Source organism: Drosophila hydei, unplaced genomic scaffold (assembly GCF_003285905.1).
Source record: "Drosophila hydei strain 15085-1641.00,03,60 unplaced genomic scaffold, DhydRS2 tig00008121-arrow-pilon, whole genome shotgun sequence".
Classification (NCBI taxonomy): domain Eukaryota; kingdom Metazoa; phylum Arthropoda; class Insecta; order Diptera; family Drosophilidae; genus Drosophila; species Drosophila hydei.
This window is the reverse complement of record NW_022045832.1, coordinates 1,265,662-1,542,865: the sequence shown is the minus strand read 5'-3', so window position 1 is coordinate 1,542,865 and position 277,204 is coordinate 1,265,662. Positions and strand designations below refer to the sequence as shown.

At 38.9% G+C, this 277,204-nt stretch overlaps 40 protein-coding genes and 1 long non-coding RNA gene across 62 annotated transcripts; 14 read left to right on the top strand and 27 right to left on the bottom strand.

Annotated features, from left to right (window-relative positions):
• Positions 1-37,413: 37,413 nt before the first annotated feature.
• LOC111604227 lies at positions 37,414-61,967 on the bottom strand. 4 transcript variants are annotated; one of them, XM_023322198.2, is made up of 8 exons: positions 61,781-61,967; positions 60,606-60,806; positions 55,420-56,272; positions 50,142-50,668; positions 45,852-46,074; positions 43,670-43,797; positions 42,390-42,558; positions 37,414-37,970 (listed from the first exon to the last, which is right to left on the bottom strand). In XM_023322198.2, exons 3-8 carry the CDS (start codon positions 55,712-55,714, stop codon positions 37,483-37,485), a joined length of 1,830 nt encoding a protein of 609 aa, XP_023177966.2. In that variant the 5' UTR covers positions 55,715-56,272; positions 60,606-60,806; positions 61,781-61,967; the 3' UTR covers positions 37,414-37,482. The 4 variants fall into 4 exon arrangements, with proteins under 4 accessions (XP_023177966.2, XP_023177972.2, XP_023177971.2 ...); XM_023322204.2 differs by lacking the exons at positions 60,606-60,806; positions 61,781-61,967 and adding an exon at positions 54,905-55,000 and having other exon boundaries at positions 55,420-55,470; XM_023322203.2 differs by lacking the exons at positions 55,420-56,272; positions 60,606-60,806; positions 61,781-61,967 and adding an exon at positions 54,905-55,310.
• Positions 61,968-63,806: 1,839 nt separating this feature from the next.
• LOC111604193 (zinc metalloproteinase nas-7) lies at positions 63,807-64,568 on the bottom strand. Its single transcript, XM_023322148.2, has one exon. It carries the CDS (start codon positions 64,566-64,568, stop codon positions 63,807-63,809), a length of 762 nt encoding a protein of 253 aa, XP_023177916.2.
• Positions 64,569-66,356: 1,788 nt separating this feature from the next.
• Positions 66,357-82,914, bottom strand: LOC111604239 (protein fem-1 homolog CG6966). Its single transcript, XM_023322222.2, has 5 exons — positions 82,187-82,914; positions 68,468-68,828; positions 67,794-68,394; positions 66,917-67,736; positions 66,357-66,849 (listed from the first exon to the last, which is right to left on the bottom strand). Exons 1-5 carry the CDS (start codon positions 82,244-82,246, stop codon positions 66,664-66,666), a joined length of 2,028 nt encoding a protein of 675 aa, XP_023177990.1. The 5' UTR covers positions 82,247-82,914; the 3' UTR covers positions 66,357-66,663.
• A 945-nt stretch (positions 82,915-83,859) lies between these two features.
• On the bottom strand, positions 83,860-84,688 carry LOC111604202 (40S ribosomal protein S27). The gene is made up of 3 exons (XM_023322159.1): positions 84,599-84,688; positions 84,028-84,247; positions 83,860-83,965 (listed from the first exon to the last, which is right to left on the bottom strand). The coding sequence occupies exons 1-3, from the start codon at positions 84,602-84,604 to the stop codon at positions 83,937-83,939; spliced, it is 255 nt and encodes an 84-aa protein (XP_023177927.1). The 5' UTR covers positions 84,605-84,688; the 3' UTR covers positions 83,860-83,936.
• Positions 84,689-84,757: 69 nt separating this feature from the next.
• Positions 84,758-85,905, top strand: LOC111604201 (J domain-containing protein CG6693). Its single transcript, XM_023322158.2, has one exon. The coding sequence runs from the start codon at positions 84,847-84,849 to the stop codon at positions 85,744-85,746; it is 900 nt and encodes a 299-aa protein (XP_023177926.2). The 5' UTR covers positions 84,758-84,846; the 3' UTR covers positions 85,747-85,905.
• A 297-nt stretch (positions 85,906-86,202) lies between these two features.
• Positions 86,203-87,978, top strand: LOC111604205 (zinc finger protein 420). The gene is made up of 4 exons (XM_023322162.2): positions 86,203-86,525; positions 86,586-87,361; positions 87,431-87,676; positions 87,736-87,978. Exons 1-4 carry the CDS (start codon positions 86,319-86,321, stop codon positions 87,866-87,868), a joined length of 1,362 nt encoding a protein of 453 aa, XP_023177930.1. The 5' UTR covers positions 86,203-86,318; the 3' UTR covers positions 87,869-87,978.
• Positions 87,979-88,011: 33 nt separating this feature from the next.
• Positions 88,012-89,891, bottom strand: LOC111604204 (zinc finger protein 41). The gene is made up of 4 exons (XM_023322161.2): positions 89,608-89,891; positions 88,643-89,544; positions 88,455-88,589; positions 88,012-88,388 (listed from the first exon to the last, which is right to left on the bottom strand). Exons 1-4 carry the CDS (start codon positions 89,728-89,730, stop codon positions 88,148-88,150), a joined length of 1,401 nt encoding a protein of 466 aa, XP_023177929.2. The 5' UTR covers positions 89,731-89,891; the 3' UTR covers positions 88,012-88,147.
• Positions 89,892-90,117: 226 nt separating this feature from the next.
• Positions 90,118-92,131, top strand: LOC111604230 (transcription factor Ouib). The gene is made up of 6 exons (XM_023322207.2): positions 90,118-90,402; positions 90,459-90,584; positions 90,655-91,163; positions 91,510-91,644; positions 91,700-91,810; positions 91,922-92,131. Exons 1-6 carry the CDS (start codon positions 90,271-90,273, stop codon positions 92,049-92,051), a joined length of 1,143 nt encoding a protein of 380 aa, XP_023177975.1. The 5' UTR covers positions 90,118-90,270; the 3' UTR covers positions 92,052-92,131.
• A 311-nt stretch (positions 92,132-92,442) lies between these two features.
• Positions 92,443-93,393, bottom strand: LOC111604226. Its single transcript, XR_002751735.1, has 3 exons — positions 93,212-93,393; positions 92,769-93,150; positions 92,443-92,706 (listed from the first exon to the last, which is right to left on the bottom strand). It is a non-coding gene; the product is annotated as an uncharacterized LOC111604226 (long non-coding RNA).
• A 94-nt stretch (positions 93,394-93,487) lies between these two features.
• LOC111604244 (transcription factor Ouib) lies at positions 93,488-95,044 on the top strand. Its single transcript, XM_023322229.2, has 4 exons — positions 93,488-93,664; positions 93,745-94,688; positions 94,759-94,869; positions 94,930-95,044. The coding sequence occupies exons 1-4, from the start codon at positions 93,548-93,550 to the stop codon at positions 95,042-95,044; spliced, it is 1,287 nt and encodes a 428-aa protein (XP_023177997.1). The 5' UTR covers positions 93,488-93,547.
• Positions 95,045-95,469: 425 nt separating this feature from the next.
• Positions 95,470-96,943, top strand: LOC111604248 (zinc finger protein 430). 3 transcript variants are annotated; one of them, XM_023322234.2, is made up of 5 exons: positions 95,470-95,669; positions 95,729-96,107; positions 96,165-96,537; positions 96,602-96,673; positions 96,735-96,943. In XM_023322234.2, exons 1-5 carry the CDS (start codon positions 95,553-95,555, stop codon positions 96,874-96,876), a joined length of 1,083 nt encoding a protein of 360 aa, XP_023178002.2. In that variant the 5' UTR covers positions 95,470-95,552; the 3' UTR covers positions 96,877-96,943. The 3 variants fall into 3 exon arrangements, with proteins under 3 accessions (XP_023178002.2, XP_023178003.2, XP_023178001.2); XM_023322235.2 differs by having other exon boundaries at positions 95,729-96,537; positions 96,602-96,657; positions 96,735-96,863; XM_023322233.2 differs by having other exon boundaries at positions 95,471-95,669; positions 95,729-96,537; positions 96,735-96,942.
• LOC111604247 (zinc finger protein 184) lies at positions 96,916-99,295 on the bottom strand. The gene is made up of 5 exons (XM_023322232.2): positions 98,994-99,295; positions 98,488-98,942; positions 97,643-98,424; positions 97,185-97,568; positions 96,916-97,125 (listed from the first exon to the last, which is right to left on the bottom strand). Exons 1-5 carry the CDS (start codon positions 99,217-99,219, stop codon positions 97,002-97,004), a joined length of 1,971 nt encoding a protein of 656 aa, XP_023178000.2. The 5' UTR covers positions 99,220-99,295; the 3' UTR covers positions 96,916-97,001.
• A 329-nt stretch (positions 99,296-99,624) lies between these two features.
• On the bottom strand, positions 99,625-101,047 carry LOC115482741 (zinc finger protein 562-like). Its single transcript, XM_023322173.2, has 4 exons — positions 100,907-101,047; positions 100,094-100,848; positions 99,924-100,037; positions 99,625-99,865 (listed from the first exon to the last, which is right to left on the bottom strand). Exons 1-4 carry the CDS (start codon positions 101,027-101,029, stop codon positions 99,691-99,693), a joined length of 1,167 nt encoding a protein of 388 aa, XP_023177941.2. The 5' UTR covers positions 101,030-101,047; the 3' UTR covers positions 99,625-99,690.
• Positions 101,048-101,174: 127 nt separating this feature from the next.
• LOC111604209 (transcription factor Ouib-like) lies at positions 101,175-102,835 on the bottom strand. The gene is made up of 4 exons (XM_030224929.1): positions 102,659-102,835; positions 101,617-102,566; positions 101,438-101,551; positions 101,175-101,379 (listed from the first exon to the last, which is right to left on the bottom strand). Exons 1-4 carry the CDS (start codon positions 102,773-102,775, stop codon positions 101,196-101,198), a joined length of 1,365 nt encoding a protein of 454 aa, XP_030080789.1. The 5' UTR covers positions 102,776-102,835; the 3' UTR covers positions 101,175-101,195.
• A 239-nt stretch (positions 102,836-103,074) lies between these two features.
• LOC111604211 (zinc finger protein 62 homolog) lies at positions 103,075-104,682 on the bottom strand. The gene is made up of 4 exons (XM_023322174.2): positions 104,479-104,682; positions 103,579-104,417; positions 103,403-103,519; positions 103,075-103,348 (listed from the first exon to the last, which is right to left on the bottom strand). The coding sequence occupies exons 1-4, from the start codon at positions 104,593-104,595 to the stop codon at positions 103,159-103,161; spliced, it is 1,263 nt and encodes a 420-aa protein (XP_023177942.2). The 5' UTR covers positions 104,596-104,682; the 3' UTR covers positions 103,075-103,158.
• A 280-nt stretch (positions 104,683-104,962) lies between these two features.
• LOC111604212 (transcription factor Ouib) lies at positions 104,963-106,251 on the top strand. Of its 2 annotated transcripts, XM_023322176.2 has the most exons (5): positions 104,963-105,038; positions 105,125-105,196; positions 105,260-105,840; positions 105,896-106,006; positions 106,060-106,251. In XM_023322176.2, the coding sequence occupies exons 1-5, from the start codon at positions 104,985-104,987 to the stop codon at positions 106,151-106,153; spliced, it is 912 nt and encodes a 303-aa protein (XP_023177944.1). In that variant the 5' UTR covers positions 104,963-104,984; the 3' UTR covers positions 106,154-106,251. The 2 variants fall into 2 exon arrangements, with proteins under 2 accessions (XP_023177944.1, XP_023177943.1); XM_023322175.2 differs by having other exon boundaries at positions 104,970-105,196; positions 106,060-106,250.
• A 256-nt stretch (positions 106,252-106,507) lies between these two features.
• On the top strand, positions 106,508-108,777 carry LOC111604208 (zinc finger protein 771). Of its 2 annotated transcripts, XM_023322169.2 has the most exons (8): positions 106,508-106,736; positions 106,797-106,986; positions 107,042-107,237; positions 107,301-107,441; positions 107,502-107,932; positions 107,992-108,396; positions 108,452-108,568; positions 108,636-108,777. In XM_023322169.2, exons 1-8 carry the CDS (start codon positions 106,553-106,555, stop codon positions 108,757-108,759), a joined length of 1,788 nt encoding a protein of 595 aa, XP_023177937.2. In that variant the 5' UTR covers positions 106,508-106,552; the 3' UTR covers positions 108,760-108,777. The 2 variants fall into 2 exon arrangements, with proteins under 2 accessions (XP_023177937.2, XP_023177938.2); XM_023322170.2 differs by lacking the exon at positions 106,508-106,736 and having other exon boundaries at positions 106,969-106,986; positions 107,046-107,237.
• Positions 108,778-109,052: 275 nt separating this feature from the next.
• Positions 109,053-111,955, bottom strand: LOC111604236 (cystathionine beta-synthase). The gene is made up of 4 exons (XM_023322213.2): positions 111,733-111,955; positions 110,864-111,089; positions 109,543-110,584; positions 109,053-109,483 (listed from the first exon to the last, which is right to left on the bottom strand). Exons 2-4 carry the CDS (start codon positions 111,084-111,086, stop codon positions 109,186-109,188), a joined length of 1,563 nt encoding a protein of 520 aa, XP_023177981.2. The 5' UTR covers positions 111,087-111,089; positions 111,733-111,955; the 3' UTR covers positions 109,053-109,185.
• An 812-nt stretch (positions 111,956-112,767) lies between these two features.
• LOC111604237 (lipase 3) lies at positions 112,768-114,244 on the bottom strand. Its single transcript, XM_023322215.2, has 3 exons — positions 114,074-114,244; positions 113,298-114,017; positions 112,768-113,245 (listed from the first exon to the last, which is right to left on the bottom strand). Exons 1-3 carry the CDS (start codon positions 114,233-114,235, stop codon positions 112,853-112,855), a joined length of 1,275 nt encoding a protein of 424 aa, XP_023177983.2. The 5' UTR covers positions 114,236-114,244; the 3' UTR covers positions 112,768-112,852.
• A 183-nt stretch (positions 114,245-114,427) lies between these two features.
• On the bottom strand, positions 114,428-116,473 carry LOC111604245 (laccase-4). The gene is made up of 2 exons (XM_023322230.2): positions 114,737-116,473; positions 114,428-114,670 (listed from the first exon to the last, which is right to left on the bottom strand). The coding sequence occupies exons 1-2, from the start codon at positions 116,471-116,473 to the stop codon at positions 114,428-114,430; spliced, it is 1,980 nt and encodes a 659-aa protein (XP_023177998.1).
• A 748-nt stretch (positions 116,474-117,221) lies between these two features.
• LOC111604246 (superoxide dismutase [Cu-Zn]) lies at positions 117,222-118,820 on the bottom strand. Its single transcript, XM_030224966.1, has 3 exons — positions 117,876-118,820; positions 117,588-117,806; positions 117,222-117,536 (listed from the first exon to the last, which is right to left on the bottom strand). The coding sequence occupies exons 1-3, from the start codon at positions 118,146-118,148 to the stop codon at positions 117,222-117,224; spliced, it is 807 nt and encodes a 268-aa protein (XP_030080826.1). The 5' UTR covers positions 118,149-118,820.
• On the bottom strand, positions 118,819-120,434 carry LOC111604203 (protein FAM98A). Its single transcript, XM_023322160.2, has one exon. The coding sequence runs from the start codon at positions 120,243-120,245 to the stop codon at positions 118,911-118,913; it is 1,335 nt and encodes a 444-aa protein (XP_023177928.2). The 5' UTR covers positions 120,246-120,434; the 3' UTR covers positions 118,819-118,910.
• A 499-nt stretch (positions 120,435-120,933) lies between these two features.
• On the bottom strand, positions 120,934-124,818 carry LOC111604242 (SH2B adapter protein 1). 3 transcript variants are annotated; one of them, XM_023322224.2, is made up of 4 exons: positions 124,639-124,818; positions 123,490-124,101; positions 122,110-123,441; positions 120,934-121,653 (listed from the first exon to the last, which is right to left on the bottom strand). In XM_023322224.2, the coding sequence occupies exons 2-4, from the start codon at positions 123,979-123,981 to the stop codon at positions 121,294-121,296; spliced, it is 2,184 nt and encodes a 727-aa protein (XP_023177992.2). In that variant the 5' UTR covers positions 123,982-124,101; positions 124,639-124,818; the 3' UTR covers positions 120,934-121,293. The 3 variants fall into 3 exon arrangements, with proteins under 3 accessions (XP_023177992.2, XP_023177993.2, XP_023177994.1); XM_023322225.2 differs by having other exon boundaries at positions 122,110-123,423; XM_023322226.2 differs by having other exon boundaries at positions 121,580-121,653; positions 122,077-123,441.
• Positions 124,819-125,588: 770 nt separating this feature from the next.
• Positions 125,589-130,624, bottom strand: LOC111604213 (signal peptide peptidase-like 3). Of its 2 annotated transcripts, none has more exons than XM_023322178.2 (7): positions 130,298-130,624; positions 127,522-128,037; positions 127,138-127,281; positions 126,886-127,077; positions 126,363-126,816; positions 126,177-126,297; positions 125,589-126,115 (listed from the first exon to the last, which is right to left on the bottom strand). In XM_023322178.2, exons 2-7 carry the CDS (start codon positions 127,814-127,816, stop codon positions 126,047-126,049), a joined length of 1,275 nt encoding a protein of 424 aa, XP_023177946.2. In that variant the 5' UTR covers positions 127,817-128,037; positions 130,298-130,624; the 3' UTR covers positions 125,589-126,046. The 2 variants fall into 2 exon arrangements, with proteins under 2 accessions (XP_023177946.2, XP_030080787.1); XM_030224927.1 differs by having other exon boundaries at positions 125,604-126,115; positions 127,138-127,263; positions 130,298-130,612.
• A 239-nt stretch (positions 130,625-130,863) lies between these two features.
• On the top strand, positions 130,864-137,987 carry LOC111604215 (CD81 antigen). Its single transcript, XM_023322182.2, has 5 exons — positions 130,864-131,262; positions 135,360-135,554; positions 135,730-135,909; positions 135,965-136,180; positions 136,604-137,987. The coding sequence occupies exons 1-5, from the start codon at positions 131,197-131,199 to the stop codon at positions 136,751-136,753; spliced, it is 807 nt and encodes a 268-aa protein (XP_023177950.1). The 5' UTR covers positions 130,864-131,196; the 3' UTR covers positions 136,754-137,987.
• Positions 137,988-143,713: 5,726 nt separating this feature from the next.
• Positions 143,714-162,836, bottom strand: LOC111604235 (Kv channel-interacting protein 1). The gene is made up of 7 exons (XM_023322212.2): positions 162,752-162,836; positions 161,940-162,283; positions 146,912-147,418; positions 145,570-145,639; positions 145,274-145,344; positions 145,007-145,201; positions 143,714-144,019 (listed from the first exon to the last, which is right to left on the bottom strand). Exons 3-7 carry the CDS (start codon positions 147,065-147,067, stop codon positions 143,891-143,893), a joined length of 621 nt encoding a protein of 206 aa, XP_023177980.1. The 5' UTR covers positions 147,068-147,418; positions 161,940-162,283; positions 162,752-162,836; the 3' UTR covers positions 143,714-143,890.
• A 2,464-nt stretch (positions 162,837-165,300) lies between these two features.
• Positions 165,301-168,017, bottom strand: LOC111604214 (alpha-taxilin). Of its 2 annotated transcripts, none has more exons than XM_023322179.2 (5): positions 167,623-168,017; positions 167,397-167,556; positions 166,935-167,335; positions 166,616-166,762; positions 165,301-166,544 (listed from the first exon to the last, which is right to left on the bottom strand). In XM_023322179.2, exons 2-5 carry the CDS (start codon positions 167,466-167,468, stop codon positions 165,566-165,568), a joined length of 1,599 nt encoding a protein of 532 aa, XP_023177947.2. In that variant the 5' UTR covers positions 167,469-167,556; positions 167,623-168,017; the 3' UTR covers positions 165,301-165,565. The 2 variants fall into 2 exon arrangements, with proteins under 2 accessions (XP_023177947.2, XP_023177948.2); XM_023322180.2 differs by having other exon boundaries at positions 167,659-168,017.
• A 245-nt stretch (positions 168,018-168,262) lies between these two features.
• On the top strand, positions 168,263-169,159 carry LOC111604218 (V-type proton ATPase subunit G). Its single transcript, XM_023322187.2, has 3 exons — positions 168,263-168,452; positions 168,614-168,714; positions 168,795-169,159. Exons 1-3 carry the CDS (start codon positions 168,371-168,373, stop codon positions 168,963-168,965), a joined length of 354 nt encoding a protein of 117 aa, XP_023177955.1. The 5' UTR covers positions 168,263-168,370; the 3' UTR covers positions 168,966-169,159.
• Positions 169,160-169,304: 145 nt separating this feature from the next.
• LOC111604216 (anoctamin-1) lies at positions 169,305-184,915 on the top strand. 4 transcript variants are annotated; one of them, XM_023322184.2, is made up of 15 exons: positions 169,305-170,243; positions 178,984-179,332; positions 179,397-179,465; positions 179,541-179,612; positions 180,035-180,195; positions 180,258-180,426; positions 180,487-180,607; positions 180,670-180,781; positions 180,843-181,401; positions 181,457-181,660; positions 181,717-182,178; positions 182,239-182,414; positions 182,476-182,581; positions 184,182-184,320; positions 184,383-184,915. In XM_023322184.2, exons 1-15 carry the CDS (start codon positions 169,855-169,857, stop codon positions 184,574-184,576), a joined length of 3,282 nt encoding a protein of 1,093 aa, XP_023177952.2. In that variant the 5' UTR covers positions 169,305-169,854; the 3' UTR covers positions 184,577-184,915. The 4 variants fall into 4 exon arrangements, with proteins under 4 accessions (XP_023177952.2, XP_023177953.2, XP_023177954.2 ...); XM_023322186.2 differs by lacking the exon at positions 169,305-170,243 and adding an exon at positions 176,657-176,881; XM_030224935.1 differs by lacking the exon at positions 169,305-170,243 and adding an exon at positions 178,863-178,880.
• Positions 182,588-183,510, bottom strand: LOC111604219. The gene is made up of 4 exons (XM_023322188.2): positions 183,321-183,510; positions 183,145-183,266; positions 182,935-183,091; positions 182,588-182,876 (listed from the first exon to the last, which is right to left on the bottom strand). The coding sequence occupies exons 1-4, from the start codon at positions 183,508-183,510 to the stop codon at positions 182,746-182,748; spliced, it is 600 nt and encodes a 199-aa protein (XP_023177956.1). The 3' UTR covers positions 182,588-182,745.
• A 2,397-nt stretch (positions 184,916-187,312) lies between the features above and the next one.
• LOC111604238 (organic cation transporter protein) lies at positions 187,313-213,820 on the top strand. Of its 5 annotated transcripts, none has more exons than XM_023322219.2 (7): positions 187,313-187,611; positions 210,834-211,168; positions 211,236-211,463; positions 211,875-212,133; positions 212,197-212,614; positions 212,670-213,176; positions 213,243-213,820. In XM_023322219.2, exons 2-7 carry the CDS (start codon positions 211,070-211,072, stop codon positions 213,481-213,483), a joined length of 1,752 nt encoding a protein of 583 aa, XP_023177987.1. In that variant the 5' UTR covers positions 187,313-187,611; positions 210,834-211,069; the 3' UTR covers positions 213,484-213,820. The 5 variants fall into 5 exon arrangements, with proteins under 5 accessions (XP_023177987.1, XP_023177984.1, XP_023177988.1 ...); XM_023322216.2 differs by lacking the exon at positions 187,313-187,611 and adding an exon at positions 192,235-192,524; XM_023322220.2 differs by lacking the exon at positions 187,313-187,611 and adding an exon at positions 203,913-204,006.
• A 517-nt stretch (positions 213,821-214,337) lies between these two features.
• On the bottom strand, positions 214,338-215,678 carry LOC111604233 (fibrinogen-like protein 1). Of its 2 annotated transcripts, none has more exons than XM_023322210.2 (2): positions 214,524-215,678; positions 214,338-214,463 (listed from the first exon to the last, which is right to left on the bottom strand). In XM_023322210.2, exons 1-2 carry the CDS (start codon positions 215,654-215,656, stop codon positions 214,355-214,357), a joined length of 1,242 nt encoding a protein of 413 aa, XP_023177978.2. In that variant the 5' UTR covers positions 215,657-215,678; the 3' UTR covers positions 214,338-214,354. The 2 variants fall into 2 exon arrangements, with proteins under 2 accessions (XP_023177978.2, XP_023177979.2); XM_023322211.2 differs by having other exon boundaries at positions 214,338-214,442.
• A 3,281-nt stretch (positions 215,679-218,959) lies between these two features.
• LOC111604222 (organic cation transporter-like protein) lies at positions 218,960-221,179 on the bottom strand. Its single transcript, XM_023322192.2, has 5 exons — positions 220,919-221,179; positions 220,404-220,849; positions 219,919-220,336; positions 219,354-219,860; positions 218,960-219,291 (listed from the first exon to the last, which is right to left on the bottom strand). The coding sequence occupies exons 1-5, from the start codon at positions 221,059-221,061 to the stop codon at positions 219,165-219,167; spliced, it is 1,641 nt and encodes a 546-aa protein (XP_023177960.1). The 5' UTR covers positions 221,062-221,179; the 3' UTR covers positions 218,960-219,164.
• A 924-nt stretch (positions 221,180-222,103) lies between these two features.
• LOC111604225 (organic cation transporter protein-like) lies at positions 222,104-224,128 on the bottom strand. The gene is made up of 6 exons (XM_023322196.2): positions 223,914-224,128; positions 223,679-223,844; positions 223,343-223,601; positions 222,866-223,277; positions 222,309-222,815; positions 222,104-222,257 (listed from the first exon to the last, which is right to left on the bottom strand). Exons 1-6 carry the CDS (start codon positions 224,054-224,056, stop codon positions 222,104-222,106), a joined length of 1,641 nt encoding a protein of 546 aa, XP_023177964.2. The 5' UTR covers positions 224,057-224,128.
• A 2,263-nt stretch (positions 224,129-226,391) lies between these two features.
• On the top strand, positions 226,392-228,689 carry LOC111604223 (N-sulphoglucosamine sulphohydrolase). Its single transcript, XM_023322193.2, has 2 exons — positions 226,392-226,590; positions 226,653-228,689. Exon 2 carries the CDS (start codon positions 226,871-226,873, stop codon positions 228,452-228,454), a length of 1,584 nt encoding a protein of 527 aa, XP_023177961.2. The 5' UTR covers positions 226,392-226,590; positions 226,653-226,870; the 3' UTR covers positions 228,455-228,689.
• A 2,846-nt stretch (positions 228,690-231,535) lies between these two features.
• LOC111604206 (endophilin-A) lies at positions 231,536-233,640 on the bottom strand. 3 transcript variants are annotated; one of them, XM_023322165.2, is made up of 3 exons: positions 233,626-233,640; positions 233,200-233,561; positions 231,536-233,048 (listed from the first exon to the last, which is right to left on the bottom strand). In XM_023322165.2, the coding sequence occupies exon 3, from the start codon at positions 232,986-232,988 to the stop codon at positions 231,885-231,887; it is 1,104 nt and encodes a 367-aa protein (XP_023177933.1). In that variant the 5' UTR covers positions 232,989-233,048; positions 233,200-233,561; positions 233,626-233,640; the 3' UTR covers positions 231,536-231,884. The 3 variants fall into 3 exon arrangements, with proteins under 3 accessions (XP_023177933.1, XP_023177935.1, XP_023177934.1); XM_023322167.2 differs by lacking the exon at positions 233,626-233,640 and having other exon boundaries at positions 233,200-233,294; positions 233,356-233,592; XM_023322166.2 differs by lacking the exon at positions 233,626-233,640 and having other exon boundaries at positions 233,200-233,294; positions 233,350-233,591.
• Positions 233,641-234,826: 1,186 nt separating this feature from the next.
• LOC111604232 lies at positions 234,827-235,560 on the top strand. Its single transcript, XM_023322209.2, has 2 exons — positions 234,827-234,941; positions 235,002-235,560. Exons 1-2 carry the CDS (start codon positions 234,888-234,890, stop codon positions 235,464-235,466), a joined length of 519 nt encoding a protein of 172 aa, XP_023177977.2. The 5' UTR covers positions 234,827-234,887; the 3' UTR covers positions 235,467-235,560.
• A 1,852-nt stretch (positions 235,561-237,412) lies between these two features.
• On the top strand, positions 237,413-237,995 carry LOC111604243. Its single transcript, XM_023322227.2, has 2 exons — positions 237,413-237,504; positions 237,566-237,995. The coding sequence occupies exons 1-2, from the start codon at positions 237,460-237,462 to the stop codon at positions 237,878-237,880; spliced, it is 360 nt and encodes a 119-aa protein (XP_023177995.2). The 5' UTR covers positions 237,413-237,459; the 3' UTR covers positions 237,881-237,995.
• Positions 237,996-238,823: 828 nt separating this feature from the next.
• Positions 238,824-240,518, bottom strand: LOC111604220 (opsin Rh2). The gene is made up of 6 exons (XM_023322189.2): positions 240,393-240,518; positions 239,529-240,167; positions 239,363-239,473; positions 239,142-239,308; positions 239,049-239,082; positions 238,824-238,985 (listed from the first exon to the last, which is right to left on the bottom strand). Exons 1-6 carry the CDS (start codon positions 240,498-240,500, stop codon positions 238,890-238,892), a joined length of 1,155 nt encoding a protein of 384 aa, XP_023177957.2. The 5' UTR covers positions 240,501-240,518; the 3' UTR covers positions 238,824-238,889.
• A 228-nt stretch (positions 240,519-240,746) lies between these two features.
• On the bottom strand, positions 240,747-241,827 carry LOC111604221 (low molecular weight phosphotyrosine protein phosphatase 1). The gene is made up of 4 exons (XM_023322191.2): positions 241,630-241,827; positions 241,368-241,549; positions 241,128-241,301; positions 240,747-241,070 (listed from the first exon to the last, which is right to left on the bottom strand). The coding sequence occupies exons 1-4, from the start codon at positions 241,661-241,663 to the stop codon at positions 240,750-240,752; spliced, it is 711 nt and encodes a 236-aa protein (XP_023177959.1). The 5' UTR covers positions 241,664-241,827; the 3' UTR covers positions 240,747-240,749.
• Positions 241,828-266,574: 24,747 nt separating this feature from the next.
• LOC111604240 (major allergen Ani s 1) lies at positions 266,575-267,913 on the bottom strand. Its single transcript, XM_023322223.2, has 2 exons — positions 267,565-267,913; positions 266,575-266,878 (listed from the first exon to the last, which is right to left on the bottom strand). Exons 1-2 carry the CDS (start codon positions 267,689-267,691, stop codon positions 266,691-266,693), a joined length of 315 nt encoding a protein of 104 aa, XP_023177991.1. The 5' UTR covers positions 267,692-267,913; the 3' UTR covers positions 266,575-266,690.
• Positions 267,914-277,204: the final 9,291 nt, after the last annotated feature.

Sequence of the window (277,204 nt, the reverse complement as noted above, 5' to 3'; positions counted from 1 at the left end):
TCGCATGTACTTCCTTTTTTTGGACACACATTATTGAATTAGACCTCATCTCAAAAAAAGAGGAAAACCAATGTAAATTGAGTGCAATGCAATTATTAGTTTCGTGTGAGAAGCCAACTGTACTGCAGATGAGTGAACTACAGCGCTCTATGCTGACTTCAAATGCAAATGTTACAACACTTTTTATACCTTAAACCCATTGAAAATGAATATTCAGTATAGAAACGTGTTTGGCTTCGCTTTTAAAACATATCTTGAATGCCGTAAATGTTGGAAACTTCAGACTTACGGTTTGGGCTCCTGTAATGAATACAGAGATTTAGTATATTTTGGATACCTCCTCTCCTTCCCCATCAAATTCATAAAAATTCTAGAGACTTGTGCTTTGTCAAATACATCATAATAGCATCTGGATTGCGTAATTATGACCTGCATTTCAGTAAAAAAGTTTATATAGAATACAAGTTATTCAACAATTGTATTGTACGATTTTTCTCAGAAAACTTTAAAATTAATTTTACAAATGCTCGTCGCGAAATAAATTTAATTAATTTTAAAAAATGTTGAATATAAAATGTCTGCCATAAGAGCATCAATATTCATATTTAAATGAATATTTGAAATTCATTAAAAGGCAAAAAAGTGTGCTTTGACACTAGAAGTTGTTTGCTATTGAAGCTGTTAGTTGACAAACTTGAAGCTTTGTCATTAATATTGAGGAGAGCGCTGTGAGCTATGAAAATATTGAACGCAATCATAAGTCAGGAAATAATAATAATTTTTAATACTGCGCCTGCTCTTGATAACCCAGGTGAAGTACATTCTGGCAGCAAATAAAAAATGAATTATTTACAGCGAGGCAACCGGAGCAGGCGAGCAACAGCCGCCACATGTGCCATGTTGCATGTGCGCAGATCGCAGGCGCCACCAGTCAAGTCAAGTCGTCCTTGGCCCAGAGAGCCAAACAGCCAATCCAACCAGCCAACCAGCCAACCAGTCAACCGACTGTCTAGTAGGAGCAATGAACACGAAGTTTCAGGACAAGTTTGGCCAGAGCCATATGGCCAACATTTGAATTTCGCTTAAAGCGCCTTTTGCCTTTGATTTATGGCAGTGCATAAAAGGGCAATAAGGAACCATTGTTTAAATTATAAAAACAACACTCAGGTTGTATAAAATATATATATGTATATTACATACAGTTGTAAGTTAATTGCTTTTCTTGCCTGCACTCGCCGAGGGCAATTAATTTTCGTTGCTTACGGTTTGTTTCATGATTTTGGTACGGCTTGTGGCCTTAAGACTTAAGTCGTTTTATGTGGTCAAAAAATTGTTTCATTTTGCTAGCTCCTATGGTCGGAATTGAAAAAGAATTTTTGCTTTGTTTGTGTTGATTTTCTCCATAGTTTTTCAAACATGAAAAGATTGATTGTACAACAAAATCACCGAAAGCTTCCTTTTGCTCACACTCTGATACAGGCTGAGCTGTGACATCGGATGGCAACTTTTTTTGATTTGCCTCTGCCTAGAGGCGTTTGAAGTCAAGCACATGACTCGTTGCCTTTTTACTGGGTCAATGTAATAATTTGCACAACAGCGGATAAACGATAACTACTCAAACGTGCCAACGTGCAACGTACAGCGTTCAACATTCAACGTTCAAGTGAAAGTGAAAAGAAGGCAACTCAAAGCAAGGCAGCACACAATGACCAACAGAGCAGAAGCAAAAACTCGCAACTGCCAATCGAGAGGCAACTTTTTTAGTGGTTCGCTTCTTGGCTAAACGGAAATCGATTCAAGTTGGCCAACAGGCAACTTGCACTTACCAAGATAATGTATATAGATATAAATATGCGTGTGGGTGTGTGTGTGTGTGTCAATGTATTCCAAGAATTGTGCTTTGTATATTTACTTATAAACTTTTATGCAAACAAACACAAAGATTTACTCTGATAGCAGTAAGTTGCATAATAGAAAACTTGACATGAGGCAGTCATGGAAAGTACAAAACCTGAACTTTGGTCAAACACTGGTTAACTTTTGCGAAGCAAAAACAAAAAACCAGCCAGTCTATAAAAGAGTTTATTTAGAATAACAAGCAAACAAACAAAAAACAAAACTTGACTCGACCAAAAATGCAATATTTATATAGAGAATATTCAAACTGCAAAAACATTGCTAACCGAAACTCATTGAATGTGCATAATTTTTAGCAAAAACATAGCTCAAAATATGTTTAAGTTATTTAATTACTGATTCAATTGCTCAACAAATAGTCAACAATATGGCGAATCTAAGTTGCTTCCGTTGGTCGGAACTTGATTATTCATTCAGCTGCTGCTGACTGCTTCACATTTACTCTGGCTACAAAGTGTTGTTGCTGCTGTCGTTGTTAATGGGTTGCCAGCAGTAAGTATAGCACGCATAATAACATGCCAAGCAACAGTTTTTAGACGCCATGCATTAAAAATTAACTGCAAACGCAGTAAAAACTCTGGCCAAAGCGCGCCCGCATATAAGAGCAACAGGCAAGCAACGTAAATGAAAACTAATTTCGAGTTTTTCAATCTGGGTTAAATGGGGTTTTTTACTGATGCTGCCGCTGCTGCTGTTGCTGCTGCTGTTGTGGCCTTTGGCAATTTTAATCAGGCAAACGCTTTGAGCCAGCAACCAAGGAGCAGTCAGTCAGTTAGTCATTCAGTTAGCGAGTGGCTTTGTCCTCTTTGTAATTGTAAACTTTTTACTGGCATCTTTACAAATCATTTGCAATTCATTTGCCAGGCACTTATGAAACGTTTAAATGCCAGAATTTAATTACGCCGCTGCCACCCTCTCAGCTCCACACGCCCGCCCATCCACATCGAGTTGGTTCACTCGCGCGCATATAAATTCGAACTCGCGCAGTCAATGGCCCCGCCTCTTTGGGTCTTTACAGGTAAGTCCTTGCGCAGAGCTCTGAGCTCTGTAACTGCCAGTAACTGTAGCAGTGCATGTGTATTTGTTTCCTATTAACTAAATAATCAACCGTATTCAAGCGCCTGTGCCCACTCCGTGAATGCCATGAAAGCGGCTTACTCTTCCAGCTTTTATTGCCGCATGCCGCATGCCTCTTGCTGCTTACGGCTTGCTACTTCAGACGCAGTCCCGGAGTGTTGACTGCTTGAGTGGATAGTGGGTGTAGCTGACACAGCCGCAGCGCCAGGTAGCTGCCTCCCAGTTGCATGCCAACGATAATCTTCTTGCGCTCCTTTTCCTATAGATACTCTAGTAATCAGCAATCGAGAGAGCAGCTGCCAACCAGGGTTGCAGCGGCACCCATTTCCCATTAGCTTATAGAGCATTTCAAGTTGCCAAAACATTAAGTTAACTCATATATTTATATTCATTTACTGCGTATTCTCTATCTCTCTCTCTCTCTCTTTCGATCTCTCTCTCTCTCTCTCTCTCTCTCTCTCTCTCTCTCTCTCTTTCGATCTCTGGTATAAAAGATATTTGTAGCACAGACAAGTTTAAGCTGCAGATTGAATTCATCTATAACCTGATCCAGATGCTGGCACGCGAGACAAGTGTGAGCTGCACACTTGGTTTATCTTTAAAGCGATCCATTTCCAGGCTATAAGGGATAGCATTTCACTTTGCAGCCCTGCGAGTCGGTTCACATTTGCTCGCAAATACTTTTGCAATCAGCGGCAATTGTAGCTGGCAGCAACAACAACGTCGTCAACAACAAGAGCAGTCAAAGCTACATAAAAAGGCTGATGCTGAGCCGCAGTAGCAGCGACTGCAAGTGCCACGTTGCAATGAAGCAGGCACAAATGCAGATGCAGCACAGCTCAACTCGATACCTCAACTTGACGGCAACTGCAACTGCAACTACGACTCCGACCGGCAACTGCCACTCAACGGCAACTGCTGGCTGCATACATGATGCATGTGCCCCAGCGACGACAGGCCTAGTTCCAGACTTGGGCATTTGTATGGACGTTTCGTTTCGTTTCGTTTGTTTGTTTGCCTTGCCTGGGCATGTGCCAGTGCCTGGGCCAGTGCTGCTGTGCCTCTGCCTCATTCTGGCAGACAGCTTGCAGTTTGCAGTTTGCCTGTTTGCTATTTGCCTTGTTGGTTCGTTCGCCCAGCTTGTGGGTGGCTGGCGTTTCCCTAGCTGCAGTTTTTGTTGTTTGTTTGCTTTTTAAAGTTGCAATCATTCTACACATTACACCATGGCAAACATGACCCATATTTTTGGAAGCCTTTCACTCCAGCTCCTTCCACTCTCCCTTCCACAAACATGCTCTGTCTCTGTCTTCGACCCTGCCTCTGCCGCTGATACGTGTTGGCAGCTGGTTGGCTTGAAAAAAAATCATTTTCCAAGTTGTTTTTTGTCATTAATTGTAAAACAGGCGCTGCCATAGCTAACTGAATGGCAGCGTCCATTCAATATTTGATGCATTGTTTTCCATGTCAGCAATTTGCTTTTCAATTTTCCCAACACCAGACGCTACACCAAAACAGCCTCGAATCGTGCCACAGTGCTATGGCAGGCCTTTTCATTGCCAAAAACACACACACACACAGATACACATACATATATATATATATATATATATATATTCTTATGCACATTTAATATTCTACAAGATTCCATCTGTGCCACTCTTGTCTGACATGTCTGCTAGCCGATGTTGACTTTCAGATACCCTGTAATCAAATAGCGTGAGCAGCAACTAGACTTACTGTTAAAGTCTTATTGTTCTTAGAGAATAGCTAATTCTATATGGTATATAGAAATTATATTCTGATCAATATATATAAATATTCCAAGCAGCTGCCTTTTAGCTTAAGTTTTACTTGATAGTTTCATAGTTAGTTTTAAATACCTTTTAAATATTGTTTTCTCAATGCATATACTCCGTTGCCATTCGTTTGCAGGACATTTATTTTCTGAGTACACACACACTCACTCTCACACATACACACACAAACAACACTCATATTTGAATGGTCGTTGTGCTGAGCTTGTCTGCAGTTTTTTCTCAGTTTTTCAGCTGGAATTTTTTTTTTTTGGCAAGCATTTCTCGTTTTCTCTTACTGCATTTCCTTTGCTGCAGTTGTTGCTGCTGCTGCTGTAGAATAAAATTTATGCATTTGGGATTCGCCAGACGCCGCCATCGTCCATCGGCGACCTCGTCATCGCCTTGCGTCAACACTGAATTTTATAGCTGGCCAGCCAGCTCAAAGTGCGTGTGTGTGAGAGTTTTGGGATCGCCTTACTGGCACTTTTATGTAGATTCAAGTTGGTGGCGAACACTTGAAATTGATTGGACAACTATTGGCTTAAAAAATTAGAGCAAAACGCATAAAACTCCGTCAAACGCTGCGTGCGGAAGCGCAGACATAAAAGTCAGGGCAGGAAATGCCAAATGGCAGCAGCTAACCGGATGTGTGTGTGTGTGCGTGTTAGCAAGTAAGTCAATTGTAAAGTAAGTGAGCGGTTACAATATAAACACTTTGTGGCCAGCTTGTTCAGCTTTGTTCTCTGCGGGATCTGCTTTGCTAGATATGTAGCAACAACTTCGCAACATGCCTGAGAGTGACAGAAACCCGGGAAATTCATCCAATTGCGTATCAAACTTCAAATGAAGGCAAACCGGAAAAGAACACAAAAGAGTTTTTATATTGCAAACATTCAGGCCATAAAGAGTGCAGCTTAACCAAGCAGCCGAAGAAGTTTTTATGGCATTTTAATTCACTATTTTTAACATAAATAATTCGTTTAATGCTTTTTTTCCAGGTCAACCTACTTTTTAGGTCAAGGCAATAATATATAATAAAAAAAATAAAGAGAAATTAAATGATTTTAATATGCAGCATATTATATTTATACTAAATTATTAAGCTATTTAAATTATTACATTTAAATTACGTACATTTTATACTTTTTTATATTCCGTTTTTTTATAATTATAGTTATTAGTTAATTGTTATTTAAAATACTTTTCTCGTAGAATAAATAACATATAACATATTGTGTCAATCATTTCATTCTTGAACTTAATTCCAATAAATTTATATTGAAGCACAAAATCTTTAAACTTGTATTTCCAAGTATTTGAGATCTTTAATAAAAAATAGTTTAAATAAAGTATATATCTATCTAAATTAATCATTTCCAATTTATTTCCTTGCTGGTTTTGAATTTCTTCCAGATTATACTGCCACCCAGTGTAAAATCCTATCATAATTCCTAGAAAGAACCCCTTTTTTTATAGCTATATTTTTTTCACAAATTAAATAAAGTGAAATTTTTAGTTTGAACTGCAATCGAGCAGAAAAGTCAATCTGTCCAATGCAATTGTGTGCGGCACAATTATTCCAGCTCTTCGAGCTGAGTTGAAATGAGCAACAAAATTCGAGCAGTCACTGCATTTGGCATAATTCTCGGACATTTAGCCACAGCAGCTGCATAAATTTTATTTCGATCATAAACTTTGGCACGGAGTTTCCTTGCCATTATCAGACTCAACTTTTGTGCCAATTCGTTGAACTTTTTGATGAAAATTCTTATGCTTTAACAGTGGCAACGGTTGACAATTTGATTTTTTTTTGCCAAAGACTTAATTACTTTGGTCAGACTTGCAGCTTAAAGGAAAAAGCACAACTGGGCTGAGTGGGAAAAAAACCAAAACTAAAACTGGGCTAATAAACTGTAAAATGCCATGAACTCGACGCAACAGCAGAGCATGAGAAATGCCTGAGAATTTTCCAGGAAAAATTTGCGAAATAAAAAGCCGCAGCTCGGCAATCATAAAATGCGATAATAGAAATTGAAATAATTTGCCCACTTTGGCGGCTAGCATAAGAAAATAAAAATAAATATAAATTCAGGCATGCCTCAAAGTATGCTATGCAAAAGAAGCTTGCCTTCCCTTACTGCGCCTCTCTCTCTCTCTCTCTCTTCCTCTACCTCGCTCGCTCTCACTCGCTTCGGCTGAGCAGTGCCGCCACATAAATCAGAAATGTACAGCAAAGTTGACAGCGTCGCTGCCTGGAAGTGGAAGTTCTATGCAGCCGAAAGGACTTGGCAACTCTTAACCTTAACACACAACAGCCACGCAACCTGAAAAGTATGCTACAGAGTTTGTAAATATACCAACGCACACACACACGTACACACGTACACACGCACACACTCACGCTCGCGTGGCAAGTCAGTATAATAATAGCGAGCAACAAAGAATGTTGCCTACTTGCAGGCGGCGCAGGCGGGCGCAAAGGAAAACTTTTTATACTGACCCCTTCGTCTGCAGCAACCCCAACCGCCCACAAGAAGGTGGAGGCTCCATGCTTTATGCCGGCGCGCAGTGAACCTTTCGCTGATTATTTTCACAAAGCAGCTAATGTTAAATTTACTGAAAACGTTTGTTTCAAGTGCTTTATTATTATTTTTTTTTTTGTGTTCTCTGTTGTTCTGCTGTTTCTCCTTCTGTGTATCCTCATTGTGGCGTCGCTTTTTATGGCAAAGTTTTTGAAGGCACAAAGGGCCAGCGCCAGACAGCAAATAAAAAGGAGCTTAAATAATGCGAGTGCCGAGCACAAGGTGCAGCAGTCCAATGCATGTTCAACTGCCGGCGCATGCTTTCAAAACAGACGATTATGCGACAAATGCAGAAGGCAAATGAGCAAGGGATGCGCTCGCCCCAGCACCAATACCAAGTGCCAGTAACCATGCCGGACAACCACGTTGCCCAAGCTGAAGCACAAAGCGCTGTAAATCATCTTGAATGGCAAGCGCAACTCGAGCAAAGAGCAAGGAGTGCAAGAGGACCAAAGTATGGACATAGCGCATACTGTTTATTTTTCATCTAGCGTTACCTCGGCAGGGAATTGGCTTGAGGCTGGGTAGGTGCTGTGCCATGCTGTTGCTGTTGGTTGTTGTGGCAGCAGTGGGTGGCGGGTGCAAGACTGCAATGTGCCAGCGCCAGGTTCACCTTTCAACCACAACGGACACTTGGGCTAACAAAAGGGAAAAAAGAACCAGGCAAGCCAGCAAGCAGTGATCCAGCCAACCAACCGACTCGAGTGCTAGTCGAACATTTACATGCATAGACATGCAAGCGCCAGCCTCCTGGGAGGGAGCTGCAACAAGCTCCTGCTGCAGCTTGTGCACGAACGTTGACTAAAGCGAGGGCCAGCAATCCAGGGAATGCCGGCGACACCCCCGTTACTCAGACCCAACTCAGCTGGGCAAATCAACGCAAGTCGCGCACAATTACAAACTGGAACAACTGCTCTGGGAATCACAAATGGCCGGGCAAACACACAAAACACATCAACTGCGACGCGACTCTCACCAAGTAGAAATAATACATCGACGAGGTAAGCTGCCTTCGCCTTTCATTTGTCCTGCTTCCTGCTGGCAAGGGATATTCTGATTATTGTCGAGTGATTCGTCATCATTTGATATCCGCGTCCAATCAGTGTTGACAATCTCATTGTTCCTTTAATTGGACCAGAATACTCTCATTACTACAGCAATACTGAGAGCAGTATTGCAATGTCTTTAATTAAAAAATCCTTCAAGCAAAACCAATTCTGAACTGATTTATGCTACATCAATTGAATCAACTCTTTTTTGACTTTAAAGAGTATATCAAGAGCAACCAGTCCTCGGCATTCGGGTCGTTTATTGGCTTCTTTGCCGAGCTGCAGTCTATAGCAGCTACTGTCGCCGTCGTGCCACAACAATATGAAAACTCCGTAACGACCTGATTTGTTACAGAAACCAATTAAGCTCTGGCAGCAATCAGTGCGACGTAATCAACAACTATGGATTAATAAGCAATGGCCAAAGGCATCAAAGCTTGTCCATATAATGATTAAATAACTGTAAACCAATCAACAATCCAGCTTATTGGAATTATTAGATTTTGCTTTGTTTCCGAGTAATTAAATTATGTGATTTACGATTATGTCATACCGACATTTGGAAAACTATAATACGAATCTTTTTTATTATAGAAAGAAATATAAATAGAAAAGAAATAAAAGCAGAAAATTTCATATTAATAGTATAAATTACGAAAATATTATTAATAGAACTAACCATCCAAGTGTTTCGGAGTTGCTGTAGTCCATTTGCACTGCGTTGAGCAGGTAATTATGCCTGTAATTCAGACGAGTGCAGCAGTTGCAATCCAATTCTAATCTTATGCAATTCTTAAGCTCGCTCACTCTGCACTGAGCAATTATCATTTTGGCCAACAATTTATCTCTTTCTCAAATGGAACGTGAAAAATCTACATTGCAAATTGGAGCGCAGGCGAACTCATCATTTTTCCAGCTTTCGAGTATTTCGAAAATACAAAGAACAAGTGCAAGCGGCGCGCCTGACGGCCAAGAAAATACCCTGAAAAGGTGCACTTAAATGTCTATAATCAAAATATATCATTAGTGTAGACATACATATAGCAGAGAGTGTAAATCCTAATAGAAAAACCAATCAATATTTGCCATCTAATCGAACAGCCCAACTAAAGCTTTATCACACGCATAAGTAATTAATATATTCAAATTAACACTAAATGCAAATTTTAAATGAAAAACCCAAAAAAAAAGAGCCAAACTGTAAATGAAATTATTCAATGCACTGCCGAAGGCCAATTGGCTGTGCAACTCTAAAGTAGATGAATTATTTATAATTGCAATAGCTCTCTGCACATATAGAAAAATTAATAAATATGTAAATTGTAAATGGCAAAGCCTAAGGCTTTAGCTCCACATTGCAGCTCACTCTTGAGAGAGGAAAAACAAACATAAATTATATTTATATAAAAATGTATATATATGAAATAATTTCATTTGAGTTGCGAGAAATGGGAAAACTATTGATGATTGTAAAATAAGTTTTGCATGCATCACAGAGAGGGAGACGTAGAAACCTGATCATCGTCAGCCCGTCACATACATATGCACAAGACCAACATACCGATTCTAGCCCACGTTCAATGATGTACATGAACTCTTTGCGCTGGCATAAAAGCCATTAAGAACACCAGTGGCAGCAGTCGCAGGCGCATAGAAAAGAGAAATTTTATAAACATTTTCAAGAGTGGACAGACTAAAGAATACCTTTTAGCAAAGCTAAGAAAATAGATTGAATCAATGATATATATACACATATATATAAGTAGTATAAGATAATATATCACATAGACTCAAGTAGCTTCCACAGAATGACTGGCAACAGTTCAGGCTCATGACTGACGCGAACATAATTTAAGATAACTGTGTCATAGAGCAAAATGAATTTAATTTTAAGTTTAAGTTTATAAGCTTAAAGATTTAGCTCTCTGTACATACTGATATGCTCTCGAACTTAGTTACAATTTGTACAGGGTAAAAATAAACAAAGTTCTTTAACATTATACTGAATGGCTGGCAATGCTACGGAAACATTTGTATTGAAGTTTCAAAAGAAACCGCGCAACAAGCAGCTTACAGCCAGCAGTAGAAGCAGCAACAGCAGCAGCGTATGGTGACGTACTCGCTTGCTTGGCATATTGATAAGCTGAAGTTTGGGGTCGAGCTTGAGGCAATTACCAAGCAATTGCTCTTGGGCAACTTTGAATGTGGCCGGTCAGGAATCGGATTTTGAACATTGCAACTTGTGGCATTAATTGGTGGTAGGTGGCAAAAAGCGATCAAGCACTCGCACTGAAGACACAGGCCTCTTAAATTTGTTTTGTTTAAGAAGGCAATTAAAAGGGCTGTGGGCGCATGATGCTACAACTTGACCCAAAAGCAATGTTTGTTAAATTGTTAGCAAATTGGATTCTGCTGGCAGCAGCACAGGTTGTGCCACTGCTGCTGATGCTGCTGTTGCTGCTGCCACCCCCGTAGATACTTTCCACCGGTCACTCTCGACGGCTCTAATAATGGGGCACTGGCTACAAAATAGGCGTAAAATGAAACTTTTAAGTACTTTATGGCCAGCACTATAAAACTGCCAAAACAGCTACCATGTGGCGGCATCAACTTTTTGCCCGCCAGCAACTAAAACACCAACACCAACACCAACAACAACATTGCGGATAGCAGCTGAAATGTTTGCCAGGGCAGGCAACGTGGCTGCAGAAAGTTTGCCAACACGCTATGAAACAACTTATGGTAACATTCTAAATATCACACCGGTTGTAAAATGATTATAAAATATAATGTAAGCAGACGCACTCGAGTCCCAACAATGAAGCCATTTGCAATGGATGACGGGCACAGCAGATGCCAAAGCCAGCACAGGATATAATTCCGTAATTATTTCTAAAAATAATAACATCTTAAGATAAGATTTAAAAGCACTTGAAATAGCTCTGTAGACTGTCTAAAAATATGTTTGCGGGATTTGTGATTTAGTAAGCTCACATATATACGATATAAGCTAATTACTTGCGTGCATACTTAAGCAAAAAAAACTCTTTGAAATAGCACATATAAAATTAATAAATAATGATTACGTGCTGAATACATGGATGACTAAGAAATGCCCTGCATTCGAATTTTGGATGGATATCTGATGACTTGTAATTTGATATTTTTAAGACTGTAGATCCAAATACTCAATTTGATATCAATCTTAATCGATTTCAATAAAAGTGATCGATTATTAAAAATCAAACTATACTAGCACTAAGACTCTTAGCTCTTATACGAATGGAAAAAATAGGCACAGATAACTTTGCTATTGATTCTTATAATTCATTCAACATTAAAATCAGTTTAGCTCTCCCAACGTTATATTAAATAACCCTATCAAGATTTGAATAATGAAACAATAATTATCATAACTATCACCCAAACAGACTGAGCAGGAAAGTGAAGCAAATATGTCAAAATTTCGTCAGCCTTTCACAGCTGTGGTGCTCACATGTGTGGAGGAATGTGTGTGTATGTGTGTGTGTAAAAGGGGAAAGAATGTGATGCCATTTCATGCACGTGCGTTTCGCTTATGTGCGCAATTTACACAGAAAACAATGCTGGGAGCCGTAAAATGCTTTGCATGCCTCTCGAAGCGGCTCAAGATCAAAGGCAGCCGCTGGCCTGTCTGACTGTCTGTCTGTCTGCCTGTCTGTTTGTTTGTCAGTGTCGACTAACAATAAAATGACAGAGCAATAACAGAAGAGCTGTGAAAAAAGTGAAGATTTTGCCTGACACTCGTGTTGCACGAGGAATATGCGTTATTTGAGAGAGACGACTGCGGACGACTGTTCGATAGCGGTCGACAGGCAGACTCATCAGGGCTGACAAACTGCAAAAGCAATAAAAATCGTGGAAGGACTTTTGCAACAACTTATGCCACAGTGCAAAAGTTACTTTGGCTGGAAAAAGGAAAAAAAAAAAACGAAAAATTTATTGAAATGTGTTTGAAAATGGCAATTTACGCACTGTTCGGGACAGGCCAAATATGCTCCGGGCAAAGCAGCCGCACGCCGTCCTTTTTTTGGCTTGGTAAATATTTGAGGTTGCTGCTGCTGCCTTTACCGAAAGTGCGCCACGCCCACTCGTGTGCTGGGGCAGCCCTTCGGGCACATTGATGCGCACACATATCTTTTACTGATTGTCGATTTGATTACGTCAGTGGTCAATGTCCCCTGGCAAGGAAGTTGAAATTCGCCTAACGTTTGTCGTCGGATCCCGTTCGTTACTCCTGCTGCTGCTGCTGTTGCTGTTGCTTCAAGCTGTGGATATGTTACGTCCTTACCCAAATTATGCCAACTATTTGCTTATTACTTTTCTTTTCTGTGGCTCTGCTTCCCCAAGCCTATAAATTGGCATGCGTTATTAGAAAAAGGTTTGCCAAATGCAGAAATGCCTGAAAATGGCCAGAGCATGATATGATATGAGCAACAGCACGAATTGGCATTTGCGCAAAACGAGCTGCTGATGTCACCCATTCAATATTGAAGCACTTGAAGGCGTAGCTCCAATATTGCAGCAGCACATTCAAATGCCAATCGAAAACATATCACAATCGAGTTGACAGCGCCCAGACAGAGCCATGAGAGCTTTGAATAGCTTATTAAGTACCATTAGCCCGATAGGCATTCAGAGATTGCAGCTCTGCAGCATTGTAAACCTTCTTTTGGTCAGAGATCTATAAGTGATTATTAAGAGAGGTGTCACTTGTAACTCGCCCATGAGCTAAGAGTGCTCACGTCCAATTTTCAAAAACAGCCCAAATAGTATGTTTAATAAATGAGAGAATACTCTTTGTGCTCATCGCACTGTCGTCGATATGAGCTACTCGTCGAGGACACTCAGTTCACAAACAAATTAAACAAGTAAGAAAGCTCTAAATATATATATTATATATAGGTATATAGACAAATATAGGTATAAATATTAATACATTTATTGGTTTACATTTTTAATATTTTTTCTGACACTTATTTTTGAGAGCTTTTTTCCCATTTTAAAAGAGAAAATTGTCATAAATATTAATTGTGTAATACATAAATAGATTATTTAGCAAACATTTGTCAATGCTATTGTTATTCTTATTTAATATAATAAATATATTTTTATATATTTTATTTTTAAATATTTATTATATATATTTAACATATACATTGAATATGTTATAAATAATTAAAATTAAGAGAACAGATTCCGTACCTATTGCAAACACTAAGCACAGTTTGAAAATCCTAATGCTCTTACTTATTTTATTAAATGTATAACAAGGCAGCATGGATATTTGAATCGTAACTTAATTATCATTATAAAAATGATCATTAAAAATAATATTAATGATCATTGCCGTTAATGATATCTACCAGCAATAATCATGAACATAAATGATTATTATTCTTAATGATCATTACGATTAACTTAATTATTATAATAACAATTAGTGTTTATTAATAATACCTAAAAGTTACTTAAATACTTAAAACTATACATGTTTAATATTTAAACAATTAAATCTTAAATATATGTTTTATTCAATATATTTTTTAAACAAAAACAATGTTTATTAAATAAGTACAATTATTTAAACTTAAAATAGTTAACAAAAAAAAACTTAAATTTATTCACCACTTTCACTGAACTGCACTGCGACTGACTTAGTCCACGTCATGAACTTGACTGATCGTCAACAGCCGCTGCGCGCCCTTTTATACCCAAAAGTCACTCAAAAGGCGACGCCAGCAGAGCTGCTGAGCACTTTCTGAGTGAGAATTTACACTCATTTAGAAGCAGAGGGAAAGGCCAACAGACGAAGCTAGTTATATGCACACAACTTGTCGTTCTGATCGGGAATAAATATATATGTGTATTAAATGTGCTCAATTCCGAATTACAGCAAATTATAACAGTCGATATAAGGGCAACTCTCGTGTAACGAAGAATAGCAATGAAAAATGTTAAGAATTTTATGGCTGATAAAGAAATGTTAGAGACATTTTCATATGCTCGAATACGGCTTATATGAATTGCTGTTTCATTTAACTCTATATGCAAGATAACAGAAGGCTAACAATTAGCTGGAAATAGTTTACATTTGATTCACAGTTAACAACTGTTGCTGATAGTAAAATGAATATTTCTATTGCGAAATACCCATCCATCTGTCAGTTCATACAAAATTATTTGTTCATATGTAAAATGCAATTACTCATGCTTATTTTTGTATATTTCGAAGCTCCCAGCTCTAAAGGTGGCCAAATATTAACTGCCTGAATAACGTTGATCTAGAACAAAATTTCAAAACATATGTTGCAGCTGCTGTAGTCAATTATAAACTGTTGGTCTTCTGTCAAACAAAATTAAATTATATAGAAGTCAATTCCAATTACCAATTATTAACCATACAAATTCCATTCACAAAAGTCAAAATGATTTTCAGTATTCATAATTAAAATTTGGGACTTTGCAATTCCAGTGTCCACTGCACATTGGTGCCACAATCAGTAAACACAAATATATTAATAATAAAATATATTAAACTAAGCTAAGCTAAGCTTGGCACCAAATATAATAAGCATTAATTGTCCTGCTTATGTGTAAGATTCTGTTTGAGTAAACCATGCATAAACTAGATTCAACGAAATCTTGAAATCTTAGTCGAAAGTCATGTTAACCCTTTTTGAGTTAATAACAATATTAATACTAAATAATAATAATAATCTAAGATCAAGCTTTAACTAATATAAGCAGCTTTGTACGCACTCTAAACAGTCCTGCTCTTAATATGTAAAGGTTTTGTGTAGAAAGCCCTAAATGTACGAGCTTTATTAAGGATTTTCCTAATATTTAGGGCATTTTCTTTAATGCTAGACGGCCAATCACATAATCATATAATATTTTTTCATTTAAATTCAACATAAAAGTTGACAATATTCACACAGTTTTCAATATGCAAGGCAATGTGCGACCGTTGGCAGGCTTACGCCTAGTGCATGTTTCAGCTGGCCCAAATTAGCCATGGGGCTGACAGCTAAAAATTACGAATTGCCAGGTGCCCCACGATGGGGTATGCACAGTCACAGAAACACACAGACACGGGTGCACACAGACGCACAACTACATTGAAATGGATGTTGCTGCCACTGTACTTTGAGCTAATTAGGTAAGTGTCGCCTGCAGGTGGGCACTTTTTGCTGGAATTACAGAAAATGCAGCGGCAGTGGCAGCTGCAGCTGCAGCTGCAGCTACAGCTACAACTTGAGTTTTGCCTTTGCTGTCAATGTAATTATAAACGAAATTATAAGCTGCGGCCGCTGACAAGAGGAGGCGTCGCAAACTGGCTTCTGTCTGGGCCACACTACGACGGAGATTAAAGTGGAAATTGCAATTTGCCATGAAATATATGAATACAGGTCGGCCAGCAACATGGCGAAGCTTGAAATTTGACAAGCGAAAACCACAAGCGACAGAGCGAGCGAACAAGTGTCAGCCAATGTCAAATGGAGCTCAGCCATGTTTCGGATAGAGGATGAGCATTTGGTTTGGGCATGTCAGGGCCAGTTGCATCAACTGCTAATTTACACATTTTGATTGTGGTTTTCGCTTTGCCAACTGCTAATGTACAGCCTTCCAATGCACAGCTAGCCAAAGACACAGGAAATCACCTTAGTCAGCCTCAGACTCAGCCACAATCTCCACTCCAGCCTTCAGACTTAGCAGCACTGCCAGGTCCTGTTTTACTGTATCTCCCTTCGCCTTGACTTGCCCGTCTGATAACATTATGCGGCATTTTTCTACAGCTTAATGCATAATTTGCGTCCTGGGAATAACGACAGCTCGGCAACAGCAGCAGCAGCAGTGGCAGCAGCAGCATCAGCAGCATCAAGATGGCAGCTCGCATTTCGCTCTCCCTCCTCTCCCCTCGCTCCTGATCCACAGTCTTCACTGTTTTCCCGCACTTAAGTGCTTGGGAGTACTTACCGACTGACTGCCATTAGATTACTTTATGTTGAGCCGCTTGGGCTGCTCAGCTTGCGTTTGGGCCCTCTTCAGCTAGCCGCATTCGCAGGCTCCTGACTGGCAATCAAGATGTTGGTGGCAATGCGTAGACAATGCCACTGACTTCAATTGAACACTCGCGGCAAGGAAACGCGAATGAATTAAAGAACGTGCTACAAGGAGAACAAAACGCGATTACAAAAAAATATATAATTTGTTCATTCCCCGGACACGACTACTTAATGTCCCAAGCTGCAATATGAATTCAATAAATGAAATAAAGCGAAGAGCTAAAAATATATTTTTAAAAGCAATTCAGCTAAAAATTAAATAAATTACTTTTCCTCATTTTATTTAAAATTTAAAAAACAGTAAATAATTTTTAAAAAAATTTTAAATAATAATTCAATTATTTAAATATTAAATATATATAATTAAATATATAAATATATATTAAATATAAATATTAAATATATATATTTAAATATATTGAGATTATATATATATTAAATATAAATATTAAATAAATATATTTAAACATATTGAGATTTGCTGAAATTTCAGTGAACTCTAAACTGAAATCATTATTTTGATAAATACTCGAAAATTTCTTATCAGAAGAAGTTTCATTTTCTTGTGGCTATTCATCGTAAATACTCGAATATAATCCCTCCGAGAGCATTGGCTGGAGTCACAGCCAATCTACGCCAAAACTTTGTGGCGTAGTCCTTATCAAAATACTCAGCAAAAGCAACGGCAACGACAACAACAATCGATACAACTGCAAAGCAGTGACATAATTTTTGTTCTTTTTTCTCTCCTTTCTTTTTTTGCCCCTTGGCTTAGATTGGCTTACAGTGCGTATGAGCAATCGCTTACGCACTAGAGTTAAGGCATATTATAAATTTGCTCTGTCTGTGCTGATAAGAAAAGTTGTTCGCGGGCGAACGTGTGTGGCTCAGCATTTGCTAATCAGCAAATTATTCCATGAGTATTGAGAGGGATTCAGCTAAGACCCCGCACAGAGCTGAGCTGGGGCAACAAATGTGCTGCGCATGGATTATTTTCAATAATTATGGCCTATTTTTCAAGCCAAATGTGATGAGAATGTTGAAATAATTACAGCACAATGGGCCATAAGTAAAGCCGGCTAACTCGCTGGCGCCATGTCTACGCTGACTGGAGATGATCTCTTGCCTACGATGTGCATATGAAATAATTGTTAACATGTACAGAGAGCTGCAAATATTCAATTGTAGTGAGAATTACAATGGCAGCAAGTGGAAAAAGCTGTATGTGTTGCCTTAAAATTAAATGGAGCTGAGATAAGACTGCAAAACTCAATTACGAATTCATTTCGGATGTCAACTTTTAGCATACAGAGACTAACAGAGCGGAGACTGGCGAGCGGATGGCAAGGAGATGCCACTGAGCCGGAGACTAATTTGAGCATGTAAACATATTTTAACAAAGTTGTCAACAACGTGTGACAAAAAGACGATGGCAGGGTCAAGACAGAGATATATGAGTATGCGCTCTTCATATATAGAAATGCCATAAACAATTTCATTTGGCATGCAAATTTATTTATGAAAATGACAAACGAAAAACAAAGCAAATGCCAAGCAGCCAAGCAGCAAGGGCAGACGAGCAGAAACCGGCAAAAGCCAGATAGATAGAAAAATCAGAGAGCCAACGCACATGCTCCATTGAAAATGAGCTGCTTAGCTCAGCATTGCTTCAGCAGAGGGCAAAAACCAAACCCCGTTTGAATAAGACAAAGAAATTCAAGCGTAAGGCAAAAGTAACTTAAGCAGCAATGGGCCAAATAAAGTTGGGTAGCGATAGGAATAGCAGCGGCGTGGGGACTCTGACAACAAAGCGAAAGTTACGGCATACACAGGCGGAAGAAGAAAAATACGAATACAAATACACACGCACACACACACGCACACTTGGTAAAAAACTCAAGAGTGTGCGGCCGCGTGCAAGACAAATTTCAGTTTCTCTTTAGCTTTGACTTTGTTTTGGGCGCAGACCTTGAATATCTTTATGCCTCATGATGGCAGCACAAAACAATATGTGTATCGTCAATATTTTGATAAGTGTAAGCAAAAATAAACAAGACGTGAAAACAAGAAGCAGACAGTTGCACAACCATCCGCACAGCCAACTAAAACTCAAGCCCCAAACGCTAGTGGAGAAGCAGGAGATAAGTGCTGGATGGAGTTACCCTCGTTATCTGTGTGCTCGGTTAGGAGGATGAGAGCCCGGGACTGGACCACTGAAACACTGTCCGTTCTGCTGCTCAGCTTTCGATTGTGCCTTTTTTTCTGCAAGAGGCAAGCGTCTATGTGTGAGTTTAAGGTGTATGGGCTTTTGAGTGGGCTACTTTGGTTTTATAACACGCTTGCAGGCACTAATGGGACAGAGGACAAATAGGGGGACACAGCAAGCAGACGAGCCATGGCAAAAAAATTCTGAAAACGAAAGTGGAAAAGTGAAACATAAAGCAAAGTCAAACAACAAATCAAAGTGTCAAGAGGAATGGCAGCTCCGAAGATAAGCAAAAACGGAAACTAAAACAAAGCACAAAAAAGAGAAAACAGACTTCCCGAGGAAAGTGAACGCAGAGAGCATAGATAGCAGATTCAATAATAATTACGACACAAAACAAACTCTGATAATTCGACACAGTAAAAACAATATCGAATCGTGCCTCGCTTAAAGGTAATCAACTAAAGTCCAAACCAGATCAAGCTAGCTCTTTTTGAGTCCTTTATTTTATTTTTAAATTATTCTAAAACATATCCAATTCTATTTACCTACAAGACGTTCTAAATTCTAAAATTGTTCTAAAATCTCATCCAAATAGCATCTGAGAGCTTTTTTCTTCAATCAATAAGCTTTGGTACTTTTCTGATAAGTTTTCATTTGAGAAAAATTAAAACGGCTTAAAGGATATCAAATTATATTGTCTATAAAAAAGCCTTAATTTATACTTTTTTCTTATATTACAGCTGCCTTTTATCAATCTAAAAATTTCGAGTAGCTTCTACTCTAAATTCATTGTTTGAAGGGTATCGGCTCCAGACAAGTTAATTAAAATATTACTCAGTATATTAACTATTTCAAGAATTTTTAATGTACTAAAAATTCAAAATTCTTGAAGTAGTTAATAAACTGAATAAGAATTAAGTCAAAGAATGAATAGACCAAATGCTTCTGCCCAAGCATTCCAAGCTGTAAGCTGAAGGTATTTCTGTACTGCTCTGCTCTCTATTTCTGCTCTGTAGATAATATCGAATATAATGTGAGAATCACAATAAATATATACGGCTGCCTCTATTTGAAATAGAATTTCTTCAAGCAATTTAATACAATTTTGCCTTTTTGCGCCTTAGCAATGAGTGCAGGGCATAAGCACAATTTATATGCGGCGCTGCTCGCTTTTTGCCTTTGTCCTTTGCGCCGTTGAGGGTCAACAATATAATTAAGCACTCGGTCTATGACAGTATTTCAATTTTCGGAACAAACTTGCTGCAGAGGAGAAGGTGCAGAGCCAGCCCAAAAGACAGCCGAATGGCCTTGACCATAATCAAAGCTAATTTATTTAAGTCGCCAACTACATGACACAATATTTGTTTAGGCACAAGCAGACGCAGAGACCAAATTATTGCCAGCTCAGCTATACTTCTTTTGGCCTGTGTGCTCGTGCATGGATGTATTCATTTGCCGAATGACTTAATGCAAAAGGCTGGGCAAGTTAAATTATAGCAGCGCAGACTGCAAGCAGGAGCAGAATCATGCAATCAAAAATACATTGCTTTCAAATTAGTCGAAGGAATTCAACCCTCCGCAGAACAAGCGCAAAACATTTACACATCATTAGATCTTCAGCTTACAGACGCATGTAAATTCCCTAGAAACGTGAGTACCAACACACATACCTCTCATATTCCATCTCAATTGGGGGACTGCAGTCAAACAAAAAAACAGCAACAACAACAACATAAGGGGGCGTGCTCATGTCAAGCACTTGCTGTGGGCGCTCATCTGGGCGGCGCTCAACAACAAAGTATTCAACCTGACATAGCGACTACCCTCACCTGGCGAGAGCACGAAAGCATCATTATTAAATTTCAAAATAAACGAATATTTTGTTAAATTATACACGAATGTGTATTATTTACATGCACAATATGGAAATGTTTATGTTTTTTCAATTTCACTTGAATGGTCTTGATTTCCTCTCAATAAATACTCAGATATTATGGGAATTATGCGAGTCAAGCAGTGAATGGTTAAATGAAATGAATATCTAAGAGTTTCTCAATATAAAATATATTTATTATTTTTATACATATTAAATTTATATATGTTGTTTAGTGATTTAGCCAATTCAATTTCAATTTTATTCAAATATATTTATTTCATTAATGAATTTTAGGGAATTGGCAGAAATATCTCATTTAAATTTCAATTTTCAATAATTATAATAGTTAATTTTCATAGGTAACTAAGTAATCTTAAAATTTTCACAGTCTATAGAAATAATTCTCAAATCTATCTATTTTACTATGCACATTGTTGTCCTCTTAAATTTGGCTAGGGCATTCAAGTTTCGGTTTGATTAAACTCATATTTGTCGTCTTCTTTTATTAGAAAAGAAATGCGAAAAATAAAGAAGAAAGAGAAACGAGAAACGAAACCGGCATGTGCGCAATATTTGCATAAAACGATGACGAAGGGGATGACAATGGCGATGGTGATGAGGATGACAACGTCTCGATGTCTCACTCGATTTCCAAGTGAATGCGCAACGAAGCCAGACCAAAGGATTTGTGGCTGAGGCGCTTAGCCAGAGGCGAGGGCAAACAAACGAGTGAAAATATTTGAAACTTGTTGATGGCGCTGACCAAAGCGGTCAGATTTGGCATTAGCTTCAGTCGCTGCTGCTGCTGCAGCTTTTGATACTTAAATCGATATCTATTTTAATGTTTTTTATTTTCATTGATAAGCTATGAGCATCTGGTTGCAGCGTGCTGCAACAAACAGCCGCCAGCTTGTTGAGTGGCCATGAAAACACACGCAAATACAACCGCACACACACACCCACACACACGCGTGTCACACCCACACATAAACACACAATGCACTTAAACATGACCGTCTCTATGCGGTTGTATCTGATGGATGTGACCCCAACGAAGCATACGCAAACAATTTCAATGCACTTCAATCGCCAATTGGCAATCGGACGATCGGGCAATCGCCCAAAATCGCATCAGCAAACGCGCCATAAAAATAGTTTGGCAAATCGAAAAACTTCATGCGTGTCCTGGTCATGCCACAAATTGTGTAGCATAAATTGCGGCGCAATTGGTTTGAATACCCCCACCCGGTCGCACTTAGGGTGAAATACAAAAACGATTGTCGTTGCAGTTGATTATTTCGATCTGAATTCATGAGCCGCAAATTGCGCTGTGCCACCAGTCACAATTCTTATGAATAATGTTAGTATTTCATTTTGAGAATTTCGTCAAAATGTGTCATAATAAACTCAGATAAATTTCGAGTAAATTGAAAACAAATGAGAGGGACAACCCCGAACAAACTTTAGAAAGCAGACAAAATTCATAATGACATCGAGGTTTGATGTAAGACACTTACAGCAGAATATGAATCCAGACTATAATTCTAAGCGGTATATAATAGTTGTATTTCGATCTGTGAACTACGTAAACAGTGATTCAGAAATTTTTAATATTAATAACAATATTTAGGGTCAGTTGATTAAACTAGATATTTTCATATAACTCGAGTATGCAATAGAAGCTCTTTTTCTTTCTTTCTCTCTCTTTCTAATCTGTCTCGATCCGTCTCTCTCTCTCATTCTCTCTCATTCTTGCACTTTCTCTCTCTCTCTCTCTCTCTGTCTTTCTCTGTCTCTCTCTTTCTCTAATTGGTTTTTTCTCGATCTGTATCTCTCTCTGTCTCTCCCTTTCACGCTTCCTCTCTTTACCCATTCTCTCTCTCTCTCCATTCTCTGTCTCTCTGCCTCTCGCTCCCTATTCTCTCTCTCTCTCTCTCTTTCCCTCACTCTCTATATTTTCGTCTCTCTTTATCTCACTTACCCTCTCACCATCTCTCTGTCTCTCTCCGTCTCTCTAACCCACTATCTACCCGATGCATTAGTCTGTATAGCATGCGTATCTTAATGCTAGAGAGTACACCCTCTTTCATAATCAAGTAGGGGCGAATGTCTTGTCATCATCGCCCGTGACAATGATTGAATGCCAGTTGCTGCCCGATTTTTTAGCTGATTTCTGATGAAGACATTTGCCACCACATATTATAAGGATGTCAGTCGGACAGCAGGGGTAAAAATCACATGAAATTGAAACTGTTGTCCATGAGCATGTGGGCATGAGTGTGTGCAAGTGAGGATAGAGACATGACAAACTTGAACAGGTCGGGAGCTAAATGGCTAGTTAATGAGGCGAACATATTTAAGCAGACCCACAATCAAGTTAGCCGAAATACTTGAGCTTCGATGATGCATACTTGAAATGCGTATGAGAGCTGCAAATATAAGAACAAATAATCAAATGAATGTGACTTGGTCAAACTTATCTTTAGTTAAATGCGTCTTATGACTCTATAAGGCCATATTCTCGTAAATACCATAATCTGCTTAGTGTTCGTCAATGTCGGTCCCCTAAACCAAACCTTTACCAAAACCCTTAATCATCTATATAATTATGACACACTTCTCCGCTTCTATTCATTCTAACGCTTTACGGCTTAGCATTTATAATGAATAGAATTTATGAACTGGCCAGTTAGCTAACTTTTCATCTGCGGCTCCTCCACCTCCTCGTCCACCTCCACCACCACCTCCAACAACAGCTCCTTCTACTCAGCTCAACAAAATATCTAGTTTTGGCCTCAACTATTTTACGCTACATACAAAGTTAAACCGAAATGCACATAAATCAAATGCAAAACTTTTGTTTTCAGTATGAAAATTTGAGTTTTTATCGCCAGCCAAGCAGACACTACACACATACACTGTCACATGCAAGCATAGATATTGTATTTATGTATGTATGCCTCTCGGTGTGTGTGTGTGTTGGTGTGCAAAACCGTTAGTTGATGTTGCTTTCTAAGCATTTTGGCAAGCAAACAAAACAAACGTAAATCAACAACAGCAGCACAGCCAGCAGCAGCAGCAGCAGTAGTGAACGTCGAGCCGCAGCAGCTCATCATAAAACTAATTTGGTTCAACACCCCGAGCCCCCAGCAAAAACCAAAAAAAAAAACAAAAAAAGTAACTCTACCCCAAGCCAGCCTGGGGGTGGGAGGACTCCGCACTTGACCGAGACGAAAAACAATGCCAAATGCGCATTTCGTTGCCCTTTTTCAACGAGCGCACAGAGACTCCGCCTCGCACCGACAAACCGAGGCAGAGCGAGACAGCAAAAGGAGGAGACGGAATGAGAGCGCTAGAGAGAAAACCCAAATTAAGTACAACAAATGAGTTTGTAGGCGGCTTTGGGGCGGCTGCGGGCAACGAGACGCCAGCAATACAAACAAAGCGGTAAAATAAATTTCTGTAATTGATGTGGCCAATTTGTCACTTGGCCATGGCCACGTCTCAGTCACTTTTACAGGTGGCCCTGTCCCCGTTGAGTGATATATCAGGGACAAGTCATCTATGCCTGCGCCTCCAAGCACAAGGCACAAATTTGTTATGCCCGTTGAAGTTTTGATTTAAAGCCGCAGCACGAGCGAGCAGCAGCAACCGAAATAAAATTCATCGCGTACGCCAAATTAAACATCTGGCAACAAAACGTATTTATATATATAAAAAAATGTGATATATATAAAAGTTAATAACTTGTAGCGCAACAAGTCGAAGGCGAAACACACTTACTAAACAAATTTGCATCTTATATTTGCGAGCATAGACCAAGTAGTGCGTATATGAATCTATATATAATATATAGATAGGTTTATCAATGCAGCCCACCAACCCATAAGGCATACACCTGACTGGCTTGTGAGGAGCTCATTGCTATATAGAGTTCTAGCGATTGCTATAGTCACATTATTAAGCGAGGCAGCTTCAAATACTCGATTAGATCTGAAAACTTAAATTGTAGCATAGCATAGAATAAGTCTAGATGTAAGAGAGCAGGCTTATAGAGCCACTCGGTAGTTAAGACTTAGGATCGAAGACAAAAAATCTATTTACAAATATTTCTTTTTATTAAATTCACCTTTATAAAATTTTTCCAAGAAAACATTACATGATATGAAAATCCTTTGTGAACAAGTCGAAGATATTTAATATATATATTTTATATATATAATATAATTTATATTTCTTTAATTCCCCTTTCTCTCTGTCTTTTTAAATTGTATATATTCAAGCATGAACATACAAATAGCTCTATATTAAGAAAGAAATGATCAGATGGATGGTCTACTGTTCAAGCATCACCATCTGGACGGTTCGATGACAGGAGACTCCCTCAGACACTCAGGAAACAGGTTTTTGACGTCCACCTCCTGACATCCTCAAGTGGACTGTGCCCATCGAACCACTGAGCAATAAGTAAGACCCAGGCGTGTAACGCCCCGCCAATTGGTATTAGATACGAATTTTAAATTAAAAGGCGTCGTTGTTTGACAAAGATAATGTAGCTCAACAGTAGCTAAAAGTAATTACAGCAACTAAATATTTAATCATGATGACAAGCTAAGATTCTTTCAAGTCTGTTGCCAGGTCAACGGCAAAGTGCCCATATGAAGAGTATGCAACATGGAATGAAAGTTAACAATGCTCAATATGAAAATGTCCCCAGTAAATATTCGTGAGAATTATTCAAGCAGACGTAAATGGACAAAGTGAAATGCAAGTCAATGCGATCAAAATGGCGAGAAAAGATAAGAAAGGAAAGGAAAGGATTCGGGTCCACACTTTGCCTTGCCGTTGACTGTAATTAATTCCTTTTTGGGTTTCGCAAACATTTTACGCACTGTTTGGTTGTCTTTTATGTTTGGCCGAAGCCACTTGCAGAGATCGCCGTTGACAACTTAAAGCCAAAGTCGCGGAAAGGCAACTCAATCAGCAGAAACTTGGTGAGCCGCCATGAGACAGCTAAGCTCTGCATGAACAGCAACGCCCAAAAACTTTACGCAAAGCTATCAGCCACGACAAATTATTAAAAGAAATTACCCCAAAAAAGTCGACGGCAAACAAAGCATAAATAAACTAATTTAAGTTTCGCCACGCTATAAACATTGCACTGCCAGCCTGTCGCTCTGAGCCACAACTAACTGGCCAAGACCGCCACGCAGCAGTCGTCTGGCATAACTTGGCAATGCAAAAGAAAAACAAATGATTCTATGGACACCCAAAAGCCAAGCCTATGCTTAGTAGACTTCTTGCAAAAACTTTGCAATACACTGTAATAAATCGGAGTTACTTAGAAATAGTTACGCTTCTATTTATTTTCATTATTTACTAATGAATAGTAAACGAAGTTTTATAAAACGAAACACATAATAATTATATAATGTAATAATATTTATAAAAATAATAATAATAATAATAGTAGTAATAATAGGAATAATAATTATAATAATAATAATAATAATAATAATAATAATAATAATAATAAAACTGTATAATATTAATTATTATAAATATATATATAAATAGTTTACAACATCAGCAGCAGTTGTGTTAAAGTTTTAATATTTAGTTAATTAATTTGTTAACTATTTTAAACTTGGCTTAAGATACAATAATTATAATTATATATATAATTATAATCATTTCTAAATTTAAAATAAAAGATATAAAAAAAAATGTATTTTAGTTAATGCTCAATTACATCTAAAAAAATTTGAAAACTGAAATAATTTATTTTGTTGTTTTAAATCATTTTAATTTTCAGCTTTAAGGCACAAGCCACTTGCCTTCCAAATAAAATGTATAAATTTATAAAGACTAAGACCAACAAATTCGAATACGACAGAATCATAATAGGCACCCGACCAATTCGCAGTTGCCAAGCTAATATTTGCACAAATGTTTCTAGGAACAGTTTAAAGAAGTGCCTCCTGCAGTTGTATCTGGCAGCAGTGCAACTTCATCATGTTCCAAGATAGTAATCAACAGCAACAGGCACAAAAAGTGTATTTAGAGAATATAAAACCATTTTTTCAACTGTCGCGTCTTGGGCATAACTTTTCAGAATAGACCCAGGCAGAGACGACAATAAAGAAATTGATAAATGTGTCTTGTTCTTCTCGCTTCTTGTAGCGAGCAAGCCAGGCTCCGGGTCAAAGTTCAACATTCCATCTCAGACAGGACTCTGGCACTCCGGCTGTTACCTTCCTGTCAGGAATTTGCATATTTGCGGTTTTGTTGCCGCTGCGTGACCATCGCATGTGGGAGCCCAAATACTTTTCTATGTTTTTCTCTGCGTTTTTGCTTTGTTATCTTGTTGCCTTTTCTCTTTCTGTTCTTTCATTTTTTAGTAGTGTGAAACTTAACGCCCGTTTTTTGTCGCATTTTTGCCTCGGCTTCATTTTGGGGCCGTAATAGACTCAGCATAGAAAATGAGACCAGTAATTTGATGGCACCGCATTGTAACCGAAAATAGCCAGCCTGTGGTCCAGGCGGTTGCTTTTCTAGCCAGCAAACATGGCACGAACGCACACACACTCACACGCACATACATAAATTGTCCTAGCCATGTGTGTGGGCTGTTGGGATTTTAGTAAAAATGTTGATATATTGCCAGCATTCGGCTGCGTGGCTCGGCTGTGAATAATTTAAGCAACAAAATAAATATACTCTTTTCGAGCTGAATGTTCAATTTATGAAATAAATATACACACCATTGGCTGGAGTGTTGTATTTGTGCACAAACTGTCCGCATGGAATTTATATTTGAATTTTTCAAGTAACATATTTTTATTTATTGAATTCGGACCAAACGTTATCGCTCTATCTGCGCTTAAAGGAATATAATGCTCCATCTGCTAGCCATCAATACTATTGTCTGTTCTATTTCAGTGCAGCATGTGCAGCTTTGTTCTTAGCTTGGCAACTTTACTCACCTTTATTTTCATTCATTTTCCGCTGTATTTACATTTCACGGCACTAAAATGCCCCAGAGGCATATGCCGAAAGCAAAGTTTTCAGCAAACTTAGCTAACCAACGCGCCACGCCCTTGCTCGTTCGCCTGCCTCTGCGCTGCAATCGTGGGCAAAGTTCGCGCCCAATCAACCTTGTCTTGAGCCCACTTAACACGCTCGCACTCGGACTTTAGCATCGCTTAGATTTATTTGACATACGACGCGACCGGCAGCCTTCCCCCCGCGATGCCAACGCTTTCAACAATTGGCTTTGCGGCTACTTTGGGCTGCCACGGACTCCGTGTAATATACGCCATGTACACATGTGTCAACAAGCTGCCCGCCTCTGTTTTCATTCTGCCTCTCTCTTCTCTCTCTCTCTTTCCACATGCCATTTGCCCATTTGAAATGTCCACCATGTCGTATGCGCAACGCAGCTTGAGCTCGTTTTGTATTTAAGCCTAAATTATTAACCGAATGGCAGCGGCAGAAGCACAAACATTATTGCTTTGCCATGAGCGCACACAGTGAGCACTTGAAACTAATACGTAGCCACACACACACACACACACACACACACACACACGCGCGCGCGCACGCTATACAAACAAATGGGTAGCAGCAGCAATTTCATGAGTCATTTAACCGAGTTCTGTGAGTAGCAGAAAAAAAAGAGATCGATGAATTTAGCTGGTGCGTGCATGTGTGTGTGTTTGTATGTGCGTGTGTGATTGTCGCACATAGCACATGATTATGTTTATGAAATTCCAACAGAATACACACTCACACTGTGTGTGTTTGTGTGTGTGGTATTGGACATGTTGTTGAAGTGCGCACAAAAACATAAACACAAAATCGAAAAAAGAAAATAAAAACTTGCAACGTCTGCTAAGTCGGTCAGCATTTGTGCGCCTTTCACATGATGAAAATGAGCCAAAATGTGTGTGTGGGACTGTGTGTGTGTGGGAGTGTGTGTGAGAGTGTGCCCAGTTGAATTCAAACAGCAGTTAAAAGAAGTCGAAGAGAAACGGAAACTTGCCAACATCACATCCGTTGTCCGCCTTTAATCTGGCCCCAGCCACCGCCGTCGCCCCCTATTTACGGGGGCGTTTGGGTCTGACCCAAAAGTGCGGAAATTAAAACATATGTATTTATAGCCAGCACATGCACAACGTGTTGTAACTAACTGCAGCAACGAACAACAAGCAGCAGCCACAGCCAAGCTGGCCCCAAGCTTACAACTGACCCCCATTTACCAAACAACCTCCATACAATAACAACAGATATGCATCTGTGTCGAGCATTTGCCACACACATGCATGCCACTCTCTCCCTCCCTCTATCTCTGTCTCTCTGCCTCTCAGTGTGCGTTGAAAATCTGTATTATAAGCATTTTTATGGTGCTTCTTCTGTTTGATTCGCTTTACGTTCAACTTTTATCTCTGCATTTAAAACTTTTGTGTGCCGAAAAAAGCTTGCACTTCGACCGGACTGCAGCCACACTGGCCGGCCGGCAGAAGCCCCAAGTGTTGGTCAAGTATCGTTCGTGTTCAAGTCTATGGTTAGCCGTTGGCCAGCGTAGCAGCTCTTGCACTTCTTGCCGTAATCCGCTTTGCCACGCCCAGCTCAGGTCAGCCCAGCCTAAGCCATGGCTGCACCCAGTAGCTGGAGACGGAGGCGCAGCTGGCCAACGGCTTGGCGGGCAGCAGCAGCTGCTACTACTATCCTGAGTTAAGTGCTTGTAAAATTACTGTTTGTGGATTTTCAAATGGAAATTAATTTGCACCAACAGATAGTCGGATAGACATACAACAACAACAGCAACAATAAAGACACAAAAACCCATTGGAGTATTGCGGTTACTGCGGCCAACCGGTCTGGGCGACTCTCTGAATGCCCTACATTGCAGCGTGCTTGATTGACATACTCAAGTTTCGATTTCATTGTAGACAGGAACACTTAAATTATTTATTATTAATTAAAGTTCTTTATAAAATCAAATTATAGAAATATTATTTAATTAGGTGATGTTTCTGCAGAAATCAAAATGTTGCCAATTGTTAACTGGACACCGGTGGAAAACAACATTAGAAAAAATAATAACACAATAATTGGAAATAAACAATGCAACTATTATTGATGTTCTGTTCAATTAAATTTAATAATCTTAATGAATAATCATTTGAAAAAATGAACTCTTACAAAATTAATATGCTTGGGACGTAAGCTAATTTTTTTTCATTTATTATTATAAAAAATATATATTTATTCAAAAACTAATTTATATTTATTAGTTATAATATATTTTTAGAAAAATTATTAATTTTTTTTCGTAATATTAGCTATCTAACTGACAGCAAGTCTCTGCTGCATATCTATATAAATACTTAGAAAATAGTATGTTGTGTATGAAATTTATAATATTTCTAATTATAGTTAAAAAGTAGCAATAAATAATAAAAAAAATATATATATACAAATTATTTACTTAATTTCTGAATATAAATATAGCTTATATAGTCATTCGTAGTACGCCTTGAGGTCTGTCAAAATACAAGCAAAGAAACACTCTTCACATAAATTACTTTAATGTATTTTCCTCTTTTAGAAATTAAAAGAAGTTTAGAAATGTATGAAAATTCGCAGCAGCAATCAGCAGCTTAGAAGACCAACGACTCACATGCTTAAGCAAGTCCGCCTTGAGACATTTCGTTGGCAGGGCTCACTTGTATGGCAGCGTATTAGTGCAAGTAGAGTGCTAGTCTTACCCACATACATGCTCCGCTGTTCTTACTAGCATTCGCATGCTTGGCCAGCCACTTAAGCCGTGCAGCGCTTAATCGCAAAGTGTTTATCGCATCGAGTATACGCCGTGTAGTGCAATTGTTATCTGTTGTCAGTTCTTAAGCGTTTCACTATCTTTCGGTCTTGAGCTTTCAGCAAACGCTTTTCGCTAGAATTTAATTTTTATTGTATTCACGGTGCTGAGCGCAAATGGAAAAAGTTTTAATTTAATTATAGCTCCATTTGTGGGCTAAGCATGGCATTATACACACATGTTTTGAGCTCAGCAGAAGCACAGAGAAACGCATAAGAACGAAGGATTATGGCCATAATAAATGTTTGCAGAAACGTAAGCAAGTGTGCAGCATGCCACTCTGTTTGTTTAACTCACCCACACACACCCATACAGATTCAGCTCTGCATTGCTAGCAACAGGATATAGTATATAATATTGCACTTCGTCTGCACGCCGATTATTCAAGTGGCGAGCCGGACAGCCTGCAAAGCTCAACTAACTTTTTAATACTGATTATCCGGATGGCCGGAACTCTCTGTCTGTCCCTCCGTTGGGCAATCTAATCACATATTTTGAATTAACTGTACAAATGAGTGGGACTGCAGTGTTTACAATTTCCTCTCAGTTTTCAATTCGAATCTGAGGCTGACGTCGTCTCTTTAAATCAATATCTTGATGCGTAATAAATGCTCCCATATTTATGGTAAATTTAATAAGCCAAACACATATGCACAGAGCTAAGCTGATGCTGACTTCTCTACTAGTGCCTGCCCGCTTCATTTGTCAACGTGTACTTTTGCCTCGTGGCTTGTCATTGATTTATCACAAGTGGCTGGCTATAACAATTCAATAACTTTTGCTGGAGAGCGTCAAGCTGCCAAAAAGCCGCAAACGACAACTGTCCAAGAGCGGGGCATTCGCAAAAATGTATTACAGTCATAAACTGCACCGCATACTCAGCCCAAGTGGACTAACAGCAACAACCCTACACAAGTGGGAGGGAGAGAGAGTAAGAGAGAAAAAGAAAGCGTCTGACTCACAGGTTAAATAACAGTCAGTTGTGTCAAGCATCGTTCAAACAATTCAACTGACTTGAACTATGTCCTGGCCAGGTGTCAGTTGTTGTAGGCTCTCGACTTAACATGTGATAAAAACAAATTGAAAACATGAGCTATGAGCACCTTTGTGGTTTAAATAAATTTGATAATTATGTTGGTAAAATGATTATGAAAAGATAAAGATAATTTGGTAAAGCACAATTTTTGGGCAGCAAAGTTTTCAAGCTGATGAAAGTTGGTACAAAAAAACAATAAGGTCATCATTTTGACAAATTTATATACTTATATACTTATATACTTATATACTCTTCTTCGTTTTCAGAAAGTCATTTTTTAATAATTGAAAGTCCACTGAAATTGGTAAAATGCTACCTCAGCCGTAAAACCTTCTCGACATCACTTTTCCATCATCTTGCCATCCTTATTTCTCGAAATCTTCCTTAACAGTCACACTTCAGCAAGCTTTGGAATAGAGCAGTCTGATTCTTGGTTACAAAATAATTTTTTGCTGTTTTATTTAATTAAAGCCGCGTTGGGTTCAGCTGCCTTGTTTACGCCTCAACAACAGCTTAAGTGATTTCAAAAACTCTGAAGACCAACTTTAAGCAAGGTCAAGCGTGGCCCAGTGAAACTGTGATGTATATATATATATATATATATATATATATATATATATATATATATATATATATATATATATATATATATATATATATATATATATATATATATATATATATATATATATATATATCTATCTATATATATATATATATATATATATATATATAACATAATTAGCCTGCAATTTAATTTTTGACTCATTATAAGTCAAGGACTGAGCATGTTAAAGACAAAAAAGCAATTCTGAATTCTATGTTCACATTATATATATACAAATTTCTTGAGCTATCATTGATGAAGCTCTCAGATATTCAGAATTTAGAATAGGTGCAGCAGCGCTAAGATGGAAACTTCTGGTGCAATGCCTCTGGCCTCCTCTTCATTAGGTTTCGAAATTATATTCAAGACTACATCTGCCATCTAATATATCTAATGTATTTCAGTAGGACAGCCACTGATTTCGAGAGAAATGTTCATTCAGTTTCTTTGACAACGAATATACTCTTTTTGCAACTTAAAAGCGTAAAAGTATAAGAAATGAATTCCAATTCCTTTTAAGCTCCTGTAGCGTAATTCGACGAATTGTTAAAATTTAATTTCAATTTGAGAGCTCAAATCGGATCACTGGCAATATGACTACAAACCTGATTATCAAACAAGTTGATTGAACGCCATTCGGAATAGCCAATAATTATTGATAGGCGCTGAGCTGTCGATGTGGGCAAATGGAGGGCGACAGCTTATAAACAACTGCAGGCCATGCAGCGCACAAGTCAATAGCAATTCGGACAGACAACAGCATAAGCAACACCATAAGCAGGCCATCATTTACACCTAGATTCCATTATTCAGTATTATGACAGCATTCGCAGTGCTGGCCCACATTGCTGTGGCAGAGCGATTGCACTTCGTGCAGTACTTGAGGACGGTAAATGACCAGAGCATGGCGAGATTGTGATCCCATGCATATAGGATGGCGCATTAAATGGCCTTTGGCCATAATATATATATGGCACATTATGCGACGATGCCCAGGATGTAGTTGCTGCGGCTGCTGCTGCTGCCGCTGCTGTTGCTGCTGTTGGGTAGCACTTGACACAAAACAATAACAAGAGCGAGCAACACACAGACATATAGAAAACTTTTCGACATAAAACAATAAAAGTTTCTCGCTTATTGCCCACTTGTCCTTGAGTGGTTTTGCATGAAGTCGCCAGGTCGCCCGCGTGGCTGTTAATGTTTATAGAGAGCTGCTGGTGGAAGGCCATGATGATTCTGAAATTGATGTTGATGTTCGTGGCGCACGGACGCGCCACATTTCGTCAATAAAAAATATATATTATAGCAGAGAATATATATATATATATATAGCATACTTTGCAGCGTCCATCAGACGACGCTCCACATCGCTTGGCACAATTATTGATTTTCCATCAGCGTGCGCTCAAGTGTTTAACTATGTGTTAATATTTATTAAATATATACATACATATATATACATATATATATACCACCGTAAAGACGCGTTACGTAACGCTCTTTAAATTATGAGCCTGCCAGTGCATAGAAACATGTTGTTAACAGTGTGTAACGTAAGCGATTGCCTTTGCCATGCATTCATTATGCTTCCACGGGGCGTATGATTAATCTCATTTCACGATTTTATCGTCAACGGCAGATCTATGGCTCGCCCACAGTCCGCAGCTGTGCGGCTTTTGTTCGGCTGTCCGGCTATGAAAAATGATTTGCTTTTGTTTTCTTAGCATTTACCTCCTCGAGCTGACAAACTCTTTCACACATACACACACACATACACATAATTTATGACCCATTTGTAGTTGCCCCATTGCCATTAAAACAAGTTAATTAACAGTTGACATAATATTCTTTAGTTAATGTTTTTCTTTCTTCTTTTCTTTTCTGTTATGTTGTATAGCTTTTTTATTTATCGCTTACTCCTCTGCACTTTTACATGTTTTTCTTTGCATTTTAAATTCTTACATTCGTAAAAGATTCAGTTTTCTGTTGCTTTGCTTTTATCTTATTTTTTTTTTGCTTTTTCTCCTTTTTTTCTGGGTTTTCTCGTATTTAATTGAAAGTTACTTTCAAATTCTGTTTAGCTTTAATAACGTCGTTAATTCAATTTTGTTTTCTGTTTTCTCTGAAATAAATAGACTTTACTGTATGTATACATATATATAGCTTCTGCCTTTTATGTAGTAATATTTATTATAGATACACATTTACATATACAATATTTACGTCAGTTGCCTCATGAATTAGCTTAGATCTTACGTACTTTAAGAATTTGTCACTGCGTGTAGCCGCACTTAAAGCTACGCCTAAGGTAAGTGGTGGAAATGTTAGTGAAAATGCTTTGGAATGGTTAAATGTCTCACAGTTTTTGGAAAATCAACTCTAGAGAAAAATGTAATTATTAATTACAAATGATATTCATTTTGCTTTGATGCAACAAAATTCATTTGTCAAAATATAAAAAACGCAAAAAACTTTTAATTTATATGCTTGTTATTGTTAAGCGAAAATAAATAAAAATACAAAATAGAAAAAGTAGGAAAAAAATGCTGAAACATTTTGTATGCAACGTAGATGTTGAATACATCAATAGCAGAGTTTATTTTGTATTTTGTTTTTTTTTTTATTTCTTTTTTATCTGTTGGCTTTGTTGTACTGGTTGTTATAGTTGTTGAAATGCTAATGAAAAAGTTGTTGTGAGCAGCTTTCGCAGTTGGGGTTCAATAGTTGTTGCCGTGAAGCATGCTTAATGAAACTTTTTTAGTTTTTTTTTTTTTTTAGTTTTTCCTTTTTCGTACATTTCTTGTATTTATTTCTATCGATAGCATTATAAACTTTTTCAATGCTTATTATTCTCTTTATTATTGTTTATTGCATATACCATTATATAAACACTGAATTAAATTGGGTTTTTCCACTTTTTCTGTGTGTGTTTTCTTCATTTTTTATTGCAAATATGTTGCAAACGTTTGCATGGTTATTTATCAATGTACTTACTATGTCAAAGGTGGCTTGTAAAAATAGTAGAGTATGTAATTAAACAGAGCTTTTAAAATAAAAAAAAATTGACTGAAAAACATAGATTAATATATTCAAGTATTTTTTGTGGGCAAAGCATATGGAAGCAAATGCATTAACAAGTTGTTTTTAAATATTTGCAAGTTTTTAAGCATTCGTGATAAAACATATACAAATACATAGTTTGAATTAAATATTCACAAATTGTAAGATTACTTTTAGCTCCAAATATAATTTAAATGTTAAATGAGCAAAAATTAAGTTCAATCGAAATTATATTTTAAATAATTCATGAATATATAATACAATAACAAATAAATAATAGCATCATTTACTTTCTAAGATCAATTTAATTTTTAAAAATTATATAACACATTATCAACTGCTGAAATGAAATTTATTTAACCAAGTCTTTTATAATAAAAATGATAAGACAATGAAGTCTTAACTCAAAAATTGTAAAACTATTAGAACACAAAATAATATATTTTATGAATAATTTTCAAAAAATAATTAAATATGAAAAAATTCTTTTTAAATAATAGAAACACTTCAGCTTCCATAAGAAGTAAGATATTCCGACAGCAGAATAGTTATCAGACATAATATATATATATATATATATATATAATATACAAAAAACTATAAAACAAGTTTTTATAGCTAAAATCTTAGAAAACTTAACTTACTGATCTTTGATCTCTTTCAGTGCAAGCCGAACTTAAGGCAAAAGAAAGCTGAGGTAAATAAAAATGCAAGCTTTTTTAAAGAAAATTAATATAAAATAAACAACAACAAATTAAAATTAAATCAGAGCTTAAATAAACTGAAAATGAAAATGAACTGTACCAAAATTATTATATGCTTTATATATACATATTAATGTTTTTAAATGAGGTTTAAAAGATTGTTGAAAGTTAGAATGGAAATTTTTGGGAATGTTTGTTCGGCAAACCACTTTTGTTTTAGTTTTCAAAACCTGAACTGAAACTGAAAGTTGCTTTTGCATACTTTTGCACAATTATTGAATAAGTTTTGAATTTTCTTGTTTCTTAATTTATGCATAATTTTTGCCATATTACGTTTAATATAGTTATATATTTGTTTTCTCATCAATTAACAACATATAAATTTTTTGCTATGTGCAACATGATTTCATTTAAATTGAATCTACCCTCAGTCCTCAGTCCAGCGCCGTCTCTCAAACCAATCATTCAAGCTTAAGTTTAATTCATTTCTCAAATTTGTACACATAAAATCAATTCAAGAAAAAAAACATGTATTTGAATATTTTATCTTTGCGACTTGATGTCTTTGCTTAAGTTTAACCTTTTACTTTTCCGCTTCTGCTAGAGAAAATGTTAGCTTAAATTTAACTTTTGCTGCATTCATAGTGAAGTCATTTTTACAGTGTTTTCTATTCTTCGTAATATTTTTGTTTATATTTATATATTTGTGTTTTTCTTGATGTATTTATAAGTTGATTTTTTTATGCTTTAGTCAGTACTTGAAAATTGCTGCGCAGTTGAAGTTTAACATTTAGAAGTTTTTTTTTTCTTTTTTTAAGTTTCTTTTTTTTTAACATTTAATTTTACGCCTATTCGAGCTGTTGCCTTGGGAATAGTCTCAGAGTATGGCATTGTGATAAGCGCTAAATACTTGTTTCAACATTTAGCTTGATTTTCATTGCTGTCGGAAATGTTTTGCAGTTTTGAGCAGTGAAAAAAGTCTCTACGGAAAGTTTTAGCAAATTGTATTTGTTTCGTTTATATCAAGAAAGTTTGAAGTCGGGCAATTCAAACTGAAGCCTGGCTCAGCTAGCGCTTTCGAGTCGAGTGAAACTCCTTGAAGGACAAATCAAAACGAAGCTTGGCTTAACAAGCGCTTTCGACTATGCGATGCTGCCTATTTACAAAATCGATTCGAACTAAAATCCAAACAACAGAACCGATTTAACATATTATACAAAGTTGTACTTGAAAAGGCGACAACTTGGCTCTGTTTTTCGTTTTATATTTCTGATTTCTTTCTCTTCCTTTACTTTCATTGGGTGTGTGCTAATTATTACGTATACGTCACGGATTCATAGAAAACAGAATAGCCAATAGATTTTACACATTAGTTACTATCATATAGTTACAGCTTATGTACTTAGTCGTGTTTGTGTGTGTGTATTTTAGATAGTTAAGCTAAGATGTTATCAGATAAGTGTATGTATATGTATGTGTGTGTTTATTTTATATTAGTCTAGAGTCTAGAAGTGTTTTTCTGTTTTCATTTATATATTTATTTTCATTTGCATTTTCGTTTTCATTTTCAGGTGTTGCTCACCTTATGTCCGCCTCATATACTTGCCTAAACGTTGCTGTTTCAGCTGTTGTTGCTGTTGCAGTTGCAGTTGCTGATTGTTGCTGTTGCTGTTGCTGTTGCTTTTCTTGTTGCTGTTGGTGGTGATGGTGTGGGCCATGCCCCCGCCAGTGCCATCGCCATGTGATGCTCAGCAGCGAGGTTAGGAGGCTTAAAAGACATTCGAGTATGTTTCCCATTCCACATACCGACAAAGTCGCTTTGAGTGCGGCATTCCAAATTCCTTGCCCTCTGTCTGTGCTTCTGGTGGGACATCGTCGCTGGAACGTTCTCGCCGCTGCCGCTGCTGCACCACTGAGGGCCGCATAGAGCGTCTGGCAAATGCCAAACTGCAGCAGCACACAAACAGGTACACTAAGAGATAGCGACTTGGAGACATGGGAGGATGTGCTGGTGCCGCGTGCTGCATTGCTGCTGGGAACTCCCCTGGAAACGGAATGAGAAACACCTGTTTAATTTACATCTTTATTGCTGCTCTTATACTCAGTGATTGGATGAAACAGAAAATAGTTAAATAATGTATATATATATATATATATATATATATATATATATATATATATATATATATATATATATATATATATATATATATGAAACAATTGAGCAACTATTTGTTTTTATGTATCTATCTATTTTTTATATATAAACAGAATATTATGGAGATATAATGTCCCATATTCTCGGTGGATTGACATTGAATGTATTAGTCAGCAACTATTTCCATGAGTTGAAAGTTTTGTGACAGCTTCAATTCCAACTCTCCAAGTACAGAGGTTTCAAATGCAAGCTGGTAACAAAATAAATGTAGCCAAAACAAAAACCCGCCTTAGTTCTGTGCCAAATGCAACTTAACTGGAAACTCGAAACGATATTAGACACTCAAAACTCAAAGCCTATAACAGTTGGCAAAGCTTACAACTGTGCAACAGCAGCAACTGCATCGACGTGAGAAAGGACTTGTGATATATATATCTCACGTTATATATGCAAAGATATTACTGAACTGAAGCAAAAAGAGATCTAATTTTTTAGTCTGAAAGATTTTTGAAAATATTTTAAACAAATAAAAATCAGTATTAAAGTTATCTTCTTACAACTTAATGATCATTCCATCTTTAAGTTAACTGAAACTTTTGATATGAATCAGAGAGAAAAAAGAGATAATTTTACACATTTCGATACCAAAATAAAGACAAACAAATTTATTATTTAAGTTTATCCTCAGCATAATAATAAGCCAAAAATCTCTTTAAAAAACTTTAACCTAATTATAACTGAGCTGTCAGAGCTAAAGCTAAAGCCAAATGAGCTCGAGATATGAACCTGAGTAAAGCTTCACTGATTTCCATGGAATTTCTCTAATTCTCAGAGCTGGTCTAATTTGTTATTTATAAAAAGTTATTTATATTTATTTTATACATATTAATAGCAGTTCTTCGAAAAAAAAAATGACAAAATGGACGCGGCATGCGACACAATCCATGCCACATGCTGTTGATAGTAATGCGACAAATCCCGGTGTCTGCCAGGATGAGCTAACAATAAACAATAAAAGCCAAGTAATGCAAAAAAGTGAAGCAAAACAAATGAAAATGAAAGAAGCGAAAAGCAAACAAGCCACTGTCATTGAGAGCCCTACGCAAAGTGTGTGAGTGTGGGCGTGTGTGTGTGTGTGTACAGTGAAGACAAAAGCAGAACTACTACAACAATAACAACAACAGAAAGAAAACAAAATACAATGTGGACGGGCACATAATCATAAAAATAACAACAAAACAAAATGTAACGGCAGCAGCGGCAACGGCAGCGGCAGCGACTGCGACAGCGACAGCAACAACAATGCAAAATAGCAGAACAAGAGACAAAACATAATAATAATCAGAAACAAGTGTGCCAAAGCAGTTAACGGAAACAACGCGCATTGCATGCACAATATGGCAACAGAGATGGGTACACCTAGTTACTGTAGATGTGTGTGTGTGCTTGCTGTTGCGGTGCCAACGCTGTGGCATTATCTAGCAGACACCGTTGCGACAACAACGACGACAACTTGACATTAGTGAAAGTCGCAAAGGAAGTGGCATGCAGCATAAAGTCAAGCATGGCGAAGGCTGCGGGTTGCGTGTGGCACAGAGACCAAGCGCAACATAAACATTATATTCATGTGCCACACGCGCGCCCTCTCGCTCAGCTGCTGCAGCCCACCATGGCCATTCACATGCGGAGAAATGTCGCAGCGTTAACTAAAACGTAAAACAAAAGAATAAAAAAAAAACTCTGCCTGCAAAGCAGCAGCACGACAGCAAAAGTGAGAGAGAGAGAGAGAAAGAAGAGACGAGCAGAGCAGCAGCAGAGCAGAGTTGCTAAGTGCTGTAAGTTCAGTTAGACTGTTAGCAGAGCGCCATAATAATTACAACTGCGTGCACGAAGGAAGAAAAGAGAGTGAGACGGAGAACGCAACGGAATAACGTTTTTGCTTTAACTGCTCTTCAGTTATTTTAATTTTAATTTGCTTGTCGCACATTTACAGTTAACGCAGCGAATATTGAATATCGAAAGTATTGTGCCAGCCACGCCCATTGAAGCAGCGCGCCTTCCAATTACCATATTACAACATCCTTAGCTACCATGACTACATCGACTTCTACTTCTATCCAATCAACATTTGCGCTGAGAAGTGTTCGAAATTCACTTGTTGGGGTTTTCCGTGAACCCATTTACCAAAGAGAGTAAGGTGTTGATGAGCCAAAATATGTAGCAGGTAGAAGGATCTTTGGCTGACTGCATCAAAAGAAAAGTCTTTGAAATTTGAGACATATATGCCAGTATATTCGATATCTCATTTCAGTTTCTAATATCTATAAAAATCTATATAATTTGAAGCACACCTTGAGAATTTTTTAAGCTATAAACTGATTGATTATACACTTCCCAATACATCATTTCAAATAAGAAACCCATTTCAGGCTATCATCTAGTCGTGCATGCCCTACTAGAGTACTCAAACGTAGTGCTTTCAAAACATTATATAACCAAGTTACTTATAGCATACTCTAATGGTTCCCCCCTCCCCTCCCTCTTTATACTCAACACGTTTTGGCCTGGTTTATTTAGTGTTAATGTGTTGTGTTACCCGAAGCCGCATTTCTATGGGTTTGCGCTCTGCTTTGGAGCACAGTTCATTGATGGATTTGCCATTTTAAAAAACCGTTAAGCGCCCCTCACATATATTTTGGTAGTACTCGAAGACCTTACTAGCTTGGTGCACTTCATTAATTAAACTTATTAACTTTTAGATTTAACAATGGCTTTCATTATACAGCATTTGCAAGCTCTTAAAACCAACTTTGAAATAATTCCACTTCCAGATAATTTCTTTCTTTCGCTTTGTTAGGAAACTAGCGCTCAAGTCAAGAGCTCAAGCATTTCAATTCTGTTCTCACACTCGAGTGCATTTCGCCCACAAATATTAACCGAAGTTTTCACAAATTCTTAGAGCTCTTTTACCGACTGAAAATCGCTTGAAATGCCCAACAAACAGTTCGCTATTCAAGCATTCAGATTTAATCCACAAAGCATTCATAAACCCGCATTCACCACAATGGCGTACGTGGCGCTTCCCAAACCCCCTTTTGTCTTCTTCATTAGCACGCTTTACTTTTGCACTTTGCCGTAAGTCTTTGTGCATTCCGCACTCCAGAACCGGACTGCACAGAGCTGGGGACTACCCTCAACGCAGTCGTCGGTCAGTCTCTTTTGCCATTTATTCATCACGCCAAAGTTTTCGCCTTGGTCCATTGTGCTTTTCGTTGCCATTTTAACCATAAAATATTATTATCAGGGTAGTTAAACTTTATCACAATGTTGGCTTAGCACTGCAGAGCGTATACTTAATCTAATAAATATAATCTATGTACATTTTAATGCTCACTACCAGCACAAATTAACTACAATTGCCTTAAACAGATTTGACTAAGTCAATTAAATGCGAGCCAAAATGAAATTTTATGGGAAATGTTTGAAGCGCAAAGTATTATAAAATTAAAATATTTTTAAAAATTTTCATAAAGTTATATAAACTCTAAATCTGCATATTAATTATTAATATATATTTATATTCTACGCTCTAAAGAACGAAAAAGAACAATTTTAACTATGTAAATTAAATTCGAATTAAAATGAAATTTTGTGAAAACAATTTCAAAAATTAAAATGTATATAAATTAGAAATATTAGTATAAGACATTCTTTAAATAATAAATAAAATATATATTTGTTTTTTATATAAAATTCTTAATTATAGCGTTTTAATTATTTTTAATTATATTATATATATATATATAGATATATATATAATATTATATATTATATATCACTACGTGTAATTTTAATATACTTTTTTAAAAATTATTCTTTTATTTTACTATTAAATAATAATAATTAATTTTACGATTTAAAAATTATTTATATATGAATTAAATAATATTTGATAGTAAATATTAAATTAGTATTATTATTATTAATGTATTTTATAATATAATTCAATACATATTTTATTTAATATATTGTAATATATTTGTATTATTATTATTTTATTATTTATTTTATTATTTATTTATTATTTATTATTATTTTTCTTTAATGATTTTTTTTTTTCTTTTAATTAAATATTTTTTAGACAATAATTGCCTGAAAACATATCATCATGAGCACGGTTCGTTACTTTAAAGAGTATTCAATTGTCGCCTTTAATTTTCTACCGCTTTTTTGATTTGCATGCGCTCAGGTTCATTGTGGAATATTATCTTTATCTTTTGTGTTGGCTTGCGAATATCTGTGTTGGGTTGTCGTTGATTTTACTTACCATTCAGCACATGTACCGTTACGCTTTTGGGCTTTGCATTTGATGGATTACATTGATAATGCCCGGAGTCCGATGGACGCGCTGATTTAATCAGTAGAAACGATGTCGTCGTCTCACCTTTGTTGGTAACAACTGAGACGCCGCCCCGAGGCGAATCATAGTTGATTATCTGCAAAGAGAAAATCCGAGAATTTCACAGTCAACTGGCAGTACTTGAGGGTTTTATGTGCGCACATTAAAAAGAGAAAGATATAAAGAACGAGACAGAGAACGATTGAGAGAGGGAGAGAGGCTGATAAGGAAACAGAGAGTGCTAAGCGCAAAAAACAGTCACAATTTGTATGCGAATGACATTTACAATGCCGTATGGACGTCGACGCATCAAATTAGATTTTATGCGACATTCATTTTCTAAGCCATAAAACTGTTTGTGCCCACATTACGCATACGCACTGTTGCGCTGTTGTTAGAAAATTAAAATTATTGGCCATGCCAAGGCAAAAAAAAAAGAAAGAAAAAATATATATATGCCTGTCAAAGGAAGAAAGACTGCGAATAAAGGCAAAACAATAAAATTAAATCTCCTCATGGTAAAAGTGCTACTAATGGCTACTCATTCTCCCTCGCCCTCTCCCTTTCTCTCTCTCACTCACTGTCCAGTTCTATTCCTACACTCGAACTCCAACTCAACCCTTCTTAAAAGCCCGCTATGCTCTATAGAAAATACATAACAATAGAAGGGCTGTTGTACACAGCAGCAGCCCTAACGTATTCCCCATACAATAAGCTAAAACATGGCCGTGACTAAAGTCCCAAAGCATGAAGAAAAACACCTAAAATGGAAAACTAAAACGTGGCTTTAACAGCCGCTGGGATGCCACTGACAACAATATTAAGAGAAGAAGCTACAGCAGCTAAAGCAGCAGCCGCAGCAGCAGCAGGAGAGGCAGACAAACCAAAATCCATTTAAAACCCTTGCCTCAACGGGTTTTTAGGGTCCCTCGCTTCGCATAGTGCTTAAATGGCATTTTCTCGCAGTCAACAAAATAGAACACAGAAATTCAAAAAAAAATATATTAAGAAGGGGTGCAAAAAAGAAAAGTTAAACAGTTTTTGCCATTGCAAAGCTAATTTAAAAGTTACTAAAACGAAGCAACGCTTCAGATCCCTCATCATTTATAAGCAGCGCAATAATATGATACCCCAAAGTAATTGGCCTACGAAATTGACAAAAAGAAGCCCAGTGAACCCCAATATAAAGAAAAGTATCTTACACTTACAGCGTTGTTGTGATTCCAAAAGATGTAGGCTGGCGGCTCAGGTGAGTTGAGTATGACACAGGTGAGATTTATAGTCGAGCCGCTCTCTATATACAAATCAGGTGCGCCAATAATTTCCGTCGAGGGCTCTGCAATATACAAAACAAAGAGCAAAAAAGGCAAAACTTTCGTTTAATACAATGTTTCAAGTCATGAGCCGATATTTAACCCAACCCGCAGCACTCAAATGCTCATCGGCTCGTGCTCGAATGCTTTCAATGAAATGGGCCTCTACTTCTAGGGCCCTTTCGGTGCGTGAGCTAAGCGCGAATAAAAGAGCAATTAGGTAAATACAAATTTTTAGCTCGCCTGAGCATCCTCATTAGAAATAAAAGTGTAATTTAAATGCGCAACAATTTCAAAAGATTTTCATTGAAAATTGCCATGAAAGTAGAGTGCGCCCACGTTTTGCACCTTGCGGCCCGTACTATGGCAACAGGTCTTAAAGGTCTAAATAACTTCACACTTTTTGCGATTGGCATTTATTTAAATGTTTCATCATGATTGAAATATAAGACCAGGAAATTCTTTTTCAAAAACTCCACCCAAACTTCCGAAAACAAAAAGGGTTCCGTGGCAACAGAACCCCAAAATGGCTTCGGGTAAACAGGAAACGTCATTTGACCTGAAATGTTTGCACACTCTGGCTATTAAACAAACTATAAGCCCATTAGGTATATCTAGACAAGTCAAACATTTGTATCCAAAGCGACATTAGCATTATCTATTGCTAATGACATTCACATCTACAAAATTTGTTACACAACTTTTAAGTGCTGCACTTCATTATTCATAATTGGCATATCAATATATTTGTAGCTTTGTTTAACCTGGGTCAACGATTATCTGAAAGCTCAGTTTGTTTGTTGTATCTAAGAGCAAGAAAAGCTTGAATTTATTCAAGAATATATCAATATTTTGGTTTCATGAATCCCTTAAGCTATTTATAACAAAATGTCAATTGATATAGCTCATAGGTTTTAATGTTTATACAGCTAAAAACTCGGGCAACCTTTTTACTACTTTAAATCTTAAAGCACAAAATTTATTGACTATGTATACTGTTTGCAAAAGATTTGAAGTTAAGTTTTTTATTATTTTCATAATATTTAATCGTAAAATAAATTATTTCAATTAAAAAATAAAAATTGTTAATTTTCCAGCTTTAGCAACCTCTTATGAAAACTATCATTAGTCGAAGAAATTATTATTGTATTTAATTCTTATTAATCATAAGAGTTTTTTAAAAAATTTTAAAATTCTTTTAAAATATATTTATATATATTATTATTAATTATTCAATAAGTTTTTTAATGATTTTATTGTTTATATCATTATTATTATTATAATTATCTACTATTATTTTGCAAGTATAGCATCTCAGGCTAAATTAAGACTATAACAACCTGGTAGGCAACACTGTCAAGCTAGAGGCACTGTAATGACACAGTGGCTTCAAGAGAAGCTTACTTTCTTGACACAAATGCTGTGTGGCCATGTTACTATTTCGAAAACACCAACACAACAAAGTAAAAAGTGCTAAATTCTGTCGCATTTAATGCGAAAATGCAATGGACGCAGAGCACATTTTTTGCTAGTGCTAGTGTGTAGAAGATAGTGGATAGAAGATACAAATATAAATGTTTATATGTGACATATATATATATATATGTATATTTATTTATCAGGTGAAGTCAAAGTTGAGAGCATCATAGTGCAAATATGCAAAGATGCTTAAAAAAAGTCTGCGACTTCGCCGTAAAGCTGAAAAGAAAGGCGGCACAAGTGAAAGCTGGATGTAGGAGCACGAATGACAGTGCTCTGTCAAAGGACATAGAATGGCTGCACCTGAAAATTAATGCGAGAAGGCCGCGCCCAAGAGAGAAACTGTTTGTAGCTAGTAAACAGCAAATGCAGTCCGACAAACCGGACTAAAGACCAAAGAGAATTTTGTCACTCAAGAAAAAAAAAAGATTATTATTATTATGACTAATATTATAGTTAGTATTATAACAATTGTCACTATCATTATAATTTTGTTGATTTGTTAGTTTGATACTTGTATTATTCAGAACCCAACTACAACCAGTTGCCTTGGCTACAACGTGGTTTGCTCCCTTCCTATCGGTGCAGAGAGACTTACCAACAACTGTCAGGTGGATGTAGTGACTCATGTGCGGAGTTGTCGACACTTGGCACTCATAGATGCCGGAATCGCGATGCTGGGGATATTTGATTTGTAGCATCCAGTCTTCGGTTTGCGGCTGGTGTATGGCACGAAAGCGCTGATCCGACGTATACGTATAGCGTCCCACTGTGAGCAAATGTATGTCCCGATGTCGCACCCACGAAACTTGCAAAAGCATCTGAAATAAAATCAAATCAAAAGTTTAGCCACAAGAAAAGATTTCATTTGTCAATGCCTGAGCATTTGCATGTTTAGTTTAATTTATTGGGCAAACAGTTTAAAAAGTCTATTTCACGCACAATCTTTGCTGTTGGCGTGTGGCGCATGGAGGCGGAGTTGCCGCTCAGATTGGATATGGAAAATGCAAATTTATTTTGAAATGTTTTTATACGTTGCTTGCCGCCTGCCAAAGAGACGCAAAAACTTTGACGCAAGGGCAACACATGTGTCAGCATTGTATACGACCCTTGCCGAAGGGTGCGTTGTTATGGGTCGACGCAGCAGTGCCTACCCTTATCAGTGGACTGTGCCGTGCCGCTGGCAACAATGGCAACTGCTTCAAGTCATATTGAAGGCAACACGACCATGTGTGTGTGTGTGAGTGTGTGGCACGCCCATGCTAATGCACACCTGTTTGGCAACCACCTGCTGTTAACGTGTCTTAGCTCAACATTTTTAAGTGACTGTGATTTAGGGGTGTCATCACAGCAGACCCTCGCCAACGCCCACGCCCACAGCCACACCCCCACCCACACGAACAGCCAGCAGTGCCGCCCACAGTGTATCGCGTGTCAGACGTCAGCTGCTTGCATTTTCATTTTCAATTTCAATGACAACAGCTTAACAGCATGCTGCCTGACGACAAGAGCGACGGCAAAGTTAATGGACAAGAAACTCGGCGACGGACAGCCGAGTAATGGCATAGCACAGGCTGCCGCCGCCAGCAGATACTACAGATTGTGCAGGTGCCACACACGAAGCGATGTTAGTCCAAAGTTTCACGTTCTGCTTAAAGAAAGTTGCTTGTAATTAACAGCAAATGTTCAAACATTCAGACACAAACACAGGCTGTGGCAAGTCAAGCCGCGCCAAGTTCAAGCTGCCAACAACCGCGAAAATTTCGTTTAGCTTTGCCCTAACCCAAAACCCAACATCCAGATCCAGATCCAGAATCAAGGTCCTCCTTTAGCCAAGTTTATGCGCGTTATGCGTGTTTACAGTATCGTAAAATTTGTGTATCGATTGCCAGGCAGCCGGAGTTTATACTCTTTCTGGATGCTGGCCAAACAGAATCAGCGGCAAAATGTTTGCCGTTTTATGGCTCAATTTGCAGTGCGCACGAAAGTATGCTTTAAAATTTGTTAGCCGCTTGTTATTACATACTCTGTACGCGGAGCAACAAGAGAGGCATATTCGTATGCCAACTTATGACTTCAGTTGGCCAGTTGCGAAATAATTCTTGAATGCATTTTCTGGCACATATAAAAAGCTTTCAAAACTGTTCTTCTCTTCCGCATTACAGGGTATGCGAGTAGTCGTGCACGCTTCTATTAATCTATTATTATTGCGCACCTAAACTTTTTCTTCAGACTTTACTTTAGCTTTGAATTATTTAGACGCGTTTTGTTTTTCGTTGGGGTGCCTGCCACGCCCCTTAAAACTCATTACCGCTCGCATGCTGTTATCAGCAGCAGCAGTGGCAGCCGTAAAATGTCGACTCCGACTGCGTCTCTAATGAAAAACGTCATTAATAATGTGAAAAACATAAACATCCGTTGCCTGTTTATCATTACACAGCTCAGCACAGCAGAGCATACATAAGCAGAAGGCGGCTAACACCTCCGATTTTTTCTGAATTCTGTCGGCTGGCTTAAGTTTTTAGCGCGATCCACAGAAATCTCAGCTCCAATGATGTATTACTTATTTGGGGGAGGATGAAAATGAAAATTAAGTTTAAAAGTTAACTTTTCGGGTTGAGCTTGGGCTTGCGGTTAGCCCTGCTGCTGCTGCCACTGCCGATGCGGCATGCCGCAAGGTAAAAGCTAATTAGACTTTAAGCTGACAGCCCAACGAAATGGATTTGTATTTACGCTCGGAAAGTCTTTGGCAATTGGGACTAAAAATTGGAAAGTAGAACGTAAATTGGCTGGATCTGAAATATATGAAATTACTGGAACCTATATATATATACAAATATATATATATATATATATATATATATATATATATATATATATATATTATATATTATATATTATATATTATATAAATATATATATATATATATATATATATATATATATTTCTTGAAGAATTTATGGTCACATATATACATAATAGAAAGTACAATGTTCAATATACGCCATATAGGACATGCACTATATCAAGTATACGCAATGTTAAGCATACGCAATATCAAGTATACGGAATCTTATCGAGCAGTGGGGTGATTCGGATGCATCCTCTTAAGCCACCTCCCCCTCGTTTTCTCCTTTGCTCATTTTATATGTCGACAGAACCTCCTGTCTCTCGCACCTCTATGCTTGTGCTACGTTCGACTACTGCATCACACTCGATCGAAGCGACTCTCTCGCTCGTTTCTTGCCTGAATTTCACACCACTAGAAACCTTCCACATGAAGTTCTCATTAGTTAATCCTTTTGAATCCCTGCTTTGTTTCATTCTTCTTTGACAACGTAAAGCTATCTAAAGTTCTTCAAACTAATGTCTTTCTCACATTGAATTTAACTCAAAAAATCTATAATACATAAGACTAAAAATAATAATTCTAGTTAAATCTAAATTAAGCTTTTTATATTCCAACAGATTAAATTTGAATTGCGACGCCGTTTTAATTGAGTGTCGAAAGCATAAGAACTAGTTAATTAACTCGGCGACTGTCTGCTGATGATCGATGAAGTTATCCAACTAATTGGCATCTAATGAAGTTGCCAACAATTCCAAGGTACCCCGACCCGACCCAACCTGACCTAAATCTTCGTGTGTGTTGACAGCCTATCTGACGAAGGGCCTAAAAACTTTTCACTCTACCCGCTGCATCGCCCACAGCCCATGCACAAGCAGGCCGGAACGAGCGCTCAGCCACAGCTACTCGAATTTAATAATCACGCAAATTAGTTTTCGAAACCGCAGCACCAATGTCTATGCCATTCGAGCCACTCACAAGTGCAGGTGAGACCCACGGCCCAGACATGTAGCATGTTATTATCGAGAAATAAGTCCGGACTAACGGCGTCGGCCGCCGCACAGGAAGCAACGGAAACCGAATGACTACGGCGCAGGTTGCAAAACTAAAACCCCAAAAAAAGTAAAACGGAAAACAAAACCTGAAAGCAAACAAAAGTGAAGCAGAAAGTGATCGACTAACAAATACCCTGAGCGTAGGTAGTTGATTAATTTATGACATTTTTATGCAATTTTCAGATGAAATATTTGGGAAATTCTTCAGTCTCCTTAAGCCTAACAAAATATGCTTCAGTTTGAAAATAAATAAAACCACAAAAAGTGGTCGATAATTCAAGTTGAATATCGTAAAGGAAACCTATACCAAAAATATCTCTAATAGTTTATTGACCAACTACACCACCAACCCATAATATCAACACTTTATGGCATTGAAGTAGCAAAACATATTTGCAGCCGGCCATTACACCCTTTTTGCACATGTTCATTGAGTTTTAAGGGTATAAAAATAACGAAATGAAAGCTTCGCCCACATAAATTTCAATTTTTCCTATTTTATTTTCGTTTTTCTTGAATTTGTGTGTGGAGTTGCCATGCTGGTGAGGTCCCAGCAGACGATTTGAATAGTTTAGCAGTTTTGGTTGGCTAAAGCCTACGTCGGAAGTGTTGCGGTGTTGGCTGCAAGGGGAGGCGGTGGAGTTTTGTGTGTTTTCGAAATGTTTGCGGCATTTCCTTCCGCGCACAGCACGACGACGAAGTCGCAGCGGCAAAGTTGAATAAAGTAAAATCTGTTTCCTGTTTCAGTATAATTAATCATTTTGTTTGGCAGCGGAACAATTAGCCAAAGCCGCCATGTGGGCGCAGTTTACGTGCTAATTAGCTGAAAAACATGAAATATAACACACACACATAGACACACACACACACACACACACACATGCATGCATTACAAATCGTATTTTGATGGCAGCTAATGGCATAACAATTGCAAAAGCTTTTGGCTTTTGGCTTTTGGCTTTAGTTTATTCGCGTTTCGCTTACCGTTTTATTGCCCAGATTCTTGACGCGACAATTCAAGTAGGCCGTCTTGCCCAGCAGCGCAGTGACATTCTTGGAGGCGCCTTTGTCGAAATAGGGTCCGCTGCTGCGCGAGTCCTCGATCAGATCGATGCTGTTGCGATTGATGCTGGAGGCAGCAGCCAGCGAGGCTATCGAGTTGCCTCTGTGCAAACTGCTGCTCGCAATGCCACTGATTGCTGTGGTAGTTGAAACATTCGAGTTCGAGTTGGCATTGGAGTTGGAGTTGGCTTTGGTATTAGAGTTGGAATTGGAGTTGGAGTTGGAGTTGGCGTTGAAGTTGGAGCTGGAGCTGTATTTGGAGCTGCTGTCGGTTGCCATTGATTGGCCATTTTTGTTACTTCCGTTGCTGCTGGTCGTGCTGGTCATGCTTCCGCTTCCGGCAACACCATTGCCGGCAACAGCAGCTGCAGCGTCGCCCTCATTCGGTATGGCATTATTGCTGCTGCCCATATCCTTCGACTTGTACGAGTCCCGCTGCGCCGCCAACACTGCAAAGAAGAAGCGATCACAGAACAATGTTATTAGCGCATCCAACTGCAAATTCAATCAAAGCCACATCAAAATGCAACAGTGCTCGCCAAAAAGTATGTCACACGTGTTCATTGCGGGGCAATTGTCTCGGAATGACATTTGCTAAACACATTCGAGTCTCGCATGTGTTTAGGAAATCATTAATTTGTTATTGCATCCGTTTCATATTTGAAATTGTCCCATTTACCATTTCCGCAGCGGGTTTCATTTTAAAGCTAAGAAAGTAGCAAAGAATAAATGATTGATGGACTGATAAGCTCAGAGATAGATATAAATATAGCAGCTGCATCGACTAAGCTATTTTCCTATTTATATTATCTTTTTATCTATATATAAGAGTTAGCAATTGCCCTCACTGTGAGCCTGACTTATCATAGCTTAAGTCTTTGTAGCTAAAGCAATTGCAAAGGTTTCTAGATGAGGAAATTGCTGCTAAGGCTGATGAGGACGCATGATGCAAAGGTTTGGAAGAAAAACTAGAAATCATGCTGGGAGTGCCTAACTAAAAAATACCCTGAACTTCTGCTTTGATGTTTCAATCATTCTCTTCTCTTTGGCTTACAATACGAAACAATTGATGTGTTGCATAGCTTTTGTTCTAGATGAACTAAGTAATTCGGGTGCAAGGGAAAAATATCAAAAATCTGTGCAGCTTTGTTGACTCTATATTTAAAGACTTTTAATTAATATGCAATGCGGTAGTAACAAAGGCTCAAACTCAATATCAAATACTTTCAGCTAGCCAATTCCAAAAGTTTGTCAATTCAATTTGCTTCCTTTTGACAACTTTTCGAGCCCAACTAAGTCTGGCGAGATGTGAGAAATTCTGATATAAAAAAAAACTAAAATATTGCAAAGAGAAAATATGGAAAGGGTAAAAAGCTTTCAATTAAATTGACGAAATTCAAAATATTTATAAAATAGTAAAGCATATGTTTAGGCTGGGAATATTTAGGAAGGACTTAATCAAGCCAATTACTTCAACAATTCCAGGGAAAACCTCAGCGCTAAGCTCTGCAGTGAACAATCGATAAAATGAAATTCAAAATTCTTTAGCTGCCAATACACACGAGGCCAGCAGGTGATGCGTCACGTTGTCGGCCATTAAAAATGAATTGACGGGTTAACAAATTGCAGGCAATTGCTTTAAATTGTTTGCATGGCCAGGCGGCTGGCTGTCAGTCCACTCGGAGCTAATTAAATTGTTAACTGCGTTTGCAATATCGTTACCATAATTGTTCAATTAGTTTACTTTTGGCCGTAACAGCCTTAACTGTTGCCTCAACTCAACTTTCTAGTCCGACCCCAGAGCAGATGTTCAACTTTTGTGGTTCAGCGCATTGTTTGCTTTTCATCGATGGCAGCACACACGCATATATAAACTGGTTTTGGGTCGAATACCTTGCAACCATTTAGGTAATTAGTAAATTACGCACACCCACACACACACACGCCCATATCGCATATGGGGCATAAAGTTTCGATGTAAGCTTTTTGTTTTGTTTTTATGTTTTACGTTTATCAAATTTTCATGTTTTCTGGCACTACGACAGTGCGGCACACACACGAACTACAGTGAAACCCACTTGGTAACTTGCTATTGTCGCAGTTACGACCAATTTTTATCCACCGCCATTTATCCCATCACTTAGCAGCGAGCAGCAAGGACGACGCCGATACGTCTGCCTGAGACAGGCACACACATGTTTGTGTGTATTTGTTTTTCTCTCCTTAAGTGCATGTGTGCGTGTGCGTGGCGTGTGTGTGTGCGCCTGGCACTTGATACGCTTATTACACCCAGGCAGAGTCGTTTTATGGCGCTGGGCGAGCTGCGCTGGCGACCATTTTATAGTTGCCAGCCAGCGAGTTTATTAGATTAAACATGTTGTGCACGTTGCCCCAAGACTGTCGGCCGCACACACCGCCCCCCACACACACACACACACAACTTATCTAGCTCGTTTGCTGTTGTTAGCCAGCCCGCCCCCGGCCATGTTTTTGGCCAGATAAGTCGCATATCCTTGCTGCTGTACGTGGCACTAGCTGTATTGACAGCCGCAGCACGACAGACCGAACAATAACAAAGTTGTTATGCTGCCATTGGCATTCCCAGCTGCGCAATACTCTGTAGCCGAAAGCTGATAGACTCGCTAAGTCTTAGACGAATTGTCAACGTCAATTTATAGTTAGTTAAAAGGGCAGTCTGACCGAGTCTTAGCCTCTAGACAACATATGTCTGTGCTATATAATTGCTTGTTTCTATACTTTCTGTTGTTTGAACTGAGTTTCTTAACACAAATATCGACTGGAATCTTCATATCGTCTGCAACAATATGCCCTTACGACAACATCAGCGTCTCGTCGTCTGCGTTTGCCTTGTTTGAATCGCCGTTCGATTGCCAAGGCAAACAATGTTGCTAATAAGTTGCTGCAACGCACAAATCCCGCCTGTTCGCAGGTCCGTTTGCCACCCAGCCAGCCAGCCACTACGGTGCCCATCATGGTCTGCATGGGCTGTCTGGAAAAACAACATGATAAATAAAGAGCCGCTGGCTAGAAATTAAAATAAATTGACTGCTTGGGATGTGGCAACCGCAACGGTAATGGCAACAACAACAGCGACAACAACAACAGCAACAACATAAATTAGAGCTCCAATACACTTGCTTAAAAGAGCCCTGCAGAAATCAAAAAGTCATATGCCGGCTCGTTTCGACGTCGCGACGTCAAAGTCAACGTCAGCAGCGGCGGCGGCGGCGGCGGCTGCGTCAACGTCAGCGTCGAACAAGCAACGACCGCAGGGCATGTTCCTGTTGCTAAGCTTCTTCTTCTCATTGCTGTTGTTTTTGTTTAGATTGTTGCCGTTGTTGTTGTAGTTTGTTACACCCGCGCAGTTATTATTAACATGACTTTGTTGTTGTTGTTGTTGTCAGAAACATTTGAAATGTCAAAACTTTTTGCTCATTTTCGTGCGTGTGTGTGTGTGGAGGGTATCATGTGTATCTGCGTGTGTTGTGTTGAAATGACGTCTGCTAAAAAGTTTTAAATTTTTAAATTCACTTAAAAAATTAGAATTTGTTGTTGTTCAACTTTTGACATCTCCCTTTAGGAAACGCAGAGCAACAACAAAAAACTTCTTTAAATATTTAAAGCTTTTATTGTTGTTTTATTTTTATTTTTATTAAGGTATGCGCTAAATTGAAAGTCGGAAGTCGAGAGTCGAGCGACGCTTGATGTCGTTTTTTTGAATATTTCTTTTTCAAAAATTTGCTCATTCATAGCTTTTGTTTTCCGTCTTGATTGAGGTTACTGACTTTTGACAGTTCACAAAATTGTTGACAATTTGTTGTGGATAAATTTGAAACCACTTAAAGAACCATTGTGACTAGGTTTGTGGCAAGCAAATTGCAATTGCAACAAAGGCAAATTATCTTTGCTCTTGTTTCAGAGACTTTAATGAAAATAATTTTGTTTACCAAAACTGTTTTTTATTTTTTTCATTTTTTAATATTATATTATTTTAAATTTTATATTATATTATTATATTTTTATTTAAATATTATATTATATTATTATATTTTAAATTTTATTATTTTTTAATTTAATATATTATATAGAAAATATACTCATAAAAAAATAAGTTAGCCACTGAAGTTCCTTCTTATGAGCTACAAATGAAGTAAGTTCAGTTCTGTTCAGAAAATGCTTAAAACACTATTTAATAAGATAATATAATTTGATCATTTTGTTTTGATTATAGTGTGTAAAGAACTATATATTCTCATAGAACTAGAAAATTAAGAGATTTCGTAGGATTCGATTTCCTTACATCAAAATTATTTGAGCAAATCCCCAATTTGTTAAACATTTTATTATACTATAATAAACAATAGATATTCTTGATATTAATGTAAATAATGTATAATTTGTGAACAGTCGACACCATCTAATAATCATCTGATAAGTTTGCCAGTTCATTAAGACCTAATGATCATATGGCCTGCTATATGCTACACTCAGGTGGCCCAAGGCAACAGGCCCAAAGCCCCAAGACAGACTTGTCATTAAGCGAGCACACGGCATATGAAAAATGAAAGTAAAATGAAGGGCCGACCACAACCACACACACACACACACACACACACTCAGACACACACACACACACTGTTGCAGTTACTCATGCAGATACTCACGGATTGGCTCGCATCCACTCAATCAGGGCAAGAAAGTCGCTAGGGAGTTAGTAGCTGGCCGGTCCTGGGTCTGGCCAAAACATTGATTTCCCCAGACTTTAGAGGTGGAAGGAAAATTAATTACCTAACCTAAAAACTCGGGCCAGAAGACTTATGCAAGGCCGAGCGTTCGAAAAATGCCAAGTTGGCAGAGTCAGTCCGCTGACTCATTGGACATGAGAGCGAAGTGAACGATATCGAAAATCGAAATCAATAAATGAAATTGGTCAAATCAATTTGACAACAATTGCAATTTGTGCTAGGCGAAGAAGGCTCGAACAAAAACTGGGCCACGAAATTTGATTAAAATGGGGGCGCCACACAGTCGGAGCTGATGTCAATGGAAATGGGATTGACAATGGATATGGAAATGGAAATGAAAATGAAAATGAAAATGGGAATGCGAGTTGAGAACTGAGAAATGAGAAATGAGAAATGAGAATAAGCATAAACTAGTTGGCCTGCCTGTCACTTACCTCCATTGCCGGATATCACAACGATGACAACTACTAACATGCTGAGCATTATCAGCGCTCGCTGGCAGCTGCTGCAGTCGACAGTTGTGACGCTGGCCGGCGTCGAGCAGGTTGTTGGCCAGAGCCGGTTGCAATTTGTGAATGTCCCTTGCCGGTGCTCCTCATGCTGCGCCTCCTGATTCGAATTTGCTGCACGATCTGTCTGATGCTGCTGTCTTTGTCGTTGTTTTAAATTCGTTTGTTGCTGCTGCTGCTGCTGTTGCTGCTGGCGTTTTTCCATTTGAAAAGTTGCCATAATATTTCACTCGTCTTTGTGTGTGTGTGTGAGGAGGGGGAGGGCTACTTTGGGACTAGTCAGTCAGTCACTCGCTCGCTCAGTTGGTAGGCGCTCTCGAATCTAGCTGAGAATGGGCATTTTTTTGGCAACTGTATAACAATGGGGCGTGGCTCGTCGCCTTATTAGCGCCTGCCATGCTGCCGCGATGCGTGAAATTGCCGAGCCGGCTTACAAATTGCCCGGCTTGCTTGGGGCGCTTGCTCTGCGCTGCGCTGCGCTGCTCTGCTCTGCTCGACACCACTGTCCGCCTGTTCCGTTTCCGAGTTCAAGTCTGCTGTTGCTATTTGTAGCCTGCCAGAGTCCTATGTTGGCAAACTACTTTGCATTTGTTCTGCTCGGCTGGTGCTGAGAAATCGCTGTCATTTTTCCAGCGATTTATATTCTATTTAATTCCACTTTAACACGATATCACTGGCTATCACTTCATCTTCATTAGCGGCCGTTGCCGGCCGGCAAGCGTACTGATTGCGATTGTCCTTCGTTGTCCTGCGTCGACAGCGCCAGCTGCAGGAGAGACTAGAAGAGAGAGCGAGACAAATAGAGTGAAAGCAAAACAACAAAAAAAAGTTAGCGTTAAAATATTTGGAATTTCATTAAAAATTCAAATGTCAAAGCCAAAATAAATGGAAATTTGTGCGTATGCCGGCACGTGCTGTATTTTTGCTGTATTCACAGAATGTCCTGCTTCTGCCTCTGCCTCTGCCACTGTCTGTGTATTTGTATCTGTATAGTTAAAGTATGAGACAGTGCGACGCAAACATTTTATATATATTAGCCCTGGCTTGCTGGCTTTATGAATCTGTTTCTCTAACTGCCGAAATGCCGAAGAACAGAAAAGCGAAGAAAAAAATACAAATTATAATCAAAGCTGAAGGCGAGGGCGAGAGCAAATGCTGTAGCATAAATACTTTTAATGGAAATCTATGTAATTCCATTTCAAGTACGACCTTTGCCATAAATAATTTTGGCTGTAATTTGTGGCAAGTGCAGAGCAAGAGCTGCAAGCATTCTTGGTATAAGTCTGTTTTACTTTAAGATATTAACATTATTAGTTTACTCGGAGGTTTTCACAGAGAGATTTATTTAACTCTTCTTCAATTAGAAATAAAACTTTGCTAAACTGCGGCTAACTGAAGCTCTGATAAGCAACTAATTAATTAAAATCAACTTTAACTCAGTCTGAGACTCGACATAATTCTTATTATTATCATTGTTTTTCAGCTAAACATTTTAATTTAATTAATTGCCTAATTCAATTTGTGGGTTCGCTTCAAATGAACGCAGACCGCAACATTCTGTAAATTTAAAAATATTTAAATAATTAAAGTTTTATTAAGGGCCAAAGGTCAATCCCTCTCGTACATTTATTGGCACATAAATTGAGACATATTGAAAGTTTCATTTGGCTACGCCTTAATTAGTTTCCAGACATCAAACTTCAGAACGCGTATAAATAAATAAAGAGCTACTTTTTAGAGTTTAAAGTCCACGACGTTGTCGGCGTCGTTCATTTATTATGCATTAGAAATGCTCTTTCAGCGATGACTAGTTAAAAATGTATGAAATTAACTAGTGGCAATGCTGTGGGCGGATATGCCTGACTCAGAAGTACCCTGAACGTCAGGCTGAGATGATTTTTATTGCTTAGCTGACGTTTGGGCAGTGCTTCTTCTAGCCTTAACATTTATAATATAAAATTTGTAATATGACTTTTGACTTTTGGGGAGGGATGTTGAGGATTAAGTAATCTCAAAAGTAAAGCCTTCTTGCTCCTACTTTACGCCAATGTAGCTTATAGAATTTGAGAGATTTCCTGAAAGAAGTAAAGTGACTAAGTGACTATGAATTGCATTCCATAGAAAAACCCACAACATAAACTAGAACTAAATACTTAAAAACTAAAGACATGCAACTTATATTGTATTGAATTGTAAAATATCGATTATCTAAATAAATTCAATTCCCAAAACGAATCCAAATTCAACTAAAATTCCTTCATCAAAATGCCCAAATAAGTTTCATCAAGAACTATCCGGCAGAACGAAATGTCCGATGCTCGAACAAACTCGAAAAAAAAACAGGAAGAAATTTATTTAGAGAACAGAAACAGCTGCTACCGCATGCCACATGGCGTCGCCGGGTTGACGTACACAAGGAATTGGCCTGGCCCCAATGGCATTTCATCTTGCCAACAATCAGACAGCTGCGGCAAAGGTAAGCCAAGGTGAGCGAGTGGCTGGGCGACTGCTGTAAGCTATTTCCATTTACTTTCTGCTTCTTTTGTTAGGCATTATTAGTGTCAAGGTGCGCGTTGCGTATACGCCACGTGGATCTAGACAACAAAGTGAAAGCAAAGCAGTAGATTAAGCCAAAGTCAGCTAGCAGCAGATCTCACTGTTCTTGCATTAACTTGTAAGTGCCTGCCCCATTCACCCATTCGCCCATTCGCCCAGCCGCGTTGCATAATTAAAGCGCAGAGCTTGATTATAATTTCCATTAAAATGTGCGTTGGCCGCAGTCACTAAAAAATTACAATCGCAGCTAACTGGCTGCAAGATGCTCGCTCAAAAAAAAAAACAAATGAAAGCAGAAGTTGCGATTGGATGAAGTTAACATTGCAATAGCTGATGATGCAAGCTTTATAAAAGATGAAGAAGAGGAAGAGTCATTATCTGATATGATATATAAACCAATATACTCTGCTGCTACCCATCCAGATGCACATGGATGTGGGTTATTGACATCGTTGACAGCTGTCAAAAGGGTTAAAAGGGTAGGCACGGGCCACGCCCTAGCGCCTTCAATTAATTAATGAAATATGCAGGCCGTGTAATTATATTTGATTAAAAACAATGCATATTGGCCAATAAAAATTTACTTTAATTATCCAGCGACCTCTGCTGCAGCTGCAGTTGATACCGCTTCTTTTGCCGCACATTTCCACATTTATCACATGCATAATAAATTCGATTGGCGGCATTAAATACAATGGGTGCTCTTTTTAACTCTGCATGTTTTACGCTTTCCCTTTGTTTTTTTGCATATTAATTATTTCAAAATGCCATTGAGTTTTTCCATCTGACACAATGTTTCAAAACAAAACACACAAAGCTAACATTGAACCGACAGAAAAAAATATTAATCCGAATCAAGCTTAAATAAAATAACGAAACATTCTCAGTAAAAGTGTCAGAAAAAACCCAAACTGAATGTTTATTATGTTCGCAGCTTAACTCGAATGCGAGCAAAAATATTAAAAAATGGGAATGCAAAATTTTTGCCACACGCTCAACCAAAAGAAAGAAAAAAAATGTTTCGGTGTCAATGCTAAATCTGTGCACGGATAAGTGAAGCCGTTCTTCGGCTGGCACCTTTAGGGCATTACGTAATTATGTATTCGGGTCTATAGAGCAGTGACAAGACCCATTTTATATATATGAATACATTAAACTTATTCGCGAGTCTTGGGGCATGAAATCTGTGCATTGTAACCTAAGTGGGGTACTGAGAGCGGGGCATTGTGTGCCCATTGGAAATCATAATCAGGACAACGAGTTAAGCCAAGCTAGACATAATTCTCTAGCCGCGTCGCCCACGCTCTCTCTCACTCTTTCTCTCGCTCGATTGTTCTTTCTCTCTCTCTCTGTCCCTATTATATTAAATAAAAAAAATTTTTCACATTAACTAAAACATATATAAAAATTAATTTAAAATTTAAAAAAAATGTTTTGTTCTGCAGTTAATTTTCGAAGATTCTAAAGCTCATATTTAAAAACACCTTGAAAAACTGTAAAGAAACTTAGATAGAAATAAAAATATATTTACTAAAATAATTTAAAATTGAACAGATTCTATCAACAGTTATTTCTTTTAAGCTTTTAAGGCACAACACTTTGCAAGTTTATGCAAAAGTTGAAAAGTTTACTTCTAGCTGTAATTAGTCATTATGAAGATATGCTCCCTATCGTTCCCTCGTCATCTTATCACTCTTAATTATGCCACAATCAATACCCTCAAACAATTGTTTTGTCATCTTATCACTCTTAATTATGCCACAATCAATACCCTCAAACAATTGTTTGCGCAAACAAAAGATATGGAAAAACCATGAGATATATTTAAATCTTAACAGTTTGAATATTCAAATTTAATGAAAAGGCTAAACAAAATAAGAGATAACTATTTCGCCAAATATTTTAAGTTCATAAAAATTATTATACTATATATCTTATATGCTATATATGCAATATACGTAATATATAGTATATATATTATATATACCATATAGATAGCACATATACCACAGATACTACAACCCATAAATACCAAATATATTCCACATAAATACCAGATATACCATATATGCCACATATACCACATATACCAAATATATACCACATATATCATGTATACCATATATTCCATGCATACCACCTACACCATATACTCTCATCCTATTTTCAATTACATCAACTATTCCCATATTACTTTTAATTTACCAAGGATAATCGCTCATCGGCTTCTTCTACGACTCCTTTCATAATTGAATTGCGCAGCTGCTACAAAAATAACACAATATACCTCAATATCCACTCTTCCTCGCCTTTGCTTTAACTATGTTGTATCTGATCATCAAATAAACCGCAAACGAAACCAAAATTAGAATCCACGTGGGCTTCCTCTTAAGATAAATCCCCTGCCCTGACTTTACAGCTATTTGTGGTTGTATTGATTTTATAATAGATGTAAGAAGTAAAAGGCTAACAGCATTTGGGTGATTATCTGCATTATCCAAACAATTAAATGTGATTTTATTGGCTTATTAGCTTATAAATATAATGGAATTTACCTTAAGTAGTTTAAGTAGGGCGTGGACCTTAGATGTTTCAGTTGTTGTGGTTGCAAATTAACTGTCTATTCCAAATGCTCAACTTTTCTCTAGATGGAAAGCAGAAGCAGGTGTTAAATTGTTTTTTGTTATTTGTCTCGTGCTCGTTGTAGCTTTAAGGAATGAAAGGAATGAAGCCCTTCAAAATGCTTTAAAATCCCACTGAAAAAAATCAAACAAAAAGCGAAAGAAAAAAGGATAAAGTTTCACCCAAATGGCATGGGGGCTATTTACGCCCATGGCGTCCAGTCAAAAGAAAACCGAAGCATAAAATGCGGCGTAAAAATAATTTCCTTATCCCTTTTCACTTGTTTTTTACCCTTTTTTCTCTCAGTGGTTTTTCCACCGGTCGTAATTCGCTGGCTTACGTATATGCCAGATCTGGCAACCCTTCATGCGTCTAATATTTTCATTTGAGACCCCAAAGGACGATTTTTTATTAGAAATGCAAATTGTTATGACTTTGTTCTTGGCTTCAATTTATATGACAACTAAAGTCTCGGACAAGCCCAACCAGCAGACCGGAAAGTTAATTCAAAATTAGTTAGCTGTATGGGAAACGTTTCTTAGCACTTAACATTTCAAATTAATCTTTAATTAAAAATAAAATAGTTTTGGAAAATTTTTTTCTCTTTCATGAATCTTCCTGCCGGAACAACCTCAAAAGGTTTTTTTTGGCAACTGTTTCGCATTGATTTTTTTGTGTAAAGGTATTTTAAAGCACCTGGCAGCCAAAAAAAGAAAAAAGGAAAAGGACAACATTTATTTTTGGTGCGGCCTTCGGGTTAAGCAACAAAATCAAAACAAAGTTGGGCTTTATATTGTTCGAGGTTGTCCTTGGCATGAGGCGTTTGCGGATGTATGATGAAATCTGTGAGCCACTGTTTCCACTGAGCACAAAACAGTTATATAGCATTTAAAGAACTGTTAACTTAACACTTTTTTCTTGAGCATAAGATTAAGATAATTCATTTCACACTTTCTTGTTATTATGTTATTATCGAACACAACTCTTCACTTCAAATGTTGCATATTTATTTGCATCGGCATTCGCTATCTCTCTCACACTCTCTCGCTCACTATTAGTAAATTGCTGTTATGTGTTGACTGGCATGTTAGCTTAATTATTTATTTACCGTTGCACATTGAACAACTTTTATTTTCAGCTCGTCGCCGCACCTAAAGCACACAGACACACACATACAGAAAGCACTGCGCGTATAAGTGTATAAGAGCTGGCTGTTTGCTTGACTGTGTGTGCGCTTGAATTGTCTTTTCACTAGGCCAAAGCTATGCGGGTGTCCCGTTGAAACGACCGAACGACACGACTGCACTAAATATACTGAAACAGGCACTCGAACACACCACAACACACGAGCGAGTTAGCCAAGGCAGCGCCGAGCCCGACAGCCGACGAGGCAAAAGGAGAGCGCGCAAAGGAGAGCGCGCCATGAAGAGAGAGCTTTCGCCATGCCACAGTTAGGGCACAGTGGTGCCAGACTTAGGCAACATGTGCTCTTCTTGCTTCCAGAGCTCTTTCAGCTTTTGAAGTTTCGAACTTGCGAATGCGAGCTCTCTCTTAAGCCATGCCGGCGCACATTTCATATGCAAGCGCTCTTAAGGCTAAAGTGACGGTCAGCATTTGTAGTTGCTGTTTTTTTTTTTGACACATTTACAATTTGAAAGTACACAAAATTAATGCATTCAACTTCAATTGTAAATGTTTGCAGAGACAAAGCTATTTGCTAGTTATGCCAGACATACACACCCTCACACACACGCACGCACACTCACAGGTTTTTAGGCTGGCAAAGACAGTTGGCACTCACACTCGCTAAGCACTCTGGTCACATTAATTTCCTTGGCTGTCTGCCCAAATCAAGCCGAAGCTCACACTGCCCTACAATAGTTTACAGCCCAGTTACTATTCAGTTAACTGACTTTGACACTTTGGCACAAAATTGAAAAGGATTTAAACAGCAGCGGCAGCAGCACCAGCAGCAGCTAACTGTCTTCTGGGCATATCTGTCTGACAAACATATTAAATATAAAGATCTTTATTACATGTATATATGATTATTCAATTTACGAGGGTTGCTTGTATACTTATAAACAAAATTTATCAAAGAACTTATATTCATTTAAAAAAATAAGAAAGAAGTAACTCAAGATAATAATTATTGTAAATAAACAGAGCAAACGAATCGAACTGGGTTACGGGATATTAAGTCGAGCAATGCCAGCTAAGGCTCATATTATATATAACTTGAACATATAAAATATAGAAAATTATATGTTTTACGTTAATTATGTTAATTTAAATATATATAACAGGCAGAAGGAGATTTAGCAGACTACACAAAATATCTAAAGTCTAGATCAGGAAGACAAAATGGATCAAACTAGCCCTGTCCGTCCGTTCGTCTGTCCGTATGTATGAACGCATCGATCTCAGATATACAAGAGCTTGAGACTTATAGTTTTGTTGTAGGTCCCTGTATAGCAGGCCCACATCAATTTTGCTTCCTGTAATCGATAGCTATTCTCGTTTTAATGTAATCGATCAAATATCTAAATACAGTTATTAAGCTATAACTTGCAAGTAGCGAGCGCTAGAGACTTCAAATTTTGCGTTTAGCTTCGTGAATATTTTATACAATTTTGATTTTTGTTATATTTTAAATACCGGTCAGATTTTTTCAAATTCTTTAAATGGAAGTTTAGTTGCAAAAATATGCACAATATGTGAAAGAGTTTGCAGTCTTACTAAACAGACAAATATTCCATAGAATATGTAGATCATATGCTGAAAATTTCAATGAAATCCGTCAAGTAACACAGAAGTTATAAAGTGAGACGTTTGCTCTGCTGACAACACCTCGTGGAAAGCAGCGCAAAGGGTAATAGAAGTAGCAAATAGTCAAACGCGTGCAATCCGTTTCGGATTTCTATTAATAGAATAGAAAATAGGCCGTGGTTCAAGGTATTTTCTTTCTTTCTTACTTACCATTCTTGTTCAATTTAACATTATTTCACTTTTCGTCTTAACTATTTCTTAACGAATCAACAAAGGAATAAAAAATTTCCCAATTAAACAAATTCCCAATTTATTGTCAACTGAATCTCTCTCTCTCACTCTTTCTCTCTGTCTAAGTCGCGTGATTATAAGGCCTGATCGCACTTGTACATCTTGCGTATTTTGAATAAGTCACCCTCGGTTGGGCCCATCGTCTGTCCCATATCCCGCTCCACAGCTGAGCCGTCGACCAGGGCGCGTATTGTGGGCTGAGTGGGATCCTTGGCAAAGGCATTTTTCGGATAGTGCATGACGCTATCGAAGTCATAGGGCACATCGTATGTGGTCGTAGTGGCCGTCGAGGTGGCCATGAACTGTGGCCAATACTTGCGCGGAATGTTATCGTAATCGATAACAACGTGATCGTCGCGATCGGGTCGACTCTGCTCGTGGTAGAGCCCCAGCAAATGCAGTGTCTCATGCTGTATAATGCCCGGCGAGGACAGGCACTTCGGCGAGAGCTGGACATCGTGTGAGCCGGAGCCCAGGATCGGTATGGGATTGTAGCCAATGCGAGTGCCGCACAGCTTGTCCGATTTCTTATAGTAGACATAGCGAGCGCCAGCTGCAGCCGGCCCTGACAGCTCCTCAAACTGCAGGCAGGTCTGCTCGTTGAACGTGGCGAGGGCCGTGTGCACATTGGCCACCTCCTCCGGACTACAGTCGCTGGCTATGCGATAGTAGATCCTTGTGCTGGGCCACAATTGCAGCGGCGATTGCATAGCGTTGCGCGTCTTGATCTCTGCCAGCTCATCGTCCACATCAATCTCGTTGTAGTAGTTCTCGAAATACTCCGAGTCCTGGGCCCCGACCACGGCCAACAGGCCAAGCAACAGAAACTGCAACATTTCGCTTGCCTCCAATGGAATCAACTCTGTCTTTTATAGCCGCGAATCAAAATGCTTTGCTGTTGTTTTCTTTAAAATATAATTTATCAGTTTCGTGTGTTTTGCATTGAAAGTGTGTAAACTAGGGTTTCACATGCATAGATTAACATAGGCATAGATATACACATTTAGACAGTTAACAACTTAGTATAAGAAACACATTGAACTTAGGCAACTATAGTTATTCCCCTCGATAAGCCTAGTCTCTCCCCCGCATTGGAGCCCAAATTCGAATTTACTCGCTTGCTGCGACTTACTTGGCTAGGCGGTTATACAATTTGCATAATTTAACATAGATATAATATTTATATAGTGCGCGTACAGACGCACACACACACACACAAAGTAAATCTACGTAAATCGTTTTCGTATGCATGACAATATAATTGAATCATATTAGGCCTACACTGCCGGCCATAAAAAGTGTCGCGCTGTAACAGTTCTTTCTGAGCTTTGCTAAATTATACCTGAGACGTTAACAGAAATTTGAAATAATTTTAATATTTTTAAAGTATTTTGCTTCAATTGTGACTAGCCTAAAGAGAACTTGATTAAATTTTGGAAAACGTTTAAATATTGAAATGAAATTTCAACTAAAAATTACAACTAGACTTCATCAATATTGTAGAAGCTCAAATAAAATAAAATTAATTTAAGATTTCTCTAATTTTGACAACAAAATAATGAAAATTTAAAGCAAAAATATATTTTAAATTCTATAAAAACACAAAATTGAGCATAATTCAGTGTTTACCAATGATAAAAATTCAACTTAATTTGAAAATGTATCTAAAAAATAATTTTCTCAAATTTCATTTCAACGACTAACTAAAATTCAATCTAAACGCAGTGGATCAACTATTTTGGCCACCAGTGCTGCACTGCTCTAAGCAGGCTGCCCCTGGCAGGCCGGTGCATACGATGTGACACGCCCAAATGCATAATATTACAGTATTACAGTGGCACTTGTCTGCTCCAGTAGTATTAACACAACACAAGGTCATCAAGAACTTCTCGCCTTTTGCATGTGTTTCGATCGGATAATATTAAAATGTTACAGTGCGTAATATATGTATATGTATATGTATTTGTATATGTATTTGTATATGTATGCATATGTATATTCCTATCGTATATTTTAGTTATAAGAATTAGCTTTCTTGCTTAAGCTGAGTACCGTTAACGCACAGTCGCCGAGTGAAAGAGAAAAACCAATGGAAACATAAAAGAAATCGTTGAATTATAGTATTTGATGCAAGCTCTGTTCTCGTTTAGTTTCATTTTTATTGCTCTGGCAAACGGATCAGTCGGGAGTGTGAGGGGTGGACAGTTTTATAGTACACGCTAATTATGCATAATAATACGCGACATGGGCGTGATCGCGGCAACTATGAGGACTTTGCGGCAGCCCAAAGAAGGCGTGCAATTGTGTTAGCTGCCCGACGGAGCCACGTGGCGTATGCATAATAATAATAATATTATTATTATTATTAATATTATTATGATTATTATTATAATTATAATTATTATTATTATTATTATTATTATTATAATTATTATTATTATTATTTTCATAATTCATACATACAAAAGAAATTAGCAAGAACACAATAAAAACACATTTTGCAAGCAAAATAATAAACAGCGAATTTGAGTTGTCGTTTTTGTTTTGTTTCGACATCGATGTTGTTGTTGTTTTGGTTAGTATTGATTTTTGACAGAAGCATCATCGTCGTTCGTTAATCTTCATCGTTGTCGATCCGGATCCTGCACCAGGATTGGGCACTTCGCTTGCAAACATCACAAATCAGTTCCTAGTTATTAGTAACGCTCTCCCATCAGCTCTAATATTTAAAAGTAATAGTAGTAGTAATAGGTAGTTGCTATATTATGTCTATCCACGTGGCATAGCTACGATGGCGGGCGGGCGGTCGGTCGGTCCGGTCTGGTCCAGTCCAGTCTCTGTGTCTGTGCGTGTGTGAGTGTCCGAGTGTCATTGAATCAACGAGCCTCAGCCTAATAGCTCTCTCGTTCAGCGCTCGCAACTGCAGCTTGCCTAGTGCAACTCGATGAACTGATACAGCGCGGGGGGCACAGTTCCCTCATACTTGATGCTATGCTGTTTGATTGTACGCGCCGCTAGACACGCCAGCGTTGTATACTTCATGGGATCGATGATTTTGTGCAGAGGTGTGTGCGCCAGCAGTGTCTCAAACGTCTCTCCAGCGTCGTTCTTTGTGTCCTGTGTCGTATAGAAGGCGGCATTGGATTAGTGGCCAAAACACATTATTCTTTTTAGTTATATTTACCAAGTGTGCGCCACCCTCGAGCAACGTCTGCGCCAAGGGCTCGACATAAGGTTGGAGTGTCGCGGCTAGATGTAGCGGCGTATTGCCCGAATCGTCCACGGCATTCGGATCGGCGCCTACTTCGAGCAGAGCTTTTGCCAGCGACACGGATGGGAACTGCCCGGAGGGATATCGACCCACGAGAGTGCCCTCGCGATAGCAGGCATAGTGCAGGGCTGTACGGCCAAAGCGCACGTGAACATTGAGACGGTTGAGGCGATATAAGGCGTTCATCACTTGATGCCGCATGTCCGGACAGAAACTGTCCGCTTCGAGCAGTGAACTGAGCAGGCAACCAATGTGCAGGGCACTGACCAGAGTGCGACTTAGTGCATTGGGATCGTGATTGCAGTCGTGCTGATGAGCCGACAACAACGTGGTCGACGATGAGGCGGACGCTGAGCTGCTGGATGATGATGAGCTGGAGGACGATGATGTCGATGATGAGGATGGCGATTGAGTTAGCTGTTTGCTGGCAGCTGGCAGCAGCTGCTGATGTTGATGCTGCTCCAATGTAAATGCCTGACCACGCTCCACCTCCAGCACAGCCTTGTGAAAGATGGTCAACATGCCGTCAGCCTCAATGGGCGGCACAATGCGTCCACGGGGCAACAGACGCCCCGCCTCAACCAGCATGAAGCTGAAAAGCTCGGCAAAGGAAAGTAACGAGGATTGTGTCATGGGGCTCAGCGGCTGCAAGATTTTCTGTTGCATAGTCAAAGCATATGACCAGAGTTCAATGCAGCGATCAAAGCGGCCAGCGTCAGCGTAATGTGCGCCCCTGCAAGCAAATGGGAATCGATAAGCCAACGATAGCTCATGGCATAATACCACCTACCTGAAACGAATGTAGTAGCTGGTGTCCGGATGCGTCGGTCCTAGGATACGCTGTCTGATTACCAGCGCTTGCATTCGCATCTCATCCGGATCGAGAACCAACTCCTCCAGTTCCTCGATGGTGGTTACTTCGGTTACCAGCTCATATGCCGGCACCGGTTCCTGCACTTTTTTATGTAACTGCGGCTCCTGTGCTCGCTCCTCCAGCGCCCGTCGCCAAAGCGTTAGTGCCACGGCCATATCACGTTTCTTGTCCACATATGTCGCTCCCAGCAACTCCAATGCATCGATTCTCGCCACCCGACTCACACTTGGCAGCGTTATCAGGTGTTCCACAATGGGCCTGTGTCCAGTCACACTGGCGGCCAACAGTGGCGTCATGCCATAGTAGTCCACGTCCATGGTGGCTCCATGTTTCAGCAGCAGCTGCAGTATTTGCAATGAGCCCGACTCCGCGCAATCGTGCAACGCCGTGTTACCCTTGATGCTGCACCGATTCACGTCCGCGTTCAGCGAAAGCAGATACTGTGCAATGCGATAGTGTCCCTTGTAGCAGGCGATCATTAGGCAGGTGTGTCCATGCCGGTTGGCTACCTCGAAGTCTGCAAGCGACAAGCAAAGATCAAACATCAATACGGCAATCGGCGTGGCTCGGGGAAAGACCCGGCAACTCACCTGCTCCGTGATGGACTAAGTATTTGACGATTTCGTAATGTCCGTCGAAGCAGGCGGCACGCAGCGGCGTCGAATTCGTTCGCGTCGTACTGTTCACATTGGCAAATCTACGCACCAGCATCTTGACAATGCCCAGATGACCCGCTGCAGCGGCACACCACAGCGGCGGCGCATCCTCAATGGGCTCGCCGTCAAAGCTAACGGAGCCAACCTGTTCCACATTGGCGCGGCACTTTGTCAATAAATATTCTACAATGTCGTAGTGTCCATTGCGGCAGGAGATGACCAGCGGTGTGGCTCCATTCACTTTAGCTGAAATTAAAGTTGCAATATCTGCAGAGCTCTTGTTGTACAGCGCATTCTGAAACGATAAAAGGTTTTATAGTTAATATGGTGCATATAGTATATATATATGATGCATATAGTATATATATGTAAAACAATATGTATATTCAAGCAGTTATTATATTATACACGTGTATACACATGCTGCCGCAACATGAGGCTGCTCAATATGTTGCTGTATGTAAGACCAAAAATGTTGCTACGTTTCTAATGTTGCCGCAACATGAGGGTGCTAACAATGTTGCAGCAATATGATCTATACACAATGCTGCTGCAACATGTAAGCCTACATACTTCACTCAATATACTTGTTGCCGCAACATGATCTATGCAACATGTATTAACACAAATATTGAGAGATATAAATACATAAAAAATTATACAAAACATGAGTAGTTTTTTCCACAACAGCACAGGCTATATATATATTTTTTATCATTTCTTATTTATTTGTTTATATAATATATAATATATAATATATAATATATAATATATAATATATAATATATAATATATAATATATAATATATAATATATAATATATAATATATAATATATAATATATAATATATAATATATAATATATATATTCGTCAAAGAAATCTTTTCCTAATGCAATAATACGCGTGCAAAATACATTTACAAAACAACAATTTTTTACCAGAAAAAAAAAAAAAAATATATATATATATATATATATATATATATATATATATATATATATATATATATATATATATATATATATATATATATATATATAAAATACTTCTATATATTATTTCAATAACAACGCAAAAGTCGTAACAAACAAAAACAAATAACGGAAAGTGTTAATTAAATTTAGAAAACATTTGCAAATTTGTGTGAAAAATATAAAAATAATACTTGTTGTATATACTAAGATGAGATGCAGGTACAAAATAATGAAATGCGATAGCAAAGGTAATCAGCTCAAAGCGAAATCAATCAATTTCACAAATTCTATATTATGATGAAATTGAAATTTCGAATGAGAGTTCACGAAGCAAGTTCAAGCACAAATAACTATTTGAGTCTATGTTTATAGTGGCACGATCGATTCACTATTTTAATACCAATTAAAAAATTTAATATTATTTATGCAATTTGAATTCGGAATATAAAATAAACACGTTTTTATTGTTTAAACATTTGAGCTTAAAAATAACAGAAACAAAGAGCATTATAATATATACATATACATATATTTCTAAAGCTATCATAGAAGTACTTTATACTCTCTGAGTCGCCGCTCGCTGCGCCTTATACTATTCCTTCTTGGATGTGAGGGTATGACATCGTCGGTATTCGTTACCTGTTACCTGTTCAGTTCAGATTAATTTGCATTTTTTTTTTGCGCATGCCAATTTGAAATTGAATTTCATTGATGTCAAACGTGTTTTGTTTTTTCTGTATGTTAATTATGTTATTAGCTGGGCAACGAGGCGCAGGCAAGTACACGAGGCGGATACACCTGTGGACTGGACGATGCGTGTGTAGCTCGACGCACGTGTCGCACTCTGATTATAATGTGCCCAGGTGACAAAATGATCGCTAGGAGCAGCTGGCATTAGACAAACACATATATTTAATTAACTGTAATGTCACTTATAATGAGTGTTGACTGCAGCTCTAGACTCTGCCTAAACTCCTAAGATCATTGTCGATCTATTTCATGATATAATCAGCAAATGTCAACAGAATTACGTTTCTAATTTCCAATACAAATATAAAAGTATATTGGAAATAATATATAAATATTTAAAAATTATAAATTAATGTTAAAAGAAAAACTCGTTGGACTGGGCTATAAATCAGCCTTAGATATCGCAAGTTAAACTCAGTATTATTTTTTATAAATATAGAAAAAAAATAAATAACAGTCTTTATAGATTAGTATATTATTTATTTCATATATTATAAATTATCTATTTGAGTTAATCCAAAACATTTTGAAACATCGAAAGCTTAAGCAGAGACAGCCCGACGACAGACAGTTCTGATCGGTCGATTGTCGCCAACGATTGAACCAGTTGAGCTGTCGCCTTAGCAGTTCGCGTTTAATTTCAATGATAATTAAATATTGATAGGGAAATAATATACAAATTTACACGTTAGCACATAGCGGGGCCGACATGATTTCTCTGGGCATCTAGTTTGCTAGTAGTTTTTCCTTTTTTAACTCAATCTTTCAGTGCAACAGCATCTGATGCACGATTTTAAGATGCATATCAAATATCGGGTGTGCCAGCCTCGCTGATACCCTGACCATTTGTATACGTATAAATACACGGATATACACAGACAGATACAGATTCTGCAGCTAACAACTATAAGATAATTTAAGTTGTTGAATAATTTCATTAGCAGATCTTAAAATGCTTTTGGATTTCAGTTCATAAATATGACAAATAAAATATATAAATAAAAAAATAATATGACATATTTATATAAACTGAAGACAGCTAGTTTTTTAATTTAATTGTGTAGAATTTTGAAAATATAGATTTTAATAAATATTTAGAAAATGTAGTTACATATATAAATATATATATTTCTTAAATTTCAAGTCTATAGCTTTCCAGATAAACTTAGTCTGAAACTAGATCTGGAATATATATAATTTAGGGACTCAGCCATGCCCACTTCTGTTCTGCTGTTCTGCCTTTTTAATAGATTGAGAGTAGTTTATTCTCAAGCGAACATTCCCACAGTTGTGTTCGATATTTCTTTTTTCAATTTTTGCGTATCAAACATTTGTTTATTTCCTCAATTGAAAAAAGTCAAACACGAGTAAACAACTTATGCGATAGGAAATAGAATAATTAGACAAGGCCTTGAAACGGTCGCTAGTTGTTACGCATTGTAGTGTAATTTACAGAACCAGGCGACTTGACTTATCAATCTCAATTAGAGCATTTGTCAAACGAAAAACCCCCAAAAAGAAAAAAAACGACGTCTCTGACAACAGCCTAGAGCCAGAAATAAAAACAAAAATATACAAGAAAAAAACCAAAAAACAAATCAGAAAAAATAGAAAGGCTGATATCTTTGGTATTCGTAGATAAAATACACTTGCAGGCAAATAGATAAGTAAAACGAACGACAAATAAAATTTTCACTGATAAATATAATTTATGTTACGTAGATAATCCCAATTTATGACGCTTAAGCCCAAAAATTTCGATAAAATAACAAAGATAACCTTAGCAATACTTGAGATTGATATTGATTGATAAGGCTTTCTTGATGCAGGGTATACTAACATAGATATTTAAATATTTTATCCAGATTATTTATCAAACTTAATTCCAAAATCCATGAATTACAAATTTCGTGAAATAATTAATATACTCTCTGCAAGGGCATGAAGATATTAACATACAGAAGACATAGGAGCGGTCTAATCGGCTGTGACCGACTAGAAAATACCCTGCATGCACTTCTTCTTGTTCAATGTTCTTGTTCAATGTTAATTCTCTCTATTTATAGACTCTACTTTTTCAAATTTAGAATATTTAAATAACTAAAATTTTTCTTTAGTATTTTTTATTTTATTTCTGCTTTTCGTGTTATGCTTAAAAAACTTAATTTAAATATAGAAATCGATCGAATCGAAATCGATGCATTGTTAACTATATTCGCTCATTCTCATGATGTTTCAGATACTTTAATTTAAATGTTACATCCATTGCCATTAAAGCATTCTAGCCCGATTAGCAGAGTGTGTGCAGGGTATAAAAAGTCAACAGAAAACAAAAGCCGCTGGGGGAGCACTCAATCAAGAGACCTTGTGAATGCCGTGCGGCATTTTATTTTATTTATTTATTTATTCTTTTCGTTTGTTGTTTTTGTCATTGGGCAGCTAGAATTCTGTTGTCTGTGTCGCTGCTTCTATCTGCAACTCAAGAGAGTCAGCCACGTTTGCTTTTTTGCTCTCCTACGAAGCACAAGAATATCACTGCTTCCTGATTTCGACAAAGACGCAGACAGACAAACATTTCTTTCTTTGTGAATCTTCTGCGTCATTTAATGGCCACAGATGTCTTCTCGTATCGTTGCCACCTCGCAGCCGACACCGCTGGCCCAGCCTTTCGCGCAGCTCGTGCGCGTGACAGGCACATTTTGGCAAAAGTGTATAGAAACTGTTGTGAAATTTCACAGACACAGCCAGACGACAACAATAATGTATAATATAATATTAATCTATAAATATATATATATATATATTTGTGCTTAAATGCCAGTTAAATATATATGCAAATTATTTACGCATTAATATTTCAATTATATATCGAGAGCAATGCCTTTGCCATGGATCATTCAATGTTTATAGCATTGCCATTGAAATCGCCAAACCCCCAATGCCCCAAGCCCCAAGCCTCAAGTCGTATGCCCCAACGACTTGGAATTGAGCATATTGGGCTACTGAACTTTTCGCTTTCAGCGGAAAGCTCAAACAAACAAACAAACAAGCAACAGCAACAACAATTTGATGACGCGTCCAACGCAGCTGTTTGCTTTTCCGCATTTATAACATACAAGCATATGTACGTATGTCTCTATGTATGTATATATGCTGAAACGCTGGAGAGCCGGTTCCCGGTTGCATATTCAATTAAGATTAAGTTAGGTTCACGCCAGTTTCTGATGAGTCACAGCCCACGCTGATCAGAACGCCGCCAAGTCTCGCTCCAACTAATCTAAACAGCGTTTGACATACGTCTAACTGACCCCAGACGTCGGCTGTGTGCATGTGTGTCTAGCTAACCCATAGGCCAAACGAATTTTGGACAGAGGCGGGCGGTGATAGATGGGCGCTGGGCGGGTTGTGCGATACACATACGAGCTGGCGCATGGAAAGTGGGTGGCACGAGGCGCAAGGGAGAGGCAGCAGAAGGCCAGAGCGATGTAGTAAAAAAAGTGTAACTGTATAGTTATGCAGCACAGGTAACGATAATTTATATGACCTCGCATATTAAGTCACATTTTGACTCAGCGGCCAATGGAAGCATGAGAAAAGCTTAGATAATTGTGGAAAACCTGGCATATGGTCAATCAGCGTAAATGTCGCTAGGTAATTGATATCAATCGAGTTCGTGGAACCTAATTTGATGGATAAGTAGCTATTACTAATCTACCTAACGACTAAATTAAATATATTTTTTGATAATTTATTATAAGTGACGACTTTTGAGTTCTGTGCAGATGGAATTTCCTATTAATATTTTCAACATAAAGTCAGCGAAGTCTAGAATAATAAACAAAATATAAGCATATGTATAAAATATATATATTAAATATTTTAACATAATTTAAATAAATTTATATATTAATTATTAAATAATTCTTTTAAGTCTTTCTAAGAGTTCTTGCCCTGATTAAATTATTTAAAAAGAATAGAAATAAATAATAAATATATAATGAAAAATTATAAAAATAAAATGCTGAATAATAAAAAATATTTAAAAACTAGAAATAAATTACTAAAAACTAAATAAAAAATAATAAAAATAAATAAATAATAACTAAATAATAAATAAAGTATACAAATGGATGCTACATTAATTACTCTTCAGTTAATTGTAATTGCAATAAAAATCAAGTTGGCAATCTAAATCAATTTAGAATCTGGCAAAAATGATTAAGGTACGTTGCCATAGAGTGCTTAACTTAATTGTTATTTTCTCCTTAAAACTAAAAAGCTATTTAAGCATTAACAATACAGAATTGTATTCTGTCAGTCAGTCAGTCAGTTCTTAGTCAGCTGCTCAAAATTTCCCAGATCGGATGAGTCAAACTGAAAGGGGCACAAAATAAATGCGTCTGCTCTCAGAATTCACTTGGCTTTGCTCATTTTGCCGAAAACAAACAGATTTCGAATTTCACTTCCCTAATGCATATATAAATATATATATATATACATATATTTGTGTGTGTGTGAGTGTAATTTGTATTTAATTTGCATTTACTGCTGTTTCGCAAATTGTTGTCGAAAAAAAACAAAACAGACAGCCATAAAAAAAGATATATATAAAAATATATAATTGAAACAAGGTAAAAATTGTGCTCAACACTTGACATTTGTTCTCCATCAATGCGCTAAAATCATGTGAAAGTGGAAGGGGAAGAACAATGTGCTTTTTTTCATTTTTCACCTTGTCAGTTGCCGTTATGAAAATGTCGACTCGCTGAGCGCGAAAATCTAATAGCAAAGCGCTAGTTTAAAGGCGATTAACCATTTTGTTTCCGTGTAACAAACAATAAACAACTTTCCATTGTTGCTGGCGCTGCTGCTGTTGCTGCTGCCGTTGCTGCCGTTGCTTTGTGATCATTTTCTGTTTGCCGTGCACGCATAATTTATTATAATTTTGACATTGAACGAGTTCAATGTCGATATGCAGTAGTAGATGCTTAATGTCTCGCCTCACGCCGCTCGCACAGCTCTTAACTGGCTCTTGGCTCTGCTTTGGTGCGTTCAACCGTCAGCTTGAGGCTTACCCCTCGCCGACAAGCCACACACACATTCAAATCAGCCACGTCGCTCAATTATTTGGCTTATTTGTTAGCTAAACTGGCGCGACTGCGCAGTCGCTCAAGGGTGTAAATACAAAAATAAAAAAAAAACACTACTAAAAAGCGAGCATAGCTCTTGAGTTGAGGTCAACAGTGCTTTTTAACGGGTTCAACAAAAGAAGGAGAGGGAAAGAGAAGGAAAGGGAGACGCAGACGGAGACGGAGACGAAGACGCTTCATTCAATCTGATATCACACAGACAAGACCAATCAAAGTATCTGACAACAAGTAGTGCATATTATAAATTTATATACATCTGTATATATCAGTATATCTCTAAGCTTATAGATATTTATGCATGCTGAAGTTCACACGTTGCAGGGTCGAGGTCAGGGCTAATTTGGCTCGCTTTGTTTTTATGCGCCATGGAAAAAAACGCCTGTAATCGAAATTTAAATAAAAAAAAACTGGTATTTCTAAGCATTATTTCCACTTGGACAGAATGCAATGAAACATAAAGCAAAAGCTTTGAAGATACTAAAGAACCATAAATGTATTTATTGACAATCATTAAGAACCACATAACTTATATCATGTACAAGGCTGTGAGCTATAAGGCTGTAAGAACTGGCTTGAAAATGTAATCAATTTACCAAAAACATAACCAAACCAGTTAATCCGAAGAAGTAGTCAAGTAAAGCAGAAGAAGTTTTTTACATACAAATAAACTGCATTAGCTGATTCTTAAAACATTCTTAATACATATTATGACTGGTTCATGAACCATTCTTTTAATCAATTTTTATTCATATTGTTTTATTATTATTATTTTTACTACCAAGAAATCTCCTAATTTAGTTGAAACTCTAAGAGCCCTGCAAGTTTAAAAACAAAGCTATAAATAAATATACATATAATGATTTCAGTAATGAACAAAACCAAAAACATATAAATTAAATAAAAAAAAAATCATAAATTAACATGACACTAAAACATCTATTTATGTGAACTGCACAGCCTTATATAGAATAAAACTTCAATTTATATGAACAAATTATAGTCCAGCTAAACATTTTAACAAAATGATTTCCTTGAATATAAAAAGTCAAGTCACGTTGGCAATTATATATATATATTTATATATATTTTTTTTTTATATATATGTATATATATTTATATATATATATATTTTTTTTTAAAATTAAATTAAGCTAAATTTCTTTAAAATGTTAAGGTCCAAAAAAACTTCTGTTTCACTACAACAAATTTCTGCAAATAGGAATGACTATATTATGTACTAAGGTAATATCATTAATATTAATTTAAGTTTTAGTTTCAATTTAAATTTTTATGTTTTTGCTCAGTTGTTTATTGGTTCAAGCATATCAACTTTAGCTAAATATCATTAAGTAAACTGCAAAAGTTTGTTTATGAACAGATAAACATGAGCAGATATACAATATATATATATATATATATATATATATATACTATATATATATATATAAAAGCAGCTAGATAGGCATTCAGCCTCTGACGACGCTGATAATATATGATGGGCGTATAATCAGCAAGAAGGCATTCACATTGTTATGAGGAGCATTGTTGCTTTAGTTAATCGTGCGACGAACTTCAAAGTCATGACGGCTTCGACAAACAACAGCAACAATCCAAACAAAACAAAACAGACAAGAGATACAGCTATAGATATAGATACAGATAAAGCTAAAGCTAAAGCTACAGCTACAGCTATAGCCACAGCTGCGGCTACAGATAGAGCTCTATGTAGATGGCGTAGCTCGTAGCGCAGTAGCACGCAATATGCTCGAGTGAGTGCCAATGCCTTCGGCACTGATGGAACGGCATCGTAACTGCATACACTGAGAGAAAAATGTGGAACATATGCCAGCTTTAGTAACATCGATTTAACGCCCAATTGGCGCCGTAAGCACTTATTTGAGCTAATGAATTAGTTGAAACAATCGATTTTACGTCTTTACATAAGAAGTGTAAAAAATTAAGTAAACACATTTTGTGTTTTTATAGCTTCACTTATGTGTTATATAACATAGAACACAAAACATGGAATTTACATATATATATATATATATATATATATATATATATATATATATATATATATATATATAAATAGAACAGATTTCGTCAAGCACGCTTATTAATAGATTAATAAGTGGCTGCACTGATAAGAATTGTCAGATAAGCTCGAAGCCATATTTTGAAAGACATTTTTGTTTGTTATGTAAGCAGATTTCATAACAAAAAGAAATCAATCTGAAATTTACTTGAGGAAAACATTTACAATGGTGCTGGGTAAATACACATAATCAACAAGGATTGTACTTAAAAAGTTAAGTTAAGTTAAGCTTTGTTATGTGTGATTTTTCAACGAACGTCACTGGCAAAAAATATACAAAGTTGTTAACTAACTAACTATATATGTTAGTATATATATTTACACTGATGTGTTTATAAAAATATAGAAAAAATCCCATAACTTTCAGTCAGAAGTCATTTTAGACAGATGCATTGACAATCGGAGTTCATAGAAATAGTAGTGGTGGTTAAATGAAGTCGATAAAAATAAATAATAGTATAAAAAAACAGCAAACATAATTGTTATGTTTTAATGATTGACATTTATAAATTAGTTATTTAATTAATTATTTAATAAATTATAAATTATATAAGTATATAAATTTAAAGTTAGAAACTTATTCTTAAAGACACAAATATTATTACTTATTGCAATCACAAAATTTGTGGATTTATTTTTGGACGAAATCCACAGATTTTTTTAGGGAAATATTGTTTTTTCCTTTATTTTTTTTAACATTTTTCTAAAATCATTTGATTTTAAATATGATTTCAACTACTTCTATAGACAGTACATATTTATTTCAACTACTTCTATAGACAGTACAAAGAGTTTGAGAAACGTAGGCATACTCTCGGCTTTGGCAAGTGTATGCTTATATTATTGAAGATGAAGCCAATGAACGCTATCGCACGCACCTAGCTTTGGCTCACTGGACCCACAAGAGTTGCATTGTTGGTTTTTCTTGTTATTATTGCTACAGCTGCTGATGTTGCTGATGCTGTTAATTGCTGTTGCTGTTGCTGTTGTTGTTGGCAACACTTCTTGCTCGTTGTGCGTTCAATGGGGGTAAATGCTTTGTACACATGCGAGTCGAGTGCTCTAAGCGCTGCTATGTTAAGATGGCAGCAGAATTGAAGTCAAAGCAAACCAGGCATAGAGCAAGAGATCGGCTCCGACCTTCCATTTACACATCGAGGCACACACACAGACACAGAGTGTGATTCACACACAATCACGAATAATCAAGAAGCAGTTAATTGAAGAAACAAAATATCAGCAATTCCAATGGACGATGCTGCAAATACTCAAAAAAAAAAACTCTGCTGCAGCTGTCTCGGCTTCTATGTATACCTCGCCCTCTCACTCTCACTGTACCTCGCCCTGCCTCTATATCTCTCTGGCCATAAGCCTGGCACTCGCACTCAAATTTGCGTTTTGAGGTTACCCTAGCAACAACTCAACAGACAACAAATTTAATTCGCGCAGCAAATGCTCAACACAAAATAAAACTCAAGCAAAGAATCAGCCTCAACCTCAAAAACAGCTGTTAACAGACAACAGCAAAGCATAATACGAACAAATGTAGACACACACACACACAAACACACTCACACACACAGATATGTATATGCATGTATTTAGCTGTACATGCAGCTTGGCACCAAAACAAATCTAATTTGCAAATGTTTTACAAATAAACATTTTTTCTTTTGCTGTTTTAATTTTAGCTCGACTGAAGCACGTATTAACCATGCAGATTGAGTTTTTCTTAAGGTTTTTTTATCTTACAAATAAACAGTCCTAATTTAATGTCCTTCACAGTGTCAGCTAACGGACTAACGAATTATTGATTATTAAACACAATTCGTTTAGCTCATTAGCTGACCTTGACTAGTATTTGAGAGTCGAACCCTTCTACTGGCCCAAACAAGTGCTTGAGAGTTCATTAAAAATCCTGTTTCCTTCTATACATACATACATACCTATCTCAATAGCTTGATTTATTTAACTTAAATCACGAGTAGAAATATTGATTTTTATATATTAGATTGTGCTTCATCCTTGGACGGGTCGTTCAACTTTTGCAATCCGTGATTTTATTCTGGTTTTATAATCTAAATTGAATTTCACTTTAATTTTCAAGTTTGCTTCCTGCTTCACCAATCTTAAATTCTGTTAATTCTGTTTTCTAGTCATTTCTAGCTGATTTGCCGTTGTCACAAGTCATCATATTGTCAATAAATAACACTTCCAAAATGTTTTCCTTTTCTTTCCAATTTATTTCCAATTAAAACTAATTTTTGCTTAAATTTGCTGGTTCCTTTTGAATTTAAATTTTTAAAGAAATTAGCTATGTGGTTTTGAACTGGTTCTTTTCGGCAATTTCCTGTTTCGAGTAAGCCGAAATCCTGTTTCATCACTTTTCATTTTTATTTTCAACAGTATCTTAAGTATTTCAGTAATATTTGATAATATAATGTTATTTTATGTTAACAAGTTCGAATAAAATTCAGCCCCAAGTGATATGACATTATATATCAATTATGTATATATATATATAAGTTATATGTACAGTCATCTGTTTCCTTGTCGCTCTGCTAACCAATGTCGCACTGCAAAATTTTACAATTTGCTATCGTATTTTAAGTACGTCAACATATTCTTTTGCCCGACCAACACACATCCATCAAGTCATCCATCTCCGATCACGTAGCGTACTTCACAAAATACGTATTGTTGTGACTCTGAACGTAAAGTGGCACTTGGACTTCGGCTAAGCAAATACATACGTACATGCATATAAATGTATTTATGTATACATTTACCACATGCGTATGATATTATGTGTTTTGGATCTTATTTTTGGAATAAACAAAAGCAACGTCAAACGACATACAGCAAGAACAACGACAACAACACCAACATTACCAGCCAACTATAAAAGAAATAAAGAGTTGGCCGAGCAAGAAAAACCAGTTTCATTTGCTAGAACATGTTGCACGCTTGACGAATGAGATCGAGAACGAGATCGGAGCTAGTTCGCTCAATATGGTGCACTAGTTTCTTTTGACTGCAAAAGGCACCTTTTAATATATATATATATATATATATATGTGTGTGTGTGTTCGTATATTTAAATACATTTATGTGTGTACATAAAAAAGCATATTTAGCCCAGGCAGCAGGCTATTTTGGGATATCTTCACACACACAACCAAGTTGCTTCCTGCCAGAGCGCAAACAACAGCAGCTACGCCATCAATCGGTTGTCGGCACAAATGACACATTTTCGGAACCAGAAACAGCGCCAGAACCGAGAGCTGAGAGCCGAGCCCAGTCAGGAAGTCTAAAAATGAACAAAACCGGTGCGAGTCGAGCCTTTCTGAGATTCTGTGCTGGTGATTGAACGCACTCAAGGATAACTGACAGCAAACACATGCATATGCGAGCTATATATACATATATATATAGGTATGTAACGCCCCTTGGTGGGCGTTGCTGCCGGTGGGAATGTGTATGTGCGAGCGGACTAAGGCACAATATCGGCCTAAACAAGTTGACGCTTTTGACAATCGCGGAAGCGTTTAACAAAACCAAACGCAACGTGATCTCAGCCGTTAATTTTATGTGTTTGCATTAACATGTTAACACAAGCACAGCCGAAAAACGCTCAGAAACGTGGCCCAAATGCGAATCGACATTATGATACATAAAAAAAAAATATTAATATATTTAATAAGTTAGCTAAAAATACTCGGTTAGCCATAAAACAAAAATCGACGGGAATTTTGTTGTCTTTGTGTCTTGCTTGTGTCTGCCGCTGATAAGATAACGTAGCAGAGGAAATGAATCAATGCGAAATGTAACTGAAAACTGTAAAATTAGTTTTTCTAATGTGTTTAGACACTATGACAATTTGTTTAATTTTTCTTTATTTTTTTTTTTTTCATTTAATTTGATTTAGTCTCAAGTTTTTCCAGTATAATTGTCTTCAGACAAAAAAAACGAACCTACAAAATATTTTAATTAAGAATACAATACATAGCAATCGATAACATTTTAGTTTAACATACATCTAACATAATTCTAATGTTCCAACGATCCATATATTTACTTGTCAAAAATACACAAAATACTTGTAACATGTATATTTACAAATTAAAAGATATATAAATACAATTGCCTTAAAACAAGCAAATTCACATGCACACACACATGTACATAAATAGTTGCAGGGCAAACGAAGCCAAATGCAACAGCGCAATTGCAGTGCGCCAATGTCAAGCCAATGTAGTCAAAGCTTAAGAACTTTATTATGCATAAAGCGTGCCACAGTCGCAGGGAGCTTGCGGTGTATACAGCTACAAGCTCACACATACGCAAACATAGCTGCGTGTATTTATGTATGTCATGCGTATGTATATACATTTGTATTTGATTGTGTTTTGGCTGTGTTGCCGAGCAAACCACACTCTCTCTCTATGTTTCTCCCAGCTCTGTCTCTCGCTCTCTCAGCTTGATAGCAGCGCGCGTATGTGTGCATATGTTTGCGAGTGTGTGTGTAGAATTTTATTGATTAGTCACAAGGCTGGCAGCACTGCAGCAGCAGCTGAGTTCTGCTATGATTTTTACTTGCAAGTTGCAGTTAGGCCGTCACCCACGCATCCCAGACAGTGGTAAAGGCAGCCATTGGCATTTGCAGAGCAGGTACTTACCTTCAATAGGGGCAGGTTGTTATCGCGTGCAGCATTGAATATGATGAATTTGTCATCCATTTTCGAATTTGTGTTTGCTGTCGACTCAATATTACATAAATAACAACTTTTAAGCCTCACTCAAAAATTTTGATTTCTTTTTAATTTATATGTTTAGCAAACAGCCAAAAAATTATTTGATTTTAATAAATTTTCTGCCGCTGCTTTCGTCGTTTGGTTGCGAGATTGAGATTTTTCACTGCCTGCTGTGGATGTTGTTGTTATTGCTGATGTGAACTGCTAGTAATTTATTTGTATGTATGTATGTATTCCTCACACAAAGAACTTTCAACCGAAAATAAATATACAATTCTTTCAATAATTGCACAATTATCGTCAGTTCTGCGTTTTTATTGCTCTGCTTCCGTGTTTCGGTGCATTTTTCTTCTTTTTTTGCGCACTCTTCTTCTTCGATGGCAGCGGCGACAGCGGCCAAAAGCAGGAAGACCAATTTCTTTGTGCTATTTCTCTTTTGTTGTGTCGGTTCTGTTGCACGGCGCGGTAAAAAATCTACTGCATTTAAATTAAGTCGCGCCAATTTTCAGTCGTTAGCACTCTGCGCCAGCTAAGTTTCTTGCGTTTTATTCTTTAATATAATTTTTAAAACACACAAACAATCACAAGCGGCACAGTCGCGCGACGTCACGCACGAACAAGAAAAATATTACTGAAAAAAACTCTGTTAACTTTTTCTTATAAGAGTGATCGAATAACATTGTAGTGATGGGAACGTGAGCGAAATAGCCACACTGGTATTCTCACGCCAAGCTGTCACTCTCAAAGGGGACGGCTTCTTCTGGTCTCCTACTTCGCATAATTTTAAGCCGATGATTTTTCTTAACATAATGAATAAAAATTAAACAAAAACTTTAAATAATTCAGTATTGCTAAAAATGATTTATGCAAGCCAAAATATAATCCAATAATGTAGCATCCTTTTCACATTAAACATCGTGGACCATTAGTAGATAGTATGTTAACTCAATCGATGTTCTGTCAAGTTTACATACCATGTTAAAATGTTTGATTATTCACATATCGAAATGCTGAGCCGAGTGCATTGGTTATCGCTACTGCATAGTTATCGAAAATTTCGTAAATATTTAAATGTGTACCGCGAAAGCATAACATGAGCATTGAATTGATAAACATGTTAACTACTTCTCTATTTGGTTGTAGGAAAAAATTCATATCATCTCGTACTAACATTTGATAATATAATGGACCAGCCACAAATTAAAAGCGATAACATTTATTAGTTACATTCAGAATACACTGAAAAAAAAACAATGCAACACGCCGTTTTACATTGTTAACCACAACATCGTTAATTTTTTAATGAACTGAAGGCTCGCGAGTACATTAAGAAATTCCAAAATCATATAAAAAGCGTTTTTCTATTTTACAGCCAGTTTTTCTTCAATCCTATGTTGACATTGTGTGCCTCGCTGTTATTTGTTGTTTGTCGCTTGTACATGCACTTCGGAAAACTACTTATCAAAATTGTTATTGCTGCAGCCGCTGCCGAAATGTTGCTTGTTTCACTTGTATCCACTCCATTTGCAAAGCGTAATAAACGATGCCTATAAGATTGACAACATTTGTCAGTATATGAATGAAAACGGCTCAAGGGATTTGTAGTTTCTTTACGTTTTTAGAGTGTTTATTAAAAAATTAATAATTTGTGGTTCATCAAGAAGCGTCCCCATTTTTATTGTGGCTTCCTACGGAACGAGCAGCCTAAAATTGAATTTAACATATTAGTGTGATAGGTTAACAATTATTTAAGATTATTCTTTTACCTTCTGTGAGCTTGGCACGTCCTCCAGTTGGCTGGCACAGAATGGTGGCGCAACCAGCACAGACCACAACGCCCTGGGCGTGACTGAACACAGTTGTGATTCTGTAGCAACCGGGGCACTTGACATCCATGAAGTAGGAGTTGGGGTGCTGCACCAAGCGCTTTAGCTTGTGCTTGCGTTTCTCCTCAGCGGGCAGAGGGTGCAGTAAATCTTTTGCTAGCTGAAACGGGAAACCAAACAAAACAAGTTCACTATTAGGAATGCGTCACATTAAAATAACAGCAATAACATTATCGGTTTCACAATATAATTTAATATCGTATTTCACAACTGTCTGCAATCAACTAAGGTAGACGGTGATGCGCGCGTTTAGCATGCGTTGCCAACGAACGCACAGATTGCAAGGTGTTGAGGCACGCACTGTTTTATTTGCACAATTCATGTATTGTCACAGTAAATGCATAATTTTTATATACTGCGATACAACGCGAGCGCTATTACGTGGGTTTTCTGTATGCATTTGCAAATTTTCTTTGTTTAAAAGCTTATTTTTGTACAAATTCGCACCCACCGGCATGTTTTTTCTTTCACAGCTAACACGGAAAAGGAAGTCAGCCAAATCGCAGCCAACTTAACAAACGATAAGGCACTAAAAAACACCTACTTAATTTCTAACACAGTTTGGTATTTTCTATTTAGACCAGGGTGGCAGTTCAGTCTTAATCGTTCTGGCGCCTTTTTAGCACTGGCATCTCATCGACATTTTAGAGCACTTTCGTCTGACAGAAGTAACAAAGCGCAGTAATATTAAAATAAGCAATGTCGACGCTTGAATTATGTGAAAAGTACTTTGCGACCCGTGATGTGTACAAACTGATGGGTATTGCAAAGGATGCCAAAGAAAAAGATATCAAAAAAGCCTACCACAAGCTGTCGCTACTGGTGCATCCCGACCGAGTTCCCGACGCGCAAAAGGACGAATCGACCGAGAAGTTCAAAGTGCTCTCTAAAATATACCAGGTGTTAACCGACACACAGAAGCGTGCAATCTATGACGAACAGGGCATCATCGATGACGATGACGAGGGCAAGCTGACAAACTGGCTAGACTTGTGGAGCAAGATATTCAAGCCGCTGTCCGAAGAGGACATCAGCAACTATGAAAAAGAATATGTCGGCTCTGACCTGGAGCGCACAGATATCAAAAAAGCATATTTGGGGGGCAAGGGCTGCATCAACTACATCATGAATCATGTGCCATTCATGAAAGTTGAAGACGAGCCCCGCTTCAAAGAGATTGTGGCCAGCATGATAGCAGCCAATGATGTCCCCGAGTACAAGATATTCACGGAAGAGCCGGCCGCCAAGCGTAATAAACGACACAAAAAATATGCTCGCGAATCGAAAGAGGCGACTATTATCAAGGAACGCATTAAGCGCCGGCGTGAAAAAGACGCTGAAGCAGAACAAGAGATCTCCGACAGTGGGAATCTGGAACAACTTATATTGGCGCGCAAAAATAGCCGCGAATCGAACTACAATTCCCTTATGGATCGATTGCTGGAGAAGTATGCGGGAGAAGATGATTCCGACACAGTTGACTTTAGCAGCTTCGACAAGAAGAAGAAGCTGAAGGCAAAGACCGCGTCAAAAAAAACACAGAAATCACCTAAGACAAATAGTGTAAAGAAAGGACGGGTAGAGAAGCCAAAAGTTTAAACGCATTGTTTTATCAACTCAAAATTGGTTTAGTTTTAATTATATCTACATATACGTACTGATATTAATAACAATAAAAAAAAAAAACAAAGCAAAAGTGCTCTAGTCGGGAGTGCCCGACTACGAGATACCTTTAAAACTGCGCAGAACTCAATCGTATCACTAGGCATTTTTTATATCTCTGTCGATATCGACAATCAGATACATCTGCATGTCTCAGAAACTGTTTTCTGTGGGTCAGGGTATAGAAACAATTCTCTTATTCAATTTAACAATAAATAAAAATAATTAAACAATAAAATAAGAACTGTGTCGCATTTATAATCGTTTTTTTGTGCCACCGTTAATGTTATAATTTAAACCTCTAGATTATTTTGCAAATATAATTTTTGAGCTGCATACTAATTGTAAGAGATGGCATTCGGAGATGCCAACTTGCTTGAAACTAAACGCCATTTCTTGCCTGAACAATCTATCGACCATCTATCGTGAACAGTAAACAAAATAAAAATTGTTGTAAACTCAGTTAAGAGTAACTTAAACAATCATTTACATCTGTGCAACGTCATCCGATGGACATTATAAACAAGATGCCCTTTGATGCAAGTAAATGTCGTGTTTGTCTAAGCGAATTCGACACCAGCGCCATGCAAGCACTTTTTACAAACAATAAGGAAGTCGATAAACCCAATGCTGATGCAGGAGATGAAGAACCGGAGGACACCAATAATGACAAGCAACCTTTGAGTAGCAAAATTGAGTACTGTTGTGGAATTAGGGTAAAGCCAAAGACACAAAAAATTATCATACACAAATATGTTCTATGAGCCAATTTACAGATTCGTCAGGCGTCGCACTTACCATCCAAAGTCTGCGAGAGATGTTGTGATTTTATAAGCATGTGGTTCAGCTTTCGGCAGATGTGTCTGAATTCGCAGGTGTACTTGGAGAGTACGTATATCCATGATGAGAAACCCAACGATCTAATCGATGCCAGCGACACAGAATATATGGAATATCTATATGAGACGTTGCAGTTGGCAACACTGGATCGCTGCCAAACGAGTGAAGCGCTCCAATCTGGCGACTCTCCAGAGATAGAGAGTGATTATGTTGTGGACTATGACGAGGAAAACTACGTAGCTGACGCAATGCCCTCCGTTGAGCAGGACGATTGCTCCAAAAATAATATGCAAGAAATACTAACTGAACTGGAGACATACGAAGCAAATGAGGACGTACCAATCGAAGTCGAACCAAGTCTGATTTATGCAGATGAAGGTCAAGCAGCTGAAGTTGACTTACCGCTTAAAGTGGAGGATTGTGAGGTAGATTATTGCGAGGACAACGATGATTTTCTATCACCAACGCCCTCGCCTGAACCACAACCAAACAACGCAACGGTCAAACGCAAACCAGGCCGCCCACGCAAATCAGACAGTGAGCTTAAATCGAAACGAAAGAACAAAAGCGATGCACACTCTAGAAACGAGCACCCAAGCGAGGATGTGCCCACAAAATACATATGTAATCTCTGTGGCAATGTGTATCCGAAGAAGGCTGCATTTACAGCCCACATGATGGCACACACCGACTACAAGCCGCATCAATGCGAGTAAGCTACTTTTGGTCCTATAACAGTACATGAGATATTTCTCTTATATATAAATTTAACGTGTTTCAGAATCTGTTGCAAGTCTTTTCGCCAAATGGGCGAACTGCGCGCGCATATTCGACGTCATACTGGAGAACGACCCTACAAGTGTTCGTACTGTGATCGTCACTTTTATGACCGTAGCGAAAAGGTTCGACACGAACGAGTGCACACTAATACGAGGCCGTATGAGTGCAAGGAATGCGGCAAAACCTTTACGCACACGGCTATATTGAAAAATCACAGTTTGGTTCACTCTGGCGAGAAGAACTTCAAGTAAGCATAGCCTAAACTTTTGTCAATACGTAAATATAAAATTTGGAATATCTTTTCAGCTGCAGCGTTTGCTCCAAGTCGTTTACCCTACTGCACCAGCTGAAGGCACATTTGCAAACGCTGACACACAGAAGCAAAGAGAATCAATCTTTTACCAGCTCCAGTAACTCCTATATACTTCACACTGAGTAATTTAAGCTAGACTTCAGTTATTATAAATATAATATTAACAAATCATTTTATCTATACTGAACATTTCGTACTGTCCCTAATTTGTAGACAAACCAGTATATATGGTATATATACTTAATATAAATATCTTATATTTATCCCATTTGCTTGAAATTCTTTTGATATATGTTGATTTTTTTTATAGAATATTCAATTCAATGATTTGTCAAAAGCTAACAGAAAAGCTACCATAGGAGCAATTTATGTATTAATCAATGAAAATTGGAATTCAAACAACAATTAGCTGCTGGAATAGTCGCCATCATCCTGATTGTACAACGTTATGCCTACTTCATAGCGATGAATATGCGTCCGTTCATGTGCCTTTAGCTGATGTGGCAGACGAAATCCCTTGTTGCAGGTCAGGCATTTATGTGGCTTTTCCTTCGAATGAGAGAGGAAGTGCGCTTTTAATGTGGTCGATAACGAGAAGGTTTTGGCACATATGTCACAGGCATAAGGTCGTTCATTTGTATGCATTCTGTAAGTAATATTACAATAGATATTCAACAATTTTAAATGAGATATTAAACTCCATATTGCACACCTTTCGTGCTTTCGATGAGTGCTGCGATCCGCGAAACGTCTACTGCAGTGGGTGCATTCATAGGGCTTTTCGCCCGTGTGGGTGCGCATATGGGTTGTTAGATTGCAGGCGGCGTTAAAGCGCTTGGAGCACAGCCTAGAAGCAAATACGTATTATTTGATGTTAGCATTGTGCTTGGCTGCACTTACTCGCACTCGTAATTCTTTTCATTGCGGTGAGTGCGCAGATGCGACTTAAGCTGCGTTTGATTTGGAAACGAATTTCCGCACATGGCACAGCAGTGCCTGGGGAAATTAGATGGCTCACATGCCGCACCTAAGTCGACAACAGTAAGAGAAGCTGCAGCTGAATGTGGCTCTTCCATTTGTAATTGTTTCAACTTTAGCGTAGGTTTTTCCTCAGACTTTGGCTGAACGTCTTCAGTTTGATTTGAAAATTGTGAGGTCGACTCCTTAGCTGCCGCTCCAACAACAGCATAGTTAACTTGCTCTGAATAATCGTTATCGTATTCATCATTATTATCATTATCACCCACATCAGTTATGATATATTCATTGCCTTCGGTATCTGTCTCTGCCTCTGCATCAGTTAAATTAAGAACACATTTACTTACGACAAGTAAATAATCCCCATCATTTTTCCCAGAGGCAGCTAACGATTTGTTAACTTCAGTTGGGCTTTCACATTTTAACTGTTTAAGCATTTTATTTCCATTTCCCATAGTGCTAGTTGACTCAACGTCACTTAGTTCGTGTGTTCCTATGTAATGTGAACTGGAGGTTTCTTGTTCGGTCAATAGATTTTTCACAGTTTCAGATTTAAGCCTTTTTGTCTGCTGTAGATTTCGCTCAGAAATGTTTTGCTTGCGCGTACGTGTAGCTTGTTCTTCAACTTTCGCCAGACTGCAGCTATCTTCACTCCGATCCATTAAGTTACTTGGAAAGCATCTACCCGAAGACATGGTGCGACGTACAACACTTCTTAGATGCGCGTCAGACCGTCTGCAGCCTGTTAGAAATGTATGAACCGATTGCAGAGCTTCAGTACAATCCATACATATTTGGTCTGGTAAACCGTCGTCCGGTTTCGCCTGCATATAACAATGAAAATATATTATCAAACTGAAGGCAATTTTAAATTGCATTGCTAATACCACAATTCCAGCGTATTCCTCCAGTTGCTTCGCTAAATTGCTATCATTGAAGAGTGGTTGCAGTTGGGAACTGCTATCGGCAGTGCACGTACGGCACATGGTCCACTTTATGCAAATTTCCATTCCTTAATAGTTTACGATCCCACAATAATTACAACTAAAACACAACAGATCATTTTGCGCCACAGAATAAATAAATTGTAATCAGCTTGTCAATTTTGGCGTGTATTCACCGCCGAACGAAACGCGCGTTACTGTGCATACCTGTTTGCAGACCGTTAGAATTTGTTTTAAATATTTTTATATTTTGTGGGACGCGTGTCTTGAGAAATTTAAACCTAGAATATTCAAAGCGCATAAAAAGAGTAAAAACTCAATTAAATAAATGTATATATAGTGCTGCATGCGTTGTCGTTTATATTTTAGATGTGTAATATTGTGTAGACGCATCCAAATATAATCGCACAAGGCGCTGAGAATGGCATTGTAGTTTATCGGCATTCACGAAAACAAAAGTCTCTCAGATAATGTGGTCACCCTACTTTACTGTCAAAAATAAAAAGAAAATAAAACTGCAACACAAACTGCAAAAATATTGAAGACGCATTATTTATATTATTGTTATCATTATTGGTTAGAGAATTGCAAAAGTAAAAAAAAAGCATGCCAGAATATTTGATATGCCGAATATGCTTAACGGAAGACATGAACGTTGATACCATGACACCACTATACGACGAACAGGACGTTCAATGTCCACTAGTTCGGAAAATAGAAGAAATAGGAAGCATAAAGGTAAACCAACGGACATAATTATAAAATTTCATCATTAAATTACATTCAATAATTAGCTACCGCCCTTGGAAGACATGCCAAGCCTCCTCTGCTGCAGTTGTGTTGGTAGCCTTACCAGCGCTTATAAATTTCGGGAATTGTGCCAGGAAAGTGAGCGAACCTTTGCCAGCAGCATTGTAAAGGTATAATCTCCAGACTACTTATGTAATAACAATTGATTCAATTATTAAATTAATTGTTTAATTGTTTAAGGCTGAGCTGAAATTGGAACCAACAGATGATCCTTCGCAAATTGAAAGCGATACAGTTGAGTACATTTACGAAGCGGCCAATGAGTTTATTGATGCTGACGATGACATTGAATTCGATGCAATGCTTGAAGAGCGTTTAGAAGAAACAATTGAGGAGACGGAGACCGACGCAGCGTATGATGATTTCGAGCGGACAACAGATCTGGATGATAAGAACATATTGCTTGGCAATGCGAGCGACAGCGACTACGATCCCACTGAACGCTTGCGAAAGCCAAAGGTACGAAAATCGAGGCTTAGCAAACGTGGACGGGGACGACCTCGCAACCCGACGCATTCAGTACTTAAGCATGGTCAAGCAAACACGACAAATGTAGCCACTGCAAATAAATCGAATGAGGAGACGTCTACGAACATCATGTGTGAAATATGCGGCAATATCTACTCGAAACGTGCAGCCCTCAATATTCACATGCGACGTCACATGGCCGAGAAGCCTTTTGAATGCGAGTATGTTTGTAGAAGTGCAATTTATTTCAATTTAATTAATGAATGAATTGAATTCATGTTATCTTCAAAAAGTCAACTTTTGATTCTAATTACACTTATATATCAGTTTTGTCATATGCATCACAAATTAAGTTTGATTCTGCTTAAATATCTTGTACAACTCATAACGAACGAGACTTGTTAATATCAGGCGAATTTAGTCGTTTAGTAGTTCATCAAATAGCTGACTGTATAATTTTGGATTCATGCTCTATATGTCACTTTTAACTCATCTGACACTCTTTAAAACTCTTCTGTTATTCAAAAAGCCATTTCTTTTTTAATTTTAAATTTAATTGTTTTTTAGAATCTGCACTAAGTCGTTTGCCGGCCCCTCAGAGCTCAATCGCCATATAAGAGTGCATACAGGCGAAAAGCCTTTTAGGTGCAAATACTGTTCTCGTGCATTTGCTGATCGCAGCTCAAATATACGCCACGAAAGGTAATAACTCATAGATTAATTTATTTAACCAATAACTCATATATTTTTATTATAGAACCCATACAAACGAGCGTCCTTTTACCTGTACCACATGTGGCAAGTCATTCTCCTATTCGAATGTTCTCAAGAATCACATGTTGACGCATACAGGCGAAAAACCCTTTTTGTAAGTTAATGATATTGCAGTTGCCTAATGTCTAATGAGAATATCTTAAAACATTTTAGTGGAGAGAGAAACTTATTATAAAGCTGTTTTTAATCATATTAATCTTTTTAGGTGTATGCCGTGCAATAAAACCTTTTCCCGAAAGCATCAACTAGAACAGCACATGGGAACTATGACCCATCAGCAAACTGTGAAAGCCCTGCAGACTAGCGATGCGGCGCGTCACACTGAGTTGTATTAGTCATTCACAATGGATTATATAATTATTTAGTTGTTATATAATATAAATTTAAACTTAAATCCTTAATGTAAATAAAAAGTACAAATTTAAGAAGCCAAAAATATTATAACTGCATTTTAAACTTAGTTGTGCTTAAACTATTAGATGAGTTATAAAAAACATAAAACGCAAATTCAATGCTTGTTTATAGAATATTAGTCCTAAAGATATATGCAGCTCTTAAGCATGATTGGGCGTTATGCCGAAATTGCCGAAAATGTAGTGTTTCAGTGCTTGGCTAATTAAGTTAAGACACACTATACATAGGTTGGAACACGACAATACATATATTTATATTATTTTGTATAAGAGTAGGACATACAGAGTTACATATATTCAACGTATTTTTTTTTTTAAGTAGCACTGGCAACTATGGCCTTTGGCTAAGACAATACAACATCAATAGACTAGCTTAGGATGCTCATCCATATCCAAGATGTTCCGCGGCCCACATGACTGGGCCACTTGGATAAGTCATCTGCCGAGGATTGTTGCTTCCCCAGGCAACGCAAGCTGAAGAGACCTTTCGCAATTTCATAGCTTTCGATAGGACGACTATTAACGACGAATGTTCTGGATCAGCTCCTTCTTTGTAGTGAAACATTATCGACAATATCTAAAAAATATGGGTAAATGTAGCTTATGATTCAACTTATAAGTAATATATACTATACATACATAGCACATAAAATTCATTAATGCTTCCACGATCTCGAAATTTGTAAACAACAGTTTTGCAAGCACATTACACCAGAGTAAGTTTTACTCAAGAAATGCCGTAATGCCTTGCTATACAATTTTTCAATGTTTCAGTGTTTCAATAAAGCATTCGTAATAGGAGTCAATGTTTTTCGAATAGAACTCATTTGAAACCTTTGTAATTAATCCTCATTGACTTAAAAGTTTAAGTCGCTTGGTTGGCAGTAGTCAAATTCTGAATTAACTTTTGTATCAACTGCTTTTCTGTTAGAGCACAGCGTTGGCGAAACGCGGTGGCGCATCCTAAGTCTATGAGGCATATCCTGCAAATGAGCACGGGATGTCCTGGAATTTGTTCGAGCTACGAATGATGAAAAACTTTAATAGTAAAAAGTAACAATGTAAAATTGGCAATATGCAACCTCCAATTTACTAGTTGAATTGAGTTGCTGTATTAAATGCGCGTTCTGTTCACGAAAAAGATCAACCATATCTGCAAGACGCTTAACGTAATTTAAACAAAGGCGACACTGGTTTTTCTCCATTGTGTATGCTTTACAGTACTGTGAAAATGTAGATACAAATTGTGAGCTTAAGCATTCAAGTGAATACCACTAACAAAGTGTTGCTTCTTCTTTAAAATTAGCATTCACAGCGAATTTATGAATTTACTGAAACAGCTGCTTTCGTTATTTTGTGCACAAAAATATAAACAATTTATTTTTTTTAGTATTATATTTAATTTAGTTATTTAAAAAATGACGCTGCAATGTCGTACCTGTGGAAACGTTATTTACAATATGAACGCTAAAAATCTATTCTTAAGTGAAAACACTGAAATATTAATGAACATTAAAAATGTGACTGGAACAACTGTAAGAATTTGTCTTAAAATATGTTTACATTTATATATATATTTATAATATAACCATGCTTATTTAAATTACTTGTGCAGCTAGAAAAATGCCCTGAGCTTCCATTCCATATATGCGCTTGCTGTCTTCTTGATCTGAAACAAGCCGTCTTCCATATAAAAGTATTCCGTGATCGCTGTCTAAAGACGCAAGAGAAGCTGCTGATGACACAAACACATGTTGAACTTTCTTCGAAAGGAAACATGGAACTGAATAGTTATTATAATATTAAAAGGGAAACCATTTTAAATTACGATGAACTACCTATTGAAATTGATAGACTAGAAGACGACTTCGATGATGAGGAAGATGAGCTAATTGATTTTTATGACGATAATTTTTCAAGTGATATTGAAGCTAGTTCTGTTGAAGCTCCCACGGAAGATGCCGACTACGTAATAACAAGCGTTCAAGATGAAATGCGCAGTATATGTGAATTTAGCAGCGAGAGTCAAGAGACAACCGATGAGTTTCAGGAACTCTCGGATAATGAATTAGTTCAAAATAAAAGCTACGGTGACAAAAGTAAATCTACTAGTTTCACAAGCAGTACGCCAACAACTTTTACCAACCTGCTTTTGAACACAGAAAATTCAAATGCTAATACAAATATGAAAGTACACAAGCAACATTTGAATGAAAACAATTTGGACAGTAATACCCCTGTTAAGACCAAAAAAACCTACACCAGCTGGAAGAATCTGACAGAAGAGCAAATTGTTGATCGCCGCCGGAAACAAAGGCTTCGAGATTGTATTTGCGACCAGTGTGGCAGGCATTTCACAGATCAAAGTAACTTCAAATTGCATATGCTCCGACACACCGGCATCAAGAATTTTAAATGTAACGAATGTGGTAAACTATTCTATACCGACCACTTGCTACAGCTCCATGAACGCACTGTCCATCGCGGAGAGCGACCATATGCTTGCAAGTACTGCGATAAGACGTTTAACAGCAGCACAACTCGTGTAATGCACGAACGGTTAGTTTTTTGCAGCTTAACGTAAATTATAATAAATGAGAAATTCAAATATATTATCATATGTATTTAGCTCCCATACGAATGTGCGGCCATACACCTGCGAATATTGCGATAAATCATTTATATCTACATCCGCTCTTAAGCGACATGATCTAACACACAATGGCGTGCGAGCATTTTAGTAAGTATTTTTAACTACTTTTGAAACAGAATGAGTTTAAGCTAATTGGAAACGTTTCAGCTGTAATATATGCGACAAAACATTTCAAAGAAATACCCATTTAAAGGCTCATTTACGTTCCAAGTTACATGCCATGAAAGAAAACAATATTAACTTACTACGGGAGTTTGAATAAAGCTTTAAAAAAAAAAAGTTTATATTTTTATTGGAGTTAGTTAATTTTTAGCAATTTGCCTTCCGTGAACAACGTTATTTTTGTTGCACCTTACAACTTGGCTAATATTTAATACTAATATTTATTTATGTTATAAAAAAACACTTAATTCGTTACTATTTCGAAATCAGAATTATTAACATGAATTTGATAAATTACTGCAAACATAGAGTAATCTTTCGAAAGTCTAAAGTGCCAACCCAAAATGAAATATATATAAAAAAAAAATTAAAACAAACAAAACTAAAAAATGCATAATGCTGGTTTTTAAACAAACGTTTAAAGTCGATGAGAACAGTGTATACTTATTGATTTTTCACAATTTTTAACAGTATATTTTTGACATTTTCATATGTATTTTTTAGTATATTTCATTAGAAAGCATTTTAGCTCTTTTGTGAATTGGTCGCTTTGTCAACATCTCTACGTTCTACAAATTAAACAAATATTTTTTTTGAGTTTTATTAAAATGGAAGATTTCTGCCGAACTTGTGGCAAAACGGTGAATGAAGAAAGTTGTGTTAACTTATTTTCAACCATGGGTCGTCGCCTTTTACACTGCGTGCGCAACATAACAAATTGTTGGGTACTGATTCAATGGTTCAAATAAAATTCCAAATGAAATTCTAACTTTGCTTCTTTTAGATGGAAAATGTTACCGGTTTTCCTATTTATATATGCGAGGACTGTCAGATTTTGGTAAAGAAGGTAAATACCTTTCGTAAACGCTGCACAAAAATAGAAGCTTTTCTAGCAAAACGGAAATCCAAATTAAGCTCAAACAATGATATTTTGCCTGTAAAATCAGACCAAGTTAAGATTGCCGATCCGCTTCGAATTGAAGCGGTAGATGTTGCTGTTGATATTAAATTGGAATCAAAGACTGCACATCACATACAAACCGAAGATTGTATTCATAATGACCTGCGCGAGGACAACGAAGAAACTAACGAGTGTTATTATGGAGATCAACCAGATTCAGATGGCTACGCTGATATATCCTTTGATGAGGAACTACGGAGTGGTGAGTCTCCAAACTCTCCAACTGCCCAGCCTGAAACTCAGTTGAAAACTTCAGTAGACATTGATCCAAATACAAAAGCGAAAAAAAATACCCGCAAGTACACCATGCGTGTGGGTAAGAGAACTATGTACATTAAATTAACAAATGAGAAACAGCCAAAGCGTATTGTGGACCGAGAGCGACAATGGGCCTCAGCGCGTCCCTGCATTTGTGAGCACTGTGGCCGCCAATTCAAGGATGGCAGCAATCTTAATGTGCATTTGTTGCGGCACACCGGCACTAAGAACTACGAGTGCCAGGAATGCAACGAAAGGTGCTACACATTGCACCTGTTGCGACGCCATCAGCTGAAGCATACTGAGGGTCCGTACGCTTGCACCTTCTGTGGACTACAATACAGTACCAACAGCTCGCGGGTGCGACACGAACGGTGAGTAAATTTAAACTTAAGGAAGACGGAAAATATTACATTTCAAATCCCTCTTGATATACAGTGAAGCTTGCAAGAAGGGTCGAGCTCCACAATCAAAAACGGAGCTAATTAAACGAGGTGAACGCACATTTCAGTAAGCTTATTGTGTTTAAAACTTATTATTTGTTAATTCACATTTTCCTTGTTTTCCAAAGCTGTGACGTCTGTGATCTTTGGTTCCTGCGTGCCGGAAATTTAACTCAGCACATAAATTCAACAAATCATATTGCTAACGCGCGGATTAAAAGTAAAAAATCACAATCAAAGCTAAAGAAATCGCTAAATGCTACATCATGAAATCAGATGTTTTGTCACTTTGAGACATGTTTGTAATAAAAAATAATAGGAAAATAATGCTGTGTATTTTCGAAATCTTAATGCAAATTGTAGTCCATTATTCCCATTAGTTCCGTTATGCTGGCTTAATTTGAATCTTCGATCACTTCAACCTTTGCTAGCTTTTGTAGATTTTCTTTATGCATCTTGCTAAATTGATGCGAACACAAATTGAACTTGTATCGAAAGAAGGCGTTGCAAACATCACATCTAAAAAAAATTCAATACATTAAATAATTAAACGTTAAGTTAATAGTGAATTGCCAAACCTATAGGGTCGTTCGCCAGTGTGAATACGTTCATGTTCCTTCAGCTTGCTGCGCACATAGAACCCCTTAAGACAAATATCGCACTCGAAGGGACGTTTACTATCATGCTTCATTTCGTGCTTCTTTTTCGATTGAGGATCTGCAAAGCTCATGTCGCAGAGTTTGCATTTAAATGGCGTGACTCCCAAGTGAATATTGGTATGCCAATTAAGTGCATATTTTGTTGCGTAGCTCTTATTGCAATATGAACAAAAATGGCGGACATTTTCCTTTTGTCCCAGTCCATCCTCCTGTTGATGGTCCTGCTGCTCATTTTTAAGCTCGATTCTTTTATTCAATCTATTCAAGTTTCGGTGAATGCGTGGAGATGCTCCGTGAACTTTTCTGCAAAAACCATTTGTATATTAAAGATGTACAATGTCGATTCGTTTCATTGATTGTATCAATTTTTCACCTACTTTTCGTGCAGATACCGCGTATTGGAAGAACCAAATGCTTTCCTACAGAAATTGCATTCAAATGGCAATTCGCCTCTGTGCCGTACTCGTATATGAATGTTTCGCATATAGGCATCGTAGAATTTTTTAGGGCATTCGGGACAAGGATAGTTCTTTGTGCGCGTATGCCTTAGCATATGGATCGTTAAATTACATCTCACCCGAAATGAGGCGCCGCACTGATCGCACACATGATTCAAGGGCATGGCTCTGATTTGCTCACGACGTATTCGATTTCTTTCCTCTTTTGTGCGTTTCGGTCTTTTCGGTTTAGGATCCCGAGGTTTCCGTTTGCGTTTTCTTACCACTTTTGTCCTGGTTATTGTTACCTTCCTTTGTCGTGGACGTGCTATTCTATCCTTACCCCTGTATTCATTAAGAAGATCTTCATAAATCTGAGCTCCCAATGCAATACTATTTGAGTCTGCAGCCGATGTATATACTGGCTGAATAATTTGCTGTGCTGTTTCCAGAGGCAAAGGCATAGGTTCAACGACAGTTGTTTGACCATTTTGATCTTCTGCCGGAAATATGGTAACATAATCTTTAACACTATTCTCGCTAATCTGCACTATCTCTGAATCATTAGCATTCCAAGCGTCTGTGTCGTTCTCCTTAATAATCGTATCTCCTGCAAGTTCTACCTCCGTTCGAATACATGTTTCTCGAAAATTAATGGCTGTGCGCAGATTATGGACGCAGGTTGAACACATGAACGGCGAGACTCCTTCGCTACATTGGATCTGCAATGCAATTGTTTGTATACCAAAACCAAACGAAATATTTTCGATTTAACAAAGACTAACCCAGATACCGGTTATGACTTCAATGTGAAATAACATGACAGCGTTTTGTTCATCACAAAGGTCTTTAGCATTTTCATCAACAACAAATGTCTCATAGCAGGTGCGACACTTAATCTGCTCAATAACTTTTTCATTTCTGCTCAACTCAAGCTCAGCCTGCTCCTCAGCCAAGGGATCGCTTTCACTGGGTGTCGGTGTACATGGAGTGAAAGCATTGCCTGTAGCATTAACGAAGTCGGGTACCGAGACAATGCCTGTGTTTCTGATAAAGTCTGGCGCTATAACAATTGCTCCGCTGGCTTCGGCTGCTTCACGCGCTGCCGCTTCCTCTAGTAGCTCTGCGACCAGCTTTTTGTTTTTACGCCTTTCAGATCGCTCTCGTTCAACTGCACTCACGTCGTTTTTGTTTATGCATGGCACGGCGCCCGGTCTCAGCGTTCTTTTGCTGCATAGGCCTAAAATTTGAAATTAAAGTTAATGTGAAAAGATTAACCAGTTTCACTAACCCATTTGAAACTGCAATGCTCCTTGAATATCCTCCTCTTTAAAATGCTCATTACAAATGACGCTCTTGAGTGGTGCCTTTAGTTTTTCTTTGTTGTATCTGCGACAAAATGAAAGCCATTTTTTTAAGACGTCCGGGTTTTTGGGAAAGCTGAAGAAACTTAATTGTTGCGAGTGTTTTTGTCTTGATCTGAACTTGTTTGCACAGTTTTGCACTGCACACTTCATTTTTGTACAATTTATGTCTATTTGTGACGTCGCATTGCAGACCTAGTGCCAGGGTTGGCAAAACACTTACTAGCCCTGCAGAGAGCAATCGATATGCGATGGATTTAATATTTTCTTTTTATCGCTGATGGCCAATTGGCGGGAATCCACATTTATTGTTCATAATTTTTAGAGTGACATTTTATATGAAACGTTGAGTGACGGTGGAACGTAAGCATAATTTTCGATTAAAGTACACTTTACATTTATCACAAGTGTAAGATTTATATTTGTTCGATTTAATAATAATTATAAAATGGGTATTAATATACACAAGAACGGTTGTTTTCCTGTGGGCAGAATAGATAATGTACAATCAAATAAATACATATACATACGTAATTTACTATAATTATCTACTGTAGCCTGGAAATACAAAATATATATACATATGCATTTTTGAAATAAACAATAACCAGCACTGAAATTTCTTTAAACATCGAAATCTTTATTAATTAAATCTGTTTTACTTTCTCCATCTGAGAGCGCATATATTACATCATGGGATTTATCCATTGCTGCACTAGCTCTAGTTTGATGTTGTTTTGAACGACAGTGAATTTTTAAATTTGTTTTTCTAGGAAATCCCACATTGCATATATTGCAACTGAAAGAAAATGCCATTATCTAGCCGCACCAGTTATTGGAAAAATAAGCTTACATACCGGTATGGTCTTTCACCCGTGTGAAGAAACTCATGTTTATTTAAGCATGATTTTGTCAGATACGTTTTTCCGCAAAGTCTGCATGCATACGTTGATTTCCTTACGTGCCTTACGCTGTAAATGTAATAAAGGTGGTTAAAGTAATAGTTAATCAAATATGTTAACTATACCGTTCATGCCGACAACGTGTGGTACTTGTAAAGAAGCGCTGGTCACAATATTTGCATGCATATGGCATCTCTCCTTGATGTCTTACGCGTATATGTAAATTTAAGAGATGTCGTGTAAAGTACTTTGTGCCACATTCTTGACATTCAAAGTTCTTCACCCCTGTATGTCGCAAAATATGCACTTTAAGATTGCTGGCGTCTTTAAAACATTTTCCGCATTGATCGCAAACATAGGTCTTATTAACTCCCCGCTGCCTGACATTACGTTTTACTTGGTTTCTAGATCTATCAGACGTGGCGCTATCAGAATCTTCTGGTGGCGACTGCAGAGCTTCGTCCATCGCCATACAATCGCTTTTACTGACTGTCGATACTTTAGGCTGTCTCGAAGTAATCATACTCTTATCTTTTTCTGAGCATGTTCGGGCTAATATAATAACACGCCCATGATGTGCTGAATCGTTTATTGATGTGGTGTTGGTGCTTGATTGTTGTTTTGGTGAGTGCGCTCTTACAATACGAGTTTGCAGAGATGTTTGGATTTTACGCTGTGGTTGTTTCCTGATATTAATCGCTTTAGATGCAACAGTTTCTTTTCCTGTACATAAGGGATCTTGCGGTGATGTATCTCTGTGTATCCCGTCACGAAGAACTTCTTGTGTTTTTATACATAGCTCCCGAAATGCTATTGATTGGTTTACCTCCAAGTAACAGGAGGAGCAAATATTCTTAGGCATATGTTCATCGTCATTTAACTAAAACAAAGCTAATAGATTTATTACACACGTACCCATATGTTTATTTTCAAAGTACCCTGATTCCTGTCAGTGTATCGATCTTATCTAACAAATCTTCATTTTCTTGTTGAAAGAGGTTTTTGGCATTGGAATTGTTAATCTGTTCGCCACAGGTTCTGCATAAAAGTAACTTTGACATTTTTACAAATTAGTTGATCTTTCCAATAGATGGAAAAATGTTTTTATTAATTGTTCTACCAAAAAAAGTGTGAATAGCATAAGTACAGCTGATTATTGCGTTGTGATGCGAATGTCAAAGATGTGGCGCAATTTTTAATGTCATGCTCTACCCGATAACCAACTTTTTATACATCAAGTTGAACTATTATTGAGTCTGGAAACACTATTGTATTATCTGAAATTGTTATTTCTTTAATGCCATCAGTTTGACTATTCATTGCTTCACTAGCCTTCTTCTGATGCTGTTTTGTACGGCAATGTATTCTTAAGCCTGGTTTTCGGGGAAACGCCACATTACACAAGTCGCAACTAGAAGATTAAATAAAATAATATAATATCAAGTAACTTTTTATTCATGGTGGCATACCGATATGGTCGCAAGCCAGTATGTAGAAATTCGTGTTTATTTAAGCATGATTTAGTATTATATTTTTTCCCGCAAATCTTGCATTCATATGACCAGCTTCTTATGTGTCGCACTCTGTAAAGGAAAACATTTAATTAAACATTCATAAGTAATTTCTATCCTATAATTTGGGTCCTCACTGTTCATGTCGTTGACGTGTGCTTGCGGAATAGAAGCGCTGATCACAAAATTTGCACAAATAGGGCATCTCGCCTTGGTGTTTTACGCGAATATGTAATTTTAATAGGTATTTCGAGTAGTGCTTAATGCCACATTCGGCACATTCAAAATTTTTTTCGCCCTTATGACGCAATATGTGAAGATCCAAGTTTTTAGGACTCGAAGATTGATGGCCGCAGAGGTCACAGATGAAGACTTTCGGATTCGCAGGTGGCTTTGCATTATTGACTTTATTTTTCCTAGACTGTCTTTTGGCTACCATACTGTCCTTATCCTGTGCTGATTGAGGTTCAAATTCAGAAGATATAACAGGCGAACTAGGTGTAAACGGCACTTTGTCAAGCGCTGCTTCCTGAAACATTTTAGTTTCTTCAAAGTCACTAACTTCATTGATCTTGTTCTTTGAAGTACAAGAGCTCTTTTCACATTTGCTTGGACTGCTAAGTTGCGAATTCTTTGAACTTTGCACTTCATTGGCATCCTGATCCTTTGGATTAGGTTGTGGTATGGCTGGCATTGTTTTACGTGAATTGTGATCATGGGAATTTGTTTTCTTTATATTTATAAATTTCGCTCTTCTTGTATTAGTTTTTTGTGTACGAACGCGCAAAATTCGCCTTTGTGGGCATTCTTGACTCAAGATATCTGTATCTGGCGTATTTAAAATGAGATTATCTAATTGGACTGTTGTTGCCGCAAACTGCAATTTATTTGATTCATTGATGCTTTCATGTCTTGATTCTATTCCTGTCTGTGATGTATTTAGCGGGTCTCCCGTCTTTGGCTTTGGTCTTGCAGCTTGTAAAAAATATTCTGTTTTCAAGCAACGCTCTCGAAAAGCTAGTGAATGGTACAGGTCCAAATGACAACAGGTACAAATGTACTTTGGCATATGCTGGTCATCATTTAACTATAATAAAATATACACATGTTGAGCTTCATCTGCGTACGCACGTATGTATGTACATATATATCTCTAATGAACTTGAGAATAGTTTTTACCCGTATTCCAGTAAGAGTTTCAATGTTATTGAGTATCTCATTGTCGTCTTGGTCGAAAATATTTTTGGCATTGGGATTTAAAATCATTACGGCACATGTTCTGCATTGAGTCGTCATTTTACCAATTTTTAGCTAACTGCAATGTTTTCTGCGCAAAATGATAATAGCGTTATAAGAAACGCAGGGGTGTTATTCTATTTTAGTATTTTTTTGGTATGCAGACAAGTAAAATTCTAAAGAAAAATATCGATAACACAATGAGCTTTTGAAGTTTATATTCGTTTATTTTAAATAGTTGTGGGCAGTTTTTAATTTATTTTATTGTTTTCGTTTTACTTTATTGCCATAATTCATTTTACTGGAAACATTAACTAATTTGTATTACTATGGTGAATAAACCACGTTGGAAATATTTACTTTTGTTAGTTTTTAATTTACAAAATTACAATTGAATTGCAAATACAAGCAACGAAATCATTGAACAAAGATTTTTAACTCATTTATTCGTCGAGTTCTTCAATCATAGAATCGGGAAGGTCAAAGTCTATATCTTCGTCGCTGATCTCTGTCATTTCATCGTCTTGGAAATCACTTCTCATAATCTGTGTCATCCGTCTTAGATGAAACTTTGTAAGATAATGATTTTTTAAATAAGTGGGTCCTTTAAAAGTCTTTTTGCATGTTTCACATCTAAAATATACAAAGTGTATTAAGCGTGGAAGACAGACTATCAAGAATACATACCGATGAATTGTTTCTCCCTTGACATGTGCTTGCTTATGCTTTTCCAAACTAATTTTACTTATGAAAGTTCTGTTACAAATGTCACATTCGAAAGGTAACTCGTTTGCATGAAATTTTCTGAGATTTACAAATACAAATAGATTAAATGCTTATAATTTACCAAATAATGGACTCACCGTTCATGGCGGCAGCGACTGGGACTGTTGCGGAAGGCCATACCGCAATATTTGCATACAAATGGCTTTTCACCCTTGTGATGCACACGTACATGAAGCATTAAAAGCGGACGGGTAAAAAACTTACTACAGCATTCCTCACACTCAAACTTTTTTACTCCAGAATGTCGCAGTGCATGATCTTTCATGTTGCTCAAATCGCGGAAAGACCACCCACAATGTTCACACACATATTTCTTCTCTAGCGGCATAACTTTCGGCTTTCTTTTCTTAACCTTTTTTGCCTTATCATGACGAGATACTGGCAAATATTTTTGTTCTCCACCTAATCTGAATCTTTTTTTCGGGCTAGGGGCAATGGATGCCGTTGGCCTAACCACCGCATGCGTTAAATCATCAGAAAGATGTGCCGTTCCAGTAGATTGTGTTCCACTTTTTAGCGGGCTTTTCTTCATTAATAAGGCGGGGCGATTTACTATTTGGCGACCATTATTTGGATCTCGACAACGCAAAAGTCGTACTCGAGGCGAAACTTGCGGGCTCAGTGAACGTCGTATATCATCGTTCTTGGGATTGGATCCTGTATGCGACACTTCTCTATCTTTTGGATCATCCATAAGTTCCTTTTTGAATTTGATAGCACCTTTTACACGGTTATCCAATGGATCAATATGCTGAAAGGCAACTGGAACGTTTCTTTTATTGGTAATGCCATCTTGCTTTACATTTATTAACTGCTTGTTCGCATCTAAGCAGCGCTCTCGAAAAGCAATTGCATGGTTTAAGTCCAAATAACAACAGGAACATATATGGGTAGGCATATGAGGATCATAAGACAACTAAAAATAAAACGCTTTGAAAATTATAAGCACGCCAACACAGCATCATAAGCCGGCTTACTTTTATCCCAGTAATTGCGTGGATGTTGTAGCGAATATCTTCATTTTCTTGTTTGAAAAGGTCTCTGGGATTCAAGTGATAAATTGGTTCTGCACAAGTTCTACATGTTATTGACATTTCGCTTCTCTTTTTTCCCTTGGTTTGTTTACAAAATGTAAAATTAAAATACTACCAGTGTGCACACTTGAATGGCACAAAAATTACCTAAAAATGCCAAGGAAATACCAATTATTTTATCCAGTAAAAACTTGGAAATGTGATATTAATATATATACTAAAAGTCCATTATATATTTACTATATATTGATTATAGTATTCACATAAGTATATTAATTATATTCTGTTCTGTTGTAATTTCTATTTTATATATAACTTTAAGTCTCTTTAATTTAAAAATAAATAAGGTAATTAAATATAACGCAATTTTAAATCGTTATTTGAAATATTGTGAATGGGTTGTGTGTACCTAAATGTTACAGAACAGCTGTGAATAAAGTCCCAGATTTATGATTTCTAATTTCTCATTTGCGCGGAAATTAAAAATACTCATATTTGATGAAGTGAGTATACTTTTTATATTTAAGAGAACATAATGACCGATTTGCGTACATTGTGCCTTACTTGTGGCATAACAATTAATGCGAAGCATGATACTAAGCTATTTGAGGAACTGAATTATCATTTAGTAATTTTAATCGAAGATATTACCGACTTGTGGGTAAGTAAATTGTTTTATTTTCCTCTGTTTTTGAAAGATTAGTTTTACAAGAACAAATTACAGATTAAAAATGACAATACCATGCCGGAATATATTTGCATTGGCTGTAAATCGATGTTGGAACAAATTTTTAAGTTCCGAACTATTTGCCTGGATACGCATAAGAAACTAATAGGGATGAAAAGGAAGACCATAAATAGCAGCACTCTTCTGGAGAGCCCAGAAGTTAATATCGTTTTAGATTTTAACACAATAGATGCTATAACCGAAAGCAGTGATAGCTGTGATGATCAAGTAAATATAAATCTTTGTAGTGATACCCAGAGTTACAGAATTGAAACAGTCGCCGTACCGCAAAAAAGGAAACCTCGCGCTAAGGTAAAAAGGATATATGAATCCAAACAAGCCAAGACTTGGATTTGCGAACAGTGTGGTGGAGTATTTAGTTGCTCCACGTATTTAAAGCTACATATGTTGCGTCACACAGGGACTAAGGAATTTGAGTGTGACATTTGTAAGAGAAGGTACTATACCAGGAACGAGATGGAGCGCCATAAAATTTTACATTCGAATGCTAGACCGTACGCTTGTCGTTTCTGTGATAAAACATTTCGAGGCACGAGTAGTAAGACAGTTCATGAAAGGTGTGTTTAATACAATATTTAATATTACATACATTTATAAATTGTATAATCTTAGAACTCATACAAACGAACGGCCATTTGGGTGCCAATATTGTGATAAAGCTTTTAGATCCACCTCGGTACGGAAAATGCACGAACGTGTGCATGTGAATAACAGAAACTATCAGTAAGAAACATAAAATATTTAAGTCTATATAAATTCATAAACTTCTTTTACAGTTGTGAGCCGTGTGACCAATGGTTTTTACGACCTTCACATTTGTTATTACATCAACGAACCAAACTCCACAAAAGTAAAACTTCGAGCGACTAGTTTATTTGCATACATATGTATATATTTTTTTAATAGCATATATAATAAACATATACAAAAAGTTGGGAATAGAACGAACTAAACATGACTCAATGTGATTGTCAATAACAATAAACAGCTGATCTAATTTTGTGTGAATGGCGCATTTGTTTTCAGTGAGTTTTATTTTGAAAGAGCGTACGCTGATCTGAAAGAAATATTAAAATAAACATCTTAAAATGTTGACAATAATTATTTCTTTAATTTAATAGCATTTTTACCAGCCTATAGAGTCAAAGCATTACAAAGTTTTTAATGTTTCAGTTATTTGATACTGTTAAGCACACGTATACCTTAGCCAGCTTATCGATGAAAAGGCGGATTATTTTAATTATATTCTTTGGAAACTCAATTTAAAACATGCTCTCAACTCGTGGAACTAGTCGTAAAAAATGCCTGCGCTTCAAAAAGGATGATAAAGCACTGCTTATAGCTGCAGTTAGGGTTAGACGTCTACTCTGGGATATGAAGGACAGGGAGCACAATGATCTTATAAGCATTAAAGCGGCTTGGAAATCCGTGGCTACTGAACTGGACAGAGACCGTAAGCTCTTAACATTTAAATATTTAAATTTATGACATGATTCAATTGCATCTTAAATAGCACAAGAATGCAAGGTTGCTTGGCGCTCACTACGCCAGAGTTATCGTTATCATTGCAAAACCGCGCACACCCGTATAAAGCTAGATGGTGATGATTATACAGGCGAAGCTGATCCATTAGAAATGCCAGACATTCAGTGGGAGTTCGCTGAGGATATGTCGTTCCTGCAAGATTTGTCAAAGAACAGAGAGTAAGTATTTGGTTTGTTGAATTCCCAAAAAATTATTGTCTGTTAAATATGTCAGCCAGGCCTTAGACTCAGTCCAAATGGACGAAACTTCTGCGAACACTGTTTTGGAAGAATATATTGATACGGAATACTTGGATACCGCTTACGACATTAACAATTGCGAAGATGATATCGAAGTTGAAGACACTACCGCTAGCGTTGATGATGAGGCTCCTGTAAATTCTCCGAATGATACTGAGGAACTCGTATATGTATGTTATTCTGTTTTATTTACCTTTTGCCTTTAGTTCATAAAAATGTTATTTCGCTTACAGAAGAGAAATCAATATGGTCCAATTCAAGATGTATTGTGTAGAACATGCGCGCAACCAATTGACTCTCGGACCTCTCAGAACTTATTTAAACCAGAAAATCATAAGCTTTTGTGCCAAATTAAAGCCTTAACGGAATTAAGCGTAAGTAAGACTAATTAGAGGATATAACTCTTATCAAATTTGTTTTGTTATTATATTTAGTTAAAGCAAGATGAAGACTTATCAGATTTTATCTGCCAAAACTGTCAACATAATCTTAGCATAGCTACAGAATTTCGCCGAGTTTGCATTGAGTCACAGAAACAAGCCCTGATCAAAGTACAAGTAAAAGAGGAATCAGAAGTAATAGCATATCCTGAGTCAAATATGGCAGGCAGCCCTATTACTACGGAGATAGCTGTAGAAGAGGAATTACTGGATGATATTGATATTTCAGAAGGTGAAAATTACTACGAAGAAGTTGACGTACAGCCATTACCACCAGCAGCTTTGCCAACTCCATCGAAAATGAAATTTAAAAGCGAGAAAAAAAACCATAAGAGCCAGTGTCATCAGTGTGGATTAACATTTAGCAGTCAGGACTTACTAAAAATGCACATGCATCAGAGTCATGATATGCAGCTTCATACTAGGTTTGAATTAATGTATAATATAAGTAAATAAGATATATTTGACTAATATATCATTTTAGATTTGTGTGCAAACATTGTGGACACGATTTCAAATACTCTGCACCCCTTGTTGAGCACCTGAAGAGCATCGGGGTTTCTTTTGGATACAAATGCGAGGAGTGTGGTCAAAAGTTTCATAGTAGGCATTTTCTTAAGAAGCATAAGAGGCGAGTTCATGGGCAGGCCGACGAACATATTTGTCACATGTGCGGTAAAAACTTTACCACTGGATTTAATCTACGAAACCATATAGTTCGTCATTCAGGCACCCGTCCTCATAAATGCAAATTATGCAGTGCCGCCTTTTCTACGACAGCCGAGCTAAACAATCACCAGCGGACCCATGACAATGTGCGTCCATATCCATGTCGCTATGCTTGCGGCAAATCATTTCGCCACTGCAGCAACCGCAGCACACACGAGAGGTAAGCAAAGTAAAATAAGGTAGAAGTTGATATTAATTAGAAATTTTTTTCGCAGAGTACATATGGCTGGCAGTTTACGTCCTTTCCAGTGCGACTATTGCGATAAAACGTTTGTGACCAAAGGCGATTGCAGGGCACACCAAGTGGTTCATACTATGAGTCGGGATTTTAGGTAGTCGCACTAATAGAGATCTCTAATGTGTCAACCTATAATATTTATGATTTTATTTGTCTTTCAGCTGTGACATTTGTGAGCAAAGTTTTAAGTTGCAGAAGCATTATTTGCAGCACTTGACCACCAAGTCACATAAAAAAGTCGAGGAGCACATCAAAACGTTGAAGAATAAGGAATCAGTGGCTTAAATATCATTCATAAATCAATTACAGATATATTGAAATTTTTAATTTTCTTTACTGATTGCTAGAAAAATATTCATATTATCATTTTTGAAATCTAATTAGCTAAAATCTAATACTAATGAATAGTAAAAAGATGATATTTTGCTTGAAATCGTTTATGATCAGGTCTAAACTAATTGTTAACAATTTAACCTGTCTGTATGTTATGGCTGGATTTAATAGTCAACCCCATTAACCAAAATACCTTTAAGAACTAGTTAAGAAGAAATTACAAGAAGAAATTATTTTTATATGGAGAATAAATCGAAATGTTGTAAAATTCATTTTTAATAGCTAAAATATCAGATATATAAATGCACGCAATTGTTGGATTTTAAGATAATTAAGTCACATATAATTGAGAAAGACGTTTCCATTTTTGTCTCTTCTCTAATGATCACCAATTCCATTGCCATTTTGCTTGGTGTTATTGCCGGATACAATAAACGAGGTGACATCTAGTTTAGTGGCCAGCGCTAGGACCACGTCCTTAGCCTCTGCATTCGCTTTCACAATCAAGACACTGGGATCAACTTCCAGCACTCGTGCCAGCTTGCCTAATATGTCAGTCTCAGTCAGGCGAATGATTCGCTTGTTAAGGGCCTTAATCGCAGGATCGTCCAGCTGACGATTCATGCTGACAATCTGGCTCAAAAGTGTTTCCTGTGTCACAACACCCAAAACGCTTCTGTAGAGAGAATTTAGGATTAAGCAACATCAACTTAGCTATTTATACTATTAGCATACCCATCATTCTTGTCGACCATGGGCAGCTGATCCACCCGATGCTTCTTCATCAGCGCTATGGCGCTAGCAAATGTTTCATCAGACTTTAGGAGAGCCACTGGAGTGGGCAGCTCGAGCTCAGCTACGGGCACATTCCACCACCAGTGACGATGTTCATTAACTGGCTGCTTGAAGCCGCGGGCCTCCATCCAATTGTCGGACACGAACTTGGTCATATAATTACGAATGCCGTCGGGCAGGATAACTACACAGCGCTGGCCTGGCTTAAGGGTGCGTGCATGATCCAGTGCAGCGTGCATTGCGCCACCGCTAGAGCCGCCACAGAGCAGACCCTCTTCAGCATTCAGACGACGACTCATGGGGAAGCAGTCCGAATCGTAGATCTTCGTCCACACATCGACGACCGTCTGGTCGAAGACAGTGGGCGGAAAGTCATAGCCAATGCCCTCGACCTCATAGAACTGAACATCAGTTTTGTTTAGCTCTTGTGGACGGGCCAGCACAGATCCAAATGGATCGACGCCGACTACGCGACAATTGGGTACTTGCTCCTTGATTTTGCGACCAATACCGGTAATAGTGCCCGCTGTGCCAGCTGCGATTACAACCATATCCACTTTATTATCCAGCTGCCACAGTATTTCAGAGGCAGTGCCGTCATAATGCGCCAAAGGATTGCCCGCATTGCGATACTGATCCAGCACAATGGAGTTGGGTGTCTTACGCTGCAGCTCCTGGGCCACATAAATAAGTCCCTCCGGCGAATCGTAAGCCGCCTCCGTGGGCGTGCGAATAATCTTGGCGCCTAGGGCACGCAGCGCATACACCTTCTCATTGGACATCTTCTCGGGCATGACAATGATGCACTTGTAGCCGCGTACTGCGCAGGCCATAGCCAGCCCAATGCCCGTATTACCAGACGTCGGCTCTATGATAGTATAGCCCGGCTTCAAGAGTCCTTTCTCCTCCGCATCCTGAACCATACGATAGCCAATACGATCCTTGACCGAACCACCCGGATTCAAGAACTCGCACTTGGCATCTAAATAGGAAATATAAATAATATAACATGCCTCGGCCAATAAGTAATACTAATTATACTATAACTATGAAGCATTACAAAGCACTTTATTTCAATATATAAGAAAAATAATATTCAATTTATAAACAAGAGATAGTGAAAGTTAATCAGCTCCAGTCATGAAACTTGTGACTCGTGCAAAACAATTTGAAAACATGAATCTTTTGCGTAGACTATTAAGGAAAGCTAACCAAAGGCAAGTTGACTTTCTTTCAGCTAAGAATTTGATTGTATACTCACACATCTCGCACTGAATACCCTCCTTGGCTGGTATGCTATTGAGCTTGACCAGGGGCGTGCAGCCAATCACTGTTAAAATGTCCGGGGAAATCTTCTGTTCGTGAGCAAAGCCACGTTGCGTATGCGGCGTCTGCTCCTTGGTGCCCAGGTGCCAAGTGCATTTCGAGGGTTTGCCGGGATCTATGAAATTGGCTGGACGTTCGTAGGTCTTGTTCGCTGACATCTTCTGTGGATTTGTTAAACGTGCGTGAGTAAATAGTTCGTGCTGATCCGCTGCCCGTTGGTAATGAAATGAGTCGTTCAATGTGTTGTTCGCCTCACATCTGGCATCTGGATTGCCTGGGGTCAGTCAGGCGCTGAACCCAGTTTGTATTATCAGCATTTAATATTTTAGTTTAATTTGAAATTATATTTGGGCTTAGGCATACAGCAAATCGCGTTCTGATGTTATTTTCGCAATTGTTACCAAGTCATCGTAAGTTCTAAGTCACATATTCAAGCAATTTAAGTTATTTACCAGATCTGAATGATTTTGCACTTTTCATAATTAACGAACGAGATCTAATTCTCTTGCCTCATCTATTTTCATCGGGACTACTTTTTCTTTTGTAACAGGTTTTTCTGCATGCCAAGTTAACCGGTAAGGAAATGCAGGTACACATAATGCACTCCAAGTGCATTGAACTTTAAAGGCCGGAAAATTTCTCTGACCAGCCATGCACACCTAGTTTTGCCCACTTTTATTTGTTATCTTTAAAAGTCTAACATGCGTATTTATATATATATAGATATACATATATATATGTATATGTGTGTGTGTTGATCAATATATTTATAAAGTTCTCTTATCACTCACTTATCACGCTTACCTGTGTATATACGTTAGCTGCTCCGAGTATATCTAGTTGATATTCAATTAATACAAATTTGTATGGTTTCACAGAGCAGTTAAAGATCTATGTAGATCGGCCAATAACTAATTGTTATATGTGTTATATGAAAATGGATACACGTGAAATATATAGCGCCCCGTTGTAGTTGCTCTCCATAGATCCGTGTCTATTCTGTCGAACATATGTGGGAGTGCGCTATTATATATGTACACACACACATACACGCACACATGCCCACATTCACACACGTGCGTGTAGCCACGCTAAGTTCAGCAGTGCTGCACAATATCAGTTAAGTGTTGGTAAATGCTAAACTCTATAAAAGGAGTTTTTTGTGCTTTTCAAATATGAAATGAAGGAAACTAAATTTATTTATTTACCTGATGTCGACACTGCTTCATATATAATTTATATTAAATTATATACATTTTTTATGTTGTGTTTATTTGTTTATTTTGGTTATTTGGCTTATTATTTTTATACAAGTCATGCTGTAGTAACAGCCAAACTCGTGTTTAGAGACGTTTTTTTTTTTCAAATTGCAAAAGCTTTTGACTTTTGCATTTATATAAAATGTATATAAAATCTTTTAAATGCCAAATCTTTTCAGTTAAATTAGGAGAAATTGTATTTAATAATAATGTTAACTGGAAAGCTGAGCTAACTGGCAAAGTTAAGAGCATTTATTTATAAATTTAATTTTGTTATGCCAAAATACGTATGCTCTCAAAGGTCAAGGTAAATGTTCTCAACCAGGCAAAAGATTAAAATTAGTTCATTTTATGTTTTTTGAGCTCATGTATAATAAGAAAAATAAAAATAAAGAAGTGATAAGCGCTACTACAGATCCAACTAAGTCAATAGATTATGACCAAGCCTACTTATTATTATTTGCTCGAAGACCTCTGTGCGTCACATACTTATCAGATTTATAACACCTTATCACACTGCATTGTGCGGGTCAATAAATACACTTTTATGTACCCACCTCCAGCATTAGCCAGTACATAAAATAATAAAAATTTTATGGTGTTTGCTTTTGAAAATAAAAACGTTTGATTAGTGATTAAATGTTTTATCGTAAGGCGCTTATATATCAATTCTGTAAAGCGTCTTCAAATTCGTTCATAATTTGAATTATGGGATCATTGATGTATTTGCGCACCTCCCAGTTAGTCGCAAAGTCGCCATGATTCCACAAGGGATCTTCCATATGATGCATCACTTTGTTGGGCAGAGCTTCAGCCAATCGTCGAACATCTTCTACTGCGGCCATTTCATCGTTATCCGCGTACCACAGATGCGTCTCACAGTTAATTAGATTGGTTGGGTAATCAGGAGGCACTTCCGCATTATATGCAATCAAATTCTTCTTAGCGCCAAAGTCGTAGAGCCTGAAGTGTCCCGACTGCTGTTCCTGTAGATAGTGCAAGAACTGATTGGTGGAAACACCTGCGGGAGTGGTTACAGCATTGATCGCAGTGGCAGTCTACGGAAAAAAGTTATTCAATATTGAATCTCTAGATCGACTTGAGGCTAACCGAATTGGCGCGTCCTTTGTTGCTGATGTTATGCAGCTGCTTGCAGTAATTGAGAAACCTCGAGTCCGGTCCGCAAGTGTTGTAAAGGAAGGCCAGTAAAAAGTCATTGTAGGGCAGAAACTCTTGTGACTCCAACATTAGGGCATACACAGTCCGATGCCCCAGATAGGGTCCCGTCGCTTTTGCCAACAGACTGCCCATGTTGTTCATGTAGGCAACGGGAGCCAGCAACTGGGATGTCTTTATCTTTGCATTGTACTCAGGACGTGTGGACATGAGCGCTAGAAAAACGGTCGTTCCCTGGGAGTGTCCAACGTAATGAATGGCTTCTTGCCCCTGTCCGTTTGCCTTTAATGCATAGTCGATCATGGCCGCAATATCGAAGTAGCCAATTTCATGCCAGCTAAAGCGCCAGAAGTAGGGATGCTGCGTGGACAGCCACGTGTGATTCCGGGAGTAGGTATTGCCGCGTGCATTACCTATCCACACATCATAGCCGGCGTCAACTAGTTGAAAGGCCAAAGCATTATCCGGACCCATCGAGATCCAATTGTCGGAGCTGCCTGATATGCCATGCTGCATGAGCACAATGGGGCGATTGGTTTGCTGATTTTGCAGCTTATGTGAATAGGGTATGCGGAACAGTCCAATTATATAGCCATCCTCGGTGGGCACATGATGCAGTTCCGCCGGATATCCATGAGCCCTAATGCGATCATCCTGTGGAACTGTAACTGATAAGCTTTCTGCCTATTTATATATAGCTTTCTACTTGCTGTTTTAAGTCTGGGATTCAGCTTAAGGTGTCCCTCTGGATCATTGAAGAGCTGATAGAAATCGACACCATCTAAATTAAATGTGTCTGATCCAGGTGGTGCACAGTGAGCACCTGTACAAAGCCATAGCAACAGTAGAGCAACGATGAGGCGGTTCTTCATGTCGACACGGGACTGCCGATTCCTAATATAAGGCACGCCTAAATGAATGCCATAGCTGAACCTTTGAGTCTAATCTGCCGATAAGAGTTAATCGAAAGCCGTGTAATAAAACTCAAGTGGATAACAAAGTCATTGTTCTAAAAATACTTTAATACATTATAAGAGAAAACAATATGTATGTATATTTAAGATTCAACAGCCCACTCGAGCTGGAATGCGTTTTATTTGATGATCACCGCCGACCTTGAGCACCGCTGACATGCCCTGCACCGTATGTGCCTCGATGTGGCAGTGATAGCTCCAAAAGCCGGGATTATCAGAGATGAAGCGTAAAACCACGTAGCCCAGTCCGGGTACCTGCACAGTGTCCTTAGCCACAGCAGCATAGTCATCCGACAGACGAGGCAGACGTCCTCGACGATCCAGTTCGCGGATCTGTGAATGTATTAAAGCCATTAGAGATTCATTTTATTTAGTTGGTTAGGCCTTCTAAGCACTTACATTTCTCAAGTCGTTCAGGTTACCCAGCACTCCCTGCCCGACCAGACGGAAGGTGAAGCCATGTATGTGAATGGGATGCGTGGGCTCCATATGATTGGCCACAACCATTTCGATGGCCCGGTATGCAGGCAGGCGTATGACATGAACACCCTCGCATAGCTCCCGCGCGCAATTGCGTCCTTGTGCGGCCAGCGAGCTGCGATTGCTATAGTAAACGTCGTCCTTGTACAGATGTCGTCCTTGCAGCAACGAAATGCCCTGTGAATTGTAACTAATCTCATCGATCTGGAAGAGTAGTTCACCATTGGGTGCCTGTCGTGTGCTCAGACTGGAATAGTGTGTCAAAAACTTGGTATATCTGGGCCAAGGAACCGGCTCGACGGAGCGCAGCGACAGAGTGCCCACATCGTTGTCCTTGTTCAGCTGCCGCAACGCTGACAAAGAATCGTTCAACGGCTTGAAACGAAAGTCATTGATGAATAGCGGTGGCTCGTCCTGATCTCTGGCCTGACGACTTTCCAGTATACCACCCTGTGGTAGCTCACTGCGAGCGGCTCCCCGATAGCTGAGCACCGCGCCCTGGTAGAGCTTACGATCCTCACACTGCTCATAGCCGCGGACGCGTATCCAATAGTTCTTGGTATATTGATTCGCCTCCAATACAAAGTCGAAACGCTCCGCTGAGGTCAGAAAGAAGCCGTCAGCCAGCACGGGCTCAATGTCATTGCCATCGGTGCTGATGATCAGCAGCTTGTGCTGCTCAATGGAGAACTCGACGGGGCAATTGAAGATGCCGTTGAGCACAATGCGCATGCGATAGCGATACCCAGGCGTCACACGTAGCCGCTCATAGCGGTGCCTGGCATCCTGATCAGGTAGTTGGCTCAGATGATTGCGACCCTTGCCATTGATCAGTATATTGCGCACCTGCTGTATGTCGTAATCGTAGAATATATCCTGAACCATCAGGGCATGCTCCACCAGATCGTAGTCATAGAGGCGAGCATGGGGGTTAGTCTGATGTGGCTGGCGCACTATCAGATTGCCAGCCACACCAAAGCCTCGCTGCCAGCCCATGTGGCTGTGGTACCAGAGACTGCCACTGCGATCGACCTGAAACTCGTAGCGACACACTTGGCCCGGCTCCACCGGATACTGAGTGACGTAAGCCACTCCATCCATGTCGGGACTGCGACTCATATGGATGCCGTGCCAGTGCATAGTGGTGGGCTCATTCAGATAGTTCAGCACATCGATAATCACAGTGTCGTTCTCACACAGCTCTATAGCTGGGCCGGGCACCATCCGATTGACGGCCATGACGGGCGTGGCAACGCCATCTCCATAGATGCAGTTCTCGTCGGCACAGGTGCGCTCATCAAACTGGCAACGTTGGCATTCGGGACCCAAGCGACGATAGTTATGCACCACCAGCTGGTAGTAGCAGCTCTGGCTCTGGCCCTGCTGGCAAACGCGACGACAGGGATGACGCTCAAATCCACTGAAACTGGATATATCCACCTGACCGTAGTCATCCTTCAGCTGCAAGCTTGGCCTCGAATGACTTTGCTTATTAGTTTTATTGTTGCGCGACCAGGGAAACGTGGGCCAATCAATTTTTGCACTCGACTCCAGCTCCAGCTCCAGCTTCCCCTGAGCCTGTGTCAGCTCCACACAGCACCATATCAAACAGATTAGATGCCAACTAATATGGCTTTTACTTTTCGTAGCAATCATGACAAACCTCAACCTTCAACTGTGCCCAAAGGCCTAGTGCAACGCCCGAAGAAAGTTTGGAAATCCAAGCCAAGAAGATTTGGGCATGCGCAGCACGTGCAAATTTTAAAAGCTGAGCTGCATTTTATTTGCTTTTAATTGATTGAATACTAAGAACGCCCAAATTATTTGTGATCGATTCACAGATACTCTGTATGAAAGAGCTAAAAACTCGCTAACTAGAGTTTAAAATTCAAACTAATCAGGTTTGTTTAGTTAAAGTATATGTCGAAATGATTTCCATCCTTCGTTACTTCCTTTCTTATTTCCTTCCTTGCTGCCATCTTTCCTTCCTTCCTTTATTCCTTGCTGCCATCTTTCCTTCCTTTATTCCTTAGTTACTTCCTTCCCTCCGTCTTACTTCCTTCCTTCCTTTCCTCATTACTTCCTTCCCGCCTTCCTTCCTTCCGTTTCTCCTTGCCCTTTGAAATCTCAATATATTATATATGAAAAACTTTTCTTCAGTAATTTTTCTAGTATAATAAATTTAAGTGCAGCTTGGGAATGTCTTAATTGATTGATTCAAAAATAATTTAAAATTTGAGTTCACTTAATTTTTAACAAAAATTTAGTGGTATATTATACATAAGTAAACAAATTGTAAATTTAATAATTTACTTTTAATTTATTTTTTATTATTTTACCTAAAAAAGCAGATGAAATATTTTAAGAGTTTATCAAATTATTGTTTAGAGTTTAGAATTTAGGTCTAAGCTTCCGGCATTACTGGAACAGCGGGTGAAGTCGACACGGTCGGTGCGACGATGGATGTACTCATTAGACTTATAACACCACAGGCTATGGGTGCACCAACGGACATCTCCTCGTTCTGGTAGGCTAAGGCATTGGGCACGGACAGCGAAGAGGAGAAGACCTCTGCATTGAGCGCTGTGTTCAGATCGATGGGCTTGCTGTGTATCACGACGGCACGGCCAACGATCCCATTGAAGCCAAAGAGCTGTAGATAGATGCTCATGAACACGGCCGAGATTGTGCCGTCTGGCTTGACCTCCAAGTTACCCAGCTGTCGAGAGGAATGTGATTTTCATGTCTGATCTGGATGACACCGACTTACGAAGTTATTGGGAAACTGTCCGCCAGTTGACTTGCAGCCCTCGCTGACATCTCCATATGTGTGTATGTGCAGTGCGTGCTTTCCGGGTGGCAGCCCAGTCATATTGATGGTCACTTTGATGTCACTGTTGTAGGGCAGCTGCTGGAAAGTAATCATGCCGGATGCACCCGGCACTTCGCCATCACCGATCAGTATGGCGCCCGCCTGCCACTGTGGCACCTACGAGGAGTTAAAGAGTTAAGATTTAAAAGTGATTAAGAGCCGTCGCACAGTGGGACAGGAACCTACAAAGGAGTAGCCCACGTATGCTGGCTGCGGCTGAAGCAGAGGACTAAGCAGTGCGGCGGCACCGATGCCACCAATGACCGGACCAATGCCAGCCAGTGGCACCGTCATACGCTCGTAGCGTTTCACCTTTGTGCCGGACACCACTTTAATATCGTCGATGCGGGTCAGATTAGCTGGCCCGGGCCTCAACCGATCCAGCAAATTTTGCGCGCTGCCAGGCACAAAAATGCTATTTAATAGCATAAATGCCAATATGGGCTTGTAGCGGAACATCGCGGTTAATTACTGTGTGTAATCGCGTTCCTATAGAGGATCCACTGGGAAATGCTGCCGTTGTCTGTGAATCTTTTGACCCAACTGAACCGAATGCACTGTGTCGCTTGCCATTTAGACGACTTCGACATGGATTTCATGCTGATTGAACACGTTAATTGCTTCTGCTGCGTACAGTTCGCTATATCAGTCGTATGGACGATGACTGCTCAATGGCAATCGAGTGTCGCGCGTGTGATGCTTGGTTACCTGTCGCTCTGTCTGTCCATGGGCGTAGCTACCAATCGCCATGGCAAGCATTGCAATTCTAATTAGCCTCAATGGAAGGAAATAATAAAAATGTAGTAAATTAGAAATAAACAAAAAATCAAAATATTTGCACGTTCGTAACCCCCTTTTTGTCCCAGTTATTGACGTCCCTGTATAATGGGAATATAATTTGGAAAGGGATGAAAAAACACATTTAAAAATTAGATCAACATTAATCGTATTGCAAGCGAATAGTTAAGCTCTACAAAATTGAACGATATTATATATTTTTTATCTAGATGACACAATTGTTTAACTTTTTGATTGCTCCCCATTAACAATTAACATATGGATTCGTTTAGGTGCTCTACAATATAAGTTAAATTAGGTGACAGGCAAGTGGGGAGGGATAAGGAAAGCTATGGTAGGTTCTATTATAAATAAATATCAATATTGGTAATTAGTATAAGGCTGCCTATTAGCTTGAGGCTATATTGCTTTCGTCCAGCTGGGTCAACGGAAACCTCCGCGTTGAAATTCACCCTGATAACGTTGATTGTAACCGCCGCCGACGCCGGCGCCTCCGCCGTAGCGTCCACCATTGTGATAGGCCCCGCCGCCACCACGGCCCCCTGCCTGAGGATTCCAGCCAGTGCCTTGTACACGTCCGCTGTTATTGATAAATTGGTCTCGCTGCTGTTGCGGCTGTTGCTCCTGAGGCTGTTGTTTCCAGTTTTGGCCTCCACCACCTCGTCCGCCACCACGTCCACCTTGTCCGCCACCGCGTCCGCCACGAAAATTACCGGCGCCACCGCCAAAACCACCACCACGCCCGCCTCCAGGTCCGCCAGCACGTTGCTGCTGCCAGGAAGGCATCTCCGGCGGCGGTGGAGCATGCTCATTAGCACGTCCACCGCGATCAGGCACATTTCCAATCACATGTTTTTGGATTTTAGAAGCCGTGTTCTTGCGCACATTCACCGAACTTGTCTTTTCAATGATTGCCAAATCAGCGCGCGCTGCCAGCAACGCCACAATGTTAGTGTCATTTCCGCCATATTGAAGCTTTTCGATTTCCTTAAGTTTTTGTTGAAAACGATCCCCAATCTCGTTTTGACGATGTTTCATGCTCTCCGACCATTGAAAGCTTTGAACAGTCGCCTCCAAACGGGTTAACATCATTTGACGACGCATGTTGTACTCCGAATCCAGATCCCTGTGCATGGTTTCCAGTACACGCCACTGGCTATCAGTCAATGGTTTGTTAATACTCATCAATGGCTCACTGATCACCGCTGGGTTTGTTTGCTTCAGTCGTTGCACCAGCTTAGGGGTCATTCGCTCGAACAGTAATTTTGTATTGATGTTTTTAGGCATTTCGCCCAGCTGGAGGTCAGTTGTCAACTGTGTCACAGCCTCTTCCAGATGGGAGTCAGTCTTGGATCTCTTACTGGGCGGCTCGACTGGCTGCAACTTCAGCGACATCTTCGTGGCCATTAGCTCTGATGTGAGATAATCAAGGAGATACAGCAGGGATGCTCTTGTTTGGAAACGTTCCGACATTGGCACCGCAACGAACTGCCGGTAGGGACATCCCAGCTCAGTTAACATCAGTGACAGTTCGAAAACAAATTCGTCATGGTCCTTACTACTGGAGGCTACATGCTCATCGGTCTTCCTGAGCACATGCAATTGATTGGCAAGCCAATAAATCACTTCGCGCAAGTCTGCATTGCCTATGCCACTGTCCAAGGATTGGTTTAGAGGCTTTTGCTCCACATTTTTGTACCCAAGTGCTTCTAAAGAATCTAATATATCCAATTCAAGATCCATTGCCGGCTTTTCCATTTTTTTTTCCAATGTTGTTTTCGTTTTCTTCCAGCTGCCAATCACAGACTGTTGGTCACACTTATTCAAGTGTCACACTTAACAGTGAGAACATTTAACATGTTTACAAATGTAACTAACAGTGTACTAACAGTTGTCCGTTAATCGTGTTCAGTTAAAAAAAATGATATTACCATTTTTTGTCCAGTTGTGTTATGGTTATATGATTTTAGTTTAATATTAATTTAGTTAAGTTAAGCTTAATGGGCTTTTGACTTGTAGTCAATCAAAATATTGAAACTGTTCGATAGTTTGATTAAGATTGTTCTATCGCTCATTTATCGAATTAGTTGCTTAGAGACGAATGAAAATTGGAACTTAATGTTGTTTAGATATCATGATACTTTTTATATGCGCGTTTTCAAAAGCTTTGTTATCGCTGTCAATATTAATCGATTTTTTAACATAGGCTGTTTACAGTAGTGTGATTTTTCTATGAAGTTCACCTAAAGATCTTTATGCATATGCATTCATATAACTTCATTTATTGTAGTTTATCAGCTTCAATATAATATATATATATATATATATATATATATTTAATATACTGATTATATTTATATATATTTGAATATATATATATATATATAGATATTCATATATATATATATACATATATATGTATGTATTTTTTGTGTAAAGCAGGAAGTTTTAGGATTCTCAAGAGTTGCACCTTTGGCGCCACAAATTTTACATTTTTGTTTTACGATTTTCTTTTTGTTATACATACAACACTTACATAATTACTTAAAATGAACACACATATTTAGCTAATTAATGTATACAATCATAATCGTATTATTCAGTTACTTCATGTCTTCCAAAAGGCTCTAAAACTAATAGAAACAAGATAATGAAAACATACACAGATACAATTTTGTTTGCTAACACAAAAAATGATACAAAAGATAGAAATAAACAAAAGAAATACAAAAATTGTTTCGCTGCCGCCGCTACGCAATGGCACAAAAATAAATCCGCGCAAGAAGTTCAAAATCAATACATTCGCTTAAGTAAAGCTATACTGATTATCAATGGCGCGTCCGGTGCACTCGGCTCCTGATGTTGCACCGCTACTGCCGCTGCTGCCAGGCACACCACCGCTACTACCGCTGGGGCCCGCATCACCCGCATGTCGCGTTGTACCAACGCCCTGATGGGCTGCCTGCAGTGAAGCATTGGATGCGCGTAGATGCGGCTGATCGAGAAATCCTTGACTACTTGGCGGAGAATTGTGTACGGTCAGCGATGTGGGATCCAAATGGAAGTAGACTTGCTCCGGAAAAAAAACGTGTGTTGGCTCCTGTGGCAGTTCGATTTCATTTGTCTTTAGGCGAACACTTAGATTCATGGTGATCACTTCGTTGCACTGTAATTGATTATATTAATTAGATGTCTGTTTCCAAATGGTTTCATTTTATAGGAACAGCTTCAACACGAAACATGCGACAATTAAAAACGCATTCAAAATACACACAATAAACACGAATGAAAATTAATGAGTATATCAAAAAAATTTAACAAATTACAAAATACATTTTTTTAAAATATAGATATAAAATTTCACATTTGTCATACTAATAAACATTTTTTACCAAGACAATTGATAGTATTTTTTATAATCTTTTCATTTATATTATATACCTAAGCTGTAATACATTGGCTAAAGGAAGTATACCTCTTTCTGACGTTTTATAGAACTATGTTGTTAAGCTATCTTTATGTCTGGATTCTTGTTTATGAAATAAAAACTTGCAAAATCAAATAAAGGAAAATAAAAACCATCACTGACACTGAATTGACTCCAAAATTTTGGCTATCTCACATGTCTCGGCGATGGATGTCCATTGCTATTGCCAGAGCTGCTAGCAATGTTGCCCGTTCCAGTGCTCGCATCGGTGCCCGGCTCATGCGCAGTAGCGGAAATTGTTGTTATGGGAGTGTTATCATTCAGTCTGCTCGTGTGATGCACCCAATCAGTGAGCGTCACATCCGATGTGCCACCCGATTCGAGTGGTATAGGATTATGTCGAAAATGTTCGAGCATCTCTTGAATTGTGGGGAACCATAGATGCTGCACTCGGCACTGGCCCTTTTCGGAGATTGTCAGTCGCAGATGCTTGGCACGTCCTTGAAAATTGAATGTGAGCACAAACTCGCCACGCCGTGTTTCGCTTTGGCGGACGAGAAAGTAGCCATGGCCCGCTGCCTCCGACTGCAGCACCATGCGTGCGGCTTCAGCGCGCGGTAACGTGCCGTGGAACCATGGAAACAGTCGCATCTCCGCTGTTAAATCCACCACATTTATATCAGTTTCAGTTTCCACCAGTTCATTGCCATCGAAATTGCTGGAGGCGGACAACCGCTGCTCCCCCCGCTCACCACGTGTCGGTCTCGAGGGTATTTCGGGCGGAGTGCTACTCAGTTCATTACTAGTCTGGGAAATGGCATTTAAATCGTTGGCGGACGCTGCATTCGCGTTACTGTTCCCGGCTGATGCAGCGGCCAAAGCGCTGTCAGCTGACTGTGAATTGACCAGATTGCCATTGGAGCCACCCAGCAGAGAGCCACCTTGCTGCTGATATTGGGGATTTTGTATGCCGCCCAATGCACCACTAGCTGAACTTGTTGTTGGATTCGGGTTTGTTGTCACCGGCGAAGTTTGCATAGCTGCCGCAATGACGTCTGAATCCAGAATAGGTTGCTGAGTTGGTGGTGTGCGCATGCAATAGCGTATTGTAGCCAACCAGCTGCGCATGTCCTCGGCGCTGTCTGCTTCGATTACGTATTCCATGTTGTTATCGGCCTTCAGCACAAACGTGTTCATTCTGTCTGGCATCTCCAGTGTGGTTGTTTCACGTGCCTCCGAAATAAGAAAGCAGAAGACGCCGCTTCGAGGTTTTGTGGATCTCGGGGGCGTGTAGAATTCAAGCATGTAGCCGCCCACGGCCTTGACAAGTGCAAGGCGGCATTTCTCCCATTTTTGTGTGCCCGTTGTCTGGTCTAAGCTCTCGGCTGTCAAATTGTTAACAATGCCCTCCTTGCGGCACTCCACTACTATTTTAGCCAGTTTGGTTTTGTTGCTGTGCTTGCTGCTGCCAACACCGTCAACGTCGTCCGAGTTCTTGTGAAAGAAACCCTGCAAAAATAAAAGTTTCTAAAGTTAAACATTGATTTATCTGTTAGTTTCAGATCATCCGCTCACCTTGCCCTTCCGAAGGCCTTTAAAAGAGAGGCGACGTAGCAGCGATTTGGGAAACAGGCGCGACACTTCGTGCTCCTCCGTATCAAAATTACCGGCACCGCCGCCGCTGGCATTATATAATGAGTCTGTCTTTAAGTTGTAGAGCTGTCTAACGTACTCGCTTTCGTAGTACTCCGAGAAGTTTTCGACAAACTTTTGGGAAAAACTTTGATGTGGTATATTGCGAGCCACGTCCGGCGGCAAGTTCCCATTGATGTAGTTAATACACGCCTTTGCAAAGTCGCTAGCTGCAGCTCGCGCATGCCGATCACAAAACTCTTCCCAAGTTGTGCCCCCATATGTATAAAGAACTGTGCTGCTCCCTGCAGTTCCAGTTCCAATTGGGCCTGGTATCAAATCACTGCCACCGGCGGCACCCAAGGTTGTGGTCGGTCCAATGTAGCCGCCAGCGCTAAAAGCGCTCACATTGGCAGCTGCGCTATTTCCACCCATATGCACAAAGGACTGCTGCTGCCTGTGTGGGTGGCGCCGCGGCTCCGACTCACTACGCCCGTTTATATTCAGTTTGATGCAAGAGTTACCCAGCGGAAGTCAATGCTGCTGCAATTTTCTCTAAAAAATAGGAATTAAATAAATTAAAATTTTTTTTAAAATTTAAAATTTAAGATACATTTTTTTAACTCTTAAGTTGTTTTGAACGGATTATACACTAAATATCTTTTGTCATTTAACAGAGTTTCCCGCTGGGTTTATGAACAAGCTCGTGAAATGAGCGACGGCACTCAATTTGCGTTTACGTTGCTCATTTTGCGCGTACTTTACGTACTTATTCTTACGTACTAGGTTTATTGTAAATGCTACTTTACGTAAAGCGTAGGCGTATTAACGTATCTACACATATACACACCGCATATCTGTGAATGTATGTAGTATGGATGTCGGTGTGTGATATAGCTGCTGTTTTGATTTTGTTTTGCAAATTTGATGATAAGGTGGAGTCAGCGTATTTTGAGTCAAGGCCATTTTAATGTCTTATATTATTTCTTCCCAGTTCGTTTTTGGAATGCAACTCACATATAGCATGCGCATGTGTGTATTACACCTACACATTAATTCTCGGCGTTAAATTTTTTCACTGATTCAACTTACCCCAATTTGTTAGTTATTTGGTTGTTTACAGCAGCACCATGCACTGTTAGATGTGCTTTTCACTTTTTTTATACAATTCTTCACTTTTCTTTTCTGATATTATTTTATTTTCCAGAAGAAAAACACAACGCAATATAATCGTTAATCGTCCAAACACCAACAGTATCTGTAATCGTATTTTACTTATTTATCGGCACACCTCCATTACGCCTTCATTATCGAACAATTCGATTGAACGAATATTCGATGCTAAGTATTTTTAACTTTTAGCGCCTTTAGACTTTTTATAATTTAATTTGAATGCACAACGGTTAACGGTACTATAACTGAAAATAGATGACTATAAGAGTTCTTAGAACTTGTGACACCGTTTCTCATCCTCAATTTAAAATAAATAAAAGTGATTTCATTAGCTTGAATGGTTTATGTTCAAATCTCACATTTTTATTGTTTCTATATGTCTCGAAATTGCATTTACTTAAAATTAATGTGTAACTACTATGCATATATTTATAATTATGTAATATTGTTGGTTTTCTTTTTTGATCGTTATAAATAATTAAAATTTTTGAAACTTAATTTGTGAAACACACCAGTGCAACATTTTGTTTTGTTTCATTCTTTTTTTTTCTTTTAAATATTTCTTATTTAAAACGAACACATGCATTTTGGCAAAACATCAGATTCATTGTATAAATGTACGAGCGAAAATTTTAAAGGCCATGGAAATGGGAATACAAATACGTCTGATTAAAGCAAATCGAAATATGATTTTCAAATGCGGGCGCACTTACTTACTATTATTTGTGATTGTGGTTATTAAAATTAAGTATTTACAGAAAATCTCATACTGTTTGATAATGGATTCAAGTTGGAAATTTTGTGAATTTGTTTTCTCGATCATCATTCTGTATGGAAATGTTTAAAATGCATTTAAAACTAAATGAACAAAGTTGGTAATCAAACAAAAAAAACATTAATACTATAGTATATGCAGGTTAGTATGTAAATAAGAATGCTGCTTAAATCTGTATGAGATAGAAGTGCATCGGAAATCTTTCATTTGCATGAATTTCAATAATACGCTCAGCACAAACGGTTTTAATGTTTCGCTTTGTGTAACAATAGACCATTTTACATAAAATCATACATGTACATTTTTGTGGTGTTCAAAAAATCTTTCCACTTATTTTAAAACTACGTACACTTATTATTCGGTTTTGCTGTTACTTCACTAAATTAGAATTACCTAACTTAAAAAAACTTGATACGTATAAGTAAAGAATACGTATGTTATTAAGAGAGAATTCATAGTATTTGTATTGCTGTGTTTTTCTCTGTCTACTTTTTGTTTCGTTTTGTTTTTGCGTGTGTGATCTTTTTACTTCTGTTTTTAGATAGAATACACTCAGACTTCCAATTGTTTTGATGGTTGATGCGCAATAAACGGTTCACTCCACATCCTTCGTAAATCACCCTAGGGAGACAACATATTATATTATTATTGAACAAATTTTATATAGAGAGATTTCACATACCTTCAAATACGCCATCAGTAGCAGTGGTAATAACGTGAACGGCACTAAATAGAGTAAGGCAGGTTGTGCGGCCTTAAACACCTCCGAACTAACTGTTGCTGTTAACAGACCCAGGAAGTAGCTATAAATAAAAGAGTACTAAATTGAAAGACCATAAACTATAGTCATTCCATTCGTTGCAGTTACCCCAATAAGGAACAATGAAAATATGTCAGCCTCGATCCGACGCCCTTTGGCGGCGATAGCGTTGGATCCGATGTGAAGCCCTGTGACTTTTTATAGGCATCATATCGTAACACAAAGCACAGCAACAGTCCTGGCATAACAACATCGCCTAGGCCGAGCATCGAAAAGTGTCCTGTGTTGTGTATGCTGGGGAAAACCAGTTTGCCCGGCAAATTTAATTTCGGCGTGTCCCGCACAATGCCGCCCAAATTCAATTTGCGCGCCACAATGCCAACGGGATTCTCGGCGGGTCGTGTGGCCACCTTGACCATCACGTTTGTGCTGAATATGTACGATGAGAGAAACACCCAAAATACGTCATATATCAGCAGACCAGTCAACAGCAGCGTTGACACCTTCAAGCTTGGCAATCGCACGAACGCAATGAAGGCAACACACAGACCCATGCCCATGGCTAAAATGGATTAATGGTTACATAAAGAGATAAATAAATTGAAATATCGAGTAGCTTCATTTAGCGCACCATCCATTAACAGCCAGTGACCAGTTAGCACCCAAACGCACACAATTGACACCGAGAGCGTGAAGCTGAATAGCTCCGCTGCCGTAAAACGTCCACAGATCCCAAAGGAGAAGCGTTTGCCATCCGTGCAGGGGCGTATAATGTACTGGCACATCGGCAGCAGCAGGAATGCCAGCGCCACAGTGGCAATAACTGTAAATAAATAGTTAATGTGAGCAGGTAAACAGATTATAAATAATATGCTCTACTTACTGGCTGTACAGACGGCGAACAGCAGCTGCATCGAGTCGAAAAAGAAGAACATGATGAGCAGCGATATGGAAGCACCCAGGGGCAGGCACAGAGCATGCATTGTATCCAGCGTGGCAAACTTATCCGCTACATCAAAATTCGAGTCTATTAATATTTGATATTGCAAGTCGATTAACATTAGTAACATATGATATGATATTTACTGCTAAGTTTAAGTCTGAAGCGTAGTTGTTTACTTTTTAAAAAATATATAGAATTAATTGTTTTTTAATTTCTGAATTACAAACAAATAATCAGAAATGAAATCAATGCTTTCATAAATAAATATGAGGAAACAGTTTTATAATATATGTATTAAATTATATTAAATATTATATTACTTACTTGGCTCCTTCTCGACTTGCTCGCCAGTTAGCAGATTCGTCATAGATTCATTGCGCTTCTTTGCTTCTCGCTCCCGCGCCTCCTGCTCAATGTTGAGACTGCGAAAGCTGCCATAGACAATCAGCAGCATCGATATTAGGCAGGTGGATACACGTGACGAGTCCATCACGCTCGACACAGTCCAATGGAGTTCACGATATTCTGAGCCAGCTGCTGCCGCTGCTGCACCGCCGCCGACACTGCCGCCACCAACGCCGCCACCACCAGTTTGCGCGCCGGCGCTGCCGTGCGACATGCTCGGTCAATGATAAGCGAAAAGATGGCCGCTGCCGCTGCCGCTGCCGCTGCGCAGGAGACTAAGCGTTCGCTGAGTCGGAATTGGGATCGAATTCGGTATCAGTATTAACTATGAATTGTTATCAGCGCGGGCAGCTGCCACTGCTTATCTCTACTCTCTGCTGCTGCTGCTCCTGCTGCTACGTTGTTGTCTCTGCGAGGCCGCTGGCTGCAATAAAACTAAAATTTGATTTGGTTTATTAGAATTGGAATACATATGTATGTGGTGCGTGTCTGTAGAAGAGCTGCTGCTTCGGTAAATACCAAAAACTGTTCACTATTTGTGTGTATGCGTCTGAGGTCTCTTGTTATGTTGTACTTGTTTGCATTAGGCTATTTGTCTTTGTTTCTAAAACAACTTTAAACAGCTGCCATGGCACAGAAGTTGTACACACACACACGCACACACACTCCCAATTAAGAAACAAACAATAATAAATTATATGATTTTCGCTGCGTACCCGTTTAACGCGCATAAGACCTCAAAATGTGAAACATCAACGGAAAGGTTAACTTTCATGCGGGTTAACTTTTACACCCTACCACAAAAGCGGAACGGAGCAGGCCAACAACTGTTGCCGGTGTGTGAAAATAAAAACGGGCCTAAGCACAAAGAAGAAGGCCATAAAAAGCGGCTGGAATAAATTATAAAAGTATTACCCAGTTTCTGTTATGCTTTGCCCACTTGACGTTGTCGCTGCCGTAGTCAAAGTTGTTGTTGTTGTTGTTGTAGTCAAATGTTATTGTTGCAGCATATTCTATGACATATTTACACACACTTCCCGAGCTTTTGTTTAAATATCCAGCATTGTTAGTAAGATCAAAAGGTATGCAGTTTTTGTCAACTTTTAATTATTGATTAATATGGTTTGAAAGTAACTGATATATCTTGAGCTACAGTTCAGAAGCAGGTAAGCAATGTATAGAATCGGGCTTCTTCAAAAACAGGGTATAACATGGTCGAGCACACAATTTGAAGTTGTAACAACGCTCTCTATTGGGTTGTTGCACTCTGCTATGTTAATGCACTGCTACTGTTAATGTTGGCAGCAGCGCGCTGTTAATGATAATAGAGCAATTCGTTAATAGAGAAATGAAGCACAAGACAAAAGCGAAACAGTTGCCAACAACTTCCTAGCTAGTTGTCTATTGTTGTTGTTGTTTTCATCGTTGCAGCGGGTTGCCGTTGCGCGGACTAAATAATGTGCTTTGTTCGAAATGCAAAGTGTAACATGCTGTCTGTCGGTCTGTGCGTGTGTGTGTGGGGCATGCAAATGATTGAAATGTCTAAATGTGTGTGCCCCCCTTTTCAATGCAACAATTTAACTGTTCCCACACGTTGCACGCTTGTTAAAATTATTGAAGCGAAGAAGGGAACGGGGCAGGCAGATTATCAGGCAATTAGATGTCATCTTCTGACGGGACAGAAAGGGGCTAATTGGAATTGTATTATGTGACGAAAAGCCAGACGAACACAGTCTTAATTAATTAAGGCAAATTAAGAAACCACTCTCATCAAATAAACACACACACACATCATAAGTTTACTTTCTAATTTAACATGTGACTAATTATAACTTAAAGTACAAAGTAAATGGTCAGCTGTGGCCGGTACTCTAAACAAACTGCTTATACGGAAGGTGAAAGTGAAATTTGTCTATGGGAAAACATGCTGAAACGAAGCCAAAAGTCTATGTGTACAGTCTAGGCCGCATGGCTAGAAACACTATATCATAACACTCCTCAATACTATTATAATAGTATATTTACCTAACATAAATAAATTATTTTATATTAAAAACATTACATTTTGTTTAAATTAATAATTAATTTTACGTATGCGTATGTATGTATATATTTTTGGTTATTTTTTACAATTGTATGCGATTTGTATGCACGTTGCTGAGTTTGGCTGTTTAGCTTTTGGTTTACTTCAATCGTAATTTTGCCAAGCAACACACACACACACATACATATGCAGGCGCACACACACACACGCATACAATAAACAATAACAACACTCGGCGGCCCGCAACTGGATTCAAATGCAACACTTGTGAAATTTTATGTACACAACATCAAACACCGTAACAACAACAGCAACAACAAACCTTAAAGCGCAGGCAAAGCTTTTATTTTTTTCTCGCATACAAAATGCTTAGACTCCACTTGAACGGCTGCCGCACCGCTCCACTGCGTAACAAAATTACAAGAAACACTCACACACACACTCACTTTTGGGCCATGTTTGTGTTAAACAAGGACAGGGGCGGAGGTGTAGCAGGGTGCAGGTCTTTAGTTACTTAAAACTTAGAGGCAAGCAGCAGCAGCCTGTTTCAATTTCATTGCACCTCGAAGTTTTATACACTATTTGTGGGGCACAATTGATGGGTGGGGGCGGTTGTGTGTAGCGCCTGCTTGGGGGATTGCCAGTGCTTACTTTGCCCTGTGCTTCACATTTACATTCGTGTTTGGCTGTGTATTTTGTTTTCCTTTTGTACCGATTTTCTTCTCGTTTAGTGGAAAGCCACAGCTGCTACATGTTTTGTGCACACATTTTGGTTTTTTTTTGTTTTGTGATTAGTTGCAGCGTAATGCACTTTTCACTGGTTACTTAATAGTTCATTTATTACTAATAATGCATTGTTTTACTATTTTTCTTTGCACTCCTTTACTGTTTTTTTCTGATGGAAAAACAACGAACTACAAGTGTGGCCTAACACCGCGAAGCCATAAATGTTTGCTGTTCTTTGGTGATGTTTGCTTATCGATAGGGAAATTATGAAATCGCTCTTTTGTAGGTATCGATTATTTTTTATTTTGATTTTGAGTTATTGAATTGAACACAGTGTTCACTTATCTTATTTAACATAAAATTATTTAACATTTATATTTTTTGGTGAATGTACAACAACAGTGTTGCACAACGTTTAATTCTGGCTTGTAATCGATTAACATTTAACATAACATAACATAGCAATAAGTTGATTAAAGGCTATATGTAGCACGGGCACACTGAATCAGACGTGATTGAGAGAGCGCCGCTGATGCTTCGATGTACAAATAAAAATTTAAATTATTGTTAAATGCACCGCGTTTAACGGAAACAAAACGAATAATAGTGATTTAAGCGAAAAGTGTTTTTTAATTGACTGACGAAAACCCGACAAAAAAATTAATTTAAAAAGTGTGCAACTGCGACGAGTAAAAAATTGCATTAAAGGCTGTAGGAGCCTAACGCACATCAGCTTCAGTTTAAAACGGCAGGAAGCCAACGGTGTTGAAAAAGCCGTCTCACTAAACGAAAACTGTGCGAAAAAGTTAATTAAATACCATAAAATGGGTCTTAACGGCTGCTGTTCATGTGTTAAATACTTGATGGTCCTTATAAACATCTTATTTTGGGTAGGTATGCAGGCAAACAACAACAACCGTAACAGTAACAACAACAGAATCAGCCAGCTCACTAATACAAACAGAAACTGGAACATATCAATAGAAATATAGATGGCGCGTTTATAAGTGTATGTGTGCGCGTTCCCAATGCTTTAGCCTGTGCTCGCGCGCACGCTCTAAACGCTGCTGCTGGTGCTGCTGCTCACTCCCTACTCCAATAAACAATGGAAGTTCCGCTGTGGGTGGAGAGTATACAACACCCACTCAGACATACATACACGTTCACAAATAGACAGGCAGACAAGCAGCGAAAGCATCACGCTTTTTTTTACCCCCTCCTTTGTGCTGCTCCCACACATCGAGATATGCTGTTTGTCTTGTTTTCTTGTTGGCCTTTTCCTGTTGGTTTTTTATTTTTGTACGAGTATGCGTGCCTTGTTGTTGTTAGTTTTGAGCACTGCTTCTTGCTACACCTTCATTATTTTCGTTTTCTTATCTACAATAAAAGTGAAGCAACGGCTCATTCAGTGCCTTAACGCCCGTGTGTATCTGTGTACACGCATATACACACTCATACACATGTAGGGGCAGGACCTACATTTGGCGCCTTTTGGGTGCGCCACTCCCCACAAGCCCACGCTCTCATATTTTTACAGTTACTTTCTCACTGAAAGGGTTCAACGAATCGTGTGTGTGTGTGTGTGTGTGTTAGCGTGTTTTTTTCTTTAGTTTTACGCAATTTACTATTTCCACATCGATTCATCGTTTAAATTGATATTTATTTTCTGTTGTGTCTTCCTTGAGTCAAATTTTCTCTTCCAATTTTGTTTTTAATTTTTTTTTGTTATTTTCTTGTTGCTTTTTCGATTTTTCCCTATAGTATTTATTAGTCAAATCTATTTTCGAACAAACCAAAAAAACATTCAGCTTTCATTCTGTGTGGATGTTGATTTTTTCCTCTTGTTGTTGCTGCTGCCGCTGCCGGCGGGAGGAGGTGGGAGATTCTTGTTGTTGGCCACAGTGGTGCAAATTATTTATGAACTGTGATATATATTTGTATGTGAATATGCATACGGGCATTTGAACATGCTGAAAAAATACTAAATAAATATATCATTCGTTGCGTTAATATGATTTTCTTAATTTGATTTTCTTTTTAAAATGATAATTCTGATTATTTGAAATACCCTTCTTGTTGAGTATAGGTAAATATAAATATGTGTTTGTCAATGTATTTAACAACATTAGTTGTATTGAAACATTCATCATATATACTTCATTGTTAAATAATCAGCTCTTAAAACATTTAATTATATTTAATTATGATTAATATGATGATTTAATATGATGATATAATCGAAAATTCTTTGGTATTATAGAGAGCAAAAACTAAAGTCATAGTAAAGATTTGCAATTTTTTGCTGAATATTTGCAACACTGTGACACAGTTTTCCATAGCATTTCCATTTACATCAGCATCGCCGCTGCGAGGCTTCGTGATCAAACGCCACGATTTCAGCTGACGCTGATGCTTTAACGTTCCATTGATACTGTCCGACCAAACGACAGAGCAGCAGACAGATCGGACAGATTGACCAACCGCCACAGATGCCGTCATTTAGTTAGAAGCGCTCTGCCAGCCTGGTGGATATTGCTTACGTCTCTCGCTTGCCCGTCAATTAATTTATATGATTTGCTCTGCCCCATCCTCTTCGTCTTGCTCATAATTCACTGTGCTATTTTTCACACAATTATTCATACGTGCGTCTGCATCATGCACCGCCAGTAAAAATTAAGCGATCAAAGTTGCATAAGGAAATTGTGCCGAGGACATTTTTTCTTTTACGATTCTGCCTTCTTTTCTTATTTGTCCACAGTGATGTAGGTCGTGTAAGGAGTTGGCACTTTTATTAACCATTTGGCCTACATTTCGTCTGCACGCGACAATTTGTCTGTTTTGTATGCATCATGTACTTAGAGAACACATACATATGCAACTGATTTTCTACTATTCGCAACATTTGTATTTTAACGCTGTGCGTTTTGTAGTTGTTCCGCTCCATTCATACAAACGGGCATCAGAATGCACTTTGCTTTGACCTATTTTTCAACGATTCTTCTATTCCCATGTCTTCGCGCATACTCTCCCTCTCACTCTCTCTTCCTCTCTCTTTTACTTTAACTCGCACTAAGCGTGCCGAAGAGCGCAATTTAAAGACCACCCGCACTTCAAGTTGAGCTTCAGTATTTGTTTTTGTTTTTAAGCTAACCTAACAGAAATGTAGACACTGTCATTTGGTACAAATGTACCAAATTTGGTACTTTTTGTGGTACATTTTGAACTAATCATACAGTACTGCAAAATATTAAATGACAAGTATTTGTGAGAGTAAATACGTTATTTTGGTACATAAATAAATCAATGAAATAAAATTTAATGAAAATATTTATTTTTTTACTAAAAAAAATATTATTTGATATTACATGAGTTTTAAAGTAACACTAAGAAACTAAAGATTATTAACTTTGCGAATAGTATTATAAAGCCTTGAGTATTGAGTATTGAGCATTGCAGAGTTCTTGTGGTTATAGTTTGCGATATTTGTGGTAAATACCCGCTTTAGCCATAATGTCACGATTGTGTATTAGTGAGAGTATAGTAGGCTGATTTCAACATCGCAAGTGCAAAGTGCGCAAGGAAGTAGGCCGAGGTCAATCTGGTATAATTTAATATGTGTGCTTACAATCATATATAAATACAACTATATTTAACTAATTCAATTGGATACATTTTAAAGCACGGCACTAAAAATTCGATTGCTTCAATGTTTTCAAACAGAAAATCAGAAGGCTGATTTGTTGTAATTACCGTTGCCTGTTGTACAAGAGGAATTTCATTCCCAAAAAGTTGTGTAACTTATGGCGTAGATTAAAACGCATTTGTACGAAAGACTTGCAAGAATTCCAAAAAAAAAACCAGATAAATATTGTACTAAGATATGGGAGTAGTATTGGGTTAAGGAAATAAAAAACAATGTACTGAGATGTTTACATTACAATATGCGTCATAAATTATATAGTAATAAATAAAGAATATAAATATATAATTTATTTACATTCCAAACATATCAAATTTCCATAAAATGTAAAATTAATTTATTGTGAAGTGTATTAGTTGTGCTTAGAAACTAATCATTATATAATAATGTAATGCATTCCATATTAATAATAATAATAATAATAATATTAACAATAATAATAATAATAATAATAATAATAATAATAATAATAGTAATAATAATAATTTAAGAAATTGATAGATTTTAAACCAAAAGCCATCGAGTGTTTGCCTTAGACTATGAGTTTCCATAATAAAGTTTCCTATACTATAAGTCTAATAGAAATCAATTTAAAGACCATTTAGCTACTGGGCATTTTTTTTAGTACATTTACGGAGATAAGTGAGCGGGACTTTATGCAAATTAATTTATATAAAATTGTAGCTGCTCATTAGCAATTTAATCAGCTTTAAGTAATATGAGCAGACAGATGGAAATATAAGCTAACCTATTCGAAGATCTCGTCCCGTGCCTGATAATGCCCAGCCTCTAGATAAGATTATTAATTCACATTCGCATAGACGACTGGTTCAATGTCTTGGCAAAAACAAAAAGAACAAGAAAAAGAAAATAAAATGCGGTTCTTGATTTCGTGAAAACGTAAACACATTCAAACAAATAAACACAAGAGCGTAACGACTTGAAATGCTGAAAACATTTACGTTATAAACTTTGTCTGACTGCGGAAATGATGAGTTACGAGCGAACTGTGTTTCATAATGCCCATCGGCGGATAGAAGACGTTCAGGGGAATACGTTCGCATTCTTGGCACGACTTTTGCTGCCCGCTTTAATTGCCGCCCTCTCTAGTGGGGCGTGTCACACACACACACACATATATAAACATTGCGTCATTGAAGCATTTCGCTGTTAACGTTACGATTGAACAGATTGAGTAAAAAACACACTAAATATGAACAAACGAATGGCTGACCTATATAAAAGATTTATTTTCAAAGACTTAAACGCATTTCTATTCTTTTACAGCTGATCGGCCTGACCATCGTGCTCACCTCGCTATGGATGCTAACGGACCCCACGTTTATGCTATCGATGACACAATCGTATAATCATTATCATATAGCACTCTATGTCTTCCTGGCTATTGGCATACTTATTACGCTGGGCGCATTCTTTGGCTGTTTGGGTGTCTGTCGCGAGTCGCAATGTCTGCTTGTCTCGGTAAGTGTTGCCCAGCTGCAGAATCCAATTACAAAATGCAAAGTGCCACTGCCCACACGCACTCAGCCCACGCAGTCTGCATTGGTTCGCCCACAAAAAAATAGCAATTCGTTAAATTATTTTGACTGCAGTTTGTTTATTTACGCCCATTCATTAATAATATGTTTCTTTGCAGTTCTTCTGTGTGATACTCATTGTGATGGTGGCACAAATCGCCGCCGGTGCCTGGGCGTTCCACAACAGAAACAAATTGGATGATATGGTGCGTGCGGCGGTCAAGTCGTCTGTGCAGGAGGAGTACGGACAGTCCAGCATGAGCTCGCGCACCGTCACCTTTGATACGCTGCAAAAGAATGTAAATATTATCATGCGTAGCTGAAGTGATTTACTAAACCTTATTCCCTTTGTAGTTGCAGTGCTGCGGTGCAGATGGACCTGGCGACTGGGCTACGAGTCGTTTCAACAATGTCGATCGCACGAACATCGTCGATATTGCGGTGTCCTCCATGAATGTGCTCTACAATATACCAGAATCATGTTGCAAAGCGGATATCAAGGATAACGAGTGCGACAAGTGGCGTAATTTGAAATTCGGCGGACCGTTAAACACGTACATTTATCAGCAGGTAAGATTGAAGATGAAAGAAAATCAAGTTAACTGTTTTTATAGGTAAATGTTTTAGTTAATATAAAAAGGAATTTAATACGTTTATATAAGCAATAGATTCCATTGTCGATTCTCGAACATAATTTCTTTGACCTTTGACGACTATCTGGACTTTTTTAGCACCGTCAATCGGCTGATCATAAAAATTAATAATCCTTTGAGTTAATTGATTGTTTCGCTACGCTTGGGTTAATAAAAATTCCATGCGTGACAGAAAGACACAAAAAATGTGTTAATTATTATTGATATTCCGCACGCATTGAAACTGCGTGAGCAGAAAGTTCTCCTAAATAAACAAACAATAAACATTTGAATTCAACAAATTTCACAAAAAATAGCTGTAGAATTATAGATAAATTCTAATTGATTCTTCTTCTTACAGGGCTGCGTTGATAAGCTGATTGAAATCATCTATGAGAATTGGGTCACAATATTCGCTATTACTGCTGCTGTCATTCTGCTGGAGCTGCTCTCGCTGACCTTCGCCCTGAGCCTGTGCTGTGCGGTGAGGAATCAGCACTACAAGGCCTGAGAATTACAGAATTCCCATAGGGAAATAACAGACGATGAGAAGTACTAACAAACCAAACGTAAACAGCTGAAGCATAAGCGTTACTAAAAACAACAACAATTGGTGCGACAGAAATGCATTTAGCACTGACAGCAAACAGTTTGCAGTTAGCTGTTAGCAGCTTGCAACTTGCAGCTTGCAACAACATCAGCTGGGACTGTTGCGGGCTACGTATTTAAAGGCTGTCAGTCCATGCAAATACTTTAAAACATTTTTGTAGTACTTTAATAAGCAACCAACTGAGCAATTGTGGACGATTTGAAAATGACAAAGAGTCAAGGAAATTGAATGAACTTTATATGAACTTGATACGCAAAACTTTTCTAAAATATTTCTACATTGAAAACAAACGGAAAACAAATCTCATTTTACAATAGCAAGCAAGGTAGAAAACTTAACGTAACTCTATACACAGCAGCAGTAAATTCCTTAATATTAGGATAGTCTAACCGTATAAGGCAAACAAAAGTTTCAAATTGAAGAAAACAAAACATAAATATATAGTACGACACAGACACACTATATACAAATCATAAATTAGCAATTTAAGCACAACAGTAAAAATTGATTTGCCAAAAAGACGGAAGTATAAATGCAATCATAGTTTTTGTTAGAAACACACACTTTTGAATCGTATGCCAATTAGTGTACGCACAATTTAGGAAGAATCAATCGAAGGAGCATTCCAAAAGTGAAAATGTTTAAACTTATGCCCACATTCAGTTCTGATTCGGCGTTGCCATCCAAAGATCCAAATCCAAAAAAGGAAATTCTTATCATTTCTCTTGTGTGAAATCATGTGCTAAAAAGAATAGTTAAATATTAGACGAAATTCGTTGAGCTTCGCGAAATTAAATGCCAAATATCTTATGTGTTTACCAAAACAAAATTTGTTTTTACATTGAATGTTAAGTAACAGCGCACTGTTGACTATATAACATGAGCTGCCATTAAAAGCGCTGTTTTCGTTCAAGCACTGTTATTGAACACGCTGTTAGTTAACAGCCCTCTGTAAAATACCCTGCCATTTATTGAGTACATTCGAAATAACACGTACACACACAAACATACTTATGACGGACTAAACACATTTCGAATATATTATTTATTATTTAATTCATTCAAGTACAATTAATATGTAACCTAAACAACCATTAATGAACGTACGTAATGAATTTACGCTTACATACATCCAATACATATATATATTTACACATACATATGTATATATTTTTTGTACCATGTATTTTTCATTTCTCATAAATGCGAAACTAAACGAATTTTGTATTTTTATTGTTGTTAAATGAATTTTGTTGTTAGTTAAAGGTAAATGAGCGTCACACTTTGTACCCTTCGCAACGTTCAAGTAAATCAAATCTACAACCAATCCAATGACAAAATTATATTACATTTATATTACTTTACAAGTAAACGTAAATAAATACAAATAAAAAAAATATATATATATTTAAATTTACACATCAGAAAGTAAACATTTATTTACATTTTACAGTAGTTAATCCAATTTTTGATTTAGTGAAGTAAAAATGTTCGCGCAAAGGAGTTAAATTTTAAAAGTAGCCTAAGTAAGCCATTTCACAAATAACAAATATGTATAACAAATTCAACTAACAAAAATTAAAATGCGTTCAAAATGTAGCAAATCATTTTATATATAAAAAACACAAAACAAAACATATATATAGAAATTTAATGAAACACACTTAACATTTAGCAAACATAAATGTCATAAAACCTTAATATGATTCCCATACAAAGATCATAAGTCATTGAGAATCAAAATCAATACATCAAAATACACAAAAGTTATTGCATAATCAAACTATCAAAATATATTTCAATAAACAATTCTACTCTAATGCTGGCATATGAAATATATCCATTATACATTCATATGACTAAATGAAGTTCATGAAACTTAAGAAATTAATTAATATAAACAACCACAAATTAAAACTTGCTATAAGTCGAAATACAAAAAAAAAAAAAAACTGCAAATGAAGCAATATAAATAACTCCTGAAACATGGATGCTCAACAATCGCAATTACTTAATAAAAAAACAAAGAAACATATTCTGAACCACTTTATGATAAGACACATCCAGACAAACCCAAACACACTCTCTCGTATAATTATAGATATTCACAGTCAAATGCATAAATACAGAATTCAATACATGAAAATATTACACTCGGCGCAAATTCATAAATAAATAAACATCTATTTAACAAAATGTGACTTCCATTTTCCATAGTCAGTTGGGGTACATTTGGTCAAGCATCTATAATCGAACTATAGCTGAGATCCAGTAAGGTTAAAACCATGTTTAAGCAAGGCGTAGTTAGGGTATACTGGAGCAACATTCAATCTCAGAAAGAAAAAACTAGTAAAAAATATATATGTTTAATTTTGCATATCATTCTCTTTATTTCAGTGAGAGAAAGAGAGAAATCTGTAGCCTAAAGTAAGCGGTATTTTCTAGCAGAGCACTCCCGCTGGATCATGCCCACTTATAATTAATATCACTTAAGCTTGTGTAGCTCGCTCGTTAAATGCAGGTAAGTAGATGCTTCCACGGCGTTGACTTTCTATTTCAGCTGAATCCCATTCTTATGACCGGAAGCACATTGTTGGTTTGAATCGTTCCATATCACAAATCATATGATATATTTAAATTTTTTTTGTTTCTACGCATTCTAGCTACGTTCTAAGCGCAGTTAGCTGAAAATGAAAAACTCCCTCAAATGTATGCATTAAAAATTCCTCGAAACTTTATTATTAAACTGTTGATTTTATTAAAATTGTTATATTTAGCCCAGTTTTTAGTTATTATTTTCAGTTTTATCTTGATTAAGGGTTAACATAATTCATAATTGAGAACTAAAAACTAATAGATTTTTATATGGAATTCCTTTTTGACATCAATCTAAACTAACAAATAGACGTGTTTGTTTGTAAGCTCTAACGAGTTCATTACGACTGAATGGGACTTTATATTTTGTACGTTTTAAGAGTAGAGTGATTTTTTTGTTTTTATTTATTTTTTGTCATGCATTAAATTCCATATGCTTATGTTAATTAAAAGATTTACCACAAATATTAAGAGAGACGGACTCGACTCAACTTGACTCAACTCGACTTCACTCCACTTCACCTCACTCGACTCGACTCGAATAGTTATTTAGCATTAATGATTCATGCACGGATACATTTATTTATGCATTAGACAATTAAGGAAATGTTCATTAAGTATAGTTTAATTAGAGTATGTTATCAATGTGTTTTGGGATCTCCTATTATAGCGTTTACTTATAAACAATTCAAATCACTAACCACGTTTGCTGCTGTTAAGTATATTAAAAGTAGGTTTTCCGCTTCTTCTTTGTTTTAAGTTCAAATTATAAATTATAGAATTTTGCAATTTAGCAGAGCTATGAATTTAATGAACTTGCCTTGAAAATTCATTAATTGTTTATCTCCTTCTTCCACATCTTCTTTTTTATACATTTAATCGTAATTTAAATAGCTTATGTTGGAAAAATTATTATCATAATTTACATTTACTAGGTACATTTTGATTTAATATAGTTTCAACTAAATGCGAATGCAATATATTTAGTTAAAAAATACATAAATTTATTTAATTTGTTTTGTTTTGTTTAATTTGAATTAAGCCAAAAATAGTTGCTAAACACTTTGAAGGGTCTGCTCCTGGCTAGCTAGCTACACTCATAGAACATCATCAAATTAAGTATATATCTATATATATAGTATATATATGTTTGTAGATAGTTTGATTTGGGAGTAGCTTAGTAGACACTTACACAAATTTAGTTACTCTTACTAAACATTCAGTTGCTAAAAACAATGACAATGATGTTTGCTTTAGCATTAGGTTTATCAATTGATTAAATATATATATATATATGTATATATATATATATATATATATATATATATATATGTATATATATATATATATATATATATATATATATATATATATATATATATATTTATTTATTTATTAATATATATTTAATGAATAAATTTGTAAGCGTTTCAATTTCATTTTTTAGTATTTTACTAGTAGACATTTAAATTTTAGTATTTGTTTTATTTTTACTTAAACTCTGAGTTGAGTTTGCTTGCTGGACAGTTGCCATGCAAAAACTAGGTAGGTTGAATCTTGGGGTGGTTTATTAAATAGGTCGCATAGTTAAGTTAAGTTCAAGTTTACTGACATTCGCCTCCTGCACTTGTCTAAAATTTCATTGTTTTTTCTAACACCGATACTGAAGCGCATTTGCTAATATTGCCATTTATTTGTAAGCTAGTTCAGAAGGGAACTAGTTCATGATATTTAGGATACGTTAGGTGTTCGTGAACTGAATAGGTAGGAAATATCATTTATCTCACAAATCTATAACACAGGACAATAAATTCTGTTGAAGCTTAGTAACCAGGTAAGCTGCTGTATGAGAATCTAAGATCTCAAGTCTTTGAGTTATTCTAAGAAGTTTTCAGGTTTTATAAAATCAAGTTGACATATAATCAGTTAGGTAATCTGAAGGTACTATGCCTCTACTCCAAAACTCTTTGAAAATATTTTAATTTTCCTAAAAATATTAGCAATTCAATTTACTAAACACGCCCGCTCGCTTTCCTATTCAAGCTTCTCTGTGGAAAAGTTTAAATTTCTTGGTTACCAGAAGCCGTTGTCCTGTGCTTCCAGATAAATAAGTAACACTCGTTCAGTATTCAAAGAGAGTTAATTTGTTCACTTAAAAACCTTTGATCTGCGATCCATTTGATAAATCACTTGGAAGATTTAGTCCTAAAGCTGACGGACGAACGGACGGATGGCATGAAACCAATATACTCCTGCAGTTTGGTGAACGAGCATGAGATTAACGAAAAGTTAAATGCCAATTTAAGACTTGATATTTAGCTGTTGTTTAAGAATCGTAATGGAAGAGCTTGTGCTTAACTAAGGGGAATTATATCAAACCACATTGATTGTCTCGACTCTACGCACAGTTGCATTCAATGAACGCGACGTGTATTGAATATAAATATAAAACTTTTGCTGAAACAACAATTGTATTGTGTATGAAAGGTACAATGTAAAATAAACTTTTGTTGTTTTCTATTTATTGTTGTTGTTGTTGTTTTTTGTTATTGTTATTGTGTTTTTTTCTCCCTTGCTTGCTGCTGTCAGCAATGTTAAATGTTCGGACAGCTCGAGCAATTGTATTAAGCCTGCCTGTCTCATCTCAATTTCGTCTCTGGCCACTGATATGCTAACGCTTAAATTATATTTTACTATAGTATTATGGAAAAGTAGGCCACACGTGGCGCATTAACTATTCGAAAATAAAAAAATACCAGTATGAATGTGCTAGTCGGATGTGCCCGACAAGTGAATACCCTGAATGTTGCTGCTGCTGAGCTACTGTTTCACTTGTTGCACAAATCCAACTACAATTTATGCTTTTCAGAACTTCGTTTCTAGTGGTAAAATTTTTAATGAAATCATCTGTTATGAAATCATCTATTATTCAAATTAAATTCTCAAGATCTGCTATAAAAGCTGAGTGAAAGTGTCGATATTTATCCATATTTAGAAAATGGAATGACAGCAAATATAAGATTGCCTATTTAAAATGTCAGCTTTAATACTTGAATACTTGAAAGTATTGACGGACGGGCCAATCTAGCTCGACGCAGCTCGTTGCACTAATCCAGAATATATAGACTTAATGGTTTTGGCCACGCCTACAACTGCCTGCATAAAAACAGTATGCACTGCTTATTCATTTGAGGGTGTTTTCCGAAGAAGAAAAAACATGTGCATGCTACATGCGGCAGGCAGTTGCATGTTGCATGCTGCACAAGGTCGAAAGTTTCTATTGTTCTGTGCTCGCTTTGTTGCTGTCGCTCGTTTTTGGCATATGCATTAAAAATGCAGTTATTTAATAAATAAATCCAAAGAATATGAAATTTAATCGAAAAATCGTGTCGAGCTTTAAGCTCGCCATAATTAATAAAAGCGGTTTTAATTGTCAAGAGCTATTTTTATCGGTGGTTGCTTTGCCATTGCAGAAATAGATTTCAAAAATATTTTTAAATTTGTTAAAAAAAAATCAGAAAAAAAATTGTACATAACTTAATTCAGCTTAAATGTTGAATATTTTATTTTTATTATTTAATTGACTGCAAAGTTCAGAAAAAAATACTCAGTGGCATTCATCATTAGTGAAATGAGTTTCGTGTCAAAAAAAATATAGAGATATATATGAAATGAAATGAAATGAAATAAATTGAGTTGAATTTTTTATACATTGCCGGGGGAAATGGGCAATTACACAGAGTTAAATGCAATTAGTTGAGTTGAGCAATTAAAAAACACGCACAAACGGATATTCACGAAATATATGTATGCGAAATGTATGTATATGTGTGTGCATGTGTGTATACATATGTCAAGTACCTATGCATATGACTTAGATGTGTATAAATTGCAGTTATTCCATAAGTTTCTCTATTCTCGTTTTGGTTTTGTGTAAAGTAAATCGTGTTGGATTTCATTTCGTTATCAGATAACCAATTCCTTCTCCAAGTTCTTTGCTTGTTTTTGTTCACTTTGGTTGGTGGTTTTGTTTAGTTTGTTTGTTCATTCAATATTATGAAATAAAGTTGTTCGTTTTGCTTTTGCTTTAAATACTTTGATATACATTCAATAAGTACATCAATACATATATATATAAGACCAATTCGCTTCTGACGGCAGGATTTAATTCATAATATGCTTCAAAAGTGACATATATTAAATATTTATATTCAATTTGCTATTCATTTTCACACTTATAAAGGTTAAAGTTTTACATTTGGTTGCTGTTCGTTCGATATTATTGCCTAAAAATAATATTTAATACTAATATGTTGTTTCTTTTCGCTCTGTCGCGCTGCTGTTATTGCGACTGGACTTAACTATGTGCTGCCCAAAAACAATTTATAGATCTATCAGCGGTATTACAGTCCTCGTATCCCGCATCTCTGGCTCCTCTTGTCATCAAAGGTCATTGTCGAACATCTGCAACGAACGTGTCACCAAATCGTCCTTGAGGCATGCCTCGAGAAACTCTTCTATCGTTATGATGCCATCCTGATTCAAATCCAATTTGCGAAAGACTCGATCCACCTGCAAAAGAGGAAAATCATTTTTATTAACTATTTGCAAACATCAAATCCATTTCCCATATTGCTTTAAAGTTTTGTCAGTTATCCTTGCACACCTGCACCTGCGCCTGCACGTGCCCCTGCACCTGTATCAATAATGTACGCAAAGTCTTTTTCATTAAATAACATTTCCGGTGCTTTGCGTTGCCAATCCATTTCCCTTGAGCTGCAACCACACATACACGCACTCACACACACACGCACAGCCAGCCCTCTCTCTACTTGCGCAACCATAATTGCTCATACGCCGCGTAAGCACCGTCCCTTTGCAGCGCTGCGGATGCTGCACGAGCATATCAAGCGCAGCCGTTGCATAAAGAATGCTGCATAACAAATGACACCCACGCACACACGTCAAACATAAGCTGAACTGCACTCAACATCGATTCAATAGAGTTTCATATTTTATAAGCATTTTTGTTCAAGTTTGTGTTTAAAGAATTAATTCTTTAATTCAAACAATTTTAATTGAAATTGGATGAGTTCCATAATATATTTTATTCTTATTTATTTTATTTTTTTTTCTTATGGAAAGCAAGATGTATAGAGTGGATTATTTAGTATGAAAACCATTTGAGATTCAGGAGTATTAAGAATTCAGGAATTCTGAATAGATTTGTGTGCTGCCAAGTTTTGATTAAAATCTTATTGGTTTCGATTAGAAGACCTAGTTATAAAATTCTTATCATCTTATGGTCTTGTGTTATATATTTTATGGTTTACTCTAACGAGTATACGTATGTGAATATGAATGTCTGGATGGTTGTATATGCTTTGACAGCCATTAAATTGATTTGTTCTTGTTTCCATTTGATAAGAGAGATCATTGACTCAGGTAAGATCTAGCAGAAATATAATCACATGTATTGGAGGACTTTTACTTTAAGTCAGACACTAAGCTTATATATTTATTGTTGTTACCAATACGAGTACTAGATTTTCAGTTCACCTGATCTCTGGCCTTGCGATCGTCCTCTGGCTGGTGAGGTCTTCTGCCCATTAGCTCGTGTATGGCCAAAACAATTTCACTGAGCTCCCCGCGACTTATGCGACCATCGCCATTCAGGTCGTACAACTTGAAGGTCCAGCGCAGGCGCTCATAGACGGAGCCGCGTAACAGAGTGGATAAAGTAACCAATAAATCCTACGAATATATGAATATTTATAGAATGAATATAATGAAATAAGGAACGGCCATAATAATGAACACAATTACCCGAAAACTAATGGCGCCATTGCAGTTAACGTCGAAGGCTTTGAACACATAATGAGCATATAAACTGGAATCTGCGGAAATAGAAAATTTCAAGATGTTTTAGTACTTCCACTGAGTGCTCAGCGAAATAGCGACTACGAATCCCAAAAAAACTAGCGTATATAAATGAAATATGGGGTCTTAAGTGGCGCACAGCCATAAAAGAAGCCATTGCATTCACACACATAATAATGCGAGTGTACTATATATATATATATGAATATATATGTATATACACCCCCAGCTCAAATACTTACTGCCGTGCGGAAAGAATTTGGCATAAATATCCTTAAAACAATCCTCGTGCACCACGCCCTCCGGACATTCCTGCAAAAGCAAAAAGGAAATCTCTGTGAAATTATGACTGCAAATAGAACGACCTTCTTCAGTATCCCACCCGACTTACTGGCTTATAAATCTAAATGTGTTTGTGTTCTGGGAAATGCTTTTAGTTATTATCAACTTTTTTCACTTCATATGTTAATCATTTTGCTGCATAAAAACTTAATTTGAGAGCTTTTGGACTGAAGCTTCTCTTATGCTCGATAAATTTATGATATTTCAATGAACAGATGAAGATTCTAGCTAACATTTGTTATATTTAACATATCTTTCTCTCTCTGTCTCTTTCTCTCTTATTCTGTCGCTGTTTCCCTCTGTCTCTCTATCCTCTCCAAACTTTCTTCTTTTGGCGCTCCCTCATTCTCCCTCTGTCTCTCTCTCTCTTCAGGCTACATCGCTATCTTTCTCATTATTTCTATCTCGTATCATTCCTCTCAGCGTCTTTTCCTATCACTGTCTCTCTTGCTGTCTCTCTCTCTCTCTATGGCGCTCTCACTGCCTCTGAATAACTTTCTCTCTCGAACTATCTCTCTCATGTCCTTTTTTTCTCTTTCTCTCTATTTCTCACCCAGGGGTGCCTTTCTCTCTCTTTCACTTTGTCTGCATCTCTTTCAATTAGTCTCTCTTTGTCTTTATATTTTTCTATCTCTCCTTTTCTCTCTCTTTTTTAATTTTCTGTCTTTGACACACTCTGTCCCTTTGACTCGCTCTTTCACTTTATTTATCACTATCTCTTTTTCTCCCTCTCGCTCTATACTTCTTACTTTCTTTTCCTATGACTCTCTTTGTCCGTATTCAGTTTTCTTATCTCGCTCTTTTATCATTCTCCGTATTATCTCGGTCTGTCTCTCTTTCTCATCTTCTTGATATCCCTTTTTACCTACTCTACATATTCCCTCTCTCTTTCTCTCTCTATCTCAGTTTCTCTTTCTCTCTCTGTTTCTGTTCCTCTATCTATCTGTCTATGTCTCTCTTTCGTTCTGTGTCACGCTCTTTTCCTTTCACTGGCTCCTTCTCCATCTCGCTCGCTTTGTTGGCCTGTCTCTGTCTCTTACTCTATCTCTCCCCTTCTGTTTTTTCTCCGACTCCTTCACAGTATGTCCTTTCTTAACACCCGAACACTGAACGTTGCGCTGCGCTTTTGGCTCATAGATTTGAGTGCTCATGTGCGATTGTTTATGAATTTGTGAATGGGACCAAATGGCAATTGGATTGTGCTGTGCTTGGCGCTTGGAGATGGGGCGCGTGTCCACTTACCGTTTTAAATCCTCTGTACATGACGCGAATTTCCTGCTTGGTGAACTTGGTTTGGCGGCACAAGTCCTCGAGAGCGACCGGAATGGGTTTAGGCACGCGTGTGTGTTCTAACTCATAGACCACCTCCTCGATGGGGCTTTCCGGCGGAGATGCCATGGTTGTTAATCCAAATGTTAATGCGAATGCGAATGCGACTGCTGCTTGTGTTGTTGCTATGCAATGCAAGCTCAGTTGCTTATTAATTTTAATTTGTTGTGTTTATTTATAGCCTCCGCAGCTTCAGCATAATATCAATTTCGCTTTTATGCGCTCATAAAAGCCAGGTCATTAACTGAATTCGCTGGCTGTTGGGCCATTTTACGTATGTCCTTGTAAGCAGCTCGTTTTTTCCTTTTATTTTTATTTTTTGGTTTCAGGCGTTTTTGGTTTTAGTTTCGGCTTCGTCTTTCCTTACCTTAATGCAGCAATGGGATTTTGGGCGCTAAGTCGCTAATGAGGCAAGCATCGCTGAAAAGAGCCAGAAAAGTAACATGAGCAATGGGCCAGAATAACAAGTTACATAAATCATGGGGGCCAGGCAGCCAGCCAAGTGCACAACGGATGCCCGACCAAGGACGCAAGCTCATCACGAGCGCAAGTTGCGGTTAGCTGTTCCTGTCTGCCTGTAAAGGCCAACTTTCAGCTGACGGAAGTGCAACTTGTTGTTGTTGAGTTGCAGCTGCCACAGGGCTAACCAAGTAGCTATCAGTAAACGAGCTTCTCTATATATATAGAAATGTATATATACAGAGGGCCGTGCTCAATGTGTACATTAAGTATACGCCTTGTTTGTTATTCATAGTGCACAAATACAACAAAAACAAAAGAAGGAACTGCAGCTCACTTCTTGAATATTTGTCTATGTGTGTATGTGTGTGTGTGTGTGTGTGTATTTGTGTGCGCTTGTTAATGTGAGTGACCCGACGGCAACATGCAATGCTGATTATTATTGCGTGCCATAAATCAAAGCCGTAATCGAGTTATGCGCGCGCCTTGGTGTATGCAGCATCTGTTTTATCACGTAGTACTTGGCACAATTGGGAACGAGATTAAGCATAAAGCAGGTGGGTTACGTTCAACTTGAAAGCCAGTTGTTGCTGTTGTTGTTGGTAGAGCAGTTGCTCTATCCAGCAATTGGCCTCCACCTCAAATGTTATTAATGAGCACTTTGCATGCAGATGAATTAAGTGAGTATTGCTTTCGAATCCATTTAATAGCAGTGATAAGTGCAATAACTTGAATATGCATAAAATATAAGTACCGTTAATTTCAATAATTTCAAAATTAATTAATAATTCAATCGAATTTTATTTACAATATCTGATTCTATAAAAATTCTTTATGTGTTTTTTTTTTATTTGAAAAAAAGTACTTTAAAAATGAGTATTAAATATATTTAAAAATAATGTAAAAATGGCTACATTTTTATTTTATTTTATAAATTTTTAATTATTTATTAACATTTATTTTTTTGTAGTTTTTTTTGTAATTGCTGAAGTAGAAAAGTAGATGGAGAAGTGAAATATATCATTTTTTTTTTAATTTAAATAAAATGCATTTCTCAGAATAGTTGCCATCGTATCGCTTATTGAGTCCGCCTACGCAAGGCAAATGCCATTAAGTCAAAATACAATTTGCAAGTGCGAGATTTGCAGCCATAAATAATTTTGCATTGAGTAGTGAATGTCGACATTAAGGCGGCATTGAGAGTGAAAATGTTTTATGGTAGAGACGATATTTGATATATTGTTTTGAAGCCATCGGGACAAATTGAGTTTGCTGCAAATTGTGTATTTGCATCGCTTTGCGCTGAGCTCTTTAGCCACTTGCCTGGGCATGCAAAGTGGAGCAAGTTTTAAGAAAACTTTAAGACGTCCTTATGAAAGAGTAGGAAAACTTGATCGCACTTCTCGCCTACTCGAGTGGAACCGTTTGACCTCCATGGCCAGGAGAAAATGCAATAGCGTTTCGACGTTGAGAACTCGAAATGAAAAAAGAATTTTCTATCTACTATTTTTTGTTGGTCTATTTCAGTGTTTTTCCATGCCATTTCCATTGGACTCGTTTTTGAGTGAATGCACACGCGCACACACACACACACAGACACGCACACAGCGAAGCATTATCACAGCACAGCAGAGCCATTTCCGACGTCATAGCTGTTTGTTAGTTGGAACGGATAAATCCAGCAGATAGCGACGATAAGATGGGCAAATAGGTCAGAGGAACGACGGAAATGGCTTTGACAGCTTAATCCCGTCGAATATTTTCTCTAATTTGCTGCGGTAATTTCCCCTTTGACATATACATTTCATTCGCCATCAACTTCAACGCAGCGCCATAAAATAAATATTGCAAAAGCTCTTGCTTCTGCGGCACTTGAAGCGCTTTTGCAATTCAAATAACATGCAGCCTGTCCTGTCCCAATCCAATATATAATTCATCAATGCCATTGCCTGCACCATGCATCCGAGCAATGGGGTCACCAAATCGAATCTATAGCTGCGTATCTATAGACACTCATAGTTTTATGCATTTGGCAAAAAGTTGCAATTGCTTTAATTAAGAATCTGCGCAAACTTTCGCTTGAGAGTTATTGAAATTCGCAATTAATGAATGCAAGTTATTGAAATACTAAAACTGTGTCAATTAAGTTTGTAAAATATGGAATGCTTAGAACAAATTGTGATGCAAAAAACTCAGCGAAGTCAAGTTAAAGCTAAAAGTTATTAAAGAGACTTGCAATTGATCAAAATTGTCTTTAGATATTTGAATTGATTCAGCTAAACAGTTTCTATATTATATATTATATTTCGAATAGACCATTAAATTCTTAAGCCTCTTCAAGTGAACATGGATAGTTCAAGGTAGTCTTAAACTTAATCAGTTGGCTGTACGCCTCGGCATACGACACTGCAGCACGCTTTCAACAGCAAAATATTGCATATTTTTATATATATATTTCTGCAGAAAGAGTGGGAGAAATACAATATGTTGCACTTCGGTATCAATTAAAAATAATTAATATTCAATTTACATTTTAAAAGCATTTTATTTCACAATAATTTAACTTCAATTTGATACTAATTGAACTTTTTGCATTTTAAATATGGCTCTGGGTCAACTTCTCTTTAACAGGCTTCTGCTCTGATTCATGATAAATACATATTTTCTGTGAGGCAACTAATTATTGTTGAAAATATGCAGATTTCGTTAAGCTGCTGCTTTTGCTTTTGCTTTTGGCCAAAGTCAACAGTAAGTAATTGCACAAATCGGAGACATTTTTATAATGCCCGCCACGCGCACCTTGAATTTTAAATGCATGCGGCTGTTTGGCTGCTGCTTGTCAAATATCACGCATACGACACGCATTACAGCCAGAGAGCACTCGAAGCTCATCGCTGGGCCATAATATTCAATGTAAGCTAATTAAATATTTAATCAGGTTAAAGCTTAAACGTTTTAATGCGCAAATCTTCATTAGCTACAAATTGGGGAATGGCAAGCCATAGAACGTTGCACTTCGAAATGCTCTCTCGCTCCCTCCCTCCCTCTCTCCGTCTGAGGTAAGAGCGAGACCCAGATTCGTTGCCATATGCATACACACATACATGTATGCAAATTGTGTGGACTAAGTACTATTTTGTGTTGTTTTCCCAAGCATTGCCCGTTTGTTCATTTGCCTAATTGTGTTTAGCAATACTGGAAGTCTGGATGGTGGAAATGCGACTTGGCGTGGGAATGTTGTACAAGTGCTGGAATGAAATGGCATTCAAGGCAGGTCCTTTAGCTTCTAAATAGCAATGACAGCCGCAACAGCAGCAGCAGCAGCAGCACGCTAAGGAATAGCAGCAGCTGCCACACAAAGGACAGCGCTTGCCGCTTCTTAGCGCGCCTTGCATGCAGTCATGCAATGCTACTTGAATAAAAACTAAACAAAAACGCAAGCCAAGCCCTGTCTAAGCCACATTTGTGCACACCGTGGTGCAAATGGTCTTCTGACATTCTAAGGATGGTATTTTGTAATGGATAACTTTAATTATATGTACTTCAATATACACTTAAAGTGTGTGTAGCTTAACTAAAAGGATTTTATTTGGACTCAAATGCCTGCAATTGTTTTTATATTTCTGTTTCATAAGAAGTTCACAAATCCTCTTAAATTCAGCAAAAAGGCAGTTGGAATTGAGACGTTTTAAAATTCATTTTATGCAAGACAAAAAATATATAAATGGCTTAGCCAAGCACAAACATTTGTGGTTTGCTGCTGGCTGAATTAAAGAAACGAAATTTGCTTAAATCAGAGCTTTACTATGGAATCCTAACAATAAATTTATGTATAAATTTATTTCTTATATGAAAATGTTAAGAGTATTAAACATATTTAGAGTATTCATTGAATGTAGAGGGGCAGTTTCCACAGCAGCTTTAAAACATAACCCGAACTGTCGACTGGTTTTTCCATTTCGGCCTGGTAAGTACCACTGTGCAATTGGCAATGCTGAGCTCTTGTCATTGCCCGCTGCTTTCATGCTATTTTCACGGACAGGCAGCGAGGAGTGGCTAGAACTAGAAAAGCAATCGTCTAACTAACCAGCTCGCCAACTAGCAACTATCTAAATAAAAAAGCCTGACAATGGCGACACGCGACCTTAACGAAACCGCAATTATATATATATATATCTATATATAAATATATATTTATGTATCAGCATATATATATACTTATATAAATTGCATTTTTTATTTGCGTGCCACTCGGCATAGCGAGCACAATTACACAATTGAATTTTTGGCATGCTCCGAACGCCCGCCCAGATCGAAAGTAAATCTTGAGGTGCCCGCAAAGACAATAAATCAACGCCAATTATACTCTAGAAATTCTACTTCTAGCTATACTTTTTCTACACTCTGTGTGTCCAACTTTTCATTGTGGGCTGGACGAATGATAAACGACTACGAGCAACGAGCCAACAGAAATTGCAACACTTTTCAATCTGCTCCAAAATCTAGTCGAAAAAAGCAGAGAAACGACTTAATAATGAACCAGCCCACTTCGTGTCGACATGTGAGAAATATTTTCACAAATTGAAATATGCATTGGCATTCCAAAGCACTTGCATGTGTGGCTCATAAACCTCGGCATTCTCTCGCGTCCTTTGGCACTGCACCGAACTGGTCTAAAATTAGCCAATATTGACATTTAAGCTTTGGCCACTTACGAACGTGGCTTCATGCTGCTTAACGCCTGTGAGGGATCAAGACTCTATTTGCCAGTTGGCATTCGCATGCCTCACTGAAGCATAATAGGTTAGTGGGGCACACTTAATTGATTTATAATGCACTCACCGACAGGTCCCGATGCTGATGCTCGATAAATAATTAAATTGGGCTGACTGAATGCATTAGCAACGGCACGGCTACAGTCTGGCACCTGCATGTGTGCGTGGCAGAAGGCCAATGACCTTTTTACAAACACGTTAACACAGACATTCTTACATGTAGATTGTCAACTTTTCACATAAGCATCATTATTTTATTGGCATTGAAGTGACAAAGAATTTTTAAGTTGCTATACAAGTAAATTGCAGTCAAGGTAATCGACTGCAAAATACTCGCTCATGAGCCAAAAAATCCCTCGAGTCATACATACTACAAATTTAAGTTCCAAGCTTCAATTTCGACAAATAGCTTTAACTTTCATAGGAAGAGAGCCAATGTACTTCATATTAATTGGAGCGAATAATCAATATACTCGATGCACATCATGAAGAAGTCTAAGAATCGTGTGCGAATAAGATTGGAGTCAAAGGGAATTAAAAGCAAGAGCTGCCCTATTGTATTATGGCTCATATAATCAAAGCCTGAATGGTTAAATACACGAGCAGAGCTGACAGCTGCATAACTAAAGATTGAATTATTTTTCAATTAAAATGTTTATAATTTTAATATTTTTTTAAGTTTTTTTAAGCTTAACTGCAACAAATACATTTTATCAGAAATATATTTTTTTCGGATTTAATTCACAAAAATATAGACATATTTTTATACTAAATTTAACTGCGACTCGAATTGTAAAAATAAATTTAAAGTCATCTTACCAAGAGTTTTTTATGATAGTTGATATACCATTAAGTAAATATAGTACAATAAGTATTTTTTATAGCAATAATTCATTTAAATTCAATTTCAATCAATTTTTTCATAAAGCTGTTTTTTTGCATAAAAATATAAAATTTCAATGCCTTGTTGGAGTTTTTGCCCGGCTTAAAAATCAATTGCGAAGCATACAAAACGACAAATTAGTAAAACTCATTTTTATTTCTGAAATGTAATTCGAATATTGGTTTTTCTTATATATAATCTGGGCCTCAGCAAGAATCAATTTTCATTTCATTTCATATATATATATGTATATTTACATATATATATATATATATATATATAAATAAATATAAGTAATTTATATATATATTTCAATTTGACAGCGTGACGCATAATTAAAGTTTGCCAATGTGCCAAATGAGTTGGCAAGAAAAGTAAATAGAGTTGGACATCGTCCAGCTGATAGTACAAATAGGCAATTTGTGTCTTATGCATGTCATTGCATTGTTATGGACAATGAAAACAGTTTGCAATTTATTTTGAGTTTGCTTGTCTAACTCTAGAATAAGCAAGCGGCTCGCTCAGCTGCTCAGCTCTTGGCAACTGTGCGTATACGTTATAAATGACATTTTTGCCATTTTTTGTTTGCTATTATACATTCGCATGGTCGTCTCCTCGGGGAAATCAGGCGAGAAGTGTGAATGGAAACTAGCTTCGTTCCGAGGCAGCAGAAGCTTTCAGCTTTGTTTGTTGCCTTCTGGTTAGTTGCTTACTAATGAAGTACAAACAAAACTGAAAAAAAAAACAAAAGCAACAGCAACATATCCCAGCTGGCATGCATGCAGCATTTGTCCCCAGTGGAGCCTTAAGATCTGCCAAGAAACAATAACAAACGACACCCCAGAGCTGATGCTCGATACTATTTGTTATCACTAATGCGGGGACTCTGTGTCGCTTGTTGATTTCAATGCAGATACGACTTTGAGGCATGCTTTATTTGCCTCTCAGTTCTGTTGTTTGTTCAACTTGCTGCACCGTTTCACAGTCCCAAGGCAATCATTCGTCAGTTAACTATCGTGTTCAAAATCAAACTGGGCAAACGACAAACATAAGCAAATTATGTTGTTATTAGACGTGTTTCTATGTAGTAATCAACTAAGCAAGCGAATGATAATAAACAAAATATAATAAATATAATTTTTTTGATATTTAATTAATACTAAGAAAAAACATATATATTATTTATTTAAATAAAAAATTTAATATACAATTTATTTACATTTAATTGTTTTGATTTTGCTGATAGTTAATTATCCTAAAAAATAAAATCAATAAATAAATAATAAAAACAGTTTAAAATATATGTTTTTTGGTATTTACTTATACTTTAAATATCAAAATCAAAATAAATTAACTTTCAATTTTGTTTATAAAAATAAATTAACTGTATAGCTTTAGATATTTAATAAGTATTAAATAAATCCCAAAAATAAATAATTAATTTTATTTAACAATGCAAAAATTATTTTAATTTGTTAATTTAATGAACAGTAACATGATAACATTAACAAATAGTTGTTTCTATATCAAATATATTGGTACCGAAAATTTTATACTATTCAAGGCCTGAAGACACCTTAAATATCATTCATATATTGGCTAAAATTGTGAAAAGATTTTATTCCAGTCCGTTAAACTGGGCTTCTACAGCTCTAAGTGTTTAGTTAGAATTCCAGGCTCACATCTGTATATATTTATGTAAATTATTAAGGAATATAGAAAAAACTTGGTTTTATTTTTCAAAACAAGTTTTTAAATTTACTGCTAATTATCCCATTAATTCTGTGGGCTTTCTTATTTCGTTGACATTTTTTTTGTTGGCCTCAGGGCGGAAATAAATTAAGCCAGCTCATAAATTAGAGCTGTTCTAGCCAAGAAAAATTGCTGGCCAGTCCACACTCCGGCACACACACATGCACACGCACACATTTATACCACATATTTATAACTTGGCCAAAAATTATTGTACAGCTCAGTCACTTGCCCTCAATTCGCCTATGCGAAACAGCGAACTACAAAAATTGCTAAGCATTTGCGTTTCGCCTTTTGCTTTTGTTGGCCGATAAAGAAAATTATTGTCTAAAACTTGGCGCATATCGCCGAACCGGAAGTGCTGGGGTCATAAAAACTAGCGGGCGGCTTGAGTGAGTGTGTGTGTGTGTGTGTGTGTGCGACGCCAGCACGACGACTCTCAATGGCGTTTTATTGTTAAGCATTTCGCACTGTTGTGGAAGCAGAATCGTATATGAATACGGCTCCCGCACAATTGCTTCCATTGTATGAGTGGGATGGGGCGCTGGCGGGGGTCGCACAACTATTTTGGCAGTTTGTTAGCTTGGCTGGCCGACAATGAAGTCAGTTTTTAGTCGCTTCGCCAGTGCCAAGACTAACTGCGCGCCTTTCAATGTGGGAGTTACTAAAAACTTTCGTAACGGAAGTGCAGCGTCAAGGTTTTTTTTGCTGCGTTTTGGCTTCTTTCCTTTTTGCATATGGCTGGAAAATGTTTGGCTTAAATTTCTGATTGCTGATTGCTGATTGCATTTTTAGTTAAATTAATGAAAACAATTGCAGAGTACAAGTTTTTAATTGGCCGGCGCAACCAAGTGGCACACAATCGAGGCCTGAATGAAACTTCAATGCGATACAATTGCATGTAACAAGTTTCCGGTTGCTTGCTGGCAGTAAGAGCATACACACATACACACACACATCCAGGCAGACACCAACACATTAAAGCCCACTTCTCTGGCTCTTCCATCTTTTCGAAGCAACTCTGACATCTGCAGTTTCCTGTTGTTGCTGAAGCGTATCATGGAACCGATTGGCATTTCACTTAATTCACATCTTGGTTTTCAGTTTGAGGCAAGTGTTTGCCCTTAAAGTGCATGACACTTGCATAGTTATTTTCTATGTTGTCCACATGAATGCCTTATGCAAACGTGTGTGCAAGACCTTTATAGCCAAGTTACTTTGCTATTTGTTTTGGCATTCCATTTTGCAGATAAAAACGACAATTTAATACATAATAACTACATGCTTGTAGGCTAGTATGACAGCAGTATAACACATTTGCACTAGCATTGCAAGGAATAGAGCTTGAAATCCGAATGACTTTAGACATGCAGTAGTATAACAGTTCAGAGCCAGCATATTATATTCTTATGGGTAAGTATAATAGTGGTATAACAAATTTGATAACAGAGCTCGGAACAGTCCAAAGCCAACATATCGATCTGAGGATAATGAAAGGAAAACCAAATTGGTATATAGACCATAAGAAAAGAGTTTAACAAGATGTTATTGAGAAAGTACTACAAAAATTGTGTTATGTGTTGTGGTTATTCTTCGATCATACAATCTCCATTTACTTATAGACAAATTTCTGTTAGCTAATTTAGTTATTCTTATAACTTTTCACACTTTATACTTTCATTAATACTGAAATCATTTTTTTTTCTTCAGGGTATTTATGTTGAACAAGAGTAATAATAATAATGATGGCAAGAAAATCTAATAAAAAATGTGTAAAACTTTTCCAGCTAAAAATAAAAACAACAAAAACGATAGGAAATAACAACAACAACGACAAGAACAATCACAACAATCGCAACAATGCCAATAAAAATGGAAACATTCAAGGCACAAGTCATGCAAAAACTGCCCGAAAAAGTATGCTATAGTATAAGTATACACAACATGCATATATATATATATACATATATATTTTTTGTTATTAAAGCGCCCAATGAGTGTCGACTACTCGACTGGCGGTCTCTTGGCTGCTGCTGGCGGCCCTTTGGCATCTACTTGGCCAGTCTCCGCATAGTAATTAATGCTTGTAAGTGCCACTCATCTCGCAATGTTTGCGCGCGTGTGTGTGTGCGTGGGTGTTAGTGTGTAGGCTGCGCAACGTTGCCACATTTTCAGTTTTGGCGCTATCAAGAATTTTTGGTCGCCGTTTGTTAATTGCACGTTTGGCAACATATGTTCGCATGTAACTGTGTATTTGGCGCCACCTACGTGGCAATTAGAAATTGTTAGCAAACCGTTATATCAAGGCCATGCCAGCCGCAATCCCTGACAAATCTTGCCAACTTCCGTTGCTGGGCGTAACACATGGCGTCTACATATTGCCGCTGCGTAGACCAAAACTTTGCGCAACTTTACATTCATCAGCTGGGCATAAAAACAATGTTGGAAACTCACATAAAACACGAGAAGGAATTCGCTGAACATCAGTGCTCAGCTGGCATATACCCTGTAATTAATTACTATTTATAGATTGCCAATCAATCAGCTCAAAGTCACTTGCCAAGGCTGAATAGTTGCACTTGAAAATTTCAAATTTCATTTTCATTTCCTTCCATTTCGAGCTATGCTTTATAGACTTTGTATTTGATCTGATTACAGGGTATAGCTAAAGTAAACACATGCCCACATACACACGCACGCACATGGGTATACATGCATGCATGCATGTATATGCAGTTAAAGGATACATATACATGCATACATGCATGTATATGCAGTTAAGGGATACATTGACGTATCATGTGGATATCCTTGGTGGTGTTGGCCTTGGCTCTGTGCGTTTAATAGGCTTCCAATAATGCGTAAATATGCTTGCAATCAAAGCGTGTGTAATAAAAGTTAGTCTTGCTGATAATTTACCCAGCATAACAAGCTGTGAGCTTGAAGCATATTAAATATGCGAATTATAAATATATTTATAAAGTTCTTATTAAATTCTGGTGTTCAAGTTTTAAGCTAATTTATCTGAATACTTAAACGGAATTTACTCCTCGTATCAAAACAAACTTAAATTTCAACTCTTAAATTTGGAAACGAGCCAGAATCAATTAAAACTCAAACTAAGCTGGAACTTTTGGGCTTAGCTGAACTTTTGGGCAGAAAGTTGGTTCAAAAACTAATGATAGATTATTTGTATTGCATTTTGTGAACTGATAAATAATGAATTCTTCGGAAGAACATAATTAAATGTAGCGAATCTGTTTCTTTATCCAGAATCCAGAGAAGATGCTTAATTTATTCTAAACTAATTGTGATCTACTGTGCTCTGTAATAAGAAGTTTTGATGAAAGCTTTTGGCCTAACAATTTTGCACTTTTGTACATTTTTTTTTTGTAAATTTAAAAAACTGATTAAAATGAATATAAAATATAATGTAAAATATAGTCCAAACTTTTAAATTGTTGGAAAACTATGATGACATCATCAGAAAATTAATTGAAAAACTATTTTTATATGTCAACTTGAGAGCCTATTTTGAGTTTACGGAACAGCAGCTCAATTCGAGTTTACTGAACAGCAATCTACTCTTAACTACTCTTAAGGTCTATCTCTCTCTCTCTCTCTATGTATTTCTTGCTGCCTCTCTGTCTTTCTTGTTGCCTCTCTCTCTCTGTCTACCTCTGTCTCTTCCTCTCACTCGATCTATCTCTCGCTCACTCTCTCTCTCTGTATTTCTTGCTGCCTCTTTCTCTCTCTCAGAGTCTCTCTGTCTGTCTCATTCTCTGTCTCTCTCTCTCTCTATATATATATGTCTTTCTCATTCTCTCTCTGTCTCTGTCTGAGGGCACGTCAAAAAGCTTAGTTAGTCGGGCAATGGAAATTCATTTCATAATGAATTAACAGGACAATAAATAACGCAACTTGGGCTCTGAGCAATATAAATCAAAAAATATATAATGATTTGTAACAAAAAGTGAATATGTATTTAAATTGAATATATGTATGTCACTAAATTTATGTCTAATTTAGAGGCAAATAACATCGTTTGCAGTTAACCAACATACATTTTCAAATATAGCAATTTGATATTTTCAATTTAGTTATGTTTGCCCTATTTCCAATTATTTATGTAATTGCTAGTTGGTGTGTGTTCGGTACACATGAGTGTGCGAAAGCCCGTGTAGTTTGATATCCCGAGCCCAAACGGTGTAACACCCTTAAGTGATTAGAAAATTGGGTGAAGCGTTTGAATCATTTCACGCCTCCTTATTGCCGCTTTCCGCGTTGCGTGTCTGAACGTTTAGGCCACAAATATTTGACCAGGCAGCAAAAGGTCACAACACCTGTCCTTCGAAGGGTGTTATGTTAGCCTATAACCTAGCTCTCGCTCGGCTAGTGGCTAAAAGCTATTCCGATCCTGTTTCGGCCCAAATGTCACATACAATTTTGGAAGAGCTTTTTACAAATTCTAATTTGATTAAAAATCATGTTTCGTCATTCAGCCAACATTTCGCTCTGAGTTGATCCTTGAGTTGCGTTTAGTTGAATTTATTTTGAACATTTTCTATTTTCGTAGGGGGCGTAGGTGTGTGTGCGACTGTGTGTTAGTGTGTGTGAACTAAACTAGAGCGCGCCTTGATGCTATTTATAAAAACAGCAAAAGCAACAATCACAATTGTCGCTTAGTTTTGCCTCAAGTGTTTTTTTGTTCTCAGCTTTTTTCCATGCTGCCGCCGCATCTTTTGTGCAGTGTCCCAGGCCAAGTTGTTGTTTTAGCTGTTAGTTGGCAACACTTAAAATATGACCGAGTAAACAACGTCAAGTATTATATAAATATACATTTATATATATATATAGTTGTGTGTGTGTGACACTGAGCGCTTTACTCACACATTATTTAATGAATTGCAATCTAGCTGAAGGACTTTCAAAGCGCATCCTCTTAAACGTTGCATAAACTGTTGACAGTTTTTCTTTGTATTTTAGTTTGACGCGGAAATAAATGTATTTATATAAATACATTCATATATATAGAATACAGTTATTTATTTATGTGTGTAATTTTTTCCCTTTATATAATTTATTACACATTAGTTATGCTCGTAGAAGCCAGAGAATAAATCCAATTTAGACTGTGACACGAGCATAAAAAACATTTAACACTTAATATAATTAAAAGAAAAAAACAGTAAATATTCATATGCCTAAATATGTTTTCTATTCATTAAAATTCCAAATTCAATCATAAATATTTTGAGACTTTAATAATTTACATTTTAATAGAAAATAAATTCCAATAAATTTTTGCAATTTTAATTGAATTAAATAAAATTCATTTTGCACCACAATAATTTAATTTTAAATATTTATATATTTTGTTTAGTTATTGTTGTTTTAGCCAGCTTTGTGTTCCTTTTTTGTTTTTCAATTTATTTTGCCAATATATTTTGACGTCGACCGAAATAAGGTTTAAATTAATCTACAACTTTTTTTACATTTATTTTCCATATCGAAACTGACGTTGAGCTGCAAACAAACTATTTTTTGGCAGAAAATCTTTGCGTATTTGCGCAGTTCTCTGCGTCTGCTTTGTAGTTAAGTCTGGTCCAATTATATATAGCCTTTCTATGGAAACGTTACATATAATTTTATAATTTAATTCTGATAATTTCACACACACAATTTCTGATATTGATATTCTTGTTGTTGCTTGGTTGTGTCTTTCAAAATTGATGTGTTTCCGCTCTCAGTGACATGTGCTTCTAGAGCTGCTTTCAGTATTGTTGTCTGATATGTATTGTTGTAGATTTTCTTGCTCTTGTTCGCATTCTCTTTATAAGTTATATATATTATTGTTTATTATTTATTTATTAAAAATATCATATAACTGCAGAAAATGATTTCTTCAAATTTATATTTAAAAAAAACACAAAAGTGTATTTTTTGGCAGTAGTTGTATATAACAAAACATGTTTAACTGCTGAATATTGAGCTAAATATCTATACATTTTTATATTGAATTTATAAATATATAAATGATGTCCATAAAATCTCCCATGTAAACATGTTTTTGTCAGAATTTTGATTTTCCATATGACAGTACTCATTTGGTATTTGTATGCAAACTAACAACGCCCACTGTACACGGCAGGTGCCTTTTGTGTTTGTGTTGGTCTTCATTTATGTTTGATTGGGTGTTGGGGGTTGGGCGTGTGTGCCCCAAGCGCCTAGTTGAATAAATCGCATGCGATTAAAAATGTATGCACAAACAAACAGGGCAGACAGACACAAGTAACTTCAGATACATTTGTTACCTTTTGCTATTGTTATCTTAGTTTTGTTCTTCTGCTCTATTTCAGTTGAATCTTTGGTAGAGTATCAAATTCCTTTTGACTTCTTTGTTTGTTTCATGCCCGTTGGTTTTACGGCTTTTTTATGGCAGTGAAAGTTTCACAGTGGTTAGAAATTAGAAGTAATCTAAAAGTCAATTTGTTAAGAAAGCAAATATGGACTAGAAGGGGAGTTGAACAAACAGAATTATTAATGATTTACTAAAATATATCTAAGATATCTTTAAAGAAATTATCAGAAATTGTTTATATGCAAAGAATTTAAGAATATATGTCTTTCACTGTGTATTCAATATAGAAGTACGAAATAGAATTGATTAAAAAAATTTAAAATAAAATAAAATTAATTAATATGAACATCCAAAACTAATATAATTAATATAGTCTATATGAAAACTATAAATTAAATAAGTAACTTTGTTTAAATAATTTGTAAATATAATGAATTAGTTATTGTTTCTGTAATTTATAATTTTAAGCATTTGTTTCTACGATAATCATAAATTCGTTCACATATGTCGACGTTAATCAAGCCTTTAACTGCTGACAATAGTTTTGGCAATGATTTTTGTGGCACTGTGCAACGGTTAAATAAGTTGGACTTTCAATCTTGCTCAGGTGTGAGTATGTGTGTAGGTAATAAATTTGCATTTGTACCGTTACGCTATTGTTTACTTTGTAGGTTAGTTTGTTTGGCTTGGCTGTGCTACGTATATATTTACCTTCGATGCCTTTGGTGGCGATGACGACGAGGACGACGAGGACGAGGACGAGGACGAGGACGAGAACGATGGACGAGCTAACCCCAAAGCATGCCAGCAGCAACGACACTCCAAACGCAGAACCTCTTGACTTTCCACACTCGACTCGACTCAACGCAACGCACTTGACAAGGTTCTCGCTTTGACTCTTCCTTTATTTATTTATATTTTTTCTGGCTGGTTGCCTCAAGCTTTTGCGTGTCTTATTTTAATTTGGTAATGACTTTGGCTTATTAATTTATTTGCATAGTTGCGCACATTTTTGTTCATTTTTGGTTTTTGCCAACTTGTCACTCATTTTTACTCTGCTATCCAACCCGCAAGCACACACATTTTAATTTTTTCTCTTTGCTGCTGCTGTTGTTGCTGTTGTGGCTGATGTTGTTGTTGCTTAAGTTCGCTTAGAAACGAAGCGACACAGCAAAAAGCCAAGCAAGCTGCCTGCACAAGTCGGCGAAAAAAAAACTGTATCTTTTAGATCCGGGCATATCCTTTATCTCGGACAGCGCAGCAGCGCAGTCGGAAACAGCAACTGCGACGTTGGCAGAGAAGCAGCAGCATTCGCAGCTGCGGCCGTGGCACCGCCAGCAGCTGTAGCTGAAAAAATTTTTTCGTTTACGCTGCTACGCCGAAATTTAACGCGCGTTTCCAAGAAACTTTACAAGTAGCGCAATGGAGCAACAACAAGAGCTACAATCAACAATTGACAACGGCAACAACAATTAAAAAAGCAGCAGATAAATACAAGCTAAACACAAGCCACGCAGCTTTACCGCCAAGCAGCACAGTTTCCGTTAGCGGAACAGTTCGCTGTTGACGATTTCGTTAGGAAGGAACAAGTCGATGCGCACACGCGTGTGTCCTATACACAACTGATTACAATTGTATTCCTTGCAGCGAAGTCGAACGCGACAGAGGCTCGAATGGCAACTGAGCAGCGACGCTAGCGTCGCTTCAACTCCGATTCGTTTCGCTTGGTGTTCGTGTCGGCAATACGACGTCGGCGTCAACGTTAACTTCGACGTCGGCGACGACGACGACGGCGTTGACGACCAGGTTCCGTTACCGAAATTTGACTAAGCACAGCTTTACCAGACGCCTGACAGAAACGGCAACGGCAGGCAGCGCCGACAGCTTCACCATATTATGCTCTCGCCGCAGCGCTGGCGGCGTGGGCCTCTTGCGGCGAGAGCGTCTAAGAGAGGACTCGAGGTGAGAGAGTGAGAAACACACAGCGGGGCGAAGAGGCCCACTGAATCGGTTGGTATAGGTGCGATGACAATCCGCGCAAACAGTGGGACGCACAGCCAACATAAGAGTTAAACTTAAATATTTTGTTCTTTCTCTTTAATAAATGTAAGTATTTAATGTCATATTATATTATGAAATAATATGAAATATTTTTATTATATTAACATTTATTCTTTAGGGTATTTAAAAAGAGAGTTTTTTTTTAATTTTGCCCATTGTGCTGACTTATACAGAGCCTAACAGAGTTCCACCCGTGTTTGGCTACCCCCAACACAAAATACAGAGTCACACAGTCTGGCAGCACCACAAAAATAAATGACTGTGTGAGTTGGTCCTTGCTCATCTAGCCTCAACTCTGTTCTGTTTTCGGTCTCGCCTCTGTTTTGGGGCATATGTTGGGCTCATGTTGCGCTGCTGGCGTCGCAGTCAACGACGCTGTTAACTTTCGCTGTTAGCCAATGCCATCGTCGTCTTTTGCCAGTGCCTGAGAAATTACACCCAAGAGCTTAACATGAGCATCCTTTATATGCCGCCCTCGCGTCCTTGCATTGTTGAGTATCGAGCATTGCCATACTTTTCACCATCAAACGGACGGACATTTTACAGCTAAATGACAAGTGCTTACACAGTGTATATGTATGTACTATGTCTCTCTTTCTCTCTCTCTCTATGTGTGTGTTGTTGTAGTTGCTTTTGTTTATTCTTTTTCATTTTTGAAGCCTTAAAATGGGCAACTTGTGGGATGACGGCCATGAAGATGGCTTTTGGGCTCGCAGTACCGGGAATCGGATAACGACTAACGGGTATTTCGAGGGTGCCAACATGCCAGGAAACAGTCTGGTCGAGCACTTGGCGCACGCTTGCGCGCCTTTCAAATTTAGCGAATTAACTCATTAAATGCTCAAAAGCTCATTGCCTGCGAAATGTGCACACATTCGTGTACCCGTGTGTATGTTTGTGTGGCAGTGTGGGCGGGTGTGTCTGTGTGTGCATTAGTGTGAAATATGCACATGTGTCGCCTATGTGGCTGGCTGGGCAGCTATGGCTGGCGAAATGTTACACTCGGCCCGTGGGGGCCGTTGGGGTCATTCCTTGTAGTCGTCTGCCGCTTTATGCAATTTAAAATAATTTCTGTAATTATTTTAGTGTGGCACTTAAATGGCTTTATTTAAAATGTGTGAGCTTAGCGTTAACCGCACTGCGTCTCGGGTGCAGTATGTTGATGTTACGCATACGCCGCGTGGCACGCTTGCTTAAAGTATTCATATCAAAGCGTAGCATGCCGTACTAAAATGATAGCTGCGTGCTGCAATTACGGCGTGCTTATATTGACCGTGAAACAGCTTTGCATAGCAAACACTGGACAAAGTCAATGCAATTTGTTGCATGCCACGGCAGACACTGTGGCACCAACTGCCAATTTGCGGCCCAATTACGCACGGCGACACGGCATCTCACGAAACTGCAGCCCAACACTCTTAATAATTTTCATAGTCGAGCAAAATACCCGCAATTTTAAGGCCAATTTAAGTTATGTTAAGCTATTTCTATAACTTATTCAGATTCTAATTCAGGCAGAGCTAAGAAAATTTAAATAAATTAAGTAACTAGCAATTTTACCACATTATTATTATATGTATTAATATATATATATATATTTTACCACTTTTTATTATTATTATTAGCTGTTATGGAAGTATCATATAAAATCTCCTCATCTTGTTATATATATCTTAGGATTTTTTTATAATATATTTTTTCCATAAAAAATTGAGCAAAATTCTAAAAAATATATACTTAAATATATAATTTATATTCATATATTAATTGTATATTTATATTATAAGCTACAGATGAAATCTGTAAGCTATAATTTAGATCCAAAAAGGAAAATGCAAATAAAAAATAAAATATATTTTAAAAAATTCGGTCATTCAGTTTTTAGATATAAGATTCAGAAATATTCGACTTAAAAAATTAGTTTTATTAATTTTTACTTAGATCGGAAATTGTTTGCATGAATAGTTTTTAATAAATTCTTTTATTGAAAACTTTATATTTTATTGTGTGTTTGCAGTAGCTCATAGTTGGCTCATTAATAAATAAGTATAAAATAGAATAAATTAATATTTCGTATCAATAATGAATTCTCGATTTGAATTGTTTTCTTTTCTCTTTCTCGCTATTTCGCTGCTGGTTTTATATTAGGTTAAATTACAGTTATATTTTTAAAAAATGAATACATGCAAATGCACAAATACAGGAAGGAGGCAAAAAGTTCAAGTACAAATACAATAACAGTCGAGGGAGCGTATTAATGTCCATGGCCTCTAATCCTACTTGGAATCAATCAATGCAGGCACCTCTGATTGGTCAAAAGACGTTGGGACCTCTTGTTGAGAATCTAGCGGAGTTTGAGTATCAATATCTTTTCCATTACAGATATCTTCGGATTGTTCCATATTGTCAGATTCTGTGATTTCACACTCTGATTGTATCTCCACCACGGCGCCTAGCTGTGGCTCTGGATCACGACCAGTTTGTGACTGTTGCTCTGCATCTGCCGTTGGTGGCAGTTCAGCCTTGGTAGCATCAGTTCCAGCTTCAGTAGCAGCTGCCGCTGCAGCAGCCGCTGCTGCAGCTTTAGCCTTTGACTTGGCCTTTTTCTTATTGTTCTTCTTGATATTGTTTGCTTTTTGTTGCTCCTCAGCTGCTTGTTTCTTCTCTGCTTCGGCAGCGGCTATTTTCGCATCATTTGTGGTGAGCAGCTTCATTTGGTTCTGCAAGTTGGCCAGCGTCTGCTTAAGTTCGGCGCAGTTACGCGTCATCAACTCCATTTTGGCATTGTCCGTGTTGACGGGAACTACTTTAATGGGCTCCGGCTCGGGCGGCAGCTGGGGCATGGCAGGAATTTCAATTTCATGCTCGCGAAGAGTCTGATGAAGCGTTGTGCGCTCTTGTTGCAATGCACGCAGAAGTTTCTGCAGCTGATCCACCTGCTTTTGGAGGCGTTCCGACTGCTGGTCCCGATATTGCTTTTCAGTGGCCAATTCAATGACCATGCCGTTGGCTTTTTCATATTTTTGGCGCCAGCCCAGCGCTTCCTTCTCAATTTTCTTGGTGTGCTTAGACATCTTCTCTAGTTCGATTTTGTAACTTCCAAAGACTTCATTGGATTTCTTAAGCGATTGCTGAAACTCGTCGTATTTGGCTGTATAGATGTTAAGCTGCTCTTTGAGCTGTTGCTCGCGCTCCGTTAGATCCTTGATCGCGCGTTGTGCCTGCAGCAGTTTCTCTAGTCCAATCTGATTCTCCCTATTGGATTTTGCAAGTAATTAAGCGCATATGATGAAAGTGAAGAGAGCGAATAGTAAATTTATACTCACTTGGTCAGGATTTCTTTTTCCATAGCAGCTTCAACCTGAGCCTTGCTGAGCTTTGCCTGATGCAGCTGAGACTCGAGCTGGACCTGCTCATTCAGTTTTTCCAAGTGCTTCTCACGGGCCTGATATTGGTCAGCCAGAAGTTTTAACCTAAAAACACACCAAACATACATATAGTGAACATATGGTCAATTGATGGCTGTATCTGTGCGTGTATGTATGTGGCAGCCAGATATATCCACAAGCACACGGCATGCAGCGTATTGCCTATAAATAGACAGCGCACGCCGGTGTTTTGCTGTTGATTGGCAGCGCCTCTTACTTTTTGGTCATTTCGATGTTGTAATCACGTAATTTAACGTTCTCCTCGTTGTTTTTTGACAGCGACTTTTGCACCTCGTTTAGCGAACTCTGAAATTTAGTTTGACTCTCTTTGCGCCGCTCCTCCTCCACCTTGATTTGGAGCATGCTCTCGTTTTTCACAGACTTCAGTATACGCTGTTGTTCACGGCACACCTCCTGCAGCTTATCTCTCATAAGGACGCTCTTATTCAGCTCCCGTTGCACCTGCTCCTTCTCCCGCTGCTGTGTCTCCATGTGGCGCTGAAGTGCACGCATCTCGGAGTTCAGGCGGGTCACTGATTTCTCGCTCTCGACATGCCGTTGCAATAGCAATTTTAATTTGTCCTCTGTCGTGTTGCACTCGTCCAAGGATTTTAGCACCTGGTTACGGGATTTATGTTATTATTTCCATTGAAGTGTCATCAATGTTCCATAAACTTACTACGTCCTCCAGCTTTAATTCCCGTTGTTTCTCATCGCGCACCACGCGCTTGCTCTTGTTCGCCTTTTCCATGGTAAATCGCGTCTATATATGCGTATATACAGGTCGTTCAAATTTTTACTATATTTGTTGAGATTACTGCCAACAGCGTGACCGAATTCTTATACAAAAAAACGCATTATTTTAAACAAAGAAATATACCAAAAAATATAATCGAAATACTGACCCTCACTTTAAGTAAGCAAAAGGGAAAATTACGTACTTCTTGGATGTAATTTTAACAATTGATTTAAAACCGTTTTCAAAAGAAGGTTGCATTTAATGACAATAAGCCAAAAGCGTAAAAATATTTTTAATTTAAAATTTTGAAAATAAGTATTTTTGCTTTGTCAAAATTTGATCAAATGTGGCGGCTGCTTGATAAGTTGTTGGTAAGTGCTGGATGGTTCTTATATTTAAAAATCCTTTGCGCTACTCTCAAATTTGAATCGCAATCAGTGAATGCAGTCTTGCGTCGACTTGAGTTCGTTATCTAAAAATTATAAAAATTAACACAACAACGTGAAATAAATTCAAATGACATCAAACACAAAACGATCTATTAATATTTAAAAACAGTTTTTATATCAATCATGAAACATTTACTCCACTTAATAAAGTTGAAGTTTTCATACATAACAAAAGGAATTACAGCGACATCACCTGCTGTTAAATGGTGGAGTCGATTAGAAGAAATGTATCGATAGTATTTTTATGCTCAGACGATTGCAAATGGAATTGTCAGCCATAATTTTGTATTCGATATAATCGATTTTTAGACTTATTTAGTGTGTATGCGTGTGTGTGACTTCGTCATATGACATTTTTCACGTCGTTTGTATTAAGTTCGTCGTCGTCGTCACTTGCTTTTTTCAACTTGCATTGATACCACGGCTGAGCGAATAGAAAAACATTAAGTGTTAAAATACCTTAAAATGGCCAGCCAAACGCAGGGAATCCAGCAGTTGCTTGCTGCCGAAAAGAAGGCAGCCGAGAAGGTTGCCGAAGCCAGAAAACGTAAGCAAAAACAAACTAATTTATCGTCCAATTGGATAGACATAAAATGCTTACGACTTTTCGCTATCGACGTTACGCGCGTCAAGCAACATCGAGTCACATGATTCGTTTGCACTCGAGTAAATATTGATATAATGGAAAAATCTTTGCTAAAATTACAGGCAAGGCAAGGAGATTGAAGCAAGCCAAGGATGAGGCCACCGAGGAGATTGAGAAATTCCGTCAGGAGCGTGAACGCTCCTTTAAAGAATTCGAGGCCAAGGTTAGTTGCTCGTTATAGGGGCTGAGACAAAAGCATCATTCAATATATATATATATATATATATCAATATACCAATACAGCACATGGGCAGCCGCGAAGGAGTTGCAGCGAAAATCGATGCAGACACTCGTGTTAAGCTATCCGATATGGAGGGCGCCATCAGGACACGCAAAGAACCCGTCATTCAGGAGGTTTTGCAGTTTGTCTACAATATCTCGCCCGAAGTGCACAAAAACTACAACAGGAAGTAAATTTTTGGGGGCACTAGCGACGGTGTGTGCCACATCCAAAATATTGCTCGTTTTATTGTAAATTCGATGTCCAAGTTCAACTCTTTAATGCATAATTTAGCCCCTTAATAATAGTGCATACTATACTAAACACTGCTGTATTATTATTCCATATATTAAAAAATTTGTTGTTTCACCAAGATAGAACCTCGGTGCAGTTAAACTCTAATTTGTTAATTACTGTTAATTGTGGCGTTCGCAATTGTTAATTAAACTATTATTTTGTTTATGTTTCATTCCATATAAAAACAACTTGTTATTTTATTTCGAAATCGAACTTTACTCAATTTAATTCTTTGCCTTGATATGAGCAGAAATGATAACAGGCACGTTCAGACATGCATGACAGCAGAGACACAATTGAATTGGTCTCATTTCACGTAATTTTCCAATTAGATTTATAAAGTCAACATGTAAATTATTCTGCTAAATTTTATTCCCAGCCCAAAGACTCCCTGGTCAATCGCTTCGACAGTTTTGTGACGCATGATAGTCCACCCAGCCTGTATCCAACTGGTCTTTTTTGTAGGTATTTTTTAGGTCGTTTTGTGGCTGGTATTTAAATAATACTGACCAATCGTAGTCGTTAGGTTAATTTTGGTTCTGCTTAGCCTGGTGCTGCAGTGCTCGGTGTGTGGAGCTGGTGCCGCTATTTTCAGCTCAATCGCGGAAGATGCAATTGTATAACAAGAGGTCCAAGATTCAATACTCAATGATAACGGTTGTCATTCATTAATATTGACTAACGCGACTCGAAAATCACGCACACTAACGCAATATGAGATGAAAGTAAACAGGTCCGGCGAGCTTTTGGTATAGTTAAGCGAGAGTCACACATGTTTAGAGCGAAATGCTAAATTTAGATAGTGCCAATACTGTCCGCGATGCTGATGAGCTGGAAACGCCACCTACGTTACCTCGGCCGCTACCTCAGCCCGATGAGGAGTCGACGCAGCTGCTGGCCGAGCAGAGCGAACGACCAAATGTTACGATTAAGCCACCTTACACGGCCCCCTTGGCGCCCTTCGATATGGAACTGGTAAAGCGAGCTGGCTTAGAGGGTAAGCTGCTGCCTGAGCAGAGCATCTGGGGAGGCGTGATAAAACAAAACCACGACAGCAATGCAGAGGCCACGGCACGTTTTGTGGATCTTGAGCGAAGCGGCAATGTCGGAAAGGCCAGAAAATCATCGACTGAATCACTGAGCTTGCACGAGAAACGCGCTCGATTCGCTGAGAGGTAAATCCCCCTGCATTTCGACTCTGGCATAGAGGAAGCGGTCATTAGCTTAATTACATTCCATTTACTATTCCATTCTCGTTGTTGTTCGTTTATCTATTGTTGTAGTTTGTTTGCCAACTTATACAGGGTGATTCGTTAATAATTAAGTATGTATTAAATAATCAGAGTACGCTTAGTTCTATATGGACTTCGATATACTATGATTCATAGAAAGCACAATTGAAATACGAAATATACTAAGTCGGTTATCGAGTCTTTGTCAGCTGTACGAAAATGTGGTCTTGCCTAGAATCAGCAAGTGCAAGGATTAGGTAGGCTAAACTGTATACGAGGTCTATTTAAATATCGCGATCATTAAATTTCCCCAAGTTACGCATATTCGATTTACAATTGTGTTCTGCTTGGATGTGGTATGGTTCGTCTTTGAACAAAGAATCTATATCAAATTGTTGGCCAAGTAGCACAGCCATCGTATGCTTGTTGCCAAAACTGAAGATTCTCATTAATGCTACGAGTGAGGTACTGAACAAGGCTTGGAAAAAACCTTGGCAGAAGTCTTAGAACTTTTAAATAGATATTTATGAAAAAATAAGAAATGTTTGATAGAATCGTAAAATTTGCGATAGTTTTTGAGCAGACATTGTATGTTTTTCTAGATAATATAATATTCAATAAAACAATAAAAAAATATATATTGTGCCTTATAGTTTACGTTTTCGATTTCATATATTCCAGTAACCATAATGGAAGTTGATAAAGCTTTGTTCTTATAAGATTTGATTCCATGATGCCTATACATGAAGACCGTACTCATAATATAGTAATATATAAATAAAAAACCCTCTATATCTCCGAATAAATTTTGGCTCTATATTATATATCTAGAGCTTGTCATCTCTTTGTCATTATAGTTTCCAAAAGATAAAAAATTATTCATCAGTTTTAAGTGTTATATAATGTTTAAAGAGATAAATTTATACTGATAAGAGTAGAAAGGCAAGTTGTAGAAGCTTCTTAGATTCTGAAAGTGTTTATTATTTATTACAATTTCAGTAATTATAGTGAATACTTTGTAGTAGAATGTGCTACATTCATTTGGTTTCATTTACAAAAAGGGTTTTCTTAAAAGTTTTCAAAAATATATTTCTATTTTAAGATTAATGTACCGTTCATATGAAACTAAGTCTCAATTTCCACCCAAGTGCATTTTGAAATTTAATTTTCTAAGAATTTTCGATTTAAAATCGTGATATTTTAGTTTTTATTTCAGTTCATTTTGAAAAAGTAAATGCATAATTTATGCAGCTATTATATGTACGATTTAATATATTATGAATAGTTGAAAAATCATATTAAATCCATCTATATTTGTTGCTATTTTGTACTGTGGTTTTTATTCCATATAACAATAAATAAAAACAATCTTTATCATCAATATTCAGAGCGGTATTTAAACCCCAACAAAAACAGTCTGTATAAAATAACTTTTTTTTTTTTTTTTTTTTTTTTTTTTTTTTTTTTTTTTTTTTCTTTATTTTGTTGCAGCTTATTGTCTTAGACTCTATAGCGCATTTAGCTCTAAACCTTAACTAATGGGAGGGCAGATATGCCAATTATTCTGCACTTGTAGCTACTATCTTAATTAGTTCTAATATTGTCTAGAGGATGCAATCTCTTCAGTCTTCGCCTATTGTTGTTTATAGCCAGGTTGCTTGCGAGATGGTTAGGATGCGCTGCAAGTCTGTCCGCGTATCTTGAACTGTGTCGCCCAATGAGTTCAGCAACTGTGGGAATTGCTAAATCCCTATGTAAGACTGAGTTTCTTACAAACCAGCTGGCTCCAGTCCATCTGCGTAGTGCTTTATTCTGCAGGGTCTGAATTTTGTTCCTTGTAGTCTTCGCCGAGGAGCCCCATAGAGAGATACCATATACGAAGGTTGGGACAACTATTGCCTTGTAGATGGCGGCCTTGCTGCTGTAAGACAACTTGCTTGAAGCTCTCAGCATCCAGTCGAGGGTTTTTAGCTTGCTTTTGCATTTTGAGGTTACTTGACTTATGTGCGCTTTAAAAGTCAGCCTTCTGTCAAGAGTGATACCAAGGTACTTTACTTTTGAGGCTTTGGGAATAGTGGGCCCCAATGCAACGCTTGGGCAATCTCCTCTTCTAGTGGCGAAGGTAGTATGTACAGACTTTTGTGCATTAATGGTGATACACCACCGTTTTGCCCAGCGTCCGAAAGAGTCCAGATATTTTTGTAGTGAGTCTGAAGCTTCTTGCGCAGATACGTGACGTGATAAGATGGCGGTGTCATCTGCATAGGTCGCTATGAGTACTGCATCTGTACTTCCTATATTTGGCTCGGGAGTTGGCATATCTCCTGTGAATAAAGTATAAAGTGTTGGGCCTAGAACACTACCCTGTGGTACTCCAGCCATAATTGGTCTAGTCAAGGATACTGCTTGTCCCCTTGACACTTGGAAGGTTCTTCCAATAAGGTATGAGGATAGCAACGCGAAAAATGGGGCTGGAAGGGTGGTCCTCACTTTCTGCAGCAGTCCCAGGTGCCAAACTCGATCAAACGCCTGTTTGATGTCTAAAAAGACGGCAGAGCAGTACATCTTTTCTTCAAAGGCTCCAAGGATATGGTGCACAACTCTGTGAACCTGTTCCGGTGTTCCATGCTGTCTCCTGAAGCCAAACTGATGGTTTGGAATGGCCTCCTGGCGTCCCAGATGTGTCAGTACTCGTTCCAGAAATATTCTTTCGAATATTTTGGAGAGTACTGGCAACAGGCTAATTGGTCTGTACGACTCAATTTCTCCCACGGGTTTGCCAGGCTTAGGAATCATCACAATCGCGGCGCGCTTCCAGCAGGCTGGAAAGTGCCGGATGCGGAGCATGGCGTTGTACACCATAGTTATGTAGTCTATGGTGGAGTCAGGCAGTGCTCTAAGGACTCTGCCGTTTATTAGATCATATCCAGGGGATTTTTTTGCCTTCACTCTTCTGATGTGTTCAAGAACCTCTTCTTTTGTACATCCAGTTATCTGGTCTTCAGCTGGGAGGGGCGAGAGAACGATGTCTTCTGTTGCTTCGATTTCTGAGGCCTCTGCGGTAATCAACGGCGTGAATTGGTCTTGAAGGTGGTTTGCAAAAGCCTCAGCTTGAGCTTCGTCACCAATGTGCCAGGAACCAGAAATGCTCCGAATGGGATGTCGACGTATTGGCTGCCGTTTGAGCTTTCTTGTAAATTTCCATAATTGAAACTCTGCGTCAGTGGGCGATTCAGCTCGTACCAGCGCATCGCTGATACACCTCTTTTGAAGCAGGGCGAGAGCAGCTTTAAGATGCCTCGTGGCTTCGTTGTACGTGGATTTGGCATCAGGCGTGCGTAATCTTAACCAGCGTCTCCTGGCCCATCTTTTGTGTATTAGTAGGTGTTGGGCCTCCAAGGTGAGGGGGATGTTGTACGGAGACTGTTGTCTTGTTTGGCAAGATGGTGGGGCGGCTTGGTGCGCAGCTTTGACTATTTCTTCCTGCAGTTTGTTTGCTGCGTAGTCCACGTCTTCAGGAGTGTTAAGTTCCATTTCTATGTGCAAAGAGTAATGGAGCTCGCGCCTAAAGACTCCTAAATCTGATCCTGCTGGCAGTAGTTGTTTCCTAATGGGCAAGGGCTGTGGCTGCGCGTGGATTGTGACTATTAGTGGCAGGTGGTCAGAGGATAGGTCCAAGGATTCTTCAATGGTCAATTGCCGGTCACAGATGCCTTTGTAGACAGCGAAGTCGATTGCCGAGGGCCTGTGTCCATTAATTGGGTAACGGGTGGGGGCTCCAGTCGCCAATATGCTGAATTGTAAGTTTTGAATCGCCTCAAATATGACTTCTCCGCGACGATTCGCACTATTGCTTCCCCAAAATGGGTGCCATCCATTCCAGTCGCCGCCGATGAGGGTCTTATTCAACCTTTGGCCTAGAACCTGTTCCATGTGATGATCACACAGACCAGTGTTTGGCGGAAGATAAATTGACGCAACTTCGATCGCTCCAATAGACGTAGGCAGGGTGATGGCTGAGACCTGCATTGTTGCGTTGCAAATTGACAGTAAAGGTGTATGCGGTATTGTTGCTCGTATGAGGATTGAGGATCCACCAAAGCAGTTTGCTCCTTCACCATGAGCCTGATAGTGTTCGTATCCGAAAATTTGTGTAGTGGGGCACTCATGAGTTTCTGTTATTAACATTATATCTATGTTTTCTTGTGAGAGAAACGCAGCCAGTTCCTGAGTCTTGTTTCTCAGGCCATTGGCGTTCCAGATACCCACACGTAAAGCCATTATTTGTAGGCAAGCTTGGTTATGATGGCCATTAAACTGTTTAGCATGGTTGCTTGTTGGGATTGTACTTCTCGCATCGCTTTGAGCTCGGCATTAATTGCGTCAAACTGACGTTGTTGTTGCTGAAGCATTTCAGTGAACAAAGTGTCACTTGTGGTATTCTTATTTGACGGTCCACCTCTAGCGGCCTGTGCGTAAGAAACACCACTAATAGGCGTTGCAAAGCTCGTGGCTTGGGTAATGCTCCGGGGCCTTGTAATTTCGGAAGCAGTACTCGGACCCGTAGACGGTGTTTGTGTGGGACTCCTTTTTTGTGCTGGGGATTGCAATTTGCGCAACCGCTTGTATACTTGGCAGCCCTTATAGTTGGCTGGGTGCTGTAACTCACAGTGCACACAAGTTGGTGCCTGGTCCTTTTCGCGGGTGCAGTCTTTGGATGCGTGTTTCCCGGCGCAACGCACACACCTGGGAGCTTTGTGGCAGTAGCGTTGTGTGTGTCCAAATTCTTGACAGCGATGGCATTGTGTCAGGTCGTTGTATCTTCTTGGCAGTTCCACTGTGCAGCGTTGCCTGCAGACAACTCGAATGTCCAAAATTTCTTTGTTGTTGGGGGCCTGAGCCACGTCAACAAAAAATATATTTAGCGGTGTTTTGTCCATACGGCTCAGTGGGTTGTGCACATTTGTAATTGTGTGGCCTTTGGTTTCCAATTCCTTTTTAATTAGTGTTGTATCAGTGCTGGAGTGAAGCCCTTTGAACACGACTCTATATGGTTTGTCCTCCTTAAGCTGGTAGCAGTGGAACTCCAATTCCAGCTTAGTAAAGTGGTCTATAACTCTGCGATAGTCCTCACTGCATTGGGTTAATACACCTATGTTATTCTTCTTTGGCTTAATTACGTATGATTTAGCATCAATTACTTTATCTATTATCTGTTGAAGTAGGGCCACAGACTTGATGTTTGGACACCATATGGGGGGCGGACGAGGTTTCGGTGTAGTTTGCTGGTCGGTCAATACTGGGGCTTCTGGAGCTACAGGTGATTCGCTGTAGTCTTCATCTTCTTCTACGAGCAGTGAAAATCGATTTTCTGATATTAATGCTGCATTGCTGGTGCTTGGTTCGTCGAAGATGAGCCTTTTCTTGATGGTTTTTGGTGAATTTGGCTGTTTACGTTTCGTGTTTTTGTTGTTAGTGATGCCTTGCACGGAGGCGATATCTATTTTTGAGTTTATTGGCATGATGGAGGCTTGCCTATTTGCCATCACAACGTTAAGCTGGGCTTGCATTTCTGCATTTACCTTTACAGCTGTAGCGGGGTCATTGACATTAGATGTCATCGCGGATTGTGCTTTTGAGTGCAGGCGCACTCGCGCCAAGCGACGAAATTTCGTAAATTGCAATTAAAGCAATTGAGTTACGCGGAAGCAAGCGATAAGAAAACGCTGCGTGTGCGGTTTTTGTTGCTGTTGCGTTGAAGAATGCACCGCAAAGTTCTATTTTTTAGAACTCTGCAGCAGTAGAGCTTAAGCGAAGGCTGTTCGAATTCACGTCTTTACAGGTCGAACGACTGATCGCGATTGTATAAAATAACTTATTAATATGTATTTGTAATTAACCACAAAATGATTGTCGACTCTTTGAACTTTTGAGCTTGATTTATAATATATTTTATCAAAGTGCACAGAAATCGGGAAGTGCGATCAGCTGGCCTGAATATATTTTCCTACTGCAATGGGAAAAATATTACACCTCACCAATGCACACACACACAGACACACATAGCTTGAGATTTGCTTGCATATGACTACACCAGACGCTAGTGTCTGTGCATTACTCAACAAGTGCTCTCTCGTAATTGCTGCTCTCATTGTCTCGTGCGACGCGGCGCATTGGCCAATAACAGCTGTTTTTCTGCTGTGCCGTGCTCTCTGTGTGTTTCAGCAAGGTGAAGAAATGTGAAGAAAGAGAGTGCAGGGTGGAGAGTGAACACGACAAGACAACCCGGCAAACGTATTCAGCTGCTCAACTGCTCTACGCTCAGCTGTTAGCGCTTGTTCAGTTTGTTATCGTTGCTGCTGCGCGTTGGTCGTTGTCTTCGTCGTCGTCGTCGTCGCCGTTGTCACCTCAGTCCGTTTTCTTAATTTATTCGCTGTGTACGCGCAGCAGCTGACAAATGTTAATTTGATTAAAAATTTGCGTGGACAGCGGGCAAATAGCATAAAATATTACTTGTTTGATTCCTATTCTGCACATTATAATTGTTAATAGTTATGGCTTAGGAAACGGAAACGGAAACGGTAATAAGAGACGGGCTTAATTCCTTTTGCTTTGCTGCTTACCAGCTTGTTTCTCCAATGTATTACTCATCACCACTGGGACATAATACAAAGATCTCTCTGTCTTTGTATCGTTGGCATCTCTGTCTTTTGTTGTTGTTTTCTTTGGAGACTCGTGTGGGCGCTTGTATTTTTGTTGTCACATTATTTTGCAGTTATTTGTCATATCGAAATTCCGCGTATTTTTAACAGCTAAACTATATAAACAATGATTTATATAATGTACATTTATATGTTTTAAATAATTTCACATCTTGCCTTGCTTTGGCGAATTTTGAGTACATTGAAAAAAATCATAATTCAATTCAGTTGGCCTTGATTAAAAAATATCAAAACAGTGGGTTTCATAGAGTCAAACTGGCTGTATTGTGTGTAAATGTATTATGGGCAAGCTTCAAGTTAATTACTTTTTTTTGGTAGAAGGTCATTATACTGTGTAGAGCCCTAAAACTTACAAAAATATAAACAACAAAAGTTAGCTTTTGGCTATAAGAAAAGCTGCACGAATTTGAGGCTCAAAAAGAACAGCTAATAATAAATTATTAAAAGCCATTTATATGTTGTTGTTGTATTGAAAATACGGAAAGAGCTTTAAATAAATTTTAAATATAAAAATTTGTAGATGTGTGATTCTAAAATTATATTTTTATAATATATAATAATTTATTATAAATTGTTAATATGCAGCTGTGTTCATGAAAATAGTAGTGTGACTATGCACTTAAATTTGGAATTCAATTGATAACAAGTTGAAATGACTATTTGGATTAAAATTTTGTTTATTTATTTGTTTATCTTTGTTAGAAACATTCACAGTTCAGAGCTTGAGAAAGAAAAATTACAAAAGTTAGTTGTTCATAATAATAATAGTGACTGACAAAAAGAATACAAATTATTTAAGCCTAATCTAACCTCATATATTAAATATATGTTTTGGTCTAATACTTATTAGTTTAATAATACTTAATATTTTATTTATTTTTTCATATTTTAATTATAATTCATATATTTCAGACATTAATTTTCATGTTTCTAATCTAGTTCTACATATTGAAAATTGAGTTCTTATCAGTAATCCCCGCAATTTAATTTGTATTCTAAGTCGTAAATTGCCTAGAAAATGAAATTGCAATAATATGATAATGATTTTAATGAAATATTGCACTTCGAATAAGACTTTTTTTAAATCTATAAGTTTTTATTGACCTTAACAAAATAATGTTACTAGATTTGACCTGACTAATTTGATCACCATTCTAAAGTAAAACAAATATTTATATAATTTTATGGAAACAATTGCGATAAGACTCGACGCTGTTTCCTATATATGTATATATATAAATTAATAATATATGCTTAGCTTTTACTAGAAGCCAACAAATGAGTACTTCCATCACATTATTGTGAATGATTCATCAGCGACAAGTGTTGCTCCATGATCAAGGTGGAGAAGAAAATATCCCACTGTAGCTGAATCATAGGTGACAAGCAAACCACTGTGTTTCACAGGCAAATATTAAATTGTATTTATTTATATATATATATGTTACACTTGATAATATTTTAAATGTGCAGCCGTTTTTTCTCATTAGCAAATCGTTATTTGCACTCAGTTGAAGCAAAAATATGATGCGGTAAGAGCTTTCGAGCGAGCTTCTCACATAAGTGTGCTCTTGTTTATTTTAAGTTGCATTTTCTTAGTTCTCTGTCTGAGCTATAGAGCTGCTGCATAAACAACTAAATTCCCCGACGTGAAAACATATATATGTATATATAACAAGGCGCCTGGCTGCTCAAACATTTTAATATACTTGCTCTGCCGATTATTAAGTATACGACCCATTTAACATTAACGACTCTTATTCATATTGACCTATATTATTTGCGGGAGTGGTGTGACTCTGTTACGAGCACTGCGCACGGCAGGGCGCTAAAAGTCCCTGTTGCGTGGCCTTAAGAGGTTCGGCCTATGGGGAAACATTGTTGTTGCCATTTCGAAATGAAATTTTCAAATTTTGGCTTCCACAAATCTAATGAAATGTATTATAATTATCATTTGACAGCGGCTTATCTACACATCAACTGTCAGATACTGTGGGATCACTGCCCAACGGCAAAAACTCCACCTTAAATCCGACGAGTCCTCTACTGCGAATGTCTGAACCCACGGAGAGCTACGATGAGCGCGAGTGTAGCTGCCCGCGCGAATTTTATCAGAGAGCCGAGCTAAACACCTCGCTTTTCTTTGCGGACTGCACACGCTCCATAGATTTTGTGCTGGCCTACAAGACCAATGCCAACGAGGCCACGGAGGAGGAATATGTGGAAAAGCGGCGCATCTTCCAGGAGAATCTGATACATCAAGGCCTCGAGGTGGAGCTCAGTCAAAAAGAACAAATTTACTTTGTCAAGGTGGAAGTCTATAAACTAGAAACTACATATCTATATATATCTAATATGTATCTAAATATTTCAGATACATGCACCGCTGGAGGTGCTGCGTCGTTATGCGGAGATACTTAAGCTGCGCATGCCCATGAAGGAGGTGTGTATGCATTTGCCATTAATTCAACTTTTCAATGCACTCGAATGATACACAAAACGTTTTATATTATTTTAGTCATTATGTAATTTGCGCGTATATGAAAGATCAAATCGTCTACACAATGCGGCGCATTATTTGTCGAAGAAGGTCTGCAAAAAAGTTCAGGTCTCAATTAAATGCAATTAACAATTTTTGCAGATGTTACGCCTTGCCATGCTGCTAAACAAAATGAGCCTCGATCTCTGAGTATTTGCCTTAATTTTGCTTGAGCCATATAAGCCCTACTTGATATCCAATTGCCAATCTCAATCTCAATCTGAATCTAAACCTTTCAAGATTGTCTAGTCTAAACTTATGCTTGTTATAGAATTTCTTTTAGTTTGAATCTTTTTCAAAAAACTTTTCGATCTTTTTGTTGTAGTTTAATTCTTATTAATTATTATTTTCAAAAGAGCTGTATATATATATAAATATTTCTTTTCCTTTTGTGTTCTGTTATCCAGCACTTTCTTCGTTTATTATGTGTCCTAAAGCTTGAGTAAATAATCCATATATTTGCCTCATTTCAGATACCTGGTCTGTCCGTGGTCAATCGTTCCACAAAAAGTGTTTATTCTAGTCTCAAAACAGTCTGCCAATTCTTCTTGCGTAATATCTATGTCGACGAGCGTTACTTTCCGAAGCGAGCGCACCGCTTCACAGCCATCTACAGTCGTGATAAGGAATATCTGTGAGATTGACTACATATCACATAAATCATCCATCTATTAATTGCTTTACATTTGCTTCTAGCTTCGATATACGTCAGGATTGCTTCTTCACAACCGCAGTGCGTTCGCGGATTGTGGAATTCATTTTGGATCGACAGCGCTTTCCCGCCAAGCGTCAGAATGACATGGCCTTTGGCATTGAGCGCCTGGTTGCTGAGGGTGTTTACTGTGCTGCGTATCCACTGCATGATGTAAGTAGCTAATATTGATCAAATAAGCGCAACTTACGTATTTTAATAAATACTTTACAGGGTGAAATTACAGAGGAAGGCACCATGCGGGAGCTGCTCTATAAAAACTGGGCTTCGGTGAAGAAATGGTATCGCTATCAGCCACTGGACGATATTAAGGAGTACTTTGGCGTCAAAATTGGTAAGTGCTGACATTCCTTTAATCAGACAGATTCCTTCACTCCCAGCTTTCTCATTGTCTAGGTCTCTACTTTGCCTGGCTGGGCTTCTATACGTACATGCTGCTGTTGGCTTCCATTGTGGGCGTTGTTTGCTTTCTCTACTCCTGGCTTTCACTTAAAAACTACGTGCCCGTGTAAGTTAGCAACGTGCTGGCAGGCTAAGATATACAAGCTAAACAACAGCTCTCATTGCAGCAAGGACATCTGCCTGCGCTCAAACTCGAATATAATAATGTGTCCGCTGTGCGATTGGTGTGAATTCTGGAATCTGAGCGAGACCTGCAACTATGCCAAAATTACATACCTCATAGACAATCCAAGCACAATATTCTTTGCCGTCTTTATGTCGTTTTGGGCGACGTTATTCTTGGAGCTTTGGAAACGCTATTCGGCTGAGATAACGCATCGCTGGGATTTAACAGGCTTCGATGTGCACGAGGAGCATCCCCGGCCGCAGTATCTGGCCCGTCTGGAGCACATTGAACCCACACGCACGGACTACGTGACCAATATGAAGGAGCCAACGGTGCCATTTTGGCGCATGAAGCTGCCAGCGACAGTCTTCAGCTTTTCCGTTGTGGTGCTGCTCATTGCCTTGGCTTTTGTGGCCCTCGTCGCTGTCGTTGTTCATCGCATGTCCATGCTGGCCGCCTTAAAGGTGGATGGCAGTGGCATGACCACATCAAAAGCAATTGTTCTGGCCGCTGCATCGGCGGCATTCGTGAATCTCTGTTTGCTTTACATACTGAATTATGTAAGTAACTTGGCCAGCCCATATTTATTAAATTACAGAACTTTCCCTTACCTAGTTATACAATCACTTGGCTGAATACCTGACTGAACTGGAAATGTGGCGCACTCAAACGCAATTCGATGATTCGCTGACGCTCAAGATTTACCTATTGCAGTTTGTGAACTACTACGCTTCGATATTTTATATAGCGTTCTTTAAGGGCAAATTCGTGGGGCATCCGGGAGAATATATTACCGTCTTTAAATACCGTCAAGAGGAGGTGGGCTAGCATGTCGCTTCTGATGCAACTAAATCTAATTGTTTTCCTATTTGCAGTGCTCCTCGGGCGGCTGTCTGACAGAGCTTTGCATACAGCTGGCCATTATAATGATTGGCAAGCAGGCATTTAATACCATTTTAGAGGTTTACCTGCCGATGTTTTGGCGCAAGGTTCAAGCTATTCAGGTTGGCCTTTCCCGTCTATTTGGCAATTCGGTTAAGCCTGACAAGGCCAAAGATGAGCGTTGGATGCGCGATTTCAAGCTACTGGACTGGGGCGCACGCAGCTTGTTCCCCGAGTATCTGGAAATGGTTTTGCAATATGGTTTTGTCACCATATTTGTGGCCGCCTTTCCGCTGGCGCCGTTCTTTGCGCTCCTCAATAACATACTCGAAATGCGCCTGGACGCCAAGAAGCTGCTGACCCATCACAAACGGCCCGTTTCCCAACGTGTCCGAGATATTGGTGTTTGGTATCGCATTTTGGACTGCATTGGCAAGCTGAGTGTCATCACGAACGTGAGTGGATTGAAATTTGATTTGATTTAAGTTTGACATGCAATAATCATGCTCTTTTAGGGCTTCATTATTGCCTTCACTTCGGATATGATACCACGCTTGGTGTATCGCAGCTTAAAGTCAAAAGATGGCACCCTAAATGGATACCTGGACTTCACCTTGTCCGAGTTTAAAATATCAGACTCGTCCAAGCTACACAGCTTAGCTGGAGACTTTTCTAACATAACCACGTGCAAGTAAGTGTACCTAAAGTATGTTTCAAAAGATTGACTCAAACTTGCAATTCTTCTCCCTCAGATACACGGACTATCGAGAGCCGCCCACATCGCCGAACAAATATCAGCTGACGAGCACCTTTTACATAATTTTAGCTTGTCGCTTAGGCTTTGTTGTGTTGTTCGAAGTAAGTTTCAAGTTATTCGTTTTATTTGCTTCAATACATAAATGCTTGTACATGAATGGAGAAAATAGCTTTAGTTAATGTAATCATCCCACTTAAATAAGTTTGTCATCTGCTCGTTCGTTCAGGTGTATAGAGAATTTCAATTAATTACCTTTAACAAACTTTCAAACCTTGATATGCTGGAACATACCCGACGTTTCCACAATGCTCTCCTGCAGCGCACGATTCTCATTTGTAGATGTCTTCAGCATGCGATAGAGCGCATAGATGCCATAGGCAAACAGCGCGTTCAGCACTAGAAAAGTTATATAAACCAATGAATATAAAGTAGTTAGAGTTGAGGCCAAGCTTACCTATGAAAACACCGAAGAGCACACTTCGTGCTATGCGTCGATCTATGGAGGCATCCACTTCATCAATCTTCAGCTCCAAACACACAAAGATGGCCACCTCAATGACCATCGAGACGTATGCGTTGATCAGCCATGGGGCAATGCAAATGAGTCGTCGCTAAATAGATATTTGTAGAGCAATAGCATAAGACTGATATCAGATTGTCTCACCTGCTTGATGCCATCGACTAGAATGCCAGCCACCACTAGATTTATCAATGCCTTTACCCAAACGGTTACAGTGAGTATCATGTAGAAGGCTTGTGAGAATTCATGCACCAACACATAGTCCACTGGAAGGCAGATGGTTTAAGTCTGTTCACTTTTGCTTTTGTTTCTCTGCTTACCCAATGTGGCTACAAAGGCTCCGAATGGACTCAGGATCTGGACATCGTTCTGCTGCCATTGCGTCAAGTCCATAAAGTCATTATAGAGATAAAAGCTGCTTAGGCTGAGGATGAACAGCGCAGTTAATGAGTCCAAGCAGGCTATGCTCAGGCCGAAAGTGCGCAGATTCAAACAGGCGAAGCGTTTCATTGTTTAAATTTTACAAAAAAAGTTATTTGCAACTTTTTTAATTGTTTATATATTATATAGAGTACTAGTAAATTATGTTCTTATGTTATCCTTTACTCTATTAACGAACGCGTGCATTCGCTTCGAACTATTTGTCGCTACTAAATCAGAAAATTCTGCCGTGTCTGACAAAATGAGGTCCAATTTCCATTGAGCTGGCATTTTCGCTGTTCACTCTTCATTTTCACTGCATTTGAACAAAATTCTGATGCGCTTGTGGCACATGAACTAGATCTGTGTGTGGGCTTCTTCTATGCCTCTACTCATATTAGTCTTAATTTCTGGTCTCGTTTTTTTTACACCTGCTTAAGCTAGCTATCCAAAGTGTTGTCTCTCGTAGGTACAGCAAAGCAGAGGATGTGCGCTAACTGATTAGCTAAAAGAATTTAATTAACTAAAAAGAGAGCAGTTTTAGATGACAGCAGACGCACTTCTAAGGTTTTACTCTGTGCTAATGACCCCAATCAAGTGCTGGCGTGATGAAATATTGCACCTGCACCAGTTAGAAAACTAAAGGTAAAAAGTTGTTTAGCAATTAGTTGAATTGGAAAGCGCTTTGAAGGTTGTCCATACAGCATAGTATTAAATAAGTTAGTCAAATGAAATTCTCACATTTCGCTTATTCCTCACAGAACTTTGTAGCTCTGGTGATGATATTGGTGCGCTGGTGCATACCGGACATGAGCGTGGAGCTGCGGGATCAAATCAGACGCGAGGTTTACATAACCAATGAGATAATCATAGATCAGGAAGCACAACGCGCGCGCTTTGGTAAATGATATAAAAACATAGTTCTCATAAAAATGATTTAATATTTCTGAATTTCTGTTTAGAACGAGCGAAACGCAACTATTCATTAGCAAGAACGACAAGCGTGCAAGACGTGGATGCTGCCTCTGTAGATGAACCCAATTCGAAGTTCATAAAAATAGAAAAACTACTCACCGCGAACCTCTCTCAAATTGAAATGGACTCAATTATACATGGCGATAACACGACCACAGGCATCTCTGGTGCTGACTGCTAGCTTCAATGCTCTCTTCTCACAACGCTTAGTGATGCGGCCACATATAATGATATTTAATTTTAATTGCTAGTTCAACTTATTTAGCTTAGGCTTGAAAGTGCTTCATTGTGTTACGCCAGTTCCTTGCAAAAACTTAATTAGTTATATGAAATGATTTAGATTTTTTTAAACAATATGGTTTAAAGCTTTAATCACACAAACACTATCTCAGTTATTTCTAAAACAATCGTGAATATTGTAGATGCAATTTTTGGGCACAACTGAAAAGACTGAGCACGAATCTCGTTGAATCGATATTGTTTTAGCTCAGCGAGTGCCAAACTAGAAGCGAGCACAAAACAAAAGAAATTGTTGCATAATTTTCCTTAAAAAATATATATATAGTTAATTATATATGTTATATATAATATATATAAAATCACATTTTAAGAATTAAATTTTATTTTCCTATTATTTATTATTACATCTAGATAAAGAAATTTCAGGACAATTCGAAAACCCATTGAATTCTCATTAAACATACAAAACTTTTACAATTCATGAAACTATTTTAGATAAATTAATTATATATATATAATTAATTTATATATATATAGAAAGGATATTTATATTAAGTGGGCACTGTATGTTTCCACATATTAGATAAAGGTAAACGCAGAAATATATTGTACAAATTGCAAATGAAATCTGTCTATTGAAATGTAACTGATTTTTATAAAATAACAAATAATAAGAAAACATAATTTAATTTAAATTTTTATAAAATCACATCTTAAAAATTAAATTATGTTTTCTTATTATTTATTATTACATCCACATAAAGAAAATTCAGGCCAATTCGAAAACACATTGAATTCTCATTAAACATGCAACTTTTACAATTCATGATTTTAGATAAATTAATTATATATATATAAATATATATATACATATATAGAAAGGATATTTATATTAACTGGGCACTAAATATTTCTACATATTAGATAAAAGTAAACGCAGAAATATATTATACAAAATGATAAGCAAATTTGTCTATTGAAATGTAACTGATTTTGATGGATTATAAAAATATTTTATATATACTATTGTTATAAATGTGCTATATAATAAACTGTTATCTGTGTACTTTCCTAAACATCTGTTAATGGAATCCTTATAATTTAGGCTTTCAGAAATCTTGCTGAAAATGAATTGTGTTTGGAGCGAAAATAGAAAACATCTTAACTTATTATATATTTGATTTATATATTAATATTATCAGTTAAGCTTATACCCTGAACACAATGATAATGGAAATTTATTGTACAATAGTTTTGTGAAGATATATGGAACAGGCAGGTGAAGCTGTGGCAGAGCTCAAAAACTATATATATGTATATTCTGTGTAAGAACGATTAGATGAGATGATATAGTCATATCAGTTTGTCTGTACTATGTTTTATATGTAAATTCCAAAAGGCTTGCTTGCTCGGGCATTAAAATTTCGGTAAACAATTTCATCTGGCACAAAAGTTGTTCAGCAATTTAGTTCTCAAGGGCTTTGCCCCTACTGCAGCTTAATAAAATAAATGTAGAATGATTGGATTAGCAACTCTTAGCAGGGTTCAGGAAATCTGATCGGGCACTCCCAACTAGAGAGCACATATTGAATGTGACAATTTAAAATGTGTGAAAAAAAACATAGATTTAAACTTAAAATGAATTGGTTTTAGCCATGAATCGTTTGGTTTATTTTTACCCGATTGCTAATCAAAACCGTAAAACAAACATATTCTTTGAAAAAGTTGGCCTACCTTAATCTTTATGGTAAACATTTTTAATCGTAAGTACTTAAGCTCAAAGACTTTGGTAAACATTGCCTAATTTATAGCATTTTATTTGGCCCCTTTAATGCGAAGCTGATTTTCTGGCCATAAAATACTTAAACAGATAATAAAAGTTGAGTACTTAAATTGTATAGCAATTTGGAGAGCCGAATTGCCAAAGGCAATTTCATCTTAAGAAGCTTGAGCCAAAAAATATTTATGATATATATATTTAAATATATATAAATAAATAGATTCACACTTCGTTAATAATAATAACAATAATAACAAAACTTAGCAAGAAGGAAAATATAAAAAAAATAAATATATAAATTCATTGAAATAAATCTAATTATAGTATATATATACGTATTAAAAAACATCGAGTTTAGGGTATATACGTTTTGCTGAAAGATATGTAACAGGTTATAGCAGGCATGGCTCCTGCCCATAAAGTAAAAGGAGCAACAGCAGAGTCGATATCCGTCTGTCTGCATATTTATGTAGGAATTAATTTCTTCCAAGCTCCTGCACAGTCGCATAGGCCACACATTTGCTGTATGCTGTAGCGCTGGCAGCAACCCCGAAACGTCGCCCCCTGCAGCTGGTCCGTGGCTTCCCGTAACGCAACAAGCTAGACGGCTGGGAGCAACATATATTCACATTCTCGCAGCTTGGGAGAGCATGGGCCAAGTTGGCCGAATGGCGGAAATTTGTTGGTTGAATGATTTGTTGTGTTGCGCTCGCGTTTGCTGCGCATGCGACAAACGATGACGTCACGTGGGAAAACTTGCGCTCTGCAGTTGGGAGCGCAGCTGATTGCGTTGCCAACAAGCGCACATGGCAATGGCGATGGCGATGGCGTCGCTGGCGACGTAGCTATTCAGCCAGGGTGCACAGCAATAATCACATTCATTCGTTTATTTTGTTAGCCACAGTGCGTACGTCGGTTGCGCTGCCTGGTTCGTAGGGCACTTTGTGTATGTGAAACGAAATTCGACGGGCTTCATTTACGTTACGCTGTCATCGTCTAAACAACAAAGTTGTACGCGAACGCGCTAAAATGCTGCTGGCTGCGCTAGCCGCCCTAACTGAACTACGTCGCCGCTTCGATTCGAGTCCATTGCCCATGAAGTTGCTGCGTGCATTGCCCTAAGCACGGAAGTGTGTTGTCCTGGCAACCCGGCGCCAGTCCCATTGAGCTGAATGCTGCTGCGGCGGAAATCACAAGTATGTCCTAATTAGAATCGTAATAAAAATACCTGTGTACAGGTTTAATATTTCACAATCAAAGCGCCTTTAGCCAGCTCGCATGCATATCCAAATGACCTTTTGCGATCCGCATCGACTATTGATTTTAGTTGCCGGCTAACACTCAAGGAACAATTTCAAATTTCACTACACTCTCTGTATGTGTGTGTGAGTGTGTGTGTGAATGACTTGGGCGCCTTGGCAATTGCATTCCGCCGCCTTGGCGTCTCTTTGTTTGATATTCGCTCAACAGTCGCAGTTCTCATAAGCTTTAAAGTCAATAATTGAACTTCTTTGTGCTTTGTGCTGTTGACTTGTGGCTAGAATCGTATATATATAGATATATTTATATATATATTAGATATATTTATATAAATATAAGTGCAAGCAAATGTAAAGAAAGCTTTTCAGTTAACTATACACAACTCTCTAATATATGCCACACTTCTTGCTCTTCGGCTTCAATTAACATATATTTAGCGCATTAAGTGTTGCAATTGTTTCAGTTCGTTAGCTTTTTCTGTTGATCATTAATTGTGAGCAATTTGATTGATTTACAAATATATAGCTGGGATTGCTGTAATTATACGTTACCAAATAATACGGGTGCAATTAAACATTTCGTTAATGTCATTTCAACTTGTTTACCTACTGTCGACGTTTTGACTTTGCCGTGTTTCTGTACTTAATCGACCGTTGGGCATATGCTCAAATGTCCAGAACCTTTCCCCCATTGACTTTGCCACTCAAATTACAGTGCAAACAAAGGGCAGCTGCCACGATAAGCTTGGCTGTTGCTATTCCAGTACAGTGGTTCATAATGAACCGGAAGTTATCAGCTTGATAATATTATATATATATATATATATGTGCAGTTATTGTACATTTTTGGGTACTGCGATTACCATAGACATTAATCAGTTTTCTTTTTTGCCAGTCTGTAAAGCAGCTGTTGCTTTTATTCTCCTTTGATTGATGGCATCATTAAAGCCTTGGCAGCATAGTTAGTTTTGCTATGGGATATACAAGTGTGACATCAGCAGCCCTGCGCATGCTTAGCTAATTTAATTAACATTTTCTCTGTGGCCTAATAAATCTAATTAATTATATTACAATTAAAATTTTTTTTAATTTTTATTTAGGCTCTAAGCAATGGATATAAAAGATCAGTGCAAACTGAATTAATAAATCTGTCAGTGCGTGCTTTACCTATTAATTAATATATTTTAAGCATCATAAATATCTTCTGCTTCTTCTTTATATATCTGAAGTTTATCATCCTTTTATATAGCACACGCTGCGTATGCGCAATATTTTCATTTCTTCTGTTTTTTTACTGTTGATGATCGTCAAATAAACTAATTTATTACAAATATGCTTCAGAACATTATTTGTTTTGCGTATTTCGCGTTTCAATCAATCGCCCGAGCAAACAAATTAATAAAATTTTCGCATAAATTCGGCATAATCATTGGACGCTAGCAAAGCAAACATCAAGTTAAATACCAAAATTAGTTGCCCCAAAAAAAGGAACACATACAAAACATCAAGAAGCCAAGCAACAGCACAGCAACAACAACATTCTGTAAAGCCAAACAAAGCATAAATAAAAAAGTTTCTGTTGCTTTTGCATTAAGGAACATCAAAAAATATGCTGACTCACTGAACGGATGTTTCAATCGAAAACATGCTGCAATATCCCATAAGAAAATTACATATATATATATAGACATATATACAATTAGTGTAGGCGTGGATGTAGGCATGAATATGCTTTCGGTATCGAAAGAAATGTGCTCCGTAGAGACGGGATTGGCAGATACCCTGTAACGCTTAAACCCCAAATATTCGAGTTTTCCTCGTCTGTATATCTTAGAGTAAATGCCTTCGATATGTTTTTAATGAAGCAAAGTAGGGTACGCTTGGTGAAGCTGGACCAAAAGTTACCCTGTAATTCATAAGAAGGGAGCATTTAAGGTTTATTTTGTACATTTACATATACATATACATATATATATACATATACATACACACACATACATCTCCCCAAGGAATATGACTATATAAATTCTGTTCTAAATCCTCACCAAGTATCCTCTCCTCTGCCTGTTCCATATCTTACCATATAAACAATATACCCCCATCGTTTATTTACTCTTTTGGGCATTTGGTATAGCCAGGCAGGCACACGCGATTTGCGTTTTTATAATTTAACGCAATGTCTTCGCTCTTGCAATGTCATACGTACGATAGTTGTCCTTGGCTGCTATATAAATAGATATCCAACGTCCCAAACACCGTCACTAGCGACGCCAATTTCATTTACATGACGGGAATGACTTTCGTTCCCCTCCCCTCCCTGGGGGGTGCCATTCCCATTGATGTTTCGCTGCGTTGCTAGCTTGTCTGCAAGTGATTAGTTTTGAAAATGTTGCTCAAGGTTCATTTTCAGATTTATAGTTCGTTGCAGAAAACGCTCCAGGTTGAACATGACTTGAACAAATGTGGTTTAAAGGTTTGCTGAGTTACTGATATATGTGTGTTTATTTATTATAACAAACGGAGTTGATTTAATGACTAAGTCAGCTAAAGAGGAACCAAGGGTCGTGCTTACGATTCACTTGATTGTAACTGTGCGTCATAATTTTTATAGCCATAATGATAATGATAGTCATTATAACGGAAGCATTAACAAATTAAAAGTGTATATATGTATATGTGTTAAAAAGTAGTTTATATGTTAAAGTAGTTTTTGAAATGCTGCGAACTGGGTTTATTTTTAAAAATTACGGAAAAATATATAGATATAAAAATATAATTTTGGTAGCTTTTTAGAGTTTGTAATTTTGTATTTTTTTTTCACTTTTATGTTTTTCATCTTTGTCAATGGAAATTTCCAATCAAAAAGATTTACATTCAGCTTAATGCGTCTTTCCAAGTTATCCATATTACTGTTGTTTTATTTAGTTAGCTTGAGTCAGATTAAAATTAGCATAAATATAAACCAAGTTTTGACATATATACGTATATGTATATAATATATAGTTTATATAATTATAAGCACAATTGTATATACTATCATAGATTAATGTTAATGAGATTTTATTCACCATATATAAAAATGAAAAACATTTCTCTGGTGTATATTGGGGTAAGATCTAATCGATTTCGATAGGGTTACAAATTGACATACATATGTCTATGTGAAAATTGTTTAAAATCATCATGATCATATATGAAAATATATATTCATGGGATCAGTACTCTCTCCACTATTTCAGAGTGGTATAAGCATTATTTATGTTAGGCAAAAAGTATTTATAATTTAAATTATAATTTAAATTGGGAAAATCAAAAATGAAAATAAAAGTTTTAAATTGATTAAAAACAAATGAGTAAGCAAAAAATTCCTGTGGTTGTTAAGATGTTAAATCCTATGAAAATACAAATCCGCCCGTTTCCAATTCACGAAAATCATTTGCGAAGGTCGTCGGCATTTTAATTAGCGTTTCTCTTAATTCGAGTGAATGATGCAAATGCAAATTTCAGCGCCAAAATCAAAACAAATTTTGAATCTATATATTTGTATACATTTTTTTTGGGATGTTAGAAATATATATGTGAACCAATTGGAATTGCACTTTCAACTGGTTCCGAGCTCTTTACTGATTCAATGAGTGTATTAAGAGGGACTCAATGTTGAGCGCTTTGTTTGCAAGGGTTTTTCTTATTTATCTATTCATTTCTATGCATCAAGGGGGTTGCTTGGAAAATACAATTGTTTGTGTTCAAATCTCTTGCTCAATTTCCTTGTCTATTGTTTACTAACAAATTTACCAGCATCAGATTATTGCGTTGTAGCTTTAGTTTTTAAGAGCGTGGAGTGAGTTCAAAAATATATTTAGGTTCATCGGCGATTCTACAGCTGTATCTAGCAATCAAGGTGTCTTTTATCTGCCTACAATGTAGTCACAACTACAAAAAGTTTCCGTTAGTGATAATAATGCAATATGCGAATTCTGCTACTGGCGGCAGGGCAAGGGATAAGGAAGAACATTGTTAACAATTCTGTCATTTGTTTGTCATTTACCCTACTAATTGCTGGCAATGTGCCCGACTTACGTGTTAACTAATGTTTTCTAACAAGGCGCAATCATAAAGATTATGAAATATGCCTTTTAAGTGCACTTATTGCATATTTGGTGGAGGTTGTGTGTGCGCTGTGCGCATTGAACTGGTTCGAACTAGTGGCTGAGTACAGCACTTTCTGCTTACGGTATGTACAACGCATAAAAAAAACAGCACAAAGCAAAGCAAAGCAAACCAACGCAAAGCAAAACAAAACGACCCGTCAACAGCTGATGGCAATGGCAATGGTAGAGACGAAAAACATTGCAAACGCAACGTGCCGTTGAAAAGGGGATGCGCACCAAAACAGCAGAAGAGGAGAGAAAATGCATTCGTCTCGTTTTATATACCCTTTTTAAGGTATCGAGTATAATTAGACAAGCCACATAACAATTTATATTGTGTTATAATATATTTATTGGAAGTACTTTAGTTCGAACAGGCTGACTGTGAAATTCTTTGAATTAAGCGATATATTCTGGCTGCCTTTTTATGGAATAGAGAGCAACGACTAGTCGACCAATGGATAATTGTGCATTGCATTTGTGCTCTTGCTCATCTGTTCCTCAATAGTTTCATTGTTGCTGTGGTTGTTTCGGCTCTCAAAGTCATGGCCGATATTCGGAATACCTGAGGAGCAGTAGCATCAGCGATGAACAGTCATACGAAGGCGCTCGCGCAGCAGACGACCACGAAACAGAAGCACACAAAATAACAAACGGGAGCAGTCTGCGCATGGTTAGGCGCACTCAGAGGACTTAACGGTAAATAGTGAATAGTTTGTATGCGCGACTGTGTAATGGACAAAATAGAAATAGATAAATTGAAAATGGTAAATTGTAAATTGTAAATTTAAGGACGATCAAAAGTTCAAATGCATTGTGCTCGGTTTTATAAATAGTTTGTTTATTAAAATCAATAAGACAATAACAAACGCCAGAGTGCAACATTTAATATACATACCCAACACACTCACTCACAGGCAGGCATAAGTGTCTATGTATGCGTGGTGTTATGAGAACAATTAATTGACGACAATTGAAATGCAGCGGCGGGCGGCGTCATACCAAGTTTCTCGCAGACGAGCGGAAAGTTTTGTTCAATATTCGAATCGATTTCAGTCGCCAAGTGTCGCATATAAAAATAGCAATTAACAAATTTATGCAACCCACTGTGGCAACTGCTCCAACACAAATGCAAATGTATGGGTGCGTGTGTATGTGTGTGTATGTTTTGGCACTATTTAGGCGTGTAAGTGTGCCTTTTAAAAATAAACAAAAAGCACACACATAAGTGAACCGTAGACACATATATACATACATACATACATATATATAAATGTTTATATATCGAAATGTACATATATATTTAAATAGACTTTTAAAAATGTTGTTGCTAATTGATCTACAGCCAAATGTTTGTTATTTCCTTAGACACCTCACTTGTCACTGACTCTGGCATTCAAATTCTATTTTTTATTTATTGGTGCCCTATTGGTGCCCGCATTGAAATATTTTATTATTCTATGGTGGTAGCGACATCGTTAAAACGGGCACAGAGGAAGCAAACAACGATATCAACATCATAACATACTTTTGCAAATTTTATGTAGCGAGCGTAAACATTTGAATGGCACTGTTACTTTTGGAGTGAAAACAGAAGTATCCCAAGTACCTGCTACTTTCTTAGTACTTTGTAGAGTTACTAAATGATTTTGTGACTTTGTGGTGTGATGATAATGTTTAATGATTCGATCTATCGAAAATAATTAGAGAGCGACATATGCGGCACTCCGAAGCTTATGAATTCCTGCGGGAATTGAGGTTCCTTTTGCTTGCTTAGGAATGCTGACATATAGAATGTGATTCACTTTAGTTAAAATCGGTATTGCTGAGTAAATGTATTCTATATTAGTTCATATTATTATTAGCCTGAACACCAAGATTCTTAAAAATATCTCTTACAAAATGTTCAGTTAAAAATTGATTTTTACGTCCATGATTCCATTTTCTGCTATATAGTATAGTGCTCCGATTCAATTAATAAATCATTTGTGGACATGTGTTTTCTTTGGGAGCATATGCTATAAACCTATATACAATATTAATCAGATATACACAATTCAAGTAGTGTTAGCAGTCTGGTTGACTAGGAAAATCGTGAATTTGCTTTTAATTTTCGAAATGCTAACAAATTTTTATACTTCCCACGTGTTAAGTGGGTGAAAATTTGCAATATTGATATATATAAATATGTATAAGTCCCAATATGCCTTTTGGGTATATCAAAAAAATGTATGTCTTACAAAAGTTACATCTTGCGTTGAACTAAAAAAAATATTTCACTAAAAATTTATATTTTCATGTAATATATTATTTAATTTAACTAATATTAATTAATAATTATATATTAATAACATTATAGGATAGAATTGATTTTCTATGTTATACTATTTGATATCCTTAAGCATTTTGATTTACCTAGCGTCGTTGTTGACTTGTTGGTTTTCGTAATCAACCTTATCCATTGAATTAGACAGTTTCATAAATTAATTTAGACAGTCATGAATAAGTAAAAGTGTTGTGAAGTGTCTACTGTAAATGTTAGCGTACTTCTAGGTAAACCACATTTAAAGTTTATTCAATACAATTAATTATTTACGGAGTACACAACAGCAAGTCAGACAGTACTGTCTGCGGGGTGTGCCTGACTAGAAAATACTTCGTAGCTATACTAATGATATATATATGCAAATACACTGCACGAAACTTAGTTGTGAAAAGTTTTAGTATTGGCTTAGAGATTATTAAAAAAGGCGCAAGTGTTATGGGCTATATAAATTCGTTTTTTATTATCTTTTAGAATTTATAAGATAAGATATGCTTCCAATTTTATGTGAATGTCGAAAACTATTTATGCATTCAAGCGGGCAATGGCTACACAAACTAGGCGGTTGATGTGAGGTATGACACCTAGAAACTTTATAAGGTTAGACAAGTGTCCTCCATACCCCGTCTACTCTATGGTAATGGGTTCACAGATAAAAAAGAAGATTTTTGCTGTTGGCTAACGAGATGTTGTTGTTGCAAGCGAATGGCACTTATTGTTGTTATCTGATTTCTTGGAACTAATCTACTATGCACAATCATAACAAACGATGCTTAATAACATGCTTTATTCGTATGCTGTTGACTGGTTTGCTGAGCGAGTAGATTGAGAGAAGACTGCAAAACAAACTCTTATCTTTAGCAACAGGTTTGCTTTCTGTATATAAATATTTCAAAGATCAAAAGGAAAAAAAATAAGTTACAAAAACTAACCAATTAATTTTAATTTCTAAACAAAAAAGCCAACGGGAGAGACAGAGAGCGGGAGATAAGAACATAAATAAATTTAGCAACAAAAAAATATTTTTGTCACGTTTTTGACTTATTTTAAATGAAAATAAGAACAAAAGTTATGTGCGTCGCTTGCGACATGTATATATATATATATATATATATATATATATAAGTTAACTTATAACACTTAGTTAGCTTATAACACTTAATGTAAGGTATTATTCAACACTTATTATCGGGTGCTAGACAAGTTAAGGAACAGCCCTGGCAAGGGCAACTCTACTTACGCCGGTGAGGCTATGATTTGTAAAAATATAGATCAGTCTCGTGTTTTAACTCGTACTGATAGGACATGCTAAAAATTGGTGTCATATAAGTAAAACTAAAAATAGTGAATATAATAAGAAAAACCAATAAAATTAACTGTTTCGATTATTCAAAAAAGAACAATTAAAAGCAGGGTTAAAAAGCGTTCTTCCAGTAAACCGCTTAAATAAATATTCACTCCGTCATTTGCTCGTTAAATGGCTTATTTCATTGTCTGAGCCCGAGGCCAGCAATAAGAGGCACAGTCGCCTCTCAACCTAACTTTCAGTCACCACAGGACTGGAAATCATATAATTGGCGCCCAACTAGTGGTCGGACTCCACAACCAACAACAATTAAGACAGCAGCGCGGGAGCTGCAATTGACAGATCTTATAAAGGGATTTTTTTTTTTTGTTTTGTGTTAGTTGAATCTTGTAAGTGGATACTCTAGCCAAAATTTTTCTTCAAACACAAAAAGTGTTAAAATTTATTTTATAAAAAAATACCTAGGACTAGCGAGTATTTTATATTGCAATTGCATGTAAAAAAAAAAAAAAAAAAAAAAAAATTAATGATCAGAACCAAGTGAGAGTGACTACTTTGGGAATTTTAGTGGCAGCAATTGATCATTCAGATCGTCAATAAAATTACATTGTGTTACTTTCTGTGTGTCTGAAGTTGTGCATGCAGTTCTCGTAGTTCAGAGCTGTGACGTAATTCGACCCATCTTCTGACGGCCCGTTTTATTTTTCGCGACCACTGACCTGCGCATGTCTCGGTTCAACCAATATAGAAACCCTCGCAGGCAGTCTAGCGACTCAGATTCCGACTGTGTAGTTCCCCCACCATCAGGTAGAATGGATGCAGATCAGCTTACGGAAATAATAAGGACGGCTACTAGCAAAGCTTTAGCCGAACAGGCCGCTGTAAACCAGCAGAGGGAACATGTATTAACTCAACGAATTAATGAGTTAGCTGAACAAATAGCGGTAGCAAACGTTGCCGCCCCACAAGTAGTAGCGTATGCTGCTATAGGAATTAGGAACGATATTCACTGTGACGAGCCACTAGATGCCGTCAAATGCTTACCTGAGTTTGCAGGGGTACAGGAATCGTATGTATCTTGGAGGCAGGCAGCATTAGCCACTTACGAGATCTTCAGACCGTATAATGGCAGTTCTCGTCATTATCAGGCCGTCATCATCATAAGAAGCAAGATTAGGGGCCCCGCAGACGCGGTGCTAGCCTCATTTGGTACTGTGCTGAATTTTGATGCGATAATAAATCGCCTAGATTTCACATACAGTGATAAGAGACCAATTCATGTCATTGAACAAGAATTAAGTACCTTGAGGCAAGGTGGCCTGTCCCTGCTTCAATATTATGATGAAGTAGAGAAGAAACTCGCTCTTCTCACAAACAAAGTTAATATGTCATATGAGCCGGCTTTAGCAAAGGGCCTATGTGAAAAATTCCGCGACGATGCGTTGCGTGTGTTCATATCGGGTCTCAAGCGCAGTCTAACAGATGTGCTCTTTGCAGCAAAGCCCAGAGATCTGCCTTCAGCGCTAGCTCTCGCGCAAGAGGTCGAGTCGAATCACGAAAGGTACTCATTCGCGGCTAATTTTGCAAAAAGTCTTGAAGACAAAGAGCGCAAGCCGCATGCAAAAGCGCAGGGTCACCAATATGAGAGGTATTCGCATCAAGCCGAAAGACAAGCTAGCGGTACAAAGAATCCGCACTTTAGCAAGCAAAACAGGGCCCCATTTCGGACTGACCCACGAAGCACCAGGCAGCACAACAATAATGGCGCACCAGTGCCCATGGAGGTCGATCCTTCCTTTTCAAGGGTAATGCAGCCCACTCAGGCCCTTGCTTACGCGAACAAGAAGCACCCCGCATCTGACCGCACAGGCGGTCTGAGAAAGCAGCAAAGGTTGAATCACGTCACGCAAGGCGCGGGACAGGGGGCAGAGGTGTGTGCTGATGCTGCCTCCAGCGCAGCGGCACAAATCAATAACGTTACTAGTTATAACTCTGATGCCCTTAATTTTTTAGGAGTAAATCCCTTCTACCCGTCATCAGACGAAGAGTAGGAGGGACTCACATGCAATTCCTCATAGACACGGGCGCGGCCAAGAATTTCATTCGGCCACATAAAGGGTTGAAAGGCGTCCGCTCGGTAGAGTCCCCCTTCAAAATTCACTCCATTCACGGCGAGACACAAATTACACACAAATGCTTTGTTTCAATGTTTGGGTTAAAAGCAACTTTTTTTATTCTGCCGGACTTATCAACCTTTGATGGGATTATAGGCCTTGACCTGCTAAAGCAGGCATCTGCTTCGCTTTGTTTAGCTTCAGGACAACTTAAGTGGGGCACGGAGGTCGAACCAATCACCTTCCACAAATGCAAAAATGTAAATTTCACAAATGTAGACTGTGCAGACGCATCCCCATTAGTTAGAAGTTCTTTTTTGAAAATGCTGAAGACCAGACAAAAGGCCTTTGCAGACCCAGACGAGGCGTTGCCGTATAACACATCAGTCGTGGCTACCATTAGGACTACAGACGAGCAACCGATCTATGCCAAGCTTTACCCATATCCAATGGGAGCGGCTGATTTCGTTAATAAAGAAATCAAAGATCTACTAAAGAATGATATAATTCAAAAGTCCGTCTCTCCCTACAATAACCCAATATGGGTAGTAGACAAGAAGGGCACTGATGAAGCGGGCAATAGGAAAATGAGGTTGGTAATGGACTTTCGTAAACTTAACGAAAAAACCGTGCCGGACAAATACCCTATGCCAAATATATCAATGATATTGGGGAATTTGGGGAGAGCCAAATTCTTTTCAACATTAGACCTCAAGTCTGGTTATCACCAGATCATACTCGCTGAACGCGACCGTGAAAAAACCTCTTTCTCTGTGAACGGGGGGAAATACGAGTTCAAAAGACTCCCCTTTGGATTAAAGAATGCAGCAAGCATCTTTCAAAGAACCATCGACGACATACTGCGAGAGCAGATTGGCAAATTTTGCTATGTTTATGTCGATGACGTAATCATCTTTTCAGAAGATGAGGAATCCCACATTAAACACGTGGATTGGGTCCTGAAAAGCTTACACGAAGCAAACATGAGGGTCTCCGTCGAAAAGTCACGTTTTTTTAAGAAAAGCGTGAACTTTCTTGGTTTCGTAGTCACCAGCACTGGCACCACGACGGATCCTGAAAAGGTTAGGGCAATACAGGAGTATCCAGAACCAAAAACGCTGTTCGAGGTTAGATCATTTCTAGGCCTCGCAAGTTATTACAGATGTTTCATTAGGGACTTCGCCGCAATAGCAAGACCCATCTCGAATATCCTGAAGGGTGAAAATGGAACAGTCAGTAAGCATAGGTCCAGAAATATAAAGGTTCAATTCTCTGAAGTGCAGCAGAGGGCATTTCAGAAGTTGCGCGATATTTTGTCATCCGAGAATGTAATGCTCAGGTACCCCGATTTTAAGAAGCCATTCGATCTAACGACCGATGCTTCGGCTCACGGCATAGGTGCAGTTTTGTCTCAAGAGGGTCGTCCTATAACAATGATTTCAAGAACATTGAAGGACAGTGAGGTTAACTATGCAACCAATGAGAGAGAGTTATTGGCCATTGTATGGTCACTTGCCAAATTAAGGCACTATTTGTATGGGGTGAAAGACATTAATATCTTCACTGACCATCAACCCTTGACCTTCGCAGTTTCGGAATCTAATCCAAATGCGAAAATCAAAAGGTGGAAAGCGCGCATTGACGAGTCTAATGCACGTATCTTCTATAAACCTGGCAAGGACAATCTGGTTGCGGATGCCTTGTCAAGACAGCAGCTCAACGCTATAAATGAGCAAGAAATTGAGTCCTGCGCTGCAACGATCCACAGTGAGGTATCTCTCACCAACACCATTGAGACGACAGACAAACCCTTGAACTGTTTTCAAAACCAGATAGTGCTAGAAGAGGCGCGTTTCCCCTTAAAACGAAGTTTTATTCTTTTTGGAAATAAGAAACGCTACTTGATCAGCTATACATGCGTCGAATCGCTGCTAGACGAGCTCGAAGATGTAGTCTCACCCAAATGCGTAAATGCTCTCCACTGTAATTTACACACGCTTGCAATGATACAAGATGCATTGGTGCGAAGATACCCAGCCACAAAGTTCTGGCATTGCAAAAATCGCGTAGTGGACATATTTGCGGTTGGAGAAGGAAGGGAAATCCTCACAGTCGAGCATAATAGGGCCCATAGGTCTGCACAGGAAAATGTTAAGCAGGTACTCTCGGAGTACTACTTTCCACGGATGGCAAAAATTGCCAAGGAAATAGTACAAAACTGCAAAACATGTGCTAGGGCTAAGTATGATAGACACCCCAAAAAACAAGAGCTTGGAGAGACACCGATCCCCTCACATGTAGGAGAGATGTTACACATAGACATTTTCTCCACTGACAAGAAATACTTTCTCACTTGCATCGACAAGTTCTCTAAGTTTGCTATCGTCCAACCGGTCGCTTCAAGAACCATTGTGGATCTGAAGCCAGCCGTAATGCAACTTATGAATTTTTTTCCAAAAGCCAGATCCATTTACTGTGACAATGAACCGTCATTGAATTCAGAGACCATCATGACTATGCTCACAAACAACTATGGGGTCAGCATTTCAAATGCACCACCATTGCATAGCATATCGAATGGACAGGTTGAGCGCTTTCACAGCACTCTGTTAGAGCTAGCCAGATGCCTAAAGATCGACAAAGGCATAAATGACACCGTAGAAGTCATTTTACTGGCCACAACCGAATACAATAAGTCGATCCATTCGGTCATCGACCAGAGACCAGTTGATGTGGTTCAGGCGCACTCTGATGAGCCACAAGAGAAGATAGAAGAAAAGATCAGAAACGCTCAGACGACGCTCAGAGCTAGGGAGAACGCAAAGCGGCAGAATAGAGTCTTCGATGTTGGTGACAAGGTTTTGGTCAAGTCCAACCGACGGCTCGGAAACAAACTCACACCTTTATGTGTCGAGAAGGCCGTGGAAGCAGACCTGGGGACCGAGGTCCTCATTAAAGGAAGGGTGGTCCACAAGGACAACCTAAGATGACTCCCTTGTTTTTTTTTATTACACCTTTTTTTTAAGCCGCTAGGCAATTTCGAATAAGTTAGATATAGTTTTCTATTTACCTTTAGCCACTTGGCATAGTTTTTATAAAACATTTTGGTGGCGGGTACACCCGATGCTGGTGATTTAGAGCAGACTAGGTCCACTGAAATGCGACTAATGAATGCCAACAGTAGACGGATAGAAGTAAACACTGAGGTTCAAGACCAACTTAACCAGTTAACATTTGCTGTCAGTGGAGTTCTCGGGATAGCCAAAACTCACAAATTGATTTTATTGATTTATTTATTTGAAACACTGAAACACTGTCCAGAAACAGAATGCGGACGATGGAGTTGCAAAGTTTAATGCTTGCTATTACTCTCGCGAAGGCTCATTGTTAGCCCAAACATTTTGGACTCCTCAGATTTAAAATCAATTTGGCTAGAGGAATCCATCAACACTATACATTTTATAACCAAATTCCCAAAAATTAAAAAAGCCTGCAGAAAAATTACGATTTATCCTGTCGTCCACAAGAACCAGCAACAGCTCTATTCGCCCCATAGTTGGATGCTAAGCCAGAACCACAGCATGCAAATCTACAAGCGGAATCGTTGAGGAAACCCCCTTGTTCACGGCACCACCACCAACAGTAGAAGCTCATCAGCCAGCAACAACTAACGAACTCTTCGCGGCGGCAGAGCCAAGCGACTCTTCATCCATACTAGAACCAAGTCAAGAAATCCCCAAAACACCGCCAACTGCATTAATTCAAGAAGTTTCACAGCCACAGGTTGCTCCAACCGCTGCCCATCTCTGTCGACACCTGCCACGGCTGCCGGCTCATCCTCATCCTCATCGGCAGCGGCGTCACGTCAACTGCAGCTGCCGGCATTGTCGGCAGTTGCCGCACGGCAACAGCAGCTACTGCTGAACGGCTCTCTGAAGAGCAAGACGAAGACATTTCCTGCGTATCGAGCATCGGTGCGCAGCGAGAGCGACGACAAGGAGTACAGGGCGGCTAGCAGCAGCAGCAACACGATACCGACGACGGGCAAAAGTCGGCCAAGATCAGCGGCAAGAACTGTAACAATCTGCTGCACAACGCCGGCAATAAGCTAAGCGTGAGCAGCAACTCCTTCGGCCTATACGCAGCATCTGGCATCATCGCCCAAGAGCCCTGTCTCCAGCAACGGCCATCTGAACAAATACTGCCTGACGGACTTGACGCGCCGCAAGGCCGAATTCAATCGCCAGCTGAGCGCGCCGACAGACTACACACATCACTCGTCCAGTAACGGCTCATAGCATCGCTGGAGTGGTGGGACACAGTCATCACGGCCATCACGGGCACGTGCACGGCCAGTCATCGACGGCGCCAGCCACACTCAAGTCGCTGCAGCTGCACAACTTTGGTATGCATCATCCGATGCCAAGGCCCACGTCCACGTCGTGCACCAACAGCTTCAACAGACGCCACATACGTAGGCGCAAGAGCAAGCTTAGTAAGCGCCTGCTGAACGGCGATAGCGAAGAATCAGTACGCTGCTCATACTGCTCCGTATTGAATGTGAATGAGAACGACTTGCGGATTTCATTCGAGAACACCTGCACCGACTCGCTGGTCACCGCTGCTAATATGCGACCAAGGAACCGAAATGGTGCACTTTGATGATGTGTCGTTGTACGGCACTCCGAAAGAGGAGCCATATGCTGTGCTTTAATCTGCATTGGCTTCACTCTTTGGTGGATCATCGACGCAAAGAAGTCCGCGAAGCACTTGCGAGGAGTCGTCGCTGGAATTGGGTCGGTCGAGGACGACCTTACACTTGAGGGGGGGGTAGTTAACTTATAACACTTAGTTAGCTTATAACACTTAATGTAAGGTATTATTCAACACTTATTATCGGGTGCTAGACAAGTTAAGGAACAGCCCTGGCAAGGGCAACTCTACTTACGCCGGTGAGGCTATGATTTGTAAAAATATAGATCAGTCTCGTGTTTTAACTCGTACTGATAGGACATGCTAAAAATTGGTGTCATATAAGTAAAACTAAAAATAGTGAATATAATAAGAAAAACCAATAAAATTAACTGTTTCGATTATTCAAAAAAGAACAATTAAAAGCAGGGTTAAAAAGCGTTCTTCCAGTAAACCGCTTAAATAAATATTCACTCCGTCATTTGCTCGTTAAATGGCTTATTTCATTGTCTGAGCCCGAGGCCAGCAATAAGAGGCACAGTCGCCTCTCAACCTAACTTTCAGTCACCACAGGACTGGAAAACATATAATTTATATATAGAGTACCTATTGAGTGTATACTATAGAGTGAAAAATTATATTTTTATATATCTGAGCAGTAGCAGTTGCCAAGCGTTTAAGTGGTTTGCGGCGTATATAGCCGTGTAGCCTTTTAGTTTTTGCCTCACTACTTGATTGAGGGCCAGACATTAATTGTGGCCTGTACGATATGTGCCTGGTCATAGCTGGCTAGAACTCTCATGCCGCTGCTCAAAGCTCTATATGCATATATTATAGACGCTTGTCCAGCGTGTTTGCCAGGCGCTTATCTTTGCGCAATCGCGACGTGTGCCGACAATGTCGGTGACGTTGTAGTTGTGTGTGTGTGCGTGTGTAGATTGCTGCTGCGTACTGGGTGAAAGTATAGGTACTGGTTATAGTATGGAGGTCGTTTGTACAGCTGTTTTGATTGGGGAACGTCGTCGTAATTCGCGCCATCGCTGTTGTCTACGCTTTTGTCTTACTAGTCTATCAGCTGTTTGGGATTTCTTGTTGTTGTTTTTACTGTAGTCGCTTGGCGTGCAGTTGAAAGCTTCGTGAGGATCATTTAGAGTCTGATTTGTCTAGTTTTTTGCTGACCGTAACTCAACGCAAGCGGTTCAATTGCTATTTCTAACTACTTGACATCCAGAGCAGAGCTCAGCTCGTTCAGCACTGCCCTGTGTTTTGTTTCGGCTTCAATTAATTGCTGATTTTGTATTTATTTATTTTTTTCATTTTATTTTCTTACCACGTTTTTGTGGACCACACCCAGCGCGCGTAAGTTTGTTTACGTCACGGTTTCATGATTCCATGGAATATTCCGAAACATTTATGCTGGCACAACATAATCAAATATGAGATCATTTCGTAGACGCGTGCCCAAAGTCTCTCGACATTCAATTGATTTATTTTGATATCAACAACGGTCCGCGTAATGTTTTGCTTTCTTTTGGGACTGTTTTGGTGCTATTAATTTATTGAAAAATATAAATAAATTTATATTCGTACTTTTCAGAATCAATAAAAAAACGTAATGAGAAAAATAAAACAAAAAAAATTAATAAAAGTGTTAAATAACGCCAATAATTGAAATAAAGAATTAAAAAAAAACTATTTCCAGCTATCTGGCTATCAGTTGGATCAACATTGTTCCATGAGTCCAAGGTTTGTGCATCTACAATTTCCATTTCAAGAACAGCTTCAAACGGCACGTTTTTCAGCTCTTATTGCCTTTCATTGTTCTAGAGGGCATTAGCTGAGTAACGGCAAAATAAATAGATATTTATATATAAGCATAAATAACAATTGCTAAATATTCCAGTCACATATTTAGTTCGTTTCAATTATGCTGAAACTTAGCGTACCACTGACATTTCTGTGAAGCATAGTGTTTATCGCATTCAAGTAAATTCTGGTTGGGGTACAGCTTTAATTGCATATAAAGCTATTATCAGCAAAAACTATGATATCTCTCTCTCTCTCTCTCTTTCTGTCTTACTCTTTGACTGACTTTGCGTCTAGCAGGTGTATGGCCAAGCAGAATCTGGTAATTGGTTACAACCGGCGCTAACCAGTCTGCTTCGGTGTAGGTAAAGCTCGCAGCGAGCTTCATACATTGTGCTGGCTCTGTGGCTGGACCAGAAACTACGTTGTAAGCACGTCCGGCGGCATCTTATCACCCAGATCTATTGTTGCTTTCTAGGTGCCCTTAGATTGCCTACATTTTTATTTATATGGCTAATCCGTACTGGTTCCGGCACTCCAAATGCTTATATCTTATCTCCAAATAGCTCTGGCAATTATTAATTATTGTCAGCCTATAAACATAAACTTATATCAAGATTTTCATATGTTTTTCTTAATTGACTTATTTCACCCGAAGTTTATCCAATTTGTTTCACATGGCTGATGAGATCACTTGAGTGTAATTGGTTTAGCTAGTTATGTGTTTAAGGTAGATTAGTATCTCTCCCTCTGGCTGGTAGGCTTCATAGCTATTTGCAATAGTTAATTGAGCCAACATTTGGCTCGTTATTAAAACATTTGATTGTAATTGAGTAATTGATAATCGGATAATAAGCAATACAGTTTTCAAGTGTGTTTTACTTTTTGATTTAGCCTACAGGCCTAATTACGGAATAGACTTTGATTACCGCTAAATTTTTATTTAGATTTATAATAGGAGTCAGTGCTAAAATAAACTAATCTCAGCCATGCATTTAAATATAATATTTTCTATTGTCAAATGCTTGACATGTAAATTGCATTATGAGAGACTTCAGCCAACAGCCATCGGACATCAGAAAATGTTCATTATAACAAACATAACTTTTATTGTCATTGAATTGCTAATGTCTCACATCAATTGACGGCAAGTGTGTGGTACAACTATTTATATGGAAACGTATGAACAGTTCTTAATTTAAATATTCATAAGAAGCAAACAAACTTTTGCTATTAAGAACAATTGAATATTAATAGAATGGAAATTTCATAGTTGAGTGGGCATTTGAGCATTTCTTCAATTATGTACTGTATGCAAAGATGTTATATATATATATATATATATATATATATATATATATATATATATATATATGTATATATATGCAAAACACACATTTCTCTAAAGCTCTTGCCAGGGGTAACTGTCAGCTGCAATTCTTTATGAATATGTTTATAAATATGTCTTTTATTTCACAATTAACTGCAGTGAGCATATTAAAGACATTATGACGCCATGTTACCACAAGAACACACACACACACACACACACATACACACATGCACTCACATATAAGCATAAGGGTAACCACAAGCTATGTCAGAGTGTACAAGTTTATCTGTTTGCATCTCTGTTCTTTATGTTTATATATGCATTTCTAGTGTGCTTATATAATATATAAAGCAGTTGTAAGAACAACTTCTCTCTCTCTCTCTTTCTCTCCCTATCTCTCTCTCGCCCTCTCTCTGACTCACACACACACATAACCAGATACAGCCAGGGGCAATTTAAAGAAACTGGCACGCAACTCATTTAAAACTGAAGCCATTTGTTGAACTTGATGTCAAAGCGAATTCAATTGTCACGCGAGCAGCAGCAGATGCAGATCGAGCGGAAGAGTGCATCGACTGAATGCGAATGCATTTAAGTTTGTACAGTGCAGGACGGCGCGTGTGTGTGTGTGAGTGAGTGTGGAAGATTTGCTGCAGCATTTATTACGTTTGGGATATTCCAAATGATCGGACTCGTAATAGTCACACGCGTTTGTTACGCGTCTCCAGCGAAATAAAAAAATTTGAACTGATTTCGGCGCAAAACATCGTAAAAATTTCATAATTAGTAAGTTCAATTTGAGTAACTAATTTGTAACATAATAAAATTTTTCACAAATAAGTGCGAAGCAAAGCTACTAAAAAAAACCCGATTCATATGAAAAGTTTAAAATTATACGACTCCGTTTTGTGTCTACGAAATGTGATTTATATAAAAATAAATATTTAAATTAAAAATAAAATAATTATAACTCACATATTAAATATTAGTTCGAACAACAAAAGAAACTTGATTTCAGTTTGCTGGTGCTCGACTCGCGGCGCAACATTTTGGCAATTCAATTGTTTTGGCTGCGTAAATAGAACTGTTTGTTTTCCAAATATTTGCAGCAATGAGAATGCTGCAAACAAATGCGAATGATAAGAATCAGATGCTGGTTGACGCGTGGCTCATATCTGGGAAATTGTTAATTTTTCCTTATCCTTATTTGCATATTTTTGGTATCCAAATAAATGAAACGAAAGTTGCCTTAACAATTGTAGGCCAACTTTATTTGCCCGAGTCCGCATTGATAATATTTTTAGCTGTTGGTTAAGCTTCTCCCTTATTTGTTAATGATTATTTTTTTATTTTTTATAATTTTTATCGACAACTAGGTGTTAAAGTTAGCATTGGCAACTGTAAAGCCAGATGTTTCAATTGCTATTATAGTTCCTGAACAACAATTTCCTATATATTTACATATGTATGTGTAGTTGTATAGTTATATATAACATGAAATCAGGCAAACTTCAATTCAAATTATATCGTAATCATCTCAGGTTAGCTTTTTAAAGACTCGGCAACAGAGCGTATTCGTGATAGCTTCGCTTGTTAATTGGGCTCAGTATTTGTTTGGACAATTGATATAAGAGTTTCATTTTTGCCTTGAGGGGATTTCTTGATATTATACGCTGACTCTTATACGGTGTGCTTTCCTTTGTTCTTTGTTGCGTTGCCAACGGACAACGAACAAAGGAAAACTCATTCATGTAAATATTTGGATGCGCAGTATCGTATCTTTCGCTCTGTCCGAGTTCGACACTACTCGTGTCGCCTCACGCACTTGGTACAGTTGATCCCAGGCACATGTGACGATCGTCTGTTAAGCGGAAAATGCGATAAGATCATATGTCTGCGATATGGCGCACACTTCGCACACACAACACAATAGTTTTAAACACTAAATCCATTAGTACTTCAACGGCTTTTACACTGCTTAGGTGCCAATGCCTATCTAATCACATTTGTTCTTGCTGTCGCCTAAAATCGTTTATTAATCTATAATTACACATTAAAGCATTAGCCATGGGCTTTGATTTTGGCTCTCAAAAGATAGCACTGGCAACACACAATATTTATTGTGGCTTTCAACGTTCATTCCTTTTCAGTCTGACTAAAGTCTGAATTGCCTAGTATTACCAGTAATATACTGCGAAATATTGGAGAATCTACTTAGCGTGGAGCTTTAAATGCTGACTGCCTGCATTTGAATTTAAATGTTTTTAAAGCTGATGGATGTTAAGGAGTAAATCGTCGCATAAGATTGCCTCTGAACCTATTGCCGTTTCGAAGTATATTTCTTTTGTTAAAATGCATGTAAACGACCTTATAAGTATGTATATTCTTGACTAACCATCAATCAATCTGGCTCTAGATCATTAATTAATTTATCTATCAGTATTTCTATCGATATGTCTATAAATGTCTATCGATCTGTTAAAGCGCGATCTGTAAGCTTAAATTAGTAAGATACTTGATGAAGTTTGCATTGAATAGTATTTTACTCTTTTCGCTTCTATTAATTGTATACTAAAGTGATCGAAGCTGCTCACATTACAATAAGAGGGGGTAACGAGGTGCTCCAAAAGTCAACACAGACAAATGTCTAGAGAGCTTGTAATATATATCGTCGGGCACTTGCTACTATATTGTTTTTACTTGTTATGGAAACCGGAATATTTTGTATATATCTTAAACAATTCTGTTCTAGGAATTGTTTGTAAGCAATACTCTTTTTGACTGTTCAAAAGAAAAGTGATTCAATTTATTCAATTTAATATTTAACTTGATGATGGAATGAATAGATTTTTGTATTTAGATCATTTAACTTTGCAAAAAAAAAGAAGAAATTTGTCTGATTATCGAAAATTGTTTTATTAGTTACATTTTCAGCTCACAGGTTGGCATTAAACACAAATTTTATGAAAGTTCATAAATTTATAACTTAAAAAAATAATTTAAATTACTTCCATAACTTTGATATATGAAAACACATTATATAATCAAATTTGAGTTTTGATAAATGAGCAATTAGCAAGCAGCTCCTTAATGCATGAATCATCTTTTGGAGCCTCTAGTAGTTCCCCCATTGTGATATAAAGCTAACGAAAAATACATATTTTATAGCTTATGAGGGTGTGTGTGTTTGTTTGAGTCTAGTGTGAAGATTGTGAAGTGAACAGTCATAAAGCTGTCGATCGAAAGTGGAAGGCAAAGCTGTGGTTAAATCGTAGTGAAGTATATACATTTTAGACAGCACAGAAATGAAGTATTTAGCATAGAAATTAGCGTGGCAATTTGTTATATTTGCAGGTACGCGGTCACAAGGCCCATATGAGCATGTAAATCAAATGAAATCGTATCGAATCCATTAATCGCGTATACGCCGCATGGACGCTCGTAAAAGTCAACAGCCCGACTTGAGTCTGTCTGCCATGCGTTAAGCGGTTATTTTTTTTGGCAGCTCCTGACCTGTTTTTGTTAGCTGGTGTGAAAACTAGTTTGGTTGACTGTTTGGTGTACAGTCGCCCCTCCCTCCGAGCAGAGTCACAAATTAAATCAAAACTCTGTCGCTGGTAAGCCTGTTGATTTGATTTTATTAAGCGCGGCGCTAGCGTTGACTGCGCCGCTGGCGCTAACGCTCAGTCGAACAGCTGTTTCTCGTTTTTAATAAACAAACTGGTGCGTCGGTTAGCTCAGTACGCAAAAGACACTTCGTGGATACACATCGCTAGAGATACTCGTGGGGCACGTTACAAGTGCGCGCTAAACGGGCCGTTCGCCAGAACACAGACCCCAAACATCAGCTGCCGAATATTACAAAAATCAAAAACCAAACAAGAAGAAGAAGAAACTCGAAAAGATATAAATAAAGCAAAATAACTAAAATACAAAATACAAAATAAGAAAATTCAAATTACGTTTACTGCTTTCATCGGTCGTGACGTGTGTGACAGTTGGAGCCGTTGAACTTTTTGCATATATGCATAGGAAAGATCGTCAATTATATACGAATACATATATATACATTGTATATACATAAGCATTTCTATACTAATTAAGGCTGTCGCGAAATAGAACTTTGTTTCTGAAAAACAACAAATTATTTGTTTGTGCTTCAAAGAAAATTGTGTATACGCACCTGTTCTCCGTTTTGTATTTCTGTTCGTAAACAAATTTTGTTTTCTTGCTTTCATGTGTGTATAGAAAAATTAAGGTGGATTTAATAAGATATACTTTACAAGTTATCGAAAGCTGCAAATCAGGTAAGATAACAAACTAGGAAAAATATACTTACTTTACAAGTTTTCATTTAATTTACCTGCCATTTGTATGTGAATTGTGTTCAAAAGAGTTTACTATTTGTACAAAAACCATATTTTAAGGACCTTGAACAAGTCTTTAAAGTGGTACGAGTTTTTGTCTTTAAAACATCGTACTCAAGTTGTTTTGCAATTGCTGTGAAACCAGTTATAAATGTGTAAAAATATTCAAAGTGGAGTTCAGAAAACAAGAATATATATACAGACAAAACCAGCTCAAATCAAATCAGTCAATTTTGAAATAAAATCGCAGAACAGGAGTGCGCTCTGAATTATTATTGTAATTTATGGCATTCGTATGTACAGATAGCAACGCCAAAATGTGCTTTACTCGACTGGGCTTGGGCAGCTACACGTGCTACGCTCAACGAGAAGTCGATTACTTGGAACTGCTTGACAACCATTGACGGGCTTTTCAGCGCAGTAATCAACAGGGCTATGCCTGTGTGCGTGTGTTAGTCAGCATTCGGTTGTTGGCAATTAGCAATAGTCAGTCGGCAGCTGGCGGCTGGTGGCTGTTGGCAGGCGGCTAACCCTACATAGCAAAGTTGTATCTGAACGATTGTTAATATATATGCCATGCCACTGATAAGAGGCATATATCTCGTTCCACAGTTCCGTGGCACGATAAAACATCTGACCTTGTTACTCAGCGACTGCTGTTTATCTGGGTTTGCTTCCAAAAATTACTAAAAATATGTCGATGGAGTGCTTAGCATGAGCAAACCCTAGAAATTGGGATTGAAATTTATTTTGCTTTTATTTGGGAAATGTCTCGTATTTATTTCAATAAATAACTTGGTCAAAAATAAAATAAAATAAAGAAATAAATGAAGGCTGCAATTACTTGTTTGAGAAAGTCGTTCGAGTTTATCTCCGTCGACTTTCTCCTTCACAAAATATTTGCATTTTTAATTAAAGTGCCCAGCGGCTGAGTTTTTATATCTGGTTTCTTGCTGCCTTACATCTGATTAATTATATTTATAATCGCTGTTAATTATTCATTGACTTTGTAGCTAAAAAAATATTTGATTATTTAATGAGATTTTAACTTTGTTTTTTTTTTACAGACTAAACAAATGTGAACTAAATGCGTAGACATTTATTTTTTCGATAATAACACACACATCGACACACACACACACATACAACAGACACAAATAAACGTACACACACATACATGCACAGACAGAACAAACTGTGATACCCTATATTTGAAGCTGGCCATTTGAAGCGAACGCAACAAGATACCCCCTAGAGTACAAACCTCAAATACATCCAATAGAAGAGCTCAGCAAAGGTCACAATGGATTTTGATCAAATTCTTGCCAAATGCGGCGACTTCAATCGCTATCAGTTTATGATACTCGCACTCTTTGGCTTTATCAACATCATCGTATCGATGGTATGTACGATTCACAGCTTATTTATTACCTGATGGCTAACTGAAATGTGACGATTATTCATTGCAGCATTATTTCACACAAACTGTGATTAGTTTCGTGCCGGATCATTGGTGCTATCATGAAAAGCTAGTTAACATGACATATAAGGAAATCGCCGACATCTATTCCAAATTCGAGAGTCCTTCGTGCACTCGCCTCGCCGACATCGACGGCGGCAATGTCACTGTCAGCTCGGAGAAATGCGAGAAATGGATATACAACTATGACTTTGGCTATAGAAGCATGAATACCGAGGTGAGTCGAACCTGCAAACATTTTGGGCTTGTATAAGAAACTGATAGTATGAGAATAAAATAAGTAGGAATTAGATAGAGGAGGCCAACAGTAATTTAGTTGTTAAATTTTGAGCACAGTATACACTATATCTTTTAGACTTTAGATATTTATCAGTTAAATTGAAATTCATGTCTTATCACAAGCCTCGCTTGACCGAAAGTTCGTTTACCCATATCAATAGCTTAGTTAGATCGACTTCCTATAGTTCAATATATATATTTTCAAAAATATTTGAAATGTGTTTTAAGAGTCAGTAACTTTAAGAGTATTTCACAATCATGGCCATACTTATTTTCATTGTTTGTAGAAATGTGTATAAGCTTAACGTGTTTTTATTTATTTATTTTCTATTTTCCAATCAATCAACAGCTGAACTGGGTCTGTGACTCAGCGTATAAGGCGCGCATCGGACAATCGTTGTTCTTCATTGGGTCTGTTGTCGGCACGCTGTTCTACGGCCTGTTGTCTGATAAAATTGGACGTGTGCCAGCATTGATATTGTCGAATTTCTGCGGCTTCGCTGGCGATTTCTCTACCATCTTCACCAAGAGCGTGGCCACATTTACGCTCTGCCGTTTCATATCGGGTCTGGCGGCCGATACCAACTTTTATCTCATGTATATCATCGGTAAGTCTATGCCTAACAATGACTAAAATAAATTATAATCATCATCTTTTTCTTATTGTACAGTTCTCGAATATATACGGCCCAGCATGCGCACATTGGGTCTGAATATGGCTGTGGGTCTTTTCTACTGCCTGGGCCTGGTGTTTACGCCTTGGCTGGCTGTTTTGGCCGGGCACTGGCAGATCTACTTGGCGTGCACATCGCTGCCCATACTGCTGGTGGTGCTATACTATTTTGTGGTGCAGGAGAGCGCTCAGTGGCTTGTGACGCGCAATGACATCGATGGGGCCATAGTGCGGCTAAAGCGCGTTGCCAGATTCAATGGCCGCCACGTGACACAGGCGGAATTCGATGAATTTAGACGCCACTGTCAAATGACCCGCGAGATGCAGGGCGGCGATGACAAGAAGCATGCGACGCTGTTGGACATGTTTAGGACGCCACGCATGCGCAAGAACACGTTGATTCTATTCTTCAAATCGTAAGTAATACCATATCACTCATACGATATATTACTTATACGCAACGTATTGCAGAATGGTTATTACATTATGCTACGATGCCGTGTCGCGTAATGTGGAAGGAATGGGCATCTCGCCCTTCATAATGTTTTCGCTAAGCGCTCTGGCGGTGCTACCCTCAAGTATTTTGCTGGTCTTGCTGCAGGATCGTATTGGACGCAAAGGCATGGCATCGGGCTCGCTGCTGGTCGGTGGCTTGTTCACGGCTGCCGCTGGCATCGCTATTGCCTATCAGCAACACAATCACAATGCCATTCTGTTGGCCTGTTTGACAATCGCAGCGCGTTTCGGCGTAGCCATTTCGTATGAGTCGGGATCACAGTATGCGACAGAACTGATACCCACGTGTGTGCGCGGTCAGGGAGTGGCTGCGGTGCATGTGGCCGGCTTTGCGGCTTCCTTCTTGGCGCCCTACATCCTATGGCTGGGCACGTTCTTTAAGGCAGCACCCTCGATCATATTGGGCGTGCTCTTCTTTGCTGGCTCCTTTGTATGCCTGCTTCTGCCAGAGACTCTCAATCGGTAAGTGTGTGAACTTTGTTCTTTCGTAACAAACCGCTAAATTCGTGAATATTTTCGATTCGACAGGAGCCTGCCCACTACTATTGAGGAGGGTGAGGTGTTTGGCAAGGGCGAACGCATGTTCGACTTCCCCTGCCTACATCATCACGACGACGATGACTCCGACTCTGAGATGGAAAAGTACAAACGCAAGCATTCGCTCATCGATGCCAAGCAGCAGGTAGAGTCCGGTCAATATAATAAGCGCAAACAGTCGCTGATCGATGCCGATCGCGAGGAGCAGGCCCTAAAGGATGCAAAGCACTGAGCCAATCCGTAATGCCTATGACTAGCTTGTAGTTTAGTTAAACAATTTTCTATTGGCCCATTAGTAAGCACTACTTAACGCTATCAATCAAACAACTACAATAACAATAGTCCTAAGTAGACAGCTGATCTATGAAATACTGTATTTCAATTGTAGCTTCTTCAACTTAACAGTGCCGCAGCTATCATAAAAGAAAAAAAGAGAATACAAATCTAAAGCAGTGCTTAGTTAGCTGTATGAATACCTCATAAATAACTATTCAAAGATTACTTAAAAACCACAATCTGTGTGCTCAGTATCAAGACAACATTTTCGATACATATTTCTTTCACATACACACCTATGCATGAATACATATATATATATATATATATATATATATATATATGTCTATACATAATTTAAACAAATATATATGTCTTAATTCGTAGGCTTATATACTTATCTAGACTTGTAAGCAGCAATATACATACATTGTGTATGTATATATATATATATATATATTTAATAACTCATAACTTAAATCGAAATTAAGCCAATGAGAATATTTTCCAAAAGCATGTAAAATATCGAAGCCGAAATGGGAATCAAAATCGTATAGTTAACATTTAAGCGGCACAATTTCACTTAACTGAATGAATTGAATACTTATTAAACACATTTACATATATGTAATATGTTATAGTTTAGCTTAAGCGTATTACTTTAATATTTAGAAAGAGTTTATTTTGATTTAATGCAAATCTGATAATAACTACAATTTTAGAAACAATTTAAACAAAAAAAAAAAAAACTCCACATGTATACAAATCTAACGAAATTATCTTTTATTCGTTTTTCATTTTTGGAAATGGAATTTAGTTTTATATTTTCAATTGTGATCGCTATTTGCTGGACGTATCAGCATTTCAACGGAATGTACGGAGTCGAGAAAATTGTTCCAGAGGACCAAGTTGCTTCTGATATAAAAGTTCAGATTACTATATGAATATAGAAAATTTGTTAGTTAATAATATGAGTTAGATTTCAATGTTACTTACGATTTGCTGCAACCTGTTTCCCACCACCCTCCATTGGAATCCTTGGCGCAGTTAACGCCGTCAATTAGATCATTGTCGACATCGAAAGTGCTGAACTTTTGATTCAAGCTCTCTCCCAATCCGTCGCCAGCGTCTCCCGCGTATTTGCCAAGTGACTTTAATGCATAGCCCTCAGTCTCGTTCCCAATTCGGAAGTGGCTGTAAGATGCGCTTTTTATTCTCTGGCCATTGTCTAATCGTATCAAGAGCTCGTGCGGCTGAGACGATGTCATCAGGTGCAACTTTTGCAGTCCAATGAAGAATTCAGTGCTGAAGTTACCAAAGCCCTGTGCATATTCCTCCCAGCGACGATTAAAGCTTATTTTGTGATCCAATCGACGCTCGACAATTATCCAGACCTGATTATTAGACCCGACCACGGTGCACGGCACTTGGAAAGTCTCCTGGTTAGGGAGCGATATTACATTTAAATGGCCAGGATGAGTACAATTGTTCTTCACTTTGTCCACTTTGGTATCTAGTTTAACTCTCTCTTCATTTAGTGCAGATCTATTTACAGTTTCGCTTATGTTTTGTTTGCATATTTTCAGATTTTCTTGATGCTCAGTAATATTTTGTTCAAATGTTCTTAATTTTGATTCCAGTAAAATTATTTTGTCGTCGGAGTTTTTAGTTTGAATTCGCAAACGTTTCAAATTATCTTCTAAATTTTTTTTTTCAGTTTTCGTTTGCTCTAGCTCAGCTTGTGTGACCCTAGCTTTGGTTGTTAAGTTGCGAATCTGCGCATCTTTTTCAGCGAATGCCTCTCTCATACTTCGCTCCAGATCTATGTTTTTGGTTTGTTGTTCTGCTATTAGTTGTTGATTAATAAGTTTAGATTTAGTTAACTCGTCTTTTAGTCTCCTGACATGTTCAATTGATTGTGTTATCAAGCTGCCTCGTTGTTGAGCAATTTTGTTTGTCGTGTTTAAATATTGCAAAACTACGTTTTTCATATTTTCCTTGTTTTTTGTACAACTTGTCTCGTTTAGGTGGGGAAAAATTCTTTGGTAATTGTTCCATATAATTACAGATTCTAACGGAATCGGACAATAGAAGGTTAAAGATATGATCAAAACCAGAAACTTTGCCATTTCAAGTTTAAGTTCTGTAACACTTTACTGCTATTGAATGCGATGCTCTTTTAATCTCGCTACTCTCCGCTTAAACTAAGAGAACTGCCACACTTTCTTGGGGTTTTATACCCGAAATCAATTCAAATTGGATAAAAAGGGTATAATGTTTTTATCCAAGTCTACGCAACAGCCAGAATCAAGACGTTTGCGCTCACATAAAATATAAGTAATAAAATGAGTTGAGTCAAGGAATGGAAAAGATGATAAATTCACCTGAATTGGCAACTGCCTGTGGCTAGCCTCGTTGCTCAGCTATCCAGTGTGGCAAGCTGTGAAATGCCTCAAGTGGCAAGTGGCGTCTACACCTATGGGAATGCGCAGATTCATAAAATTATAATATCATTCATAAGAATTAGTAATTTTTGTACATTATGTGGTTTCGGATGCTTACTTCTGACTATTACAGAGTGATTACAGATGTGTACAGATTGTGCATATAATATAAGACTACATATTGAAGAAAATAAATAAAATAAATTTGCTCTATAAATATTTATATTATTTTTTATATTTATGTACAAATTAAGTTTCAAGCTGTAAACAGCAGCCCAGCGTTGTGTTTAGGATATGTCCTAGTTGGACAAGCTCGGTTCAAGCTTTAATCGTACATGCATAATCTGTATATACATACATACATACATACATACATACATATATATGTATAAATATATGTAAATACATATATATTTTTTCCAATAAGCACTTTGACGTCATAGAGATCACTTCCTTTTTTATTATTTTATATATATATATATATGTATATATATATATATATATATAGAAGTTTATTGAAAAAAAAAAATTATTAAATTGCAATCTAAAGTCCCAATCCCAAAGTCAAATTTCTTAAAAAGTGTACTCCAATAATATATAAATATGATTAAAATTTTGTCGTAAAATAAAAATATTTATGCCGATTTTGTGGACAAGTATGAATTTCAGTCGAATCTTTTGAGTAAAGCTGAAAGAGAGCTGAACAATAATTTATCATTAAAGTACTCGTGCTCGGGTGATATGGAAAATATAGTTTTTCTTGAGACGGCCTTAGAGTACTTACATCATTATATATATATATAAATTAATATGTTGCTGGTCCAGCGATGAACTAGGCGTCGGTGGCAGGTCCAGCGTTGATCGGGTATTTATAGTCTTAATCAATAAGTTGCTGGTCCAGCTATGAGCTAGGCGTCGGTGGCAGGTCCAGCGTTGATCGGGTAATTATAATCTTCTTATGATGATTATGTTGGAGGGTTTGACTTCACCCCCTTTTCTATTAACTGGCCTTGTGGCTCAGCAATGATCAGAAATATAACAATTTGATTACGGCGGTGTGCCGGAGTAGTGCGGGTTTATTCTTCAAACTTCAATGCAAAACTGATTTTTAGCTACATAGAATATTTCACTTAAGCTAAGCCAAAACTCGCATCACACCACAATGTCATGGTCGGCAAGCCGACTCAGCAATCTTAGGCAATAACGGAAACTCTTGCAGTAAACAAAAGTATCTGGTTACCGCCGCTGACCATTGCAGTTATAGCGCGCTGATACAAAGTATGCAGTGTCGCAATTGCGAGGGCTGTTTCTTAACTTACGAAACACGCGATAGCGAGGGTTGGTTATAAACTTATGAAATACCCTATATTAAATGTTATGTGTTAACTACTCCCCCTTCAAGTGTAAGGCCGCCCTCGGCCGACCCAATTCCGGCGACGACTTCTCGTAATTGCTTCGCAGACTTCCTTGCGTCGATGAACCGCCAAAGGGTGAGGCCAATGCAGATTAAAGCACAGCATATACCTCCAATGATGAATGCCACACGATAAGCTTGATCAGTTCCGGCGTCTTTCTTGAATTGCTGTATCTCCTCCAAATTACGTTCATTTAAACGATGAAGATAAGGGAGGCTGAGGACATCTTGGCTGGCAGTGATGTTCAGCAAGGGAGAGTTGGCAATGCCCGGGACTCTATTGCGTACGTTGTTGTGGTTGTAAAACAGAGTCCCGTTGATCGCGACTCGGTCCCCGAACGTAATGAGATGCGTGCCGTGTACTTGGATTTCAGTGCCGTTATCCACCTGGATCCTTGCGGACCCGTCGTTAAGAATGATGATTCCATCATCTACGTGGGTGATTATTTCCAGGTTGCTCGGCTGGATTTCACAGTGTGCCGTGCCACCTGCATGGAGCTCTTTGGCACATGAACTCTCTAATGCCAGACGACAAAAGGTGGCTCCAGGTGAAGCGGTGCAACTCTGCAGTGTGTGGGTTTTTCCATCGCATTCGGCTATGACGTTGTCAGGCAATCGCAATATGAAATTCTGATTTAAATTCCAAAAAAAAAATTTTTTTTTTTTTTTTTTTTTTTTTTTTTTTTTTTTTTTTTTTTTTTTTTTTTTTACGTTGGGCGCCAATTAATATGTTGCTGGTCCAGCGATGAACTAGGCGTCGGTGGCAGGTCCAGCGTTGATCGGGTATTTATAGTCTTAATCAATAAGTTGCTGGTCCAGCTATGAGCTAGGCGTCGGTGGCAGGTCCAGCGTTGATCGGGTAATTATAATCTTCTTATGATGATTATGTTGGAGGGTTTGACTTCACCCCCTTTTCTATTAACTGGCCTTGTGGCTCAGCAATGATCAGAAATATAACAATTTGATTACGGCGGTGTGCCGGAGTAGTGCGGGTTTATTCTTCAAACTTCAATGCAAAACTGATTTTTAGCTACATAGAATATTTCACTTAAGCTAAGCCAAAACTCGCATCACACCACAATGTCATGGTCGGCAAGCCGACTCAGCAATCTTAGGCAATAACGGAAACTCTTGCAGTAAACAAAAGTATCTGGTTACCGCCGCTGACCATTGCAGTTATAGCGCGCTGATACAAAGTATGCAGTGTCGCAATTGCGAGGGCTGTTTCTTAACTTACGAAACACGCGATAGCGAGGGTTGGTTATAAACTTATGAAATACCCTATATTAAATGTTATGTGTTAACTTATATATCAAGTCGTTTTAAGTTTCAAAAGCGGAAAAATAACTTGAAGCTGTACAGATAGCGGGATGTATGAACAACAGAGAGCAGAGAAAATAAAGATTGCCTAAAGACATCTTATATGAGTTTGAAGAAGTTACGTATAGGAAAATGTGGAACGACTGAATTGAGAAGCAGAAAAATATTTAGAGACTTTAAGTTGTCATTTAAGCTATCTTAGAGGGCAGATGAGATATTATGTAAATATAGTTCAGTTTAATTGAGTTCAGTTCAGTTTAATTAAAATCAAAATAGATTAAGCGGAATACATGTATATATAATTTAACGGTTAAATCCCGATTACTATGCATTCTTTACATGAGTAATACTTATCAGACCATTCAGTTACAGGAACTAACATTGCGTTAAGCTCATTATCAGGTTATGGGGTTTTATTACTGAATCAGTTTCAGATGGATCGGCTTAGGTAGCCAGGAGCTAAGCATCAGACTTTTTATCGCCAGTTTCCGTTAGGCTTTGGCGGTGTTTCTTGAAGCATGGGAAATACAAGCAGCCCTCGTTCATAGCAAAGCGTTCACCATCGGCCAGGTTTTCAGGTAGTTTTCTAGAGAACAAAAGCACAGTTATTAAATGGCTTACGCACTTTGGATAAGCAGTGGGAATTACTTGTGTAAAGTTTCCGGAAGCGTCAGACATAGGCCAGCGCCAAGGAACATAAGACAACTTATGAATATCGACGGCAGCGGCTTATAAAACTTTGCCAAGTAGATCACGTAGAAGGACAATGAACTCGAGGCAAGCCCAATCACATGTATATTGGAGACGGCACGCCCTCGCACACTCGTTGGTATTATCTCGGCGGCGTACTGAATTTCGGCATCATAGGACACTGTCGACCCATAGCGACCCAGGCCGATCATAATGGCCAGCAGGAGAGCGTTTTCCTTCGGGTCCAGGAAGGCGATGAGGAAGCCTGTGACTGTGGTAATAATGCCGCCCACCAGGAGTGCCCCACAAGCCATGCCCTTGCGGCCGATAATATTTTGAAGAAGCAGAATCGTGCAGCCAGCTGGCAAATAGTTTATCGACGTGAAAGAGAAGAGCTTAAAGGGTGATGTGCCGAGACCCTCCATATTGCGGTTTATCACATCATAAGACAGTGTAATAATGACGCTGTTGGAGTAGACAAAATTAGAGAAGAGCCAAAGGCTGATAGCAGGCAAAAGCTTACGATTTGAGCAGCAATGTCAAGGTGAATCGTCGCAGACGCGGTGTTCGAAACATTCCCATAAACGTGTCCTCGTGCTTAGTTAGTTTCTGTTCCTCGATCACCTTCTCGCGATAGTGCTTAATGAACTCGTCAAAGACAGAGTCCTCCACCTGTCGCCCATTGAACTTTGCCACCCACTTGAGGCATTTCACGGCTTGATCGTATCGTTTCTTAGTAAGCAGCCACTGAGCGCTCTCGCAGATTAAGAGCGGATAGGCGAGCACTCCGAGGGCGGGCAACGAGGCTATCCATAGGTAGTGGCGCCAGTTGCCAATCCAGATGGCGAGCCATGGCGAAGTCATCAGCCCGAAACAGTAGAAGAAGGCGAGTATGATGTTAAGACCAAAGGTGCGGCGCTTCGGACTGAGGTACTCGAACACTAAGAGAGAATAATGTCTAGTTATTGTGCTATCCACCTGAATGAAGATGAGTGAAGGAGTACCCACCCAAAATATACATCAAATAGTACATAGTGTCGGTGGAGAGACCCGACACAAATCTTGAGAACGCAAACCAGGGCAAGGTGTGCACAAATGACGTCATAAAGTCGCCGGATGCTCCAGCTACGGTGGCCATTAACATGGCTGGCAGGCGGCCAATGCGATCCGAGAGATAGCCAAATGTAACGGTGCCCACCACAGAGCCCACAAAGAAGAACGATTGACCCACGGCCGGCTGATGCGACTTGTCACAGACCCATTTCAGCTCAGTCGTCAAGCTCTCGTAGCCGCTTTCACGTTCGAAAATCCAATTTTGGCAAGTCTCCTGCTCGTCAGCAATGCCTGTGCCATTGACCACGCCATTGAGCAAAGTGCAGGAGGGATTAGTCACATTTGAATAAATAGAGCGTATCGACTCTGCGCTGAGACCATGAAGATCATCATGGGAGCACCTAAACGAGACATTTAACAAACTCAATCAGTCAACAAGGAGATCAAGGATATGTTCACTAAATACGTACCAATGCTCCGGCGTAAATGTTATAAGGGTTTGCGAGAAATAATGCAATGAACTCAATATATTCGTATACCCGTACAGTATTAAGATAACAAATTGAAAGCGTCCGAAACTTCCGCACTTTTCGAGCACGCGATCGAAATCCATATTTCGTATCAAACACACTTTATACAGCAGATATGCAGAAGGAGTCGAGGATTGAACAGTTCCCCATTAACAACATGCTCCGAGTCCAACAGTCAACTGATTGTTGATGCTCTGCTCTTGACTTGCTATCTTATATAGAGTGATCGCCGTTAGAAGGCGCTCAAGATTAAGGTGAGAATCGGCTTTAGCTATCTCTATTGGGCTATAAAACTTTGAGACTTGGACAAACACAGTAGTCGTACAGCAAGACAAACTGTCAGAGTCAGCTACTCTCTGCCCATTGATTGCCTACAATACGTAGCAGCTATATGGTGCTATAATTATTTACCTAGCATCCGATTTACCCAAGCTCTATAGCCATATTACGGCATATGATAGCTGATATAGTGAATGTTACTCGAGGAATGTCGTCGGGGAAGCCGTAGAATGTCTTGAAAGGGGCTTTTTCGAGATGTACATTTCTCATGATTTCTCTTATCAGCCGTTAAACTCGAAGAGAGTCGAAATACCGAGTCAGTGGGGCGATCTAACCATTTTTGGCAATCGCAAAAGTGCTTAGTGAAGGATTTAGCATCGGATGCTGTAAGTCACGTCTGCGCATTAAGCAGACTTAAGGCAATTATATATGGCGTCTGACAAGTTTATCGCTCGGCTTATAAACACCGCTAATATATAGTATAGATTACAACTCTATTGACATTGTGAAATTCCCGGCTTCCAGCGCACGCCAGATTTTATTAAGCATGGGATGCACATCAGTGACAAGTTCCGAAAGCATCGACGCAATAATTATAAATCATAAAGCTGATCTTTGGCGTCTAATTCTCTGACACTTGTGGCTGGCTTTCTGATGATTTAAACATTTATTAAATCATAATGCTTAAATTGCCCCAATTCAACCATAAAGCGCAATAAAAAACTAGCAGGATCGGCTCACTCGCAGTACTGGGTACGCGTTGCTACACGAGATTCCATCTTTATGAGTGTAAGAAATGCAGTTGCAGTTTGAATTATACTATAATGATAAGCTTTATTTTCAGAGCTATTTAGGTAAAGTTGCTGTATGAGTATTTTCTATGGTGGCAACAGATATCGTTTCGCCGTCCTGTATCCGCTTCTGACTAAAGCAGGGAAAGTAATACCACTTTTCGCCTACACCGAACGTCTCACCATCCGTCAATGTTTGGGGCAGTTTCCTATAAGTATATTGGATTAATATTTGAATGCAATAGCGGGAAATAACTTACCTTTTGACTGTTTCCGGCAGCGCTAGACATAACGCGGATCCAATAAACATGAGAAGACTGATAAAAATCGAGGGCAGAGGCTTGTAGAAAGTGCCCAAAAATATGATGTACGAACTAAAGAAGCCAAAGGCATAGCCCACGACGTGTATGTTAGACATGCCGCGGCCGCGTACACTTGTGGGTATTATCTCGGCAGCATATTGAGCCTCCGCATCGTAGGCGACGACGCCTCCATATCTGCCCAGGCCCACCATTAGCGCCAGCACCAGCGAATGCTCAGCTGGGTCTAAGTTGGCTATCAAATAGCCCGTCACTGCCGTAATGACAGCGCCCACAAATAGGGAGGCACAGGCCATGCCCTTGCGCCCGATGTAGTTCTGGAAGAGTATTATGGTCAGGCCGGCTGGCAGGTATGTGAAGCTGGTGTATGAGAAGAGCATGAACGGCGAAGTGCCCATGCCCTCCATGTTGCGGCTGAGTATGTCAAAGGCCACCGTGATGATCATGCTGTGAAGAAATCGTTGTAGTCTAAGCAATTCTAATGCCGCCAAACTTACGACTTAATGAGCAGTATGATAGTAAATTTGCGCAATCTTGGCGTCCTTAGCATGCCCATGAACGTATCGTTTGTGGTTTTCTGCTCCACGTTTATCTTTTCGTGATAGTGCTTAATGAACTCGTCAAACACATACTCGTCCACTTGGCGCCTATTAAACTTGGCAATGCGTCGCAAGCATTCCGCAGCCTTCTCGAACTGACGCTTCGTCAACAGCCACTCGGCGCTCTCGAAGAGCAAGCACGGATAGCAGAGCACGCCCAATGCCGGCAACGAGGCAGCCCACAGATAGTTGCGCCAAGTGCCCACCCAAATGGCCACCCACGGCGATATGACCAGGCCCACACAATAGAATACAGCCAAAACGATGTTAAGACCCAAAGTACGATGTTTGGGACTCAGATACTCGAATACTGTAATTAAAGATAACTCATTTTGAAACACCTGTAATGGTTAATACTAGCAGAGGTAAACGAACCCAGTATGTACATCAGAATATACTGCGTGTCCGTTGACAGGCCGGCCACAAAGCGGCCAGCCGAGAAAAGAGGCAGTGAATTGACAAAGGACGTGATGAAATCACCAAAGGCGCCCGTCAGAGTGGTCAGCATGCAGGCCTTCAATCTGCCAATACGATCTGCCAGATAGCCAAAGAATATGGTGCCCAGCACGGAGCCAATGAAGAAGAACGATTGACCCACGGCCAGCTTGTAGGCATCATCACAGACCCACTCGAGCTGTGCACAATATTGCAGGATGCGAGTGTCAGTTGTGCTGCTGCTTCATATGTTGCATACTTTCAGGGTTCACTTACCTCGGTGGTAATGCTCTCATAATTGCTCTCACGCTCAAATTGCCAGGATTGACATTTGAATTCCTCGCTCATCGACTCATCTGAATTCCACTTCGTATAGCTGCAGCGGTCCAAGTAGGAGCCATTTATCGACACATACGAACCTGACGTTGCTTCAGCCACGCAGCTACAAATGACGTCAATAAAAAATATATATAAATATGTAAATGCATTTTAAATTAATTTTAAATATTACCTATGCGGCGGCGTAAAGCTGATGATGGTCTGCGAGAAGTAGTGAAAGGACGACAAAATATTCGTGTAGCCATAGAGCACGAGCAATACGAACTGGTATCGCCCAAAGCTTCCACATTTCTCCAAAACACTCTCGAAATCCATTTTGGCTGGCTTGCGAACGGCAACGTCTAAACCGGTCGTTGCCTGTCGAGCGTGTGCCAAAAAAAAAGAAAAATCGCTGCAAATATTCCCATATACACACACACACATGCACACACACATACACACGCACGCACACACACACGCAGCATCCGTGCATCTGTAGCCTGCAATATCTGTGCGCGCAAATAGCAGGCCGACTAAGTCGCTGCCCCTGACTAAAGTCTGGAATAGATTCCGTAAAACAAACAGTTGCTGATCTTAAATGATTTTATCATTCATATGTAATGAATCTATAAGATAAGACCTAACACAACCGCCTGCCTGTTCAGGTTTTTGACTAAATTCATTTACGATTGCTAATACCCTAAACGAAATAATTTATTCACTTCGCAAAACGTAAAACTGTTTGCTTTTGTCCACACCTGATTGCGTGCTGAATATATATATATATATAAATATATTAGCATAATTCGTATTTTGTTACCCACTGACAGCTTGTATAGGGTACATTCTAGTCAATCTGCTTAAATAAAGGTGGTATCTTTATACGCTCGAATTACGATCGTATTTTAATATATAAAGGGCTTAACTTTCTTTGTGGCAACTGAGTAAATCAAGTGGAAATAAAAGCAAGAAAAGGAAAATGTATTTTTCAGATTTCGCTTCTTATGCGTATTACTGGAGATTGCTCGATTGCATATTCAAGTTTTGATATGGTTACTGAAATTGTGCTATACCAGGAAGTATTTAAAGCTTTGAATTTATATTGAATATATAAGTATATATATATTTCTACATTATTTTTTAAACATATATAATATAAAGTGTCTCATCTAATCGGCTCTGCTTTGTAAGCACAACGAGGATTCCATTCTAGTCTTTGAATGCTCCGTTAGCTTTGTTAGCCAACGCGCTAAGTTGTCTGTACTGCTTAAGTATATTATATATATAATATATATAAATTAATGTCTTACATTAGATACTCTTTTCGCTATCGCCTGACTATGAAATTTCATTATCATACATAAAAAATATTTGAGAGAAAGGAAAGTTTGTATATTTCCAAAAAAATATCTTAAATATACTGGGAAATATATATTGGCCTCATCGTTTAATGGCAATGCATTAAAAATAAGTTTACTTCAAAGCGCAAGAGTTTACATAAAAAATCATGAATGTAATTCATTCTACGAATTTTTATTTTCTCACTTATATTTTCTGATAAGAAAAATTTCAATTTGTTAGCCAAAGCTTTTTTTGACGAGAACTGAGGAAGTTTCTTTAAATTAAATTTGAAGAATCTTTGGCATTAGCTCCATAAGCTCCTCAGCTAAAATCTCTTGAAATCCCATAAAATATGCGGATTGGTGGAATTCTGAATGCAATTTAAAATGTAATCCAGGTAACACCAATGCTTTTCGCGTTAAAAGACACTCAAGAGACAGACAGACAGAAAGAGAAAAAATTTAATATATATAAATATGCAAATTATTTATGAAGGAATGTAGTAGAGTTGAAAACGCTTAAACTGAAGCTGGCATAAATATGATTTATTATTTTATAAACTTTTAAGATACAATACATCTGTTATATATATAATAAAAATATATATAGTTTGTCAGAGGCGAACCTTTATTGTGAAGTAAAAGGTGAATAAACCTTCTGTGAGAAATAAAGAGAGCGAGAGAAAGAGACAGCCCTCGCTTTGCCGGATTGGCTGATGCAACATTTGTTTTGCATTACAGCCGCAGCTGTTTTTGTTGCGACGCACAGCTGATGGCAGCTAGTCGACATGTTGCCAGCGAATGAAGCTACCGCAACATGTTGCTCAGTGTTGCTAAGCATTTGTTTGGCGAGCTTTTGTTTACAATGTGTCAAATGCTTTTTCTATTACGCCAACAATGACAGAACCTTTTATGTGAACTCTTGAACTTACATAATAAATACATATGTAACGGTAAACACTTTAATAAAATTGGACAAGTCAAAAATCGTCACAAGCTTAAAGTATCAATAGACACAGATTTACATCGAATCCTCAATGAATTATATTAAAAACTAAAGAAAATAAGAAAGTGAGCAACTGAGGGAAGATTGCATATGATTTATAAAGCTCAAACGTGAGAATGCGCACAAAACGAAATGAAACAATTCAATGCTAATTACACTTCTTCAGTCATGCGTTCTCAATCTACTCTTTCGAGAGCAGAGCTCTACGGTTTCTGGCAACTTTTTATGCTAAGCTGACTCAATGGGAAGGCCACAGTATGAATATACCCTTCTTAGTTAGTGAACGGGTATAAAATGTTAATTAATATATATTTATTTGCTTTCGTTTTCTATGGATTATATTATGTGTACAAAAATTGACTATTTATAAATCAGCTTCTAATTGACTTTAACTTTAGCTACATACAAAAGTCAGCTTAGTTTGGGTATATGAAGATATAATCAACCGATAGACCCAGCCGCCCCGAACGAAAGCCGGCCAAAGTGAATGTACAAAAGTCCACAAATACTAGCTCATGCACACAGTATGTATATGTATGCATATCTAGATTTGTCTTTGTTTGCAATGTGTACATTGTATACCCAGGTTTGGCTATTGTGCAAGAGCGCACACGCTGAGCTCTTGCTGGGAAAGAGATTAAAACTGGATTCGGAATGGGAATTGAATGAGTGTGCCGGGAGAAAGAAAGCAAGATGAGAGCGTCGACTCGCTTCATATGCCATAGAGTGAAATGTTGGCGGATCAGTTGAACTCTGGCTGAGTGTGTCGACAGATTGTGCGTGTCCAGAGCTGAATTAGTCGCAATGATGTTGCGGCTTCAACTTGCTACGTTGCTATTGTGGCTGCTGGGCAGCGTTAGCTGTTCAGAAAAGCCACAAAATGTGCTGCTGCTCCTGGCCGATGACGCTGGCTTTGAGATGGGCGCCTATCTGAACAAGTACTGCCAGACACCAAATTTGGATGCGTTGGCAAGCAACGGATTGCTGTTCAACAACGCATTCACCTCCGTGAGCAGCTGCAGTCCGAGCCGTGCTCAATTGCTGACCGGACAGGCGAGTCATGCCAGTGGCATGTATGGGCTGCATCAGGGCGTGCACAACTTCAATGTGCTGCCAGGGGTGAGCTCGTTGCCCAACGTGCTGCGGGAGCAGAGCAATGGCCGCATATTGAGCGGCATAATTGGCAAGAAGCATGTGGGTGCCGCCGCCAACTTTCGCTTTGACTTCGAGCAGACGGAGGAGCAGCATTCGATAAACCAAATTGGTCGCAACATTACCAAAATCAAGGAGTACGCCCGCGAGTTTCTTGCACAAGCCAAGCGCGAGGCCAGACCCTTCTTTCTGTTGGTGGGTTTTCATGATCCGCATCGTTGTGGACACATCACACCGCAATACGGCGAGTTTTGCGAGCGCTGGGGCAGCGGAGAGGAGGGCATGGGCACGATACCGGACTGGAAGCCCATCTACTATGACTGGAGCAACTTGCAGGTGCCAGCGTGGCTACCAGACACGGATGTGGTGCGACAAGAGCTGGCCGCCCAATACATGACCATCTCGCGATTGGATCAGGGAGTCGGATTGCTGCTGCGGGAGCTGAAGGCATCGGGATTAGCTGAAGATACGCTCGTTATATACACCTCGGACAATGGTCCACCTTTTCCCGGTGGCCGCACAAACCTGTATGAGCGTGGTATTCGATCCCCGCTGATTCTCAGCTCGACACAGCCTGACGCTCGGCGTCATGAGACGAGCGCTGCTATGGCCAGTCTCCTTGACATTTATCCCAGTGTTCTGGATGCTCTCCAGCTGTCGCCGCCGAACGGAACACGCTTCAGCGGCCAATCGCTGTTGCCTGTGCTGCATAAGGAGCCCGAGCCTGTGGAGACCGACGCAGTCTTTGGTAGCCAGAGTTACCATGAGGTGACCATGGCTTATCCCATGCGCATGGTGCGCAACCGCCGTTATAAGCTCATACACAATCTGAACTACTGGGCAGATTTTCCCATTGATCAGGACTTCTATACGTCGCCCACGTTCCAGCAGATCCTTAATGCCACCATCAACAAACAGGCATTGCCTTGGTATCGCACTCTGCAGCAGTATTACCAGCGACCCGAGTGGGAGCTGTATGACATCAAGGCGGATGCTTTGGAGCGCTTCAATCTTGTGGATAAGGCCAAATATAGCGCCACCTTGAAGCAGTTGCGCCAGAAGCTCTTCAAGTGGCAGGTGGATACAGAGGACCCTTGGCGTTGTGCTCCGCACGCAGTGCTGCAAGATCAGGGCGTTTTCAAGCAGGAACCCGCATGCCTGACCCTGGGGCACGAGGCGTTGCAAAGGCCCAAACGTCGGCGGCTCACGCAGTACGAACAGTATTTCGTAGTGTAACTAGCCGCTCTATAGAGCATCGGCTTGCAGCGTATCTAGTCGCCCAGCTGATACGATCAATTAGTCTTCAACTGTTCTAAGCACTTTTTCGGTTTTGTATTTTCTCTTATCAGATTGAAAATAAAATGCAACTTAATGTACTGATAAGACCTTGGCACATGCTCATATCAAAGTCTTTTACAATCATTAGTCATTTGGGCCTAGACGTACTGCTAAACTGATAAGCATTGAAATATCGCCGGCTAATTGCCCTGATTTTTGTATAAAATATAGTTTTTTATTAGTCATTCGAAAAGATTGAAGGAACAATAGAAAAATTACATTACTTAATTACACCTGTGTGGAGAGTTTACTTTATTTGGTTTTAAAATTTTGCTATTTTGTGATTCAACTATATTTAAGAGTGGCTCAAGATACGCCATATGAATCTATGAATTGCCTTAAAATTGAGAAACACGTTTCTATAATAAGAATTACATTGGCACGACAGTTGATGATGATGATGTACACATACACAGATTCTAATACATATGAGAGGTTCCGCTACTTATTACATATGATATCACACAAATCTCTAAAATCATTACAAAGGTATAGAAACATGCCTTTGATGCTTAAATAAAAAATAATAATAATAAAAAAATAAATAAATATGTATTTGATTTCAAAATTATCTCAGCTTTTAATCGTTAAAAGTTGCACTTGCACAAGATTTTAAAAAACATTTTTTGAAATTTTAACATATGATTATTTGAACTATATTAATAATTATTTAATACTACAATTTTAATTTTTTTATTTTGGAATTTCATTGAGATTGAATGTTAGTTGATTTAAAGTTAAAAAAAAAAATAAAATACCAAGAAACAAATAGATTAATCAACTAGTTAGTTAAAACTGTTTAGAATACTAAAATTATTTTTATTTTTTAAAATAATTTTTATTTTAGTTTTAAGCTGTTTATTATTACAAACGGAAAAAAGGTTTGCTAAAAAATAGTAAAGTTATAAATAATAATTGAATTTTCGCATTTGTTTCCGAACTGTGTAGGACACATTACTCTATGTTTGGGTAGTCAGCATGGGAGGCAGCGCAACCCCAGTCTAGAGGAACTCGTTCACACTGAGGAATTCGTTGTCAGGGGTGGCATCATGACCTCAATGGATGATGATATGCGCAGGGGGTGTTGCGTCACGTTTCAATGTCATTCCAACTGGGTCGCCTTACTCTTTTAGGGTTGGGTTGGTTTCGGATTTGGATACGTCGGCTGTCCCATTGTGTTCTGTGTGGAAAATCGAATATTTCAATGCGTTTTTTCTGTGGCGCCGTCAACGTCGACGTCGTCGTGTCGGGTCTCATCCCTGTGCAGCATCCGAGTCAATGTTACGCAACATTCGTATTAAGACCTCGGGGCTGGGCCAAGGCTAAACTGGATGACAAAGGGGCGGAATGGCATGGTGTGGAATGGTTGCAATGCTCGCTTTAAGGTCAACGTGCAAATAACAAAACACAAATTTGGTTTTTCTTTTGTTTTTTTTTTATGATTTTGAACGAAAGACACATTGAAAATTAAATGTATTCAATTAATGTTTTTTTTTGGAATTTTTTTTTTATGTTTTGCATAAATTAGGTTTCAGTTTTTAGCGTTATTCTTATATAGTTTGTCTGTTGTATTATTTGTATGTAAGTAGTTATGTATATATATATTATTTTTAATTTCTTTTCCACCTCACAAATGCATAATTACAATTATTATTGTTTTACTCTTGCCTTCCATCAGTGCGTCAATAAAACATTCGCATCTGCCTCTGCCTCTGCCTCGGTCGGTTGAGCCAAAATCTCGAAATGGGGCTGCCGCCTGGAAATGTTTGGCAAATGTCGCCAGTTTTCTATTCGCGTTCGTAAATTTAATTTTTCTGTTGCTCATTAACTAATTTATTATCAGTAAATATATAATCGTGTATACGGCTGCTTATATACATTCGTGCTTGCATGTATATCGCTTGGTATGCACCATTCTATGTATGCCATCTATATGGGGCTTGACTCATCTGCTTTTGGATACAGATACAAATACGGATACAGATAGAGATACAGATACATATTCTTCTAGGCATTTATTGTTAGTAAACTCATTTTGCTTTTTGGTTAGTAATTGTTTTCGTTTTGCTATGCTTCGACTTGACTTGACTGGTTTTTGAGTTGTCGCTTATGTTAACAGTTATTATCAACGTATTAATATTAATAATTATTTTCAAATTTTAACTAGTTATATGCCGGTTTTGCTTAGGAGGATTCTGTTACGTTGTTCATTACATTGCTGTTGTTATTATAAATATAATATTTGTCGTATTAACGCTGCTGCTCAGTATAAGTTATAATAAATACATAATAATAAATATACATGTAGATAATATGCTTAATAAATATATCTATATATATATATATTTATATATATATATATATACTTTTTTGTTTTATGTAATAGTTATGTATATAAATAACAAAAAACAACACACATAAAAAGGAGCAAACATTTGAGGACTTCAATATTTGTTATCGTATTACATCCTTGAATTTGACAAAAGTTCTTGAAATTTTACAACGAACATCAAGACAGTTTATGTGCCGCCTTAGGGGATAGAGTGTAGGGAGTATTGTTTTCGCACAAATATCAGTTAGGGGTATACAATAAATATATATAGGTATATAGTAGGTATACATATATGCATGTATATATATATATATATATATGTTTTAGGTAGGTAGAATTAGGTATGCTATATAGAATTTGGATAGAGAGCGCAATGGAAATTACAAATTAGAAATTACAACAATCAAGTAAGTGAGAAAGCAAAAGACTCGCAAACATATTTGTGTAAGTATGTAGTATGGATATCTAGCTAATTAATATGTTGGATTGACATGTTTCCTCTCAATATATGTATGTATATATCGCATATTGTGTTTTGCTGTTCATATAGCATAAGAAATGTAATTCAAAGTAGAGCAATTGCTGACATTCTTAAATTGCTAACGCATGGAAAGTTCTTATTAATTTTGTAACATTTGAAAATTTAGTTAGTAGTACATACACAATTACATACTTTAATTTAATTGTAATTAATAATTTGTAGTTATTGTTTTGCCAACTGGTAAAATTTCGCATTTTAATTTAGTTTGCTGTCGTTTTTTCTTTTCTTTTGTATTTTTGTATTTGTTTTTCGTTTTTTGTTTCGCATTTGCGCCGTTTCAATAGATGTTTTTATGGCCTCGTGAATGTGCTGTGCTAGCTAAGCCGTTATCATAACTCTAAACCATATTAATTCGCGTATAACCGTCTACATTTGTATGTTTTCTTTTTTGCATTTATACTATGTGCCAAGCTGCGAAACCAACATTCAGTTTATTTATGGTCAATACAGGCAATCTAATTGGGCAGGGGGACCTGCACCTGCACATAGGACTGGGGGAAGTAGCCGGTTCGGCCATTGACGGCGCCTTCGTACCAATTGTCGTCGACGCGATTGAGTAGCGTTATGATGTCGTTCTCCTTGAAGCCCAGTTCACCTGGGTTTTCGGGGTCAAAGTCGTAGAGGGCCTGGCAGCATGGCTGCTGCTGGCGATGTGGTGTGGCGGCCATTGACTTGGCGGGCGAGCGCATCGGCGAGGGCAACGGCGAGGCGCTCGAGCTAATGTGGGACGGCGTGCCGTCATCATTGAGGCCGCCGCCACCGCCGTCCAAGTTCAGATCGAGCAGCGTCTTGGGCACAAATTCATTGCGTGGCCGGCTCTCTGCCTCGGCACGTTTTTCCTGTAGCGTTTCCTGCAGGCCACGCAGCACATCGGCGCATTGAGAGTGAAAATCGTAAAGTGCTTCAGCGAAGGTCACGAGTTGGGAGACATGTTCGGTATCGTTTTCCAACAAATTGAACATGCCTACTTGTGCCAATTGCAATGACTCGGCAAACTTGTCCTCAGCACCACGAATTTCATCATCTTTGGCCTGCCGACGACGCTTACAGTCAAAGTCGAGACGCCGGCCCTGCAGCTTCTTTCGATGGTGCATGACCTCCTTTAGGTCTTTGGTCTGCATATGATGCAGGGGCTCCAAAAAGTTCTGCTTGATGTTGTCGTCCAGCGAATACTTGACGTCGGCCATTTGTTTTAGCGCTTCGCCGAATTCGACGAGCGCCTGCGCGAACACGCTGTTGTCCTCGCCGAGCTTCTTACCATAAGTCAACATGCATTCAGCCAACAGACCTTCAGGCTGTGGATACGTATTGGATTTAGCTTGTCCCGACAGCTTCGAGATGCCTTTGACGGCGGCCATTTTGGCGCGTGCCGTTGGATTTGGCTGTAGGAACTCCTTGGTCTTCAGCTGCAGTTCCTCCACTAGCTCCACGGTCACATCCGTCTTACGCTCCATATCCATAAAGTCCAAATCCAGCTTGGTGCCCTCCGCACCGCCCATTTTCTCCGTCACATACTGATTGGCTTTGTTGATCTGTTTCTTCAATCCAGCGAAAGCCATCGTGTTGCTGTTGCTGCTGTTGTTGGTGCTCTCTGTGGCTTGATGTCAACGACGCGGTTGCTGTGAACGGGTTTGAGTTAGTTGACTTGCCTGTTAATGCTTCAATTTATTTAATAACCCACAAACTATCAGTAAATGATAAAAAAAAAGTGAATTTGATTTCTCTGCCCAACTACGATACGAATCTATTTTTAACGTTTGGACGACTTACGCGGCGTGCACTCTTTTTTTTTTGTTGGGGGTGGAAACGCTCCGTTCTCGATGCTGGGTGCTACTGGGGCTGACGTCGACTGAGGTTGTTACTGGCTGGAAGAAATTGTTGAAAACGCCAGTCGCATAGATTTATGTTATAATTTTGCACTTTCACTTGTTTCGTTTGCGCTGCACGTTCTGTGCTATCTTCACACTTCTTTTTCTTTTACTCTCTGCTGGCTAAACCTTGGAGTATAGCCCGACGATTGGCTGCGTAATGTTTGAAGGACTGTCGTTACTACTACTAATCTCCCTCTGCCTTGGGGCTGGTGTGTTGGACGCGGGGGTCGTTTTTCCTCGTCGAACTAAATCGATTTTTTGCTGTGTACAAAAATTTTAGTGATGCCATAAACATCGATACCGATACTTTTCATTAGCTACTCACTTTGCGTTAACATAATGCACATATGTTAACTAACATTGTCCTATGAGCTTAACATACGTTTATGAGGTAAAATCGATCGATATTTAATTTGAAAAATGACGCGGGCAGAGTAGCATATAATGAATACGAAAATAAATTATATATTTTGTAGTTATGTGTTTAGTTAATCAAAAGTAACACACTTACTTTTTGTGTATTTCGCGTTTGAGTCTCAGTACAATTTTTAAATATATATTTTATACAGTTGTGCATTTTTGCCAAAGGCTTAGTAAACTGCTGCTAAATTCAAATATGTGGCAAGCTTATCATAATATAACGACAAGTTGCTGCAATGAAGGCTGTTATTTGACATAAAATTTGTCTAAGCAAATGTTAAGTTAGCAGCGAATGAAATTGTATCATTAAAAATCTATTTTTAATCTATAATTTGTGTTTACTGTTTACTTTTTTTTATCAGTATATGCATACATTCCACATGCAAAGATATATAAATATTCTGTTTAGTGCTAAGTTCGTAAAGATATCAAAAAAAAAGCAAAAACAAAAACAACTTAAAAAGCGCTAAATAATAAAATAAACACTGCATTTTCTTTCAATTAAATTATATTTTTTCACGTTTTGTAGATTTGTAGCGATTGTTACATATGTTCTTTAGATGTATGTATATACATATAAATTATTTTGTTGCTCAAAATGATGCAAATATTTGCGCAATTTTTAATTAATTTGTTTACTTCAAATACTCATTTCTTATTGTTGTTTAACTTTCTGCAAAAGTTGTAAGTAATAAAAATTATGAATCATTTCCAAAGCTTTTGAAACTTGAAGATCTCAAATTTTGCACACGAATAAATAAAAATTTCATATTTAATTAAAATTTTAGCGCGCAATATTTCAATCATTTTGAACGAGATCGGAAAAAAGACAATTTTAAGTAAAATAATAATAGAAAAACTGTGAAAAGAAGTGTCAAGTCAAGTCAAGCTGACGTCATTTGGTGACTCGACAGTTTTTGCGAGCTGCTCGGCTTTCGCTATTATCTTAATAGATAACCCCTGGAAGTGGGGATTACGCTACTACATTTGATAAACAAACATTAGAGCATGTAAATCAGTTCAATTGCCAGAGCCAAGATAAGCGAACTGAATTGCAGGCTAACTATGTGTATATAAGCCCATTCCGATGCCTGACCAGATATTAGTCTCTCTGAAACTACTACGACTGAGCTCAACTCAGAACAAAACGAATCGAATCGCCTCAAAATGAAATTCGCAATTCTTTTACTCGTTGCCAGCATCGCCTGCATTAATGCACAGGTAAATCTATATTGTGGAGCTACCCTCTTGGCATGCAGCTAATTGATGACTTTATTGTAGGCCTTCGGTCCTTTTGCGGGCGGCAATCCTTTTGCAGCTGCATTTAATCCGTATCTGAATGGAGTTTTCGGTGGCGCCGCGCCTGCTGCGGGTGCAGTTGGCGCTGGAGTTCCTACCGGACCTGCTGCTGCGGCACCACCAGCGGCAGCGCCCTTCGGTGGCTTCTCCGTCTCTTCCTTCTTCCAGTCCATAGTGCTGCAAAAGGAGGCAGATCGTCTGCTCAGCCAGCCCAACTTCCCAGCTGACCTGGCCGAACGCGTTCTCAACGTGCTGTCCAATGCCGAGTTGGCCTTTGCCAACTGCAACACCGCCACGATGCCCTGGCTGCAAATCCGTTGCGTCAAGCCAGCCCTGACCACAGCCAAAAACGATCTGAAGCTCATCGATGACGAGTGGCAGGCACGTCTGGCTGCCACCACAGCAGCCCCAGCCCCAGCACCAGCAGCAGGCGCAGCTCAGCTCTAAGACGACTCCATTGGATACCCGAAAAACATACTTTAACTGCAATACACCAGCATAGATTCGATATACTTTAAATAAACCTTTTGAAAGCACCTAAGCTTCAAGTTGTGTCCTTGGCCCCGCTGCCTCAGTCGCTCAAGCGTTTTGCATAGCTGTACTTTATTAAATTTGTTGCTATTACGAAATTTAGCAGAGTTCAAGTCGTGCGATTCGAGGGGGATTTGGGTGCAAATATTTCGCTCCTTCTGCTTCCCCTGTGCAGGGGAGCTATTTGAGGGGCTAATGTCGTGCAGCTCAGTTCACAACTGTCCTCGAGCGGGCCAAGTAAAAACTTGACGCATTTTGGCCAAATATTTGAATTCCTTCACTTTATTTGCTCGCTTTTGCGGCATTTCTCCAGTGTGCCGCCCCTAACGCCCCCAGCCCTTCGGCTTTTTTGCTCTTTGCGTGAACATTCTGAAAATGGGCAGCTCAATTTTGCCCTAGTTCTATGTCCTACTCTTCAAAATGTGTCCACTCAGTGCATGGCTTTGAGCGCTTACCCAGCCAAAGTGGCCCATCGACTGACCGTTGAAGAACCAATGTTGATTTATGTGGCCAATGCAGCTTCACTTATCATTGTCCTAGTTATGTCCTGACTCAATACCTAGCTAGTTTCGCATTGTTGCTGCTGGCACATGAATTTCGGGTCCAAGGACTGTTGGCATTAAAGGGGATTAAATGGTTTGGCTTAACGAGCCAAAGATTTGCCGCAAATGACCAAAAGCTCTCGGCCCATGGCAGATTGAGCCAAATGACGCATACGCCTCGTTGGCGTTCCAAATGCGGTAAAGCACATTCAAATTCAAATTCAAATTCAAATATGTAATTAAATGTAAATTTTGAAACAGCCGTTGGCCATGTCAGCGTAGCGCTTGCTACACACACCCACACACACACACACACTCAGATATACACAACAATGACAAGGCGAATTACAAGGATCAAGGCGAGTGCAAAGTTTTGTCACTTAATTGAAATATTTGCCCCAAGATTGAAACTCGAGTTTTGTTGTTTGTGTCATTACAACAAATATGTCAGAGTGTGTGTGCGTGTGTGTACGACTGTGGCATGGCTGTGAGCCTTGCTAAGTTTTGCGGTACAAGCAGCCACCAGCCACGCCCAGTTCCGCCAAGCCCCGCCCCACGACGCTTTGCTGGTAATGCAAAAGTTGCGGCATTTCAAGTGCTTAAAAAACAGTGGACAAAATGAAAGCAGGCCGCAGCTGAGCAGCCTTCTGCCAAATATATGCTAAAATTGGTTAGCCAAACAAGGGAAAAAAAGAAAACAACAAATAAATAAAAAACATGACGGCGTGGTGCACCGGGAGCTGGTCCATAAGCGCATGTATGTAAATTTGTGTTGGGCTTGCGGATTTGTATGCAAAAGTTGCGCCCCAAAAAGCAGGCAACAGCTTCTTGTTTTTTTCTTGCTGCGTCTCGGACATGTCGAGCTCGGTTGGCTACGTGTGGGCGTGGCCGGGACAGAGCGAACTGACAGCACGTTCGCATTTTTGGTCAAAATGAAGTTAGCCATTGTGGAGCAGCAGTTAAACGTTCGTCGCCCACTGACCAATGCCGCCGTGACTCACATCCGCCTGTAGTTGTTCCTAGTGTGTGTGTGTGTTCGTTCTTCTCACCTGATAATAGAGGTGATATATATGTGTTTACACTAGCTTAGCAGTTGAATGCATAAGCAATTAGCTACTTTTTAGCATTTCCGTTGCCCGCTGATAAGCAATTATATTAGAAACAGAAAATCTGTGCGCCTATAAAACCTGAATTGGGTTAAAGCTGTTAACGACCTCGCGCTGTCGTGGCCAGAGATATATGAACGCGCCTTTACAAGCCATTTTACAACATTGTTTTTATCTAGCTGAACGCCCAGCCAGATAAGATATAATAGATGCTTCTGACACTGAGATTAGGAACAGTTGCTCATTGAACGCACACAGAGAATGTCGACGGCAACGGTGATTCTGATCTCAGTTTGGGCTTGCTTGGTACGCATCAGATTCGAATTCGACTCAAACGAAAGCGGAAATATCCCATTTGTCTCTGCAGGTGCTGACATACGCCCAGGACGCATCCATTGAGCTGGCACTGCAGCGTGGCGCCATAGCCGAGCAGACAGTGCGTGAAGCCATCGAGCAAAAGCTGCCGCCCACTGTGGAGGCCAAACAGGATGGCGCCTACATCTTGGACACCATTAAGGTGGGCCTGAAAAGCTGCGAAACCCAGCTAAGAAGCAACAAGCTGGTCGCCGAGTACAACAACTGCGTGGGCACACTTCAGGGCCTGGCCATGGCCTCTGTCGGCGAGCTGGCCGGCCAGCACTGGGCCAAGTCGGGTGCATCACGTCCCACGCTGTTCTGGTGAGAGTGTGCCTCATGCCACATGCCACATGCCACATTATCTTTAAGTAATTGAAATTTAGAGCCAGCTGTCACAAATAAATGCTCAATCCAGATGTGTGGCCAGAATGCAGCCGTCTTTACTGGTTGGCTGCAGCTCTTACTGCAGTTGACGCACTTTGACACGAATAGCTTAAGCTTCTTCAGTCTGAAGGCGCTATACATATATGTCGTTAGCATTAGCATCAGAGAATCAGCACTTGGTGGCAGAATCTGATGAACTTTTGCCCAAATTGCTGACGGGCAAAAATTTAGCTTTGCTTCTTGCTTTGTTGTATTCTAATTAGACTGTCGAGTGTGTGTATGCATGTGTCTCTCTCTCCCTCTCGTTCTCGGTGTGCGTATGCGTGTGTGTACATGCTCATTAGACCAAATGTGCGGGAAGTGCTGAGGGGGCGGGGTCGTGTGGCGAATATAACTGAGTAATTATCATCATTAAACGAAAGACGCAGCAGTCAAAGCAAATAGCGACATTAACGTCGCTGAAATTTGTGCCAAGGCAGATGAAACAAACGGGAACTGACGGAGTGGGAGTGGGACTCAAGAGTTCAGCTCGTATTTCAACTCGATGTACGCGTGACGCAATTTTCTTGGCATTGACAAGATTCGCTATCCGAGAAGCTAGTCAGATTTACCTTACAAATATAAAGTTACTTATCTTAGGAAATCAATTAAAATGCCCATTTCGAGTGAATATTTCGAGTGCAAAGATTCATGCTACATATCTGTTTAGAGTCAAGAAATTCAAGTTATTCACCAATTGGGGCATGGCTAGTCAAGGAAATATGAATTTTTGTACAAGTTAAAATATTTTCTTAACTCATCCAAGCTAATATTAGCGCAAGATTAGTTTAGCTACAACAGTCATAATTTATTTATTTTTTTTACACTTTTGTATCATTGACTGATTTATTTTTTACATTTTGTGCCTTTTGTAGGCAATTGCGGACATTTGTTGATTATTGGTAATATGTCTAGGCCTTTGATTCGGCATCTGAAGTGGTTTCCGTATCTCCAGCAGGTGCATCTGGCTTGGGCTCATCTGTATTGCCGAAAACACAAAGGGGGCACTAAGAAAACCAGATAAGATAAGCGATAATGCGAGTGTCTATAGTTAGATAAGATAGATTTACCTTCTCTTTGAGCACTAGCCGATACTTGGGATGGCTTTTGTGAGTGAATAAAAATATTAAAAATGCTCTCTCGAGTAGTGCGCGCCAGCTTACCTTATGCCATAGACAATTGGATTGTAGACGGCGCTGGTTTTGGCAAAGGTGGCTCCCCAAATGGTGGTAAGTGGCGTCAGACCCTCGATCTTGAACAGACCAAAGTAGCAGATGACCAAGTACGGAGTCCAGGCCATGAACCACAGCGAAATAGTCGTCAGTGCCACCTGAGTGTGTAATGAAATTCGAAACAGTATGTAAGTTAATTACTTCAGCCTTACCTTGGCTAATTTGCCCTCAGCGCTCTTGTCGCAATCCTCAGAGCTGCGCAAGGACTTGACGTTCATCTTTTTGGCCTGCTCGCGCATGGCCTTCTCATGGGCGGCCACGGCCTGCAAATTGGACTGTTCGTTAGGAGGGGAAACGTGTTCTGCCTCGCACACTTACCGCAATTATAAACCAGTACGAATAACATATGAGAAACAGCGGCACATAGTAGACGAATATCGAATAGGTTATTAGATAGGAACGCGGATTCCATTGTCTGGTCATGTAGTCAATGCTGCAGGCTGTTAAATTGCCCTCCGGCACGTAGGCGCTCCAGCCGATCAGGGGCATTATGGTCCAAAACGTTGCCATCAGCCAAATGAACAGGATCTTCATGATGGACAGCTTGATGGTCATGGGCGTTCCGTTGATGCCCCTGACAATGACATTGTAACGATCGAAGGCGATCATGCACATTGACCAGATCGAAACACAGCCAAACATTGAGCCACAGACCGCATAAATATCGCACCACAGTGGCCCCAAGATCCACGTCTCATAGTAAAAATTCACCAGCATGACCGGAGACTGTGAGGCCATCATGCAAAAGTCAGAGAAGGCCAGATTCAAGACGAGCAGATTGGCGGGCGTGCGCAGCGACTTGGTGCCGCCAAAGATGTAGACGACAACTCCATTGCCACAGCACGAGATGATGAGGATGCACAGAGTAAACAGACCCAGGATCTTGCTCATTGTTGCATCCATTGGTGCGAAACGGCTCCAATACGGATTGACCAGGTGTGCCATATCCGGCAGCACCTGTAAACGGAAATTCATAGATAAATTAGCTTGATAATGAAGGATGATGCAATGCATGATCTGCATTAAGTATGTTGCAATTTAATAAACATCAGATGCCTTCGAGCTACCCTCGCTATAGCCAAATAAGTTTTTAATTAATTAGTTTTATTTTATAGCTCTATAAATTCATTACAAAAAATAAAACATTTCTTTTGTGTTAGGTAAATCAAGGGCCAAACTTACATTGTCCAGGACGGAGCCATTGCCGCTCGCCTGCGCCTCGTATCTAGGGCCAAGTACTGTGCCTGGCAAGGCGATGTCCAATGGGTGTGGCAACAAGCTGCGTTCCATGCTCAGCTGCCGCTCAGCGAGGCGAGGCCACACACATCAAGGTATTCTTTCGGACTAGCCAAGCTGTTGGCCAGCAAACAGCTGCTTTTATAGTCGGCTCTTTGAGCCAATTAGGCATAGATCGATGGAATATGCATAAATGTAAATAGCTGACATATCAAAGTCACTTATGTTTATTTCATTATTATTTCACACTTTGCCAACGCGGATGAGCTTCAGCTGGTCGTTCAGTTTATTGAAGACTTTCGGTCAGAGCTGAGCTAAGAATTTTTTCCCGCACTTGTGGCAGAGCTTTTGCCCATTCGAGTTGGGCTTACATTTAGAACACACTGAACACAGACTGTGGGTCGGTTTTGAAGTACCTTTTCGACATTCGGGAAATAAGGAATAGTGTCTTTCACTGAAGTCTTCGTGTGATATATTGTTCAGCTGAAACATCTTCTCTTCATCATCATCATCTGTGCTGGGCACATCATAGCGCACAATCCTAACTTGTTCACCCAGTATTAGCTCCTTGCAGCAGTCTTTGATTTGATAGTACGCATTTCTGAACGCTTTAAGTTTGCGCGCCTGAAACAGAGATGTTCCCAGAGTAAAATTCAACTCGAATCATTTTGCTCAACATACCGGCGACAGATCAATAATCGACACGCTCTTGCCATTCTTTCCGTACGCGCCCAGCATTATGACATGTGATGTGTGCAGAATATGATTGGCATCCGCCCAAAGCAGCAGCTCCTTGTAAATGTGTTCGTTCATGGCTATGATGTAATCGAAGTAGTAGAAGTCCTGAACAGTCAGCTACCGAAAAGGAGAACACATCAAACTGACACGACTTTTTATTTGGCATCATCAAGACTAAATTACCAGCCGACAGTAGTGATCGGAACGCAGCCCATGTTCTCGCAGAACTCGCAGACATAGTTTGTGCGGTCGCCTACCGATGTTCCAGGTGCGCAGTGCTGCACTGTCTACCTCCCAGTAGAGACTCGTCTTCACCATAAGCGTCTGCATAATGGTCTCCGCCATTGGCGAGCTGCACGAGTTGCCTGCCCCAGAGACACGGATTGATCAATGAAATGGAGCCACAGACTCGTGCCAACAGAAATCCAGCTGTTCCGACACTTACCCATGCAAACGAAAAGTAGTTTCTTAAATGTCATATTGTGTGTTTAGAGTTCTAACTGAGAATTTAGTCCGTGGATTAAAAAGTACGCGTTTTACGATATATTAAAGATTGTTTATCTGACCTAAATTATATTTGGCTAAAACTTTTTGCCTTGATTTGTGGGATTGGTTTAGGGATCACAAGCCTGCTGAGTTGAAAATGGTTTTGGGACTCATTAGCTAGTCGTTGCTGTTGTCAGCACACTCAAATTAACACAAATGAGCCGTGTCACTGTTAACGTACGACAAGACACGAACCGCGACCACAAACACAACCCGCCTCATGAACTTTGCCCCAAGCACTAGTCTCGCACCAATTTGGCACAGTCTATTTTCTATGATTCGCATTGTGGCATCTGAAATGGTGCTGCCACAAGTTTGCGTTGCATGTGTGTTGGTGTTCATGTGTGTGTGTGCGTGTGTGTGAATGCATTTCTGTGCCTGTTGCTGTCCTTCGAACTGGCTGTCCTTTGCGCTACGCTCAACTCCAACTTGTCGCTGCCTGAAGCGCACAGTGTGCCGCACCAAGGCAAATGTCTATAACGGCACACTGTTGATTATCTGTTACAGTGCCTCATAATAATGTACCAAACACATTTAAGTAAACATTGCCTACTCCAAGCCAAGCGCGGCAAAGCTATGGAAACCCAATTTAAGAATTCTATATGACAGCTACGATAATCGAATGCAAACACAAGTCTAGCTAGCTTGAGGACACTGTGCAAAATGGCGATTTAGCTGCAAGTCGCCTTCACTGTTGACTTGGCAAATGTTTGCTTTACACCCACTTGCCACCTCATTCGTGTGGCAGTCAAAGGGATTAAAAATATTGGGCTGCCAGGTGGGGCGGCGTCGTTACACAAAGAGTGTCAAGTGCTGGTGAGGTGTCCGCGTCGCGACGCATGCAGCATTCTAAATTGGCTCCCAGGGGAGGGGCAGCAGTGAGCGTGGGCGTGGGCGGGGGCGTGGTTGAGCAGGGCAAAAAACTGGCGAGTTCAGCGAACTGGACCGCTGCCATGGCCCACATATGCAAATGCAGATGCAATGCATCGCCGTATTCAGTTCCCCATCCCCTCCCCTCCCCCCCTCTTGAGTGCCATAATGATAGACCATGCAGGCAGGCTATAGCTTTTGCTTGAATTCTGGCTGCATTTTTCTGTGCACACAAATCGCACAAAGGGTCTTGATTCTTTTTGTTTTGTTTCCATTTCTATGTGTGTGCAATAAAAGCATTATTTAAGGACTGCTGACTGTCGACATTTTGCGAATGTTTCCCCTTTAACAGGCAGCAGAAGTTTGCCAGCTAAGTGGGGCAGGGGCAACTGTTTGGGCGGCGAACGCTGCCCATTGCCAATATCCAATTGGAATTGCATTGAACTACTAAATTGAAAACTGAAAAGCATATTTCACTTATCACTTTTCACACAAAACACGTTCGGGAACAAAGCCAAGGGACTGGCAGAGGGTGAGACCGAAATGAAATTGTTAAAAGTAAAACACAGCAACAACAGCAACGACGACGACGACGACGACAACATCCTGGCTGACTGGCTGCCCCGGCAATACAATAATACTGTTTGTATTCGAGTGTGCATGTGTGTGTGTGTATATCGGGTGTTAGCCGATCAGTGGATAGGTGAAAATGGTTGCGAGTGGAGCGGCGCATTGTTGTTTTAATTAAAAACCAAGCCAGCACTATTTCCTCGATAGCAACAAAAAAACAAAAAAAAAAGTGTACTGAAAACGAAATCAAAGTGCGCAAAGCTGGGAGCAGCAGCAACCGGTAGGATAGATGGAATGAAAACTGTTGAATATTTAGTGCAAGCTGCAAGAGTTGGGCAAAAAATGTGAAAATTATTGAGCACAAAAATGTCTAAGCGCAGCCAGACACAGAGTGCCGGAAATGTTAACCAGCTGTTGTGTGGGTGGGTGGGTGATGATATTTATGTATGCAGGCCTGTGTGTGTGTGTGTGTGAAATCGTAACCCAAATGCTGTGGTTTTTCAAATGGGTATACAAACACGGACAGACAGCGTAAGCAGAAGTCGGCACAAAGCCGCATCTAATGGCAATTTAAATGAAACAAACAGCAAATGAAAATGAAAATGAAAATGAAAATGAAAATGGGAAACACAGAAATCAACGAAAAATTGCAAGCAAACAAAACAACAAAATGAAGCCTGTTGTTGCCGATGCTGCTGCACTTTGTTGACCGCAAATGCAATTTACAGCACAACAATCAGCGGCAAACGCACAACGCCGCAGCGTCAGAAAAGAAAGTAATAAAAAAAAATGCTAAACTTTGACTGCCCTTGTTGCCACTCCTTTTTTGTTGGCCTTTTGTAGTTGTTGCTGAGTTGTTGTTTCAAAATCAACAACTATTTTGCCATCAGCAGTAAAAAGCAGCACATGCAGCAACTGCATTAACTGGCCAGGCGTTGCAATAGAGGCCCAGAGAGTGGTTGGGGTTTGTTCTGTTGGTTCCGGCTAACCCGGCTATGGCAGAGGCAGCATCATAGTTTTGGCCGCACTCACACAATTGCGCTTGGTTAGCCACACACATGCACACACACAATTAGAGGCAACGGAAGCGTAGCGGAGTCTGGGTGTGGGCTGAACTCTGATTGGGGCTCAGCCTGTTGTTGGGTTTGTGTTTGAAATTAAATTTGGCGCTGTGTGTGCGCTCTGCTGCTGCCAGCTAACCCCATTAGTTGCCGGATTTATCTACATTTTCGGACAATTCGTGTTTTCTAAATAAAAGCGATTTTATTTGAATTTGGGCTTGTTATGATAAATGCATATGTAGCGAGTAGTACGGAGGGAGGCGGAACAGTCTACTTTGCCTCCGGTGCACTCATAAATATTTATGACACAGTTTGCATGCGAGAATATGTCACCAGTTGCGAATCGGTCGGCTGGCTTGGTTGGCTGTCATGATTGAATGGGCCTTTTCCCCGCGGGCTCGCTGCCTGACTGGCTATTATACTATTGTACCTGTGGCGTATTGCCTGGCAGTCAGCGTCAGGTGAAGTGATAGCAGGAAATAAATGAGTCAATTCTGTTTGACTTGTCATTCTGCACTACTGAACTGTGCTGTTGCTCTCGCAGATGCTACAGATGCGCACCATTAATGAATAATGAGTCTAAACAAAATAAAATAAATTAGAGCGAGTGTATGCTGGCAAGCAGTGCACGACTAGCAGATGCCCTGTCTGGTGCGAGCAGCTAGCTTTTTTAAATAAAAACTAGCTCTATCTGATCTGAAAATTTCTTATGTAGGTAGATTCAAGAGTATGAAATATATTTAAAATAAATATATATATATCGTCTTATATGAAGTTAGATATACCTAGCGTAAGAAACAGCTTTAATTGATACATTAAATCTAAAGGCAGATTTTGGCCAGTTCTAAATCTAAAGGCAGTTTTTGGCCAATTCTTAACCAGAAATAAATAGATTTTGAGGATTCATTTTCTATTATTTCATATAGTTGATCACTTCTTGAACATACCTTGTGTGGGTGTATACCCGGGCATAGCTTATTAAAAATCAAAACAAAGGACTTAACTTGTCTGTTCATCAATATCGCAGACATTGGCCCGAGCTGCTGCTGAGATTGCGATGTCGAATGCGATTGGCTGTGGCCGATAATGCCGCACGTAACGGCAATTCAGTAAATGATGATGCAATGACTGCCGCAGTTGGCTTTTTGGCCGCGGCACGACAGTGGCACGTTCCAGACGGCAGTCAATCGTTTGCAACATCTCGTTGCGGCTTCTTTAGTGGGGCTCGTAAGTCATTTAACATTTTGAGGTATATTTAATGAGCCAAAAAGTTTTTGCCGCACATAAATTAAAACTCGACCGGCCCCAAAAACTGAGCCCGACGAGTCGACCAGTCGAGCAGCCGCAGGTGGCAAGGGGCAGGTGTTGGCTGACCAATCCACTAGCGACCGCTCGACAAGCCAATGGCTCTATTAGCATGCCCATTAAAATTAGACAAATGGTTGCCATTGCCGCTCCCGCTGCCGTTGCCGTTGTCGTTGCCACTGCCGTGGCCGTTACCATTTCGCATATCGCAATGCTGGCCCAGTCTGCAGATTTATGACCCATTGAGTGGGGAATGCAGGCGGCTTCTTAGCAGCTTCTAGGCTTCGAGGCGAATTGGCCTTGATTTTGGCGTGGCCTGGGCTTTCTTTTCTTTTCTTTTGGATTTGGTTGTGCCGCAATCATATATGCCACTTGAGAAATGCCATTTTTTATGATAAATGATTATGTTGTCAGCTGGCCCGCACCAGTTTATGGTGGTCAAATTGGCGCGACCTCTAGCGGGACTCGTGTGTGAAGGTCAGTGAAAGGCATTCGAGAGTAATTGGCGGAAGCGCTGCTGTTCGGCTTAGTTTAAAGCCATCCTGGCCAAATAATGGCTCTTAAACTTTCTATTCATCGATACGTATTGAGGAGTGTGCGCGAGTGTGTGGGAGTGTGTGAGTGTGCATGAGTGTGTGTATATATTTGATTGAATTTGTTGGCTTGTGCTCCACCTCTATTGTGCGCGCTCCGTAAGCTGCTTCCATTTGGCAATGCTTGTGGGCTTAGCTCAGCCTTTTGGCAAATTTAACCCTTCACTTCATTAAACGAATTTCCAATCCTTTGGGGTGCACAAATCACTTTGCCGCAGATACTCACAAAAGCTAAAGCCAAAGCCAGAGCCAGAGCTAAGGCTAAGGCGACTGGGGGTGTGGCCATAGAAATTTGACAAGCAGCTAAACAAAAGCCTAATCGTGCAGCTGCTGTCGCCCGCCTGGGCCACACCTTCCACTGACTTCTCGGAGCTGCCGCCTTTTGGTTGTAATCCATCAAGCGGCTTCGGTTCGGAATTCGGGCTACTGTCACTACAACAACGCCAACAATAGTCGCAGCAGAAGGTGGCGGAGTCGCCGTAGGTTTGGCCAAGGAAACAGTGAACAGTAGCTGAGGCCCGACCGAAGTAGGCAGCAAATTGTTTTCCACCACCTTTGCCTTGTCGTCGTCATGCCTTTGTCTCTTGTTTATCCTGTATGTTTTTTGCTCCTTCCTGCTGCTGCTCTTGTTATTTTTATTGTTGTTGTTGGTATATTAAGTATTTAAGCAGTTAGCCGGTTGGCAGGAGATGGATCGCATTCGGCCAGTTTGGGGAGTCTATAAGTCATTCCAGTTGACATTTCATATTTTTCCCAGCCTTTCCTCTTAGGGCCAAACGACTGACAAAGAAGTTGTGACAAATTAGAGCCAAACATTAAAGTTACCTTAAGTAAGCTCTCGGTCATATTACTATTTTGCTTAGGTTGTTCTTTAATTGTTTGTTGTTACTGCTGCGGACAGCTTGTGGCTGCCCCAAAGTGCAGCCAGCTGAGACATAGATAGCAAGTGTCGTTGACATGTCCAAAGAAATTGCCTAATTGATATACATTTCATTTGCCTGACAGCTCCAGCTCAACAACTGAGAGCTGACCACACTATAATCGTGTCAAGTGAAAGACATGCCAGAAAGTTTATAATACAAAGGAGTTTGATAATGAAGAGGAAGAGGAAGAGGAAGAGGAAGAGGAAGAGGAAGAGGAAGAGGAAGAGGAAGAGGAAGAGGAAGAGGAAGAGGAAGAGGAAGAGGAAGAGGAAGAGGAAGAGGAAGAGGAAGAGGAAGAGGAAGAGGAAGAGGAAGAGGAAGAGGAAGAGGAAGAGGAAGAGGAAGAGGAAGAGGAAGAGGAAGAGGAAGAGGAAGAGGAAGAGGAAGAGGAAGAGAAGAGGCAGAGGAAGAGGAAGAGGAGAGGAAGAGGAAAGAGGAAGAGAAGAGGGAAGAGGAAGAGGAAGAGGAAGAGAGGAAGAGGAAGAGTAAGAGGAGAGGAGAGGAAGAGGAAGAGGAAAGAGGAAGAGGAAGAGGAAGAGGAGAGAAGAGGAAGAGGAAGAGGAAGAGGAAGAGGAAGAGGAAGAGGAGAGGAAGAGGAAGAGGAAGAGGAAGGAAGAGGAAGAGGAAGATGAAGAGGAAGAGGAAGAGAAGAGGAAGAGGAAGAGAAGAGGAAGAGGAAGAGGAAGAGGAAGAGGAAGAGGAAGAGGAAGAGGAAGAGGAAGAGGAAGAGGAAGAGGAAGAGGAAGAGGAAGAGGAAGAGGAAGAGGGAGAGAAGAGGAAGAGGAAGAGGAAGAGGAAGAGGAAGAGGAAGAGGAAGAGGAAAGAGGAAGAGGAAGAGGAAGAGGAGAGGAAGAGGAAGAGGAAGAGGAAGAGGAAAGAGGAAGAGGAAGAGAAGTTCCTCTTCCTCTTCCTCTTCCTCTTCCTCTTCCTCTTCCTCTTCCTCTTCCTCTTCCTCTTCCTCTTCCTCTTCCTCTTCCTCTTCCTCTTCCTCTTCCTCTTCCTCTTCCTCTTCCTCTTCCTCTTCCTCTTCCTCTTCCTCTTCCTCTTCCCTTCCTCTTCCTCTTCCTCTTCCTCTTCCTCTTCCTCTTCCTCTTCCTCTTCCTCTTCTCTTCCTCTTCCTCTTCCTCTTCCTCTTCCTCTTCCTCTTCCTCTTCCTCTTCCTCTTCCTCTTCCTCTTCCTCTTCCTCTTCCTCTTCCTCTTCCTCTTCCTCTTCCTCTTCCTCTTCCTCTTCCTCTTCCTCTTCCTCTTCCTCTTCCTCTTCCTCTTCCTCTTCCTCTTCCTCTTCCTCTTCCTCTTCCTCTTCCTCTTCCTCTTCCTCTTCCTCTTCCTCTTCCTCTTCCTCTTCCTCTTCCTCTTCCTCTTCCTCTTCCTCTTCCTCTTCCTCTTCCTCTTCCCCTCTTCCTCTTCCTCTTCCTCTTCCTCTTCCTCTTCCTCTTCCTCTTCCTCTTCCTCTTCCTCTTCCTCTTCCTCTTCCTCTTCCTCTTCCTCTTCCTCTTCCTCTTCCTCTTCCTCTTCCTCTTCCTCTTCCTCTTCCTCTTCCTCTTCCTCTTCCTCTTCCTCTTCCTCTTCCTCTTCCTCTTCCTCTTCCTCTTCCTCTTCCTCTTCCTCTTCCTCTTCCTCTTCCTCTTCCTCTTCCTCTTCCTCTTCCTCTTCCTCTTCCTCTTCCTCTTCCTCTTCCTCTTCCTCTTCCTCTTCCTCTTCCTCTTCCTCTTCCTCTTCCTCTTCCTCTTCCTCTTCCTCTTCCTCTTCCTCTTCCTCTTCCTCTTCCTCTTCCTCTTCCTCTTCCTCTTCCTCTTCCTCTTCCTCTTCCTCTTCCTCTTCCTCTTCCTCTTCCGCTTCCTCTTCCTCTTCCTCTTCCTCTTCCTCTTCCTCTTCCTCTTCCTCTTCCTCTTCCTCTGAGAGAGGAAGAGGAAGAGGAAGAGGAAGAGGAAGAGGAAGAGGAAGAGGAAGAGGAAGAGGAAGAGGAAGAGGAAGAGGAAGAGGAAGAGGAAGAGGAAGAGGAAGAGGAAGAGGAAGAGGAAGAGGAAGAGGAAGAGGAAGAGGAAGAGGAAGAGGAAGAGAAGAGGAAGAGGAAGGGAAGAGGAAGAGGAGGAAGAGGAAGAGGAAGAGGAAGAGGAAGAGGAAGAGGAAGAGGAAGAGGAAGAGAAGAGGAAGAGGAAGAGGAAGAGGAAGAGGAAGAGGAGAGGAAGAGGAAGAGGAAGAGAAGAGGAAGAGGAAGAGGAAGAGGAAGAGGAAGAGGAAGAGGAAGAGGAAGAGGAAGAGGAAGAGGAAGAGAAGAGGAAGAGGAAGAGGAAGAGAAGAGGAAGAGGAAGAGGAAGAGGAAGAGGAAGAGGAAGAGGAAGAGGAAGAGGAAGAGGGAAGAGGAAGAGGAAGAGGAAGAGGAGAGGAAGAGGAAGAGGAAGAGGAAGAGGAAGAGGAAGAGGAAGAGGAAGAGGAAGAGGAAGAGGAAGAGGAAGAGGAAGAGGAAGAGGAAGAGGAAGAGGAAGGAAGAGAAGAGAAGAGAAGAGAAAGAGAAAGAGAAAGAGAAGAGAAGAGAAAGAGAAAGAGAACGAGAAGAGGAAGAGGAAGAGGAAGAGGAAGAGGAGAGAGAGAAGGAGGAAGAGGAAGAGGAAGAGAGGGAAGAGGAAGAGGAAGAGGAAGAGGAAGAGCGAAGAGGAAGAGGAAGAGGAAGAGGAAAGAGGAAGAGGAAGAGGAAGAGGAAGAGGAAGAGGAAGAGGAAGAGGAAGAGGCAGAGAAGAGGAAGAGGAAGGAGGAAGAGGAAGAGAGGAAGAGGAAGAGGAAGAGGAAGAGGAAGAGGAAGAGGAAGAGGAAGAGGAAGAGGAAGAGGAAGAGGAAGAGGAAGAGGAAGAGAAGAGGAAGAGGAAGAGGAAGAGGAGTATAGAGAGCTTCTGTAGGAAATCGATCTCCCTCTCTCTCTTCTCTTATTGAAAGTTGATCAAAGATAAATTAATTCAAACGTAAATGTCTTTATTTCGACATTATCTATTTGTAATTGTCGTTCATTTGTTCTATCTTTTGCTTGTAACTGAATTTGTTTAAGCTGAACTTAAAAGTTTTTCAAACGCTTTCGTTCTGTAACTACTGTTGCATCTGCCCCACCACGTGCATCAAATTCAATGCTACACGCACATGACTTGGCCACAAACTTTATTATTTGTCCAGGACATCCAACTCGCATATCCCTTGGCGCTCTACAGAACATGCTGCTAGTAGTCCCCTGTCGAACTGCAGCAGCAGCGGCAGCAGCAGCTGGTAAACTTTTTTGCTGCTTCCGAAAGTTGCAACTTTTCTCATTTGTGCGTGTGCATTGGTAAGTTGCTGTCTCCTGTCTACTATCTGCTGTCTGCTGTCCGCTGTCTGCAGCCTGTTGTCTACTTGCTGCAATTGCACTTTGCAAATGATGTCCAACTGCGCTGCTGCTGTTTGGTCGTTTGCAGCTCTCTGTCTCGCTGGCACGTTGGCCTGAAGTAGCACGAAACTAATCCGCAACATGATGACAAGAAAATTGAATTCTTGCAACTGTCAAATTGAATCTGCCTGTAGCCCTCCTGCTGGAACACAAAATCAAAGCTTCAACTTTTTTGGCTAAAGCTAGCTGTCTCAACTCGCGCGCCCCCTCCCTCGCTCTCTCTCTTTGCCGACTTAGATGCTGCAGCTTTTTGTTTCAGCAGCGTTCGAGGGGGCAATTTGGCAACGTCAAGCGCTGAAAACTAAATGCACAGCCTGCCATGCCGCTGCCCCTCCGAAACTTTTCGTACTTTTTGTCCGCTTTGCCGCCTAAGTGTTTTTTTTTTCTGGTTGCCTGCCTCGACATTTTGCCATTGAAAATTTTTACTTATTGACTTGCCTTTGACACTGTCAGCGGCACTGGCAGTGGCTGGGTATGGGACAGGGCAGGGCAGGGACTGCGGCTGCAACATCGACATCGACATCGACGTGGCTCATGATAATGACAGACTTCATCGATTACGCGATTATCGCAATGTCACTTTAGAATTTTCGAAAATTTTCCTCATTTGAGTGGGCCAAAAGCTTTTAGCGAGCATTTTAGCACACGACCACGCCCCAAGGGCGGCGCATTGCGCATTTCGTGGATGAAATTGCTTTGCTCCAAGTGTAATTTCACTTAAGCTCTTAAGCAGCTGCCACACCCCCGCCGTCGACAGCACTTTGAGAAATTCCCAAATTTGTATTGCAACTCGCATGTGTCGCCACTTGAATTGTGTTTGGCTGATTAGCGCTAAAAGGATTTTGTTGCCCCAACATTGACAATATCAAAATCAACAACAGAAGCATATCAATCGTCAAAGCGTTTGTCAATTTGCTGTTATTTACACGGTAATTGCGAAACGAAATCAACAGAAATTATTTAGTCACGGCTTCCGCTTTATGCGAATTTGTCTGCTGCGGCAAAAAGGCTGAACAACAAAAGAAAATGCAGTCGCCCAAGATTGCGGAGCTCAAATTTATGTTCTACTTATGTTTGCCGTGTGCGGAGGTAAACAATAAAATAACGAGTCGTCTGCAAGCAAATTGCATAAAAGGAACACGGCAAATGTGCTGAAAGGGCAAAGGAAAACAACATGCATAACTACCACACACACTCACACTCACACACACACTCGTGCACACACTTGCATATTTGTATATGCATATTGCTGTTGCCAGCTACCTTAACTTACAGATTCCCATTCCCAGTGCCATTCCGCATGCCATGCACGTGCCAAAGGCAAACAGGCAAATGTCTTACGCTTCCTTGGGCTGCCTAGCAAATATGCGACACGGCAGCTAACAAGACACAGCCAGAAGCCAGTTGGGCCACCAGGTGGGGGCAGATAGTGCTACTAACAGTTGCACCAGCCTGGATCCCAACTGGCCCACTTGGCTCACCTGGCTCACCGGGCTACGACTGTGCCAAATTCTGACTCTGTTTAGCATATTTGTCCTAGGGGCCAACTCCATATATTGATGATGATGGCGCTGTTGTTGTCTTGTTGTTCCTTAAACAGGGTTAGGCAGGCACGGCTCAGTCGGCAAATGCACAAATATTCGCTTCACACTTAAAGTAAGCCGCATTATATACAGCCAACCTGTGTGTTCAATATATAAAACGATTTCGGTCTGCAACCAGCTCGCTTAGCCTATTCATATCAGCTGATGTCACAGTCTTTGGTGTTACATAAGATCAGGTATGAAGACTTTTTAGCTCAACTATTCAGTTGATTAACTTTTATTCAATTGAACCATGAGGTTTCTGCCTCAACTATTTAAAGTGATTTAAAAGTTTATCCACACATTTCACAATATATACAAATGTATTTAAGCGTTTTGTTTTCAAATTCCAATTAGTGGGCGACAGTTCGAACCGAGTCCAACTATATTATGTGAATTTGAAATGGGCTGCCAAATGCGCGTTGGCATTAAAGCTCCGAATCGATATGTTGCGTGACTTAATTAAATTGCAATGCCATTGAACAGCCACAGCAGCGACACACAGTTTGCTGCCTTTTCCACATTTCCCCCATTTTCCCATTTTCCCATCAACGCCATCCATTTAGATAAACAATACAGGTAGCCACAGAGCACGTGATATGTAAACGTGTGCAATTAAATTTTTGAAATATATACACACACACAAAACGCCACACGTAGACAGACGCATATTAACATAGACAAGCAAACAAACAAACAAACACACACATACACACACACACACAGAGATACTAAAGCATATATAAATAGACATTTGTATATATTTATGGACACATGCGTGGCCTAATCGCTTAATGCAGCTGATGAGATGAGCCCCAAACGTTGTTTGCTTCAATTGGAATTAGGCACGTTGATGCAGCTAATTTTAATGTAAGTCTCCCTTCACTGACCACGCCTACGCTCACGCCCCACCGCAAGCAGCCGTGACCATGCACAATCAGCAAATGGCATATGCTATAATTATCGAATTGATGCAGCTGTTGGGGGAGCGATCAGATGCACAGTCTTGGCAAATGCCTTTATTGTCGTGGCCATAAAAGAGACTTGCAAATGGCATTTGAAATGACATGTGAACGAACTACTATCGCACCCCCACACCCTCCCACACACTCACATCCATGTGTAAGCTCTGTCTTACAGACGCAAATACGAGCTTGGTTGAAAGGATAATGCGCTTGGAGTGTGACTAATGCCGACGTGATGATGATTAAGTTGTTGTCCCAATGCGTACGCGTCGATGGCGCCTCATGGGCGGCGCCTGTGGGCGTGCCTGTGTTCAACTATTAGAAAAGTCAGCGATTGAGCAATTCCCAGTCCCAGAAGCAGTTCAAGTCTTAGTCCCAACTCCATTTGCACTGCCAGAGCCAATTTCTCCAACCACGCACGTGATTCAATTAGACTCCTGGCCACGCCCATGCCGCCGCCGTAGATGTCGCAACATTTTTGCCAATCAGTCAATGGCCCTTCGGGATTTGTGGCGCCGACTTCTAATTATGCTGACAATTAGTTCAAGACGTGCTGCCTTTGAACTCAATCACCAAAGAGTTGAGCCAACAGAATGAGCCAGACACTGAGCCAGATTATAGTTGATAACAAACAAACTCAAAAGAGACAAATCTCTTTAGGAGCTGCAGTGCTCGAATGGCAGCAAAATGCTTCAAATCGTTGCATATTCCTTTTCATGACGCATATTAGATTGTCGCACTTGCAATTGGAATTGCAGCTCAACTGAGGGGACAAAATTCTGACAACACTTTGCGTATGCTGACAGTTGGACAATTGGCAGGGAAACTTGGAAAAAGAGTCGGTGAGCAAAACATGGAAACCGACGAAGAAGGATATTTTTGTGGTGCTGGCGACGCTGATGCTGCTGGTGGAAACTGTAACCTGAGCTGCCAATCAAACAAGAATCGTGGAGACAGACACGATAACAAGCTGTCCCTGTTCCTGGCTCTGCAGCAGTGCAGAGTGCAGAGTGACAAACACAAACTGTGGGATAAATCTTGCCAGGCAATGGGCAATCTTCTCGCACTTGTGCCCTCTCCACTGACAGCAGCAATTGGAGCTGTGATTCGTGTTTGCTAGCAAATTGGTCAGCGGATTGGCCAGCATTTTTGGCGATATCGTCGCCGTCTGTCGCACGTGTCAATGCGTCTCTGAATGCTCAATTAAATTTACCTTTCCTGCCGCTTGCTGCAGCAAGGCAACGGAATTGAATTGTAATTGCCAATTGCCAAAGCCCGTTTACTGATTGCCGCTTACAGAATTGAGAATCGAGATTTTTACATTGGTCTGTTGCCCGTTGGCCACTTGAGGGACTCGATGGATTTGTGCTGTTTGACATTTGGCTGGCAGGGCAACATTATAAGTAAATCGCAAAATTTGAAATTGTTCGCCGCCTCATGAATTTTTCAAAGCTGCAGATCTGGGCCAAATGCAGGCTTATTGATATGTCAGTGGGGCGTGCCACTTCAGCTGCAACTGCGAAAAATATTGGCTGCCATTTCTATAAGTCATGTTTACAAAACACTTACAAGTCGGCCAGGGTCCGTCCGTTTGCCTGATTGGCTGATGAATGAGCGAAGTTAATGAAAGTTTATTGAGCGTCGGGCACCCACTCGAGCGTTGGCTGACTGGATTGACGGATTGACAGATTGAGTGACTCTTTGAGCTCTGAGCCCCATTTTGTCGAGCTTAATGAATTTTGCCAGTTGAGCGGAAACGGAAATAAAGCGCCAACATTTTGTAATGTGTAGCTAAACAAAGCAGCGAACAGCTGAAGCGTAGGCCTGGGCGTGGGTGTGCGTGTGCGTGTGCGTGTGTGGCTGTGTGTATATTAACTGTTCTACGTGGCAATTGCAAAGTTTTCAATTGTGTTGGCCTTTATTGAAACACTTTTCATTTGCTGGCTCTTTGGTCTGCTACCATTTGCCAGCTTTTATCGCCGTCATTAGGCGGCCGCGCGCCTTCTGGAGTCAGAACTCTCAGCGTGTACCTCGCACCTCACTCCTCGCACCTCGCACCTCGAGCTCCTGCATATTGCTTTATCATTGTTTGTTTGCCTTATCTCCGAATTTTTTGCCCATTTGACTTTTGTCTAAAGTTTTGCGAGCTTTTTCTTTGCTTCGCATTCATTTGTGCCTTGTATTACTTTTTCGATGATACTAACAACAAATTTACATGCAAATAACTTTTTCAACTTTGGCACTTCTGATGCCACAACAACAACACATGCACACACGCAACGCCTCAATTGCCACTTATCAGCTCATCGATGAGGTTGAAAGCAAAAAAAACACAAACTTTTGTGCCTCTCGCTTCAAATAAAAAACAAAGAGAGAAAGTTTCTTTAGCTTGCTTTTGTGCTTGCTTATTTTATTGGCAATTGGCAAATATCTGGCATTAATATGCGATTTTAATAGGCCATTAGTTATGCCAAAGCCGAGAGCTTTTAATGGCCCTAAAGGGTTGACAGCCACGCCCACACACGTGCCAACATTTGAGCTATGATATACCCACAGTCGCATTAACCGCACCTAGGCTAAGTGCCTCCGTGTGCGTGAGTGTGGTTAACTCAGCTATAATCGTAAATTACGAGGGGAACCGCACGTGAAACCGCATCAAACCTGTAATAATATCTCCTCTGCCAGAGCCTTTGATACACGACACCACAGTGAGCTGTGCGGACTTAAAGTGTGAAATATTTGCCTTGCGCCCGGCTGATTGAGCTGCAGGTGCGAAGCTGGTCAAAAGTTGACATTTGGCCCGCAGCAAGCTGAAGCTGCTGCAGCAGTTGCTCGCCCCATAATTGATTTGCTTCGCTTCTCGCACTCGGTAATTAAAACGCATTCTCGCAGCAAGCGTAATGAACAATCTGTCAACGCGACGCGACGTCAGCGTGGCTGGCCCTTTGCGAATGCCTGACGCTGCTTTAAAGCCATTTAAAATGCATGGCATGGTTTAAAATTAGCAATGCACTGCGAGTGGCGCCAGCGAGTTGAAGACCCTTCGCAATATTCACTGAAGGGAAAAGCCACGAGCTCCCTGCCTCTTCTTGCCTCACTCTCTACCTACGCTCGTGTAATGCGAATATTAAATTTTCATTTGGGTGTTAGCTAAGCACTGGCTTAAGGACTCTCCCGCTTTGGTTCCATGTTTGTGTTGTTGTTGTATGCCGCTGTTGCATATGCCGCTTGGCTTGCCCCCTGCTGCGTGCCGCATGGGGCAGGCCCTCAGTTCCGCCCACTTGTATTGGTTAATTTTGATTTGTGTGCTGCATTTTGTATTATGTGGAACTGGGGCACCGTCGTACAGCTCGCAGAGCCCCTGGCCAATGCAAATTGATTTCGCCAAACGATTTTATCATCATCGTCGTTGTTGTTGTTGTTGTTGTTGTTGCTGTTGCTGCTGCTGCTGCTGTTATGGGCTCTGTTTGCTAACCAATTTCGCTTGGCTTTGTTTTTTGGCAAGTAAATATGCGTTTCAGCAAATATTTTTGCATGCTAAGTGTATGGCGTGTTGATGTGCTCTGTGCTGGTCTGAGGTTGTTCCTGGCTTTTTTTATTTTAAATACCCTCTTTCTAGTAGAATATTATATGAAGGGTATAGCAGAAGTTCCATTAAATCAAGCTTGAATTACAAAAAATGTGAGCTGTTAGATAATATTATAGATATTTGTAGTAAGCAATCATTGAATATGTAAAGTTATTAATTGATGCTCTTGAGCTGCCTAAAGTTTTCTAGGGTATTTTGTCAGCGGCCACAAATATTTTTGCACAATTTTTGTTGCTATCAAAATGTTTGTTTTTAATTCCAGTTACTTTCCGCATTCGCCAATTTTATTTAAGATAAGACAACATAATGACGCTAGAGGTGGAGCAAAAGCCATTGTTAAACCAGCGAAATTACTCATTAAATTTAATAGATTTTTCTGAAGCAATGGACTCAGCCATAAATCAAATTCTTTAACTAGTATTAAACACATGCTATGACTTTATATATATGTACATATGTAATAACACAAGTTTGTTGAGAGCGTTTTTCTATAAATATGAATTAATTTACAATTTATTAAGACTCTCTTGATCACATCATTGAATAATTATATAAATATGATATATATTAAAATGATTTCGTATTTAACTTTGATTAAAATTAAACTTGACATACTTAACAACAAATTTAAGAATGTAAAATAAAAAGCAAGTAATGTAAAATAAGAGATTTCCTCCCCCTTGAATAATTCTATAAATATTAATTATATGCCATGCTTACATATTTAAATTTAAATAAAACTGAGCTTGAAATACATAAAATAAACTGTGAGTCAGCTTGAAACGTATATATTTTCTATTCTAAGCTTTAAACTTCCAAGGAAATTCCATGCTATTCCTATAAATATTACTTAAACGACACGCTGCCAACCTGTGTCTATGTGTGTGAGTGACTGGCTATTTAAATATTACAGTGCAAAAGTCGAGAATTAAATTTGCATTGAAATTAATCATTGACTTTAACATGTTCACAAGTTAAATGTGCTTTAATAATTCATGGAATGCCATTGCGATATATCACAATCCCATTTATAATTTAAAAGTGTTTAAAATATGCGCACACACACACACTTGCAAAGGCAACAAATTGATGTGATTCGGTAAATGATGCCAGTTCGGTCTTTATTCCTGAATGTTTAAATGTATTTGTGATGTTTATGTGGTCGGCGTCCGGCAAAGTGCGTGAGAAGCGGATGTAGCAAACCGGAAATGGCCATAACAAACAACCTCATGAATTAATGCGGCTTAACACTGTTTGTTCGGCATTATGATACGCAGCAGTTTAATTTATTTGTTGTTGAGATGTTCAACATTGGGACATTTGTAATGCAATTGATTTCAATTTTCTACCTGGCAAACAATTGATTATGCATGGGTTAAAGTTGAGTTATTAATTCCGCTTAAAGCAGTATCAAAATATGGATATGAACCAGGCTGAGCCGAGATCATTACAATTTTTCAATGGATTTTTGTTCGGGGTGCCAACTGTTTGGCTTGGTAGACGACACGTCCTGGCACTATCCTCGTTTGCCTGTCAGAGCCTTTTTAATATTTCGCTGCTGACATCTTGCCATGTAGGTTGTCCTTGCACCCGCTTCCTCTCCACCACGCTCGCGCTCACTCCTGCTGTCTCTTGGCATACTTTATTCACTTTTTGTTGTTGAATTTCATTAAAATTTGCACCCATTTGCCATAATTTGTTCCTTATTTCATTTCTTTTTTTTTTTTGGTTGTCATACGAATGACAGCCACGCCCTGCATCCTGCCCCGAACCAGGGTAGAGCGCCCAGGCCGTGCCACAGATGAGTCTGACAAGCAAATGAAAAAATGTACAAAAGAACCTCACATTTTGTACATTTTGTGCATGCGATGTATGCGAGAAATAAGTAAACATTAAAAACATTCCTTTGTTCTACTGAAAATGATAAACTACCAGATACCCTGTACTGATAACTTATTACTTTTACTATAGATATAGATCATGATTGTATTCTAAAAGAAGATTAAACTATCAAGGGGAAAGTAATCAAGAGAAGGTTTCTACTGTGTTTTCTTCGAGACTAAGGCAACTGTTTAGGAATTGAAAGATTACTTTAAGGCTATAGAAATAGGTATCTCTCTAAGAACTTGAAAGAAAGTGTGAAAATAAATATTATTTACACACTTGTCATGATTGCCACTATAAAGATACAAACTCTTATGAAGCTGTTGATGCGGACAGTAAATATTCATTTAAATTGCTTCATTTGCATGTGGCGAACATCTTCATAATTTGATTGCGGATTCGTATGCTCATTAAATTAATGCAGGGTATCCAATGAGAGGGCGTCGCTATCGAACCCTTGCAGCACTTGGCGCATCATTTGTTGTGAATCAATGAAATGCCAGGCAGTGTCAAAAGTGACAGCACCTCGACGTTGCATGCCACATATATTACACAAGCACACACATATACATAAAGTCGCACATATTCATAAGGAAAAACACTATCGTTGTGTTTGCATTGTGGTTGTGCTCCATTAACCAAATAATGCACTTTAAGGTGAGCGCATTTATTTGCAGCATTTTTTGTGCGGCCAAATTTGACACTGATTTTTCATGGCGGCTATGTTGATTTTACAGATACAAATTTTACAGTGACAAATCAGTGCAGTCGCTCGATTTAACGAACCGCATTTACTGCCAACTGCTGCATCACTCATACGCACTGTTTGACTTTTGATGGGGCCTGAGTGGCATGTGAAGTACATATTTTGCCAGTCTGTCCGTGGGGACCCGTCATTAAACACTGCCAGTGTTCATTTATAAGAGCTAATGCTAATGCATTTCGCATTAATTTCCAAGCACGACAGTTGGCAGCAAGATGCATGCGAAGATGAAAATGAATTGCTCGAAATTAGTTAAAACGCATTTGACGTTTTCTAAGTTTGGCGTTAAGTTTGGGCTGCCAACACGTGCGTAGCATGCCACGAAAGGGGTGGGCGCGCTGGCATTAATAGTTATACAACAACGGACATATTGATAAATGAGCGTATTTTCGAAGCGCTATTTGGGGCTGGAGTAACAGCCGAGCAACAACAGCAACACATTCAACTATTTCAATGGCAAATGGCTTGGGGTGGGCGCAGCAGCAGCGTTTGCGAAAAATGACTTTAGTGCCAAGCGTGAGAATTTTCAGTATTTGCTGTATGCTCACACACACAAACACACACACATGCGCGTTTACATGGGGTGAGAAACAAATGCTTGCAAATATTTCTGCAGCTGTGATTCCCTCCACTTGCTTTCTATCGCTTGGCTTGGCCACACCCAACAACAACAACAATCTAGAGAAAAGGAAGTGAGGAGGGAGGCAACAGAGTGAGAGCTCCCCAGGCATGGAGCTCGGTACACTTGTACACAGCGGATTCATTCCTCCATCGAATACGCCACAATGAGTCAATTTTTTAACATTTATTTGACAGAAATTTTCATTTATTTTGCTTAGCTTATTTCGACGCGGGCAAAACAGGAAAAAAAAAAGAATTTAATTAAATTGAAATTAATTTGACAGGATATTGCAGGCAGCGCGCAGAACTATTAATAATGCCACCATGTGAATGTGGGAGTCTGAGTGCCACTGTGAGTGCATGTGAGTGTTGTGCTGTGGCAAGACAAATGCGCGCCAAATAAATTCTCATGTTGCGCTTTTGAAGCTGCCCGTCAAAATTGCACAGACGAAGCCAAGCAAGAGCCAACACAGACGCCGACAGACAGTCAGAGAGAGATACAGACATGGACACGACATTGCTGTAGACAGTGAGAGGGAGCGAGCAAGCGACAGAGAGAGCCGAACCACCCACCCAAACGCTAGGCTGGCAGCAATAAATCATTGCATACACTACGGCGGCACACAGAGTGGAATATTTTTGCTAGCTGCAGAGGCGGCGCAACGGCACATAATTAATTAAATTTCACTTTTAACAGGGCAACCATTGAGCAACACCAGAATTATCACACATACGCGAACTGTTGTGCTATTGAGCTCAGCTCTCGGTCGGTGACTTGGCATTGACAGACGCACAAACAGATAGAACCAATAAATTTTAGAGAACCGCAAAACGTGCCCCACATATATATCCTATACTTCTCACAACGTACGAAAAACGTAAAGACTTTCACTTAGGTGCGCTATAAATCGCGTGTTGCTTACATTTTCGGTGTCGCCCGGGTGCCTTTTCGGTACGCTTGAATGCTGACAGCTGTGTGGCTATGCTTGGGCGCTGGGCTCTAGGCGGTTAGGGCTTAACTGGGCGTGGCATGTCATTTAAAGGTTGTCGCTGGCCAAGAGCAAGCACCAAATGCCACGCGCCACAACGTGCTTAAGTCAAATAAATAACAAACATTGGCGGACAGCCTCTAAATTTATGGCCAACCAGAAACAAACGAAGTTTTTAAAGCCAAAGAAATGAAAATATTTTAAGCAGCTTCAACTTTAAACTTGCGCCCAAATGAGCCAGAATTAGACGCCTGCTGAACTGAGTGACTGCCATAACTGAATGGACAGCTTGGATTGCGAGGCCTGCCAGGCCTGCCAGAGCTGTCTCTGCCTGCCCTGCCCTGCATTTTTGATACCCCGACTGAGTAGACGACAATCATAGCTCAAGTAGAGCTGTCGTCTCCAGCGTGCACATCATTGGGCATTAGGTATGCATGCCATTGCGCATTGGCGGAATATGAGCCATGGGACTGCCAAAGTTGTTGAGCAATGCGCCCAGAGACAATGACAAGGACGAAGGACGTAGATGAGCAGCGATGCGTAGCGCCAAATGGTAGCCTGTGCCTCGATAATGAAGTTAAAAATTCCATACATACAAACACAAGATGACTGACAGACAGACAGACAGACGGGCAGACAAGCAGAGGGGCGAACGGAATAAAGCTTAAACGTGGCACTGAGACAAGCCTGCAGTTGTTTTTGCTGATGATGCTGCTGCTGCTGCTGCTGTTGATGTTATTGTTGTTGTTGTTGTTGTTGTTGCTGCTGTGCGGCATTTGGCGTTGGTATTTATGAGTACGTTGTCCTTGATATGCGTGCGGAATTACTAAATGTCCCTGACTTGACACTAACTCACACGTACAGGCGACACACACACTCGCATCATCAGCCTTTCATTCAACTCGCTTCCGTTTGCCTGCGTCTGAGCTGTTGCTTAACACTGACTGCAATATGTTTGCCAGCCATGCCTACATCAACATCAGCATCAGCCCAGCTCCCTTGGTAGCTGCACACGAAAACCTTTCAACACTCGTGCATAGTGTAATCCAAGGAATATTCGACAATATCTGGATCAAATAGACTTTCAGTTTTAAAGCCAGCTGAAGGGCAGCTCAATGGGTATGTAGGATGACATCTTCAAATACGTTCATAGCAACAACTAATTAGTGCAGTGTTGGGAAGAGTATTCATCCGTCGTCGGCGACTCGTTTAATTTCCATCTATATGCCAGCTACAAGGCTGGTGTGCGTATGCTTGTGCTTACATATTTTTTATCTTGAACGTGCAGCTATGTCTGGGCCGGCTTCGAAATTTAAATAGAAATAGCATGTTGATATTATTCGATGTAGGTTTTTATTTAATTTAATATCCGACTGGAGTGTATTTGCATCTTTATCTCGTTCTCTTCCTCTGCATGTGTGTATTTTTCTTCCATAAATACATATGTATTTTAATTTATTTGTATGCAAGCAACAAGCGACTGCAAAAACTAACACCAACAACAACAACAACGACAACTTCAAGTAAATCTACTCGACAGCTCTTGGGGCTTGCCTCGAGAAGTGGCACTTCCATTACAATCCCAGTTGGAAGTGACTCTCGTTGTAAGCTCAGCAAGGATGCGTGTTATGCGAAACAATGTCGATGGAAGTGCTGCAACATTGTCATGCTCGAAAGTATGCTGCATTTTATTCGCTTTATTTGCCAGCTTGCAAGCTGTCCCAGTGCTTAGTTGCGTATACGCACCGATAGCCGGTGTTAGTGAACAAAAATCACAATTTCAGCTAGACAAACAAAGTGCGCCGTTGGGATATGAGCGTGGCAAACGCAACTATAGCACAACTGACACCACGCCACGAACACGCCCACGCCCACAACCCCGCATACGCAGGAGAGGACGGTTGAGTGCCAACAAGTGTAAGTTGGCTGCTCGGCTGATCAGCTAAGTGAATTTAACAAGTCAAGTGGCTTGAAAGCCGATGCTTAGTTGTGTGTGCGTATATATATATAAAAGCGTGTGTGTGTTTGAGGGTACATGTGTGGTTGCGTGGCACCTGGCAGATCTGTACTTCAGTTGGCGCATGAAATCAAGCAGAAGCAGAAACCAATTTGTGCGAAAACACAAAGGCATCAGAGAAGAAATGAAATTGGCCAAAAGGGGTGCCTGACGTCGTACAGTTGGATTTTTGGATATTGGGTAAGTGGAAAGTGGAAAGTGGAAAATGGAAAATGGAAAGCATTGCAGAGGCAAACTTTTTAAATCGTCCCAAAAGTCGAAAGTAATAAATTGTGTGACAACTTTTTTCATCCATAAGAACTTGGCACCGGAATTTTAATTCAATCTGACCAAAACACAGAGAAAAAGGACAAAAAATGCAAGCGACATAGCCAAGGTTCAGCCACAATGAAGCATCTCAAAATTATTTAAACGGAAAAATAGTTTCAACTGCAGGTGTGTGTGAGTGTGTGTCCATGGGTGTGTGTTTACTGTTGTGCGGTGCACTCAAATGTTGTACGGTTAACCGGCTCGGGCAAGAGAAACTAACATTATTTGATCCACATAAATGAAGCCCAAAGCCAGTGGGGCATGCAACAGCCAAGCTCTGCCTAGTTGCACTGTGTGCATGCGCGCACGTGTGTGTGTGTTTGTGTTTGTGTATGTGTGCAAGGTTGGTTGGCTACTCAACGTGAGGGACTGCGACTGCGACGCGACTGCGACTGCGTCTATTCCTGAGGTTGAGGCTGCGGCTGAATGTGCGCCGCAGTGGAAATGCACCCGAATAAACACAAAATTTATATGAACACATGGGAGTTGTTGGGCTACCTGCAGGCGTGCCCTCATCCATGGCCACACCACCCACGCATACACTGGCACCCTTTCACAGAACCTGCGTTCGTGTGTGGCGCAACAAAAGAAATTTTGTCGTTTTATGAATTCCTTTACCGTTAAAAGGGGTCCATGGCTTTAACCTGTGCTGAGCTACATTTCCGTTCATGAAATGAAACTGAATAAGTGCTCAACTATTGTTTAACTATTAAATACCCTACTGTTGTTTTAAGCTATAAAAGCAGTCTTACGGTAGTAATTAATCATAAATCTCAATGAGTAATGCAATAAAAGTATTCCCATAAAAGAAAATGAAGATGGGGCGGGACTTATTTCATTTAGATCTTTGACTCTGCAATAAAATAGAAATTCTTTTCAGTAAGTGTTATAATTACAATTTCATATTTCATAATTTTATTAAATTATTTTTGCATTTATTATGTTAAAAACAAATTTATATTTATATACTCAGGTCATCCAGGCACTTATTATTTTCACAAAAAATCATATTATCATCAGTTGGTAACAAAAACTTTTTATACAATTTGAATTTTCCAAAGTGCTTTTTTAATAAAATTTGCTATCCAGTTTTCAGCAAACTTTGACTTGCCTTGCTCTAAGTTTATATCAAAAATCATTTCGCCTATATACCCGTTGCATTGCTGCTCGCAAAATATATTTACGAACGGCAAAAGCAAAGAGAAACAACGTTTTACAAATAGATTTCCATTTTTCATCTGAGCAAATCGTTTTGCATGGCACAATTTTGTGCGCTTTGTTCCAGGCTCGGCATCGGGGGCAGCCATAGAAATATTGTTTTTGGAGCTCAGTACAGTATGGCAGACGAACACACCCACCTACATCTACACCTACACGCAGTTTATGCGACTCATCAACATGGAAACTTTTTTGATTGACCAAAAGTACGGCGTCAGTGTTATATAGTGCAGCTCTGCCAGAGGTCGTCTGAGAGCTCTTTTGACAAATGCGGCTCATGTTGTTTGGCCTCTGGCATATTAATGTTAAAACACGGCTTGCTCCGCCACAGGTTGCTGTCTAAATGCAAAACTTTCTCCTCATTCTCTACCGCACTCCATAATGTGATTGCTCAGATTTTGGCATTTTACGCTTTTCGTTTAGATTTTTATTTTTCATACTCTCTGCTCATAAAATAGAGAGAGTATAATTTGGCAGAGCTGAGCCTAGATCACGTTGATTGTAAAGTAAATATCATGTTAAGTTCTTAAGCCAAATGCTGTGAATTCATGTATAGAAAATGAAGGAGAAACCCTTTCTTTTCCAGATTAGAGATATACATGAAATTTACCAAGCAGTGAGTCAAAAATTGGTAGATTAGCATATAAAAAATTTAGCCTATATACATATATATATATATATTTAAATATACTCTTTAATGCATATATATATATATTCCCATTTATATATTTTGTTTGCACCATGCCAGGGTATCTGTTAGTCATGTAGTTCCATTTAAAGCACTTCTTCAGCTCCGTTTGCGCAATGGGCACATAAAACTCAATTGGGTCGTTAAATGTAAAAATTGTGATAAATAATCAAATTACACGCATTTGATGTTCGCCAAGATTTGACGCTTTGAATTTTTATGCCGCAGATTTTCGGCTTTCCATTTCAGGCCTCGCTGACGAGGCGCATTATTTATAGCCAGCCGTCGATTTTGGTTAAAGCGATTATTGGGCCAGTTTGGTATTGGTTAATAATGCTCGAGTGATTGGCCTGCGTCTTGACCTATAAAGTGTATTAAGTTTTCAATTAGCACGCCTATTCCACTTGTGACAGGCGTCGGTCGAGTACTTTGCTTATGCGTCTCGAATTTCCCATTAAAACTAACTAATTTCATGCTAAATACCAAAGGCTAGCGAATTTTCTCTTGCCAATCAATTTCGCTGTGCGAATTTCTTTTGTGCGTAACAGGTAAGTTTAAAGCCAGCACCACATGCCTCAGTGTGCGTGCGCGTGTGGCTGTCTATGTGTGTGTTGGTGCTTGTTCTAGTTGCTTGTCACTTAAACAGATTAAGCAGTGGTGCCGTCAGGGGCATGTCGTGCCGTCGGCTGTTGATGTCGTTATGTATTTGACTGCCAGAGTTGTTTGTGCGTAGCAATTAAACAGCGACAATCGCCCCGTTGGCAGCAAACCGCTTTCAGTGGCACATTGTTTAGCTGGCGACAGGTCAAACAAACGGCTGCCAAAGGACAACAGGATCCAGCGATAACCCAGTTTGTCTGGTCTGCCACTAAAAGGTCTTCCAGCAATTAACAGGTAAACGGCTATGAGAATCATGATTTTACTATACGATAATGTTGTATTAGTATTTTAATTAGCCGTAAGGATATCAGCACAACAAATGGCCAGTCGAGTACAGGCCTTTGATGTGGTCTTGACATTTAGCTCTGACACAGACCGGCTGACATCCAGCATTCTCTCGCAGTGCGTCAGCGCTAAAAGCACACAGCTCGGGGCTAAGAGTTAGCATTCACGTTGGCATCGACAACGGCAACGGCATCGACAACGGCAACGGCAACGGCAGCGGCAGCGGCATCAAAATCAAAGTCAACGGGCCATTGGTGACACTGTCATGGGGCATGTGAAGGCGATATTTGATACGCGAGGCGTCAAAGCGCTGACAGCTTGCACATTTTTTTTCATAACTCGCTGAGCGTTAGTGGCAGTTGCCAACGGCCGTGGCAAAGTGCCGTCCTATCACATGCTGCTGTGGTTGTTGTTAGTATTGATGCTGTTGTTGCTGTACTAACAGCTTACAGCAAGCACTTGACTGCCTGTCTATTTTGTCGTCAACATTTGGCGCTTTTAGAAGCCCGATCAAAGGTGAGAAATTCATTTGGTTCGCTTGGCTTGCTTCTGTTTGTGCTCAGCACTTATATATTTAAATATACATATACGAAAACTTAATAACTAAGTGAATGTCTAATTGATTGTGATGAAGCGCGCGTGTCTGCTTCATTTTACTTATAGATCGCCGCAGCGTGCCTCGCAGCTGTCCCGCGTGCAGAATCGATTGCGATTGCCGTTGCAGCCTTTGTAGGTGAAGGGCCGGCAGGCGCCCTTGTCATGATACCAACGGGTAAGGGCCTTCGTCTGGTCCTTACTGTTGCAGTAGTTGCCCTCGTTGCGGCCCACATAGCAGTTAACATTGTCTGTAAATGGGAAAGGGAAACGTGCTGCTTAATTGAGCAAACTAATTGGATAATCGATTTATATACATATTAAAAGTATCCATATTTTCTTTGCTTCAATTAGTTCCAACTCTCTGCCCCCGCCTCATTTGCTGCTATTCAATTTGGTTACTCTACGAACGAGCACATTACGCATACAATTTTGACAAAATGTCTCATAAATTCAGCTGGCAAAAAGCGAAAATAGTCTCTAAAGAAAATGGCAAATGTGACTGACAACAGTTTTGGCAGTGGTTTGTCAAGCGAATGGCTGCAATTGGCCAAAACTATTTCTTTTACAATGGCATTGGAAGATAGACGGAAGAGGTAGAAAATCTATATAGTATCTATAGAAATCAGCTTAATGTAATTATAAAAAAGAGAGGGAATGGTACTTAGATCTTATTTGCTTTAAGACCATTTGGAAATTGTATATAAATAATTGTAAAATTCTAAAATACAGAAAGAAATGAAAATATAGAAATATTAATCGACTAACAATTATACTAAAAAATACTATATCTTTCCTTAATTTCATTATTTTCTGCACAAAATCGAATTCATTAAAAGTTGCATTTCAAAGTCAAAGAAATTTGTTGGCCTATTGAGTTTATTTTGTGACATTAATGTAGTATTTTGTAATAAATAAATCGCTTTGGTCCACTCACTTAGCTCTTTGCATGCGCCGCCTCCAGATCCGGCTGCCCCGATTCCAACGGTCTGAGTCAACAGAATGACAGATATAAGGCAGACAAGTGCCATAGAAACGAAATTCAAATTGATTTTCAAATTCATGTTTTAGCTTCTATTTTCTCTTTCGCTCTTCACGCCGCGCGAGACTCAGCGAATACAGCAAACAGCAGCGAAATGCAATTGAATTAGGAACGGCGAGTGAAATGTCTGTGGCTTTGCTGTGGACTCGGTGGCTGCTCCAATAGTTTCGTTGTTTATTTTAAGTAATTTGCGCTACTTTGACAAAAACGCGACGTGGTCCAACGAACCGAGCGAACTGAACGCTGCCCGGGGCATACTTTTAGTTTATATACGAAATGCCGGAAATTGTGGCTAAAGATTTTTCCCGAAGTACAGAGCACGAGCATGAGGCTGTTCCCATTCTCTGAATACTTTTTTGTTTTTCAAAATTTTGTTCTTTTATTTTTATTTTTATTTTTTGTTTGTCGCCGCTTCGCAAATTCGAAAATACTTTGAATAATTGTCCAACCGAGCAGGAATTCATCCATACAGACCCTCATCCATTTATCCATCCATCCATCTGTCTATCTATCCATCGGTTTGTACCATCGTCCAACGTCCAACGATTTATGTCCATCAAAGCTAAGTAGGGGCAGCTATTTTCGGTCGAGGAATGTATTTTGCGGGGTCCGGCAATTGCACTTAGCGTTATCGCCAGGCGTTTACTTTGCGCTCGTTTGCATAATTTCCAACTTATTGAATATATTCCACATAATTAATTTTAATTATTTGTGCTCTCTTTTTCTCCAGCATTTGAAATAATTTGCAAAAGGGAAAGGCAAAAGGGTCGACCCTGGACCCAGTCAAGGGTTTGCTTCCATTGTCTCTAATTACAATTGGGCGGCATTTGTTTTAGATTTTTCAATGTCACACCCAAAGCACAAAGTTCCCATTTGACAAGTGGCTGGACTTTAAAATAAAGTCAAGAGGCAAGCTCGAAAATCAATCTTCATTTTGAATTCAATTTGCTTATTCGTATCGGTGCAGGGTCAGGGGAATACAAAATCATTTATATATACAGTATTCACACTGCTGATGACGCATTGCTGCAAAATATTGAGTTGGAGTAATTGGTCCAACATGTCGTATGATTAATTGGCTTGCAATGCATAAGAAGCGTGCTAATGGAAAATGTGCCGTGGGCAAGGACAACATTAATGATGATGTCACCCGATGCTGTGGCACACAGTCTACATGAGTCAGCCAGCCAGCAGCGAGCAGCCAGCAGCCAGCGCTGTGAGCATTGCCCACATGCTGAGCGTTATGCTGACAGTCATCGGACCAAATGTGAACTGACTTTTTAATTGGACGCTCCGCTTTCAACGGATTTCGCATTGGATATCTCAACTGTAGCTGAGAAATCATCAAAATTGCAACAAGCGCAAGTAAGAGGAAACAACGACCTCCAAAACGGAAGTCTTAACATCCCAGGTATACAAAGTCAGTCAACTGGAAGAGCTTTCAAGTTGCCAACCTGTCAAAGCTGGCCGCGGCGAGCGGGTCGCAAGAGTTTTCAGCGCGTTGCCCGTGATTAGTTAGTCAAAGGACGAAACGGTGGCGTATACGTGATGTATCAGCGACAGTAAATCAATACGTACTTAAATGCGGCTTACACTCAAACGATATGATTTAGCGGAAAACAGAACCAAAAAAACATATAAAAAAAAAACAAAGTAAACAAGCACAACGAAAATTTTGAGAGAAGAGCCTCTTGACTGTGGTATACTCTGTTTAGGCCAGCACAAACTATGTGTGTTTGATATTATTTCTTTGAGCTTTTTGCTCGGCAAGTGTAACTGGTAAATATTTAAAAGTAATGAATTTTTTCAATGCAATTTGAAAATATATTTTTAGGCACGCCATGCAGACAACCCTCGCGCACTCCGGCAACAGGGTATATGAAAAGTATATAAAAAAAAACAAGGCAACATAAAAGCGTCCGTTGACTTCAGCATTTTCTATAGTCCACCACGTAATGTAATGCCGTAATTTGTGATTTTCCACTTGTTTTGACAATTTGGTGATTTTCTGATTTTTCGTATTTAATTTTGACGGACTTCTAAGCGCAGTGGACCAAAAGTTATTTAATGGTTGCACTTGAACGTGCCGCAAACTGATGCCAGTTCAAAGCTGTCACCGACCACCGCTCGACTGCCCTGACGGCTGACGACACTCGCAATATTGAGCCATTAAGAAATGGGCTTAAAACTGGAACAACATTTAGCTCTTATTCATTAAGCGAATACTACAAATTCTGGCAAATTCCTTTTTGCCGTAAATTCTACCTTAAATTCTTTTGTATTTCGTTTCCTCTTTGGCTATATTTTATTATTTGTGTTCGGCTCCGTTTTACTTGGCGAATCCGTTTGTCTTTAAGTCGCTTTCAGTTGGCCGCAAATTGAGGAAATGAGACATTTGAATGATTCACTTCCGGCCTTTACTCAGCGAGTCGTCATTTCTATGGAGACAAAAACGAGTTGTTTTTGCTCCCAAGCTTAAGTCGTTTCACAAAATAAAAAATTTAAGTTCCAAGGATTAGGTCTGTTGCTGTGGGCGGGCTCTTATGTTTAACAAAATAATGTAAGTCGGAATTAAGTGCTTCATTCGGAGCTCAGGGACCAGCTCATGCAGTGCTGGACAATTTCTTTGCGAACCCATTGAGATTGCAACTGCTTAATATTGATTTCAATGAGTTGGAACAGCTAAATGGCAGGCAGTTTCTTACAGCACATTGGCATAGTGACAATGAAATCTGTCGACATTGGCGAACAACAATCGGGCGCTGAATTAGTTGAAATTGAGGCGGGCAGCAGGTTTGTGGCTCTGTCTTCGTTGTGTTTAAGTAAAAATTTTACAATTTGCAATAAAAATTCCAGTTTTGCTTTTCGGAATTCAGTTTATGGTCGCCTCTTGCGACAGGCTAAGCGCTCGGAGCTCGGGTGTGTCCTTGCGCTGCACTGAAAGATCCAGCGGCTACCCGCTCGAAGCTCTCTGCCAGAAAATTATTATGCGTCCTGGAGACCGCGTGCCGTGCGGGCTGTGGGTAACGCTGCGGCATGGGTGTGGGACCAGCAACAATTTAATAACAAAACATATTTCACTTGCATGCCAAAGAAGCTGTAGAGGAATGCGCTGTGAACAAAATCGAATGTGCTTAACTTTCCCAACCATGTAGCAGAGTGTACACCACTGCTAGTCAACACAACAACACAACATACTATTTTAAAGCTTTGACATTTACCAAAAGCAAAGGCTGGCCCAATGCGAGTTATGTGTGTGCTGAGCGCTAAGGACAGCCAGCGCGATGTTGATTTCACTCATTTCCGACTCAAATGGATTTTGATTGTCTGCCCGGGCCTGGTCTCAGTCTGGCTCCGTTCAGGCCCGTGATGGCTGGAACGTGTCTGCCATTTGTCTGCACACTCGTTTGGCAGCCGCTACCAAATGACTTTCTTTTTCTTGGCCCTTTACTGTTGGCCGTTGGCTGTTGGCTGTTGGCTGTTGGCTGTTGGCTGTTGCTTCTGGGGCCATTAGGTTTTATTGTAATGATTTCTATTACCGCACAGCTACTGCTGCTGTTGTTGTCGTTGTTGTTGTAGTTGTTTTTGCTGCAACTTGCAGTTGGCAGTTGGCAGTAGTTGGCAGCTTACGTGGCCATCGCGCTTAATGAGTAGTTATTTCCGCTTATATATCTTGATAATGCCAAGTCGTGCGAACATCGCCTTTTGTGGTAATCGGCTCTGTTCCGAGACACGTTCCCATATTAATTGCTCTTTATACTCGCATTCGTGTAAATTCATTAGCATGAATGCTTTCTAATTGAATTTATGCATAATTTATTTGCTATGCTATACAAAATTTGGATTTATTTATGTACAGCACGCTTATATATATATATATATATATATATATTTTTTTTTTTTTTTTTTCCTTTTTCATTTCGCATTTCGAATTTATGAATTTCATTTTGTGGCTGTCAAAACAGAGATAATAAAATAAGCCCGAGTTTGTGAAAAATGCACACAAAAATTATGTTTTTTTATTTCTTTATTCTCCTCTTTCCAAATTAAATACATAATTACATTTAATGTGCTTTGTTTATTGCTTAAATAGGACTGCCCGTTAGCATGGAAATCTCATTTAATCTGTGAAATTGTATTTTTTACTATTTGCTGCAGTTCTAGTCCTATTAAGCGATTACAAATTTATTATAACTTTACTAGTTGAAGCAGCTGTTCAGCAAAATCAGTAAAATCAATTTGCAATTCGCACTCAACTTTTACGTGGTTTCGCAAAATACTTTCACAACAATTGCAATTTGAGAGCGCTTGCTTGATTTGGCTTGGTTCGTACACATGCGAATGATTATCAATTTGCGAGATTCCGATTGTAGTGGAAAATCGGTTGTCGATTGTCTGATTTGCAAGCGAAAAAAGAGTGAACCACAGTGCACTGCAGTGGAACACAAATTAAGAAATCACATTTACTAAGAATCTTTCAATCAAATTTGTTTTTTCAAGATATTTTATTTACTTTTTTTTTGCATGTATATATATATATATATTCCACGGGCTCAGGCCCGTCCACTCCAGCTTATTTTCATTTTGCATAACTTAAATTTTGTTGCTGATATTTGCATTGCAAATAATATTTGGAAATCCTAAAAGTATGCTATAAATAAATTTAAATACTTGGTATTGAATTGGGTCGTCCAAAAAAAATATGTATAAAATAATTAAGTCAAGTAGTCCATATTATTCATATTAAGCTTTTAATACAATCGTTGCATAACTTTAGCGTTTCATATACGCATTCATATTATTTAAATAATGAGTTTTTGTAATGACCCCGATGTGGATTGAATATTCTGGTATGCATATGCCTGAAGAGCATTCAGCACTCAATACTCACTCAATAGTTTGCTGATGATATGGATATGATATGATGATGTAGGATACACTATAAAAAGATGTGGAGTTAAACCAATGAATATATGACAGTGAGTAGTCACAGCTACTCTCTCTCAATTTAAGCCCAATTTCCGGCTATGCCAACCACTGTGCAGCACTCCGTATGCTCTAAAGCAAATTGAGAGTGCAAACAAACACATGGAAATTGAAGTCGGTTGCCAAAGATATTGGTCGTTTCCCTGAGCGCCGGTCTGTGGAGCACAGCGAACATGTGTTTGCTCGCAATGATTAATGTGGCCAAAATGTATTGATGTTTGCTCATTGATAAGATGGCTGAATTTAAATTAAACTATCGTCTACTGCACTTGCTCACAACTCCAGCCCTTTGGCAGTTGACCAAGTTTGTAGCAAACGGTTTAAAGAGTTTCTGAAGTTTAAAAATAAGAGAATAAAATCAAAGCACGACTAGAAAATGCCCTGCAGTTAGCTTAAGCATCTACATACATGCCAAACGATACCTGATGTTGGCTTTCAATTCAGACAAAAGTATGCATTTCATATATTTTTGTGAAATATATTGAATTTTTGCAGAGCCTTTCATGTGGAAGGAGAGCCAAGCGAAAGTTAAGAAAGTTATGCAAATTTACATGCAACAAAGTTGTGAGCTTGTTTGCCTGCAAGTGATTTATATGGCCAAGACCGCGAACCCGGCAACATTCATTTTACATTCGCCGTCAGTTAGTTATAAATAATGCGATGAACGAAACGAAAGCAGCAATTTCGAAAATAATGCAAATGAAGTCCGGCTTTAAAGTTGCGCGTACGCTCATTGGAACGCAGCCTATTTAAATTCAAATATTAAATAAACGTTTGCATTTGACAGAGAACCGCAAAGGAACTTGCCATCCCGATGTCTGCCATAGTCACGACCAGCTGCGCAAAATGCTGGCTTTTATCGAATTTGGCGTAAAAGCGTTCAACAAATGGCTAAAAACTGTCAAACTGGCGCGAACGTGCTTACACTTGACAAAAACAAGACCCAAACACTTTAAGCGGAAGAAACTTTTGTGTAAGCGAATCTTATTATTGTTATTTTCAAAATTATAGCTACATTATATAGCTTTTTAATATAAATATATACATACTATCTAAGTAATGTCAGAAAGTATGCTGACATCAGTACAATCTCAACCCCCTTTTTTTTAGCTGTGTAGTAAGTGTTTCGTAGCTAGTTTGAATTGCCAGCAGCAACAATGCAAATTTACAAAACTTGTTAATTTTTGATAAGATGTATAAGTAGCGTTAACTTCAACAAAAGTGCATGCAGCTAACAATGGCGTTTGTTCCCCATGGATGTTAATTTTCAAAGTAGTTTTTATGCTTTCGCTTTGTTTTGCACTTTCTGCGAGCGTATATATATATATATATATATATTTAAATATATATATATCTATATATACGATTTAACCGGTCTAATATCGAGCATCGTTATTTAATATAACAGATATGTGATGCTGTTACGCTTGCGTGGTCAGGATAATTAATATTCCTTTGAGGGCTGCTGTATGTTTGACTTTGATGTGCATAATTAATATTGCTTGCAACTGCAACTGGCTTGTGGCTAAGCTAAGCGGTTGCTCAAATTGCACATTGAATGTCATTAATATTCAATTGTTTCCTTTGCAGCTTGCGCACACACATGTGAGGCTCGCCCGCTTTAATATCGAAAATCGTTGCCTACTTTTGAGCGCTGCGTTAGCGGCAAGTGCTGCACATGGCTTAAACTTGGGTAAAGCTCAATGATATTGTTTACGCATAGTTTGGTTATTAATGTGACGCCAATCCACTTCAGTTAACACAAAAATCAATTTCCCCTGCAATCAATGACTGACTTCTGTTGGCTTCCCTGCTGCAACGGCTGCAACTGCTGCTTGCGCTTTTCATAACTTGAGAATCGTAAATGTCTTTATTTGCATGTGCATCAATGTACACATTTGAATGTGTGCGACTGTCTGGCAGTCTCTGTGCATGTTTGAAAAACGAGGAAAATACTCATTTCACATGCGCTGCAATTTTCTCGCCCACTTCAATTATGTAAATTGTGTGTATGTCGAAAGCGATTCACACTGCTTGCCAGCTCTGTGTCCACAAACTCTGTCTGACTGTGTGTGTGTGTGTGTGTGCGTGTGCGCTGTCTGCTATTGTGTGAGCTATCATATTATGCAAGCCGATAGGCTACGCGACGTTCCGTTCGTTTCGTTCCTCAACGTTACTTCTAAAGAAATCCACATGTTCCCGCATTTCCAATCGGCATGTGCATCAGCATCACCATCAGCAACAGCAACAGCAAAGGCAACGGGATTAATGTTGTGCATGCAATTAACATGGCTGGCACGACACGGCATCGCCGTCGACGGTTGTACTGTGTGCCAAACAATTCGACAATTGGGAAAACCAGTGAAAGCAACAACTCGTCCAAAAAGTTGCACAACCAAAGGGACGAACTCATTATAATTTTCTTCATCAGAATTTTCGCTTGCCATTCATTCCAGTCGTTCCGTTCATTAAAAGCACTGAAGTCTACACCTCATGTCCTCCTTCGGTAATTTAATTTATGTGAGCTGGCTCAGCTCCAACCAGTTGCTATAGTCGGCAACCTTTCTTCAGACTCTGAAAGTTTCGCCAGTGACATTCATGACTTAGCCAGGACTTATTGGGGCTGTTTGCTTCGCTCCTTAGCTATATATTAATTACTAATATGAAAGTTTTTTGGGGCTGGCATTTGGCCTGTTGGCTAAGAGCGTAGGGGTACTAGCAAGTGTTTTAAACTTGGCCCAGAAGTGTTAATTCAATCAATGTGCGCAAATACTGCAAATCGAATAGAGTCGAGCGCATGGGCAGCAGACGGAATTCCATTATAGCTGTTGCCAAAATCGAAATTAATTTAACTTTAATTGGCCCTTTGTCTGAAGATGTGGCTGTATTTGCTTTGAGTTTTGCGAGCCGTCTTAATTGACTGCCACAATCGGGCCAGACTGGACCGCACACTGTGGAAGACAACTTGAGTGGATTTTGGAGCTTAGTCTTGTGGCTATTTGTTTACAGTCTGGCAGAAGGGTCCTTCTGAAAAGCCAAATTGCACTTAAGTAGGTCAGGCATTGAGGCTTAAATGCACACAAATACCAGCTGCATGGCTTGTTGCTTTTCAACACTGCCGCTTCAGCCAACCGGTGGTCGGAGGGCGGCAGGTTAGGGCAGCGAGTTAGCCAGATCCTAGAACTAACTTCCAGTTGGCCGTAAAAACTAAATGTGTGCTAAATTTTTCAAGCTTCAGTTCAGCGCACGTAAAGCTGAAATGTAGCATTAAAAAGTTTGCAACCAAAGAAAAAATAAGGAAGCGATTCAATTTAATTAGAGAAGATTTTTGGCAACTAAAACTCACTTGAGCTGCGTTTTTATGTGCCACTTTTATGGTGCAAGTTTCATGTTCGGCATTTTAAATTGAAATGCGCTCCAGCGTCAAATCCCGCCAACTCATGCAGGCACCGGCATCTGGTATTGCTGTCGATACCCATTGAAATTCAAGAGAAACGTACTACAACAAAAGCGCATCAAAGCAAAAACTTTGCAGCCATCGAGCGAACATATTGAATGGAAAACAGGTGAGGCCAAGTAAATTTGATGGATCATCAGACGCCAAAATAAAAAACCAACTAAAAGCAAAATCCCTCATTTTCGTGGCTTATTCGAAAAAGGTCACTGCCGCCCAGACCCGCCCAGACTGAAGCTATATTTCATATTTTATAAACTGGCAGCTAACATTTCCCATTGATTTGATAAGCTTGGCATGATTTTTGTTTTGCCAGCTCATTATTCGTCTTTCAATTTCGTGCGTTGCCGTTTTCAACTTTCATTTTGTGCCTTGCCATGCCCCACAACGTAACAGCTCAAAGTACCTTTTACCTGCTGGATTTGGAGCTCAGCGTTCTGTTTTCTAGGCTGATAATCTTGCAGAGTCCTTTCATTCTGATGACAAATATGTGACGTGGTCGAATCGTCAAAGATGCAGAAATCAGTTCTTCTAGAATTCCTTTGATACACATTGGATATCTACTTTTGACTTGATTGAATTTTAAGACTGGTTTCGTCAGCCAAATGCAGTAATAAAAAGTTAGTTTTAATATTTTAGTTTCTTAAGATTTCTACCTATGCTAAAATTTAGATAACGTTAGTTGACCTTAAAGTGGTTTCATTCAGATAACACATATATATAAGTATACATATATTTGTTAGTGTATTAAATCTTCGTCATTTGGTTTGGTTGTCCTTTTGTGGATGGGCTGCTATTTTGAATACCAATGCCGTGAAAAGTTGGTGGCGTTTCCATTATGAAGACGCAATAAAAAAGTTGCTTTATGCGGCGTCTACGTGTGCTACTCACAGTCTCTTTCTCTCACTCGCAGTCAACATAGCCGTGTCTCTCTGTATACGTGCGCTAAGTGCACCTTGTTGCGGCTGCTAAAATGTAGATTTACCTAAACCTTTCACCTGGCTGCTGGCTGGTAGCTGCTAGCTGCTACCTGGTTGACTGCTACTGGCTGGTTACTTGATATTTGCGTTTGGGTCTCGGATGTTATTCTGACAT

Bases quoted from the DNA above. Each gene is read 5' to 3' on its own strand.
- LOC111604203 (XM_023322160.2), bottom strand. From the start codon at position 120,245: ATGGAAAAGCCGGCAATGGATCTTGAATTGGATATATTAGATTCTTTA.
- LOC111604212 (XM_023322176.2), top strand. From the start codon at position 104,985: ATGATTTCTAATTTCTCATTTGCGCGGAAATTAAAAATACTCATATTT. The intron at 105,841-105,895 runs GTGTGTTTAATA...GTATAATCTTAG, and splicing joins AGTAAGACAGTTCATGAAAG to AACTCATACAAACGAACGGC. The intron at 106,007-106,059 runs GTAAGAAACATA...CTTCTTTTACAG, and splicing joins GTGAATAACAGAAACTATCA to TTGTGAGCCGTGTGACCAAT.
- LOC111604204 (XM_023322161.2), bottom strand. From the start codon at position 89,730: ATGGAAATTTGCATAAAGTGGACCATGTGCCGTACGTGCACTGCCGAT. The intron at 89,545-89,607 runs GTATTAGCAATG...TGTTATATGCAG, and splicing joins AGGAATACGCTGGAATTGTG to GCGAAACCGGACGACGGTTT. The intron at 88,590-88,642 runs GTAAGTGCAGCC...ATTTGCTTCTAG, and splicing joins GAAAAGAATTACGAGTGCGA to GCTGTGCTCCAAGCGCTTTA.
- LOC111604232 (XM_023322209.2), top strand. From the start codon at position 234,888: ATGAAATTCGCAATTCTTTTACTCGTTGCCAGCATCGCCTGCATTAAT. The intron at 234,942-235,001 runs GTAAATCTATAT...ACTTTATTGTAG, and splicing joins TCGCCTGCATTAATGCACAG to GCCTTCGGTCCTTTTGCGGG.
- LOC111604213 (XM_023322178.2), bottom strand. From the start codon at position 127,816: ATGTCGCACGGCAGCGCCGGCGCGCAAACTGGTGGTGGCGGCGTTGGT. The intron at 127,282-127,521 runs GTAAGTAATATA...AAATATTAATAG, and splicing joins GCAAGTCGAGAAGGAGCCAA to ACTCGAATTTTGATGTAGCG. The intron at 126,298-126,362 runs GTAACTGCAACG...TTTTATTTATAG, and splicing joins TTTCATTGTTCCTTATTGGG to CTACTTCCTGGGTCTGTTAA.
- LOC111604193 (XM_023322148.2), bottom strand. From the start codon at position 64,568: ATGTTGCAGTTTCTGTTGCTTGGCCTGTTGGCCGTGGTCGGGGCCCAG.
- LOC111604237 (XM_023322215.2), bottom strand. From the start codon at position 114,235: ATGAAGAACCGCCTCATCGTTGCTCTACTGTTGCTATGGCTTTGTACA. The intron at 114,018-114,073 runs GCAAGTAGAAAG...ACAGTTCCACAG, and splicing joins TGAATCCCAGACTTAAAACA to GATGATCGCATTAGGGCTCA. The intron at 113,246-113,297 runs GTTAGCCTCAAG...TTTTTTCCGTAG, and splicing joins ACAAAGGACGCGCCAATTCG to ACTGCCACTGCGATCAATGC.
- LOC111604205 (XM_023322162.2), top strand. From the start codon at position 86,319: ATGGACATTATAAACAAGATGCCCTTTGATGCAAGTAAATGTCGTGTT. The intron at 87,362-87,430 runs GTAAGCTACTTT...AACGTGTTTCAG, and splicing joins TACAAGCCGCATCAATGCGA to AATCTGTTGCAAGTCTTTTC. The intron at 87,677-87,735 runs GTAAGCATAGCC...ATATCTTTTCAG, and splicing joins TCTGGCGAGAAGAACTTCAA to CTGCAGCGTTTGCTCCAAGT.
- LOC111604215 (XM_023322182.2), top strand. From the start codon at position 131,197: ATGGGTCTTAACGGCTGCTGTTCATGTGTTAAATACTTGATGGTCCTT. The intron at 131,263-135,359 runs GTAGGTATGCAG...ATTCTTTTACAG, and splicing joins TTATAAACATCTTATTTTGG to CTGATCGGCCTGACCATCGT. The intron at 135,910-135,964 runs GTAAATATTATC...TTCCCTTTGTAG, and splicing joins TTGATACGCTGCAAAAGAAT to TTGCAGTGCTGCGGTGCAGA.
- LOC111604244 (XM_023322229.2), top strand. From the start codon at position 93,548: ATGACGCTGCAATGTCGTACCTGTGGAAACGTTATTTACAATATGAAC. The intron at 94,689-94,758 runs GTTAGTTTTTTG...ATATGTATTTAG, and splicing joins ACTCGTGTAATGCACGAACG to CTCCCATACGAATGTGCGGC. The intron at 94,870-94,929 runs GTAAGTATTTTT...GAAACGTTTCAG, and splicing joins AATGGCGTGCGAGCATTTTA to CTGTAATATATGCGACAAAA.
- LOC111604227 (XM_023322198.2), bottom strand. From the start codon at position 55,714: ATGGCAACTTTTCAAATGGAAAAACGCCAGCAGCAACAGCAGCAGCAG. The intron at 42,559-43,669 runs GTAAGTGTAAGA...TTCTCTTTGCAG, and splicing joins TTTGGAATCACAACAACGCT to ATAATCAACTATGATTCGCC. The intron at 37,971-42,389 runs GTAAGTAAAATC...TAAATTAAACAG, and splicing joins AACGGTACATGTGCTGAATG to GTGTTTCTCATTCCGTTTCC.
- LOC111604221 (XM_023322191.2), bottom strand. From the start codon at position 241,663: ATGACATTTAAGAAACTACTTTTCGTTTGCATGG. The intron at 241,550-241,629 runs GTAAGTGTCGGA...TCTCTGGGGCAG, and splicing joins ACTACTTTTCGTTTGCATGG to GCAACTCGTGCAGCTCGCCA. The intron at 241,302-241,367 runs GTAATTTAGTCT...CCTTTTCGGTAG, and splicing joins CCGATCACTACTGTCGGCTG to CTGACTGTTCAGGACTTCTA.
- LOC111604223 (XM_023322193.2), top strand. From the start codon at position 226,871: ATGATGTTGCGGCTTCAACTTGCTACGTTGCTATTGTGGCTGCTGGGC.
- LOC111604216 (XM_023322184.2), top strand. From the start codon at position 169,855: ATGCTAAATTTAGATAGTGCCAATACTGTCCGCGATGCTGATGAGCTG. The intron at 180,427-180,486 runs GTAAGTAGCTAA...AATACTTTACAG, and splicing joins CTGCGTATCCACTGCATGAT to GGTGAAATTACAGAGGAAGG. The intron at 180,608-180,669 runs GTAAGTGCTGAC...CTCATTGTCTAG, and splicing joins GTACTTTGGCGTCAAAATTG to GTCTCTACTTTGCCTGGCTG.
- LOC111604225 (XM_023322196.2), bottom strand. From the start codon at position 224,056: ATGGATTTCGAGAGTGTTTTGGAGAAATGTGGAAGCTTTGGGCGATAC. The intron at 223,845-223,913 runs GTAATATTTAAA...CGTCATTTGTAG, and splicing joins AGCTTTACGCCGCCGCATAG to CTGCGTGGCTGAAGCAACGT. The intron at 223,278-223,342 runs GTTCGTTTACCT...CTTTAATTACAG, and splicing joins TATTCTGATGTACATACTGG to TATTCGAGTATCTGAGTCCC.
- LOC111604236 (XM_023322213.2), bottom strand. From the start codon at position 111,086: ATGTCAGCGAACAAGACCTACGAACGTCCAGCCAATTTCATAGATCCC. The intron at 110,585-110,863 runs GTGAGTATACAA...TTTCCTATTTAG, and splicing joins GGGTATTCAGTGCGAGATGT to ATGCCAAGTGCGAGTTCTTG. The intron at 109,484-109,542 runs GTATGCTAATAG...TTCTCTCTACAG, and splicing joins ATGGTCGACAAGAATGATGG to AAGCGTTTTGGGTGTTGTGA.
- LOC111604245 (XM_023322230.2), bottom strand. From the start codon at position 116,473: ATGATTGCTACGAAAAGTAAAAGCCATATTAGTTGGCATCTAATCTGT. The intron at 114,671-114,736 runs GTAAGTGCTTAG...ATACATTCACAG, and splicing joins ACCTGAACGACTTGAGAAAT to ATCCGCGAACTGGATCGTCG.
- LOC111604218 (XM_023322187.2), top strand. From the start codon at position 168,371: ATGGCCAGCCAAACGCAGGGAATCCAGCAGTTGCTTGCTGCCGAAAAG. The intron at 168,453-168,613 runs GTAAGCAAAAAC...CTAAAATTACAG, and splicing joins GGTTGCCGAAGCCAGAAAAC to GCAAGGCAAGGAGATTGAAG. The intron at 168,715-168,794 runs GTTAGTTGCTCG...ATACCAATACAG, and splicing joins TTAAAGAATTCGAGGCCAAG to CACATGGGCAGCCGCGAAGG.
- LOC111604211 (XM_023322174.2), bottom strand. From the start codon at position 104,595: ATGTCAATAACATGTAGAACTTGTGCAGAACCAATTTATCACTTGAAT. The intron at 104,418-104,478 runs GTAAGCCGGCTT...TTTTATTTTTAG, and splicing joins ACGCAATTACTGGGATAAAA to TTGTCTTATGATCCTCATAT. The intron at 103,520-103,578 runs GTGAGTCCATTA...TGTAAATCTCAG, and splicing joins AGTCGCTGCCGCCATGAACG to AAAATTTCATGCAAACGAGT.
- LOC111604247 (XM_023322232.2), bottom strand. From the start codon at position 99,219: ATGAAGTGTGCAGTGCAAAACTGTGCAAACAAGTTCAGATCAAGACAA. The intron at 98,943-98,993 runs GTTAGTGAAACT...TTCAAATTTTAG, and splicing joins AGCATTGCAGTTTCAAATGG to GCCTATGCAGCAAAAGAACG. The intron at 97,569-97,642 runs GTAGGTGAAAAA...TGGTTTTTGCAG, and splicing joins ACGCGGTATCTGCACGAAAA to AAAAGTTCACGGAGCATCTC.
- LOC115482741 (XM_023322173.2), bottom strand. From the start codon at position 101,029: ATGTCAAAGTTACTTTTATGCAGAACCTGTGGCGAACAGATTAACAAT. The intron at 100,038-100,093 runs GTATAGTTAACA...TTACATTTACAG, and splicing joins ACACGTTGTCGGCATGAACG to CGTAAGGCACGTAAGGAAAT. The intron at 99,866-99,923 runs GTATGTAAGCTT...ATTTTCTTTCAG, and splicing joins ACGGGTGAAAGACCATACCG to TTGCAATATATGCAATGTGG.
- LOC111604209 (XM_030224929.1), bottom strand. From the start codon at position 102,775: ATGACGACTCAATGCAGAACATGTGCCGTAATGATTTTAAATCCCAAT. The intron at 101,552-101,616 runs GTGAGGACCCAA...TTTCCTTTACAG, and splicing joins ACACGTCAACGACATGAACA to AGTGCGACACATAAGAAGCT. The intron at 101,380-101,437 runs GTATGCCACCAT...TTAATCTTCTAG, and splicing joins ACTGGCTTGCGACCATATCG to TTGCGACTTGTGTAATGTGG.
- LOC111604219 (XM_023322188.2), bottom strand. From the start codon at position 183,510: ATGAAACGCTTCGCCTGTTTGAATCTGCGCACTTTCGGCCTGAGCATA. The intron at 183,092-183,144 runs GTGAGACAATCT...ATATCTATTTAG, and splicing joins TAGTCGATGGCATCAAGCAG to CGACGACTCATTTGCATTGC. The intron at 182,877-182,934 runs GTAAGCTTGGCC...TAACTTTTCTAG, and splicing joins GCTCTTCGGTGTTTTCATAG to TGCTGAACGCGCTGTTTGCC.
- LOC111604201 (XM_023322158.2), top strand. From the start codon at position 84,847: ATGTCGACGCTTGAATTATGTGAAAAGTACTTTGCGACCCGTGATGTG.
- LOC111604235 (XM_023322212.2), bottom strand. From the start codon at position 147,067: ATGGCATCTCCGCCGGAAAGCCCCATCGAGGAGGTGGTCTATGAGTTA. The intron at 145,640-146,911 runs GTAAGTGGACAC...TTGCTTTTGCAG, and splicing joins TGTACAGAGGATTTAAAACG to GAATGTCCGGAGGGCGTGGT. The intron at 145,345-145,569 runs GTAAGTATTTGA...CTATTTCCGCAG, and splicing joins CAAATTCTTTCCGCACGGCA to ATTCCAGTTTATATGCTCAT.
- LOC111604230 (XM_023322207.2), top strand. From the start codon at position 90,271: ATGCCAGAATATTTGATATGCCGAATATGCTTAACGGAAGACATGAAC. The intron at 90,403-90,458 runs GTAAACCAACGG...TTCAATAATTAG, and splicing joins AAGAAATAGGAAGCATAAAG to CTACCGCCCTTGGAAGACAT. The intron at 91,811-91,921 runs GTAAGTTAATGA...TAATCTTTTTAG, and splicing joins ACAGGCGAAAAACCCTTTTT to GTGTATGCCGTGCAATAAAA.
- LOC111604208 (XM_023322169.2), top strand. From the start codon at position 106,553: ATGCTCTCAACTCGTGGAACTAGTCGTAAAAAATGCCTGCGCTTCAAA. The intron at 106,987-107,041 runs GTAAGTATTTGG...TAAATATGTCAG, and splicing joins GATTTGTCAAAGAACAGAGA to CCAGGCCTTAGACTCAGTCC. The intron at 108,397-108,451 runs GTAAGCAAAGTA...TTTTTTTCGCAG, and splicing joins AACCGCAGCACACACGAGAG to AGTACATATGGCTGGCAGTT.
- LOC111604242 (XM_023322224.2), bottom strand. From the start codon at position 123,981: ATGGGTGGAAATAGCGCAGCTGCCAATGTGAGCGCTTTTAGCGCTGGC. The intron at 123,442-123,489 runs GTGAGCGGATGA...GTTTAACTTTAG, and splicing joins AAGGCCTTCGGAAGGGCAAG to AAACTTTTATTTTTGCAGGG. The intron at 121,654-122,109 runs GTGAGATAGCCA...AATCAATTACAG, and splicing joins GACATCCATCGCCGAGACAT to TGCAACGAAGTGATCACCAT.
- LOC111604220 (XM_023322189.2), bottom strand. From the start codon at position 240,500: ATGGAACGCAGCTTGTTGCCACACCCATTGGACATCGCCTTGCCAGGC. The intron at 240,168-240,392 runs GTAAGTTTGGCC...TTCCGTTTACAG, and splicing joins ATGGCTCCGTCCTGGACAAT to GTGCTGCCGGATATGGCACA. The intron at 239,309-239,362 runs GTAAGGCTGAAG...TTACACACTCAG, and splicing joins CTGAGGGCAAATTAGCCAAG to GTGGCACTGACGACTATTTC.
- LOC111604202 (XM_023322159.1), bottom strand. The intron at 83,966-84,027 runs GTAAAAGAATAA...ATTCAATTTTAG, and splicing joins ACGTGCCAAGCTCACAGAAG to GCTGCTCGTTCCGTAGGAAG.
- LOC111604246 (XM_030224966.1), bottom strand. From the start codon at position 118,148: ATGTTCCGCTACAAGCCCATATTGGCATTTATGCTATTAAATAGCATT. The intron at 117,807-117,875 runs GTAGGTTCCTGT...AACTCCTCGTAG, and splicing joins CATACGTGGGCTACTCCTTT to GTGCCACAGTGGCAGGCGGG. The intron at 117,537-117,587 runs GTAAGTCGGTGT...TCCTCTCGACAG, and splicing joins GACAGTTTCCCAATAACTTC to CTGGGTAACTTGGAGGTCAA.
- LOC111604248 (XM_023322233.2), top strand. From the start codon at position 95,553: ATGGAAGATTTCTGCCGAACTTGTGGCAAAACGGTGAATGAAGAAAGT. The intron at 95,670-95,728 runs GTACTGATTCAA...TGCTTCTTTTAG, and splicing joins GCAACATAACAAATTGTTGG to ATGGAAAATGTTACCGGTTT. The intron at 96,674-96,734 runs GTAAGCTTATTG...TGTTTTCCAAAG, and splicing joins CGAGGTGAACGCACATTTCA to CTGTGACGTCTGTGATCTTT.
- LOC111604206 (XM_023322165.2), bottom strand. From the start codon at position 232,988: ATGGCTTTCGCTGGATTGAAGAAACAGATCAACAAAGCCAATCAGTAT.
- LOC111604239 (XM_023322222.2), bottom strand. From the start codon at position 82,246: ATGGATGACAAATTCATCATATTCAATGCTGCACGCGATAACAACCTG. The intron at 67,737-67,793 runs GTAGGTGGTATT...ATTTGCTTGCAG, and splicing joins AGCTACTACATTCGTTTCAG to GGGCGCACATTACGCTGACG. The intron at 66,850-66,916 runs GTAAATATAACT...TATACGACACAG, and splicing joins TCGAGGGTGGCGCACACTTG to GACACAAAGAACGACGCTGG.
- LOC111604243 (XM_023322227.2), top strand. From the start codon at position 237,460: ATGTCGACGGCAACGGTGATTCTGATCTCAGTTTGGGCTTGCTTG. The intron at 237,505-237,565 runs GTACGCATCAGA...TTGTCTCTGCAG, and splicing joins TCTCAGTTTGGGCTTGCTTG to GTGCTGACATACGCCCAGGA.
- LOC111604214 (XM_023322179.2), bottom strand. From the start codon at position 167,468: ATGGAAAAGGCGAACAAGAGCAAGCGCGTGGTGCGCGATGAGAAACAA. The intron at 166,763-166,934 runs GTAAGAGGCGCT...GTGTGTTTTTAG, and splicing joins AACATCGAAATGACCAAAAA to GTTAAAACTTCTGGCTGACC. The intron at 166,545-166,615 runs GTGAGTATAAAT...AAAATCCAATAG, and splicing joins GAAAAAGAAATCCTGACCAA to GGAGAATCAGATTGGACTAG.
- LOC111604238 (XM_023322219.2), top strand. From the start codon at position 211,070: ATGGATTTTGATCAAATTCTTGCCAAATGCGGCGACTTCAATCGCTAT. The intron at 212,615-212,669 runs GTAAGTAATACC...AACGTATTGCAG, and splicing joins TTGATTCTATTCTTCAAATC to AATGGTTATTACATTATGCT. The intron at 213,177-213,242 runs GTAAGTGTGTGA...TCGATTCGACAG, and splicing joins CTGCCAGAGACTCTCAATCG to GAGCCTGCCCACTACTATTG.
- LOC111604240 (XM_023322223.2), bottom strand. From the start codon at position 267,691: ATGAATTTGAAAATCAATTTGAATTTCGTTTCTATGGCACTTGTCTGC. The intron at 266,879-267,564 runs GTGAGTGGACCA...TCCCATTTACAG, and splicing joins CGGCGCATGCAAAGAGCTAA to ACAATGTTAACTGCTATGTG.
- LOC111604233 (XM_023322210.2), bottom strand. From the start codon at position 215,656: ATGGCAAAGTTTCTGGTTTTGATCATATCTTTAACCTTCTATTGTCCG. The intron at 214,464-214,523 runs GTAAGTAACATT...ATATTCATATAG, and splicing joins GAAACAGGTTGCAGCAAATC to TAATCTGAACTTTTATATCA.
- LOC111604222 (XM_023322192.2), bottom strand. From the start codon at position 221,061: ATGGATTTCGATCGCGTGCTCGAAAAGTGCGGAAGTTTCGGACGCTTT. The intron at 220,337-220,403 runs GTGGGTACTCCT...ATTCTCTCTTAG, and splicing joins CTATTTGATGTATATTTTGG to TGTTCGAGTACCTCAGTCCG. The intron at 219,861-219,918 runs GTAAGCTTTTGC...CTACTCCAACAG, and splicing joins TTGACATTGCTGCTCAAATC to CGTCATTATTACACTGTCTT.